The 221,954-nt window shown below is 40.8% G+C and overlaps 2 protein-coding genes and 2 non-coding genes across 8 annotated transcripts in view; 1 reads left to right on the forward strand and 3 right to left on the reverse strand.

The window, feature by feature from the left end:
- The window catches only part of STRN (striatin), a 107,520-nt gene extending 49,026 nt beyond the window's left edge, over positions 1-58,494 (forward strand). Inside the window, exons 3-19 of one of the 2 annotated variants that reach the window (XM_043918243.1) lie at positions 1,081-1,154; positions 9,022-9,100; positions 12,363-12,530; positions 14,547-14,682; positions 18,727-18,862; positions 22,612-22,722; positions 24,840-24,926; positions 25,402-25,545; positions 29,284-29,420; positions 34,847-35,022; positions 36,864-36,911; positions 37,697-37,818; positions 41,367-41,534; positions 43,508-43,648; positions 52,248-52,355; positions 53,407-53,493; positions 53,581-58,494. In XM_043918243.1, the coding sequence (XP_043774178.1) occupies positions 1,081-1,154; positions 9,022-9,100; positions 12,363-12,530; positions 14,547-14,682; positions 18,727-18,862; positions 22,612-22,722; positions 24,840-24,926; positions 25,402-25,545; positions 29,284-29,420; positions 34,847-35,022; positions 36,864-36,911; positions 37,697-37,818; positions 41,367-41,534; positions 43,508-43,648; positions 52,248-52,355; positions 53,407-53,493; positions 53,581-53,750 (2,092 nt within the window). In that variant the 3' untranslated portion in view covers positions 53,751-58,494. The remainder of the gene's footprint in view (positions 1-1,080; positions 1,155-9,021; positions 9,101-12,362; positions 12,531-14,546; positions 14,683-18,726; positions 18,863-22,611; positions 22,723-24,839; positions 24,927-25,401; positions 25,546-29,283; positions 29,421-34,846; positions 35,023-36,863; positions 36,912-37,696; positions 37,819-41,366; positions 41,535-43,507; positions 43,649-52,247; positions 52,356-53,406; positions 53,494-53,580) is intronic. The other variant, XM_043918244.1, reaches the window with a different exon arrangement.
- Positions 10,594-10,700, reverse strand: LOC122704105. Its single transcript, XR_006343735.1, has one exon. It is a non-coding gene; the product is annotated as a U6 spliceosomal RNA (small nuclear RNA).
- Positions 42,957-43,063, reverse strand: LOC122704221. Its single transcript, XR_006343822.1, has one exon. It is a non-coding gene; the product is annotated as a U6 spliceosomal RNA (small nuclear RNA).
- Positions 58,495-86,819: 28,325 nt separating the features above from the next.
- Positions 86,820-205,666, reverse strand: VIT (vitrin). Of its 4 annotated transcripts, none has more exons than XM_043918245.1 (14): positions 205,392-205,665; positions 179,975-180,044; positions 167,473-167,538; positions 154,043-154,199; positions 147,864-147,997; positions 142,569-142,646; positions 136,604-136,795; positions 120,977-121,021; positions 119,434-119,496; positions 112,134-112,281; positions 99,496-99,599; positions 95,302-95,528; positions 92,415-92,928; positions 86,820-88,854 (listed from the first exon to the last, which is right to left on the reverse strand). In XM_043918245.1, exons 2-14 carry the CDS (start codon positions 180,024-180,026, stop codon positions 88,676-88,678), a joined length of 1,959 nt encoding a protein of 652 aa, XP_043774180.1. In that variant the 5' UTR covers positions 180,027-180,044; positions 205,392-205,665; the 3' UTR covers positions 86,820-88,675. The 4 variants fall into 4 exon arrangements, with proteins under 4 accessions (XP_043774180.1, XP_043774182.1, XP_043774181.1 ...); XM_043918247.1 differs by lacking the exon at positions 205,392-205,665 and adding an exon at positions 157,521-157,606 and having other exon boundaries at positions 179,975-180,046; XM_043918246.1 differs by lacking the exon at positions 142,569-142,646 and having other exon boundaries at positions 205,392-205,666.
- Positions 205,667-221,954: the final 16,288 nt, after the last annotated feature.

A 221,954-nucleotide genomic window follows, 5' to 3' on the forward strand; every position in this document is an offset into this window, starting at 1 on the left:
CTAAGTCTCTTCCAACTCTCTGTGACTTTATGGACTGTGGCCTGCCAGTCTCCTCTGTCCATAGGATTCTCCAGGCAAGGATACTAGAAATGGGTTGTCGTGCTTTCCTTCAGGGGATCTGCTTGACCCAGGGATCAAACCCAAGTCTCTTATGTCTCCTGCATTGGCAGGCGTGTTCTTTACTATTAGCAACACATGGGAAGCCCTTATTCCTTCTTTATGATTTGGTTTTTCAAATTATTATTGTTGTTGCTTTTATCCCAGTCTTACTATATTGAATATTATAATAGCTTCAATATTTGGGGGAAGCAAGCAAGTAAAAATATACAACCTTAAGTATGGTTCATTTCTAGTTTACCTTTTAATTTTATACTTTATTTGGATTATTTTTCTCAGGTGGTTTAATCTGAGATGGTTAAATCAGATGAATCAGAGATGATAACATCTAGTTAACTTTTAAAAGAAAATACTCCTGTTCACAGTTCTTCCTGACTTCATCCTAAAAAGGCAAAAGATACCTTGACTGTTAAAAAATATGTTTATTTCTTCTAGAATGTCTTACTCAACACTGATAATTCGAGCTGATTCCTCCTCCCTCTTTTGGATTGTTCACTCTAATGTGTACTTGGCAAAGCATAATTGCCTGACAATGCAGAATATTATGGGTGACCTTTTTTTCTTAAGGAAAAAAAAAATTCAACTTTGAGAAAGATTAGTCTTTTTCAAGTTTATGTCACAATCCAAACTTATCTATTGCTTTTGATAGAATTGTACTCTGGCAGTCCTTAAGAAAATTTGAATACTGCAGAAACTAGAATGTTACATGGTTCATTCATAATTATAGAAACAAGATTTATCATTCTCAGTGTTATTACTTTTTTGTTGTAACAGAACTTGATGGTATAAAAGCAAAATGATAATGAGAAACACTTTTATATTAAGACTTTGATACTGTGGAAGGCTTTGAGCAGTTAGAAGTTAGTCAGGACTACTGCATACTGATGACTACTCCTATTACATATCTTAAGGTTCATTTAACTGTGTTTTAAGATGGTTTGTATTTTCTTATTTCTTTGTTAGAGCCAAATACCACAAGTTGAAATATGGGACAGAATTGAATCAGGGAGATATGAAGCCTCCAAGCTATGATTCTGGTAAGCTAATTTTAAAGGAAGTTTAAGTAATTAAAAAGAAGTTAATATCCAGTATTTTGTAGCAACAGTATTTATAACTGCAAGTTAATTTCTAATTATTTGCATATTAGTTATTTTTTCTGACCTGCTTATCTTTGGGCACTAATCTCTTAGTGTCATTTAGATCATTTTCCACCACCTTCCTTCCTTTCCCCTCGTCCCCTTTCTTGCAGTTCCCCATTTTCTGCTTGTGTTCTGCACTTACTGGAAGGATCAGAATTCATGGGGTAACATGCACCAGCATAACTGTGTCTTGCTGGGTCCCCACAATTTTAATGGGAACTTTGAGATGTGTAATACAAAGTACATCATGCCCTAAAATCCTGAGAGAAAGAGTATGAGCCGTGGAGGTAAGAGATTTCTTCTTTCAGTACAAGAGAATTACTCATCCTTTAAGTCTAATCCCTCAATTTCAGGTGCAAAATTGTTTTGGACTTTTTTACCCACAGGACGTTCTGTAACCAGGACAGTGTTTTTAACAGCTGAAGTATTTATTATCTTTTTGTGTTATTTCTTCCTTTTTCTTTCTCCTGTCTTCCTCATCACCCCATCAAACAATGTAACAGTAGTACTTGTAAAGATATTAAGTAATATAATTGACTAATATATAAGTAGGTGTTAGGGAAAAGTAAGAAAAAATGTTGAAAAGCCATCACCACGTTTCAGATGAATGTGTTTTTGACATGATGTCAGGTTAAATTACTGGATCAAACGTCTGATAAAACTATCACATGCTGGGCTTTATATACATTAACTTTAATTCTTAATGTAATTATTCAATAAAAGTAATATTATTTTAATTTTACTTGTATGAAGTTTAAACTCAGGGAAGTGGAGAAATTTCCCCAGGGGTTACACAGCTATTAATGGAATTATGGATCTGAATGGGATTATGGTCTTCTGACTCCAAAATTCAAATTCTCCCCATTTGACCACACTATTTCTATGTTTGACAGTGTGTGAAGGAACAGAATAATTCCTAATGCACTGCCAGTTTTGTAGTTCACTTTAATGTAGTAATGTTATTAACATGTTTCCACAGCTGAATATTGAATCCTTGAGATTTATAGCGATACCAATTGATCACTGATTTTTTTGGTTATTTTTTGATAATCAGATTTTCTTTTAAATCATGCTGTCAGCAGTATGAAAAGATGGGTTCAGTTCAGTTCAGTCACTCAGTCATGTCCGACTCTTTGCAACCCCATGGACTGCAGCATGCCAGGCTTTCTTGTCCATCACCAATTCCTGGAGTTTACTCAAACTCATGTCCATTGAGTCAGTGATGCCATCCAACCATCTCATCCTCTGTCGTCCGCTTCTCCTCCTGCCTTCAATCTTTCCTAGCCTCGGTCTTTTCCAGTGAGTCAGTTCTTCACATCAGGTGGCCAAACTATTGGAGTTTCAGCTTCAGCATCAGTCCTTTCAGTGAATATTCAGGACTGATTTCCTTTAGGATGGACTGGTTGGATCTCTTTGCTGTCCAAGGGACTCTCAAGAGTCTTCTCCAACACCACAGTTCAGAGGCATTAATTCTTCAGTGCTCAGCCTTCTTTATGGTTCAACTCTCACATCCGTACATGACTACTGGAAAGATGGGTTAGAAAGGAGAAAAATGGAGATGGGGAGACTGGTTAGAGGATTTTACAACCTACTGAGTAAATGAGGAAGGTTACCTTAACAAATGTACCAACAATGGAGTTGAAGAGAAGTGGGTGTGTTCAGGAAATACTTAGGAAGTAAAATCTGCAGGATATTAGTTCTTGTTTAGATGGAGGGGTTTTTTAACAAGGGAGATGCAAAGATGACTCCCGCACTTCTAGTATAAAAAACTAGACCAAAACTGCGTTTGGAAGATGCTGGGTGCATGTTTGGATTTATTTGTTAGGCCATCAAATGAAAATAGCTGGTATATAGTTGGGCAGGTGAGTCTGGAGCTCAAGCCAAATATAGGGGTTTAATATGTAGATTTCAGAGCATAAAGCTGTACTGATGACACTCAACACCAATGGGATGGAAGAACTCAGCCAGGGATCTTACACAGAGCAAGAGGAGGACCTAGATGGAGCCTTGTGGCATTTAGAAAACTGGTAGAGCAGTAGAAACTTGAAAAGGAAACTGATGAGGATTATTTTACTAGGATGTGGAAAATCAGGAGAGTGGAAATAAAGAGAAGAGAGGATTTCCAGATTTCCAGGGTCCTTCAGTATTACAGATTGATGCCTTGGGGTCTGAAGAGTATCTCTGGGATTTAGTGACACACAGGTTGCTGGAAACTTTATTGTGAGCAGCCTTAGGAGAGAGTTGAGGGCAGAAATGGAGACTGTGTGTGGAAAGTGAAGACTAAGTGTGGTAAACTTTTAGGAAGCTGAGGTTGTGGACGTGAAGGCAAGGTATCAAGGGAAAATGGCTGAAGGGACCAGTGGAGTCAATGAAGAGACAGAGTGTGTGTGTGTTTGTATCTGTGTGAGTGAGTGAGTGAGTGATATGTTTCTTAGAGGAGGAACTAATAAAAGGGAGAGAGAATAGCGATACTTAAAATATGAAAGTATCTGAAGAAATAATAGGGATTGGATTCTGATCTTAGCTGGAGAATAGCAGGAGAAGCATGCATGTCTTCTATTGTTACCAAGAGAGAATGTCGGAAGTTAGGTGATGGGTGTATAGGTTTGGGTTTTGGTCTAGTGGTGGCTATTTAACATGATAGCTTTATGTATGAGACAGGATTACCTGCTAAAAATGCATCAGAGGTTTAAGAAAAGTGAAGAAGGTTTAAAATAATAACGAACAGGAGGACAGACTTACTAAGGAATAGTAGGATTGAGAAAAGCTAAGGGTTCAATTGAGTTGTATAATCAGAGTTTATATAGAAGTGCTGCTCTGCACAATTGGCAGCCTAGGTAAAAGATAATAGAATGAAAATAGTGAACATTTGGATTCAGGGAGAGATAAAGGGACAGGAAAATTGGAGACATTATCAAAAGAATGATTGGATTGATAGACCCTGAACTAAGACTGGCGAGGAAAGAAAGTGAAGACAGAAGGAAGCTAATGGATCAAAGCAAGTGGATAGGCTACAATCTAGGGCAGGTCAGCAGACTCTTTCGTAAAGGACCAGAGAGTAGTATGTAGGCCATTTGTTCCCTATTGCAACTACTCAACTTGGCTGTTGTAACTTGAAAGCAGCCACAACACATAAATGAATAAGTGTGGCAGGCTGGGCTTGAAAAGTGCAAGTGAAGTAGCTCAGTCATGTCTAACTCTTTGCGACCCCATGGACTGTAGCCTACCAGGCTCCTTCATCCATGGGATTTTCCAGGCCAGAGTACTGGAGTGGGCTGCCATTTCCTTCTCCAGGGGATCTTCCCAACCCAGGGATCAAACCCTTGTCTCCCACACTGCACACAGATGCTTTACCGTCTGAGCCACCGGCGAAGCCCAAACAGGCTGGGTTTGATCTGCAGGCTAATGTTTGCTGACCCCTGATCTAAGGTCCCACCTAAAGTCAAAGTGCCTAGTGAATTGGAAGTATTGAGCCTGAAGGATATGCTCAGAAAGTGAGTTTGCATCAGTGACAGTTCTTCATAGTGACAAGGTCTAAGGCATGACAGCTAAGAGAGGCTAGTGGTTGTGCAGAAGCTGAAGTGAACCACCCACTTGAATATTAACTTCACTCAAGATGATGTAAAAGTTTGGTTGCAGAGGAAGCATGTGAGCCTGACTTAGAGCATTACCAAGAGGTTTGTAAATTAAGTGATAAGGACTGACTAGAAGAAGGTATAGAAGGTGGTGTATCCAAATTAAAGAAAAGAAGCAGGGATTTTTCCTTCTTCATTATTTTATCCATTTACTGTATTTCCCTAAAATTGACAATCCAGATGTTTTCGGAAATATTCTCCACAAATATTAGTTTCCTCTCTTTTTTTTTCTATTTTATTCCACTTGCAAACCCTTAACGTTTCTACTTCATAACTTATGTTATGTTAAAATCTATTTATCTTTCACACGTCAGTTTCTTCTGCTTAATATTAAAAGCCAAATACTTATTAAAAATAGAATGTCTTTATCCAAAGTAACAAATTCTGCCTTCTAACTGAGATGTTTAGACCTTTCACTGGCTTCCCAGGTGACTCAGTGTAAAGAATCCACTTGCCAATGCAGGAGATATGGGTTCAATCCCTGGGTTGACCCAGGTTGACCCTACATTATGATTTTTGTTTCAGCAATTCTCTTTCAAAGAGATTTAAATATATATAAAGATATCCAGTGCTCATCTTTCCTTTGTGTGCATTCATATCTTCTGGTATCATTTTCCTTCTGTCTTGAGGACTTTAACACATGTGCTGCTGATAATGCCTTCTTTCAGCTTTTGTGTGTCTGAAAGTCTCTATGTTGTTGCTTTTATCATTTCTGATGTGGTATCTTCTGTCATCCATACATTTCTCTGTATATTTGTTGTTGTTCAGTCCCTCAGTCATGTCTGACTCTTTGCGACCCCATGAACTGCAGCACACTAGGCTTCCCTGTCCTTCACCGTCACCCAGAATTTGCTCAAACTCATGTCCATTGAGTTGGTGATGCCATCCAACCGTCTTATCCTCCGTCGCCCCTTCTCCTCTGTAAATGTGACCTTTTTCTCTGACTGCTTTTAAGATTTATCTCTTTCTCATTGGGTTTAAGCGATTTTATCATGATGTGCCTTGGTATAGTTACCTCCTCTCCTCTCCCCAGTGTTTCTTGTGCTTGGGACTTGTTGGGTTTCTTGGATCTATGGGTTTATAGTTTTCATGAAATTTGGAACTTCTCAGCCATTATATCTTCATTTTTCTTTTGGTTTCTCCTCCCTATGCTACGATCAGGAAACTCTGTCAGGGCAATAAACTGGAACAGTCATAAGGCTCACCTGTTTGCTTCCTTTTTCTCAGAATTGCTGTCCTTCATTGTCTGGTGTTCAGTGTCTTAACCATCGTATGCTCTGTTTTGTTTTATAGTTGCTTCAGGCAGAAGGGTAACTTGGGTCCCTGTTACTCCAACTTGACTGGAAATGCCAGTCAAATACTTTTAATATTACCCAGAAATTGAATTCCTACCCACTTTAAAATCCTCACTTTTATATAATGTCACTTTTTGAACTTGATAAGGTAAGATTGAATCTGATAGTTGATGAGTACTTGCTAACCATTGAGAGAACTAAATGTTCAGCCTGGATAAGGAAGTGTCGGGAAAATCAAGTCCACATGTGACCCAGAGAGTCAGGTTTTTTTTTGTTTTTTTTTTTAAACAGAGAAAGGAAAGTTCACTTCTGAGAAATTTATTCAAAATCAGTATTTCTGTCTTTATAATTATTTGCAGGTATTGAAACTCGTTGCTCTATAGACAGCTATACCATTGATTATTTCTCTGCGTCAGTGGAAAATAGATTTGGTAATGTTGAGTAAAGTGCCTGTCTTATGTTTGTTTGGTTAAGGTCTTGATCACAGACATGGTCTTAGATCATTAATTCATACATTAATAAAAAAACCAAGGTAAGCAGTTTCCTCAAATCCATTGCGAAGGAAATAAGGACTCCTCAGGCTCTGTAGGCCTTTGACACTCTTCATTCCTCCTGAGTGTTGTGACTGGTTATATTATATACTGGTGATTATATATATATATAAGGTTTCATTTGTTCCCTTGCAGTCATCTGGAGCCTAGTCGTGATCCAGTGTGTAATGATATAATAAGCAGCAGTTCATAACCTTGCTGTTTTTGTCATAGATCTGGGTTAACTGAGACAAGACAGTCCGTCCTTTTTTTTCTTTAAAGTATAATTATATTAGTCTCAGGTATACAACATGGTGGTTTGATATTTTAATATATTATAAAATGACCACTCAGGGATCAGATTTTATTGCAATATAAGAATACAGTTTTTAAAAGAGGGTAAGGATGCATTATTTGATTTGGCTTTATTTTTTATTAAGGTATAATTTATTTACAGTAAAATTCACCTTTCTAGCTACCAAAGTAGACAAAGGCAGTTGAGTGTATCTGAGGATGGTATAGAAAGGATTTAGGCATATTTTGATGGGAAATTAGATGATCTCAAAAGTTCTTTTGCATCTGAAATTTTTGGTCTTTTGAAATGCCAGTGTAGATATTCTTACTTGGCAAGTACAGGTTACTCACTTGACCTAAGAAGTGGATATATTAGAACATATTATGTTATATGCACAGTTCCTGAATGTGTGGGTCAGTGGAAACAGTGTATTATTTTTCCTTACTATTTAGACATTGTTTTTCTTTCCTTTTTTCTTTTTCAAGTACTCTTTGAAGTTATCCCAAAGTAATCTTCCTTTGTGAGTTAATCTCCACCCAACACCCCACACACACACACACACTTTCCTACTCTCTCTTTGGTATGTCACAGAACTTGGTCTAGTTACTTTAAGATAATAATGAAAATGCAAGATCTAATTCTTATTTTTATTTACATGTTTCTCTAATTTCTTACCGTTGTAATGATAGCATGTAGACAAAAACATGTGAGCTCTGGAGTCACGCAGTCATGATTTCAGTACTCGCAGCTGTATTTCTAACTTAGAAACCTTAGAATTAATCTGCAAAACATCTCTCTCATCTTTAAAATGGGGATAGTAATAATACCTGTCTTTGGAGGTTGTAAAGATTAAAAGAATAGTGTATATGTTTTTAGCACAGCATCTGGAACACATTAAATGTTTTGTATCAAATATCATAAAAGAAAATTTCCCGATCTGTCTTATAGCTCCACTTGAATAAAAATCCTATGAAGACCACAGTTTCTTATAGTTTGATCAAGGGCTAATGGAGGGTGTGAACTTTTTTTATGTTTTTAAAGTTGAGCTATCCTGTAGTTTGGAAATTCTTTAGTCCAGACTCATCAAGGAGAAGGCTCTTTTTATTTTATCATCTTCTTAAAAGATTTGGCTTCTACCATATGATGAATTTTAAGCTCTATGGGACCTGGAAGTTTCCATCTAAAGAATGTCTTAAGAAAAAGCTTGAGGTTTTCATTTAATAACTAGTGAAGGAAATAGGTTTGGTTTGGGATTATTTTTTATCTATCTATTCTTTACCAGACAAGCTTTTTTCCCCCCTTCCTTCTAAACAGTCATTCCTGGGCATTTAGTTCTCATTCTGATGTGGTGCTTCATAATATTTTTATTTAATTCTTCATTTGTCCTAGAGGAAAATTCTCAGGTTACCTGAAAATTGGGGAAAAGGCCTTTATTTTTAGTTCTGAAACTCTCAGGGAAATCTAGTAGCAATAATGAATTTATTTTAGAGTTTCCGTAAGAAATTAAGGGGTTTCCCAGGTAGCACCAGTGGTTAAAAAAAACAAACAAACAGAAAAACCCCCCATAAACCCCCCTGCCAGTGCAGTAGACATAAGAGACACAGGTTCTATCCCTGGGTTGGGAAGATCCCTGGAGGAGGGCATGGCAATTCACTCTAGTATTCTTGCCTGGAGAATCTCATGGACAGAGGAGCCTGGCAGTCTGCGGTTCATAGGGTCGCAGAGAGTCAGACATGACTGAAGCAGCTTAGCACACATGCACATGGAAATTAAACTTAAAACTTAAATTGTCCTGAAATGGACCTGGAAAATTGCATGGACAGAGGGGTCTGGCAGGCTACAGTTCATGGGGTTGGAAAGAGTTGGAATGACAGCACAGCGTGCACGCAAAACGTACTTTACAGTGCAGTGTTCTTAGTCTTATAAATTTTTATTCGATATTTCTAATGAATTGAGATGTCTTCTAATGTATATTACACCAGTTTTTTTTTATGTTTTAATGTTTTCCAGATGAAGGTAATGAAACAGAGGTGCAGCCACAACAAAACAGCCAGTTAATGTGGAAGCAAGGTCGGCAACTACTCAGACAGTAAGTATCTCGTGAAAGTATCTGCTATGAAAAAACTTCATTGAATTACTATTCCTTTTTCATATTAAACACGTTTTCCCCTATGGAGGAATCTATTTTTCAATAACTATTAACTAGGATTATCAAGAATAGATCTGCTTTCCATAGCAAATAATCCATAGATTAGCTTTATCTATCCATAGATTAGCTTTATCAAAAAGTACAGTTTAGAGCTTCTAATTTATTATATGTTTAAATGTATGGTCTGAAGAAATCTGTACCCTTAAAGTTACTTTTTTCTTTCCACTTTTTATACATGAATATACATATGCTTTAATATTAGTCTATTCATGATATCTTTATGTTATGTTTTTAAACTTTATTTTAAATAGATGGGAGAACTTATTGGACTTCCCAAATTTGTATATATTATGCTAACATATAGTCTCTCCTATAAAATGTTGAATTTGAGAGTATAAAGAGGGACCAAAGCTGGGTTGAGATTCAGGTGTCAAGCAGAGGGGCTAGACCCGCTCATCAACTCAATGCCTAACCCTTGCATGTTACATTTGAAATTGGTAGATTTGTATGTCAATAAAATGAGATTTGCTACCTGGTTTATTCTTTTGGGCTTGTGAATAATCTAAACCTGTTGTTTCCAAAGTGGATTGCATGCCAGTCATTTCTTTTGATAATGGGGAGAGGATGTTAAAGTTTCTCCTTACATCTATTTTTTTATCTCCTCAAAGTTAGAAGAAAATGAGACTTCATTAGTATTTAATACGTGGGCTTTCACTGTGGTCTTAAAAGTGGTTTATGCGTTTTTCCTTTTATAAATAAGTAAGTGTTCTTAAAGTCCTGATTTTGTTGTTGTTGTTGTTTTTTTCAATGACAAGTGGTTATGATAGCAATCCAGGAAGTATTTTTAAAAGACTCACCTGCCTCTCAGAGGTGACATTTTATTAGCTTCATGCAGACCTAATTGTGGTCTCAGATCATGAATTTTAAATCATTATAACTAGACTCAAACATATCTTTATTAATAAAAATAGGAACCATTAAAATTAACACATTTTTACCAATGAAAAATAAGATCATTTATTCCTGTAGCATTAAAATCCATGCCTCAAGATTTGATGAACTCTTGGAAAGCATTTTCTGTCTCCTGCTGGTTGAGGAAGCATTTCCCCTGCAAAAAGTTGCTGAGTTGCTTGAAGAAGTGGTAGTTGGTTGGCGAGAGGTCAGATGAATATGGCCAGTTGTCCTGTAAAATCCACTTTTCATCACACATCACAATCCGATCAAGCAATGGTTTGTTGTTGTTTCGTAGAATAAGAGATGACGACACTTCAAAATGACAGTTTTTTTCTTTTTCTGTTCTGAGGCACCCATTTATCAAGCTTTTTCACCTTTCCAATTTGCTTCAAATGCCAAATGACCATAGAATGGTCGATGTTGAGTTCTTTGGCAACTTCTCCTGTAGTTGTAAGAGGATCAGCTTTTTTTTGTTTTTTTAAAATATGAAACGCTTCACCAATTTGTGTGTCATCCTTGCCTAGGGGCCATGCTAATCTTCTCTGTATCATTCCAATTTTAGTATATGTGCTGCCAAGGCCAGCACGAGGATCAGCTTTGATGGTTGCTCTCAGTTGGTTGTTGTTAACTTCTGATGGCCGGCCACTATGCTCCTCATCTCCATCATCTCCTCTCCTTTGCACAACTTCTTGAACCACCATTGCACTGTACATTTGTTAGCAGTTTGCTGGGCCAAATGCATTGTTGATGTTGTGAGTTATCTGTGCTGCTTTACAACCCATTTTGAACTTAAAAAAATTGCTTGAATTTGCTTTTTGTCTAACATCATTTCCATAGTCTAAAATACATATAAAATAAGCAGCAAGTACTAAGTCATTAAAGCAAAAAAACATAATGTGAGAAATGCACATTAAAACGATGTATAACATAGCCACATTTATCTAAGACTGTATTCCAGTATCAAATGGCAAAGTTCAACAATGCAAAACCGCAATTACTTTTGCACCAACCTAAATATTAATGAATGAGGAAGTAGCTATTTAGTAAAACCAGTTTATTTATGGAATGAGCAGTTTTTGAAACAGTATTTGTAATGTGATTTTGTTCCTAAAGTGAGTTATGTATCAAATATTACTTGTTAAAAATAGAAAACATAATTCTTTTGTATTTATAAGAATCAACTGATTATAATTTTAATTAAAACCTTTCTATAGATACTGGACATGTTTGGTCACATGTCTTTTTGTGAGATATCTCTTTGGGCAATAATAACTCTTAATACCAGATCTCAAACTGATATTAGACTGCTTATCTTTTTGATCTTTGTTTTATCTTTCATTTCATAGACTTGATACTTACATATAATTTAATGTCTGATATTGTCTGTTACATTTATTAATGACTTTGTTATTAACATTTGCCTTTTTCATGTTCCTACCACTACCACTTTTGGTTGTTTTTGGTCATCTTTTGTTGTTAATAGATACTGAGCACCTTTTGTATGACTACACTAGATATGTTTCTTTAAGAGAAAGAAAGCTAAAGTTCAGAAGAATTAATGCTACACAGGAAAAAAGTGGAAGAAATGGGCTTTGAACCCATGTTTAACTCTCCATACAAAACCTATTCTTTCTTTTCTGTGCTTCTCCTTTCTGCAGCACACACACCCCTGTACACCCACTTATCCCACATCCTACAGTTGAACTGTGGTTTATTTTTATTGCAGAGTTGTCTCAGGATAAGAGCTTCCCTTCTGTAGAAGTGACTTGTTTGGAATATCCCGCGGTTTTGTATGTCATGCAGGAAGCTATATATGCTAGAAACATTCTCTATAGATCTCAGTTGGTCCAGTGATACTGTAACATCAAAAGTGTAAAAAGACTACTGGTTATTCTCATTACTATTATAAAATAGTAATTTAGTAGCATCTGAGAGTGAGCTTACTCCAGCCCTGCCTAGAAGAAAGAGTGTGCTATTAGATACATTAAGGAATAGCTGCTGCTTATGATAAATGAATGGTGTATTGTATAGTTCTCTGGTTTTTCTCAGTGACCATAGAGGCTGGTACTGCAGGAGACAGCTCCATCTGCAGCTGGAAGATTATTTATTAGTGAGTCTTAGTAGCATAGTACTGTGCTATCCAGTCTTATGCAGACAGTGAGTTTAAAGAAATGTTTTTATTTAGATATCCAGTAGTAGAGTACTGATTCCAATATGTCTGAATTGTAAAGATCCTCTTCACACGCAGGTATCTACAGGAGGTGGGTTACACAGATACTATTTTAGATGTGAAATCCAAACGAGTGCGAGCTTTGTTGGGCATTTCAAGTGATGTCCCTGACAGGGAAGATGACAAAAATCAGGACTCAGTTATAAATGGCACAGAAGCTGAAGTTAAAGAGACAGCAATGATTGGGTAAGTATTTTATCTGGAAAGTGGCTTGGCTGTAGTTTTAGTTCTTATTAATATTTTTGGCTTATGGGTGACACATGTGTGGATACTTGCACTTGCAGATACTGCTACAGAAGTAATTTAATGATAAAGTCTAATAAAAAGTTTAAAATTTGATTTGATAGAAGATATACACAGGGATTAGAGTTATCATTTATGACTATTTTAAGAATATTTTTATTTAAGGTATTTTTATTTGCTTGAAATTTATGGATTTAATATAAATTTTAATTCATTGAAGCTCAGTCACCTCTTACTATTATAACTTCATAAAAGATCTTATTTGGAAATTCATTTCAAGTCTGTAAGAATGAAATTTCATTCTTGGTGACCCAGAAATCATATAAATACTTAATTCTTTTGATGTAAACCTTTTCTTAGCCATTTTCATTTTTCTAATAATGCCATAACTCCTCTTCATTTTGAAAAATATCTATTTCAAGTATATATGTGTATGTGTATATATATATATATTTTTTTTTTCTAGTTGATATAATAAGTGAAAAATTCAGTAGCAGAAACATTTCATTTTGCTTTTTGGATCAGGATCTTCTCAACCCAGGGATTAAACCCAGGTCTTCTGCATTGCAAGCAGATTATTTATTGTCTGAGCCACCAGGGAAGCCCATATACCATACAGTTATATTGAATTCTCCTTTAAATGAAAGTGAAGAGTTTAATAAGGAGATTCTTCTTTATTGAAAAAAAAATTGGCATAATTCTTAAATTATAAAAAGTCAAAGATTCTTTGAAATTTAAATATGATGTTACTTTAACTCATGTTTAGGCTGGAAGAATGGTTTTAGTTGAGCTCTGTACATTTTCTAGTAAGAACATAGTTTCTGTTATTTGGGACATAAACCAAAATTATGGGGTTTAGGTAAAAGTTTAAACATATGTCTTGTAAACAAATGTCATTGGAGCATTCTTAAATGTGCTCATTAATAGTTAAGATTACATAACTTATTTTCATAAATGTAAGATGTAGATTGTTTCTCTGTGTAGACATAGACAGTGTGGGCATTAATCCTGATTATACTTCACCTAATGAATTAGTTTAAATTATTATAAAGATGCTTAAGAAAGGCCACTCTAGTCTTATGTTTTGGCCTTGACCTATCTTTTGAAACTAATAAAGGTATTATCCTGAATCTTTCTTCTGTAAGGATGGAGAGTAGGTTAGAAAAGAACAAAAACATAGCTCCCAGCAGATTTGAAATTTAAGATTTATCTGTTTTGAGAATTTTGTTCATAGTTATGGCTAAACGCTTTTCAGGAAAATGTCTTGTTATCTAAAACATTTCCTAATGAACTGGAGAGCAGTCATTCTATTCTGGTCATTAGGAAATTGATGAATTTCTTTAGAGAGAGCTAAATTAAAATCTCACATATTTGAAAAGTTAATCATTTCCAGATTAAGGATTTATTCATCAGTAGGATCATTTTGTAGTAGTATATTAGTTTAACTAAAATACTGTTTTTAGTAAGCTTCATATACACATTTGCTTTTTTCAACTCTTTAGCTGTTTAGAAATACGAGATTGCATCAGAGAAAATTCTGTATTTGCTAGTTATTTTCTTAGTTATGGAAGAGGAAGAGTTGAAGAAAGAAAAAAGGATAGAGAAAAACAGAGGCAGAGATAATAAAAATATTTCAAAAAGAAATGCATTGTTTGGCTTAATAATCAAAATAATACCAGATCAGAAGGAAGAGTTCTTTGTATTAAATTGCCATTAATCTAAGTAGTAGTTATGATTGAAAAGTACTTTTTTAAAAGAGTAACCAGTTTCTTCCTATATTGCTTTTCCAGTTAAAATCCGTGGAAATGTAATAGATAAGAATCAGTGCAGATCCTAGTGTGATTGGGGGGAGGGGGCTTATAATTCAATATAAACAGAAGTCAGTGCAGTATATCATGGATTAATTCTTATGCTGAGTTTAAAAAATTAACTGAGCAAAATGTATATGTTTTAAACCAGAAAATCTGAGTTAACAGATTCTGCCTCCGTGCTGGATAATTTTAAATTCCTTGAAAGTGCAGCTGCAGATTTCAGTGATGAAGATGAAGATGATGACATTGATGGAAGAGAGAAAAGCATCATTGATACTTCAACGGTGAGTTGAATAACTCAGATATAAATATTTTTGGGGCTATTACACATACTTTAAAAACCCATATCCTTCAACTTAAACCCTTAACTTTTATTTTTCCATAAATTTGGGGAAATTTTATCTGAAAGTTTTTGTTTTGACTTCAAGAATATTTTTAGTATAGCAGTTTTCTCCTCAAGGCCCTCATTCTTTAGCTTTTTGTTAATTCATTAAAGATTTCAACATTTTTATAGGGTTAGTGAGTATGGTAAATGTGTGTTATAACAATGCATTGTTCTTGGTGCTATAAGACAATAGAACTGACAGCCCATTATGGTGCCTGATGGTGACTGGCATCAGCTCTAAACGGTGCGGTTTTTGTTTGTCATCTCAGGGTTGCTTTTGGTAGGCAAGGACTCCACATTTTCAGAACTCTCCCATTAAGATTTCTCCAAACATGTTTAGGGTTCTTCTGTGGTTTTGTTCTGATTTTTGTAAGTTGATCGATTTTCCCCTGGTAGAGTCGTGGAATGAGATGTACATCTAGATTGTTGCTTCTCCCTTCTCTTCCCTTCTTTATTTTGCCCCTTCTTTTTAACCTCTCTCCTCCCTGCTTTTTAAAAAATTTATTTTTTTTTTGAAGGATAATTGCCTTACAGAACTTTGCTGTTTTCTGTCAAACCTCAGCATGAATCAGCTGTAGGTATACATATGTCCCCTCCCTTTTGAACCTCCCTCCCGTCGCCCTCCCCATCCCACCCTCTGTTGATGGATATCCAGGTTGCTTCCATGTTCTAGCTATTGTAGTAGTGCTGCAGTGAACTGTGGGATACTTGTGTCTCTTTCAATTTTGGTTTCCTCGGGAAGATGCCTAGGTGTGGGATTGCTGGGTCATATGGTGGTTTTATTCCTAGTTTTTTAAGGAATCTCCACACTGTCTTCCATGGTGGCTGTATTAATTTACATTCCCACCAACAGTGCAAGAGTGTTCCCTTTTCTCCATACCCTATCTAGCATTTATTGTTTGTAGACTTTTTGATGATGGCCATTATGACCAGTGTGAGGTGATATCTCATTGTAGTTTTGATTTGCATTTCTCTAATAATGAGTGATGTTGAGCATCTTTTCGTGTGTTTGTTAGCCATCTGTATGTCTTTGGAGAAATGTCTGTTTAGGTCTTTTCCCCACTTTTTGATTGGGTTGTTTGTTTTTCTGATATTGAGTTGTATGAGCTGCTTGAATATTTTGGAAATTAATCCTTTGTCAGTTGTTTCATTTGCTATTATTTTCTTCCATTCTGAGGGTTGTCTTTTCACCTTGCTTATAGCTTCCTTTGCTGTGCAAAAGCTTTTAAGTTTAATCAGGTCCTACTTGTTTACTTTTGTTTTTATTTCTGTTACTCTAGGAGGTGGGTCATACAAGGATCTTGCTTTGATTTATGTCATTGAGTGTTCTGCCTATGTTTTCCTCTAAGAGTTTTATAGTTTCTGGTCTTACATCTAGGTCTTTAATCCATTTTGAGTCTATCTTTGTGTATAGTGTTAGGAGTGTTCTAATTTCTTTTACTTGTAACCGTCCAGTTTTCCTAGCACCATTTATTGAAGAGGCTGTCTTTGCCCCATTGTATATTCTTGCCTCCTTTGTCAAAGATAAGGTACCCATAGGTGCATGGGTTTATTTCTGGGCTTTCTATCTTCTTCCATTGGTCTATATTTCTGTTTTCGTGCCAGTCTCTCCCCCCTTTTTAACCTCTCTCCTCTCTTCTCTCTCTTTCCCTCTTCTTCTCTTTCTTCTTCCTCCTCCTCCTTCTGCTTTATTTAAAGTGAGAGACGAGGGCATGCTTTGCTTTTAGGAGAGTGTTCACATTTCCTCCTTCACGTTTATTTAAGAAGAGGAGGGAGGAAAGGAAGGAAGGATAAATAAAGCAGACTGGACCTAGAGTCTAGGCCTGGGGCTAAAGTCTCAGTTCTGTCACTAATTATCAGTGCTTTTTAACCCTTCAGGCTTAGTTTTTTAGTTTATAAAATCGGGCTTATAACAAGTACCCGTCTTATCCCCAGAGAATTTTGTGAGGAATAAATGAGACACTACGTTTGAAAATGATATGTTTAACTATAAAGTGCTTTCTTTCTAAGTGTAACTTCTCTTTTCTATTTAAGTCCTCTGCTTCCATCAGAGACTCTCAACTTACTATTTCCAGATTAATGTTTCCCCGGGCCACTATTTGGTAGTGTTGTGCTTGCTTTAATACAGCCCTGCCATGGATGTTATTTGAAATTGAAGAAGTTACTCCCTTTTTTTATTATTCAAACAAGTAGTAATCACATGTGTTTAAACTGACTGTGGTAAAATAAAATGCCGAAACTTGTATGATAACTTTTCTCTGTCCTAACATTTAAAAAAATTTTTTTTAACATTTGGAAAATTTAGGCTGAGTTGTGATTTCTATGGGATGATTGCACTGAGATATTATTTTTCTGTCAAAGCACTTGTAGCTCAGTGGTTAAATAATAACTATGATGCTTTAAGTTTTGTTGTTAGTCATTATGTTAGTTAAATATTAAAAAATCTATAAACTGTTTATTATTCCTGTCAAGTATGGTTTTAATAGAAATTCCTAACTGTAAACTGATTTCTTTTTAAATAATCAGTTTCATAAATATCCTGACTTCCAGTTAGTGCTAATTATGGTAATTCTGTGACCAAGCCATGAAGGCACAGCTAATGTAAGCATATTTAATTCTATTTAAATGCTGGACCCAAAGATTCTTCTAGTTTTCTTTTAGAAAAATATTTCTAAATAAATAATTGGCTTCTTTGTAATAGTTTTGTATTAGTTTCGCTAATTTTTATGATGCATTAATTTTCACAGCTGCAGTGTAACAACTCCATTCCAAAAGACTTACAAAATCTAACTCTATGTAGCAGTGTGTGAGCAGGACTTAGAAGATTCACTGCAGTGCTATATAGAGAGAGAGAATGGCTGAAAATTACCCTATTAAAATGTTTAGTAGAACAAACAGGTTTTTTGAATGTCACTTTATTTCCTTAATTAAGAAGAGTTACATAGATTCAAGAAAATGAAATAACAGAAGCACAAAGCTCTTAGTAGCTGATGGTTTTATTCAGGCTATTAATAGTGCATTTTCTTAGAAAAGACACATATGTTCATTGTCCTCTCTGGCTCTTTGTCCTGTATTGAAGTTTGATTGTTCTTTGCATTACAGTCTGGATAATTTTCCTCCTTTCTGTCTCCTTCTCTTTTCTCATGATTAACTTTTTCACCTTATGATTCCAGAGATATTTCTAAATATATAAAAATGAGACCTAATGGTCCTTGCTAGATTTGTTATTAAATCTAAGTTATGTATATCTCTGAAAGATCTGTATTTTAAGAAAAATTTGAATATGTAGACAGTTATTAGAGGAAATTGATAAAAGCTTGGGATGGTGGAAATAATAATGGGAAGAGTTCTCCCTCCCCCACTCCCTCCAGCGGAATACCTTCTCAATATTGTGGCATGCATTTCTGAATTTGTGGTTTTTGTGATTTTAGGTTTTATGAGAGAATGATGTATTAGACTTAAAATTTATCATGGTTATATTCTGAAAAATTCTTGCAATGTTTTATGAAGTGTTTCTTTCTTTGGTTAGATTAGAATATCTGCACACTGTACAGACTGCATCCCAGAAATGTAAGATTTATTGTGGTTCTCATAATACAGTATGTCAGGGACATTTTTCATCTCTCTGTAATATAAATGCATGTGTTGTATGTCAATGTTTTCAATATGTGATTACTTTTGTTTATTTAAAAGAAGCCATCATTGAACAAAGTTTAAATTACTGCTTTAAAATGCTTAATAATATGTAAAATCTTAAAATGATATCTGTGTTTTGTACTGAATTGGATAGGTATCACGGTTACTTGACACAACAAAGATGTATTTTCTGAAGAAAATAATAATTGGGTTTTCTCATTCAGGGATAAGGGGATATTGTCTTCTTTGTTTAATTTAATTCCATAATATATTCCAGTATTTTAATTGAGCATGCTTTTATCATTAGATTGTTAGGAAGAAAGTATTGCCCGATAGCAGTGAAGATCGGGATACAAAAGAAGCTCTAAAGGAGTTTGACTTCTTGGTTACATCAGAAGAAGGAGACAGTGACTCCAGAAGCGCAGGCGATGGGACAGACTGGGGTAAGGAGGAATCCTGGATCCAACCAGAGATGTTATGTAAATGAACGAAACTAATATTTTACTAGGAATGTAGCATCTTGAAGCACACTTTAAGTCTCTTACAGTATTAAAATGTTGGACATTCTGGGGACGTTTTACCATCATGACCTTTTTTCCAGGATGTGTGTCTGCGTGTTTAAAGAAAGTTGTGCAGCTGTTTACCTTCCTCATTTTTTTTTAACATAAGTGGTATAGTATGAAAATAATTTGAATTTATAGAATGTTTCTGCCTCAACAGTAGAACTTGCAAGTCTAGATTTTGTGGAAATTGAGTATGAGAACATAGTAGAAGATCTCATTATTTTTTCTTTTCTTTCTTGTATTTTTTTGGCCATGCCTCATGGCATGTGGGATCTTAGTTCCCTGACCAGGTATCAAACCTGTGTTCCTTGCAGTAGAAGTACAAAGTCTTAACACTGGACTGCCAGGGAAGTCCTTGTAAAGAACTTAGAAATCTCATCTCTGGCATCTTCTGGTTTGTCACAGTTCTCCTATGATCTTCTGTTACTGTTGTTATCAGTATGGTGTTAAGAGTATGATATAGCTAAATTTTTACTTTAAAAAGCTGAAGGCATTCTAGGATCTAAAATCTAACTTAGTTTAATTTATTATTAAGATGTAATTGATGAAAATCTACATTTTTGATTGTTAGATTTTTCTGAAAAAAGTAGACTTTCTACTATTGATAGTAGAATAAAAGTGTTGAGTTTTTATGTTCAGAGACCCAGTGATCTGTTTTTTTTTTTTTTTTAGGGTAAGCCTTTTTTTTTTTTTCTTTAATGTGGAACATTTTTAAAGTCTTTATCACATTTGTTACAGTGTTGCTTGTTTCATGTTTCAGATTTTTGGCCCCAAGGCATGTGGGATCTTAGCTCCCCAGGCAGGGATCAAACCTGCATCCTCTGCATTGGGAGGCAGTCTTAACCACCAGACCAGAGAAGTCCCTCGGGTGAACTCTTGAACAAACTAAAATCTTCCATGGCTAGATACAGGTGGTAAAACAAAGGCTGGCCTAATCTAGTGCCCTAAGTTGCTCAGTCATGTCTGACTCTTTGCAGACCCCATGGACTATAGCCTACCAGGCTCCTCTGTCCGTGGGATTTTCCAGGCAAGGGTACTGGAGTGGGTTGCCATTTCCTTCTCCAGTGATCTGTTTTTTAAACTGTGGACTGAAACTTGTTAAAATAGACAGATTTCTGATTATTCTGGTTCATTTTGGCTTATTTCAATCATTCAACAAATACTGATTACATGCCGCCTTTGTGCCAAGTCTTCTAGATGAAGATCCCTACCCCTGTGGGTCTACATTCTACTAAGAGGATGTAGGCAGTAAGAGATAAACATGATAAATGATACAGTAAGTCAGAATGTGATAAATGCAATGGGAAATAGAAAAAGCAGAACAGAGTAAGTAGGATGGAGAGTGCTGGGGACAGGGTGGAGTGGAGTGGATAGGTTACAGTATAAGATAGATTGATCATGGAAGGTGCATTGAGAGGGTAACATTTGAATGAGAGACAGCATGGATGAGAGAGTTAGCCACATGGTATCCAGGGGAAGAGTGTTCACGAAGAAGAAAACTAGAACATACGCCCTAAGATAGCTGTAATCCAGGTATGTTTGAGGAATTCAAGGAAACTAGGGTGGCTGGAGCAGAATGATAACGAGGGAAAGGTAGTGGGAAGTGACCGAATCAGGTGGAGCTGTGTAGACCACTGGTGAGATGGAGAACCATGTAGACCACTGGTGAGATGGAGAACCATGGGACGGTTGAGCCAGAAGGGTGACGACATCCAGCTTTTGTTTGAAAGCATCACTTTGGCTGCTGTGTTGAGAATAGACCACCCAGGGCAATTAGTGTTGGCAGTAGACTTGAAGAGGAGAGGGGAAAACATGTGCTGTAATTCTAGGAAGAAGCAGAGGTCAGAGAAGTAGTGAATATGCTGAGGAGTGGTCAGATTCTAGATGTGTTTTAAAGGTAGAGAAACAATATTTCCTGAAATAGTTGTGGGATTTGGAAAAAAGGGAGGTTTTTGATCTGATCAAATCAAAGTGTAGTTCAGTTCAGTTCAGTCGCTCAGTCGTGTCCGACTCTTTGCAACCCCATGAACTGCAGCACGCCGTCACCAACTGCCGGAGTTTACCCAAACTCATGTCCATTGAGTTGGTGATGCCATCTAACCATCTCATCCTCTGTCGTCCCCTTCTACTCCTGCCTTCAATCTTTCCCAACATCAGGGTCTTTTCAAATGAGTAAGCTCTTCACATCAGGTGGCCAAAATATCAGAGTTTCAGCTTCAGCATCAGTCCTTCCAAAGAACACCCAGGACTGATTTCCTTTAGGATGGACTGGTTGGATCTCCTTGTAGTCTAAGGGACTTTCAAGAGTCTTCTCCAACACCACAGTTGAAAAGCATCAATTCTTCGGTGCTCAGCTTTCTAGTCCAACTCTCACATCCATACATGACCACTGGAAAAACCATAGCCTTGACTAGATGGACCTTTGTTGACAAAGTAATGTCTCTGCTTTTTAATATGCTGTCTAGGTTGGTCCTACCTTTCCTTCCAAGGAGTAAGCGTCTTTTAATTTCATGGCTGCAGTCACCATCTGCAGTGATTTTGGAGCCCAAAAAAGTGGTCAGCCACTGTTTCCACTGTTGTCCCATCTATTTGCCATGAAGTGATAGGACCAGATGCCATGATCTTAGTTTTCTGAATGTTGAGCTTTAAGCCAAATTTTTCACTCTCCTCTTTCACTTTCATCAAGAGGCTCTTTAGTTCTTCACTTTCTGCCATAAGGGTGGTGTCATCTGCATATCACAGGTTATTGATAGGGCCTTCAAATAAGATGGGAAACCCTGTAGATGGAAGAGATGGGATGGGAAAGATTGGGAGTTTGGTTTTGTGTGTTTGGTTTGTGATTAGAGTTCCTAATGGAAATACAGAGTAAGCAAGTGGATATATGTCTTGATTTCAGGTGAGAGTCCTGAGCTAACACTTGTATAATGTTATATGTATATAGTAATTTATTTTATAGTAAGTATAAAATACATAAAATATTTGCTTTTTAAATTTTCTACTCCTGAAATGGTGGAAATTAATGGTGGAATTTCTTTTTTCTTAGAAGCTCAGTTTCCAGCTTTAAATATTTATAAATTAACGGGTCACTTAAATCATTTTAACTGTTGAATGCCAGGTTGATTAACAAGTTTGCAAAGTGCTATTTATAAAGCCTGTAAAATAAAAATGATCATTTGCTGATAAACACACGCCAGAAATACAGTTTTTGAAATGAAAAGATCATTGAAGACTATTTTGTACAAATGCTTAATAATCTTCTTTCATTACATATATTAGTAAGAAATTTTTTTTGTGAGTCAATCCTAATCACAGTCTAAAAATGAAGGTTTCTTGATTGTAGACTTTTGAGCCTTAATTTACTAAAAGTCAGTCAAATGTTGCAGTGTTTTTTTTTTCTATATCTGTTTCAAGGGAAATTTAATATTATTACCAAGGAAATAGAATTGACTACTGTTTCTTGGATGTTATATTTCTTGTGACATGTATCTGATGAATAAATAATAACTTTAAAATTGGTAATACTATGAGGAAGATGGTTGTTATGTCATTCATTGACATAACAGTGAATTGACTTTGAATGTTCAATATCTTATTGAAAAAGGCTGTTTTATTTGTTTCACTCTGTTTAGAAAAGGAAGACCAGTGTCTCATGCCTGAAGCTTGGAATGTGGACCAGGGAGTAATTACCAAACTCAAGGAACAATACAAAAAGGAGAGAAAGGGGAAAAAGGGGGTGAAGAGTAAGTGGAAAACATTGTATCTGTAAATCATAAATTTTACCTCTTTCATATCCCCCAATTTTTTTTTTCCAATGTTTTCCTAAAACTTACTTACTCTTTTTTTTTCTTCTCCTGACCTCTTTCCTTGTCACTTGCTCTTCAGGGGTGGAAATTAAATGGTTAGATATTTGATCATGAACTTTGAAAAAGAAAAAAGCTGTGAATATAATTATGGGACCATAATGTATCCCAATAATAAATCCAGAGCATCATGAGTGTATGGGACTGTGTTTTCAAACATAGCATTAGTTTGATTTTTCAAATTATATGTGCTTAATTACAGTAATGATTTTTTACTGTTGATAATTGAAATCTCATCTAGTGTGACCCTCTGGCACGCCACCAAAGTAATTGTTTACAATTTTAGGTCTTGGTCACAGAAAGAAGGTTAATTTCTACCCCTGAATATCCTATGTGTTCATAACACACAGTTCATTTGCTCTCATCACTATATGTTATACAGGTCACAGAGTCAGACACAACTTTTTTAAAGTACTTATTTTTCTAATTTAAAATTTTGGCCAATGTCATTTATAATATTACCAATTAGGTTTTTTTTTTCCCAACAAAATGTGTTCCACATCAAAAATGGAAACTAAAATGAAATTTCTAGCCCTGTGCATCATATCATTATCTTATTCAAGTTATTAGTAAGGTTTAACAATAGATCTAGTTAGGTATATAGAATATAATTACAAAAGCTTTCACACATCCCTGAAAACCATCTTAACCACCTTTTTAGGAGAGCAAGGTTAAATTACCTCCTTGTGCAACCACTCTCATTGACAATATGGACATGGGTCTCCCTTTTATGGCAATAGGAATTTCATCTTTTGGGATATTAGCATATAGTGGGATTAAAATCCAACTTGAGTGAGGAAAGTATTTAAAATTGCAAAAGACTAGAGAGGTATGCTTTTTCTTTTTCTCTTTTTGTAGTGATGCTAAGGATTATAAAAAATCAGTCATTCTTTGATAACCTAGTAGTTACTGATAAATATTTAAATCTTTATTTAAAATATCTCAGAATTTACAAGTATTTCACTTTAATGGATAGAAAGTCAGTGGCCTTTATTGATACTAGTATCGTACCAACTATTATGTAACTGAGAGAAAATGTCATTTAATGCCTTCTCAATATTAGTTAATCACAATGAGAAAGGTTAATATTAAAACATAGGTACATTTTCTACTTTTTATTAAAAATACCGATACAATTTAATTTTAACAAGCAATAGTGAGACATGGTTTGTTATGACTTCATAACCATGATACAACCATTTAAGCTGAAATTTTAAGGAATATTTTTCATATGCAAGAAACAAGGAGAATATTTTATTTGTCAAATTGACTTAAAGTTAATATATTTGTAATGCTACAGTAATAAATGTCTTAAAATGTAAAAGACCTGTTAATTGGAAAGGTATCAAGGACTTATGTAGAATTCATCTATTATTTATTATTTGGTTCTTATCAAATATCAAGGCTTTGCTGTAGTTGGAGTTAAGCATTTAAGATCTCAAGCTACACCATTTGACTGAAGTAGTATTCCTGCTAAAAGAAGCTAGTGGATTTCCTGAGCCTGAAGATTGTGATCACTGTTTCAGGCATATGGTACATAGCTTTTTAGTATGGTGAGAAAAAAATGATTCTTTGGGAGAAAGGCTAATGTTTTTCACTGAATAGAGAAGGACAGAAGACTGAAGTTCAGCACATTTTAGCATCATCAGTTTAGGTTATCTTGATAAAATGATAGCCTGGGAATGAGAGAAGACATGATAAAAACAGAACTGAAAGACGTAAAATGAAAATAGAACTGAAGGAAAGCTTTGAATTGACATAGGAAGCACTAATTTATAAAGCATCATAGGTATCTTTTTAAATTGAGCTGTTTCTCATTGGAAGAGGTTACGTCTTTATAACATGGGCTAGTAGAAATATTTTCAGTCAAATTGTGTTCTCTGATCACACTATCTTAGAATGTATTTCTAGGCAGTAGTTAAAATTGCTTAAAAATAGGAAAAAACCATAATGGACTATGGGTAAGATTTTCCCATTCTTAATTAAACTTATAACAGGAAAAACAACCGAAGATCTGTTTCAGCCTCTATCCTATATAAAACAGTCAAAACAGGGATGTGGGAGAATGAAGCATCGAAGTACAGGTAAGTAATTGGTAGGGTGTGAGACTTCACCTTGGGTACCTTATTTTCAGGATGTAAAGCAGTGAATGCAGCTTAATTTAAACAAACATAAAAGAATGTGATTGTTTAATTTAGTACACAGCAGCTTCACAGTCTGTGGTATCTGTGTTTAGAGTTGTATACAAGGATTCTAGAATAATAGAATAATATTATTTTTAATGATCCAAATTGCACAGGAACATTTTTTCATGCAAATAATGACATTATTCCATTAGCTTAATTTAAAAAATATATGTAAAACATAATTTTTCAAGAGTAATATACCTTTTTAAAAATCTTGACAACTTAGAAAATAAATTACTCTTTAATATAATATAGTGTGGTAGTTTTAAAGGTGAATATTGGCAGATGTGAATAAGGTTTATGGCACCATTTTGATGCAGTTGAATAATTCTGTTTTCTCTTTTTTGTTCTCTCCCTCCCTTTTCGGGGCTAGGGCCCAATAGGTCAAAACTACAAGATATGCTTGCTAATTTGAGAGATGTTGATGAACTTCCCTCCTTGCAGCCATCTGTGGGTTCACCTTCCAGACCCAGCAGCTCCAGGCTTCCTGAACATGAAATAAATAGGGCAGATGAAGGCAAGTACTTGGGACACACTAGAGCACAAAAAGCACTTGGATGTACTTATCTAAATTCGGTTATTAGAGAGGGCTCTCTACGAGAAGAATTTTATTCTACAAATGTTTGAACTATGTATGTAGTACTCCACATTGTAGACCTTCTTATATTCAGGGGGGTTTGATTATAACTATAGTCTTTAAGACTTGAAGAAAGATGCATAAACTTAAAACCAAGTCTAAATTGTAGTTTGGAACATCCCCCCGCAGCTTCACAGAAGCCATGTAGTTGATGTATGTACACATAGTTCTAATGCCATTCCAACAATGAGAAACCTGAGTATATACATAGTTAGTAAATGTTTACTTTGAGACTCACATAAATGTTTTCATATGTTTAAGCATTTATCATTGACAAAAAGAGAAAAAAGGCATCTGGAAGTCTAGTCACATTTCCTTGTTCTCTTTCAGTCCTTGTCTATGTGCATATACTTTTTACAGAGTTATAGTCACCATGTAGAAGAATTCAGTTGTATTTATATATATATAAAACAATAAATTCATGATTATAATTTTAAGATTAAAAATTTTAAATTAAATATTCTATTTTAGACTTGATACTTAACCTTTCCCCTTTTGGATATTTAGATTATTCCCAGTTTTTTATAGTATAATCTTGTGTTATATAAATGTAGTTTTCCATCTCTTAGATAGAAGTTCTGATATTCCTATTTATAAATGTATAAAATGCTTATATGTGGAAATTGATTTTAAAATATGTATTTACATTAGCTGAAAGTCATGAATGACATAAAATTAATCTTCATGATTAATGAATATATTTTGAAATTTATTTTTAAAAATTGCCTTGAATTTAAATATTATAATTACTTGCAGTGGATATGTCTCTTCAAATTACTATTTATTGAATAAAACCACCAAAGTCACAGAGAAACATGTATTATTATTCTTTCTTGGTTTTAAATTTGGTTGTGTTTTAGAGAAATGTAAATTGATAGGACCTCGATCGATAGATTTTTGTGTTTGGAATACTTTTTCAATAAATTGTTTGATCATTGCATGGCTAATTTATTAGCATTAATTATAGTATACTGGGAATTCATTTTCCATACATTAAATAATGAAGAGCCACATATGATACATTTCCATTCTAGATGAACAATTTATTTGATGTAGATACGTATCTTTTAAATTAAGCTGTGAATCTTGGGGCCTCAACAGGTATGTTTGTTACTCACTAGGAGATTCATTCAGCTGATACTATAGATGTGAGAATTTTAATCAACTTCTTTTATTCTAAGATCAGGTCTGATAAGAAGGAAAGTTAGTTTTTGTCTTCTTATTCTAAAAATCTCAAAAGAGTTTTATCAGAAACTTCATCTTACAGAATTCTTTTTTCTTAATTGAAAGATAATTGGTTTGCAGTGTTATGTTGGTTTCTGCCATGTAACCCAATTACAATAATAGAGGCAGAATATGTTCTAAATGACAAATATGCAGAAAAGGATGTATAAACCACAGAAAATGCCCCTAATTAAAAAAAAAAATTTAAGAACCTTTAGAACGGAAGTGTTGAATGTCTAATTTATGATCTGTAGTATTGGTCCTACATCTGCTCCCACAGTACAGAATTTTCACAAGTGGAAAAGGCACTTAACAAATATGTTGTAGATTTAACTGCCTGTGACTGATGCTTTTCAGTCTCCAGTCCAGTATCAGAAGAAGTTTCCATAGCTTGTATGTGCTATGTAATTTTATTATATATTTTTATTATAATTATTCAGAAGGCAGTGCTGCACTTGAGGCATATTTAAATTATTTTTGTAAAAGCTGATTAGAGCCTTTAGTATTTAGTTGCTGATAGAAATGTGACCTCTAATCGAAAGCTCTCAGGACTCTCAGAGAGCAGTCAGTCAATGGTTTGCCCCTTGGAGCTCTCTCTTTGGCCCTTAGGTCTGCTGGCTGAGCCACTGGTGTCTGTGGAAGCAGTGGTTGGTTGCCTTCCTTTGTTTTCAGATTTGACTTGGCCATTCCTAGAACAGTTAGTTAAATTAGCCCACGCAATGTGAGTGACCAAATCACAAATCTTAGTTTTTTTGGGGGGTGGGGGAGAGCCATTTTTACTTCATATCTGAACCGAGCTGTCTGGCAATATTAGACATGAAAACAAAACAAACAAAAGAACACCTGGCTGAAGATCTAACCTCCTAGTCTCATGTGAATCATTTGGTTGAAATTTTGGCATGAAAATTGCTGTTCTAAATGAAACAATTCCTGCTTTTTATTAGTAAATGTTTAGAGTTGTTCAAACCCCTCATAAGATAACGTGGTATGTTTGGGTAAAACCCATTTTTATTATTGCAGCTTTATTGTATGGTGGTTTGAAAATGTCTTATCAATTTATACTCTGTTTTGTTCTTGTAACGATTTTGAGTAGAGTTCCTGCCACTAGCATTTTTAAAAGTTCATAGCTGTTCTTTTCATTTCTTCAATATTTATGATTGAATCTAAAATCATATGATTGAATGTAAAACTGAAAAACATCTCATAAATCTATTCTCTGCATACATTGATTAGTACAGTTGACTTGTTTCTTAAAAAAAAAGTTAACTAACTTCTTTAGCAGCCAAAGTTAAACTACTAAATTCATCTAATCAACTCATAAATGTTTGTCATCAATAAAGTCACTACCTTGAGACAACTACTTAAAGAATGATCTCTGATGGCTTGTCAGAATGATTTGCATTTATAAAAAGTGTTCCAGTGGACACTTTAATAAAAAACTTCTTCGAAATAAATATTTTTAAATGAAATATAATATACTTACAGTAAACGGCTAAAGTCATAGGGATGAGCTCAGTGAGTTATCTCAAAGCAAAACCATTCGTTTCACCATTGCCCAGGTCAGGAAGCAGAACGTCACCAGGGCCTAGAAGTCCTGATGGTGCTGCCTTCAAACACTGCCCCTTCCCTCTTCTCCAGAAGTAGTCTTGAGTTCTGACAACACATATTCACTTTGCCTTACATAGGCACTTTTTACTAATCTAATTATGAACCATTTTCATTTGAGATTTCTCTATATTATTTAGGTTATAAAACTAACCAATTTTATTTTGAATGCAGCCAGCAGTGTTCAGAATCACTATATGTGTTTTAATGTACATTACCATATGTAAAATAGATGACCAGTTCAAGTTCAACGCATGAGGCAGGGCACCCAAAGCCAATGCTCTGGGACAACCCAGAGGGATGGGGTGGGGAGGGATTTGGGAGGGGGGTTCGGGATGGAGGGACACATGTGTACCCATGGCTAATTCATGTCGATGTATGGCAAAAATCATCACAATATTGTAAAGTAATTATCCTCCAATTAAAATATATTAATTAAAAAAGATTAACTCACTTACTATACATATTTTAATAACTGATAGAAATCACTTGGGTAATTAGCATGAAATATCAAATGAGGAAAATCTACTTTCTTTCATACATTTATAAAGTTTTTTTCTACAGTGAAAAAGAAAGGGTTTGTTTCATGTTGTACTTTTCTAATTAGATGATACCTTTAATGGTTAAAATATGGAAGAAAGCAAGCACTTCTTCAGGATTTTCCGCATACTGAATTTTACTGTGTTTGAAAGCATTTATAAATAATCAAATGTAGATATGCCCTTATGAAATTAATTGTTGACTATTTAGAAGTTTTTTTTTAATGTTTCTTTTGTCTTCTCCCTTCAGTGGAAGCACTGACGTTTCCTCCTTCTTCTGGGAAGTCATTCATCATGGGAGCAGATGAAGCACTTGAAAGTGAACTGGGACTTGGAGAATTGGCAGGCCTTACAGTGGCCAATGAAGCAGATTCATTAACTTATGATGTAAGTAGTAGTTTTATTTATGTTGTTTTAATTTTTAAAAAATAGAAAGTTCATTTTATAGAAAAAGATGACAATAGTTAAGACTTCTTCACAAGTGTGAAATTTGTTTCAGTTTTAATCACAAACTTTGAAAATAAGAGCATATTATAAAAATAAACAACACTTTTCACATCATACAGATTACAATTATAGGTTTTACCTAAATCTGTAAGTCAGTAGAGCTTCTTCATTGGTTTTAGATAAGGGAAAGAATTCCTTTTTCTATCACCAAGATTGGATTTGTCTTATGTTTTAAGATATCAGTGATTAGTTGAAATTCATGCCTGCCTAATGGCAGCATTTGTCTTGCTTATTTAATACGTTGTCAATAATACAACAGCTGAGAACTAGTTTTAGCTGTTGTTAGACAAGGTGTATGCAAGATATTTTCCAGATGCTAAGGTTGACCTATCAGTGATTTGGACCAAAATTGGAATCTTTATACCTTTATGCACACATCCATTTAGTTAATCTCAAACACGGTTCTTTTATAATTGTTCATCGTCATCAAGTATCAGAAAAAGAGTTTTTTATTTCATAAAGTATTTACAGCCTATCTTATCTCTTCATTAAAATCCTTTCAGTTTTATACTTCATCGTCTTCATTGGGGAATACTGTGTAGCCGCAGTCACATAGAGGATATAGCATGAATCCCTAAGTGAGCCTTGGAAGTATTCCAAAGAGGAACCTCACCACTCACTCCTCTTCCCGAAGGTCAAAAACTCTCTCCCTCTATGCTAAGTCCTTTAGTAAGTCTTTTGGGTTCTATCTCCAACAACTGAATCCATATAATACATCTTTCTTCTTCCCCTCCTAGTCCATTTTTCTTCACCTGGATCTACCACAATAACCTAATCTAAACAGGCTCCTTATACTCCATTCTCCACATATGTGATAGAGATTTGGAAAAAAAAAATTCTGTTTTCAGTGTTTTTATATCCTTATAATTTATGTCTTTTAAAAACACCATTTTGCTGGCTTTTATTTTGTAACCTTTGACAGCCTTTTAAAATTAGAAAGCGTTTAGTCAATTTCTTTTAAAAATAATTAATAATATTTGTACTTAATCCTGCCATCTTTTGTGCTGCCTATTCTGTGTTTTTCTATTTTTGCCTAAATTGGGATTGATTATTTTTTAACATTCACCCCTCTCCATTATTTGAAGTTTATGCACTCTTTCATTACTTTTTAAATTACAGATTACTACACACATTCTTATAAAAATTTTATATGCAAGGATCTTTAGAACACTCTATTTAAAAAACTCCCACCCAATGTATATGTCATTCTTGTTATATATTTTACTTCTTTGTACATTAATCTTCTACCAGCTTCTGTTTTGTACACTCAGTAGTCAGAATTATCTGTTTCACATTAACTGTCTTGTCCTTTTCCATTCTCCCCTGCATATCTGACTGCCCATCTGGGTTCATTTTTCCTTTACTCTAAGAATACAATATATCTGTTTAATGAAGATCTATTGGTGCCAACTCTCTTAGTTTCTGATTTTCTTGAATTGTCTTTACTTGTCTTTTTTTTGCCCGAGTAGGCTATTATCTCTGATTTCGAATTTCACTTTGCAAAAAATTTTTAGTGCTTTTTTCCCCCTTTATTTATTTTTAATTGAAGGATATTTACAAAAATTTTATTGGTTTCTGTCATACTTTTTTTTAGTGCTTTAAATATATTTCTTTTTTGTTGTTCTCTCTTAAAATCAACTGTCATTTCTGTTTTTGGTTATTCAGTAGTAGACAGTTTTTCCTGTGACTGTTATTTCTCTATGCCTTGATTGTCATAAAAGATTTAGTTGATTGTTTTTTTTTTTTTTAATTTAACCTTCATGAAATTCTTAGACCTTTTTGGCTTAATATGTTTCCTTGAGTTCTATAATGTTCTCAGTCATTCTCTTTAGATACTGCTTTTACATCTCTCTCCCTCTCTCTTTTCTTCTTCTAGAACTGTTGTTATATTGTTAGATCTTCTTTCTATATTCTCTGTTTATGATCCCCTTTCTTCTATGTTTTTCATCTTTTGTTTTTCTGTATTTCAGTCTAGATTTTTTTAATGACTCATCTTCCAGTTAGCTAATTCTCTCTTCAGTTATATGTAATCTGTAATTAAACTCATCTAATGAGATCTTATATCTTGGCTTCTAGGGTTACTATTTAAAAATTATTTACAGATTTCTTCCAGAATTTTCAGTCTTTTATCTTCTTGAACATAATAAGCATGATTACTTTAAACTTTGAATCAGAGACTCAGTAGTAGTTCTGTTACTAATTATGTGTTGTTTCTGTTTGTTTTCGTTTATTCTGTTGTATCTCATATGGGTATGGTTATTTTGTACTGTGTCCAAATAACTATATTTGAAAAATTGTCTCTAGAAATAATTTCAGGTGTAAGTTTATATCTTTCCACAAAGAGTATATTTTCATTTTCTTCTCTCAGATGTCTGCAGCCACTAGAAATCTGGATCACCTGCTTCATTTTCAGTTTTTGAGGTGATCTGAAGCTGATCTATAATCTTTTAAGGGCTTTTGTTCTTCTAGTTCACTCTTATGTGTAGGATACAGCCTTCTGAAATCAAACCCTAAAGCCAGGTGGTCTACTAAACCCTACTTTCTTGGCAGGCCCTGGACATCAATCTATATCTCTCTGCCTTGCAAAGTCATCAGAAGCACAGAGCAGCCATCTCTTCTGCAGTCAGTAAACACTTGCTGGGGATAACAGTTCCAGATATGAGGCTCACTTCCATAGGCCTCTGTCTTCACCTGGATCCTAGGTTTTTTCCCACCATTTTGTTAGTTCTAGATTTTTTATTCTTAGCTTTGCTATTCTACTTGTCCTCAGTACACAGTTGGTCCTAATGATCTAGTCCATCATGACCAGAAGCAGAAATTCCCATTAGGTGCTTTTGTTCCTGCAAAGAGTTTGTTTAATACATAAAGGAATTCAGTCCTCTCTCTGGAGAAAGCTCATCCTTTTTTTCATAACTCTTACTTGTTAGAAAACATAGTCTGTCTCAGTTTCTAAAAGTAGTTCCTAGTTTTATTAAGCATATTAGCAATCTATTGCTGCATAACAACTTGTACCACATTTAACAGCTTAAAAGAACAAACATTTCTCTCACACATCTTCCATGGGTCAGCAGTCTGGGGACAGCTTAATTATGTGACTCTGGCTGTTTGTTTAGTTGTAATCAAGACATTGACAAGGGCTGCAGTTTTGCCTAGACTTGACTTGGGGAAAATCTGCTTCTAAGCTCACTCATGCAGTTGTTTGAAGGCCTTGGTTTCTGGCTGACTGTCAGCTGGGGACCAGTTCCTCACCACATGGACCTCTCTGTGGGCTCCTCAACAGAGCAGCTGACTTTTCCCAATGTGAGTGCACCTGAAAAGATAGAAGAAACACTTAAGCTGAAAGGTTTTATAACCTAATTTTGGAAGTAATTTGTTCCAACTTCTGCTGTATGCTGTTGGTCAGAGAGCAGCCCTATAACATGGAAGTGTGAAAGTGTTAGTTGCTCAGTTGTGTCCAACTCTTTATGACCCCATGGACTGTATAGCCTGCCAGGCTTCTCTGTCCATGGGATGCTCCGGGCAAGTATACTGGAGTGGGTAGCCATTTCCTTCCAGGGGATGAACCTGCATCTCCCACATTCCAGGGAGGTTCTTTACCGTCGGAGTTACCAGAGAAGGGGACTACCCAAAGGTAAAAATAGGTGGGGCCGATTGGGCACATAGTGGCTGCCTACCACATCAAGATAATCAAAGGAATTTAAGTACTCTTCCACATGAAAACCTTTCAGCTCTTTAATAAGAATAGCAGAGGTCAGCTCAGTTGCCCTTGTCGCTGTAACCTTCCTGCCAGCCCTGCCTGCCCCCAAAATAATCAGCCCCACTCTTAGAGGAGCTCCTTGCATCATGTGTTTTGTCTTCACTTACTGCTTCCCAGGTGGCGCTAGTGGTAAAGAACCCGTCTGCCAGTGCAGGAGACAAAAGAGACGCGGGTTTAATCCCTGGAGGAGGGCATGGCAACCCACTCAAGTATTCTTGCCTGGAGAACCCCATGGACAGAGAACCTAATGGGCTATGGTTCATAGGGTCGCAAATAACCAGACACGACTGGAGCAGCTTAGCACACATGCATTGCCCCAGTTGAGACATGTCCTGTCCAGATTTCTCTGCAGATCTTTAAATTTCTGGGTTCTAAATTACAGTTTAATAGTATAGCCTCTGAAACCAGACTGCTTGATTTTGAATCCTGACTCCTCCATTTACTAGATGGCAAGTCACTTAACTTCTCTTTCCCTAAAATGCCTAGTCTATAAAGTGGGGATATAGTGTTAATTCCTACATCATAGAGTTGTGAGGATTAAGTGAGTTAATGCTTTTTAAGTCTTTTGAATAATGTAGAAAATAATGAATGCTGCTTAGAATATCAGTTGTTGTATCATTGATAATTTTTGTAACTGTGAGTATGGTAACATTTCTCCAGTATATTTCAAATACTTGCTTAAATCTACCATGATTGTTAGCCTTGGAGTGTGAAGTTCATTCACGGTGCTTGTGTAAAGTCAAACACTATCCTCTTTAGCTTTTCTGTTAGTTGGAATAAAAAAACTGCATTATTTTTTCAGTTGTTGAGATTGAGATTCTGTGGAGAAAGTGAAAGTCACTCAGTCGTGTCCGACTCTTTGTGACCCAATGGACCATAGTCTACCAGGCTCCTCTGTCTGTGGGGATTTTCCAGGCAAGCATACTGGAGTAGGTTGCTGTTCCCTTCTCCAGGGAATCTTCCCAACCCAGGAATTGAACCCAGGTCTCCCGTGTTGCAGGCAGATTCTTTATCATCTGAGCTACCAGGGAAGCCCTCTGTGGAGAAAAGGAACATAATAAATATATTACTATGTTTTTAATATCTGATTGTCTCTTCCAATTTTAACATTTTGTTGCCAGTGTATAAATTTCATTACCAATTTGAAGAAAATTTAGCTCTTGTCTGAAACCGTTGAAAATTTTGAAAGTATCATATTCTGTAATGATAACATGTTTAAAGATAATTTAGTTTTTCAACTCTTACCCAAAATTGCTTTCTATTCTATAATTCAGGTTGAAATCATTTTTTTGTTACTAAGTTATTTGATCCTCCTTCTATACTGAATTATGTGTTTTCTTATTATAGCATTCATATTTCTTCAAAGAAAACCATTGTTGACATATTGCTAATTTTGCCTATTGATTTGATTATCTGTTTAAAAATTATATTACTTTGAAAGTTGCAAAATAATGATAGTTTAATCCTAGAACAGTAAGAATTAATGCTGAAATAGTTTTTTTCCCCCATTCTGTACTAAATATATTGGTATCTTTTGTTTCTTTAATAGATAGCAAACAATAAAGATGCATTGAGGAAGACATGGAACCCCAAGTTTACATTAAGAAGTCACTTTGATGGCATTAGAGCCCTCGCTTTCCACCCCACTGAGCCTGTTTTGATAACAGCATCAGAGGATCACACGTTAAAAATGTGGAATTTGCAGAAAACAGCCCCAGCCAAAAAGTGAGAATATTCTACTTTAACTGTATTTGAATAACTTAATTAACATTTTTTCAGCAGAGAAAGCCTTACTTTATTATTTGCTGTTAAATTCCCCAAATATCTCTTCCATTTGTTTTCCTTTACCATGTCATGTAATTTAGGCTGTTTTTGCCTTCATACTCATAAGCTAATTTAGGTTGAAAAACTGACCCTTAGGGAGAAATGGTTTGTGAATGCTCATTATAATCTTTATTTGGTATTTTAAATAACTGTTACATTTCAGGAACCCTTTGTCTGTACTGGAGGTTTCTGTTGTTGTTGTAAGCAGGCATAGTCATGTTTAAAATCGTCAAATCCCAACCCCAATCCTTCCCCATTGTTCACTAGGCTTGGACTCACAGAGCAGAAGGGAGAGAAGTGATAGGGGATACTGGAGCGGGTGGGGGCAAGAGACCTCTCTTTGATCTTTTCTTTTGATCTTGACCAAAATGTCTAGACTGAAGGGCACTGTTGCTGCTCTCACTTACCTGCTAATACTTGCCTTGCCCCCTTGGTTCCTCTGTAAGCATGGACAGACATGAATTGGTATAAACCCGTTTTATCAGTCACCAAGCTAGTCCTGACCCCACTTGGTGCTTTCTCTTTCTTCCTTGGATTACATGGTCCAGAACCCAGCATCTACCAGCAAGGGCCCTTCTACAGTGATAGATACCTCTTTTTATTAAAGAGTAGAAATGAACATCAAATGGAGGAGAGGATGGAAGTTTTACTACTGACAGAGAATATCTCCTGCCCAATTTGAAAGCAATCAGTGACATTCCAGCTGTCATACGTAGACGTTCATCAGACAGCTCAACTGAATCTTGCTAAAACCAAGTGAATCTTCATGTAGATCAGGTGTCTTTAACAGAGAAAAGGTATTTCGTGGTTCCAAACTGTGACTTTTGTTCTTCAAGTTCTTTAGTTCACAGAGGGCATCATATTAGATGAGAGAATGTGAGTATCTCATCATATATTCTTGACTATAACTTTGAAACATATTGAAATTTCTTGCTGGCCGTAACTTAGTAATAACACCTTCACAAGCAAGTAACAATAGCCTTTGTTTACCTTTGAACTTAAAACTTTGGAAACAAGGAGAGCTATCATATACCTATTAAAAAAAATCTGTAGTACAATCCAGTTTTAAATCCAGTTTCTGTTCTCAGTTATGGCCAGTATTAGCTGGGTAGAGTACTCATACACTCAGTGTTCTGAGTAGTGAATAATCTATTCTGATGTCCAAATCTAATGTGGACAGTTTCTGCAGGTATTAAGGACAGACATGTTAATCTTTATAGAAATGGCAAGGAAATTAAAGTAACTTTGAAATTCTGTTCTGTATGGTTCTGTCCTAGGCTGTTTTACCTTGAAGAATCTCATTTAATCTTGTAAATATTTGCTGTTATGCCTATTTTTCTATTTTATATTAAACATAGAGGAATCTAACGTTTCAAAAGACTAAATAATTTGCCTAAAGTTAGCCAATTAGATACAGACCTGGAAATTAAATCCAGAAATTTACCTCTTCAAAACCCATGTGTTTTCTCCCTGAGTGAGGCTCTCTCACCCTTTAATCAAATAGATTAGGACAGTGCTAAAAGTGCTATAACAGGGTATTGTTACTAAAGAAGAATTTGTTTCTTGAAGTCACAAAAATATGTGATTGGTGTTAAGTAAGCTTTATTGTGTCCTGGGGTTGAGAATGGTGTATTACCATAGTGCTGATATTTCTAGGGGCATTTTTATGACATACATTCAGTCATACTGTTTACTACTGACTTTTAGAATGATAAAAAAATCCTCCTTTCTCTCTGATTTAGGAGCACGTCTCTTGATGTGGAGCCTATCTATACATTCAGAGCTCATAAGTAAGTGTGTGCTTTTTCGTTGTGTTAAATCAACATCATTGTAAATCAGTCTGATTAGTATATTTTATTTTCTTTCATGTATGTATTTGTGGTATGTGTTTTTTTTGTATTTGGTAGCATTTTTTTTTTGTAAATGTAAAAGAAAGTGGCAGATAATGTAACATTAACGACAAGTATGTCACTACCAAATAGGGATCCTTGCTGAAATTAGGTATTATTTGCATGATGTTTAGATGATGTATATATCTCTCTCTTAAAATGAAGTTGAGGCAGTTAAGTTTAATTATTAGAAATCCTGATCTTTTTTTCCTTAAAGATAACCTAGGTAAAAATACCTGAGACATTTAAAAAATTGTGGTTACATTTCATGCTTTTCCTGTTTCCATTTAAGTTTAAGAAATGTACCTGTTCACTCGTTTTAGCACAGAGGTTGGCATACGTTTTATATATAAAAAGGGTGAGATAGTAAATGCTTTTTAGGCTGCGTATTTAATGTATATTCTTGGTTTTAGTTTAGTTTTGTATTACAGCATTTTAAAAAGGTAGAAACTGTAAGTGCTTTAGGATTGTACAAAAACAGTTCACTGGTTGGATTTGATCCATAGGCCATAGATCACTAACCACTGGTTTAGCAGAAGAAGAAAAATGAATAGTGCTTTGATAATTTTATTTGTTGTACAAAATCGAAAAAGAGAAAGCCGTTTGAAAAACTAAGCATTCTTATTTCTAACTAATTCCAATATCAAATAGATTTTTTGAGGATGGAAATTGGTTTTTTCTCCCAGAGGTCCAGTGCTCTGTGTGGTGATGAGCAGCAGTGGTGAGCAGTGCTACAGCGGCGGTGCTGACGGCCTGATCCAGAGCTGGAGCACCACCAACCCCAACGTCGACCCCTACGACTCCTACGGTATGTGACTCCCCAAAGTAAAACGTTCTCTTGTTAGGCGTTTTATATTGCATATATGGATAAAGTGAGACGTTTTTGAAAATAAATTTATTTTGTTAAAAAGGGTTTCTGTATTTGGGAATCAATTTGATATATATATAATGCTAAAAAAAAAAGAGGGAAAATAATGTATTTTTCCTGAGAAAAGAGTTCCCACCCCCAAGTCTTACTGATTGAAAATGCTGGCTTGATTGACAGTTGTTTTCTTCATTTGTAGGCATGTGTACAATACTTGATACATTATTATTAATCAATGATTGTATTTTGTCACTATTCTTGACAAATATTTTTGAAGGAAAATGAATGTTGGCATCATCTTCTTGATCAATTATTTACAGAGTATAGAGGCTAATGATTTTCAAAGTGTATAACACCAAAATATTTAAAAGACTTTTAAAAATTAAGAAGTACCCTTTAGATTTGGAAACAGCACCATGAATCAAAAAATTGTATAATCCATCACTAGATATTATCATAAATTCTCTTTCAACTATTTTGATTTTCTCTTTAAATTCTCCATAAATTCTAGAATGATATGGAGTGTCATATTTGTCATAAAACCATAGTTTATTTTTATTATCATTTTAGATTAATTTTACCACTAAACCTAAGTAAAGATAAGGAATTCAGTAACCAAAATATTCTCCCAACATTTATTTAGTAAGCATTTAACATTTATTTTGTGAAAGATAACACCCTCTCTCCTGCTGCAGTTCTCTTCTGGATTTATCTGTTTCATACTTTTTGTCACTTCCTTTATCCCTCTTTCAGAGATCAGTTGACCTCATTCTATCCCAAGCCAACCCTTTCCCTTTCGCTGTTGACCTCCTTCTCTTGTTTCCTTTGAGACTGCACTCTCTTTTCTTTTTTGCTGCCTCTCTTTTTTGTGCTCATCTGAAGACTTACCCTTTTTGCTCTCTTTCCATCCCCTGAGCATATAGTAAATTCAAGTTTCTCCCATCCTGGGCAAGAAGAAGCCTTTTGTGACTCCATTTCCCTGTCTGGTTCTTTTTTTTTTTTCCCCTTAATTTATTTATTTCAATTGGAGGCTAATTACTTTACAATATTGTAGTGGTTTTTGCCATACATTGACATGAATCAGCCATGGGTGTACACGTGTCCCCCATCCTGAACCCCCCCTCCCACCTCCCTCCCCATCCCATCCCTCAGGGTCATCCCAGTGCACCAGCCCTGAGCGCCCTGTCTCATGCATCCAACCTGAACTGGCGATCTGTTCCACATATGATAATATGCATGTTTCAGTGCTATTCTCTCAGATCATCCCACCCTTGCTTTCTCCCACAGAGTCCAAAACACTGTTCTGTGCATCTGTGTCTCTTTTGCTGTCTCGCATATGGGATCATCGTTACCATCTTTCTAGCCTCTCTTTCTTCCCGTGTCTCTTTGGTCTAGAAAACACAATTATTAGTTACTGATTCTGTGTTCTTTCACTGTACATCATCCCTCTTCATTCTGTTTGTGGCTATGCCACTTAAATTCAAAGAAGTATCAATAACTATCTAACTGGCTGATCCAAGAGATATTTTACAATTCTTACTTTACTTGATGTACTGGCTATCTGAAACTGTGGACCACTCCATCCTTTTTGAAATCTTTTCACTATAGGCTTTTTTGACACAACTGTATGACAGTTTCTATCCCCTATCCGTTGTAAACTCCTTTTATTTTTCTCACCTTAAAAATATTGACATTTATTGAGGCTAGACCCTAACTCGTTTTTTGCGTTGTATACATATTCTTTGGTAGACTGAATCCACTTTGTGGTTTTATATACTGTTGACTCATCAATCTCTTTTTTAAGCCTGAGACTTCCTACACAGCATTTCAAAATGGCTGTCTCATTGTCCATAAATCCCTACAAGCACTGTTTCTTCTTCCACATATTCTTAATTTTTTTTGGTCATAGCATGCAGCTTGGGGGAATCTTAGCTCCCCAACCAGGGATCGAACCCATGGCCCTGGCAGTGAGAGCATCAAGTCCTAACCACTAGACTATTAGGGAAGTCTGTTTTCAAATATTCTTTATATATTCTTTATCAGGTGGTGGCAGTACCAAACTTATCCAAACTAGAAACCCAAGAGTTATCCTTGATTCTTTGTACTATTTTACTATCTATCACTTATTAATTACTATACCTTTTTGTTAATACCCCCTAAATATTTCTTGAATTTACTCCTTTTCTGCCCCTTTTATCACTGTCCTCGCTTTGATTTTCATCTTCACTCTCCCAGTCTTCTGAAACAGTCCACTTGCCTTCATCTTGTTTCTTTCCAATCTCTTCTACATTGTAATCAGAGTTACCATATTAAATACTGCTTCACACTGCTGCTTCTGGGAATCCTTTCAGTGTTTCTCTGGTGCTTTTAGGGTAATTTACTAAGTATGTCATAGGCATCCCACCATAAACTGGCCACTCTCATCTCACCCATTTCTTGCCTCAAATTTCACAGTGCAGTAATACTGAATTTCTTATAAATGTCCTGACATAGCATTCTCTTTTTCCTTTTTTGAGTTTGTAGGAGCTGCCTCCTTTGCCAGGAATGCCTTCCCTCTGCCCTTTGACAGGCCAACATCTATACACTCTAGGTGTTATTCTTTCCAAGTGTCCAGTCACTCTCTTTAGTAACTGGTACCGGCCACTGTTATTGTACTTAAACCACATTACTTTTTGAAGACAGAGCTGGTATTGTGTCTAATCATCTGCATGACCCCTGCATCTAGCATAGTGCCAAATACACAGTGTACCTCCAATAAATATTTTATGGTATAACTAAAGAGGATATAGAACAAATAACACCAGTGACATTGTAAACTTAACATCTCTGAACTGTCTTGAAAGTACAACTTCTAGAGTCATTGTGAGGGTTAATAAGTAAAATTTCCAATTTGGCTTTTATCATGAAATGCTCTTTCCTGGCTCCCCACCCCCCCCACCACATGCATATCATTTGTACGTCTTGTTTGAGAATTTGGGGATTTCTGTAGGTCTCAGTTCATGTCCATTAAGAATGTTAGAAGCCTGTTGCTCCCAAGAGGTAAGACGGTAGTCATACCATCATAGCACAAGTGACCCTAAGGGTGTGTGCCAGGTGCTAAGGACCTCAGAGGAGGGAAAGGGTCTCTGCTCACTTCCTCAGGGAATGTGAGTTGTGGTTTCTCTGAGAGTAGATTAAATCCTAATGGCTTGTGTTAACATGCTTTAAAAAAAAAAAAAAAAAAAATCAGACAAATGGGAAGAAAAAAAGGGAGGAAGAAAGAAATGGCTGATCTTTTTAAGGAGAAAAATATGTACTTTAAAATTTTAATTTAGACATTTTAAACCCTATATTTGCATTGTTTCCAGGCCTGTTCTTGCTACATTTCAAAAGAATAACAGAAACTAGGAAGTATATTTTATACTTTCCGTTTGTGTCTTTTACTTTCCACTGGACTCTCTCAGTACCTTTATGATTTGTGCTTTTGCCCTGCATTCTTGCTGTTCTTGCAGATCCTTCTGTCTTAAGAGGCCCTCTCTTGGGCCACACGGATGCGGTCTGGGGCTTGGCCTACAGTGCAGCGCACCAGCGTCTGTTGTCCTGCTCAGCAGATGGCACTCTCCGTTTGTGGAATGCCACTGAGGTTGCTCCGGCCTTGAGTGTGTTTAGTGATAATCAAGGTACATGCCTTTTTCTCCTTTTTCTTACAGAGTCTTTTATAAAATGTCTTATTCTAAAAGAAACAAGTAGATGATTCTATAGACACTTACTGTTCTAAATTTAATTTGAAGGGTTTTCTTTTTAAGTAGTGAAAATATATTTGCTTGAATTTCCAATTTAGTTTGTATAATTTTAAAAAGCATACTATTTGGTGAAGTAGCAGGCATTTGTTTTGAATTTTTAAAAATTGAAATAATTTATATACAGTCAAAAACAAATATTAAGGATACATTTTCCTGAGTTTGACAAATGCATGAAAGTTTTGCTCCTATCAAGATAGAGAACGTTTCCTTCAGTGCCCCGAAAGTTTCTCTGTGTTATTCACAGTCATCTCCTCCCCTCATTCCCAACCAGAGGTACCCACTGTTATGGTTTCTTTTGTTATAAATGAGTTTTGTCTATTCTGAAACTTCATGTAAATGAAGTTGTACAATGTATACTCTTTTTACATCTGACATTTTACTCGTACTGTAATGTTCTTGTTGTTTATCCATGTGGTAATAAATGTTAATAATTTAATTTTATTATTTGTAGTATTTCTTTAAACCACTTTGTTTATAATTTACCTCTTGATGAACATTTGGCTTGTTTCTAGATTTTTCCTATTATGAACAAAACTCCTATGAACATTTGTATTTTCTTTTTTAATCACAGGCAGGTAAAGACCTGTAAATAGAATTTTGGGGCTCTAGAAGTAGATTTATGTATTTAACTATTTAACTTTATGTGGCATCACCAAACTTTCTTTGAAAGTGGTTGTGCCATGTTTTACCACTGATTGCAATGTGTGAAAATTCCAGGCGCCCCACATCCTTAATTATAAACATTTGTTGTTGCAGGTAAAGACCTGTAAATAGAATTTTGGGGCTCTAGAAGTAGATTTATGTATTTAACTATTTAACTTTATGTGGCATCACCAAACTTTCTTTGAAAGTGGTTGTGCCATGTTTTACCACTGATTGCAATGTGTGAAAATTCCAGGCGCCCCACATCCTTAATTACAAACATTTGTTGTTGACAGTGTAGTTAATTTTAGCCATTTTGATGGGTGTGTGCAGCTGTATTTCATTGTCTTTTTAAGTTGTATTCCTTTGGTGGCTATTTTGAGGACTTTTTTTGTCTGCTCATTGTCCATTAATGTTATCTTCTTCTGGAAGATACACATTTTTGAATTGTTAGTTTACTTAACTTAGATTTTGAACCAGATTTTAAAAATCAGATTATGATCATATATACATAGAATTTCATTTTTAATATTTACAAATTAGTTCCAGATTTTAACCAAGTTTTACCCTATTCTAAATGATAAATAAAATTGTCTTCTTTATTCGTGAGCTGCCATAACTTGTGCCTAGGTTTTTTTTTTTCTCTTTTTTTTTTTTAAAAATATGGAACGCTTCACGAATTTGCGTGTCATCCTTGCGCAGGGGCCATGCTAATCTTCTCTGTATCGTTCCAATTTTAGTATATGTGCTGCCGAAGCGAGCACTGTGCCTAGGTTTTGATGAGTTGCCTGCGTTTGATGTTTGTATGACTCTACCAATAAATAGCAATTTGAAATTTTGCTTCTTGAATTCCATATTTTTAGTGAATTAGAATTCCTCGTAACTCACTAAATTTAGATGGGCTTTTAAAATGAAGAATTCCCTTGATGCCGCCCTAAACCTCAGGTTGATTTGAGATGGAAGTAGAAAAATTTGTAGTCCATATGTTTTCCATTTATTCCTAAATAAAGGCTTGGATTCAATAAATACAGTAACTGAGTGACTGGTAGAAGATGTGGTAAACAAGTAAGGATAGTAAAACAAACTAGGACTAAAAGAGCTAATGAGCTTTGTTTTCTTCTTACATGGCTGCTTGTTCTGCTGTATTTGAAACATATTGTAAAGTATACCCTAACTGACATTCTCTTCTAATATGTTTTGACTTATAGAATTGGGAGTCCCTGCCTCTGTGGATCTGGTGAGCAGTGACCCAAGCCATATGGTAGCATCATTCAGCAAAGGATACACAAGCATCTTTAACATGGAAACACAACAACGCATTCTCACTTTAGAATCCAACCTAGATTCAAGTATGTATACCAATTTAAAGTAGTATGTATTTGGATCAATTTTTTAGTGTTATCAAAATTAGAATTACTAGAGTCAACAATGAAAAATACTTGTCATTATAAAGTGTTCTGCCTCAAGATCATATAACACAGTTATATGTGAAGGATATAATGATTTATAGTTGATTTTAAGTCTTTAGGTTAAGTTTATTCACATTTATAAGTTTACTGGTTGAAGTAGCATTTGATCTATTCTAAAGAGAAGTCAAGTTTAATTTTATACCAATTGTTTGGTTTTCAGTTCTATTTGAAGAAAATAACATTTATTCTAAATACAGGCGTATCTTGGAGTTATTGTAGGTTCAGTTTCAGACCTGCGAAATAAAGCACATATATATCACAATAGAGTTAGTCACATAAAGCTTTTGTTTTTCCAGTGCATATTAAAGTTAGGTTTACACTATACTAGAGACTGTTAAGTGTATACCATAATTAAATTAAAGTGTGTACCTTAAATTAAAAATATTTTGTTGCTGAAAAGTGCTAACTATCATCTGAGCCTTCAGTGAGTCACAGTCTTTTTGCCTGGGGGAGAGTCTCACCACAGTGCTCATGGCTGACTGATCAGAGTGGTTGGGGTGACTGTGGCAGTTTCTTAAATAAGACAACAGTGAAGTTTGCTGCATCAATTGACTTCCTTTCACGAACAACTTCTCTATAGCATGCATGGATGTTTGATAGCATTCTACTCACAGTAGAACTCCTTTCAGAATGAATGGGAGTCAGTCTTTTCAAACCCTGCCACTGCTTGATCAATAAGATTTATATAATTATGTGACCTTTGTTGTCATTTCAACAGTCTTCACAGCATCCTCCCCAAGAATACATTCCTTCTCAGGAAACCACTTTCTTTGCTCATCCATAGGAAGCATTTCCTAATCCATCATGGGTTTATCATGAGATTGCAGCAGTTCAGTCACGTGATCAGGCTTCACTTCTAATTCTAGTTCTCTTGCTATTTCCACCATGTTCAAAACTTCCTTCACTGAAGTCTTGAACCCCTCATAGTCATCCATGAGGGTTGGAACTAACATTTTCCAAACTCCTGTTTGTGTTGACATTTTGGCTGCTTCTCATGAATCACAAATACTTTTAATGGCATCTGGAATTGTAAATCCTTTCCAGAAGGTTTTCAGTTGACTTTGCTCAGATCCATCAGAGAAATCACTATCTATGGCAGCTGTAGCCTCAAGAAATGTATTCCTTAAATAATGAGACTTGAAGGTATCAGGGTATCAAGACAAGGTAATGAGACTTGAAGGTATCAAGACTTCTTGATCCATGGCTGTAGAATGAACGTTTTGTTATGAGGCATGAAAAGCATGAATCTTGTACGTCTCTATCAGAGCTCTTGGATGACATTGTCAGTGAATGATAATATTTTGAAAGGAATCTTCTTTTCTGAGCAGTAGTTCTCAAGAGTAGGCTTAAAATATTCAGTAAACCATGTTGTAAGCATATATGCTGTCATCCAGGCTTTGTTGTTCCCTTTATAAAGCAAAGGCAGAGTAGATTATTATAATTCTTAAGGATCATAGAATTTTCAGAATGTTAAATGAGCATTGGCTTCACTGTTAAGTCACCAGCTACATTAACCCCTAACAAGAGAGTCAGCCTGTTGAGACTTTGAAGCCAGGTATTGACTTCCCTTTAGCTATGAAAGTCCTAGGTGGCAATTTCTTCCAATTGAAGGCTGTTTTGTCTACATTGATCTGTTATTTAGTGTAGCCACCTTTATTCATTATCTCAGCTAGATCTGGATAAATTGCTGCAGCTTCCATATCAGCACTTGCTACTTCACTTTGCACTTTTATGTGATAGAGACAGCTTCTTCTTTTTTTTTTTTCCATTTATTTTTATTAGTTGGAGGCTAATTACTTTACAATATTGTAGTGGTTTTTGCCATACATTTACATGAATCAGCCATGGATTTACATGTGTTCCCCATCCTGATCCCCTCTCCCACCTCCCTCCCCATCCCTTCCCTCTGGGTCTTCCCAGTGCACCAGCCCTGAGCACGTGTCTCATGAATCCAACCTGGGCTGGCGATCTGTTTCACCCTTGATAATATACATGTTTCAATGCTATTCTCTCAGATCATCCCACCCTCGCCTTCTCCCACAGAATCCAAAAGTCTGTTCTTTACGAGACAGCTTCTTTCCTTAAACTTCATGAACCCACTTCTGCTAGCTTCAAACTTTTCTTCTGCAGCTTCTCACCTCTTTCAGTCTTTGTAGAATTAAAGAGAGTTAGGACCTTGCTCTAGATTAGGCTTTGGCTTAAGGAAATGTGGCTGGTTTGATCTTTTATCCAGACCACTAAAACTTTCTCCACATTGTTTTGCATTCTTATCATCTATGTTTTCACTGGAGTAGCATTTTTAATTTTCTTCAAGAACTTTTTCCTTTGCAATCACAACTTGGCTAACTGTTTGGAGCTAAAGACCTAGCTTTCAGCCTATCTTTTTGACCTGTCTTCCTCACTAAGCTTAACCATTTCTGGCTTTTGATTTAAAGTGAGAAGGGCGCATAAGTCTTCCTTCATTTGAACACTTGGTCATTGTAGGGTTATTGATTGGTCTAATTTCAGTATTTTTGTGCTTCAGAGACTTAGGAAGGCTCCCCCGAGAGGGAAAGAGATGGGGTTTTACAGCTGGTCGGTGGAGCAACCAACCAGTATTTATCAAGTTCACCATCTTATATGGGTGCAGTTCATAGCACCCCAAAACAATTATATTAGTAATATCAAGGATTAGAAACCACAGATCACCATAACAAATAATAACAATTAATATTATTGTTAATAATAATAGATATAAAAGTTTGAAATACTGTAAGAATTACCAGAATGTGACATAGACACAAAGTGAACAAATTTCTATTGAAAAAATGGAACCAATAGACTTGCTAAATACAGAGTTGCCACAGACCTTCAATTTGTTAAAAAACATGATATTTGCAAAGCACAACAAAATATTATATGCAATGCCTGTATAAAATAAATGTATTTTTCATAGTTATATTTTTAATTATAGTTCCTATACAAAATTATGTTACAGGTATACAGTATAGTGATTCACAATTTTTTTTTTTCTTTTTTTTTAACTTTACCTTCTTTTTTTTTTTATTTTTATTAGTTGGAGGCTAATTACTTCACAACATTTCAGTGGGTTTTGTCATACATTGATATGAATCAGCCATAGATTTACATGTATTCCCCATCCCACCTCCCTCTCCACCTGATTCCTCTGGGTCTTCCCAGTGCACCAGGCCCGAGCACTTGTCTCATGCATCCCACCTGGGCTGGTGATGTGTTTCACCATAGATAATATACATGCTGTTCTTTTGAAACATCCCACCCTCACCTTCTCCCACAGAGTTCAAAAGTCTGTTCTGTATTTCTGTGTCTCTTTTTCTGTTTTGCATATAGGGTTATCGTTACCATCTTTCTAAATTCCACATATATGTGTTAGTATGCTGTAATGTTCTTTATCTTTCTGGCTTACTTCACTCTGTATAATGGGCTCCAGTTTCATCCATCTCATTAGGACTGATTCAAATGAATTCTTTTTAACAGCTGAGTAATATTCCATGGTGTATATGTACCACAGCTTCCTTATCCATGATTCACAATTTTTAAAAGTTATTCTCCACTTTTAATTATTATAAAATATTGGTTGTATTCCTCGTGCTGTACAGTATAACCTTGTAGCTTATTTTATACCTAATAGTTTGTACCTTGTACTTCCCTACTCCTATATTGCCCTTACCTCCTCATAATTTTATCTTTAAAATCAGCTTCTTTTCATAAATGGCACAGTTCAGTACTGATTAGAAAACAGATCAAGTTGTGCCTCTCAGAATCCCAAATCTGAATCTTCTTACTGTATACAGGAAACCAGGAAATAATTACTCAGATTGTGAAGAAGATAATGCAGAATCCTTTGGAGTTTTGCCTTTTATAACCTTTACTTTCTGCCTTTAGGCTTCAAACAAACAGTAAGTTTAGGCTGCAGTTGATAAAACTGCGTACACGTACAGTGTTGTTTTAATCTGAGAACTAGCTTTAAAAATGATGAGTGTGCTCATGTGCATGAATATATGTGGCTCTGTCTCCTCTCCCTTTTATCTTTTTCTCTCAAAAAATTCCTTCATTCCATTTTGGCTTTCTTCATTTTCTCTTTCCAATCTGTTGTTCTTTGTTTTCTCCTGGTATCCTTTAAGAATTATTTAGGGAGGTAGGTTTGAATGGAGCTTTGAACTATTTGGATGTAAAAGAGACAAAAAAGTAAAAACTGAGATTATGGAATAGGAAAATAAATTTTTTCTTTTTGCCAAGAAATATATTTTAGACGTTAAGTAAATTTAAAATAGTGCTTAGATATATGACTTAGAGCTACTATAGTAAGATGAAAAACCAGTATGAAATTAAGAAGGTTTTAAACATTTAAAAAATTTCCTTCAGAGATCATCATCAATTCTTTGAATGTTCTCAGCATAAATGTTGATTTTAATGACTGATACAAATTAATAAGATCTCAAGTCTAGGGTTTCCCTGGTGGCTCAGATAAAGAATCTGCCTGCAGTGCAGGAGACCAGGTTTGATCCCTGAGCTGGGAAGATCTCCTGGAGAAGGAAATGGCGACCCACTCTGTTATTCTTACCTGGAGAATTCAACGGACACAGGAGCCTGGCAGGCTATAGTCCATGACGTCAAAAAGAATAGGACAGGACTGAAAGACCTAACACTTTCACTTTCACTTTTTTTCACTTTCAAGTCCAGTGAGTTAGATGAATAAACTGAGTAGGAAATTCCATTTTCCCCCAAGATGTTTAACTGTAAAGTCATTTGACTTTTTTGCCTGATCAGTTCAGTTCAGTCACTCAGTCATATCTGACTCTTTTCAACCCCATGGACTGTAGCATGCCAGGCTTTCCTGTCCATCACCATTTGCTCAAACTAATGTCCATCAAGTCAGTGATACCATCCAACCATCTCATCCTCTGTTGTCCCCTTCTCTTACTACCTTCAGTCTTTCCAGCATTAGGGTCTTTTCCAGTGAGTCAGTTCTTCCCATTAGGTGGCCAAAGTATTGGAATTTCAGCTTCAGCATCAGTCCTTCCAGTGAAGATACAGGACTGATTTCCTTTAGGATTGACTGGTTTGATATCCTTGCAGTCCAAGGGACTCACAAGAGTCTTCTCCAACACCACAATTCAAAAGCATCAATTCTTCGGCACTCGGCTTTCTTTATGGTCCAACTCTCACATCCATACATGACCACTGGAAAAACCATAGCTTTGACCAGACGGACCTTTGTTGGCAAAGTAATGTCTCTGCTTTTTAATATGCTGTCTAGGTTGGTCATAGCTTTTCTTCCAAGGACCAAGCATCTTTTAATTTCATGGCTGTAGTCACCATCTGCAGTGATTTTGGAGTCCAGAAAAATAAAGTCAGCCACTGTTTCCACTGTTGCCCCATCTATTTGCCATGAAGTGATGGGACCGGATGCCATGATCTTAGTTTTCTGAATGTTGAGCTTTAAGCCAACTTTTTCACTCTCCTCTTTCACTTTTATCAAGGAACTCTTTAGTTCCTCTTCGCTTTCTTCCCTGAGGGTGGTGTCATCTGCATCTCTGTGGTTATTGTTATTTCTCCCAGCAATCTTGATTCCAGCTTGTGCTTCATCCAGCCCAAAATTTTGCATGACGTACTCTGCATATAAGTTAAATAAGCAGGGTGACAACATATTGCCTTGACATATTCCTTTCCCAATTTCCAACCAGTCCGTTGTTCCATGTCCAGTTCTAACTGTTGCTTCTTGACCTGCATACAGATTTCTCAGGCAGCAGGTAAGGTGGTCTGGTATTCCCATCTCTTTAAGAATTTTCTACAGTTTGTTGTGATCCACACAGTCAAAGCCTTTAGCATGGTTAATAAAGCAGAAGTAGATGTTTTTCTGGAATTCTCTTGCTTTTTCTATGATCCAGCATTTGATTGTTTGATCTCTGGTTCCTCTGCCTTTTCTAAATCCAGCTTGAACATCTAGAAGTTCTTGGTTCATGTACATTTGAAGCCTAGATTGGAGAATTTAGAGCATTACTTTGCTAGTGTGTGAGATGAGTACAATAGTGTGATAGTTTGAACATTCTTTGGCATTGCCTTTCTTTGGGATTGGAGTGAAACTAGAAGCATTTTCTGAAGAAGACTCCCAAGAACGTTTTGAAAAAAGGCAGCATTCATGGAATAAGTGATAACTCTTAGATTATGATGATACGTCCTGACATTTCCTAAATTACCAATTTGATTAGAGTTAGGTGAAACACACTTATTGCTCTCTACTGTGACTACTGTAGTCCCTTAGCTGTTTATGTTTGACTATGTTATTGTATTATGGAATTTAGTAGGTGTTTTTTAAATTGAAGTTCACACCAAACATGTTTTAAGCTAAAAGTGAATTTTGTATAATTTAGAAGGATGAAAGATGTTTGTTCTTAGAATCGGAATAAATTACCAGCCTTCTTGCCAGTGGTGATTGGGCTTGATTAAGTTGAAGGTAGTTGAAAGAGGTAATTGAGTATTTGTGAGTCCACTTCTCAGTCGCAAGCTGAATATAAATAAATATTTGGAGGATTGTTTTAGGTTCATTGTTCGAATAATGGCTGGTAGGTCTTTATTTCTAGTGTTCTTTGCGTTTGCTGACTTTTACTTATCTGACTTACCATCAAGTGGAGAAACTTCCTTAAAAAGTATTATTAAATAAGAACTCTCTTTTGCCTGATTTCTATCATACTCATTTTCTAGATCTCAAAGTAATTGAAGCTCTTCTCAGAAACCTCTCTCTCAAAATATATGGGCTGTTTTACTTAAAGTATTTTTGTTGTTGTTGTTATTCTCCTGATAGACCTTCCAGAGGATATTGCACAATGGTGTGTTATTTCTGGTGGAAAAAGCATCCATAGTATGAATTTTGAATCTAAATTCTTTTTCTAGGACCATTTAAAATGAGTGTAGCCAACCCATTGTTCATTCCACATGGTCAGGTGACTTTTATTGTGCACATAGATAACAGACTGGGTGGCCACCTGCTGTCAGCATTGGAAAAAAGACTGTTTTCAGCTTTTAAGAGGTCATGTTTCTAGGTACCATATGAAAATCCAGTAGACTAATATTGGAGCTATTTTTAACTGTACGTAGTTGTATTTTCTGTTATGAGTATAACTTCATGATACTTATTCTGAGATTTAAAAAAATTTAAGAACACTTTATTTTTGAAGTTTTAAGTTTAAAGAAAAGTTTCAAAAATAGTATAAGAACTTCTGGTTACACTTCACCCAGATTCACTAGTTTTTAACCTTTTGCCATGTTAGTCACATTTACTTTGTCATTCTGTGCATGTGTGTGTACTTTAAAATTCTGAGCCACTTAAGAGACAGTATATCCCTATACCCCTAGGTCCTTTAGCATGTAATTCCTAAGAACAAGGGCATTCTCTGGCAGCATATTACATTATCAAAATCAAGGCATTTACAATGACACCACGCTATTGTATGAGTTATTATTTACACTCAAATTTGCTGGTTGCCCCAATATATACTCTGTAAGGACATTCCTTCTTCTTCCAAGACCCTGATATTAATATAATAATTATTTTAACTTTGATGTATCTTAAATTAGTGTTATCTTTTTGTAGATTTTTCCTTATCAAAAGTATGGTAACAAAAATCACTACATATAAGTTATTCATAATTGATTTCCATTTGATTAAAGACTTTCAGGAGGAACTTGTGATAGTGTAGGTACTTTTTTTAACAGTTGGCTGATTTGCATGAGTCATCTAGTTTGGGTAGAGTAGGCATTGGGATAGGTACTGGCTTTGTTACCATGATTTTGGGGGCTGTAACAGCTGTTTTCTGCACCTCAGTTCATTCACTAGGTTAAGGACCTAATGACAATTGGCCCGCCTGTCTCAGTGTGCATGTATAATTAAGATCTCTTTGAAAATTATTAAATAGTGTACAAAGAGTACTGTTAGGATGCTGTTTTCAGATTCCATACATGGTAGATTACCAATTGATGACCATTTCTATTTTGAAGACTGAAGAGTTAAGAATCTCCCTTTGTCATGTTTCTCTTTCGATAATGACCATGTGATAAAGAGCTCTGTTCCTAGACAAAGCTGAGATTTAAATTTGGAAATTATCCACATGAAATAATGATGGAATTTTCTGAAAGTGGCAGAAGTATCATAGACCACTGTCAAGTGAGAGATGCCCATGGCTCTGGGCTAATTTCTCAGTGGCATCCCTACAGAGCAGGTGGTGGAAAGGAAATTCTAATTTCCAAGTACTTCTAGATTTGTCAGTAGAGTGTTTCTCAGACGAGTCTCATTTCCCAACATCACAAGTTATGAACACAGTTGCAGAATAAATGAACTAAAGACAAATTAAAAGTCCATCATCTACTTTTCCAGGCGCTTATGTGAATGTTCAGTTCTTTTTTGTGTGAAGAAATGATAGCTTTGAAAAATTTGTGTTGCTCTTTAATTTTCTCTTTTTAGCAGCCAACTCTTCCTGCCAAATAAATAGAGTCATCAGTCACCCCACTCTTCCCATCAGCATCACTGCTCATGAAGACAGGCACATCAAATTCTATGATAACAATACAGGTAAGAATGTATTTAAATTGATTATTATTGAAAAAAAAATCATAACTAATTTTGGTGTCTGTCGGTGGCTTTATGGTCAGGGAATAGGCACTGAAACACAGATTCTCTCCCAGATCATTTGTTTTTACTTCATCTAACTCTGCAAAGAATCAGTGTTCATGATAGCATATGGGATCATCTTAGTTTATTTAGTAGTAAATAGGTGCTATATTTTGGCCCTAGACCAAGGTTATTACTCAGAACATAATGAAAAATTCATTCAGATAGCAATAAAATGTTAATATATTGTGGAAAAGTAGAAACATGTTGGAAGTATGGGCATATGATCATTATATTTTGTTTAAAATTGTTTAATTTTTTAAGATCCTTAGTGTTACAGATGGAAAACCCCTGAGTCATTCGATTTGTTTTTCTATGGACTAATTTTTTTTTTTTATAATACTGATTATTTGGTCCTGATGGATTTGCATTGGGGTATGGAAGCTTTCCCAGTTTTTCTTAGGTTATTTTTCACTAGTCTAAAGGAAATGCATGAAGAGCTGGTTGGGAGAAAAGTAGCCATATTTACTTGAGAATCTGCTGTCAACTTTTGTTAACTTTGTTTAGCTGCGATTGATGAATAATTTAGTATTTTTAATATCTTTCCATATACTCTTTCCACCAAAACTGTGGCCAGATTTTCTGTTCCTTTGTCTTTGTCACAGTCTCTTCTTCTCTTTCCACAACCCATAATTTGCTTGTAGCTTAAGGATGCAAAGTTAGTGATTAATAATGTCTGAGTTTTAGTTAATGAACATGGCTTAAGGGAATATTTGTGTACAAATTACTGACTTCCATATTGTGAAAGACAAAAATGTAATATGAAAGTTGAGCTTTTGTTTCTCATCATCACCATGGCTAGAGCAAGGAGGGAGACATGCATTGTTTTAGCAGTTCGGAAAGTCTTTGATGCAGAGAGGGGTGGCTGGTGGAGCCAGTACAGTGTGGTAGCTGACTGGTATTCAGGATGAAAAAAACTATTATTAAAGAGTAACAATCTCTTTTTCCAAAGGCAAACTGATCCACTCGATGGTAGCCCACCTAGAAGCCGTTACAAGTTTAGCAGTTGATCCAAATGGCCTGTACTTAATGTCTGGCAGTAAGTACAGCTTTGACTTATTTATTTATTCTTACTGTCTTCACATTTAATGTAATTTTTCTCTTAATTTCTTTTCTTTTAATATAGGTCATGACTGTTCAATACGTTTATGGAACCTAGAAAGTAAGACGTGTATCCAAGAGTTCACAGCTCATCGGAAAAAGTTTGAAGAATCAATTCATGATGTAGCTTTCCACCCATCCAAATGCTATATAGCCAGTGCTGGGGCGGATGCACTGGCTAAAGTCTTTGTATGACACAATGCATCATCTTCACCTTCTAGCTGTTTATAAGTAATCAACTGCACAAAAGAGATACAGAAGACCAGGGCAAGAGTCAACCCATCCAGCCCTTATGTTCTGCTGAAGGAGCACAGAGAACATTTGTTAAAGTATAGTTTTGCAATTCGTACACTGTTTTCTAAAACTAAGGTTTGTTCAGGTTGCTGCAAGCTCAGCTGAATCTGTGAGCCTGAAAACTTTAAAATTTTTCCCCAAACAGGAGCTTTTATTTCTGAGGTTGTTCTAATTCGCTAGGCAGGCCTGAGCGAAGAACAAACATAGGTTTAGCTTGTCCCTATTGAGTTAATAGGGCATATTATAAGGGATAATTGAAAAGCTTGATTACTGGGAATGAGTAGAGGAAGAATGGCAATTTAGACCTAGTTCTCCCCTGAGAAATCTTGTTAAACATGTTAGATAGTTAAAACGGTAATCTTTATCACATCTACTGTACTAACCCCTATGTGCATAATGACCAGACAGTGTTAAAATGAGTTTTTAATTTAGCTCTCCTTTCAACTGTTCTCATAAAGCACCTGGCAAAACATTTTACTTATTAGAGGGGAAAAAAAATGCAATAATATGTTAAATATATTACTATTCAGAAATGCTAAACAAATATTTAGTTTGTAAGCAGATTTCTATATTGTATTAACATTTTTGAAAATAGATTTGGTACCATTCTAAAGTTTAGCTGTCAAAAATACTCACCATTATGAAGAATAGTTGATATGAGTCTGCTTTTACTAAAGAATTTAACTTATTCAGGTTTAAGATTCTGTTTATTTTTAATGGCAAGCAGGGCATATCTTTATAATGATTTCTGTTAATTTTAAATTTCACTTTATTCATGTGATATTTATAGTATCAGAGTGATTATTTCATATTGATGAAATCATACCTTTTAGTGATTGAAAAGCTGGAAGTTACTTGCAACTACTCACCAGAACCCACGTAACCGTGCTTCACATGATCTCTTTCTTCTTTGTCTCTGATATTAAAATTATCTGACACCTACCAAAAATAGTTCATAATTATTATGTTTTAATAGTCCAAAGGGTATGGTTACCCTCAGGCAGCTGCCTTTGCAGAATTACTAAATAAAGCAAATGTTTGTGCCCCAGAAGTTCCGTTATTAATATCTCCAAGAAGTAAAACCTCTTGGAAATCTGGATGGAATAGTTTGGTGTATAATATTGGCTAGAGGGTTCTGTCTTTCTTTCCCTTGCCCTACCCCACCTCCAGTGTTTCATTGGAAATACATAGCATGTTTTAATGGGCAGTGAGTCAATATTGTTTCTGGGGAAAACCATGTCTTAAAGGCCCAGGGTTCTTTGAGCTCACCTTACCAATGACCCACATATGGTCAGCTCTTGGGATTTACGTGACCCCACTGTCTGGACATGGTATGTAGACCTTATCCCTGCAGCTGTCTCCCGTCTTCTTCATGCACTTTCTTATTTGCCCAATATGGCAGAGACCAATCTGGAAATCAGAAATGTTACTAATTCCCAAATTTTCAGCAAAATGTACTTTTAATAGGCTCTCAGATGTAATTTCTACATTCCTATGCCCACATATTCCATTATCATAGCAATGGCACTTCTTATACCTACATCTACTCCCTGAAGAAGTATTAACATGATAGTGTGGATATTAATTGACAATTTTTCTTTAAAATTTCTGCTTATCTGCCTCAAGAATTCTGCAGTATACAGGCAGGTTTTCTTTAAGGACCTTTGTTAAATTTTCCTGGTTGATACACAGATACGCTTTATTTTGACACAGCTACCTTGTCATTTCATATGTGCTTAACAATGGGCTCAAGGGACTGCTTTGTATATTCAAATGAATTGACCTGGACATGAGCTACCAGGTAAATGTTTATATTCCTGTGCGGGTATAGAATTCCACGTTGTGTTTAGTGAATTCCTTTTTGGCTTCTTCACAAAGTAAATAAATGATATCACTGACCTAACATTTGTAGAAGGATACTGGAAAATTTCAGTCAGGTGCTCTTAATTGGCTTGTTTGTGATGGATGATTACAAGCTATTGTTCTACCAATTATTGCTTTAATTACCTTCCAGGGTGTTCAGTGCCTGCTTTACTTCTGTCAACTGGAATTCTCAAAACTAAGACACTCTCTTCACCTGCATTTTAGGTCTCATGGTTGGAATTTTTCTATTAGTAAGTGGAAAACAACCATGAGATATGTAGACTGTAGCGCAAGTGATGGAGCTGTTGCAAGTTCCTTAGAAAGCCAACGCTGTGCTCTTGGAGGTTGTACCCAGAAACAGGGGTTTCTTCTCCACTAGCACTGTTATGATCTCAGCCTAGAAATGAGCCAAAGCTGTCTTCCAGCCAGATAGAAGCATATATATGTGTGTGTGTTTGTCTGACTTTTCCCTCAGCCTATCAAAACTTCAATGAAAATTGACAAAATGAACAAATCCCAGATTTGAACAATGATTGAAATGCTTTCATAGTGCTTTATTTGTAAATATTTTGGATGAAATGTATTGGAAGAGTATGAAAATCAGCAGATGATGTGGGTCCCTGCCTTATTTTCATATGCTGTGGGTACATCCCTGGGAGCTTGCAGCACCCTTCTCGAAACTCAGCTGTCATATGGAGCTCATTTGCTACTCAAACCATAGACAGATATTTAACATAAGTGATATAATGACCTTCAGTATTTTTCTATTGAACACGTTTAGCAATTTTTGCCATTAAACAGAATAATTAGTTATGCAAAGTATTTAGCTTTTATAATCATTTTAGTTATGACTAAAAGGGGGGAAATTGAGCTGTATCACTGATAATGAACTTTGTGAGAAATTTTTTGTTTATCTGAGTTTCATTCCTTCAGTGTTCTTGCTATAAGTTTCTTTTGGAGATAATGATGAAGATTTATTTGAAAATGTCTAAAATGTGTGTATATTTTATAAATATATATTATATATATTGTAGGGATATATATAATATATATATAGACTATATATATTATATATATATATATTATATATATAAAACCATAGGTGCATTTTACTGTTTTGTATTTTCATTTTTGGAGGTAGTGTCCACAGCAGGTAATGACGAGTATGATGAGTGTTGTGCTGTTTGCTTTTGCAGTATAATATATAGTTCTAAATGTTTAAATTACTGTATATACGATATTCATTATAGGCTAGCATGCTTGTTTTAAAGACTGTCATTCTAGTTTATTAAAATCTGAATGTAAGAAAACCTGGCTATTCAAATGTGAATTGGGAAATGTTCCATTCTCAGTACTGAACTATTTCCATTGAGCATTCAGGATTTTTGACAAAACCGATACCATCAAGAAGGCAATAGCTAGAGAAAGAGAGGTGCCTTTAAAAAAAAAATACAAATTCAGCCTTACAGTGAGGATGAGGATTGAGTTGTTTTGTTGGGAAGAGGTGTGAGTGAGTGTGTGTGTGTGTGTGTGTGTGTGTGTGTGTGTGATGTTGTTAGAGTGCCCATCTATGAAGGTCCTGATTTGTGACCATCAGTGTCTTTTTAATGTGTCTGTAAAACTTCTAGGACTTCAGGGGACATTTCATGCGCTGTCTTCTTGCTCTTCTGAGCACCGTAGTACTTTCCAAGAATTATGAATGTGAATTCCTAGAAATTTCAGTAGAGAATAAAATAACTATTATTTCATTATAAATCAAGTTCAGGTAAAAGGAGAAATTACTGATTCATCAAAATTACAGGATCTCATTAATGTTAGCTAAGTAAATGTAATTTTTAAAGGCTCATTTTTTTTTTTAGTACTTCATGTATTTCCCCTTTACACAAGAGCATGTCATGAAATTCTTATATGATGAAGATTTAGCTAGTAAAAATTGTTTTTAAATTAAACACCTGAACTAGTTAAAATTCCACCTAAGAATAGTATTTAAATGGCATCTTTCATATCTACCTCTTTGTCATTGCTGCCATTTTTAACTCAAGCAGATCTTTATGACATCGAAAATAATGGTTGGATGCAATTTAAAAAATCTGTGTTGGTGCTTTTCTCAGGCTATGTCATTTAAGTTATATTGAACAAAGATGTCACAAATCAGATTGAAAGGCTTCGAATTAATTTTGATTTTCTTTTGAAAGAACTGCTTAAAATTTGTCATCCGTGTTGATAGTGAGCTGGAGATAATCTCTGGTTAGTATATGTCTATGTGATGTTTTCAACCAAGAGCCAAGTTGTTACTGATTTACATGAGAAAAGAGCTCTAATTTTCTTCAGCTTACTTTGTTCTTTGAAAGCTGTTTCAAGGCTATTCAGTACATAATCATTCATTTTATTTACACAGAAGTTGTCTCTCTTACTTTGTTACTTGTTTAGTTATTTATATAATTGCAGTATTTTGTTTAACACTGGGATTCAGGTTGTACAAAAGTAGTAGCTGACAGAAATTATATGTATATTTTTCTGAAATGTATCAATTCCTTAAATTCATTTTAGAGGAAGGTCCAGAAAACTAACATATCTATGTTTAAAAACAAGGGTCAGGTCCTTTGTAGATGATTTGAATCATTTGACTTTTGCTCCTGAAAGTTTTTTAATTGGCCGTATATCCATCAGCCAGCTGGATCTCAGTGTCATTCCTAGGGACACCAGGTTCACAAAGTCTGTTCACAAACAGACTGCATTTTTTTTTTTGTAATCCAAAAACAAAAGCAAATATAAAGCCAAACAGAAATCTCTAGATCCCACTTACTTATTCTAGCAGTATTCCTGAAGTGGTGCTTAAGGGTCAGAATTTTCTGGATCTTTGCTAGTCAAACTTTAGATCTGATTTAACTGGGACCGCATGCCTGTCATCCCTCTGATGCAAATTAGAAAGTTCATTTTATTTCAGATTAATTCTAATGTCTGCCTGGGTTTTTAGCAGGCTGTGAACCAGTGAGTGCCTTGTTAATGTAGAATGATTTTTCCCTGGTTGTGTGTTAGCTCCTCTCTGAAAATTTCTCAGAGGATGATATTTTAGCTGGCTTGTAGAGAGCTGCTAGATTTGGTATTATCAGCGATCAGAAAGCCTTCAGTCTACCGCATTCCACCCTCCCTACTTTGTTCTCATTGTTTGGCTGAAATTTACCTCCTGTGAGAAACAAATGCAACCCCCTTCTCCTCATAACTTTTTTCCAATCCAGATTAAGAGATATCCTGTATACCTATCCCAACTATATAATCTAACACCTGTTTTTTGTTTTTAGGAAGAACCACTTCTTTGTAATCCTGTAATCCACTGCTTGTTTTATGTTTCTCAAGTTCAGTTTACTAGAGCTGACCTCAGGGCATCAGTTCAGATTCCTAAACAGCTCCTTTTCTCCACACCCTTTTCCCCTCTAACTGGTGAGCCCTGAGCCAGATTGTTTGATCTTCAGGTATTTTAAAATTTAAGTATAATATCAATTAATGTAAATTAATCCAAATGCTAATTTTTGTGGTGCAAGAAGTTTCTCTTGTAAATTCAGGATATGGATAAGCTAATTAAGACATCCTTTTTTGGTGGCTCTGAGTGTATTGTTTGTTTTTAAATAAAGTGTACAAATATAGATAATGTGCTATAGGTGTCTCATGAATTGAAATATTTGTCAGATTTGGAATCTAGTGGATTTGCAGTTAAAATACTTTAATACAACTTGATTTTGTTTGTGGGGGAGGTAGTAAAGGGATGCAGAGAAACAAAAGTGTATTAGGTAAAGTAGATGTGAATCCAAAGAGATGAACCAATCTTAATTATTGATTGTAAGGAAGGTGGAGAAATTTATTGTTATAGAAACTGGACCTTTGGAAAACCAGTAAAATTAAAATACCCCACACAATTGGATCATGATATTTTTAGGGACACATATTTTTTTTTCTAAAGTATTCAGTTACATAATTTAAAAAATCCTGTACAGACATACACATATAAATTTAATGTGCTTTTGCTTATTTTTTTGTTTGGCTACTTAACAAACAAGCATAAGCCTTCTGCCCCTCGCTCCTTCAAGTCAACAGTATTTTTCAAGGGCTTCCCCTGCCCAGAGCTCGACAATCTCTTTGTTCCAATTTGGAGTTACAGTACTACACAGAATCCAAGAAGTACCTCTTCTGGTGTCCTTGAAACTATCCACTGTTCTGTGGTGTTTTGTATGCTGCTGTAGTGTTCTATTCCTTGGTATGTACACACGTTTCAGTATTGTCAGAAATGTCTCTCTTGTCCCTTCTAGTGAGAACTGAGACGTGATTTGCTGGAGTTACTATAGAGTAATCTAGCTCAGAAGGTCAAGATGGCTGCAGAAGTTTTTCAGTTGGGATTAATGGACCCACTGGGGTCAGCCCAGGTTCGCAGTGGTATTGTAACCTGCGTTGGGTTTCCCAAAGGCACCACTAAGATTTTAAGGGATCCTAGGTTGTCCTGGCACCAGAGTATTCCGCTAGGAACACCTGGAAGTTTGGTAGCACCTTGACCTCAAACACTGTAACCATAATGCATCATTTCACTTGTTACTTCTCAGTTATAACTACTGCTTATGATGGGGATGCTTGAGTTCTATGGAGAAGCACTGGCATGCAACTCTTAAAATTAGATTCTGTATTTTCTGAAACACAAACTTCAGTATATTTTGTATACTTTTCAGAACAAAACAGAATCCAAAACCTGCCTAACAAAATTAATTACTGTTTCACTTAGATCTTACAAAACCCTAAGCCCTTTCTTATTCCTTAGCTGATACTGTATTAAAGGTAATGGTGGTTTTGGTCAGACTTGGAGGAATAAAATCTGCAGTATCTTTCCCATCAGAAGGGTATATTTCATAGAAAATTCTCTTGTCCCCGGTTCTTTAGCCAGTCACTTTACAGGAAGACTGGTCTAGATGCTTACTTGATGTGGACTTTTCCTTGTGCCTCTTAAAAGAGGTAATTAATCCAGTGGGCTAGCTTGGTGGCTCAGACGATGAAGAATCTGTCTGCAGTGTAGGCGATCTAGGTTTGATCGCCAGGGAGGGAAGATACCCTGGAGAAGGGAATGGCAACCCACTCCAGTATTCTTGCCTGCAGAATTCTTGCCTCTGTGGTATTGCCCACAGAGGAATCTGGTGGGCTATAGTCCATGGGGTCGCAAAGAGTCAGACACGACTGAGCAGCTGTCTCTCTCTCACACACACACACACACTCAGCAAAATATTTGTTAAATAGCACTTAGAGTACTAGAGTTAGTATTGTTAATTCATGTGCCAAAGTTTTTCATGCCCTCATAAGATCCAGGGTGTGTATCAGGTTCCCAATCTATAATCTCAAACCAAAGATACTTTTTGATTACCTCATATAATAGCACCATCAAATTAAGGGTAATGGTAGGGAAGCCCATCATTCACAAATGAGAATTCCCAAACTGAAGGACTTTGATTTTAAAAAAATGCATTCATGGAAAGCAAAATTCAATGTTAGGCATAAGCATGTGTTAAGAAAATAAGCAGCTTGTGGTTTATATAAAGTGTTGAAACAATGTATACTGACATCCACCTACTCTTTCCTTATAAAAGGGAATCAAGGCAGTTGTTCAGTTGCTAAGTCGTGTCCGACTCTGTGCTACCGCGTGGACTGCAGCATGCCAGATTTCCCTGTCCTTCACCATCTCCTGGAATTTGCTCAGGCTCATGTCTGTTGAGTCGGTGATGCCATCCAACCATCTCATCCTATGTCACCCTTTTCTTCTTTTGCCCTCAGTCTTTCCAAGCATTGGAAGCTCATTGGGTCTTTTCCAATGAGTCAGTTCTTCGTTAATAGGTGGCCAGAGTATTGGAGCTTCAGCTTCAGCATCAGTCCTTCCAGTGAATATTCAGGGAGTGAAGGCAGTAGTTTTTCATAAATAAATAAGGTTAACTTACGTTAGAGCAAAAGAAATTCATCAGAAAGTTTGTTCTGGGTGTTGGATAACTTGGGTGAGAGCATAGGGGAAGATGAACCTCTGATCTGAACCCATCACCCATTGTTTTTCTTTCTCTTTAAATGGCCTGGAAAGATGACCTCTAAGGTCATTTTGGTCTCTCAAAGTGAATGGTTCCAGTCCTGGTTTGTTTATCATTGATTCCTGTTATATAAATTAATGATTTTTAGGAAATACATCAAAATATCCTGGAGTTCCCTGGTTAAACAAACTGTCAGATGACATAACTTTTTATTATATTGTAGGAAGCTATGTTAAGAGAGGCCCAGATACACTGTATTATCTGCATAAGTCAAAGGAAGACCAGACACGTAAGAAATGTCCTAATTTGACCAAGTAGTAATCTCATGGAAAGATAGAATCATTTTAATAGGATGAGTTAAGAATAGAGTGGTCTCATATGTCTTTCTGACAGTCATTTATGGATAACACTCCTGACCCCCACTCCCACCAATACCCAAGTGCCATGTAGGAATTCTTCCATATGTTGTAAATATCTCAGCATTTTGCTGACTGGAAAAGCAGTATTTTTATACATAGCTTGCAGGTAAACCATGGAGCCTTGTGCATTTGAAGCGTGTTAAAATGCATGGAGCATTAAAATAGAGCATGTGTAGCACAAAAATAATGATAATCATGTCCCTTCAGAGTGAACAAGGTCAAGATTAGATCCTGCCATTCACAGATTTTGAAAATACGCATGTTTAGCCAAAATCAGTTTATTTAACTGGACACTTTGTTTTTCAATGAAATAGTACCTGCTCAATTTCCTTGTGTGTCTCAGAGTCAGAAGAAATAAGGCTTTCTCTCAACTCTAGAACATTCAGAGTTCCTTTTATTCCTTTGATCAGCCTTTTAAACAAGCAGGACAATAAGTTACTTAGTTCTCATTGTTGTAAAATACCTTGGAATATATATGTATTGATTGCAATTTAAGAAAATAAAACTTGCAAGCAGACCTTTTTTCCTCTTTAGAAACACCATTGCTTTCTGGAGGCAGAAATAATTTTACTTTCAAACTTGAAGATTGTAGATCTAGGCAGTTTTATATCCTCAATGTATGCAAGTTACATATAGCTTGCCTCTACAGATAATCATGTTTTATTTTTGTGTGTATTTTAGAAATTGTTTTCAGGGTACAAAGATTGGCAAGGAAGATAGAGTAAGTCTAATTTTAATATATTTTCTTTCAAAATCTTGTGGATTTTTTTGAGGCGTGGAGAACAGGCAGTGATGAGTTTTATTCTGAATGCCTTGATTCTAAACTCATTCTCAGCTCAGATTTTACCTATTAGTTATTACTCATTTGTCACCTAAAAAATAGGAGGTAATGACTCTTTGTTTGCTGCTGTCTCTGTAAGCTCCTTGAGGCAGGGACCATGTTTGTTTTTCTTATATTCCCTTTAACACCTCTCCTGGTGCCTCACCGTATAGAAAGTACCAATAAATATTTATTGGTTGAGTGACTGGAGAACACTTCTTAAAACTCTAAATCTATCCAGAACATCAAAGACAAAGGTGGGGTGGGGGAAAGTGTCCGTGCCAATCCCTAGGTGATCTCGGGTGTATTTAGGTATGTGGAGCTGATGCTGAGATTAGGCCTGCACCGTCCCTGGGAGGAGTTTGGACCTCACCTGGAAAGTGGCAACGGAATGCCCAAGGCAGCTCCCTCTTCTCCTGTCCAGTTCCAATTTTGCCTTCTTTGAACCTGAGAAAAGCATGTCGGTGAGTAGGTGGTCTCTCTAAGCCCTGTTGTGTCCCTTCTGTCCCCCTACCCTTGTGAACACTAACCCACTGGCCTCTGATGCCTTGATAAGGGACTCTCCAACCTGGAAGCTGACCCTGCCTTGACCGGCTTGGGCCCAGACTGTATGCACCACTCTTCCCCCGTGACCCTCAGATAGTCCTACTCTCCCTGTCTTTTCTTTCTCTCCAAAGAGGTAGGAAGCTTCCTCTAGCAGAACGTTGTCAGGAAAGGCATTCCTCTGGGGAGTGTAGAACAAAATCCCTCAGGATGCTCTTAGGGCTGTTTTTATCTTGAAGATTTGATTTCAATCATCTAAATGTTTATTCCCACTTCTAGGGATAGTTGTGTTGTCTTGATTTGTCGCTGCCACTCCATCAGGGCCCAGGAGGCTTGAGGTGTTGAGCTGAACAGCTTAATTGCTTTAGGAATAGAAGAGTCAACTAATTAGGCATAGGGTAGAGTATTTGTATTTAACAATCAGATGACTTTCAAATCATTGACAGAATTATCAAAGAGTAGTAAATTATTTGACTGAATTTATTTAAATGAGTTTCAAAATGATATTAAACCTATATGTTATGTGAGAACTATTATATCCTTTTTAGTTATTAAAATATGATTCCTTTACGATCAGTATAGCACAGAGGAAAGAACAGGATTTTGGCTTGGACACAGGATATTTGTTGTCCGTGAAACTTTAGATAAGCTAATCTGAGTTGGTTTGTCATCTAGGAAATGGGTATCATAGATCTACCTACTTAGATAACACCTGATAAAATGTCAGACAGTAATCAGCATCCAAGGAATAACAGCTATTCACTCCTTGATTTCAGTCTTCTTACCATGTAATTCGGGCTTCCCTGGTGGCTCAGAGGGTTAATCGTCTGACTGTAATGTGGGAGACCTGGGTTCAATACCCTGGATCGGGAAAATCCCCTGGAGAAGGAAATGGCAACCCACTCCAGTACTCTTGCCTGGAAAATTCCATGGACAGAAGAGCCCGGTAGGATACCATATAATTCTGTCACACTCCTGATAGCTTCTGAAATACCAGGTTTTTAGGAGAAATAAGGTTAAAAGGAACGTCAAGAGGAGCCCTAAAGAAGTTAGACATAAAATATCACTTTCCTCAATAATTGAGTGCCTGCTTTGTGCCAGACAGTTCTAGGTGCTGACATTCAGCAGTGAACAGACAAAACCCTTTACCTGATGAAGCTGACATTACAGTTGGGGGAAATGATATATGTAAAATACATAGAATATTAGTGATAACTACTGAGGAAAAACAGAGGAAGGGTAATGATTTGATGTTTTTCTAATTAAAAGAGTGATACAGATTAATAGTACTATGCGTGTGCTAAGTCACTTCAGTCGTGTCTATTGTGTGACCCTGTGAACTGTATAGCCCGCCAGGTTCCTCTGTCCATGAGATTCTCCAGGCAATAGTACTATAAAATATTACCATTAAAAGAATATCACAAATGAGCAATAGATGAACTAATAAAGATGCATTATGACGAAACTAATCATATTCCACCATATCATTTCACTCCGTCCTCCCTTGTAGCAGCCTGATACATCTGTCTGTATTCTTTATTCACACAGATATGTGTACACAGATAGTACAGGGTTTTGTCTTTTTTGCAGTTGCTCTGCGACTTTCTAAAATATGATGTGTATTGTGAGCCCCTTACAAGTCTGGACATACATGCATCTCTTTTAAATTCCTTAATATACATAACACAGTTTTATATAAATGAGATTTTTTAGTGTGTCAGTTTGCTTTAAATGGGATCATGTATATCCTCAGCATCTTTTCTCATACAATAATGGATGATGAAAATCCCTCCAGGTCTGTCTTACAGCTCTTACTCTTTTTAATGCTGGGTATTACTGTATGATGATGAAGACATTATTAAACCTCTTCCACGTTGACGGGCATTTACTTTTTGAGCAGATTTTAGCTGTTACAGTCATTGTGCTTGCGTGCATATTCATGACTGTGATATTTCACTTCTATGGAATAGATTCTCTGGAGTAGGATTGCTGGGCCAAGGGAATATGTAGTTTTAAAATATTTAAATAAATATTGACAGGTTGTTTCCAAAAATGCCTGGACAATTTATATTTCCATCAGTAAATGTATGAAAATACTCTTAACCTTTATACCCATTAGCAATTTTTTAAAAAGGAAAGGAAAAATAAAAGCCTGGTGGTGGGTATAGTGATTTCTCAGTGTTATTTTATTTGCCTTTTCAATACTACTGTAAATCTGGACAATTTTCCATATGTTCTTTGATCATTTGGATTTCACTCATAATTAATGACCTATTATATTAGTTTTCTATTGTTCCATAACAAATTACCACATATCTAGCAGCTTAAAACAGCACCCACTGATTATCTCATATTTCTGTGGGTTCGAACTTCTTTCAAAGCAGGCTTTCACTGGGCTACTTAGTTCTCAATAAGGCTGAAATAAAGGCTTGTGCCAGGCTAGGCTTTTAACTAAAGGCTCTGGGGGAGAATTCATTTCCAAGCTCATTCATGTTGGTGGAATTCCACTCTTTGGAGTTGTAGTATGGTGTAGGATGGAGGTCAAGTGTTATTATCAGCTCCTAGTAGCTTTGCTCCAGCCCTTGCACATGGTCCCCTCCATCTTCAAAGCTAGCAAGCATTCATCAAATCCTTCTCCTGCTTTGACTCTCTTTGTTTTCTGCTACCAGTCATAGAAGACTATTCTTTTAAAGGACTCATGTGACTAAGTTAGGTCCACCCAGAAAATGTATATTAAAAAAATATATATAAAATATATATTTAAAATCTATGTTAAAATGACCTTTGTGTATGTTAAGGTCAGCTTGTTAGTATCCTTAGTTATATCTGCAAAGTCTCTTTGCCTTGTAAATGTAGCATTATCATAGGAGTAATACCAGGGGCAGAGATCATGGGGACCAGCTAAGAATTCTGCCTACCATAAGGTTGTATACGTATATTTTATTTATAACTTTATATTCATTTTAATTTTTATTCATATTTTTGCTTATGTTTCTATTGTGTTTGTATTTTTATTTAACTAGTTTGTAGGAGATTTTCATATATTAAACCTTCCTAGTGGTTGCAAACATTTTTTCCTAACTCTCATTAGCTGTCTGTTAACCACATTAAAAAGTACTTTTTTCCATAGAAAATTTAGCCATTTGGATTTTACTCTCAAGGTGAATTGTGTATTTGTATTTTTAGATTCACATTTACAATTTAACTCATTTTATTCATCTTTAGCATTTTGCCCATATTTTCATTGTCTTTTTTAGAAAAATTGTAAATGCCTTTTATTATATATAAACTGTCTTGTTTGCACATTTTCTCCAGATCTATGATTTTTCTGTTGACCATATTTATAATATTTTTCCCATTCAAGATTTTATATTAGTATATATCTAAAACATTATTTTAGTTTTCAAAATATAAGCATTTGTGAATATATTTATAAACATTTTGAAGTATTCTGTATTGTTTAAGGTCTTCACTCCTGGGTGGGTTGTGTAGTCTCCTGGAATGACTTCTGCATTTTATTTTTGGTTTTAGTTGTTAATGTTTTTTGTGTTTGTCTTTGCTCCATTTGGAATTTGTTTTTGTATAGAATGCAAGCTATAGGTAAAACTTTCTTCCAAGTGAGTTGCCAGTTGTCCCAGCACCTGTTTTTAAACAAACTGTCTTTTCCCAATGAATTGAAACACCAATTTTGTCATATATTAAATTTTCACATATGATGAGATTTATTTCTCAATATACTATTCTGTTTCACTTCTAGTTCTCTTTACATAAAGCAATATCATATGGATTCAATTACAGTGGCTTCTATTCTGTTGGTGAACAGTGGTTTTATAAAATGATCACGCAGAGCATTCCCCCACCCCATGCTCTGCCTGCTATTCTTTGTCTACTTTTCTTGGCCACTTGAAGTTTGTGATCATTTTAAACAATTAGGAGTTGAAATGACATTAAATTTTCAGATTAATTTTGGGAAATTTGACATTTGATATTGTCTTCTAAGTACTAATCATTTTCTGTTTGCTCAGATCTTGTCTATATCTTTAGTAAGATTTGAAATTCTCTTCATTTAAATCTTGTGTCATTTTTATTAAATGTTCTTGTTTCTTAGCCTTTTGGTCGTTACTGTGAATGGTCATGTAAATGGATTTTTTTCTCCATTTCCTTTCTAAAGGATCATTATATATAAAGAAGAAGCTTTTTTTTTTTTTTTCCTGTGTACTTATATGGTATATAAATACAAATTTCTTATATATACTTAGGAAATTTTCTCATTAATGTCAGCAATTTTCACTAGAGTCTCTTGGATTTTTAGAAATATAATGATGACACAAAAATAATACAACTTGTTTTTTGTGATGTTTGACAGATTATTTTCTAGAATCTTTATTGTCTAGAAATTCCATCATAATGTTGAGTGGTACTGGTGATAGGCAGATATCTCTGTCATTGATTTTAGTTGAAATAGTTTGAGTATTTAACTATTTAGAATATTTGTGTTGCTACTTAGAAATAATCTTTATCTTATTTAAATATATTCTTTCCTGTTTTATCAAGAGATTTTCTTAGGTATGACTGCTAAGTTTATCTAATGCCTTTTTAGCATCTTTTGATGTGATCATGTGTTACTTTCTTTCAGTTTGTTGACTAGATGGATTATGCGTGGAGTTGCTGACATTAAACCACTCTTGTCTCCTTGTAATAAAGTCTGCTTGGTCATAATGTGGTATTCTTTTCTTATAAATCAGTATTCTAGTTGCTAATCTTTTATTTTAGAACTTTAGCATGAATATTCATAAGTGTGATTGTCTATAGATTTCTTTAGTGGATTATTTTATTAGATGTAAAAAATTATGTATATTGACAAAATATGGGAGTAATCAGAAGGTTCACCCACTGCTGGTAAGAATTCAAATTTATTCAAATACAGTTTCCAATTTATTAGAAAACCATTTGGCAGAATCTACTAAAGTGGAAATATTCCTACCATGGAATCTAGTAATTCTGCTTCTAGGCATACACCCAATAAAATGCATACATGCAAAGGTATGTTTTAGAATGTTTATAGCAACACTATTAGTAGTAGCCTCAAACCTGAAACTACGTAAAAGATCATCCACCTATAGAATGGGTAAATGCATTTTTGTGTGTTCATACAATGGTATATGAGACAGTGAGAACAGTTTGTAACTATGTGCAACATATGGATGAATCTCAGAAGCGTCATGATCAGTGTAAAAAGCCAGATATAAAAGAATGCTATTTCCTTCATATAAAGTTCAAAAACCAGCAAAACTAATCTATGCTGTTAGAAGTCAGGAAAGTGGTTATCCTCAGTGGGAGGTAGGTAGGAGAGGAGATACTGTCTGAAAGGAAGTCAGAGGGGGACTTTTAGAGTGCCAGTAATATTTTGTTTCTGTTTCTGGATGCCTGTTGATGGTGGATTGTTTAGTTAATGAAAGTTCATCTAACACACTTACATGTACACTTTTTTGTATGTGTGTGTTTTTTATATATACTTTAGAATAACACTGTTTTATAAAATGAATTGGGGAGTTTTCACCTTTTTCTATAGTTTAGAATTGTTTAAATAAGAGGCCACTAAAATTGCCTGTTAAAGATCAGATGGAACTTGACAGAAATCTTTGGGTCCCAAGGCCTTTTTTTATTGTGTAGGACTGTCTCATGTCTTTTGCCCTTGGCTGTATACACACATATTAAGGTTTATTGTTCACCCCCATTTCCTTCAGCTTCCTTTATTTCCCTTTAGATTGAAGTCTGTGTCCTAATGAGTATCTTGTTTAGTTTTTAGTATTTTCCTCAGGTGGGTTAATTTAATCTCTGAACGTCTGATAAGCCACAGATCTTTTTTCATCCTAATAGGTAAGTGATGTCTTGATTAGGTGTAGTACTTGGGATTGTAGCTCTGTTTGTCCAGTGGCCTAAAAAAACATCGTATTCTTAGTGTTGCAGTTGAGACGTTTGATGCTAGCCAGAATCTTTTTGCTTCATATGTCACTTGCTCTTTTTGTCTGGAAGTAATTTTGTAAAAGTTCTGGTTAAGGAATTATTTTTGACCTATGACTTGAGAGATTTTTCCACTTTCAGGCCTCTATGCACATCTCACACATGCCCTTTTTCCTTTCCTTTTGTTTCTTAAGTTTTAAGAACTATCCTGTGTGTGTTTGTTGTCATTGAATCTACTTACATGGACCTCATTATTTTTTCAAGTTGTCCACAATCCTATTTCATGGAAAACTTTCTCTGATTATTCTGTTGGTTTTCTTACCATCTTTGATAATCTGGCTTCTTGTATATTACTGTTTGTTCCTAGGGCCCAGGAACTAAAAATTGTGTGTTCCAGAACTGGTGGGATACATGGCAATCTCTGGTCTGAGGACTGGTGGTTTGGAAGCAGATGGGTTGTCAGTGTTCTATGAAAGCTGTGGAAGGAAGTCTCTCTGTGCCTAAGTCTACCCATAGCTCTTCGTGCTTCGGAGACGTATAGAGGACTCAGTTCATCTCTTAGCTTTTTCCCAACTCTTTGGGGATTAGGATGATTAGTTATGCGTGGGCATAACTGGGCAATGTCAGTTGCCCTGTGAATTACAAATTGTTAAGCTGCCCTATATATATATGTATGTGTGTGTGTGTGTGTGTGTGTGTGTGTGTGTATATATATATAAAAACATGAAAGGCTGAGTTTCAAATCAAGCAGAAGTTACAACGAAGATGATAGCCTGCTCACTGTTGGGTTCTATGATTATAAATGGTGAACAGGTCAAACAAAAGAAGTACTCATTTTTCATACTGAATTCCCCATAGCAAGTTGAAGGACGAGGAAGAGAAAATTAAGGTGGATCAAGAATTTTCTGACTCTTGTCTGAAGACTCCTGAATCAGTAACTGAGGAGGCGTGTTACTTTGTTTCTCCATTTCCCTTACCTTTGAAAAGTAAGGACACCAATTCTTTTTCCCCTGCTTTTCTCGATTCTCATTGCCTTACCCAAACCTCTCATTTCCATACTGTATGGAAGAGTTTGCAAAGTATTGATACTTTGGTTTCTGATACTATAGTCAGTGGACAAGTTCTGAAGAAACCTTACCAAGAATTTGAGAACTCTTCTTAGGTACAAATATTTAAAACAAATGGCAAAGAATAATCTGGAATGGATCATGGACACTAGCCACCTTGTCTGTCTTATTCCAAGAGTGTGTGGTCATTATTACTGAACCATTTGTTTTCAATATTCAGAAAAAGTGCGTTTGTTTGTTTACTTTCAGTTTTGGCAAAGACTGGAATTAGCCTTGTCAACTAAAACAGATGCACAACTTGAGAGTTGCAAGTTGAGTTTTATTTGGGGCAAAATGAGGACTGAGCCCAGGAGACAGAACCTCAGATAGCTCTGAGAGACTGCTCCAAAGAGGCAGTCAGGGAAGATCAATATATAAGACTTTGATGAAGAGGGAGTTCCATGCAATCAAGTGTTTACTTTACGAAAGGTTTTTTGCTAGTCATGAGGAGCTGATGTCAACAAGAAGGGAGTCAGTGTTTTTTCTAGAAGAGATGCAAGGATTGGGAAATTGAAGTCAGTTCCTGAAAATAAAGACCAGGTCCACCAGATTCCCTGAAGCACAGAATGCCTCCTTCCCACCTGAACTCCCTCAGAGAGTGTTGAAGGTCAACAGCTGCAGCAGCATAGGATTCAATCTTTGGAGTGGGTTGCCATTCCTACGCCAAAGGATCTTCCTGACTCAGGGATTGAACCTGTGTCTCCTGCATTGTAGGTAGATTCTTTGCCACTGAGCCACCTCGGAAGCCCAACCTCCACAGAGGCAGATGCCCTTCTTGTTGCTGTTCAGTCACTGGCAGATACTCTTGGCAAGTACCAGTTTGTAGATGACAGCCTTTGTGTTTAAGAAAACCAAATAAATAATTGACTAAAAATTAGAGGTTATTCCTCCCCTATAATAAGTGCAGAGTAAGGAGGTTATTGGCATTGGTTATACCTGTTCACAATGTCGAGGAAGACCCAGGCTCTCTTTATATCTTTACTGTCATTCTTAGAGTAGTAGTTGTTGTTCAGTTGCTCAGTTGTGTCTGACTATTTGCAACCCCATGGACTGGAGCACACCATGCTTCCCTATTCTTCACTATTGCCAGAGTTTGTTCAAACTCAGGTCCATTGAGTCGGTGATGCCATCCAAACATCTCATCCTCTGTCACCCCCTTCTCCTGCCTCAATCTTTCTCAGCATCAGGGTCTTTTCCAGTGAGTCACTTCTTCACGTTAGGTGGCCAAAGTACTGGAGCTTCAGCTTCAGCGTCAGTCCTTCCAATGAATAATCAGGGTTGATTTCCTTTAGGACTGACTTTTTGTTTTGTTTTGTTTTTTTAGGATTGACTGGTTTGATCTTGCAGTCCAAGGGCCTCTCAAGAGTCTTCTCAAGCACCACAGTTCGAAATTATCAGTTCAGCACTCAGCCTTCTTTATGGTTCAGCTCGCACATCCTTACAATTCTTAAAGTAATTTCATCTATTGTTTGGCTTCAGGCTCTCACAATACCAGTCATGTTATCCAAGTTCAAGACAAGAAGTTTGCTAGAAGGGGGAAAGGCAGTACTAATTGGGGCTTTGCTTATGATAGTAAAGGAAATCTTCCTAGAGGCAGTCTCTTTAGCAGACTTCCCCCATGTATCCACTGGCCACAACATTGTCTCCCTACATTTAATGCATGTTGATTTTCAGCTTTGCTGGTAGGAGATGGCAACTGAGAAGTCAATTTCAAATAGCTGTTGGATTAAAACAAACCTTTGTCTGGAAGATTATCTTTAGATAATCTTAGAAGGAAATCTCCTTGGTCACTCATTTCTATTTTGCATTTTCCTTTATCTTTGCTCTCTTACTCTGATTATGAAAGGTGATGTATGTAATTTGTAGACGCTGAGTCCTCATTTCCTGACTCTTGAAAACAGTGCCTCAAATCACTTCCCAGATCGGACATTTGTTTCCTTCAGGGGATGTCACAGAATGACATCCTATGACAGAATGATCTCTGTTCATTTCCAAGGCAAACCATTCAATATCACAGTAATCCAAGTCCATGCCCCAACCAATAATGCTGAAGAAGCTGAGGTTGGATGGTTCTATGAAGACCTATAAGACTACTAGAACTAACACACAAAAAATATGTCCTTTTCATCATAGGGGACTGGGATGGGAAAATAGGATGTCAAGAGATACCTGGAGTATCTTTTACCAAGGCGAATTTGGCCTTGGAGTACAAAATAAAGCAGGGCAAAGGCTAATAGAGTTTTGCCAAGAGAATGCACTGGTCATAGCAAACACCCTGTGTCAACAACACAAGAGAAGACTCTACACATGGACATCACCAGATGGTCAATATTGAAATCAGATTGATTATATTTTTTGCAGCCAAAGATGGAGAAGCTCTATACAGTCAGCAAAAACAAGACTGGGAGCTGACTGTGGCTCAGATCATGAACTTCTTATTGCCAAATTCAGACTTAAATTGAAGAAAGTAGGGAAAACCACTAGACCGTCCAGGTATAACCTAAATCAAATTCCTTATAATTATACAGTGGAAGTGACAAACAGATTCAAGGGGTTAGATCTCACAGAGTGCCTGAAGAATTAGGGACAGAGGTTTGTGACATTGTATAGGAGGCAGTGATCAAGACCACCCCCAAGAAAAATAAATGTGAAAAGGCAAAATGGTTGTCTGATGTGGCCTTATAAATAGCTGAGAAAAGAGAAGCAAAAGGCAAAGGAGAAGAGGAAAGATATACCCATTTGAATGCAGAGTTCCAAAGAATAGCAAGGAGAGATAAGCCTTCCTCAGTGATAAATGCAAAGAAATAGAGGAAGACAATAGAATGGGAAGGACTAGAGATCTCTTCAAGAAAATTAGAGATACCAAGGGATCATTTCATGCAAAGATAGGTACAGTAAAGGACAGAAATGGTATGGACCTAACAGAAGCAGAAGATATTAAGAAGAGGTGGCAAGAATACACACAAGAACTATGGAAAAAAAGCTTAATGACCCAGATAACCATGATGGTGTGATCACTCACCTAGAGCCAGACATCCTGGAATGTGAAGTCAAGTGGGCCTTAGGGAGCATCACTACGAACAAAGCTAGTGGAGGTGATAGAATTCCAGTTGAGCTATTTCAAATCCTAAAAGATAATGCTGTGAAAGTGCTGCACTCGATATTCCAGCAAATCTGGAAAACAGCAGTGGCCACAGGACTGGAAAAGGTCAGTTTTCATTCCAATCCCAAGGAAGGGCAATTCCAAAGAATGTTCAAACTTACCACACAATTACATTCATCTCACATGCTAGCAAAGTAATGCTCAAAATTCTTCAAGCCAGGCTTCAACAATATGTGAACCATGAACTTCCAGATGTTCAAGCTGGATTTAAAACAGAGGAAGCAGAGATCAAATTGCCAACATCTGTCAGATCATCAAAAAAGCAAGAGAATTCCAGAAAAACATCTGCTTCATTGACTACATTAAAGCCTTTGTGTAGATCACAACAAACTGTGGAAAATTCTTCAAGAGATGGGAATACCAGACTACCTTACCTGCCTCCTGAGAAATCTGTATGCAGGTCATTAAGCAACAGTTAGAAGTGGACATGGAACAACAGACTGGTTCCAAATAGGAAAAGGAGTATGTCAAGGCTGTATATTGTCACCCTGCTTATTTAATTTATATGCAGAGTACATCATGTGAAATGCTGGGCTGGATGAAGCACAAGCTGGAATCAAGATTGCCAGGAGAAATGCCAATAACCTCAGATATGCAGATGACACCTCCCTCATGATAGAAAGTGAAGAGGGACTGAAGAGCCCCTTGATGAAAGTGAAAGAGGATAGTGAAAAAGCTAGCTTAAAACTCGGCATTCAGAAAACTAAGATCATGGCATCTGGTCCCATCACTTCATAGCAAATAGGTAGGGAAACAATGGAAACAGAGACTTTTGGTTGGGAGGGGGGCAAATTACTGCAGGTGGTGATTGCAGCCATGAATTTAAAAGACGCTTGCTCCTTGGAAGAAAAGTTATGACCAACCTAGAAAGCATATTAAAGAAAAAAAAAGAGACATTACTTTGCCGACAAAGGCCCATCTGGTCAAAGCTGTGGTTTTTCCAGGAGTCATGTTTGGATGTGAGAGTTGGACCATGAAGAAAGCTGAAAACCAAAGAATTGATGCTTTTGAACTGTGGTGTTGGAGAAGACTCTTGAGAGTCCCTTGGACAGCAAGGAGCTCAACCCAGTCAATCCTAAAGGAAATCAATCCTGAATATTCATTGGAAGGACTGATGCTGAAGCTGAAACTCCAATACTTTGGTCACCTGATGTGGAGACCTGACTCATTGGAAAAGACCCTGGTGCTGGGAAAGATTGAAGGCAGGAGGAGAAGGGGATAACAGAGGATGAGGTGGTTGGATGGCACTACTGACTCGATGGACATGAGTTTGAGCAACATCTGGGAGTTGGTGATGGACAGGGAAGCCTGGCGTGCTGCAGTCCAAGGGGTCACAAAGAGTTGGATGCAACTGAGCGACTGAACTGAGCTAGGATGTCTCAGTCAATCTAATCTTCCCTGCTCTGTCCAGTCCCTGCTTTGAATTCCCTCACTCCATGAAGAGTGATCAAGCATCAAAGCCTGGTAAGTAGACTTCCTTTCACACAAATCTTGAAGAAATTTGTCATCTTAGATATAGCCTTGAGGTTGTCCCTAAGGTTGTGTTTAAGTTTGATGTGTGACTTACATTCTTTCTACCCCAAAGGATTATCTTTTATCCTGTAGAAGAGATTGTTTTCCTGAAGATGCTAAAAAAAAAAAAGAAAGAAAGAAAGAAAAACAACTTAAGAAATGCCTTGGAAAATAAACATCTTTACTCATAAATACTTTGAGCCAACCAATTGGAAAAGTACCTAAAAACTTTATAACCTTCTGATATAAAAAGTGGACTTCCTTTGCTCTTTAAAATTAGACCAAATCTTGCTTCTGGCCAAGATAGAGTAACAGAGACCAGATTTACACAACTTTTATTTTTTTATTTTTTTATTTTTTTTTCACAACTTTTAAAAATAGAGAAAACAATGTTAACAGTCTTCAGGTATTGCACAAGACAGCAATCCTTGAGAGAGAGGAAAACAGATTGTTGCCCCAGCTTACTACCTAGACAGGGTGTCCATGATGCAGTTGGGCAGTCCAGGTAGAGCCTCGACGTCTCTGAGTTGAAAAGACAGAGTTGAGAGTTCTGCAAGTCCAAGGCAGGTAGAGTTTGCAAGGTGAAGTACTACAGGAGAGCCCTGGAGATATCACCTGGTCCTCCCCAAGTCTTCAGCCAAGTGTTGGTAAGTATAAGCATGTGAGGAACAGGTCAGAGGCTGAGGAGTCACCCAAAAGATATAGACAGAATAATCCTCTTATCAGATTATTATCTGATGTTGGGGATAGGGTCAGGAATAGCTCATGTTTCCACCTGGTATAGTGGAAATATATCATAAAATTTGAGGCAGTAGGACTCTGAAGGTTATTGTTGCTTCATTACTGTGGAAAAACAGCCCTAGGCTAAAAGTTGTTTTGTTTCTGCCTTAAAGTTCAAAAGTAAGCCAGGAAAGGATCAAATCATTTTCAAGTAGCTGTGGCTCAGAACATAGTTCATACATGTATGTAAGTAAATGCGTGTGTATATATATATTTGTATACCTATTAATACTTAAATATATAAGAATATCTAACACTCAACAAAGTAATATTTGGGATCCAGTGATCAGGTATGCAAAGTAATAGGAAAACACAACCCAAAATGAAGAGAAAATTCAATATATTGGAAATGACCCAGAATTCACACAAAAGATAGAATTAGTAAACAAGGACAATTTAATGTTCTAACTATACTGATATGTCAGAACACAGTGGAACATCTTTAACATACTGAAAAGAAAAAGATCCTATCAACTTGAAATTCTATACCCAGTAAAATTATGTTTCAAAAGCAGACTTACAAGAGCCAGAAGTATTCATGACTATTTGGATATATTAAAGCAAGTACTCAGGCAGAAGGAAATTGATACCAGATGATAATAGAAAAAAATTACTTCTTTTTAAATCATCTTAAATGATAATTGCAGTTTAAAACAAAAAATATACAGGGGTTTGTAAAATAAATATATAAGTAAAATTTATGAGAACAATAACACACAGACTGGAAGAGGGTAAATACAAATATACTTCCTTAAAGTTATGGTACTGTATGTGAAGTAGCATAATATTACTTGAAGATACACTGTGATAAATTATAGATGTATACTGTTGAACCTGAAGCAACCACTTAAAAAAGACATAGCTAATAAACCAATAAAGGAAACAATAGACAATAAATATTCACTTAATCCAAAAGAAGACAGAAGAAGGGGAAAGGGTGCAAAGGACAGATATGACACATAGAAAACAAGTAACCAGATGGTAGATTTAATCCCACCTGTGGAAGTAATCACTTTAAATGTAGACTATTAAATGTAAATGGTCTAAATGCCATAATTAAAGACAAGATTGACTGATACAAGATATCTGTCATAGATATCTGTCATCTGCTGCATACAAGATATCCACTTTAAATAAAAAGACTCAAATAGGTTAAAAGTAGTATTAAAAGGATAGAAGAAGATATTCAGTGCCAAAAGAAACCTTCAGTGACTAAATCAGACAAAATAGATTTCTAGGAAAATAATATTATCAGGGATAAAAAGTTCATTTCACAATGATTAAGAGGTCATTTATCAAGAGAACACAATTCCTGAAAGTTTATGTCCCTAATAAAAAAGCTTCAAAATAAATGGAGAAAAATCTGATAGAAAGAAGGGAAGAATAGATAAATCTACAAGTTTGGTTGGTGATTTCAACACTCCTCTCTCAGTAATTGATAGAACAAGAAGATAGAAAATTAATCAAGATATAGAGGAGCGGTAACACTACCAACCACCTTGACCTAGTTGACACTTACAGAACATTCCATCCAACAAGAACAGAATATACTTTTTCCCCAAGGGCCAAGAATATTTACCAAGATAGATCATACTCTGGACCATAAAACATGTCTCAATAAATTTTAAAGGATTCAAATCACACAAAGTATGTTCATAGACTACAGTGAAATTAAATTAGCAGCCAATAAAAGAAAGATGTCTGGAAAATTCCCAAGTATTTGAAAACTGAATAACACGTCTAAATAACCAAAGGGTAAAAGGAAAATTGAAAAGTATTTAGACTGGCAAGGGTGTGGAACAACAAGAACATTCATTTATTGCTGGGGAGAATGTAAATGGTGCAGCCACTTTGGAAGACAGTTTGGCAGTTTCTTACAAAACTAAACTTACTCTTAGCATGTAATCCAGCAATCATGCTCCTTGGTATTTACCCAACTGAGTTGAAAGCTTATAATCACACAAAAACCTGCACAAGGATGTTTGTAGAAACTTTATCACAATTGCCAAAAACGTGGAAGCAACCAACCTATGTGTTTCAGTAGGTAGATGGATTAAAAAAAAACTGTGATACATCCAGACAATGGAATATTATTCAGCACTAAGAAAAGAAACGAGTTGTCAAGTCATGAAAAGACCTGGTAGAAACTTAAATTCATATTACTAAGTGAAAGAAGCCAATCTGCAAAGACTGTATACTGTATATTTTCAGAAACTCTAGAGACCATAACATGATCAGTGGTTTCTAGGAACTGGGGTGAAGGGAGGGATGAATAAGCACAGCACAGAGGATTTTTATGACAGTGAAACTATTTGTATGATATTGTAATGGTAGATACCTGCTGTACATTTGTCAAAACCCACAGAATGTAGAATACCAAGAGTGAAACTTAATGTAAACTATGAGCTTTGCGTAATAAGGATGTGTTAGTATAGGTGTATCTATTTTAATAAATGTACCACTCTGGTGGGGGATGTTGGTGGGGGACTCTGTGTTCGTGGAGGGGAGACTAGGGATATATAGGAAATCTTTGTACTTTTTGTTCAATTTTGCTGTGAACCTGAAACTTCTCTAAAAAATAAAGTCTATTTTAAAATATTGGGGAAAAAACATTTTGAACTGAATGAAAATGAAAACCTACCAAAATTTGTAGGATGCAACTAAAGAGTGCTTAAAGGAAAGTTTTTATAGCACTGAACTCCTGTATGGGGAAAGAAGAAAGCTCTCAATTCGATGAGCTCAGCTTTCACTTTAAGAAATAACACAAAGAAAGTAAAGTAAACCCAAAGAAGAACAAAGGGAATGATAAAAATAAGAGCAAAAATCAATAAAATATAAAGCAGAAAAACACAAGAGAAAGCCAATGGTGGAAACAGCTGATTTTCTTGAGAAGATGAATAAAAGGAAAGCTCTTCTGGCTGATTCTCCAGACAAACTCCTGCCCAAATGGGTAAAGGAGGGGACTTGCAACACCACCTCACACCCAGGAAAAATGACAAGAGAGATCTCTGAGTAATGAGAAAATATCTGTACTCCTATGTGCTAATAATCAGTTTCCAAAATCAAGTGAGACCCAATGTGTTCTTCTGTGAGGAAAAAGCACAGGATTTCTTTGTTTTCCCAGGAAAGTTGTTTTGAACTAGTCATTTGAAAAGTTTACATATATATTGTATTTGAAAATTCTAAAACAGTACTGCTTTAACTAATTCTATACTTGCAGCTTCACAATTTACATATCCTTCTTCCATTTTCAACCCCCTTTATTCAGAATTTATAAATTTGAACCTTCTTCATAGGTTCACTTTTTTGGGGGGATGGGGAGAAATAGACAATTTGCTGTGTTTATTCTTGCTTGAACAGAGAATCTAAATTGATCATCAGTGAATAGGATAAACATTCAGAAACAAGTATGTCTATTCTCTTAATCCTGACATTTGAAGAAAATTTATGAAGAACATTTATATAAAATAAGTTTCAGATGTTCAATAAAGGCAGTATAATTCAGGAATCTAAGGTCATGACGAATATCCCAAGCCAATGAGGTAATGTTTCTCAGTCAAATCAATATTTAATCATTTAGCTTCTAAAAACAGCGCCATCAAGCAGATGATCAAAATTGTCACTGGCGAGTACTCAGAATGTAAAAAGACGAGTAAGTCATGGACTCTGTTCCATACAGTTTTCTCTTTTTTCCCACACTCTTCTTTCCTTACATGAGAGGTAGCACGGTTTATTCTCTTTTGCACTTTGCTTGCTTCTTTAGTTCATAGCTTCACTTAAATTTATTCCCTGGCTTATTTCTGTTTTCTTCTATGAGGAGCAAACCTTAAATGATTTGTTGTTTCCCCCAAAATATTGCTGCATAATTTTATTGCATTTACTGAAATCCTACTCTATTTACTTAAATCATTTGTTTTTTTTAATGAGAAAACTTGGATTTAAACCTGCCATTTATCCAGATGTGTGACTCTGGGACAAGTCGCATCTCTGAGTCTCTATTTTTCCCTCTGAAAATGGTGCCTTTACATCTATTATTCCAATTAAGTCCCTCAGAGATAGTGCCAGGCACATGAAAGACCCTCAGGAAAGCCAGCTTCTCCACTCCCTTCCTCCTCATTCCCACCCTGCCAACCTCAGGCAGCTGCAAATAGGGCCTGGCCCACAGGGGAAAACTTCACTGTGGAGAGTTCTGGACTTGGTAACCAAAAGCAACACATTACAAAGACCTCTTGTTTTTAGAAACCTTCATAATCTGAATGTTTCCAGGTGATTTATTTAGAAACCTCCTTAGAAAAGGAGTCAAACTAAAGTAAAACTAATTTTCTCCATTCCTAATTTTTTCCAGAAAATAGATTTACTGAAGAGAATTTATAGGCAAAGCTATATTCAGGAGGAAAAGTTAAGAAAGCTCCCTTTCAGTTCCCCAAGCATGCTTTGTCAAGGTGCAGGCTTGCTCCTTCAACCACAGAGGGGTTTACCCCAGCTGTGGTAGCCAATACTGCCCCATTTCTCTCCCGTGACACACAGCAAGAATCAGTTTTAGTATTGCTTTCTCTAATGTCCTTGACCGCAGGCTTTTTCTGCACAGGCTTCTTCAGGTAGTGACTCCTACCTGATCTGCCCAGGCAACACCTATGCACTGTCCCAGCCCAAAGTCTGCCAGGGCACCAGTGCAGGTGTGGCATAGGTCCAAAGAGGAGATTCTTTGTTCTGCTCTTTGCTCCTTAATGAAGAGTTCCCCAGTCCCTGGCAGGTCATTGCAGCTGGGACAGGTGACAGGGTTAGGACTCGGCATTGCTGTGGATGTGTGAGATGAGGGGCATTCAGAAATCTCGTGGGAGTCAGTGCTATGGTAGGGAGGGCTTCCCAAGGCATCGGGGAAAAGCAGATGCTGTAAAGTGGCCAGGCGGTCCCCAAGCAACAGGGGTCACTGCCATGACCAGGGGTCAATAGGTTTGGCAGGTAAGGACACAAAGGACCCAAGTGGATTAGGTTGGTTTACTCCACAGTCAGCCCCCTTGTCCCAAGGACAGGATCAGAGCAAAAGGGCCCGGATGACAGGCAACATGAGTCGTTGCGGGGGAACTCCTGGTGGCTCAGTGGTAAAGAAACCACCTGCAGTGCAGGAGACGTGGATTTGATTCCTGGATCGGGAAGATTCACTAGAGAAGGGCATGGCAACCCACTCCAGTATTCTTGCCTGGGAAATCTCGTGGGCAGAGGAGCCTGGCAGGCTACAGTCAATGGGGTCACAAACAGCTGGACACGACTTAGCAACTAAACCACCACCACCAATTCCAGGGGGCAGTGAATTCACTTTACAGGCTGCAGCTGCACCCTAAGGTGGATAGTCCTTGACTGAAAAAAATGTTTTGTGAACACCTCCTACATGATGGAGAGGTGGACAGAGTGGCTGTGACAGCTCCTCACAAACTACCCACCTTGCTATATTCATGAGGTGGCCTGAGGGCATCGCAACCAGACGTGGGGCGGCCGGACCCGAGCGTGGCCCACGGTGCCTGTGTGGAGGTGTGCAAGGTCGCCAGGGTGCCCGGCACAGCCCTTCTCCTACTGCCTTTCACCTAAGGAGATTATCCCCAGATGTAGAGTTTGGTTAGAGAAAATTTCTTAGAGCCACTTGTTTCTTAAATACTTAGTTTTAATAAATGTCCAGAATCTCTTGAAATCAAAACAGTTCATTAACCAAATACCTTCTCTTTAAAAGGAAAAGTTTGAGGGAGGCTCCACACTGCCCACTCAGCTGCCTGGGGCATGTATAGGTACCTGCCACTTAATCTGTGTTTAAGAACCTGTGAGCAGATGGACTAACATCATCTGAGCTGGTGTGTAATTGCCTACATAATGATCAGAGAAATACGAAAAGGGACACGAAGGCAAAAGGCAACTTAGGACTTCAAGTAACAGTCCAGTCTCCCAGGGTCTTGGATTTGAGGCTGCAGAGTAGAAAATAGAGTTTTGTATGTTTTCAGTGACACACAGAACTTCTAGCACCTTTCATGGAACATTGGGACTGCATAACTGATGTCTAGGATTGATTTTAACCTCGTCACCGAATTTCTCTAAGCCTCCTCAGCCTGAGTGCAAATGAAGGCCTGTCACGATAATTCCCCAGGGGTGTTGGCTGGTCCTCCCTGATAAACTGCAGGACCGAGTATCTGGGCAGAGGTGGGGGAAGGGTCTCTGTCGGATGCCCCAGATCTGCTCACGAACAAGCCTGTGGCCTTGCCAGCATCTTGCCAGCTCCCCTGTGGGCAGCTCTCTGCTGAGGCTGCCACGGCTCCACTGGTATTTTGTTTCCAGAGATCTCTGCTAACTGTCCAGGATTAGAGTGACTCCAGGATGAAAAGGTTGGTTTTCCACTTTGGGAGAATGCCTTCTCTCTGTAGGTAAGAGCAGGCATGTGGGTGTTCCAGGCCTTGCATTTAGGTCAGAGGAGCTGGAAAGATCCCCTGGAGTTTCCACACTGCCCTGTCCCCTGTTCAATGAGGGTATTCTCTTAGGAGAAAACCAAATTACACTGCCACTTTGCCATTTAGAAAACTGCGTCTGCTCATTTATTTTGCTTGGTGCGTATCTTAGACAGTCATTTCCACAGCGGTTTGTAACCTTCAACTTGTCCCTGTTCCCTCTTTAGCTTTAAAATGCCACACAACCCCCCTACTGAGATTGAAAAGAAACTCCCTTTCACTATGATTTCAAGGAGAACTTGTAGAGTATTAGGATAATTGAAAAAAAAAAATCGATATCATAATATCCAGATACAGGTTTACAAATGCCTTGGGGATGTCAGACCAACAACAATTACATTGATTTCGGGTCTTGTTTCGATGTTTGCACAGTTTCCATGGCTTCCAGAGCCTTGCAGTTTCTGTGCCCTGGGCAGTCATGTAAAGGCTTTTTGTTGAGAACCCAGATTCCGATTTGCCATTAACCTGAATACACCCTGCTCACCTCAACCAAGTGTGAAACTAGAGGAGTCTCAGAAAGGAGCTATTCAGCTGGAATTGTATTTTTTATATGAAAGTCTCAGCTGCCAAGCCGAGTATAGTATTTGCTTACTTGGGCAGCTTATTGCCTGTGGGCCCAGTTAGTATAAGAGGAATGGCAGGGATAAAGTTAAGCTCAGTATTTTTCAATTACAGAACATAAAAAAAAAAAGAAAAGAAAAAAAGCAAAGCCTTTATTGAAGTTACAATCTTTCAATCTTATTTGTTTGCCATGTAGATGGTTATTTAAAGAGTACTTTTCTCCTCAATTACATCTTCGTACTAAAAGTAGAGGTGGATCCCAGAGGCAGCAGTTCGGCCTCCCTGATGATCTGAACAGTTTTCAATGGCTAATGGCCTATAAACGAGTAATATCTTGTGGCTATTGAGGCCAAGAGACGTGAAAAGGAGTCTTTGACAGTTGTGGGTTTTCTTGGATAAAATTTCTAAGCAAAACAGAGGGAGATTGCAGAACTGGAAGACTATTACTCAGCCTGCATTTGGTTTTCCAAATTCAGAAACTTGTGGGCATCCATTTGTCAGCATTCAAGACAATCCAGGAACCTCAAAAGTTTATTAACTGTAAGGTGATCGGACAGAACGATGTGAATGCTCCTCCCCAGCCCGCTGTGTCAGCTTGGGGTGCTGTGTGGCCCTACTGAAGGAGGCCACATCGAGAGGTCAGTCCTTAGTGTGTGGACAGCGTCACTCACTTCCCACTCTGCAGAGCTGTTCAACAATTTCCAGATGAAGCTCATCTAGAGGAGAGGAGAGTGAAAGGGCCACCTGATTTTCCAGTCCTGCTCTTGTTCTCCCCCTCCTTTCTGAGACTCTGCTGTCTCCCTGACCTTGGAGTTCATGAGTTCTTCCATTTTTCTTCACCAAATCCCCCCTTTGCTTGAGTTAGTGTGAGTTGAGTTTCTGTTACTTGTACCTGAGAGAACTTGAACCCACACAGCCCCCTGGCTCTGACCTGGCCCCTGCCTCTCCCTCCAGCCCTTTTCCTGACACCCCTGCCTCAGCCTCAAGTTTCATGTGTCACTCTGTATTTCACACTGTTCCAAGCCTCCTTGCCTCCCTCAGCATCTCAGGCAGGGACCAGGTCTTATTTATCTTTGTATCCGAGTGGCTGTCACAATGCCTGACACATCATAGGTGCTTAAAACACATTTACTGAATGAAACTCAGGAAGGTAAACAGAAAGTGGGATTTCCATTTCTGTGGGAAACATAAGAGTGTAAGGTGAGGAATAGTTTCTCTGTGAGTAGATACCCTAGAAAGGCAGTGATTGTAACAGGCAGTAATGAACCTAAGAAGGGTTCAAAAGAGTGCCGAGCCTGCATGGAAGTAGGTCCTCTCTCTTGCCACCATATCCCATTTCTTTCTGAAAAATCTCTGCCTCCTGTTCTACCAAGGTTATTGTATTAGGGGTTAGAACTCTCAGGCAACTTAGATTCAGAGTTCTCATCCCCTGTGTTCCATGTCCTTGATGAAGTATGTGTGAATTGTGTCCCCTAAGGAAAAGGGACAAGGAGGTCACTGGAAAATAGGTGGGTCGGGACTGTATATCCAGAGAGCCCAAGTCTACCTGGGTAAGTCAGGGAAGGCTCCAAAGAGGAGACGGCATTTGGACTGAGACTTGAAGGATGGTTAGGAGTTTATCAAAGGATGAGGAGCCCAGCGTGTTCAGGGAGCTACAGGAGCTATGGACTGTAGATTATAATCACCCAGCTTAAATGAAGGCAGGTGGCTATCCAGAGAAGCAGGAGGAGCGATGGGGGGAAGTACAGTTTGCACTGGATATTTAACAGACTCCTCACTTTGTACATTTAAGATCCTGAGCACACACGTAGCAGAATTATACATAAATTTTAAATTGTCAAGCTTACTAGAGAATCCCCTATGCAGCAACTTGGGTTTAATTCCCAGATCTGCCTCTCCCAGCCCTATGACCTTGCGCAAGTTACCTGACATCTTCATACTTCAGCTACATGATCCGTAAAGTGAGAATAATAATAGTACTTCTTGCCATAAATCGTAGGGATGGGTGAGGTAATACACGTGAAGTCCTTAGAACAGTCCCCGGCATGCAGCAAACACTAATTATTAAACACTTCACGATTTCTCTCATGAGGTTGTTTGCGATCACCAGTCATGCACTTTGTGCATAATCTCATGATATTAATTTTACCATTTTAATTGTTTATTTGCGTGGGGTTTCTCACTGGACTGTGAATTCTTCAAAGCCATTAGTTGAATAAATATCTCTTTCTAAAGTAATTGAATTCATTTCAAGCATATTTCCTACTTACTACATTTACATATTGGTAACCCAAGGGGAGAACTTTTCTTAGGATTGTGACTGAAAAATAACATTATTTTCCGAAAATTCCTCTTTTAGGCTGTAAAATCTTTGACCACAGAAGCATCATCTTCTTTATAAAACCATGCCGGTCCCCCTGAGATTATGCTGGGAAACTTGCTTCATGGAGGTTTTGTCCTGATCAAAGGGATTAAAGAGCCCAGAGAAACAAAAAATATCTGAACCCTGTCAGTTTGCTTGAAAATTTTTAGCAGAGCCTTGTTGCAAAACGTATGACCAAGAAACCTCAAAGACCCTTAACTCCCAAGAGGTGGGCCAGTTGAGTGGAGTTTAGACATCACTACATCCAGAGAGGCTGGCCGGACACTTCCACTTGTTTTGGTTGATTTGGAGGAGAAAGGGCACAGAAGTTCTCTGCTGAGACCTCGGAATGAATGATCGAGTTGATTTAGGAGATTGGCTCATGTCTGCAGGATCCAGAGCGCTCCGCAAGGCTGGACCAGAGGCCCCAAGTGTGCAGAAGCAGGTGTGTTTGTGGGATGGGCATGGGAGAGGGGGTGGGGTTTTGAGCCCCCAGAAGTCTGTCAAGTGAACCAGGAATTTGGACGACAAGAGATCTGAATTCTGGTTCTGTCCTTTTGTATCTGCACAGTCCTCTTAAGGCCTAGGTTTCCTTTTTTTTTTTTTTTGTCATTGAAGGGTTTGATGTAGATTGTCTCCAAAGTTCTGTTTCTGGTGTTCTGGTATCAGTGCTGGCCCGGTGGTGTCAGGCACAGTTTAGGTTGAGTAAAGCAGCTTTTATATGCAAGTCTCCCATGGCACCCACCACCACCAGGACGCTTGTCTCCACCTGAGCTGTGCGAACCCAGACCTGACCCAGCCCCAACCACACCGCAGCCTCCCTGCTCCTCTTGGCTGCCCAGAGGCCCCCAGCCCTTCTTGCCTGCTCTTACCTGAAGTCTGGTTCTCTTCCTCCACCTCCTGAGACAGGGCTGCTCATGCTCTCTCACCGCACATCTCAGGCCTGGAGTCAGGACAGGTCTGCTCCCAGCCCCCTTGAAGATGGCCTCGGCCCTCCTGCCTTGTCACTGCGGTCCTCTCCCAACCTCCTGGGCTGCTCTGTCCCCGCTGGGCACACATGAGCTTGGCTCACTGCGTCTCTCTCCATCCTGACACCGTCACCATCTCTCGAGACTTGAACATCCACATGGGCAATTCTAACAACCCTGTGACCTCTGAGAGCCTCAACGACCTCACTTCTGGTGGTCCACGCAGCATATACTCAAGTAGGGGACAACATATCAACAACGGACATGTCTGAAGAGGTTTCATTTATCTTCAAAATTATGACACCTATAGCTAGGGTGACCATATAACTTATTTTCCAAACTGGTACAGTAAATGAAAGAGAACACCAAAATAATTAAATTATATCATTTTTGGAAATATTTACTTATTGATGACAAATTGGTTTTCATATCAAAGCCTCTGTAAAATAATTATATTCCAAAGCTGTTTTCCAAAATAAGACTTTTCTTTAAAAAATTAACTTGTGTACATTGAAGCAACATTGAAAAAAACTTTATATCAATTACCTGCACATTCAAAATGATAGGCAGAATAATTGCCCCTAGTACTTATGTCTTGTAATTAGTTTCCTAGCTAAATCTGTCACTGGTACCTTAATGAAGAATTTCCTTTTTGAAGCTAGTTGTCATATTTTGAAGTTTTTGAACAAATCTGTTTGCAATTGCTTTTGAAGTAAAATTTATGGTTAATAAATTTGAAATCACTGACACCTTTCTTGGTAGACCACAACATTTTTAATTGCCGATAACCCCTCAGGTATTGAGAGATTGGTAAATTCTACACAAATTCTACTAAATGGATACTATTTTTGATTCAAAATTTCTTACATAAATATTTCGCCCCAAGTATTAATACAGGTACTATCTTTTGGCTTGTATTCAGAGTACCATTCTCCAAAATACATTTTTACAGAATATAACTTGTCAAGTAGGGTATAGCTATTTAGAATGCTCCTGAATGCTCCCTATCGCATATGTAATTTCATATCCTAATGAATAAGTCCTTGGAAGTAAAAAGTGGGGTTCAACCAAACCCAGGCCAGCTTATTTGAATGGAACTATTAATAGGAGTATCTAGTTAACAAATGAAATATCCAAGATGGATGTTAAACTAAATGGGACCCAGACAGCAGGCATATAAACGGGGACTCTCCCAGATAACAGCTCTAACACTGACCCTCTGAGGCGGCTCGTAGTTCTCCATCCTGGCAGCACATCATCAGTATCATCAGAGAGCTCATCAGACCTGCCGATGATCCATCCGGTTTTCATCCCAAAGACTCAGCTTTCATAGATTGGGATGGGACCCGGGAATGAGCATTTTACTCTAAAACGATGCTAACAAGCAGCTTGGGCTGAGAGCGGCTGTACCAGCCTGATGCCTCTAAAGCCAGGTCACTAGAAGCGTGGGAGGCTCAAGGTGGAGGGGACTTATGTATACACATAGCAGATTCACTTTGTTGTGCAGCAGAAACCAACACAGCATGGTAAAGCAATGATACTCCAATTAAAAAAAGAATATGGGGGAAAAAGGAGAAGAAGCCAGGTCAGTGTGGTCCTCCAGGGCCATTCCCTGCAGGAACACAGCGATTCCCGTAACAGAGAAGACGGAGGTAAGCCAGGAGCAGCCATGCGGCGGCCGCGTTGTCCCTGCACTCACGTGGGTGCGCCATCACCTTGAGCCAGGAGAGGGCGCGCGGCAGGTGCTCTGGGGCATGAACAGAGGGTGGCCCTGCCGCAACCCTGTGGGCATGCCCCAGAACACAGAGTGATTGCATGAAATCCTTTCAAACATGCAATTAACCAACTCCTATATTGTCATGACAAAAATGAAACTTGTGGGGAGTTAACAGATTTCTGACTGGAGATGAAGATGTTAAAAATCTCACAAAAGCTCTAGGTAAGCCTGTTCTAAGTGCTTTGTTCTATTTTCAATATTTATTTTAAAAACAATTCTCAAAATGTAAAATCCCCAGCATTCCCAAAGCAAGGTATCTTTTTGGCTCATCCTACAAATTAATGATCATCTTTCTAACTCCAAGTATGAAAAACCCTGGCAAAGAAAAATAACAAGACGTGGTTTGCAAGCCCTGCCTTCCTGGCTGTCCCACGTGTGCCCCGTAAAGTGTCGGGGGTCATCCCAGAGCCAGTCGGGAGAGTAGCTTTTGCTGGTGCTTGGCCTGCTCTGAACTCAGTTCCGAGGCTGTGAGTTGAACTCTGTGCAGATGTTCTGAATGACCTTGGGGACGATTTTGTAGAGGTTGTCAAACTCGTCCACGAAGAAGGCGTGGTCCCTGGCAGGGTGAGTGGCGATGACGTCCAGCTCGTCCTGGGCAGCCCAGGCCACGCCTATGGCATAGGTGATCACGCCTGTGGGGACAAAGGGTGGATGAAGTGAATGTCCCCAAGGAAAAGTGTGACATCCACCCTTGCCTTCCTGCCACCCTTTTGGCCACTGAACACAACCAAATCCAAAATCAGAAATGTGCCCAAAGCATGAACATGTGCTGCATACCAGCAGCAGTGAAACTGATACAGTTGCTCTCTCTCAGGGGTTTACCATCCTTTTGAGAAAAAAAACTACAGAAGGATGGAGTCAATCCATGATAAGAATTTCATGAGGAGCAGCAAGAGAATGATATCTGGGACAAGCAAAACTTGGGTGCCCTGCAGATTATACCCCATGGCACACACCTGCTCTATGTGTAAAGTCACGCAAAACTGAGTCTTAACTGCCTCAAAATCTTTTAAATGTAAGTGAAACAATGGGTAGTCAAATCCACCTGCCTTCACTAATCAAGATTGTTTTAAGACTTGCATGTCCTGCAAGTGGCTTGTAGCCTCACCAATAAGATGTTTGCCTGAGTTGTTCTCCAGAAACTTGGAGTCAGCTGAGCTGAGACTCAGCTGTGTCTAGTTCAGCTGCGCTGGTTAAGACTGGATAGGATCACTTATCCCCTCAACCTGGCATGCGTGAATGCCCACTTAGTGGCCTTTAGAACACGTGCAGAGGCCTGTAGCCTAGTTACGCCTGCGCAGGACAATTCTGTATCTTTTCCTCCCCACAACTTGGATGCCCCACTCCTTTGCTATCCTGTAAAGCCCTGAGCCCCTTGCCTTTGGGGAGGTAGACTTGTGACTGGTTCTCCTGCCTGCCTTGTGGGTAAGCCCTCTCTTTGCGCAAACCTTGGCCAAAAAACACACAAAAACAAAAAACAAAACCAGTGGAGCTGAATCACTTTAGGCTTGAGGGTGACTTTACAAGCCATAAGCTCCAACTGCGAGGATTTCCGGAGCAGGAAAACTTGCACAAGGACCTGGAGAGCTGGCGAGCCAGCATCTGCTCCATCACCACAGAAAAGTAAGTGTTTACAGATAAGGAAGGAACTAACAGCACTGACTGCTCCAGGGGGATCATTGGAGATGAAAGGGAAAAGGGATTCATTGAATTCAGAAGAAACATGAATAAGATGCCGGTAGCTTGGAAGGAGAAGTGTCCGGGGAGTCAAAGCCAAAGAAAGAAACCAAGTGAATTGCTGTGAGTTGAGATTGAAAGAGAAAATGAAGATATGGGGCAGTAGGCGTGTGGCTGTAAAGACAGCCAGAACATGGGATCAAAGGGAATTTTTTCCTTCTTTAGGAAGGGAGACCTGGGTTCCAACCCTGGGTCGGGAAGATCCCCTGGAGAAGGAAATGGCACCCCACTCCAGTACTCTTGCCTGGAAAATTCCATGGATGGAGGAGCCTGGTAGGCTAGAGTCCATGGGGTCACAAAGAGTCAGGCACGCCTGAGTGACTTCACCTTAGGAAGGGAGGGACTGGAGCTTGTCTAGATCCAAAGGGGAATGAATATAGTAGGATTAAAGGGTTTGGGCTATAACCATGGACTGAGATGCCTCAGGGAGAAGAGGAATTCAGAGAGCAGGCATCTGTCCTTAGTGGGGAGGCAGACTGCCTGGAGTGTGGTTCTTGACTGGGGCAGCTGGTGAGCAGGTGCTGACCTATTCCCATGCCCCCTCCAGGCTGACCAGGGTGAGATAAGCAAGATGGCCATGAGATGGCGGGCAGAGCCTGGGGAGGGGCTTCTGCCCAGGCTCCATTCCCCTACCTCCCCGCCACCCGCAGGGCCATGGCTTTCTCTAGCATCTTCCAGGTTCCCTTTCCTGCTGATGGGAGCATCATCCACACCACAGGTGGTTCTGGGCTAAGCTGTTCTCCTATTGTGGCTCATTAAGCTGCCAGGTTCTTTTCTCACCTTTCCAGTGACTTTTCTCTGAACATTATCTACATTGGGCAAAGTCAGGGTTGGGCTTTAAAAATGCTGCCAAGTGGTCACAGGAAGAGTCTAGCTGCAGAACAGGGCTTAGACCCACCAAGATCTCATTTCTATTCAAAGATGGAAGGGCTGCCCTCTCCCACCCCCGACCCAAGTAAAGACAACAAGACCAATATTAGAGATTTAGCTTTTCACATCCTGCAGTCCAACCTTACTGTAGAGAACTTTCTACTGGCAATTCTGATAGATGGTCCCCCAGCCTTGGCTTGGACACCCTCAGGGACACCCCAGTGCTCATGGCTTCCATGTCACTTGCATCTGTTGGTCCTTGTTTAAAGATACCCAGAACACGATAGCCCTCACAATGCCTGGGACATCTTCCTAGGTCTTCACTTTCTCCTGACCAGTGGGTCAAGGATACCCTCTGGGTGAGGCTCAAGGAGAGGCATCGAGAAAAATGAGTGAGAGGAGCTGAGCACAAGCTGGGGACGGACGATCTTGGGCTTGTCATCAAGAGTTGCCCCACCTGGCTCTGCCCACTCACTTTGGAACTTTGGGCAGTTTGCTTCTGAACCATAAGCCATCTTCACTCTGCTGACAGGAGCCCAAGGGGCCTGTGACTGCTGGCACATGGGCCACCTGCCATCCCACCATTATGCGTGCTCCCTATGGGTAAATCACTGGGAAGACTGTCTGAACCTGGTGTCTGGGTACTTTTCCAGAAGCCAGAAATACTGGTTCCTGAAGGCTTATTTTTATATCCCTGCTTGTTTAAGGAAGGAGTAAAAGCAGCTTTAAAGAATATGGGCAATCCTGCAAACAAACCCAAATTAAACGGAGGCAGAGACTTAGTGCACGCACACATATGCACATACATGTGCACACACAGACAAAAAAAAACTTCCCCCACAATAGGTTAAGTCTTGTTCACTAGTACTTACTACAAGTTTTTGGTTCACTGACAACTCCATTTACTTTTATTGTCATTACTAGTATTGCTGTCACTAGGGGTTTTCTCCAGGTTGTTTGTATTTTCCTTGTATTTTATGGCACTTTTCAAAACAAGGATTATATATAGATTTTGTCCAAAAGGCTTTACATATGACTGATTTTTTGAACATTTACAAAAAAACATTTTGCTCATTTTTCATGGTTTTAAACTTTCTGTTATCCTCTTCCAAATTTCATATGGAAATATCTCTTTAAATATTTTGAATGAAAATTTCCTTGAGGTCTTCCCCAGACCTCCAATATCTGGTTAGCAATTGCTTTTATGATAGTATTATACGTCTCTTTTAAAACGTCCATTTTCTTCAAGTTTCTAACACAATTTTGTGGTCTTCAGCAGAGATTAGAGTGAGGAGTCAAATTCCTCTTTGATGCATCACATGTTGGTGTGTGCAGCCTCAGAGTGTGGGACGTAAAGAAGAGGGGTAGCATCCACAGGCCTTGATGCTGTGGAAACTACCCTCATGTCCTTGCCTGAACCTTCTTCACTACCCACAGGGCCCTGTGGTGTTGAACTACACCCTAATGCCCTAGGGTTGTGAACATTTTAGTAGGTACTAGACAGAACCAGTGCCCAGAGAGACAACCCACCAAGCCCCAGAGGTCTGCTCAGCCCCACACTGGTCAGCACGACCAGCTCACTCACCCTTGTGATGGGCGAGCATGGCTGGTATTCGGATGTCGTCATAGGACCTCCCGTCGGTGATGAGTATCATTAGCTTCCTCTTATTGGGCTTGGACTTCTTGAAGAGCAGTTCCAGGGCATAGTTGATGGCAGCCCCCGTGCTGGTCCCTCCACTCCAGTACCCCACCCTCTTGATGGCATTGAGGACATCAGATTTGGTGCTGTACTCATCGAACCCAAACTCCAGCCGCTGCTCATAGGTGTATTGCATGGCCCCGATCCGCGTGTCTGTGTCTGAAATCTCAAACTCCCTGCTGAGGTTGGCCACAAACTGGAGGACCGTGCGGAAGTTGCTGGTCCCCACGCTGCTGGAGCCGTCGATGACGAAGCCGATGTCGGCCGAGTTTAAGCAGGTCTTGCTGCAGGCCAGTCGGTCGGTGTCACAGACCCGCTTCACCAGGGGCTGCACGGTCTTGTGGAGGCTGAACCAGTTCTGCACGGTGAGTGAGTAGAAGCCGTTGGTTCTGCACACAGCCTGGAAGACAGGGGCGGCCACCCGCCAGGTCAGGGGTCTCACCCAAGGCCTCTGTCCACCTTGGTTCACCCAGTCAGGTGCTCACTGGGCGGAGGCCCCTCAGGTTATCTCTGACCCACTCCCCCACCCTCAGCCAGGTCTCTGCTTTCATGGAGAACCATCAGTCAAGCAAGTCCACAGGGAGAGGGGAATTGCTGGTTTCAGCTTCATATTATGCCTCTCCAGGCTGCTGGTTTGTACTGGCAGCCAGCCATAAGGCTGGCATTGGTGGGCACCAGCCCACGAGGATTAAAGAAAGCTTTTGTTCTGACTGGGAAAACAAAAGGCACACAGCAGATGAAGCTTAAGAACCAGTTAGAGAGCAGACCTGCATCCAGCAAGAAGTGGTACCCAACTAGATGTTCTTAACATCATTTCACTACCCACGCCCTGCCCACCTTAACCCTACAGGGTGGAATTCTAACCCACTTGTCATGAAGGAAGAAACTGAGGGCCAGTTGTGAAGCGACATCCTTTAGGTCACAACTCAAATCTCTTTGCCCTCAGAACCCCAGCTCTGTCCCCTGGACAACCCTGCCCCCAGGCAAATGAATGTTTACTTGCGCCCAAGCATGGTCCAGAAAAAACTCAAGGTGCCTGCAAATAAACATTGAGCAAGCTGGTTGGTGTGCTCCTGGAAGTGACCATTTCCCTTGCCACTGCCTCTCTGGAGGTCACAGAGAGAATCACAGACCTGCTGGCTTTGGATGAAGGTGTATAATTAAAACATTATTTGAAAACAAGAAATGACTTTAAAATGTCCTGGGAAATGTACTTTAATTGGTTTGTAAAAACCTAATGGGGTTCACAAAACTTTCCATTGCTTAGGCGGCATATGAGAGGGTGTTGAGGCTGAGCTGAATTCTAGCCAATGGATGGGGGGCGGGGGTCCCCACCAGGCAGTCTGAGTCAGTCACAACAGGAGAGAGTGTGGTGCTTGGCATGGGCAGGACACCGGGTGGCTGGCGCTAGGAAGCTGGGTTAAGACCACCCTCCAGAAGACCTCAGGAGTAACAGCAAGTGGAGAAGGATTTGGAGCAAGGACCCTGTGGGACTGGGAAAAAGCACGAGATTTACTGTGAAATCTAAAACAAACTGGGGAGATCCAGAAGGGAGAAAGGACAGATGTAAAGTATCAATACTCGCTTGAACTGGGGAGGTGGCACTGGGCGTGGGAAAGATTGGGCAGATGTGAGCTACGTGACATGGGAGCTGACAAGTTGTTCTGGGGGTGACTCCGGGTGTCTGGGACAGCTGTGGGGCTAATGCACAGTCCAGAGGAAGAAGGAATTTGAGTGGGAAAGATGATGCACTTGGCATGTTGCATGTAGAATTTAAGGTTCTTCAGGTCATCGGGTGGAGACTAGTCAATCAGATGGAAACAGATGCTACTGAGCTCCAGAGAAAGCAGGGCGGGAGACACACACATGTGTCCCTGCTTGTGAGTGAAGGCTGAAGCTGTGGCCCTGGGAGAGATTCTGGAGGGAAAAAAACTAGTAAGAACATAGGAGAGAGCCAAGGAAGTCTACGCTTTGGGTACAAGATGGAAAAGAGGAGGGAGCAAGTGAAGTAAGAGCCACACTGTGTCCTAGAGGTTAAGGGAGACAGGAATGATGATGAAGTGCAGGGTCTCTGCCGGGAGCTGAGCCCCAGGAGATCTGGAGACAGGATGCTAACACTGGGGTTATCCCCCATCCTGTCCTCCTCCTTTCCTTTTTAAACCTGGGATCCTGTCTTTGGAGAAAGGTTTATGTGGGGTCTACTGTATAAAGCATACACAAAGTGAGCTGCACTGGGGGAACAGGACTAGATTCCCATCTGTTCTGCCTCCTTGTCCTGTTGGGCATCTTCGCAGAACTCAGGGGCAGCTGAGTCTGAAAGTCTGCGCTCCCTAGTGTGGTTTAGTACCTTTCCTTTTCTTGTTTATCAGATGAGTTGACTTGTGGTGCATGTGTGCCCATGTGTGTGCTCGCGTGAGGACTGGCTGGGCTGCCCAGCTGCGGTCCCCTGGGGCTATGAGAGGCGCTCGGGGAAGCCTCTGATGTGAGGCTTTGGGGACCCTGCTCCTCCCAAGGTGCCGATGCCAGGCCTCAGTTCACCAGGTGTGTGGTGGGTTGTGGGGCCTTGCTTTGAGAGGGTAACTCCAGGTTCCAGACTCCCTAGTCTCTCACTGGAGGCCCTCCTGCCTAGAAATGAACTTAATATCCATTTGAAAAACACGAGACCCAGCCTGGATGGCTGCTACAGCCGTGCAAAGTGTAAGGCGTTCTTACGTTGGGTGGGTTTTCCACTTACATGCCTTACATAGAAGGCGTACTTTGTTTGCAAACATACCTTGTTTGCGAAGTTGGGCTCCAGCATGTACTGCTTCTCATTTTCAGAGGCACCTTCAATGGTGATGAAGAAAATGTTGATTCCTGACTCTCTCGCCAACCTCGAGGCCTCCTCCACCTTGTCCGTGGGCCAGCCATCCACCATCACCACGGCCACGTTGGGAGCACCGCCTCTGTTTCCATTAACTTTGGAAAAGAAGTTCTTGGTCACAAAGGAGATGGCCCGGCCTGGAAGAGAAAGAAAACTCATGCTTGGAGTGATTGTGGAACAGATCAGAGCGGCACAAAGAGGTGCAGAAAAATTATCCATTCCCTCCTTTGTTGGCTTGTTTCCTTTTTGAATCATGTTAACTAGTTTTGGGTGTACAGTTCAGTGGTTTTAAGTACATTCACGATATTATGGAACCTATACCACTAGCCATTTCCCTCCCCAGCTTCATTTTGAGCTTCAAGTTCTGATTTTCTCTTGTTTTGAAAAGGTTTTATACCATTTGAAGCCACATGGATGGACTTAGAAATTATCATACTAAGTGAAGTAAGTCTGACAGAGACAGACAAATAGTCTATGATAACACTTACATGGAATCTGAAAATTAATATAAATGACTCTCTATACAAAATAGAAACAGACTCACATAGAAAACAAACACATGGTTACCAAGGAAGAAAGGAGGAGGGGAATAAATTAGGAATATTGGATTAACAGATGCAAATTACTATATATAAAACAGATAACACCAAAGATTTACTGTAAAACATAGGGAACAATATTCAATATCTTGTAATAACCCGTAATGGAAAATAATCTGAAAAAAAATCACTTTGTTGTATACCTGAACCTAACATAATACTGTAAATAAACAATACTTCAATTTTAAAAATTAAAAAATTAAAGTTTTCAAGACCAGCATGCAGGTGAGAAAAGCTTTCCATGGGCACAATAGTGTCTGTTCTTTGCCTGGGTGCTGGAGCTGACCTCACTAAGCCCCGGAGCCGTTTCCAAAAGTGCGGGGCAGCCCTCTCCTTGGGCTTTGAGGGCTTGCAGTGAGCTCGACTCTCCAGCTGTGGAAGGGTGCATTCTGGATTCAGTGGACTCTCGTGTCATTTCCACTAGAGACACAGGTCTGGCTGGCCTTGGGCACCACACCAAGAGCTGAGAGATGTGTTCTAACCTGGCTGTGCTTTTTACTGGCCACGTGGGCCTGGATAGGTCACTCCAGACTAGGTTTCCATGATGACAGCCTGCCTCAACTGGGCGCGGCAGTTGTGAGGGATGACGCAGCTTCCCAGCATGCCTTTCTCAAGCATATACTTAACACTTGTCTCGGGCCTTAGGAGACTTTTGGAATCAAGGAGGGTGAGAAACTATACCAGTTTTCTGGGATTTTCCGAGGTTTAGCCCTGAAAGTCCCATATGCCCTTGGGCAAACTGGGATGACTGATCACCCCGGAGGCAGGGCTCTTAACCTGGCCTCTGTGGACCCTTGGGCACTGGGGGTGAGTATCCACAAATCCCTTGAATTTATCCACAGTATTTTGTGTATATAAGTATTTATTTGGGCACAAAGGCCATGGCTTTCAAAGGGATCCTCCGTCTAAATAAAAGTTAAGAGCTACATTCTTAAGACATTAGGGTTATAACATTACACTCAAGGCTTCTTTGGTTTTGGCCAGCATCTTGGCATCACTGACTAGTACAATTTTATCTGTCAAGTGAAAGGATCAAATGGTTACATACTCAGTTGCTGGAGAAGTGTCTTGGAGAACCCATGTGAGCTGGCAGCGTGGAAACCTCAGAGAACTGTGTTCACAGCCAAAGCTGATTTCCCTCAAGGCCCAAGGCACCCAGCAGTCCCCTCTGGTTTACTGTTAGCTGCCTGTAGGCAGAGTGCAGGGAGCCCTCAGAAGATCACCTTGACCTCATCCAGTTTTAAATCTGGAGGCCATGGTCAATTTGCACTCAATACATGTTCCATTAGCCTTCTAGCATGTCTTGAAAGCAGAGGCTAGAAATCTGAAAATTGCATTGTTGAGATTTCCTTGCACCTAGAGTTCTGGATGTGTTTTAGTTTCATGAGATGATACACACATGAAGTTTAGAAGATAAACATAGGGTAGAGGTGGTACTTTTGATTCTGCTATTTTTGTAGCCAAGTCTGTAGAGTGTTTGACTTTTCCAGGGTAGTGTTAGCAGAGGTGCCCATGATTGGTGACCAGCTTCCTTGGTGTTGAGAAGGTAGGGTGCAAAGCATGTATTTTTACATGCAGGCAAGGCATGTTTTTGGAGCTGGCAGTTGTAGCAGAAGTTTCCCGATCAGCATGGCTTCCTGGCTGAAGCAGATTCCTAAAGACGCTGCAGTGGTAGAATCGAGAAAGCAATTTTCTGGTCTTGGAAGAGGCATGGCTCCTCGGAGGTCCTGGATCTGCAGGAAGCCTTTGGAAGCCATCTTTGAAAACTCAGCCTAGAGTATGTTTCTTCAGTAATTCTCAAAACCATTTCATACCCTGAAATAAATCCCTTTTTGCTTAAATCAGCTGGAATGGGTTCTGTTCTCTAAACTCAAACCCCCATCAATACAGGGCAGATATAGAACATGTTACCTACTAAAAAAACATATACTGGTTTTATTAAGACACCTCTCTAATCCCATCAAGGACATAGGATGTCTTCTGAAGTTTTAGAGTTTTACTCATGATACCTTACTGGAATTTCACTGATCTAAGTATCAAATTGAAAACAATCAGACATCAACTCTATCATGTTTGTGATTAGGCAATATCCGATTTGGTGTCTCGGATCCAAGTGACTTGGATGGGGTTTATTTAGAATTGTTCAGAGATCAAAGGCTCTTCATTTGCTACTTACTAATGTACTGGTCTAAACAGATGTACATTGAAGTGGGGAGGGAAGTAATAAATCAGATGTACTGTAATTGTGAAGATGCTCCTTCAAAGATAGCTGTATTCCTTGTGCACATTCCATGCCAAAAAACATGGCTCACATCTCCATTTCCCTGGATTGTGATGGTCCAGACAGGGTCCCTGAGGAGTGGGCAGTCCTTCCAGTGCCCCAAAGTCAGACTGTAGCCCACCAGGCTCCTCTGTCCATGGAATTCTCCAGGCAAGAATACTGGAGTGGTTAGCCATTCCTTTCTCCAGGGGATCTTCCTCACCCAGGAATCAAACCCGGGTCTCCCTCATTGCAGGCAGATTCTTTACCTCTGTGCCACCAGGGAAGCCCAAAGTCAGACTACCATTTATAAATTGGTATACTGGCATGGGCTCATTAGTGACCTTTGAACTCAGTTAGTGTGAAACTACTTCTAATGCCTGGTCGCCTCTGGGGAACTGATAAAATGGAGTTTCTGCACCTGCTCCACTGAAGGCTAGATTTTGACCTTGGGATTATGGTCACTCCCACTCCACCCCATCACCACCAGGAAGGCTCAGATATCACAGGAGACACAGCTTGAAACAAAGACCATGTGTCTGCACAGTTACCTCTGTAACAGGAGCTGATCAGAGAAAGATTCCCAAGGAGCACTGTGAAGCTCCCTGAATGGAGCCAGTTACAAATTTTATTTATTTTTAAATTTTATTTATTTATTTATTATTTGGCTGTGCTGCGTCTTCGCTGCTGCATAGGCTTTTCTCTAGTTGTGGGAAGTGGGGGCTGTTCTCTAGTTGTGGCGCTCGGGCTTCTCATTGTAGTGGGTTCTCTGGTTGCAGAGCATGGGCTCTGGGGCACAGGCTCAATTGTTCCACAGCATGTGGATTCAACCTGTGTCTCCTGAATTGGAAGGCACATTCTTTACCACTGAGCCACCAGGGAAGCCCAAATTTTATTTTTATTAAAAAAATTTTTTTTACAAGATACAAAGAAAAATAGTTGATAACTTGTAGACTTGTCATGGTAGTTGAAGCAGTAGTCCTACTTGTCCTAAAGAAAACTGCTATCCTGAGGAAACAGGTCTGTTAAGAACTCTCCAGCATGTGTGCAATAATGATTTTTGCCCCCAATCCACGGTAATACTTTAGGAAAGATACAGATATTCTGTGACTCATTTCTTAATGGATTATTTGGATTTTTCCATTTTCTATCTAGGATGCTAGCAGACGACCACATGGAAGGAGAACCATAGTAGCAAGAAGATCTGAATCCGGATTAGACATTAGACAGATATTAGACATGTACCTGCATTAGACAACCCTCCTCTCTGAGAAATCTTCTCTATGGCTGCCTTCACGTCCTGGGAATTCATGTGAGTCTTGAGATTAAATTGGGTAGCAGGATTGTCTCTGAAGATTCAGAACAAGAAGTAAAAATTAGCGGGAAAATTCTTACCTTTGGAGCAAAGCAGAAATCAGAGTTGTTTTATATACAAATAGAATGGAAGCTGCTTCAAAACCTTAAGCTGGTGTTACACAATGCCCCGAAGAACTGTGGTGAGACGGGAGGACTGGGTCCTCTGCAGGGTGTGTAGAAAAAACTGATTCGTTTCAGGGCTCACGAGGTGTGGGTTCTGGTTTTGACTGTGCTGTCTCCTAGCTTCGTGACCTTGGGAAGTCATGTGACTTCTCTGGGCCTCAGTTTCCCCATAGAGAGAAAAATAAAGATCATCACGTTCATGGTGCTAGAGAGCAGAACTGTTGTCAAGTGGGATTTTGCAAATGTCAGGATGTCCCCAGGCTGCCCCAGTCCCTCCTCTCCAGGAAGAGAGTCTCAATTGATAGCCCCTCCCCGCCTCCCCCCACCCCGGTACCCCAGCACTGGAACTGCATCTTAACAGTCATGGCAAGGAGAACACATGGTTTTGTCTTTCTCATTCTGCGACTCCTGTGACTGGGTGAGAATATTCAAATCTTACCCGGAAGGTCAACATCTATTTTACTAAAGCCTGAAAAAGGTTAGCTGGAGAGGAGTTAGAGTGAATTCAGTGGAGAAACAGAATGAGAGCCCTTCTCTAGAAAGGAGTCTTTTCCCTTGGGTAACAGGCTTGGGAGCAGCTGAGCAGGGAGTGTGGGATCTTTCACGATCACGGAGACGGTGTGCCGGCAGGGTCGAGGGCTCTGTGGGATGGAAGTGTGTGGTCACACCCAGGATGAAGTGGGGATGCGTGGTGAAATCACATCTCCCGAAGCACTGACAGTCAGTCACTGGCAGGGCCTCATGCAGGTGCGACCTTTAAGGTCACACGGGGCCCTGAACTCCAAAAGAGCCTGCGCTTGCTTCAATGCTCTTCCATACCTGCTCCATCAAACCACCCACATCCCCTTTTGCAGTCCTTCTTCTGACTCATCAGATCATCCCCACAGTATGCATTCTTGATACCCTCTGATAATGTCCTCATCAAATACCAGGTCCTGTCAGATCAACCTCTCCAATATCTCTTGTGACTCTCGCATCCCTCCCCTCACCCTCCTCGAGTTTGGACTTTGATCTTTTTCCTGAACTATTGCTACAGCCTCCTTCTTGGTCTTCCTGTGCCACAGTGGGCTGTCCAGAGTATGTCTTACCCCACAGGTGCTAAGAGCCTGTCAGAGGTGGATTAACCTACATGCTAACAATACCTCTTCATATTTGTAATTTTGGGTTCTTTTTCCAAAAAGAATCCCCAAACTATATAAGCTTCAGAGTCCCCAAAGCCTGGATCTACCCTTGGTAACCAAAGAATATGAACTTTTCAGGGACTGAAAAAAAAAAATAAAACAACAACAAAGTATTATTAGCGACAAAACAGAAAATTGCAAAATTGATATTGACAATAATAACTATGTATTTGTCTAGCAAACATAATGTCCTAGACACCCCATTAACTATAAAAATTTTAACTCATAGAACTCTAACATTTGAAAATGATTGGGGGGCTAGATTTTTCTCATTTTGAAAGATTTCTTGAGAGTGTCTGACAATTGTGAAGAAATCATAGCTGACCATAAATTGTGTTGCTCGTAGACAAATAATTTCAAAAGCAAAAATACAGATTTTTCTTAAGTTTTTACAGAAAAAAGATTAAATGTGGAAGCTAGTCACCTAATCATATCTATACTGATCCTCCAGAAGCCTGTTCACAAGGCTGTCTGAATGTTGATAATTTTGTAGAGTGAGTGATCACCCATACTATGTCTACTGTCAAGCCTTGTTACCTGCAGTAGTTATGTTTTATAAAGTTGTTGCAAACATCACATTAGCAGGTCTCTGAGACATTGTTCCTAGGGAAAACAGGGGGTTGGATTCCTGTGGGCCTCTGGTCATATTTTCAGCAATAGGTCAGCATATTAACTTGTTTTATGTATGTTTCTGTTTCAAGGTACCCAGTTTAATATATGTTTCTTACAATAATTAATTATATGCATATTTTCTATATCATGAAACACTAGCTGAAAGGGTTTAACATTTTCCTGACCCTGGGTCATGCTGTGTAGATTTGTTTTGGCTCTCAGCTTCATAATGGCTATTCACCGTACTTAAAAAAAAAGTAGTCGTCATTTCATGAATTCGTAAGTTCAGCCATTTTTCCATTAGTTATTTTAGCAGTTTCTGGAGCAGATTCACATACAGATAAATGAATTTCCTTTTTCTTTTTTTGCTGAATATATTGGATCATCAATTCATTAACATTGAACTCATGACCAGCAGCATTGGTTGCCTGAAGGAAGTTTATCTAACACTTGCGGTTTCTCCTTAAGCACGTTACAGCCTTCTTGTGCTTAGAACACTGGATAGCACTTCAGGGCTACACTTGGGGCCATTAAAATTGTGAAATCATCAATGAATAGCTGGAAAATGTGGTGCTAAATAGACTGTGAAAAGGACACTTGTTTACAGCGCGAGTTGAAACAAGGCCGAGCGTTGCCTCGTTTGACCTCAGCTGGGGATGTTATACGTCTCCTTCCTCAGCGCACATCCACAGACGACTGTCAAAGTACCAGGAGTATTGATTTTGGAGATACAGGTACATTTTAGCAAGTAGGTGAATTTGCAAATATGGAACACACAAATCATGAAGGTTGACTATAATCTATTTCAGAACAAGCGCTGCGTTCCAGTATTTCTTCTCCCTGGTGCTTAACATACAGGGGGTAAAAGAGAATTATGGAAAGGAGGGAAGAAGGGAGGAATCTCAAATGTCCTCTCTTAGACCATCCTGGGTAGAAGTGAACACCCACCTCTGAGCCCCACACTCATCACTCTCTCCCCCTATTACATCATGGGGGTAGATGAATCTATCTTCAGAAGCAGACAGATGAGCTATTCATATACCCAATGAATAGATGCTTTTCATTTTATTTAATGTTGTTTCTGTTAAAAATATCACCTCCCTCACTAGCTGGTGAAGTCCCAAAGAACAGAATCTCTATCATGGTTATTTATTTATTTTTAATGAATTGAAAGGTTGGACCAGAGGACTGCTGAAACTCTTTCCAATTGCTAAAATTACCACTAGGAGCAAAACCGCAGAGCTCATCCACCAAGGGACTAACAGGCAAATGTAATCAAACCACTTAGATGAATTTTACATTAGTATCCCCTGCAAATGGCATAGTGTTTAGAGTGTGGTAAACACTCAATAAATCTTTGTTAAGATGTAATGTGATTAAATTATAGGAATGAATGATAAGTCTCTAACCTGCAGACTGTGACCACTCTCAGTATCAGAGCGCATGGGTATATACATACTTTTTTGGGACTGGTGGCCCTACACCTTTACCTGGTTCCTTTTTCAGAGCTGAAGTTTATTTAAAAAGTTCAAAGAGATATGCCACTATATTTTTATGTAAGCAATCTTTTAATTTGTAATTTTGTTAGAAGATCTCATCAAGGGAAAACACATTTGTTTCCCTCAGTGGGTCTTAAGGATTTCCTTTGAAAGTAAGAGAAGAAAATAAACAAAGAGGTTTATAACTCAAGAAGAAAACATCAAATTGTTTTATGTTGGAAAGAGGAGTTAAGACTAATAAAGAGAAATGACAGGGAGCCAGCATTTGACTGTTCATAGAAAGGACGAATTCATGCAATAGGAAAGGACTCTCTTGCAAGTGCGTGAGAAGAATGAATGCCTGTTGGAGGTGGGCACAAGTGATTTCAAGGGAGGCTGAAGCCTGGGGGCAGAGCGCTGGATGGTGCATCAGTGTCCCCAGACTTCCCTGATGACAAGCCTCACTTGAGGCACCCTGTTAAACTCCACAGGTTTAACCAGGTCTCCCCGAGGCAGAAACTCAGTATGTCTGGGCTGGGGATTTTTTTAAACAAGCTGATCCAGGTGAATCTCATCCTTGGGAAAGTTTGGGGAGCCCTGGATTTTAGAGGACTTCTGAGATCCTTTCAGTCCTAAGGTTCCCATTTGGTTAAAGTCCCAAAGTCTATTGATGGACCCCAGTCACATGGAGTGAGCCTCTCAAATGAATTTTGATGCCAGTAGAAACACATTAACTAATCATATTCCCTTTAGAAAGAACCTTTCAAAACTGTTTCCTCCAAGGCATCATCACTTTAAGGTTACAATAGAACAACTTGATTATCCTTCAGTTCAGTCGCTCAGTCATGTCCAACTCCTTGCAACCCCATGGACTGCAGCACGCCAGGCCTCCCTGTCCATCACCAACTCCCAGAGCTTGCTCAAACTCATGTCCATTGAGTCAGCGATGCCATCCAGTCATCTCATCCTCTGTCTTCCTCTTCTCCTCCTCCCTTCAATCTTTCCCAACATCAGGGTCTTTTCTAGTGAGTCAGTTCTTCACATCAGGTGGCCAAAGTATTGGAGCTTCAGCATCAGTCCTGCCAATGAATATTCAGGACTGATTTCCTTTAGGATGGACTGGTTGGATCTCCTTGCAGTCCAGGGGACTCTTAAGAATCTTCTTCAACACCACAGTTCAAAAGCATCAATTCTTCAGTGCTCAGCTTTTTTTATGGTCCATCTCTCACATCCATACATGACTACTGGAAAAACCATAGCTTTGACTAGACAAAGTAACGTCTCTGCTTTTTATTATGCTGTCTAGGTTAGTCATAGCTTTTCTTCCAAGGAGCAAGTGTCTTTGAATTTCATAGTTGCAGTCACCATCTGCAGTGATTTTGGAGCCCCCCCCCCCAAATAAAGTCTTTTACTGTTTCCATTGTTTCCCCATCTATTTGCCATGAAGTGATGGGACTGGATGCAATGATCTTCGTTCTCTGAATGTTGAGTTTTAAGCCAGCTTTTTCACTCTCCTCTTTCACTTTCATCAAGAGGCTCTTTAGTTCCTCTTTGCTTTCTGTGATAAGGGTGGTGCCACCTGTGTATCTGAGGTTATTGATATTTCTCCCGGCAATCTTGATTTCAGGTTGTGCTTCTTCCAGCTCAGCATTTCTCATGATGTACTCTGCATATAAGTTAAATAAGCAGGGTGACAATATATAGCCTTGACATACTCTTTTCCCAATTTGGAATCAGTCCATTGTTCCATGTCCAATTCTAAATGTTGCTGCTTGACCTGCATACGGGTTTCTCAGGAGGCAGGTAAGGTGGTCAGGTATTCCCATCTCTTTAAGATTTTTGACAGTTGGTTGTGATCCACACAGTCAAAGGCTTTAGTGTAGTCAATGAAGCAGAAGTAGATATTTTTCTGGAATTCTCTTGCTTTTACAATGATCCAACAAATGTTGGCGATTTGATCTCTGGTTCCTCTGCTTTTCCTAAATCCAGCTTGAACATCTGGAGTTTCTCAGTTCATGAACTGTGGGAGCCTAGCTCATTCTATTGACTATCCTTAGCCTTTTAATTTTCGTAATGCTAAAGTGTGATGATTTATGATTCACTGAGTTGAACCATGCCTGTGAACTCAGGAGGATGTTCTGGAGTACCTCTGGTTGCCTAAGGTGGCGGCAGGTTGGGTGACGGACTTGTCCCTTGAGGGCATTACTCAGCTCAGAACGAAATGATTCTGTCCCTCCTCTTAAAGGACTGAGCAGCTATGGTCAATGCAGGGGCCCAGGCCAACCTGCTGAGGGACTTAGCACAACCAGCCCCTTTTGAAAGGACACTGGCCTTTCTCACATTTCCTAGGATCAGAGATTTGGAGCAGAGTCTTATAATCAAATTTTGTATTTAGAGGAGTATTTTTTTTTTTTTTTTTTTGGTAATTAGCAACAATAATTCCACCCGCCACCAAAAAAAAATACACAGTTAACCTGCAAGCATCTTCCTGCTGGAGGAAATATGGGTATGTACTCTGCTGATCTGGGAATTACTCTGGAGCCAGGGGGCTCTCCAGCTTGCTGTCTGTTATGCTGCAGGGCTTGATAAGTGCAGGGACATAGAATGTCTTGACAACAGACAGTGTTTGGTGCTTCCCAAGCTCAGTTGTGCATCCGGTCACCTGGGATTTTTTTAAAATATAGATTCTGTGGATTGGATGTGAGGTCTGAGGTTCTGCCTTTCTCATGGCCTCATGAGAGGCTGTCTCATACATATGACACTGTGTATCATGTTTGAGTGGCAGTGTCTTTGAAGGGGGAGAATGGCTTGGAGATGATTCAAGCACATTACATTTATTATGTACTTTATTTCTAATCTGATGCCACCGCTGATCTGACAGGAAGTACTGGTCCATGGCCCGGAGATTGGGGGCCTCTGTCTTAGAGAATGCTGTAAGAATCAAGAACATAAGCAGTGGGGCTGCCAGTGATATGGGGAAGAGGGGAGAATAAATAAGTCTGCAGAAGGTGCAAGAAAGGCAGAGAGGAGGGAGAATGGGGCTCCTGAAGCCCTAGGCTGGTGACCTGGGGGGAGATGGGAGGGTCCCAGGGCACAGGGGTCACCAGATAACAGCACAGCCCAGTTTGGTTTGGGCATTGGGATTTTCAAATGTTCCCCAAGTAGTTCTAATGTGCACAAGAGTGGCCGTCTGCTTCTCTAGCAGAATGGTCCAGGGATCTAGCGAGAATAATCTCAGCATGGCATGGATGGGGGGCGCCCAGAGAAGCCCTGGTGATGTGCACTGCAGGGTCAAGGGGAACCCATCCAAGTAGAAAAGGCATGAGACAAGGGCAGTCTGTTTCCTCTGTCCCCCTGGGAAAACTTTGTGGTGGGAACAGAAAAGCATCAGATCCTTGTGTAAACTGTATTCCCAGCTCACTCAGCCTCAAGACTGTGTCCCTGAGGAGTGTGGCTCAAGGGTTCACCTGCCTTGAACGAAGAGGGGCCGAGAGGTCTTTGCACGTGCCCTTAGGCCCTGAAGAGCCCTTCCAGGGAGACAGGCAGCTGTTCTGGGTCCTGTTACTTCCTCTACTGGCAGTGTAGACGGAGGGCTCGAGGAGTGGACGGGGCAGGGGCTGGAGAGACCCGAGCTCTGCCGGGTGCCGCCCTCTTTCCAGGGAAGCCGAGCTATCCCTTCCCCTCTCTGGGGGCTAGTGATCCTCACCTTGGCTACAGATTAACATACTAGCTTCTGGGTGTTTGCCAAATTCCAGGTGAATAGGCCTGGGATAATGCCCAGGTGTCAGCATTTCTAAAAACTCCCCTGGTGACGTCGGGACCAGGCAGCCCCTTCCTGCTCTGGGGTCCTATGGTGCCAAGCATCTCCCAGGCCCCCTCCTGCGGGGGCTCATGCCCCAAACCCTCTCATTCCTTCATGTGCTGCAAACTCAAGAAAACGTGACAGAAGGGTCCTCCTTGCCAGGTGTAGCAGTTGCCTATTTCTGTTGCAAACTTAGTGGCCGAACCAACACACTTACCAGTTTACAGCTCTGGAGGTCAGCAGCCCGCCGGGGCTCTCCCCAGCAGAGCCATGCTCCCTTTCAAAGGCTCTTGGAGACCATCATTGCCTGGTCTTTTCCAGCACGTGTTTCTTGGTTGGGGTCCCTCTCCTCCACCTTCAGAGCCAGCCGTCACTCTTTCTGAGCCTCTTCAGTAGTCACATCTCCCTCAACGGATAATAGCTGGGAAGGGTTCTCTGCTTTTAAGCACCCAAGTGATTAGACTGGGACACCTGGGCATCCAGGACAGTCTCCCCATCTCAGGGTCCTTGACTTTAATCACAGCTCCAAGCCCCTCTGGCTCTGATGGAATATCTTGGTGGGGGCTCCGCACTGGACCTAGTAAGTATATCATCGGGTTTTGAACACGCAGCAGCTGTCTGCTCAGTCGGTCTTGGTTGTGAGGATCATTCTGTTTACATTTCTGTTCCTCTCTTAAGTTGCGTGAAAAAAGGGCCAAAGTGTTTCTTATAATAGGGATTTCTGCTTCTGATATGTTGCTGGAAATGATAGGTCTCCTGATGAAGCCAGTTTTTGCTGTTTCATGGGAAACCAGTCAATTCATTCCACACAGCCAGGAAGGTTGTTGCCTCAGTGAGTTATCACAGCCATGGATTCCAGGGAGTCAGACATGGGCAGCTTTGCAGCCATTATTCTGCCCATCGCAACCACACCCAACACCTGGTTTCTTCCCCCGACTCTGGTTGCCCCACACCGGACGGCTCAGCTGGTCCACGGGAGCCTCTGAGCATCCTTCCTGCTTTTGGGGGCAGGAAGGGAGGCTCAGCTGAATGTGACTGAGGGTGTTCAGTCCGGGCTGAGTTGGGTGGGCTGAGAAGTAAAGTAAGGAAATGCAGCCCAACTTTGAGCTAAAACACAGGGCACCTGTCAGAGAACCATGAGCAAAGAAAAGGATTTCATTTTGAAAGGAAGAACAACCAATATTTTGCTTTATTCTATAGCTTGTTTTCCAGTGTTGGTACCCTGGGGTTGATTACAAAGTTCAGAAGAACATGTACAATTCTGTTCCATTTGTACTGAAACTGGGGATGAAGACATTATATTGAAGGTCCAGAGGGCATTCAGCACCCGTGGATCCAGGCAGCAGCTAAAATGTAACCTGCTTGGCTTCACCATTCTGTTTGCTAGAGTTCACTGAATAGCTACTTGTCTGGCCATTCTTTCCTCTAGCCTCTTAGTGTTCCCATTGGTCTTAAGTGCAACCACAAGCCTGTTGGCTACTTAATTCTAAAATGAGACCACGTGTGCAAAATGAGGGCTTGGTCTTGGCCTTCTCTTCAACAGGGCCAGAAGTTTGGTGGAAAACTTCAGTCATCAGGAGCTCTCTTGGCAGAGAAGCAAAATCTTTAAAGTCAATTTGGTTTCACATTTTAGAGATTAACCCAAGATTTAATATCTATCCTCTCCCTAGTGGTCAAGCATTAGCTGTGTATTCTTAGGGAAGTCACTCAGCCTCTCTGGGTCTGTATCAAATGTGGACTCTCTTACTGGAGGTGCGTGATGACTGTGGAAGGAACGCTGTGGTTGCTGAAAGGTAACCCGATCTTGGGTTCCAAGCCTCTGCCTGTGCAGAGGGGATGTGGGAGACGGAGAAGGTGGGCACCACCCGGGTTGAAGAGCTCCCCCTGGCCTGGACCAGAAGGAGGAACCGAGCCAGTGAAAGGGGAAGTTACAGAAAGGGGCAGAAGCCATGAGCCTGGCAGGGGATGTGCTGGGCCACTGCGGGTAAGGACAGCGAGGACAAGCAGAGAGCCGAGGAGATGCAGGAAAGGAGGAGGGAGGGGACCAGTGACCCGCCAATCCTGTGACATCACTCTCCTTTCACCTGCTTGCCTGGGCTGGTTTCCGGTCTCCTGTACCGGAAGTATCTTAGGGACCAGCAGGCGAAACAAGCTCTGCATTTTGTGCATCAGGCCATTGTTCTGATTCTCGTATTTTTATTTCTTATTTATTTGCCTTCTATTTCCTGTTCATAGTATGAGGCTTCTAAATCCCAAATTCAGAAGTCTAAGTTCTGCCTCAGCTCTACGGAAAACCAAGCGAAAGAATGTTCTGGGGGAATCTTTGACGTGGACCCGGGGCAGCGCCCCGGGGTGAGAGGCCCGAGAGGAGGACTAGGGAGCTCCGGGTCCTCCCGCCTCCGCCAGCTCCTTCCCAGCTTACGCCTCGCCTTGGGAGCTTGTTCTTGGCGGGGAGGGTGTTTCTTTTAGAGCCCGTTTCCTGACTGTAACATGAGGAGGTGGAAGCATGAGGTTTCTAGGGCCCCCACTGCGCTGCGATTCGGAGAGAAGGGGGCTGATCCCCAGTGGCGGGTCGTGACGTGGGTACTAGAATCCAGTGAGACCCCAAAGGACCAGGAACGGGACCAGATTCCCAGCCAGCCAAGCACTGGTGAGCCCTCTTCCAGAAACACTGACCTCAGATCTGCGTCGACTTCTGCCCCTCACCATTCCCTGCCCCACACCCTCCCCCTCTGCACACTAAGACGTTTTGCTGGAGAAAGAATGGACGGGAGAGCCGGGGCAGATATAAAAGCATTTTCAGCTTTTACTTCTGGGTGCGTGGGTTTCCCCTTCAGCCTCATTACACCCTCCTAGTGCTTTTCTCCAGCTGATTTTGTTCCCCCGACGGACGTATAACCTCTGTGCCGCCTTTGTTTCCTCGCTCATCACTCACCCACCTATTCAGAACCCGAGGCTGGAAGGGAGAGGAAGCGCTTCCAAGTGGGTTCGCCCAGTGTTCATTGATTGGCTGTCTTCTTAGCACAGCCAGTCACTGAATTACAGAACATCTGGGCTGGCAGAGCCCTAATAAATCACCCGCTCCGCCTGCCCCGGACTTCACCGACGGCAGCTCTTACGTAGAGAAGCTGAGTGACTTGCTTCAGGTCACCCAGTGGCGCAAAGGTTAGAATTCAAGATGTCCTGTCACCCTTGTGCTTTCCACCCCACCCTGAGGCCGAAGACCATCGATCGGCTTATGTGAGCACAAAGTGAAGGAAAACAGACACGCTTCCCTTAAGGGCTTTAAATTAATAAGGACCCTGGGTGGAAAAAAGGATAAACAGCAAAGGTATTTTTAGAAAGTGACATTGGAAAGCGTGGAGGTAAACTCTTCCCTGTAAATGGTGATGACGTTAAGAACACAGTGGGAGAAAATGTTATTTTGAGAGGAAGGAGCCTTTATTGAATTGTTTTTCCTACCCTGCTACATTTATTCTTTAATCCGTGTTCCCATCAGCACACCAAACAGTCTGCCTGCCATTTTTCTTTTCCTTGACATATTTATCGCCTTATTTTCATATTATCCTATAAACTTTGGTATACACAGCTTTTAAAGCAGCTATTTTTAATTCAAGATGACACACCAAGCTTTAAATCCCTCAATAAACTGACCAGGGACAGCTGCACTAAAACACTTATATTTCCTCCCCAGAGAAGCCCGCTATTCATTTGCTATCTTTAAAAAAGAAAAACAGGAATGAAAATGGGTTGACGTGTTGAAAAACAAGAAAACAATGGCCAAAACCACGTATTTTCCTACTTCAAGATAAAATGCTCCAGAACATCTGACACTGAGAATTAACATTTGTAGCAAGTGGTTATTTTTATATATTTGACTCTGACTGTATACAAGTGCCACTTAACTCAGAGATTTTTCTTCACAGAAATAGAAGGTGGTGCTATATATGTTATTGGAATTTAATTCTAAAAATACAAATGTTACAGGTTCTTGTGAAAGCAAAGCATTTTTATTCCTTTGGAGATCGCAAAACTAAATATCCTAGTGTCTTTGATACAACCACGTTGGTTAAAATGCTGCTCTAAATGTTTGAAGGGTTTGGAGACCTGGCTGTTGTCAGGTTTTTTTTTTAAACTTGTCACGAAGCACAAATAAGCTGTGACTGCGGCTTCTGAGCAAGAGGTACCAAGGCCTAAGTTAGTTTCCAAGGCCAAGGCCGAGCTACAGATCTGGGGGATGAAGGGTGAAGGTTGTGTCTGAGATCCTTTGTGGAAAGGGAGACAGTTATCCTGCCCTTCATGGTTCTTGATCAAAAGGCCACATATTATTTGAGATTTGAGCTTGTTTGCTCTTTTGATTACTTATTTCCAGTTGATACCTGTAAATCTGCTTTACAGAGAAATCTATTGCATGTGAAACAAGATTGATTTATTATCCCCAATAAGAGAAAAGTTGAGGGTGGGCATCAGTATGAGCCCTCAATTTCTATCCTATGTAGAAGAGTAGAATGAATTGGGGATAGTCAGCTAGGTGACTGCTGGGGGCCATCGCACCCCGCCTCCCCCCGCAGTGCTCCCCATTGCCAGGTGAGCTTTCCCACCGCCACTGCAGAGGCCTCGGGTTATTGGGAGAAAGGAGAAAGTTCAACCTAGAAGACCATGATTTCTGGGCATCTCACCTATAAGTGAGACCTCTGTTACAGAGTTTTTGATCTTCTCAGCTAGTGGTAAAGAACCCACCTGCCAATGAAGGAGATATAAGAGAACCTGGATTCAATCTCTGGGTTGGGAAGATCCCCTGGAGGAGGGCATGGCTACCCACTTCAGTCTCCTTGCCTGGAGAATCCACTGGACAGAGGAGCCTGGCGGGCTATAGTCCATGCGGTCACAGAGAGTTGGACATGACTGAAATGACTTAGCACACACACACCTCTAGGGTAACACAGGAGCCCCTCAAACTAATACTCGAGGAGTCAGGGTTGAAAGGGAAATTGCCTGAGAGAGAGATGAAGGCCTTAGCCCAAGGCCACACAGCCTGCTATTGGCTAATGGAAAACTTGAACCCAGCTCTCTTAATCCCCAAAGAAATATTCTCTCTACCAATCAGGAGTGCAAATGCCATTTACTTTCAAGTGTTGATTAACCTGTTCCTCCTTCTGGAGGCCTCAGGTTTCTTCACTGGCATCTGGATTGCTTCAGTTTCTCTCATCTACATCTGTATCAGGGAAGAGAATGAATCTGCTGTACGCTAGATGTATGGATATTTTTCTTTTCTGGCACAAAATGAAACGAGGGTCATGCTCTGGTTTCTGAATTCAGAGCCACACTTACCCGTACTGAACGACACCCATCAGAGGACCGGCGGGGCCGATGTCAAGAGTCTGGGCGACATCAGTCAGAAACTGCTTCTGGATTCGGAATCGACGTTTGCCGATGCTCGAGCTCCCATCAATTAAAAATGACAAGTCAACTTTGCAGCCTGAGAAGCGGAAAAGGACTCTGTTATTCTGCTCCTCTCTCATTGTGCTCACCGCCCACTCCCCTCTTCCTCAGCCAGAGCTGCCTGAGATTGCAATGAAAAGAAAGTTAAAAAAAAAAAAAAGTAGCAAGATGCAAGATTTACTTATTTATTTATATTCACAGCAGATTTTCACTGGGCACCAAGATCACAGATACTTGGGCTGGTACTTATTTCCATGGTTGTTGTAGAATTCTCTGTATTAGCCATGGTTACAGACTTCAAAAGCCAGACCTCCAAGTCAAGTCTAAGAAGGCCCTCAGAATGGTTTCCTAGCTCAGACCACGTCAGCTGTTGTGTTCAGTTGCTAAGTTGTATTGATCACTTTGTGGCCCCTTTGGAGCCCGCCAGGCTCCTCTGTCCATGGGATTCTCCAGGCAGAATACTGGAGTGGGATTATCAGAGAAATGCAAATCAAAACCACAATAAGGTATCATTACACTCCAGTCAGGATGGCTGCTATCCAAAAGTCTACAAGCAATAAATGCTGGAGAGGGTGTGGAGAAAAGGGAACCCTCTTACAATGTTGGTGGGAATGCAAACTAGTACAGCCACTATGGAGAACAGTGTGGAGATTTCTTAAAAAACTGGAAATAGAACTGCCATATGACCCAGCAATCCCACTCCTGGGCATACACACTGAGGAAACCAGATCTGAAAGAGACACGTGCACCCCAATGTTCATCGCAGCACTGTTTATAATAGCCAGGACATGGAAGCAACCTAGATGCCCATCAGCAGACGAATGGATAAGGAAGCTCTGGTACATATACACCATGGAATATTACTCAGCCATTAAAAAGAATTCATTTGAATCAGTTCTAATGAGATGGATGAAACTGGAGCCCACTATACAGAGTGAAGGAAGCCAGAAAGATAAAGACCAATACAGTATACTAATGCATATATATGGAATTTAAAAAGATGGTAACGATAACCCTATATGCAAAACAGAAAAAGAGACACAGATGTACAGAACAGACTTTTGGACTCTGTGGGAGAAGGCGAGGGTGGGATGTTCTGAGAGAATAGCATTGAAACAAGTATACTATCAAGGATGAAACAGATCACCAGCCCAGGTTGGATGCATGAGACAAGTGCTCGGGGCTGGTGCACTGGGAAGACCCAGAGGGATGGGGTGGGGAGGGAGGTGGGAGCGGGGCTCAGGATGGGGAACACATGTAAATCCATGGCTGATTCATGTCAGTGTATGGCAAAAACCACTACAATATTGTAAAGTAATTAGCCTCCAACTAATAAAAATAAATGGAAAAAAAAATACTGGAGTGGGTTGTCACTTCCTACCACTAGCGCCACCTGCAAGCCCTAATATATATATATATATGTATATATATATATATATATATATATATATATATGAAAACGTGTGGACTCAGACTGTAAGGAATCTGCCTGAAATGCAGGAGATACAGGTTTGATCCCTGGGTCAGGAAGATTTCTTGGAGAAGGGAATGGCTACCCCCTCCAGTATTCCTGCCTGGAGAATCCCATGGACAGAGGAGCCTGACGGGCAACAGTCCATGGGATTTCAAAAGAGTTGGACACGACTGAGCGACTGAGCACACAGCACATATATACATTAATGAAAGCAAGAAATGGACATGAGTTGATACAGTTTTAAACAGAATTGTTGAGGAATACTTAGTAAAGAGTGACACTACAGAACTGGACATGAAGGAAAAAGGTTCTGAGAAAACGCCTTGTTTTCTTGCTGTGGTGCATGGCAATCAAAACCGGAGAAGTAGGTAATGACAGCGACCTCTCTGGGCCTGGCTGACTTCACTCCATCTGGAATCAGTGCCTGGGCTCCCTGGAGACCTTGTAAGCTTTTAGATCCTGTCTGCCAGGATGTTGGGGCCTGCCAACTCTTCTCATTCAGCTGGCTACCCCGTCCTTTGCTGCCTCCAAACTGCCTATGCCCAAGCATAATCCTTGAGATGAAGATTGGAAGAAGCAAATGAAATCAAGAAGTGAAGTTTAAAGATGCCACTAAAGTCAAGAATGTTCCTTTGGTATCTCTAATTTTCTTGAAGAGATCTCTAGTCTTTCCCATTCTGTTGTTTTCCTCTATTTTTTTGCATTGACAACCAAGGAAGCTTTCTTATCTCTCCTTGCTATTCTTTGGAACTCTGCATTCAAATGGGTCTATCTTTCCTTTTCTCCTTTGCCTTTCACTTCTCTTTTTTCTCAGCTATTTGTAAGGTCTCCTCAGAAACCATTTTGCCTTTTTGCATTTCTTTTTCTTGGGGATGGTCTTGATCACTGCCTCCTGTACAATGTCATGAACCTCCATCCACAGTTCTTCAGGCACTCTATCTATTAGATCTAATCCCTTGAATCTGTTTGTCACTACCACTGTATAATTGTAAGGTATTTGATTTAGGTCATACCTGAATGGTTTAGTGGTTTTCCCTATTTTCTTTAAGTCTGAATTTGGCAATAAGGAGGTTAGGTTCTGAGCCACAGTCAGCTCCTGGTCTTGTTTTTGCTGACTGTATAGAGCTTCTCCATCTTTGGCTGCAAAGAATATAATCAACCTGATTTCAGTATTGACCATCTGGTGATGTCCATGTGTAGAATCTTCTCTTGTGTTGTTCGAAGAGGGTGTTTGCTATGACCGTATGACTTATAACATATGACTTACAGCAGAAGCAGAAGATAGTAAGAAGAGGTGGCAACAACACACAGAAGAACTATACAAAAAAGATCCTCACGACCCAGATAACCACGATGGTGTGATCACTCACCTAGAGCCAGGCATCCTGGAAGGTGAAGATAAGTGGACCTTAGGAAGCATCGCTACGAACAAAGATAGTTGAGGTGATGGAATTCCAGTTGAGCTATTTCAAATCCTAAAGGATGATGCTGTGAAAGTGCTGCACTCAATATTCCAGCAAATTTGGAAAACTCAGCAGTGGCCACAAGACTGGAAAAGGTCAGTTTTCATTCCAATCCCAAAGAAAGGCAATGCCAAAGAATGCTCAAACTACTGCACAATTGCACTAATTTCACATGCTAGCAAAGTAATGCTCAAAATCCTCCAAGCAAGTCTTCAACAGTATGTGAACCAAGAACTTCCAGATGTTCAAGCTGGATTTAGAAAAGGCAGAGGAACCAGAGATCAAATTGCCAACGTCCATTGGATCATTGAAAAAGCAAGAGAGTTCCAGAAAAACATCTATTTCTGCTTTATTGACTATGCCAAAGTCTTTGACTGTGTGAATCACAACAAACTATGGGAAATTCTTAAAGAGATGGGAATACGAGACTACCTTACCTGCCTCCTGAGAAATCTGTATATAGGTCAAGAAGCAACAGTTAGAACTGGACATGGAACAACAGATTGGTTCCAAATCAGGAAAGGAGTACGTCAAAACTGTGTATTGTCACCCTGCTTATTTAACTTATATGCAGAGTATATCATGAGAAACGCTGGGCTGGGTGAAGCACAAGCTGGAATCAAGATTACCAGGAGAAATATCAACAACCTCAGTTATGCAGATGACACCACCCTTATGGCAGAAAGCGAAGAAGAACTAAAGAGCCTCTTGATGAAAATGAAAGAGGAGAGTGAAAAAGTTGGCTTAAAGCTCAGCATTCAGAAAACAAAGATCATGGCATCGAGGCCCTTTACTTCATGGCAAATAGAGGGTGGAACAGTGGAAACAGTGTCAGACTTTATTTTCTTGGGCTCCAAAATCACTGCAGATGATGAATGCAGCCATGAAATTAAAAGTCACTCCTTGGAAGAAAAGCTATGACCAACCTAGGCAGCATATTAAAAAGCAGAGACATTACTTTGCCAGCAAAGGTCCGTCTAGTTAAAGCTATGATTTTTCCAGCAGTCATATATGGATGTGAGAGTTGGACTATAAAGAAAGCTGAGCACCAAAGAATTGAAGCTTTTAAACTGTGGTGTTGGAGAAGACTCTTGAGAGTCCCTTGGACTGCAAGGAGATCCAACCAGTCCATCCTAAAGGAGATCACTCCTGGGTGTTCATTGGAAGGACTGATGCTGAAGCTGAAGTTCTAATGCTGTGACCACCTGAAGTGAAGAACTGACTCATTGGAAAAGACCCTGATGCTGGGAAAGATTGAAGGCAGGAGGCGAAGGGGACGACAGAGGATGAGACAGTTGGATGGCATCACTGACTCGATGGAGAGTAGTTTGAGTAAGCTCCGGGAGTTGCTGATGGACAGGGAAGCCTGGCGTGCTGCAGTCCACGGGGTCACAACGAGTCGACCACAACTTAGCGACTGAACTGAACTGTCTGAAAGTCAAGAACCAAGCAAAAGAACAGCAGAACTCGTCTATGGCTTGGCGTGTTTCCCAAACAGGGCTATTCCCACTCTTTCCTAGGTCCAGGCTTGTGATGTGAATTGCCGCCAGCAGGTGGCAGTGGTGCTCTTTGGGGCTTGCCGCCCACCGGCGCCAACAGTTTGCTGGAAATGCGGACGCCCGGGCTCCACCTGGACATACAGAATAGATCCCAGTTTAGCAAGATCCCCTGGTTATTGATGTGCACATTAAAATTTGAGAAGCACTCCTGAAGAGAAGTTTTTCTTTCAGATGTCAGTAGCGTAGTTCAATATGCCTTTTTAAATGAAAATCCTTTTTTTTTTTTTTTTAAATTTACAGAAAAGAAAAACTTAATTAGAGTAAGGGCCAAACAATAGTACATGGATTTTGTAGCATCTATTTTGGTTCTTCCTAGACCATGTTTTTCTCCTTATTTCTTACATCTGGAGCTATGTTCAGGATTGATAAATTGATTTCACAGGTTTTAAGAAGTGGAATGTTTATCTATTTACTTCATTCTCTTCACTCAGCATAATGGCTGAAACAGGTTAACTTTACTCCTTTTTTCCAAGAATTTTTTAAAATTCATTTTTATTGGAGTACAGTTGCTTTACAATGTTGTGTTAGTTTCTGCTAACAGAAAAGGGAATCAGCAATATATTTGCATATATCCCCTCTTTTTTTGGATTTCCTTCCCATTTAGGTCGCCACAAAGCAGTGAATTCCCTGCACTATGCAGCAGGTGCTCATTAGTTATCAACTTACTACATAGTATCAATAATCTGTATATGTCAATTCCAATATGTCTGTGTCTCTATTTCTGCTTTGCAAATAAGATGATCTAAACCATTTTTCTAGATTCCATATATATGCATTAATATATTTGTTTTTCTGACTTCACTCTGTATGACTGTCTTTGTGTCCATCCACGTCTCTGCAAATGGCACAGTTCCATTCCTTTTTATGGCTGAATGATATTCCATTGCATATATGTACTATAGCTTCTTTATCCATTCCTTTGTTGATGGAGATTTAGGTTCTTCCGTGTCCTGGCTATTGTAAATAGCACTGCAATGGACGCTGGGGTGCATGTATCTGTTTCAATTATGGTTTTCTCTGGATATATGCCCAGGAGTAGGATTGCTTGGTCATATGGTAGTCCTATGTTTAGTTTTTAAAGGCACCTCCATACTGTTTTCCATAGTGGCTGTATCAATTTACATTCCCAGCAGTGCAGGAGGGTTCCCTTTTTTCTACACCCTCTCCAGCATTTATTGATTGTAGATTTTTTGATGATGGCCATTCCGATGAGTGTAAGATTATACCTCATTGTAGTGTGATTTGTATCCCAGAATGTTTGAATGACAATGGCTCATGCTTGGGGCATGTGCTCACTGAGACCTAGTGGCTTTCTCACATTAAGATGAAAACATGCTGATGTGAAGATGACAGTGTCAATACAAAGGGACAGAACTGGGTTATGAAGTGTTCAGCATGAGCAATTTATTATGCTCACTGAGGATGGAAGAGGAGGAAGGAAAGGTAAGACAGAGTGTCTGCAGGAACCAATTTTCTTAATTGCTTTGGTTTTCTTCAATGTGGTGCAGTTTTATAGATGAATGCTTTGTGTTGACCAATATATTAGGCCAGTGTTTTTTAACCCTGGATAAATACCTGAGTTCCTTATGCAGCTTCAACAAATAAAGATGCCTGAGAATCACTCTAGGCGGTGCTTCTCAAGGGTTAATGTGCAAAGGAATTGCTTGATTCAGTAGGTCTGGGATGGACCCTGAGAGTGTGCATCTCTAACAAGCTCCCAGGTGATGCCTGATGCTACTGGTCCTCAGACCACACTCCAAGTGGCAAAATCAAGGGAGATAGGTTCAGTAGGTATGAGGCAAGAATTGGTATCTTTCATTTTTGAAGATGTCTGCAGGTGATTCTCACATACAGGTGAGTTGAGACTCGCAGCCCATTGGTGGCTGACTTGTCACGGCGTTCTGGGGGAATTTGCAGATGCTTGCAACACACAGCTGCCTCCTGGTTTCCCTCTTTTTCTCTGCTCTCTTTCTTGTATCCTTGGGTGGCTTCTCTTCCACCCAGTCAGTATCAAAGATCTTCAGGTTTAAGCCCCCTATTTCTTCTCACTGTAACCTGTCTCCCTGGGTCACACTTGGTTCTCAAAACCTTGGTCTTGCCCTCATCATCTTCCAACTCTAAGTTTCCGGCTGGACTGTTGTTTCTTTATGTCAGGGTAGCCAACTCTCTGCTAGACTGAATGTCTTACAGAAGACGATAGAAATGCTTTCCTGCCCCAACCTGTTCCAACTCCAGTGGTCCTCATGGTGGCTCCAGTTGCCACGAGCTCCAGCTCATCTATAATTGCTCCCTGTCTTCGCCTCCACCTCTCTAGTTTCTTCTTTCTCTGTCTCGTGGATTTGCCCATTTCTCTCCATTTATGCTTCCCACCCTAGCTCGGTACCATCATCTCTGCAGACCTCCATCCTCACTGGCAAGCCGGTCTCCTCCTTTCATCCACTCTTGTCTCCCCACTCCACCCACCCTGTTGCCATAGTGACATTTTAAACATCTGATCCTCTCCCCCTCTTGCACACAGATAGTTTAAATCCTTCAGAAGTTTCCCTTTTCCTTTAGAACAAAGTGACAGAAGAGAGATAAATAGATCCAGGGTAGGAGAGAGGCGGGTGTGGGTGGGAGTGAGTGGGCAGAGGGGAGAGAGAGCAGATCAGATGTCAAAGCCACTAGGGGTTTCTAGTTGTCAATTAACTTACTTGGATCTCCCTGGGATGCTGGCTCCAAAGACTGTGTGCTTAATTCTTCTTTTGGAACAAATCCTGGAAAGAGCAGTAAAACTTTTGGTGACTTACAAGAACAGGAAGCATCTGGCCTCACCCCAGGGATGGGGACAAAATGGATATTCACACTCAGTTCCAGGGGCTGGGCTTACTGCTAACTGTGCTCTTCTCCATACCACCCCCATCTGAGGAGATAAGAAGGAATGAATATTTACGGACAGTGCAATAGAGACACAGCACTCCTCTGGGTACTTAGGGGCATTTGAAGTCAGGTGAGTTCAGATCTGTCCCGTACAGCCCCTTAGCTTAATCTATCTGAGCCTTAGCCTCCTTATCTGAAAGCATGAAACACTTTGCCAGTGTCAATTATCCCTCGTACAATTCTGAAAATCTTGAGGTCAGGGTTGAGACTCGCCCATCGCATAAACCTTCCCTGTAGCCCTCAGTCAATATTCAGTGACTGAGTTGATGAACAAAGATGAGTGAGACCAAGGACAGGGTTGGGTGTAGACCGGAGGAGAAGGAGAAGAGAGAAGAGAAGAGAGCAACTCCAACAAACAAGAGGGTCTACGCTGCAGCCTGTCCCCTCCTGCCGTCTGAGACCAGATGCACATAGAAAAGGACTTAGTGCTTTGAGAGGGTGTGTGTGTTTGTGAGCTGAATTTCGGCTTCAGGGTTTTCTTTAGAGCTGTTTACCGGGGAGCCACAGTCACAAATATCTCATATAAGGAAGTGAAGACAATAGTCTTTTAAGGCTTAGAAAGGCCAATGAGTTTCTGGGCAGAGTGTAATTGCAGCACCGGAAGTGAGTCTCCTGTTTCTGGGATGCTGGGGAACGCCCGCCAAGAGTCCCCCACCTCCATGGAGGAAGGTGCTCAGGACTCCACTCTTGGCTGGGGTGAGCTTTCTGCTCGCTTTGTTAGTTTTTCCAATTTGCAAAGCACATGATTTCATCTTCCCATTAAAGGTCAGCTTGCTCATCCCACTTCCTCAAATCATTTAAAAAATTCACTAATGGCATTTCTCAGCCAGGAGTCCTGGGAGGGGAAGAAATACACATCCAGAGGCCCGAGTCCTCTCCTCCATATACCCCTGTCCCCAAACCAGCAAAATCTGTCCTTGCACCAAGAGTCTGAAGACTGTTTGCTGTTGGAGTTTTAAACAATGTAGTAAATAGGGAACAACATTCATTCATGTGAAGAAAAAACCTGAATCCCATTTGCAAAGAAGGGAGAAGAAATAGAAAGAAGTTAAGTGAGGGTCTAACCCATTTTGGGGGCTGGGAACTCACTGCCTCCTGTCTTCACATTTCCTCCCCTCTTTGTGAATCCAGTCTTATCCCTGACCCAGTCCTCCCCGTGGGGGTTTCAGGGGGCCCCTTGCCTGGCCACCAGACATCTGACGTTGGAGGTGACACCAGAGGAGTCTTCTGTAGCAGAGCTTGACCTCTCTGCCATCTGCTGTAATCCTAAGAATCTCGATCTAGTCATGGCCAGAAGGATGGGCTGTATACAATTACCTGCATCGAGAAGGACCGATTCAGGTTTCCACAAGGCAGGTTCCCCTGGTTTTCAGAATTAAAGAAAAAAACCAAACTCATTAGTTAGATGAAACAAGCAGAAGCCCTCCAGTGAACTGCCAGGCCGATAACATTTTCTAATTATGGCAGAAAGCTCAGTAAAGAAACCCAAGACCAGACTTTGGGATGAAGCAACCTGAAATCTGTGTGATTTTCTTATTTAAAGTTCTTAAAGTCAGAGACAAAAACATTTTTACTCTTTTCTTCCTTTTACTATGCGCCAGTAACCATGGAATAATAGCAGTCCTGAAGTTCAAGGGGAACTAAAAGCTCATGCAAATTCGAAGAAACCCCCATTGTTGTTCAGTTGCTCAGTCGTGTCCAGCTCTTTGTGACCCCTTGGACTACAGCACCCCAGGCTTCCCTGTCCTTCACCATCCCCTGGAACTTGCTCAAACTCATGTCCATTGAGTCAATGAAGCCATCCAGCCGTCTCATCCTTTGCCGTCCCCTTCTCCTCCTGCCATCGATCTTTTCCAGCATCAGGGTCTTTTTCCAATAGGTCGGCTCTTCGCATCAGGTGACCAAAGTATTGGAGCTTCAGCATCAGCCCCTCCAAAGAATATTCAGGATTGATTTCCTTTAGGGTGGACTGGTTGGATCTCCTTGCAGTCCAAGGGACTCTCAAGAGTCTTCTCCAATACCACAGTTTAAAAGCATCAATTCTTCGACTCTCAGCCTTCTTTATGTTCCAACTCTCACATCCATACATGACTACTGGAAAAACCATAGCTTTAACTATATGGACTTTTGTTGGCAAAGTTAGTCTCTGCTTCTTAATACGCTGTCTAGGTTTGTTATAGCTTTTCTTCCAAGGAGCAAGCACCTTTAATTTCATGGCTACAGTCACCATCTGCAATGATTTTGGAGCCCAAGAAAATAAAGTCTCTCACTGTTTCCATTGTTTTCCCATCTATTTGCCATGAAGTGATGGGACTGGATGCCACAATCTTTGTTTTTTGAATATTGAGTTTTAAGCCACCTTCTCACTCTCTTCTTTCACCTTCATTAACAGGCTCTTTATTTCCTCTTTGCTTTCTGCCATAAGGGTGGTGTCATCTGCATATCTGAGGTTGTTGATATTTCTCCTGGTAATCTTGATTCCAGCTTGTGCTTCATCCAGCCTGGCATTTCTCATGATGTACTCTGCATATAAGTTAAATAAGCTGGGTGACAATATAAAGCTTTGATGTACTCCTTTCCCAATTTTGAACCAGTCTGTTGTTCCAATGCAACCCACTAACCTGCTTCAATAATATCTCTACCAAGTGAGTGGCTGGCAGGTGCTTTAATACCTCCAGAGACAGGAAACTCATTACTTTAGCAACAACAAAAATAGAGCATATCTTCTTGGACTGTTGAGACTTTGAGAAAACTTTTCCTTATGCCAGTCTGAAACCTTTATCCACCATCCATCCATGTGTCCTTTATCACACTTAATCACGTGTGTGTACTCAGTCGTGTCCATTCTTTGTGACCCTATGGACTATCGACTGCCAGGATCCTCTGTCTATGGAATTTTACAGGCAAGAATACTGGAGTGGGTTGCCATTTCCTCCTGCATGGATCTTCCTGACCCACCGATCAAACTCACATCTCCTGCATTGCAGGCAGTTTCTTTACTGCTGAGCCATCAGGGAAGCCCCATCACACTTAGTATGCATCCAAAATATGCCCATTATCACTCCGGGTACATTTGCCTCATCCATCTATTTGTATTTCTTTCCTTGGGACCACACAGAACAAATCTGGCCCCTTCAGGGAGTGGACAGTCCCCTCATTTCCTGAGGCTCTGCTTCTCCCCATGTGCCTGAAGCAGAATGGATCAAAGCAGCAAATGCCCTTCACTGCACACCAGTGCCGATGCAGTGGCAGGGGTGGTCAGGAAGTGAACATTCTTATCCAATAGTCCCTGATATTTTGGGGGGAGTATATCTGGAAGGGACTTAGGGGCAGCAAAACATGTTAGGAAGTCTCATAAGGACACCCACATGGCTATTTTTCTCCTCCTTCCCACCCCCTGCCCCCACCTTCAGCTCACAAGGCTGAGAGCGTAACCAACTGTTTAATTTCTTAAAGGCCATCAGCTTTCCAGCACACTTCAATTAGCACACTCAGATGAAGTGATATTCTCCTTTACATGATTCAGTGATGCCAGGCTATTGTGAAAGGCAAGTCTGTGCTCTTGTAGCTTCTGGGTTCATGATGAAAAGTGAGTTTAATTTGACTCAGCCATTAACCAGGTGTAGGACCTTGTGCAAGTCACATACCCTCCATGAACGGCAATTTCTTTTTGAGTGATATTAGCACTTTGGGTGGGATGATCTCCAAGTCCACAATATTTATGATCTATATGTTTAAGTATTCAGCTTCTTTAGCCTCATTACTCTATCGCCACCTACCGGCAAAACTATGCACTTTGCCCTTTTCCTTAAAAAAAACAAAAAGAAAAAACGTGCTGGTGACACTCAGTTATTGTCTAAGGCTTTCAGCACCCGTGGGTGTGAGGAAAGATTAGAACGTCAGGTGCTCTATTACTTTAGTAGGAGATGAACAATTTTCTGACATGAAGTAATGAAGCGATGGGACCGGATGCTATGATCTTAGTTTTTTGAATGTTGAGTTTTAAGTCAGCTTTTTCACTTTCCTCTTTCACCTGACATGAAGGATTTCCAAGTCTCTTACTCTGTCCTGGAGGCCTGTCCTCTATCTGTGTCACTTTAATTTGTTTGGGAAAAGTTTGAACCAAATCACTTTCACCTGAAGGCTGAAAAAAAATTTTTGAACCGCTCAGACTTGGTGCTTTGAGCTTGGTGGTGATGAGAAGTAGATTTGTGAGAACGTTTGTGTTCTGGTGCTGGTGTGTTCGAGGTCAAGGGCATGGTGTGGGGCAGACAGAAGACTATCCCAAGTCTACCAAAGACTAGCTGGGGGCCTGAGGGGCTTGCCCACCTTCCCTGACCCTCAGCTTTCTCCTGTGTGAACCTGAGGGCACAAGGACTTGTTCTGCCCCGCCTCACATGAAGATTGCTGTTGTTCAGTTGCTAGGTCATGTCTGACTGTTTGCGACCCCATGGATTGTAGCCCGCTAGGCTCCTCTGTTCATGAGATTTCCCGGGCAAGAACACTGGAGTGGGTTGCCATTTCCTCCTCCAGGGGATCTTCCTGACCCAGGGATTGAACCTGGGTCTTCTGCTTGACGGTTGGATTCTCCGCCACTGAGCCACCTGGGAAGCCTTCATATGAAGGCAAATATATACAAAATCACTCTGAAAAGGGTAAAAGGCACTTGTAAAGAAACAGCTAAATATTTTTGTGACAGTCCTGGCTCTGTCATCTTATAGATACAGTCAGTGTCTATGGGAGGTGTTGGTCTTGAACAGGCACTGACCAAGCCCCATGTGAGCATTACATCAGAATAACCCTGCGGGTCAGGGACAGCCATGAGCCCACTTTACAGGTGAGAAAACTGACACGTGGGGAATGGCAGAGCAGAGTGTTAAACCCGGGCAGGTAGGCTCTACCTGTGAGATCCACTACCTCTTTATGACTAGAGGCATCATTGTTGCTTCCGAATCTCAGAGTTCTGGGGTTGGGGGGTGCACCACAGAGAAGCCAGGCCTGGAATGTCCCATGACGAACGAGGGCCCAGAACATCCCTGGTTTAAAATCCATGGCGACCTTTGCACTGGTTACGGCTCCTACTGTTCCCTGGACATCTGGAGTTTGCCAGCCTGGGATCCAACGGGAGTCACGACAATGGCCCTTAGGGCTCTCAGGTTTTAGGGGACAGACCCACAGGTGGCCCCTCAGCCCCCGACTTCTCCCCAGGGACTTCCACTGCAGTTTTTAGCAGGAGGCGTCAGTCTGGGGGCAGCAGCCTCTGGAGCCCGGGGACTCTGCACACCTCCCTCCCAGGGCCTGGCCTCGTGCCTGCAGCTCCACTTTTGAGGGTGACTGGAGAAGGCTGGGGACAGTCAAAGGTCCTGGGCATGGGCATCAGGCCAGCAAAACATCCGCAGCCCTGCTTTTACAGATGGGTTCCCCTCCAAAGCTCTGCGTGGGACATTTGTTTGGGAGCTGGCAACCTCTTCTCAGGGAAACGACATCAACTCTGCGGTTAGGTTTCCAGGCCAGTGAAGCTTATCAGAGCTCAGGGTACCGTGAAGCTACCTCCGATGGCTCCAAGGAAAAGTCCCTGAGTTCTAGCCCCAACCTTCCTGAGCGCTCCACCCCTCCCTCCACTGGGGGCACAGCAGGAGCAGCCAGGCCAGCCAGGGTGGGCTCAGAGGGTCCTGGTCGGGGGTAAGGGTATGCCTCTGGGGGCGGGGGGAGGCGGTGACGTCACTGATGAGCCTGGAGGTGGGGAGTATGGGACCCGCCAAGGCAGGAGTTCCAGCCCCGGAATATTAGAATCTGAAAACATTTGAGTCATCTTTTAGTTCTAACACATGGCACAGTGTCTCAGTACATTTTTTTTTTTTTAATTAACAGTTCCCCTGCCATGGAGGTGGTGGCTTAAACTGGGGACATGTCAAGTTATATTTGTGGGCAGAGGCATAGTAAGAGGAGAAAGCAGGACTCACTCAGGGTCCTACGTTCAGAGTCCTGTGCAGGAGAGGACGAAATATTGAGGCTGATGGCCATATTAGGTCTGTACATAGCTGCCTGTGTCTGTTAATACATTGCCCTCAACACGGATGGGGTATTTAGTGGGGCTCAGGAGATTCCATCCCATGTGATATAATTTTATCTGTGACTGGAGAGGAGACAGGTGGCGTATTAATCAATTTGGTGGATGACAGAGAAGGAAGGCTAGTTGATGATGGAAGCCTAGTTAATACATTCAGTGACAGAATTAAGATTCAGGAAGACCGCAGCCCACTAAACTAAGGGAGGGTTTAATAGCGTTAAGTGTGATATTCTAAGTGGGGTGCAAAAACTCAGCTGCACCAGGACAGCGTTGGGGTGACCTGCTTCTCTAGAAATACGTGAGAAAAAGCCCTGGGAACCTGAGCAATTGCCAGTTCAGTAGGAGATGAGCTGATGAGGAGACAAAGCCTCCCCCACATGGAACTTGGGATGTTTTCAAGGAACCAGAGTATTTAGGGCAAGAGAGGCAGTTCCCTGGCTCACCCTCCAGGCAGCGTGTCCTGCTCTGAGTCACCACCAACAGACTGAGGTTCAGCTGGAGGGTGTGCTGCCGAGTCACGTAAGGACCTATTGGAGGTTTGAGAGAAATTTGTCCCAGAAAAGATGAGATGCAAAGGAGGATATGAAGGCTACTCTCATATACTTGAAAGACTCTCAAATTTATTCTCTTAACAAATACCGAAGATCCCCTTAGAGCCTTTGTGTTGGTTACGTCTATTATTGCTTTTTCTCGTATTAGAAATTAAAACTGTGTATCCTCTCATTTAAAACAGACTGACTATCCATTTATTTCACTATTCATTCACTTAAAAATAACAGTAAACCTATTTATTTTAACATTTTATAATGGAAATAACTGCTTCCTAAAACAAAAGAATTCAATGAGAAGAGTGGCAGATTTCTCCAGTGCCTGATATAGTAGAAGACAGCTAAAATCTGATGTCAGTTCCTTCAGTTCCTCTGTGGTGATATGTCATTTTTGTTGAAGAGTTTGAGGAAAATCTGGCCTCAGTTATAGAGGGAGAGAAGGCAGGGCCTCATAGAAGCCCTGAAAGCAAAGTTCTTGGGCCACATTATGAGAAGTAGTAGCTTAGACACGTTAAGAGCAACCAGGCTTAATAAGCTCTAGATAGTGCGTCCAACAATGGGCCTGGGAAGCTCTGGGCCCCTCACGTACAGTTATCCTACACAGGGCAAAGGCTTCCCTGGTGGCTTACTGGTAAAGAATTTGCCTGCCAGTGTGGGAGACATGGGTTTGATTCTTGGATTGGGAAGATCCCCTGGAGAAGGAAATGGGAACTCACTCCAGTATTCTTGCCTGGGAAATCACACGGACAGACAAGACTGGTGGGATATAGTCCATGGGGTCGAAAAGAGTCAGACACGATTGAGTGACTAAACAACAAAAAAACACAGGGCTAGGCCTCTGTCTGCCACATCACAAGGGATTCACTTGTTTGGTGGGAAATCAGATCAGATCCACATCATTTTATTTTTTCAATGTGGCATTGAGTAAATATTTTAATGGGCTGTGATTACAGGACAGAAGTCACGAAAGTACATAGAAGGTTAAAAATAAGACTTCTGAACTAATCTGAAACACCAACACATAAAAGACTGAAAATGGGTAGGATGAGAAAACTGGAGCGAGTTACAGTCCCTGATCTAGCTACCTTGCAGTTCAAAAGAGTCATTGCTGAGCTGTTCGTTGCAAACATACGGACCAGACACGCTTTATACAGTTCTTCCCAGTTCTATGATCTGATGATTTTCTAGCTGAGAAGTTGGCTGACTATCTGATATGCATGATTTTATCAGAATTGAGAGTCAGGTGAAGATCCCATGTGCCAGTGGCTCCCCTATCTGCAGGAGCTAGCTCCGGGCTTTGAGATTTGTGCAGGCCTGAGCACCAGAACCTCTTGATGAAAGTGAAAGAGGAGAGTGAAAAAGTTGGCTTAAAGCTCAACATTCAGAAAACTAAGATCATGGCATCTGGTCCCATCACTTCATGGCAAATAGAGGGGGAAACAGTGGAAACAGTGACAGATTTTATCCTTTTGGGCTCCAAAATCAGTGCAGATGGTGACTGCAGCCATGAAATTAAAAGACACTTGCTCCTTGAAAGAAAAACTATGACCCACCTAGAAAGCATATTAAAAAGCAGAGACATTACTTTGCCAACAAATGTCCGTCTAGTCAAAGCTATGGTTTTTCCAGTAGTCATGTATGGTTGTGAAAGTTGGACTATAAAGAAAGCTGAGTACTGAAGAATTAATGCTTTTGAACTATGGTGTTGGAGAAGACTCTTGAGAGTCCCTTGGACTGCAAGGAGATCCAACCAGTCCATCCTAAAGGAAATCAGTCCAAATATTCATTCGAAAGACTGATGTTGAAGCTGAAACTCCAATACTTTGGCCACCTAATGCAAAGAACTGACTCATTGGAAAAGATCCTGATGGTGGGAAAGATTGAAGGTGGGAGGAGAAGGGGATGACAGAGGATGAGATGGTTGAATGGCATCACTGACTCAATGGACATGAGTTTGAGTAAATTCTGGGAGTTGGTGAAGGACAGGGAGGCCTGGCATGCTGCAGTCCATGGGGTTGCAAAGAGTCGGACTGAACTGAACTGAACTAAGTACTTTGGGCAAGCAGAAGCCACAAGGCAGGGTGCTCTGGCCCACGGGAGGGTGTGAGTGCTCAGAGCAAAGTTGCAGAGGTGATAGTGGAGTGGGAAGAGCAGCCGAAAAGAGTAGGATTTGAGGGATAAAGGAGCTGGGACCATCAGTGTGGTCAGTGGGATGGAGTCTTAGTTACTAGGAGCACAAAGAGAACGGTTGAGAAAGGGAGGCTCAGGGCTGGAGACCCAGGCAGTAAGGCTATAAAAGGTTATGAAAAGGGAATGGGATCAAATGCTAAAAAGCAGTCTTGGGTTGTTGGGCAGGAAGAAACAGGAGCCAGAAGTCGAATAAGTGCCTCGTTGCCATCACCCCCCCAAGCCAAGTCTGACTCTCATGGTGTGTCTGGGCATTTGCACTTTGTCCCAGAGGCAGGTCCTGGGATGGCAGGATGGGGCCTAGGCTGCCCAAATGAGGGAACTCTCCAGCAGTCCCAAACCCCTGGGAGCCCCAGGGCATCCTGACTGGTAGAGATATACCTCTGACACTGAGAAGGGACACTGAGATCGGACAGAGCAAAGAGATGGTTATTAGAGGTTAAAAGCTGGGCATGACCGAGCTGCAGGGGCCAGCACTGTGCAGGGGACGGTGTTTGTAGGTGCAGCAGAGCAAGGGTGGGAAGCAGCCCGCAGCCTTGCCAGGTTTCTGGCTTCAGAGACTCCTGCCTTTGGATACCCCAGGGGGTGGGATTAAACAGGATCAGCTGATTAACATGCAATCAGCAATCTGTTTTCTTCTCTTTTTTTTGCCCCCTGATGAAAGTGCCCCTCATTCAGATTTTCCCTGGAAGTCAGCCTTCCTCTCTGTGGTTGGCTGTACTTTGGGGTTGCAGAGAAGGCCAACAGCACAAAAGGAAGCCGTGCCCCATGTTTGACTGCCTGAATGACTAGTCCCCCGGGCCTGTTAAGGTCTAAAGTGGCCTTGGAGTCCTTGGCCTGCCCAGAGATCTAATTCTTAAGCCTTTTGTCCTGAACCTCAGCATGTACGTTGGCAAACAGGCAATTGGGAAGGCATAGAAGCTCTCAGTCTGTCCAGTGGACTCCTTGGAGCCCCTGCTCCCATCTGGCATCAAAGCAAAACAAAGTCTGCAATCTCAAGGAATCTTTTAACATGTGGAGGACAGGTACCTCTAGCAAGAGAAAGGCCTGGACTCTTCTCCTTCCTTGTGTTCTGAGGCTGTAAAGCCAACTGTCTGTTAAGTCTGTCAGCTCATGGCCCAGGCCCCAGGCAGAGTTTGTGGAAAGCATCTAACCAGGCTAGATTCTCCTTTCTCATCTCTGCAGGCCTCAACAGCCTCTCAGAGAAAAGAACTTGTTTCATGTATCTGCATCCCCATTTCCTGGGCCAAACTGTTAGGGGAAGCACGTTGATTGAAACTGCCCATCCCAGCCAGGCACCATAGTAACCGTTTGCATGAGTTGTTTTATGACAGGAGATCCTGATAAGGAATGTGGAACTAATAAGCCATCACCAACCGGAAGAGTTCGGGAAAGGTCAAAAGGAGACACCATGTGTCGTTCCACTTCCCAGAATCCCTCTAGCTAGCATCCATCTTGGTTGAGCGATGCGTGCACCACCAGGAAAGACTCTGAATTAGGATGATTGGCCAAAGACAACCTGGAAACTAATCCCATCACCATAAAACCTAAGACTTCGAGCCACGCAGCAGAGCAGTTCTCCTGGGTTCCCTTACCCACTGCTCTCCACCCGGGTGCCCTTCCCAATAAAATCTATGCTTTGTCAGCACATGTGTCTCCTCGGACAATTCATTTCTGAGTGTTAGACAAGAGCCCAGTTTCGGGCCCTGGAAGGGGCCCCCCTTCCTGCAACAAAACCTTGAAGGGATGCACACAGAAGTGAAAAAAAGGGAGCCAGGGAGTGTCATGATTCATAGGAGAATTGCTGGAGGAGAAAGGATGATTTCTGTTCCCTGTGTCACAGAAGTACTCGAGCAAAATTGGCTCTGACCTTTCCTGGGAAATGATAAAGGCTTCTTTGACTCAAGTTCCTCAAGGATAAACCCCAGAGAGTATCCCTTTTCAAGTTTATAAGAGCCTAGTCACTGAATCCTTAGGAATTTCTATTACAATCTCCAAAAAATTGCCTCAAGGGAGTGGCGCTTTGCTTATTTAATGGCTTCCTTACAAGTTGGGCCCTTGAGCAGTATCTTTTGTTGACATATCTGGTTTAATGATTTCTGTTCAAATCTGAGTCAAATGACAAGGATTTGGAAAGACAACCTCCATGTAAACAAGCTTAACTTCCTCCAGTAGCTAGAAAGGTGAGCTCAGGTTCTCACCTGGATTAGCTTGGGGGCTATTTTGGCTGTTAATATAGGTAGTGGCCTGCAATGCAGGAGACCCGGGTTTGATCCCTGGCTTGGGAAGATCCCTGAGAGAAGGAAATGGCAACCCACTCCAGTATTTTTGCCTGGAGAATTCCAGGGACAGAAGAGCCTGATGGGCTACAGTTCACGGAATCGAAAAGAGTCGGACATGACTGAGTGAAAAGGTTTTTTGATTTGTAGGTGGTGGTGGACCAGAGATCTGTAATGACGTTTGACTGGCCAGAGCATGAATTTTAATTTAACTCTTCTCATTCTTTCCATGATCCATCCTAGCAAGATATTACCAAGGTCAGAACCAAAGTAAAGCTTTGTCCTTGGGTGGCCTGAACCTGCTCTGGAGGGGTCATTGAAATGAGGGGAAGAAAAGGATTTAACTGAAAACGCTGACTGAAAATTCCAGGTAACAGTAGCCCTTGCATTCCACAACTGTCAAAGCATCTTTTCCTAAAGTGCCATATTTCTTTATACTTCATTATTCTTATAATAATTCAGCTGTGCCTCTCCTGAGGGGGTTACAGTAATTCCTCAATAGAAATGTCATTTAACATTTAGCAGTTTGCTTAAACTGCATTAACATGGTATTGATGCAAATAGCATTAGCTTTCAGTCATTTTTAAGGGTACACAATGGGTTATCCTTAATTACTCTGTGGGAGAATTGAATACATTTCAGCATTCATTATTCACCAGGCAATTTTTCTGAAGCAAGGTTTTTAAAAGGGCAGAGGGAGAAGGGAGATTCTGTGAGGAGAGCTGCAGTCTGTTTTGGGGGGAAAGGGACGACATAAAAACTGGCTGAGGGAAAGAACCAAGTTTCATGGAAGGGGAGAGATAAGAGGTCATGGGAAAACATCAGTTTTTCTTAGAATCAAGTTTATCCACCGTAACTTTTCATTCCTTTTGTCTTTGTTCCAATTGTTGTTGTTAATTGTTCAGTTGCTAAGTTGTGTCTGACACTTTGTGACCCCCTCAAAGTCACTTTGTGACTTTGTGAAGACTGCAGCATGCCAGTCTTCCCTGTCCTTCACTATCTTCCAGAGTTTGCTCAAACTCACATCCATTGAGTTGGTGATGCCATCCAACCATCTCATCCTCTGTCGCCCCCTTCTCCTCTTACCCTCTATCTTTCACAGCATCAGGGTCTTTTCCAATGAGTCAGTTCTTCGCATCAGGTGGCCAAAGTATTGGAGTTTCAGCTTCAGCATCAGTCCTTCCAATGAATATTCAGGACTGATTTTCCTTTAGGATTGACTGGTTTGATCTCCTTGCTGTCCAAAGGACTCTTAACAGTCTTCTCCAGCACCACAGTTTAAAGGTGTCAATTCTTCAGCACTCAGCCTTCTTAATGGCCCAATGCTCACATCCATACATGGCTACTGCTGCTGCTAAGTCACTTAAGTCGTGTCCGACTCTGTGTAACCCCATAGACAGCAGCCCACCAGGCTCCCCCGTCCCTGGGATTCTCCAGGCAAGAACACTGGAGTGGGTTGCCATTTCCTTCTCCAATGCATGAAAGTGAAAAGTAAAAGGGAAGTCGCTCAGGCATGTCCAACTCTTAGCGACCCCATGGACTGCAGCCCACCAGGCTCCTCCATCTATGGGATTTTCCAGGCAAGAGTACTGGAGTGGGGTGCCATTGCCTTTTCCACATGGCTACTAGAAAAACCATAGCTTGGGCTATATGGACCTTGGGCTATATGGCAAAGTGATGTCTCTGCTTTCTTGTTCCAATTATTTGGACACAAACTCAAAATAGTTCTGTTTTCTAATTATAAAGTGAACACGTGCTCACTACCACCATATCCACTATGGATAGTAAAGAATCATCTGCAATCCCTCTATCCAGCAGTGGCTGGTTTACAATTTTGGTATACAGTGTTCTATTCCTTTTTCTATGCACATATTCTCATGTGCAAAACATAATTATAACACATGAGATTGGTAGCCATCCTATTTTGTAGCCTGCTTCTTTGACTTAACAACCTGTCACATTCCAATCTTCTCTTGTCAGTAAGTGTGCATATTTTAATAGCTGCGTAGTGACTTTTTAACCATTCTGACAATCGACAATTAAATTGTCTCCACTTATTTTCCTATCATGAACAACATCTATGTCCAGGCTTCTTTTGACTTTGACTGATAATTATCTTAGGATATATTCCTGTAAGTGCAAATGCTGGGTCATTTCTCTACACTGTTGCCCAAACCGTGTTTTATCAATTTCCCATGTGACTTGGTGAAAACTGACACCTTACTGTTTACTTTGAGTGTATTTGATTCCTGGTGAACATCTGTTATATTTATTGGCTATTTGTAGTTCTTCTTTCATGGCCTGCCTGGTCATAACCTTCACCTATTTTTCTTTTGGAATGTTTGTCTTACTGTTTTATAAGACTGGATTTTAAGAAAAATCTTCTCCTGATACCTTAAGGAAGATAAACATTCAGAGATGAGATACATGTAGGTGAGAAGGGAAATTGCACGTGGAAGGGTCGGGCTTTTTATACATACTTGTTCCTTCCTTTCCCAGGTTTCACCACTTCTTCCTTAGGGGACAGTGGTCAGGGGGTGGCTTGGAGTAGAAAGGTGTGTCACCAGCCCTTCCACCAGGTGGCGCTCTGCTCCCCTCTGGTGTTTACCCTTCAGTGTGGCCACATCTGATGCTGTGTAATTAGATTGGCTGAGGCATCCCGGGCGCTTCTTGAGATAAACCTGACCAGAAAACAATGCTGGGCGAAGCCACACTCCACCTTCCAAACTGTAGTAGATTCAGTGGACCCTGCTGCTGGACCTAAGGCATCGTCCACTGTTTCCAGAGCCCTTTCCTCAGCATAATGCTGAACCTTGTTCTCCAACCTGCCCCCTCTGGTCCTGGGAAGCAGCAGTCTGCCTGGCTCCACTAGGTGTGACATTCCCACCCCACTGGCCTCTCCCATGAACAGTCTCGCCTCCGCTCTGAGTCACTGTCACTCTAGGTCTTGGCTCCCCCAAGAAGCCCCAGGCTTCTCTTGTTCTGTACTCTTCTCTGTCTTGTTAGGTTTGCACAACTGCAGGTCAGTTAAGAGGCTGAGATGTGACCTTGGTGTCCAGCCCCATCTTCCTGGGAGTCCTGCCACATGCATCAGCTTCTCTTCATGAGCTGAGAGAGCCCCTTTCTTTTCTTCCTGCAAAGTTTCGACTCTCCTGGATTCCCTCCCATGCCTGTGTCTGGTCTGAAAGGCAGCTCTTGTCAACAGAGAGCAAAGATGACTCTGAGACTCCCAAAAGCGGGCGGCTCCTGTTCTGCCTCACACTTCTTAGGTGTCTTGCTGCAGGGGTCTTGGGGGATCTTGGTAGGATATGTTCACTGACATAGCCCAAGACCCTGGAATGGCGCCTGACACACAGTGGGCACTCAAGGAATGCTTTTGAATGAATACATGAATTAGGTTTTGTTTCAGCGCCCCATCTACAGTCACTTCTAGAATCTTTTGACTACAGTCACATATATGAAGGGAAAAAAAAATCACTTAAATCATCAGTAGCGCCTGACTTGTCCATCAGCAGGAGAGTTGCTCTCATAATTTAATAGAATATTTTCAGCTATTTGAAGAAATAAGCCATCTATATGTTAAATATTATTTAGTACACTTGGGCTAAAATATCACAGTGAATATCTACAGCCAAGCATTAGGATAGACATTCATGAGAGTAGATTGGTGGTTATCTAGGGCCAGTGGGGGAGGCCTTTAGGGGGACGTGGTGATTGACTGTCAGTGAGTGTGGGGTTTCTTTTTGAGGTGATGAAAATGTTTTAGAACTGACTGTGGTGATGGTCGCACTATTTTGAGTACACTGAAAATCATTGAACTGAATATTTTAAATGAGTGAATTGTACGGTAGACAAAAAGTATCTCAAGAAGGCTGTTATTTAAAAAAAAAAAAAAGACATAGGCATTCAAACATGAATCTTCACTCTTCTTCATTCCTACAGAAAATCCTTTGAGTAAACCATTCATGTTTTGAAAAGTCCTCTCTTCCTGTCTCCCTCCCCAGTTTGGCTCCTCTCGTAGCAATTAGGGCGCAGGCTACACAGAGCGCTTGGCCTGGATATTTGTCTAGGAGTCTGTGGGGCAGCACGGACGTGGGTGCTGGACCGGGATGAAGAGCAAACGCTGACGGGCTGCAAGGCCGCTGCCCAAAGCTTGTGTCCCCAGGCCAGGAATAAGGAGGCTTTGCCAGGCTGGGAGCCACTGCTTCAAGTTGCTTGAGGTTTTCCACAAGCACAGGCCCAACTTGTAACAGGATTTCCAAGCTCCCAGTGTAGCAAAGTAAATAGGCCCCAGGCTTAATTAAATGTGTTATGTAAAAATTGCCATCCTCTAAGGAGACACCAGGAGCAAGCAACTCACTCAGCTACTCACAAGTCTTTAAAAGAATCAAGAGGATGGGGTAGTGTGTTAATATATTTCAGAAATGATTTTTGTGGTATTTGTATTTGGGAACTTTAGGTTATAGCTTCTTCCGTGAGCCATGCATCGGATGGAATAATAATAATTCCTATTTTATAGAACTGTTGGGAAGATTAAAATAATGCGTGCAGGGTGCCTGGCACAGGCAGAGAATGGGCTGTGCATTCTGTGACTGTTTATGACTAATCAGAGCGGGAGTTGGCTGTGTCTAGACCCTCTGATCTTGTCACCCTGTCCGTGTCCAGGCAGGCCAGGCCTCAGCCTCTGCGCCACACGGTGAGGGCCGTGGGTGTCTGTTCACGGTGGAGATGGCTCCTGTCGCCGGGGCCGGGGGCAGCGTCACGGGAGAGCGGGCTGCTGGTCTTGGAGCCCGGCTCTGCGGCTTCCCTTCGGGGTGACTGGGGGCCAGTTTCTTCCTCAATACGGTGAATTAATCAAATTAGAAGCACTGTATCTGCTTTATAGGGTTGTCTTGAGGATTTAATAGGCTGATATTTGTCAGGGGCTTAGAAGAATGTCTAGCACACGGAACGTGTTTGGACTTGTTGACTAGAAAGATGACTAGAGAGCTGGGCTCTGACAGGGAAGAGGGAAGGGCCATGCTATGTGGCAGCGATGTTTGGAAGCTGGAGGTGAGGCTGAAAAGACCCAGTCCTGGGCACTTCCTCCTAGAAGCAAAAAGTGATACCAGGTGGGAGATATTTAGAAGTATCCTAGACACAGCGACACCCGCTCTGTGGAATTTCCTACCCTCTTGCCAGAGGACCTTTAGAAATGAGATAGATGCTCATTGCCCAGGGTGCCTAACATCGAAGACTGTGTAAGCTGTTGTTTGGATTATCCAATGGGCTCCTAAGGTTGTGTTCGATGTAATACCAAGATTAATTCCATAAACTGGACTTTGGTAAAACCTAAAACACGATTTAAGACATGGATACAAGTGGTAAGACAAAAAGCAGTCAGAAAAGAAATAAAAACTTGAGCTGACTTTTCTTAAAGGGATTCTTTTTTGTTGTTGCTTGCTTCTGATATTTGAAGACTTCCAGGAGTATTCAGTTTGTCCCTTAGAACCCAACAGTGTTTACACAGGAGTCTATTAGCCCTCCAGCTGAGCTTTTGGAGAAATGGAGATTTTGCAATGGGAAAGTTTCACATAATATTCTACGTTCCAAAGTATGATTAACAGCAGTCCTATTTTCAAATCTGTATTAAGTCCTTCTACATAGTTTGCTTAGCTTTCAGTTCAGTTTTGAATTATCATGAGCTCAATTTACCCCTTCAATATGGGAAGACACGGCGCACACCCCCGGCCCAGGTCTCCGGAGTTCTTCCCTTACCCAGCTCAAAACTCCATGCATGGGCATTCATACAAGCTGTTGACCCTAAAAACCCAGTCTCCCACTTTTCTAGCCCATGGCAACATACAGTCTACCTACTGACCCAGGTCCTTGCTTCTCTGGCCCACGGGCTGTGGTCGGAGGCTGCTGGTGGTTGAGCCTGCAGATGGGGAGGGCTTTGGCAAGATGGTGTGGGTGGCCTCGATGGCGGTAGTCCCCGGGACCTGCGTCACAGTGACTGGCTGTGCTGCTGTCCCTGGAACCGATGGGCTCTGATCTGCTCTTGCGGTCTCACCTGTAAGAAAGTGGAATTACACTGGGGCTTACAGAATAGCTGGTAGGCTCTTCAGGACAGAGATAAGTAGTTCTTGAACACTAGCTATGAGCAAAGTCCTGTGCTAGCTACTGTGGAGGCATGTACAATCTGGATGGAGGAATAAGTTGATAAATGAACCAAAGATGAAATAATGATACAATATTTAAAAGGCAGCTCAAAACAATAGCCACATAAACAAGGCTGAACAGGATTAATCATCAAATTAATTTGCCATACACCAGAAGCAATGCTTCTTGGATATATATGCTGTTTCAGTTCGTGTTGGCCTAGAGGTAAGGGGTGCTGTCGGGGCTTTTATTGTTTTAGAGAACGTGTCTTAGATGTTTTGGTTTTGGTTCACGACTAGCCGACTAACTCCTCCAGGTCCCAGTTTCCGCATCTGTAAAATGGGGTAACAGAACTAATCAGAGGGTAAAGACCATCTCGTTTCTTCTTCTAAACGTTACTCCTCATCCACATGTGATGATTTAGATTGCTTCCATGATTTTAAATGATTTGAATTTATTAGGTTGAGGGCATGGGGGGTAAGCGGCCCAATGGACCTTGGGGTTGTATAGAGAACCACAGGTCTGCGTCAGAAGGGAAGACCACATGGCCCCCAGAGTGAACAGCACCCCAGCCCTGGGAGGGAATAGCAGCCACCCTCATGTGTGCCGGCTGGACCCCACGGCAGGTGTGCCAGTTTCTACATCCGTGCGTCTGTGTTAGTCTCCTGGGGATGCTACAACTAATTACCCTAAACTCAGCGGCCTAAAACAACAGGAATGTAGTCCCTCAGCGTTCTGCAGGCAGAAAGCTGGGATCAGTATCATGGGGCGGGCCTCCCCCTGGAAGCTCTCAGGGAGAATCTGCTTCTTGCCTCTTCTGTTTTCTGGTGGCAGTGTAGTCCTTGACTTGACACCCCTCCAGTCTCCAAGGCCGGCATCCCCAATTCTCTCTCTGCTCTACTTTCATGCAACCTTCTCTTCTGTGTGTGTTAAATCTCCCTCTCCCTCCTCTTACGAGGATACATGTGATTGCATTGAGTCTCCCTGACAACCCTGCTCTCAGACAGTCTAGGATCACCACCATGCCCACCACCCCTACCCCCCACCATCTAAAGATCCTTAACTTAATCACACCAGCCTCCCAGCTTTTTTGCCCCTACCTCTTTCTTGCTGTGTAAGAAAACGTCTGCAGATTCCAGGATTAGGATACGGATATCTTTTCAGGGGTTGTTTTTTCAGCCTATGACAGCATCCCAGCTCTAGCTGTAACTCTGCTTAAGGATGAAGCATCTTTGGTACACAGAACAGCAGGCCAGGGGGGTAGCATCTGAGCTAGAAAGCTCTATACTCTGTGGGAGCCGCCCAACCTCCTCTTGGACATGGTACTGCGTGCTGGGCCGTGTCAGACTGCAGCCCTGTCCAGACGTGAGGCGGGGTCGGGTGTTCAGACCCACTGCCCAGCCCAGGTCCTTGCCAGTTCCCCCACCTTGACACTCACTGCCTGCGGGAGTCAGAGCATTGACCTGGGAGCACAGGTCAGCACAGAACATCCTGGAACTGGGCTAGAGTTTGGCCGTCCTGTCTGCTCTCGCAGGCGCTAGGCTGGCAGCGCAGGAAGCGGATCCCGCATTTACCCTGATGCTTGCTAGCAGCTGGTCGTCTTTAAATCCGCCTGGAGACTGTGCCAGACTAATTGCTAAAGAGCTGGCAGCGGCCTCAGGGGTTCGGCCAGTCTTCACGCCATCCTTGGGCAAAACTAAACCTGAGTGATTTATGACGTTTCCATTACTCTAAAGGAACTGAGCTTTCATAACAAGTCCTTGGGAAGTTTCTAATTTCTCCAAAGTACTCCTCTGTTATACCCTCTGGTAAATGCTACCAGGCATTAATGCCTCTTTAGGGAGACACAGGCTCGGTTCATACAGGGAAAAGCCATTTAACAGAATCACTCGTATATTTTATGAAAGAGGATATATTACTAATTTGGAGAGAAATCTATAAATAAACTGACAGTTCATTGTTCTTGCAGATTATTAATTAAAACACAATTAGTTAAATTAAAAGAAAAACTTACTTGAAAATAGTGAATATTTTTGCCACTTTAAACTCATTAGATACTAAGGATCTGGATTATCTTTTTCTCATACCATTGGCTAATTCTGAGGTTGCCAACCTGCTTCCTTGCCAGTCTGCCTTTGCTGATATTGATTTGCTAGATAGTAAATGAAGCATCCTATGGACAGCCATTTATGTTACTTGCTTAGAACACAGATATTTTCAATCATAAATAAATTCAACCGACAGAGCCATCTCCTTGGTCTTCCACACTCTTCCATGGAAGACCTAGTCATTTTTGCCTGCTCTCCTTCAAGGAACAGAGCTGTCTCTAAGAGGGAGATAGAGAAAATACCCCAAATGGTTCCAGTTCCTTGTTGACTATAATGCCTGGTGTGACACCAAGTGAATTCTTCATGAGACCAGGTTCCTTTTGAAAAATTTGAAATAAAACTACTAAAAAAATAGTTTCTTTGTACAACTTCAGGTATATGGAAGCTTGGGCTTTTTTCAAAGATTTTCATGGGAAAACATTTCAAACCTTCCCTCAGACTCTTGACATATTATTCTTTGGACAAGGTCAAGAATAGCTCCATACTCAACCGCACCAAGGGGTCCCCCAGCTGCCTATACCTGGACATCATTAGGATTGCAGTGGGGGTGATCCAGCGCTCTTTTCACAGAGATTCTGATCCACTGATCTAGGGGGCGCCCAGGAAATCTGATTGGAGAAGCATAGCCAGCGCCAGGCGGCTGGGCTCTTGGCTCCAGCCCTCACCAGCCTGGCCACGGGGCTCTCTCCAGTCTTCTGAGCCTGGCTCCCTTTGCTGTAAAGTGGGGATGGTCAGACCTAGCTGGGGGGCTGTTGCCAGTTAGAGATCATGTCTATAAGGGGGCCATACAATGCTTGTCATGTGGTAGACCTTTGATAAGTGACAGAAGCTGACATCATTGTGATACACCTGCCTCTCCCCCAGGGGAGGGTTGCGATGCTTGAGGGGATCATCCTAACCTGATTTATCTGTTCACTCACATTCTAGGTGAGATCAGGAAGCATCTTGTTAGGGGCAGGTTGGGACCTGAGCAGCTGCTGGCCTGCGCATCTCCAGTTCTCCCTCCTCCTTCCGTTTCTAAAGGAATTTTACCACCAAAGAAAGAGTGGCAACCAAGGGGGCCACCCTTTTTACTGTTCTCACTGGATTTTTTATTTGAATTGTTGAGACTCACCGCATGGTGGGACTGTCACTTGAAAGAGAGGTTCCTCTAATTTTGAGGCTGGATAAGACCCTAGTATCTCTTTTATGCTGGAATCCTTACGGCTGAGCTCAGAGTCTGCTACCACATGTGCTCAGCACATGCTTAACTGAATGACTGAATGACTGAATTTAATTTTTCAGACTCAGACAACTCTGGATGGTCTTGTGATAAAAGGCTGATAGTGAGAAATGGAGATGGTGTCATTGAAGGTGGAGATGGTTTGGTAGAAGGGACGGGTGATGGGAGATATGGCTTTTGCTAGTTTTAAATGTGCATAGCAGCATTGGAATTCTCTGCTTGTCCAGTGGTTAGGACTCGGTGCTTTTACTGCCCAGGATCCAGGTTCAATCTCTAGCTGGGGAACTAAGATCCCACAAGCAGGATGGTGTGGCCAAAGATATATATGTACGTAGCAGCACAGAGTGAGAAGGCGCCAGCTCCTCCACATTCCTCCTGATGGTCAGTGAGTCAGGCCTGCGGGGTGGGCAGTGCTAAGCTGGGCCATGGTGCAGGGGCAGATGGAGAAGTTTTGGAACTAGTCTCTGCTATGGAGGACCTAGAAACCCACTGATTATCTAAGACACCACTGGTTGTGACTGGTTTCTCTCCCCCCACCACCCCTCCCCTCTCCCTGACCCACATCAGGGGGATGCCATTGGAGCTCTAGCGCCATCGGCCCCTTAGAGTGGCGCCCTTGGGGAAGGTGCTGAACCGTATCTGAAATGGGGGTGTCCTGGCGCTCTGCCTCAGGGTCGCTGTGTGGGACAGGTGTCTGGCACAGTCACGGGGGGGGGGCGGTGCAGGAATCTGTCCAGATTTTGGCCATGGCCCAGTGCAGAAGCCAGAAGGCCCCAGTCCCCGCTTTCTGTCCCCGCTTTCTGCATGAGGAGAGGTGTCACTGAACTTCCCACGGCTGGGGCCGTGCTGGCAGAACTGTGATGTTGGTGGCCGCACCTGACCCAGGCCCCTCAGCAGAAGGACTCGAAGAAGGGGAGGGGTCCGAGGCCACCTCGGGGGAGAGCGGTGTGCAGGCTAAGAGGATGTTCCCTCCCTCCCTTCCTGCTTTGTCCTCTCCCCGGGCCCACAGAGAAGGGGACAGGTGACATCTCAGAATGGTCCATGGGGCGCCACCCTCTGCTTGTGGGAGGCATTAAGGAAGACTTGATTCTGTGCAGTTAAACAAACAAAAACAGGTCTAGATTACTGGAATAATTAAGAAGTCATTAAAGATATTATTGGAGAGTAACTGGGGGTGGGGAATGAGAAACATCCTCTATTTGCATGCTAAGTGCCTCAAGTCAGGATTCTTTATATACACTGTAATTGGCAGGAAAAATACAGGATAACAGTGGAGAGAGGGCTTTTTGGAGCTAGACTGTATTTGATTCTCAGCTCTGCTACTTACTTGCTGTGTGGCAAAGGGCAAGTTACTAAACTTCTCTGGTACTGCAGTTTCCTCAAACTCTTAAGTTAGGGCTAAGAATAGTATTAATACATATCCGTGGTGTTGCTGGGGTGATCAAATACAAAGATCAGGTAAATGTTCCAATGATCTTGGAACAATGCCTGGCACACAACAAAAGCTCCATAAATGCTGGCTAGCTTATATTGCCTATTTTAAAACCATATTCTCTTTTTGGACATGAACAAAGTCAGCTAGCTTGTCAAGTTTGTGGTTGTTGTTCAGTCCCTCAGTAGTGTCCAACTCCTGCGGCACACCAGGCTTTCCTATTCTTCACTATTTCTGTTTTCTCATTATTTCAAGTTTCTGGAAGTAATGTTAAATCCCACCATAAAACAACTCACAGCTTCTCTTTGATGAGAAATCAAAGTATTACCCCACCCCCCACGGCCCTCTCCCCCGGCGAAAGGACAGGAATGCATAGCACAGTTATTGCTTTTACACAGAAACCCAGAAAAGGGTATTTTCCTAGCCTGAGTGCTCTCTGTACCCCCTTAGTGGTTCACAGGAAGCTGGGTTGGCACAACCTCCCAGACAGTGCAGTTTTGGCTGGTGGTGTTGAGATTAGCAGCTTGCTATTGTCACAGAAACCACATCACCTTCTTTGCTTCCCTTCATTTCATACCTAAGTAGAGACAGTCTTTTCCCTTTCAGCCACCAGGGAACATTTCCACACAGAATGTCATGTCATCTTCTAAAGTAGCAATACAATAAAATTCAAGGCAACAGTCATTCTGAACAAAAATGACACAAACACGGAGATAATCTCAGAATTGCACAAATGAAAAATAAAGCCTCACTCTTCAGCCCATTGATTTCTGTGCCCGCTTTCCTGGCATCTGTTAAAATATTCCTGGAGTCAGTGGAGCTTGACTGGTTAAGATGCTAATTTCCAACCTATCTTCTAAAACACAGTATTGCCTGATTACAAAATCAGAAGATTTAGATGAAATCCCACGTGGACACTTGCCTGCTTTGGCAGCTGGGCTTTTAGATGATGAATATGTAAGAGACGATGGGTAGGTTATACCTTTTTGGGGTTTACCTTCTGCAAAAAAAGGAAAAAAAACTTTATTTCTGGAGCTAGAGATTTTAGATGGTTGCATCCTGATAAGTTGATTCCCTCCTTCTGATTTGTTTCTCTTGAGTTTAATGAAATCAGTCAGTCTCCACCCCCCTCCCATCCTTTGCTGAATTGTTGATTACAGTGAGAAAGTCAAGTGGCATTCTGTTTTTCTGTATTGCCTGTGTTTTATTAATATTAGAAAGGAAGCCATAACATCTTCATGACTCAGAATTAACATGAGCAACCCTTATTTGCTCATGAAGATGTGACCTGGAAGCAAAGTTTTCATACATGTGACTCTGAATGTTGAACCAGGTCAGTAGATGAAAATCCTCCCTACACTCTCTTGGACATGAGAGCTCTCGTGGCTGACTGGCTGTGCATGAACAACTACCTCTCACTTTCATGGACCCTGTGGGACCCATTTGAATTCCATAGCACTAGAGAAACTTGAAAGTAGGTAAATAGAGATCAGCCTTGAAAATAGCCATTTGTTGCCCACCCAGGGAGTGAAAGTTTAGAGAAGAAATGCTAATGTGTATCAGGGAAACGGTGGAAGCATAAACAAGAAAAATGATTGGGGCTGAGTAGGCAAGTCTCAAGCCTGGTGTGACTGAACAAGCCTGTGAAGACTGCTGCCCATGGTGGTCCTCTGCCAGGGAGTTAGCCTGAAGTTCCACCAGGGAGCCTCATTCCAAGGAAATGGAAACTGTCAGAAGAACACAAGCCCCACTGAGGCAGGTAATTGGTCTCACTTAGTGGCTGTTAAATCCCCAGGGCCTGGAGCAGTGTCTGGAATGTAGTAGATGCTCAGTAAGTATAACTGAGGAATTACCTTAGTGCTTAGATCTCTGTTCCTTGGTAGCTCAGACAGTAAAAAAATCTATCCTGAATGCAGGAGACACAGGTTTAACCCTTGGGTTGGGAAGAGCCCCTGGAGAAGCGAATGGCAACCCACTCCAGCATTCTTGCCTGGAGAATTCCATGGACAGAGGAACCTGGTAGGCTACAGTTCATGGGGGTTGCAAAGAGTTAGACATAACTGAATGATTAACACTTTCTCTTAGATCTCTGTTAAAATTTAAATACACTTGGAAGGGGTCTCGCCTGTTCTGTGACATTTCCACCTGACCATGAAAGCATTTTTAACTCTCAACCCAAGGGAATATTTTTATAGGATGGGCTTGGAGAGGAGACGGTGTGGAGTGTCAAATAGAGATGGGCAGTGGAACAGAATCTAGTGCCTGAGTTCACCAAAGGTCCTTCTGGCACAAGGAACAGCAAGGGTCATGAGGTAGAATGGGTAACAGGCTCTCAGGAAGGGTTTGGGATTGAGAGCAAGAAAATCTAGGTTTCTGTTTCTATTTTACCAATGATTAACTGCCTCAATCTCTAAGACTCTTGGTGTTTTTTTTTAATTCAGAAAATATGGGTAATGATATGGACCAACTTACTAGACAAAGTTGTAGGGATCTGAAGGAAAAAAATAGTTAAAATGTTTTGGAACCATATATCACCATAGAGATGCAAAGAAGTTATTCTGGTGTTAGCTATGAATGTCATTCAAGGTGAGAAAGAGGCAAATGTTTGGGCTCAAGGGAGGTACTTCATCTTATGAACGCCCACCCAGAGCAGGGCTGGGCAGCCCGGGTCGGCCCTGCTCCAGTAGACAGCGTGTGCTGTGCTAACTCACTGTCTTGTCTGACTCTTTGCGACCCCGTGGACTGTAGCCCTCCAGGCTCCTCTGTCCATGGGATTCTCCAGGCAAGAATACTGGAGTAGTTGCCATGCTCTCCTCCAGGGGATCTTTCCGACCCAGGGATCAAACCTGGGTCTCTTGCATCCTTACTTTTTCCCTATTGGCAGGTGGGTTCTTTACCACTAGCGCCACCTGGGAAGCCCCGGTGGACAGTGAGTGGGGCTATTTCAGACCCAAGGAGGGTGCCTTTATCCACTGCAAACGCCATAGGGACACCAGCTCCTCAGTTTCCTACTCATCTCACATCGAAAACCCTGTGGTTCCCTCTGTTTCTATTCAGAACGAAAAGGAGCCTGAGCTCAGCTTTCTGAAATGTGGGTCAGAGGACAAACAGGCAGTATTAGGAAGTCCCTCTCTGACCTTTCCCATCTCTGAAATGTGGAAAGACTATGCTGAACAAAAAGACATAACCCCTCTCCTGCCCCCTCCCAGCCTGCCAAAGTGAATTAATTAAAGGCGCATAGCAACATGTGAAAATTGGGAATAAAAGCCTAGAGAAAGGTCGCGAAGACATCTGAACCTTCAGAAGAGGACTCTGACTTGATCCAGCAAGACTCACTGGCCGTGAGCCCCTGGACAGCAGATGAGCGAGCTGTGGCCGCTGTCGGCTGAGACTCTCACGTGGCATTGTGCTCTCCAAACTCATTCACTGGTGGTCATTGCAGAGCACATGTGCTTATTATCAATGGCAAAAAGTGTTTCTGGTTAAATGTCACTAGGTGACATGAGATGACACAGCAGTTGAGACTTATAGGGAATAACACAGCAGATTGATTTTCATTTAAAAAATCCAAAACATCTCTGCTCGCATGGAATTAATTTTTCTTTTAAACCTCTCTTAGGATTCTTGGATTGCTGAAACCCTCTTATTCTCCCAGGAGCTCCTTGGTAACCACCAATGTGGAGACTGTACTTCTAAGATTGGCAAATTCGTATTCTAGACCTTAGTATGTTCATATGGCCCCTGTTTTGTTATGAGGTAAAGCTCACAGTATGATTAATGACCTCCCACTACCTGACATAGAAACTGGTATAGTTTGAACCCTGGGTGTGCAGAATTCCGTATGTAAGAGGAAACCGAGATTGCTCAAGTTAGAAGATCTGATTGTAGTCCTACTAAAATTATGATCAAAGGAGGTTGGGACATGGGGCATCTAAAGGTGCCAAAATCCCACCCAGCTTGGAAGGCCTGCTATATTATGAGACATTTCTCTCTTCTTTGCTTTAGCTGGCCTTCCACAGGTGGTACCTTCTCAGGAGAGTCACATGGCTCCTGATTTTGTGGGGAATGCCAGAAAAGTTTGCTAGAATGTATTTAAAATCCTGCAGTGCCTCTTTGGAGAAAATGAGAGATTCAAGGTCCAGTGCAGAGTAAACAGTACAGGGTGAAGACAGAACACTGTCTTGTGCTCAAATGCTGATGGGGCATGTCAAAGCTGGAAGGGCTCCTGGTGGCCAAACCTGGAAAATTTGAGCATCAAAAAGAATAATGATGATAATAGGCTATAACATGTTGTATTTTAAAAAACAATCTGTATGTCCATCATGGTACTTGGAAAAATAGTTGTGTGTGTGGGGGGGAGGGCTCATTTCTTTTTGTAAGAACACTAGCTAATAAATGTGGAAGAATAAGGATAATTTTTCAATTTCTGACTTTACTCTTGCTACTGAGGCAAGGATCACTGATGGATGTTAAAACCATTGGGTGAATTTTGGGTGGGGGGACAAGCTATTCATGCTGTTTTGAAGTATCATCCTATAGATTGCTATTAATTACAAAGTATCTTTTACCATGCAGAGATATTATAAAGTATCCAAGTTATCAAATTAAGCATCACCAACAAATGGACAAAATAACATTATGTGTCTCCTTATGACCATTTATGATACTACACAATGGATATGCTATGTTACTATCTATGTAGTATCTTTGCCAAAATATTTAACCTGAATCCAAGCATGAGGCAATAGCCAGACCTGTTTATGGTCCAGATTGTGGAACACAGTACTAGATTACTGGCTGAGACTTCAAAAATGTCATCTCAGGACTTCCCTGGTGGTCCAGTGGTTAAGAATCCACCCGCCAATACAGGGGACTGGGGTTTGACCCCTGGTCTGGGAGATTCCATATGCCACAGACCAGCTAGGCCCATGGGCCACAACTATTGAGCCCACGTGCCCTAGAGCCCGTGCTCCGCCACAAGAGAAGCGACCACAGGGAGAATCCCATGCACTGCAGTGAAGGCCTAGCACAGCCAAAAATAAATAAAATTAAAAAAAAATGTCATCACTACTCATGACCAAAAATGGAAGTGTGGTGGTAGACAGGTCCATATTAAAGGAAACCAAATAGACATGATAAGTAAATACAATAAGTGATCTTTGATTGTAGATCCACCCCCAAAAAGAAGAAGAAATTATTGTGAAGAATATTTTGGGTATAGTTGGATATAATTGAATAAGACTATTTCTTATTTTTCCTATTTATTAATATTCATTAACATTATTGTAGCAATGCTAATTTTTTTTTAGGCATGGTACTGTGGTTATTTTGGAAAATGCTTTTGTTTTTACCAGATGTGTGCTGAAGTATTAAGGGATAGTTGTCATCATGCCGGTGGCTTACTGTCACACAGTTCAAGCAAAATATAGATAGATAGATAAAGCAAGTGTAGCAAAATGTTACCAGTTGGTGTGTCTGGGTGAAGGGAATATGGGTATTCATTGTACCATCTTTTCATTTTTCCATAAACTTAAAAGTTTTCAAAATTAAAGGCTAGGTTGGGGAAATTCACAAAAATAAAATGAGGGGAACAGGCAGGTCATGATAATACAGAGATACTTGGTTATCTTTTTACTGTGAAGTCATACTAGCCATTAGGTCATTGACATTACCTCTTTGGAAGAGGGCAAAAAAAAAAAAAAGTGAAAATGATTATCTATAAAATCCTATGGAGCCAGATAGTGAGAACTGATTAACAGTGAAACAATTAGTCTCAAAAAAGAAATCTTAAACACAGTTGTAGCTCAGTTCTCTAAACGCCTGTCCCTATCTATTCATTTACCAGATTTCTCAAGGAATAATCTAGATATGGGGAACATTTGGCATAACTAAAGGAGTAGCTCAAAAACCCAAGTTATTAAATGTAATTCACTTAATTAAAAGTTTGATTGGACTTACTGATAGCTGCTGTGTGTTTAAAATGAGTAATTGGAGCCTTTTTAATACTTCCAGACTTGGTAGTGATTTATCACTGTAATTAGAATTCATTGTTTCATGATCCTAATTATCAGAAGAACTAATGCTTCAGATTTTTGTGTAATGAGGTGGGCCATAAAATAAAGCTAACAGCATAGTGAAAAGGGCACATTTCGTCCCCTGAGGTCACTTAACCCAGGTGTCGGTTACCGGGCAGCACTTCTCCAGGGCGCAGACGTACCTGAGACCACAAAGGATTCTCTCCATCGTGGAAGGGATAATGACCGGACGCCGTTGGAGTAGCTCCCTTTATAGCCAGACTGTCCAGCCACTTTCTGAACAAGTATTTTCCCTCCTGAATTATCAAGCACACCACTGTGAAGAGAGAAAAAAACTTTTTTTGAAGAAAGAGGAGAAGAATATTGTTTGACATATAATAGACTATGAAACCAGTTGCCATCTTAATTTTTTTCTTATTCTACATGTTATACATTAAAAATTTTTTTTAATTGAAGTATTGTTGATTTACAATGTTGTGGTAGTTTCAGGTGTGTAGCATAGTCATTCAGTTATTCATATATATATATTTATTCTTTTTCACATTCTTTTCCTATACAGGTTATTACCAAGTATAGACTTCCCTGTGCCATACAGGGGCCTTCCCTGGTGGTGGCTCAGATGGTAAAGAATTCGCCTGCCATATGGGAGGCCTGGGTTTGATCCCTGGATTGGGAAGATCCCCTGGAGGAGGGCATGGCCACCCATTCCAGTATTCTTGCCTGGAGAATCCCCAAGGACAGAGGAACCTGGTGAGCTGCAGTCCATGGGGTCACAAGGAGTCAGACACGACTAAGTGATTATGTGTGCCTGAGTGCTAAGTTGCTTCAGTTGTGTCCAACTCTTTGCGACCCACTGGATTACAGCCACCAGGCATTTCTGACCATGGGACTCTCCAGGCAAGAATACTGGAGTGGGTTGCTGTGCCCTCCTCCAGGGGATTTTCCTGACCCGGGGATGAACCCATGTCTCTTACATCTTCTGCATTGGCAGGCAGGATCTTTACCACTAGCACCACCTGGGAAGCCCACAGTAGGTTCTTGCTGGTTATCTATTTTATATACAGTAGTGTGTATATTAATCCCAAGTTCCTAATTTATACACCCCCACCCATGTTTTCCCCTTGATAACCATAAGTTTGTTTTTGAAATCTGTGACTTGTTTCTGTGAGGTTTTTTTGTAAATAAGTTCATTTGTATAATTTCTTTTTAGATTCCTACTAGTTCTCCCTGAAGTAAAACCTCTTTCCTGACAATTTCCAGTGTGGTTTTGTGACATCACAGAATGATTTCAACTATTTCAAAGGGTGGTACAGTATTTTTAGAAGCACGTTTTCCTTTTATTTTGGGGCAAGGAAGGTGTGTGAGCTAAACTAAACTCATTTAAAAGAGTCCCCAAAGGTTGGAAATTGTTTCTTTAGTTTCTAGGATTTTGAAGGTTTTAGATCCTCATATGACAGTAACTGAAGCAGGGGCTCCGGTAAGTCATTTCCTTGCCCCAGAGCCTAACACGGCTCCCTTGGGCATCTGTAATTGACTGCATGGGGGAACTGAAAAAGTCCTTAGATTTGTTCCCATCAACACCCTTCCTTCTCTACAGGAATGAGTGCTGCTATTTCCTTCCCTCCCACATCCATGGTGAGTCAACAACTTTCAACACTCAACGTCCTAACAGCTCAAAAGGAAAGAAGGTGATAATAATACTTGACATATAAAACCCTTAATTGCTTTTGAATCATTCCCACTCATGGTATCTTACTGAGTTCTCCCAGCAAACCTACCGGTTGTGGAGCGGAGGGAATGCTGTCATTCCCACTCTACTGAGATAGGCTTAGGCAGGTTGAGGGATCCTGTGACTCCAAATTTTATGACTTCTAAATTACAAGGGAGGGATGTGAGCCTAGGTCTAAGCGGCCTGGAACCTTGGGTTTGCCCCACGTGGCCTCTCAGAGTTCCAAAGCTACAGGCATCTCCCCACAACTAGTCCTCATCTGTCCTTCACTGCATTGCAACCCTGCCTGCCCTTCTCCGGGGAGCTCTCAGTCAGGGCCCCGCACAATCCCAGCTGCAGCAAGGCTGGTCCCAGCTCTGCTGACAACCCACAGGATTCCCACCCCCGTTTCTGTTCATGCTGTCCTCTGCCCTGGAGAACCTGGCAGTCTCTCCAATACCTCCTTCTCCATGACGTTGCTACACCACTTCCATGGCTCAGATGGTGAAGAATCTGCCTGCAATTCAGGAGACGCCGGAGATATAGGTTTGATCCCTGGTTTTAGGAAGATCCCCTGGAGGAGGGCATGGCAGCCCACTCCAGTTTTCTTGCCTAGAGAATCCCGTAGACAGAGTGATGCTTGCGGGTTACAGTTCAAGGGGTAGCAAAGAGTCAGTCACTGCTGAGTGGCTTTCACTCACTTCACTTCCTAACCGTGCCTTTGAATCTTGTCTTTCCATGATGACTCTGATTTTATTTTATAAAAATTCCTGAGTTAACTTTGTCTCTCAACTGGAACGGAAATCTTCTTATGGGACGACACTAGTTTTGCTTCTGTGTTTGAAAGCCTGTCTCTTTGTGGATGCCCCTCATGCTGACTTATGAAAGCAGGTTGTTAGGTTCGGGATGGTGCCAAGGGGTTCATGTCACAACGGTAGCTTGAAATCAGCCACAGTGGGAGTATTTACACTATAGATGTTGACAAATCAGCTTCTACCCCCTCCTCCTTTTAAGAGGGTTAATTGGTAAACACTGACCAGCACACCACTGGCATGGGCTGACAATTCAAATTATTTTTTAAAAAATTATCCCAATTATCCTATGGTCCCTTATTCATAACTAGTAAAGGAAATAGAAATAGCTCTTATCTTTTTATTTTCTCCTGGGGGAAATTTTTCTGTCCCTGGATTTATATTCCATTGTGCTGAGGAAATGTGCAAGCAGTCATTCTTGTTTTAAAAGTCAGAAGCGCTGTGGCTGCTACTCAGAGTGAGGAAGAGGTGCTGAGTTTCGCTTTGCTCAGGCTTTTAAAAAGGGAATGGGGGAAGGCCTGGGGGTTCTTAGGCTGGGCTGGGAGGTGGAGATCCCTTGTGATGGTTATAGAGGACTCCAAACCCAGACTTTGCGAAAGGCATGGACACAGAATTCTTGTCTTCTCATAGATTTTCCTGTTGTCTTAAGTGAGAGATCTTGAGAGTGGACTTCACTACAGGATGTATGTATTTCCAGATATCCTTCTGGAGGAGGCATGGGGCAGGGAGTGGTCTGTCAACTCGAGGAGGTGACAGCTGTCCCAGGGGAGGAATGCATGGGACACTAGACCACCACAGGAGATACCAGAGGAGGCAGGGAGCCTGAAGGCCTGTGGTTGCTCTTAGGACACATTTAGGGGCTCAGAACCAAGGAGTTTGGAGAATTTATGTAAATAAAACCTCACCTGTATCCTCATTGAGGCGGAGACGCTTCATACACATTTTCTGAAAGAGCAAAACCAGTTCCACTCCTTTGCATTCCTCAGACATCCTGCATGATGCTGAACATGGCCTTGAGGTTCACCTCCTCCCTGACTTTCAGGACACTAGGATTAGCTGAGGGTCAGCATCGTGGCTTGGAGGAAAGGGGCTGTCCACCACGAGGCCAGCTTTGCTGGCTGCCATTCTCAAGATGGGCCTCTGGTCAGAAATCCATGCTCAGCAGGAAGAAGGCCTCTTTGTTGTCCCATCTCAGAACTCTTCCCCTCTCCCAGGCTTTGGTCCCACTTTAAACACAGGAGTTAGTTCAGGCCAAGACTGAGCCTGAATGTGATGCCTCAAATGCGTTCATTATCTCTTTGGTTTGAAAAGATCAAGGGGATCACTCATAATACGGCATCTGATTATCATACCTTATATGAAAATTAAACCCTTTAAGCTAAATATGAATTTCGAAACCAAAGTATGCCCTCTCCAGTTTCCCAGTTCTGACTGCATGGGCCTCTGGCAGGACAGTGATGGAGGGTCCCTTATGCATTTCCCACTCTTATCCTCTGTCTTCAATCCTGCCTTCTGAAGAGAGACTTGTTCTGTTTGTAAAAAACAGAACTGATATAATCCAAAATTCCTATCTCTTTTTCCTTAAGACTTCTATACATCCATTATGGGTAGTGATTCCTTCTTTCCAGTCTCCTACTATATCAGCCATTGGTCCAGGAAGTCATGAGGCATTCAGTTGCTCTAGCAGCAAATCTTTTTTGAAACAGTCAAGCTCTTCTCCGCTGTCCCTCTACCCTCATCTATATTCTTCTCAGCAAGCTCCTAGGCTCCACCCCAAGTGCTGATGTTGCTGAGTCCTGGTCCTTGTCAATGCCATTCCTATTTTCTCCCTAGAGGCGTGTTCATCTATCATAAAGCCTTTCCCAACTCTAACTGCTCCAAAGTCTATAACCTCATCATGTCCTCATGTTGTACATTAAGCAATGCTGGGACCTCTCAGTTCTTACCTAAATGTATCACCTGGGCTCTGGGCTGGAAGCCAGGGGACACAAAACAGGAGGCCCTGTTTTGATCCCTGGGTAGGGATAATCCCCTGGAGAAGAGAATGGCAACCCACTCCAGTACTCTTGCCTGGATAATCCCACGGATGGAGGAGCCTGGTGGGCTACAGTCCATGGGGTTGCAGAGTCGGACACTTTTGACTCTTCCCCTCCTGAGGATGTTAACAGCAGCCTCGTAGGGCTGAGGCGATGCTAGGGATGTGTAAGGGGTTACTGTCATGAAGACATCTTGTGAGCTCATATGAACTCGTGTGGCTCTGTCCTGCACAGGAAACAAGGAAAGGCAAGAGACAGACAGCAAATGCCGGAGGAAGCAAGTGTCAACCTGGAAAAATACAGCAGGCTAGGATAGGCTCCGCCTCTGCAGAAGATGTCAGTGTCTGCGCAAACACAAACCAGAGTGTGCCGATGGTGTTGGCCGAGCTGTGAGTGCATGCACACATGTGTCAGGGTGTGTGTGAGCACATACATGTGTGTTCAAGCACAGGTAGGAGGCATGAGTGTGTGAACAAGTGATCCTGTGGGGGCAAGCACAAGTGTGTGCGTATTCACGTGTAGATTTGCATATTGCCTTGCTGCACAAAATTGATTTCAGGGTGAAAGCAAAATATTTTTATTCCATAGTTTGGAGTTAAGAAATAGAATTTGGTGTTTGTTTCTTTGATGTTCCTCTATTTATCCTTAGTAGAGCTTTTGTATTCCCCCTCCCACTGAAAAACCAGGCAGCTCTTCACCTCTGTGTGCCAGTGGGGAAGAGCATGGCTGACAAAGTCTATTAGTAACTCTTAAGTCTTATTTTAGGCAGAGGTTTTTTTCATTGCTTCTGCAGATTTCAGAGAGGCTACTGCCTAGACACCTTGAAAGGGAATGAATTTTAGTCCCCCCTCTCTCTGGCAGAGATACAACTGACTGATCAAGTGACTGGCCTGCAAGTAAAGAAAAGTGAAAAGATGCCAGAGGCCTGAATAAGTGAGAAACTTCAGCCAGTATCTGGCAGCCAAGCCCAAACTTTAGAGCCGCATCTCAAAGCAGTGCTGGCTAGTGAATAGAAGCGGGAGTACTGATTTGAGTTTGAATCCCTACTCTGATATTTTTCAATGGTGTGGCTTTAGAAAGGCTATTCAACCTCGTTTTACCTTTAAGAGGTGGATAACAGTGGTAGATAGCGCGCAGGGGAGCTGTGGGGGCTGAATTAGACAACACAGGTGGAGAGCTGGACATCCACCCATCAGCCTATTATCAAACATACTCAGTAAACATACCTTCCCCTGTGTTTTGACTCCAGGCCTAAGTGAAAGAGGTGTGAGGCTTCTGTGACGGTCACGCTTGCCTCATGTAGGCAGTGACGTAGTCATGCTTCCTTCTTCCTGGATCCCAAACCAAGAGCTGACCGGTCAGGACCGCCTGTCCCTCTCCTCCTCACTGTTTCCTGTTCCCATTTGTCTCCAGCTATCAACCAGAGCTGTGACATTTCTTCTCTAAACCTCTGGGCTTTGCTTAGTCATGTCCCTATTATTTCCTTGCTCAGCACAGACAGGTAGAAAATATTTTTTTACATCATCAAGAACTTTGGTTTCTTCGTCATGAACACAGAAGAGTAGGATTCTCCTCCCCTCTCATTCATGTGTAAAGAGAAGTCAGTTCTCCTTTCTAGAGAGATTTGCAAGGAGATCCAGGGTCGTACACCGATTCTGGGTTATCCTCTGGGATAGGGCTGCTATATAAAACACAGGATGCTCACTTAAAGTTGCCCATTTTTGCTTGCTAATCAGGCAACCCTGCGCCGGGGCTCCCCGCCCACACCCTGACCGCTCATTCTTAAGTAACTCAGTGTTGCCCACCTGTGAACTGCAGCGCCGCACACGCTAGAATAGGAAGCGTAGACGTCAGTGCCGTAAACGTGGTACCTAGGGTCTTGGCATCCTGGTGGACACTTCACAATGAACTCGACATTCGTTATCTTCCCAGCTCTCACATCACAGCTGATCTGAGGAACAGCTGGGAATGCAAAATGAAGTCAAGATTATACCTTGTGGTAGCAGCTTATATATGGGGTGACTGTTGGGTTATAACTATTCATTCACTTGATCTCTAAAAGCCAGAGCCTGGACTGACCCTGGATCCCCTCTGTATAATGAAAGCAGAGAGGTAATTAGGACATTCCTCAGGCCAAAAGAGCAATCACTGTCCGTTGCATTTAACCTGCTGAGAGCAAGAACAAGAGGCTCATTCCTGTGCTTAATCGAACAATTAATTAATTGGAGTAGAGAACTCTGGGAAAAGACCCACCTCCAGTGGCCAAAAATGTCAGTGTGAGTTCACAGCTGGAGAATACTGCTTTTTCAGATGCTCTGGAGCTAGCCCGAGAAAAGAGGAAATGCTCAGAAAACCTTGCAGGAGGAAGGAAAGGTATTCGGGAAGGGCGAGTTACAGACCATGGGCTTTGGGTCAGGACTGGCTAGGAAAAGGTGGGCCTACTGCAGCCAAGACCCCAGCTGGACCCTGGGGGGAGCACTGGGGTGGGCAGGGCCAGGCCAGGAGGAGGCAGCTTGGTGCTTGTGTTCTGTGAACGAGGTGGGACTCGTTGGAGGGTTTTTGAACTGGGGAGATAGATAATGAAAGTGATCTTTTGTCTTGGTCCTTGAGGCTGGGTCCTAGCTCCAGGGTCAAGGTAGGAGTCATCCTTCCTCCTCTTCCTCAACACTCAGTGGAAAGCTGGGGAAGCCCATTCATTCGTCCTCCCTCCTCTTGGGCCTCGTGATGCCATAGCCAGCCTAGCAGTAGTCAGTCGGCAAGGCTGCTGGAGCTCCAAGCTTGCTCAGGGATAAGATGATGTAGATGCTCTAGCAGCAGTGCCTAAAAGAGGGGTGTGGCTGCGTCTTCCCTGAAAAAATCTCCCTCCAAAACTCCTGAATGCAAAGGGCTCCTAGAGGATCCTATACTGATGCCCGGGAGCTAGGAATGTGTTCTCTAGAAGAGACTCTGAAGCACAAACAACCATTCAAAGAGTAAGCAGGAAGGAAGTGGAAGCCATCAGACGCGAGGGCTGCCTGGCAGAGGTGGGGTGCTTGGACATAAGAAGGCGAGCATTGGAGGCAAGTCACAAGTAGGACTGAGCAAGAACTGAAGGGGAGGTTTCTATGGAGTTTTCTTTTTTTTTTTTTTTCCAAAAGAACTTTCTAGTAAATGAAGTTGCCCTTGAAGGAAGGGGCAGGCAGGGACTGAACAGTTGAAGATGGGATGTCTCCATTGGGTGGGAAGTGGAAAGAAAGTCCCGCCCAGTGGTGAGAGTCAGTGATTACAAACATAGATTCCGGATCTCTGCCAGGCCACCCATCCTCTAACTGGGTTACTGAGATGCTCTCAGAGTTGTTAATGGTTTCCAGCTGTATCCAAAATGTACTTTTTTTTTCTCTTTAACTCTTTTGTACCTGAATGGATCGGAGCTGCGTTTCCTTCAGGCTGGAGAGAGGACTGAGGTTAGAGCTCCCGCTCTTTTCCTAAACACCCCTCCCAGACAGTCCTGGCCACACAGGGCCGGGCCAGCATGGAAGTCCTCCTGGGAGCCCGGGGCTGAGTGTGATCACAGGCTAAAACAATTTGTGGTCCCCGTGGAGAAGGGGAGCGCCGCGCTTAAAACGGGTTTGTGGTTTCATTCTCCCCACCACAGGCTGCTTCCTCTCCAGTTATTTTCTTTTTATCTTCCATTCTTTTAAACCCCGATACTCAAGGCTGCATGGGCTATTTTGAGTCTTGGAGTACTGTTTTAAAGAGACAATTTGGGGATGGAAGATGCCTGTGTAGCCTCTCCTTAAACTGGTTAATTGTCAGATCATTGGGTGTATAACTAAATGCATTCAACTCTCCTCCCTTCCGCAGATCACTGCCCCATTCCTGAATGCAGCTCCTCCCGTGGATGCAAAGAAAATGAAAGCATTCCCTCTTGACTCTTGGTTGTGTGAAATAGGAAGTGACAGCTCTGTGCCCTGGGATTCCATGTGGGCGTGACCTTGGCACCCTGAGGTTTTGGACCTCCTGGTAGGCCAACCCAACTCTTCTGGAGTTGTAAATGGGGTGCTGTGGAGAAGCTTGTTGCATGAATGTCATACAGTGATCGAACCTACAGCAAGACAGGTGCTCAGGCAGTAGAATTTTCCATGAAATAGTTGGCTTAAAATGACAAGGGGAAAAGTGTCACATGGGAATATTTTGTTTCCTGCTCATCAATTCCCACCCTCAACTAGCTCCTTCCTTTGGGGGGAATTTGTTTGTTGTTTTGTCTTGCTTTCACAAAGGCCTGGGCAGTCCCTTCAATAAGATCTTCTGCTTTATCTGCATCTAGTTGGATTATAAATTGGTGAATTAATTCACCTCACGATAGTGCGAGGGGGGATAAAATGAAATCAAGCATGTACACTCGTGTACTTTGGAAGGTGTACCGTTCACTGTCCCCGGAGCCTTACTTGCCAAATCAGTGCCTCCCTGCTCCCTTCAGACCTGAGGCAGATACTTCTTGAGCTGCCTTAATTTTGACTTCTCCTCTGAAGGAAGGATTATCTCTGCATTTTTGAGAGGAAACACAAAGATAGATGAAAATGAACCTAAACAACAGAGGAGAAAGAGAGAAAAGGAACACTTCTGGGAAGGCATGTGGGACCTTCCCAGACGAGGGATCAAACCTGTGTGTCCTGCATCGGCGGGGGGATTCTTTACGAGTGAACCATCAGGGAAGCCCCCATCCTATACATAATAGTTTGCATCTGCTAACTATCAGCTGTAAAGTGGGAGAGTTCAAAAGTATGCAGAGGAAATCCAGAGATAAATCATTTCATTTGGGCCTTAAGTGGATGGATGGAAGATTCTTAGAAGGTTGCAAGAAAACAGACTACTTCACAAATAACTGGGAAAATACCGTAAAGGAATAGACCGTGGTTTCCATATACTCAGAGAGCAGTCAAAAAGATGCGAATGACTGCTTCTTATTGACTGGATTTAGATATTACACTTTCCAATGAGTTTGGCCATTGCTCCGAAATTATAATTAGCTCGCTTTCTTCAGCTTAATTTTCTGTACAAATTGAACACATATTTGACATTTAGACATGCTTTGTCATTGCGCCCTGTTCTTCCAATGTGCTTGATTATATGTGCTTGATTTCATTCCTTCCTGAGTGTACTTTTGTGAGTGGAAGTCAGAGAGCCCTGGGCTGAGTTCCAGAGCTCCTGGGGGAGCCCAGGACTACTCAAGTGGAAGCTGCTCAGAGACCTGTTTCCTGGCCATTTGCTCTGCTCCCACCTCATATGATTCCTTAAGGTTACCTTGCCTTCTCAGGGCTGTTATCATTTTCTTGATGGAACTCACATCAGGGCATCTCAGAATCTGTTCTTCCCAGAGGACCTTGGCACTAGACACGGGGAAAAGAGAACCAATTGCAACCCAGATGGCAAGAACTAAAGATAACTTTTAGATGTTCACTGAGGCAATGGGTCTGCTGTACTGATCTCAGAAACAAGACAGGTACTTTCTGAGCCTCCACTTTCATGCAACATCAGGATCTTAGAGGCATGACTGCAGATATTTCTGCTCTAAGTTGGGTTTTCTGCCTGACCTAGTAATAGAGTGATTATTGGGTGATGTCACATACAATAAGCCAATGATGTAGAGGCCAAATCAAACTGTATAATCTCCTGCTTATTTTCCATTCATCTTTTCAGTGAATGTGGTTTTCCAGGCAAACCACATCGCTTCGGGAAAACAAATTTCCTCATCAATTAGAGAAGGCTGTTATAAGCTTGCCTCCTGGCTGTTAATGAGAAAGAATTATTACAACATAAAAGCACTTATGCATAAGCAGTTTTGATATGAAACTTAATTTTGTTGGACTGTGATATTCAACTAGAGTAAAATTCTATTTTTAAGAAAATCATGCAAAAACGTTAATGAAACAAAATGACCACCAAATAAAATTTTAAGATGAAAGCTCCCTTCTCCTTGATCCTGACACCAGTGAACAGATCATGTTAATTCTTCCTTGGCAGCATATTCTTTTGCAGAGATTCTTTTCCATTTTGCTTAAACAGTCTTTGACCATGTTGAATCTTTTTAAAAAATTTATGTTACTGAAGTATAGTTGATTTAAAATGTCATGTTAATTTCTGTTGTACAGCAAAGTGATTCAGTTATACATATATATATTCTTTTCAATTATCATTTATCACAGGATATTGAGTATAGTTCCCTTTGCTATATGGGAGGACCTTACTATTTATCCATCCTATACATAATCATTTTTTTTTAAATTTTTGTTTATTTATTCAGGCTGCACTGGGTCTTTGTTGCTGCCTGGGCTTTTCTCTAGTTGTGTTGAGTGAGGGCTACTCTCTAGTTGTGGTACTCAGGCTTCTCGTTGTGGTTGCTTCTCTTGTTGTGGAGCACATGCTTAGTTGCCCTGAGGCATGTGGGACCTTCCCGGATTAGGGATAAAACCCATGTCTCCTGCATTGGCAGATGGATTCTTTACCAGTGAGCCAACAGGGAAGCCCCCATCCTATACATAACAGTTTGCATCTGCTGACCCCAAATGCCCCATCCTTCCCTCACTCACCTTCTCCTCCCTCTTGGCAACCGCAGTCTGTTCTCCATATGGGTGAGTCTCTTTCTGTTTCACTGATAAGTTCATTTGTGTCATATTTTAGATTCCACATATGGGTGATATCTATGATATCTGTCTTTCTCTGTCTGACTTACTTCACTTAGGATGATAATCTCTACATCCATTCATGTTGCTGCAAATGGCATTATTTTACTCTTTTTATGGCTAAGTAGTATTCCATTATATATATAGGAACACACCACATTTTCCCTATCCATTCATTTATTGGTGGACATTTAGGTTGTTTGCATATTTTGGTTATTGTAAATAGTGCTGCTATGAACACAGGGATGCATGTATCTTTTTGAATTACAATTTGTCCGGATATATACCCAGGAGTGTGATTGCTAGATAACCATGTTGAATCCTTGGTCAAAAGCTATTAGTACCTTTTTGCTGCCTTGAGGAAAAAACTCCAAAATCTTTAAAGCCTTTCCATAGTCCCCTTCATGGGGAGTACTGGGGGTTAAATAAGTATTTTCCCTTGTGTATAAAAGATTTCTCAGGATGCAACAGTTGAGGGAAACCTAGGATGTGTGATGAAAAGGGTTTATAAAGACAAAGCTAGTAGCAGACACTTGCCTCAATAAATAAATCCAAGCTCCAGCTCTAACCATGTCAAAAAGCCTATAAAGATTGGTCCTTCTAGCTAGTGTTTTTGTCAGCCTTGAGAAGACACCTTCATCCATACACCACAGATAAAAGAGTAATTGAATGACAGAGGTTAATATGCCTGTGGTGACACAGCTTTTGGGCAATTGCAGAAATTTGTATGTCTAAAAATAACCTACTCTTTAAAAGACGTTTTTTGGCTGCACCACAGGCATATGAGAGCTTAGTTCCCTGACCAGGGATAGAACCTGTTGCCTGCAGTGTGGAGTGTGGAGTCTTAACCACTGGACAGCCAGGGATGTCCCTAAAAGCAACCCACTTTTAATTTAGAAAGGACTGTAATACATAATTTTCACTTGACTCTTACAAAACCCTGAGAGGCATATTGTCCTTATTTTCCAGAGAGATAAGTTTGCTTGTTCAAGCTCAGGTGCCAAGTGGCAGAGCCAGGCCCTGAACTTGCACCCCGGGGCTCCAGGCACATAGCTTTGCCAGCTCCACTTGGTTGCTTCTCCCACTACTGAAGAGAAGGAGCTAAATTGTTCCCTCCCTGCCCTAATCCTGCAAGGCTTTTCTGAATTTAAAGATCATTGACAACCACTAGTGGGTGAATGCAGGAAATGTCTTGTAAATAGGTTGTCTGTGTGGGTGTGTTTGTGTGCATTTGTGTGTATCTGTACACATCTGTGCATTTATCCCAAACACTTGCAAGGCAACTCTTCTAGTGCAATTTTCCTTGCATTCTTTACCTATTATTTTTGAGGATTGCCATGGTAGAATTTATTCAACTAAAAGTCTGCAGCAGAGAGTCAGCCTTCTTTCTCACCTACACACCTGACTGGCAGAGTTCCTATGCTAGAGAGAGAAAAGCCTTTAAGGAGGACTAGAAGTTAATCCACTTCCTTTTGCATGGTTTGAGAGGGCACATGCACCAGTCTGTGTGAAGACACTGGTGTTGGAACCAAGTATGTTCTTGGTACAACAGCTACAGAGCAAAGAAACACTGGGGGTTACTTACCAGTTGCTACGGCTGACAACATATGAGCTCAGTGAGGAAGCTGTGTGTGTGCTGTACCCCAGTCCTACAAGCACAGAGCCGTGTGTCTTCAATAGCTCCAATACAGTCAGTAACCAAGTCCCAGAACAGTTACCTCCTCACACTGAGGTGGTACCTCTGGGAATTATCCACCCTTTCAAGGTCGATTGCTAAAATATTTCCATGCCTTACATGGTATTAAGATTAATTTACTGGAGAGAACTATGCGAATAAAAGGTAATACATTTCACCCCAAGCTAAGACTATTACAACAGACTCCAATACAGTGGAAATATTTCAGAATGTGGTTTCACTGCCTGCAGGGAATATCCTGCTATTGTTTATCTTGCTGACTGTTGTCTTCATCATGTAGATTTCCTGCTCAGAACACTCTCAGTGTCCCTACCCTCTAAAGAGTGGCAAAGAACAAAGCTTCTCAGACTGACATCACCTAGTCCTAATCCGTCTTCCAGCTGCATCTCCCATGATGCCCCAACAGTTAAGCCAAATCACGCCACTCACTATTTCCTGAAGCCATCTCACTCACGATATATGGAAAGCCTAGAAAGCCCTCCCACCTATCTCTGCCTGTAAAATTCCACTGATTTTTCATGTCCTACCTCAAATACTCCTTCAAGAAGCCAGTATGAATCCTATTGTATGTGCATGCTAAGTCTTTTCAGTTGTGTCTGACTCTCTGTGACCCCATGGACTGTGGCCCACAGTCCATGGCTCCTGTGTCCATGGGATTCTCCAGGCAAGAATACTGGGGTGAATTGCCATGCCCTCCTCCAGGAGATCTTCCTGACCCAGGGATCGAACCCAAGTCTTTGGTGTCTTCTGCCTTGGCAGGTGAGTTCTTTACCACTGGTGTCACCTGGGAGGCCCTTTGAATCCTATTGTAGTCCCCTTGCTATTCTTTTGTAGCATTTACCACGTTTTGCTTTATTTTATAGTATTTTGTTTCATTGCTGTTCTATTTCAGTCTGCTGTTTGTCCATTCATCCAGCAAATACCTAGTGAGCACTGATTATGTGTTCATGGTGATTTTGGTCTAGTTGAAAAGACAGATTATATATAATATATATATATATATATTAATTAAGGTCTTACAATAATGTGCAACAGTCAACAGCAGAGGAAGTGTAGCGTACCCTGGAGCCATGTAAACTGGTTTTTGGTGTGTTGGCAGTGGCTGTTGGGTCCAGGAAGGCTTTCCTGTGCATAATTTTATTTTACCCTGATTTATTTATTCACTGATCAAGTGCTCAGTGAAGTCAGAGACTTTGCAGAATGGGCAGGCAATAATGTGTTGGAGTTAATCACCGCAGCTCTCACCTGGGTAACACTATCTCATCTGACCCCACTTTAGACTAAGTCCATTGCTTCTGGAGTTCTCCTGGGGTTTCCTTACATGTAGAAATGCTATGGAAGAGATTTTTCAACTTAAAGGCTTTTCTCTCTCTAGCATAGGAACTCTGCCAGTCAGGGACTTTGCTAGAGTTGTTCCCCATAACTTATGGGGAAAAGTATGATGTGTTTATTACAGTATGGGCTGAAAAGCTCATGAGTTGACGAGAAAGCCTTTTTTGAATGTGGAATCTACACATAAATGAAGTTTATCCTTAAAATCCATAAGATATCTTGACTACTTTAGGAGAAGAGTTTCATGAACACAACTAAATCCTTCAACCTTTATTTGTAGTCTTCAATTATCAAGAAAAATGCAACTGCATTTTGGCCATTTGTTATAAACTGTGTGAATAGGCTGACTAAATATATCAGTGACATGCCTGCGGGTAAGGTCGGACCTATGGCTCCAAAACATAGCAGGAAAATGAGAGCCTTGAAAAAGTCACCTGTGTAAAAAAACGTGATAAAACTCTCATTTTATACAGTACGGTAAACTTTACTCTGCACCATACAGCTCGTTAATTTACTAAGTCATTTGTGTGCGTGTGCTCAGTCATGTCTGACTCTGCGACCTCATGGACTATAGCCAGCCAGGCTCCTTTGTGCATGGGATTTCCCAGGCAAGACTACTGTAGTAAGTTGCCATTTCCTTCTTCATACTAACTTATGCTTATTTTTATTGTATTTTCCCCTCTTACTGTTCCAAGAAGGTAGTCAGATTTTTGTGTTCTCCTGTTTGGGGTTCAGGGTTGCAAGGGAGAGGGCAGGGGTTACCTGGCAACCCTCCCTCAAGACTTTGGGAATTAGGTACTCTAAATCCTCCTTGTTTGAGGGGATTGGGCTTGGCCAGTCCAAAGAGTGATGGAGAACAAATGACCTTCAAAGACTGGGAAGATGAGAGTGAGCGGGTAGGTCCCAGTAAGGGAAATGTCTCTGTTCCCTAACAGTTGCCTTGGGTGAGCATCACTTTGGGACTATACCTGGGGTGGTGCCCCTCTGGGTAGAACCTTAAGCATGAGGCTTCCCCACATTTCCAAGATCCCACCATTTATGAAACAGGGGAGCTATTCAGCTTCTAGGAATAACATGGGTTTGGACACTGGACAGTGCAGGGGCTCTCCCTGAATGTTATAGATTGTACAAGGCTCCTGAGGACTGGAGCTGGGAGGGAGGAAGCCCACTAAGGAGGGAATTTTAATATCTCAGCCCTTGGCAACAGGCAGTTTGGAGTCAGACTTGATTTGATTTATAAAATAAGGTCATGTGATAAGCCAAGTGACAGAAGAAAATTGTACCCAATACAACTCTGTACATGACATCAAAATACTGGCCTGGAGTGAATAGTTGTATATGAGTGGGAGGAGCAGAACTAGTAAGAACTAGTTCCACTGTTTTTATCTTTGCTTTCCCTTTTGTAAAACTCCCATGTGAGATTATTTTCAACATGTACTACCTTCTTGGTCCAAAGGTCTGCCAATGAAGCTGAGCAATATCCAAAAGGGTCCCTGGGAGGCAATGGGTAGACCAAAGAAATAGAAGGAAAAAGAATTGAGAAGAAAAAGAAATGAGAAAGCAGAGGAAGTAAGGAGGAGAGAAAGTGACAATTACCTAAAGTAATAGTAACCCTCTGCAGAGACAGAAGAGATACACAGATGTGGCCCAAGGTCTCAGGCCAAGTCAAAGGAAGAAACTCCTTTTTTCTGTTTTCCCGCATTTCCTCTATTGTGCCACATCTCTTCTCTTTTATTTCCTATTTGGTCAGCCCTTGATTATCTTAGCACCTCATCTGCTTCTAGACAACAGATATTGGGTTAACCAAAAACAGTCATTCGGGTTTTTCCATAAGATGGTACAGAAAAACCCAAATGAACTTTTTGGTCAACCAGATACTTCATTCCTAAATTCTGGCTAGTCTGGGACAAGGCACTGGGAAGGCATCTGGGCTTGAGCCTCACAGAGACCTGAATTTCAGATCTGGCTCTGCCAACTCATGGCACCATGTCTGATCACTGGATCTTCAGGAGCTGAAAGTGGTTCTACATTCAGAGTGGGTGTCAGTACACTGTCCACTGAGCAAAACTCTCAAATGACCTCCCTCTTGTTATTTTACCTTCAGCCCTCTGGATGGTGAAGACTTTTAGTCCTGAATAAACACTGGGGAGAATTGAGGGTGGGCTAGGAAAGAAACAGAGGGCCCTGAAAGAACCCATGGTTTCACATTTACATCTGTAAGCAGCCCTGATCTAGTCCAGCAGTTCTCAAATTTCACCAGGCATCAGAGTGGAAGGTCTCCAGACTTCTGATTCTTGGATACTTACCTTCAGAAGGAGCTTAGGGCTCTCTGGGTATACAAAAGACATTCAGCAGCTACATGCACTTATCTTTCCTGGAGTTAAGAGAAGTTGTAATTGTTCTGTCTTCCACTTCACTGTATAAGTTGATGTGAAATTCTGTCAAGACTTGGTAGCTACTTTCATCCCATCTGTAGACACGAGTCTATTTGTAATACTAACTCACTAATATGTTTTATTCTCTCTCTTCTCTCTTCATATATTTGGACAAAGGGATTTTGTTGCTTTTCCCTGGCGGGATTGTTTTACCTCCCTAACACAACCCTAACCATTCTACTCTTCTTTGAAAACCACCCTCCCAGCCTACACTGCTGCAGTTAGAGTTTCTCTCCCAGGAATTTACAATCAGGACTGAGAGACATGGTCTGCATGAAGCAGAGTTGGCAGAAGCTGTGGGTGTGTGTGTGTGTGTGTGTGTGTGTGTGTGTGTGGCCGGGGCGGGGGGGTGGGAGAGGTGGGGGCTTAGACAGTGAGGCAGATATATAGAGAGGATTAGAGGCACCAATTCTTGAGGTCTTTCTGCCTGGGGTACAGTCCCAGTGAGTTCCATCTGCCCTTCCAGCCTTGGGTTCTGCGAGATACTTCCTGTCCTGCCAAAATCTCCTTTTTTGCTTACGTAAATTGCCCTTGGATTTCTGCTAATTGAGCCTAAATAACCTGCACTGAAACACTCCCCATTGCCCTCACGATGAACTGCAGATTGCTGGGCATAGTAACAAAGCTCTTTGTGATCTGATGCCTGCTTACCCCTCCATCTCTCATCTCAACACATTTGCCTCCCGCTCCAAACCTCAGCCATACTAAACTAATTTTTTAGCTCTTTCTGTTCTTTAGGCCTTGGAGATGCTTTTTTCTTTCTGTTTACAACACTCTCTTCTCTTCATGTTTGCCTGATCAATCCCTATTTGACCTTCAGATATCAGTGTTGGTATGTCACTTCCTCCAGGAAGCCCTCCCAGATACATAACTTTTTTCTCTATATTCTTGGAGTACCTTTAGTTCCCAAGGCCTAGCATTTATATAAGACATCACAGTTGCCTGGTGACCTGTCTTTCTTCCTCTCTAGATTTTGAGCTCTGTGAGGGCAAAGTTTGAGTCTGAATCACTGATGTATCTGAGTGTTTAACAGTACCTGGTACTTGGCTGGCACCAAATCAATACTTGTCAAATGAATGAATGATGTGCCTCCCTTGCTATCAGTCACCTGCCCCAGTGGCAGATTAACAACGTTGAATAGAAAAAATGAAAATTACTTTGGCCTCAAGCTATAGACTACAATTTGGAAATACTCCTGAGGTAAAGAATCAGATATCACCAGACTTTGGGAATATCCTGTTACTTTCATTGTATCTATCTTTCCCCCCCTTTTTAATGACTGACAGAGTTTCTAATTAGAGAAAAAACTTCATGCATATATTGACTCAAAAGGGCTGTATCACTAAGGGAGGTTTTGTGAATAAGGTTAGAATTTAGCATATCAGAAATTCAATCCACTTGAGATCTCTCTAAGAGGTTTGCCCTTGGGTCGTTTAGCACAGACTTTTATAGTTACTGAGAACTGTTGTCATGGTAATCATGGAATCTTTCATGATTTTCGTATATGAGTCAATGAAGATACTGGAAACAACCCAAAGGAATTCATACTTGGGTGTGCATTTCTCTCCACATCAGCCCAATCACTGTTCTGAACACACATCTGCCCCTGGGCCAATTCTCTTGGCTCTCAGCCTTGACAGGAATAAATAAACAACTAATTCCTTTTTCGTATTTCAGGCTAGGAGGCTGTGGATGGCTGCCCTTTTGGTCTCGTTTCAACAGGAAGTCGTGTACAAACAGCTTAAAAGAACAGAAAAAAAAAAATGCTGCATGAAACATCTCTTCTTCTATTTCAGAATTTTAATGTTGCTGATTTCAAGGCACCTAAATCTAATGCCTAAACAGAAGTTTCTGTTGTAGAGAACACAGAACACTGGATGTACCTAAAGTCTTTCTTTTATGGTCCTTCATAAATATACCTTAATCCAAGCCTCCATCAAGTCTACAGATTCACATCCAGGTAGTTCAGTGTGCTCAGAATATTTGAGATTTTCCATTTATGTCCCATCCTGCTAGTTTCCCCTGCCCCAACATCTATTTTCTCTTCTTTCCTAATAATAGAACACCTTGCATTTAGGAGGCATGTAGATTCTTGAAATCAAGACATTTCTATTCTCCCTGAATGCTGGTCAATGGTATTTAACTCAAAGTGGTGTATTTGACTTCCTGGACTTATCTTTAAAGGGAGTAAATATGTAACCTTCTTCATCCCTTCCTACTGACTGGAATGTGGACATGCTGGATGGAGCTGGGGTAGCTATTTTGGACAATGAGTTGAGAACCATGTTGGGAAAAGCAGAATGGCAGAATAGAAGGAGTGTGGGTCCCTGAAGATTGTGAAGCTTCCATAAAAGCCTAGATTATGTTCACAGGAGAGAGAAAGGAACTTCAGTCTTATTTAATCTATGGTTATTTTGGATTTTCTGTTGTCTAATCTTAACTAGAAGCCAAAAATGAAATTAATTATTCCTCTTTTCACTGATGGGGTGTGAAATTTTTTGTGAGATTACCCACTGATCCCAGGGCATGCTGGAAGATAGGCAGCTTTGCATTAGCCAGATTGAATTTTCTGGTATGGGGAGCTGAGACAGCATTTCCATGGCAGAAAAATGCCTACTTCAGATTAGTCATAGAGACACAGTGTTGCCTGGCTTTGTGTGTACATTTTGAATTTTTCTAATATAGTGAAACATATCTATCCTAAAACAAGAACTTGTATTTCAAACACTTTTTGGAAAAAATAGATAACAAATAATGGACTTCTCTGATGGTTCAGAGGGTAAAGAAACCACCTGCTAATGCAGGAGACACAGGAGACATGGGTTCAATTCCTGGATCAGGAAGAACCTCTGGAGAAGGAAATGGCAACCCACTTCAGTATTCTTGCCTGAAAAATCCAATGGACAGAGGAGCCTGGTGAGCTATAGTCAAAAGGATACTACAAATCATCACTAATTAGTCTGAGTGCAAAGTAATTGAGATAAGAAAATAAAACCCAACCCCAAAACAAAAAAACCCCCAAACTTTCCAAATTAACTGAGACAAGTGTGACAGTCTTCCACATAGGAGACACAAGTCTTGTACTAGGGAGGAATTGCAGCTTTACTTACTGAATTTGGGCCTTTTCATTTTCTTCATCATTTCTTGATTTGAGTGTATTCCAGTCACCAGCAAAACTAAATGAAGAAAATGCAAAAAATCTAATCAGTATTATTTCACAAAATACTTCCTCTCTTTTGACCTTTATACTTGCTTCAATCACATGTTGAAATAGTCTCATTAACAAAACTAATTTCCCCTTATTTTATGTTTGAGGAAATAAGATGTATCATGTGTGCTTTTCTTAGCCTCTGCTGAAAGGGCCTTTCCAAAATACCTCTTGGATGTCTGTCCTTTGTTTTGCTGTCTCTAAATTTCACCACACCAACTCCACCATCTTTAATTTTCAAAGACAGGAACCTAGGTCTAGAGAAGTCCGCTGATTTGCTTGGACCCAGGAATGAGTGATAGAGGCGAGATGAGCACCCAGGCCTTTCCTGTGGTCTTTCTTCTGTTCCACACTAAGTTTCCTTTGAGCCTTGGGTTTTTAAAATATAACATAGACCGTTTTTTCCTTATTACCGAAATAATAGGTATTGCTGGTAGAAGAGCATAAAAAAACACACAAAAACAATACTACAGAAAATATAGATGAAAGCAAAAGTGCAATATTTTCAGGCTTTTTCTGTATGTGTGTATTCATATGGGTACTTTTCTTCTTCTTTTTTTTTTTTGTTTTCATATGGGTACTTTTAAACAAACTTTTGATGATGCTTATACTGTTTACAAGGTGTCATGAACATGTCGGTTTGGCCAAAGAGTTCATTGGAGTTCTTGATACCATCTTATGGAAAAATCCACATGAACTTTTTGGCCAACCCAATATTTCTACTTAAAGATATGTAGAGACCTTTTTTTCCCGGTCATTCAATGTTCCTCCCATAAGAATCTTAACTGCCTGCAAAATATTGCAGTGCACGGATGTATCATAATTTAGCCAACCCCTTATTTGATATAAATAGCTTCCTCTGTGTGTGGATTTCTTATTATTTCCTTAAAATAACATTCCAAATACAATTTCTTGTCTGAAAGATAAGCCCACTTAAATTTTTGACATATATTGTGAAAATTTCTCAGAGCAATTTTTTGCTAATAATGTCTGAAAATTCTCATTCCTCTGTACCTATGCTAATTGTACTGGTAAACAGAAAAGCACATTTTTTTCTTTCAAAAGGCTACCCAGTCTCTATTCTTATTCCTTCTTCTCCAGGAATTCTTCTACCTTACCTACCCAAAGATGGTACTGCTGTAACTTGCTTCCATTTTAGTCACTCTTTTGAGAAACCCATTTTCTGGGTGGAGTTGGGATTCTGGAGGTGAACATGAGTCAGTAGAATAATTAAAACAGACATTTTACTTCCTACTTTATGTGCTTTTTAAAATTTTTATGTAACCGAACATAGATGCTTGATTAAGGCATAAATCAGGACTTAGGAATTCTTTAATTGGCAACTATCTTTGAAGGAAAAAGTGGCAATGTCACCAAGTGTTGATTAAGAAAAATTTTATATATCTTATGATTCTCTAGCTAGACTGTGCCAGTGATGTACCTCATGAATTATCCCCAGTTCTGACTGTTTAGCACTCGTTGAGGCCTGGACAGTTGACATACCATGTCCTGCAAGAACAGAACCATAAAAGAGAACTGAGTGAAAACCAAAAGTCTAGCCAAGCAGAATGAAGGCAGACATTTTTTAGGTGTTATTTACTTCTGGGGTTTGGGTGGGTGTGAGTGTCCTGGAGGTCTGATTTTTATAGTAGCCTCTGTGTCATTTAACTCTATCCAAAGACCGCATCTTCATTTTATACACAAAAATAAATAGCTAGAATTCTAGAATTAAAAAAAAAAAAAAAGGATAATAAATATATAGAAAAAATGATGCAAGTTAAGTAGAAAGAGCTAAATAGTAATAAATTTGGTTATCAGTTCTTGGTGGAAAACCAAGTTCTGTCCTTCTGGGGCTGTGTGCCTGTGGCGAGTGGTTTATAAGTCTCAGTATCATTAGGACTATAAATATTTCAGTAAGACCACCCCATCACTTGCTTTTGCTCACCCAAGACCCTCCAGGCTGAAAACATGCAGAACTGTGTTTGGTTTTACAGCAGTGGTTAATAAAGTCATTATTTTCAGTGGTAGACAGAGGCCCTCCCCTCAGCTTAGATGCTTGTTATTAAAGCTGCCCAGAAACCACTCCTCAAGGGGTGGGCTGGTCAGTAAGGCTGTGAAAGTGCTTGTGCCCTGAAGCAAGTCTTCATTCCTTATCATTAGGGCCCTTCTTGGTACCTTGGAATTGCAATGGAATTCTATTGCATATAGAATTGGGGTGAGAGGAAAATCTGTCTTGTATTCCTGTTCATAGGAACAGACAGAGCACAGAGATGGATGTCTGATGCTCACTTCAAAGTCAAAGCAGAACACAGGTCTGAAAGCACTTACATGGGAGTAGTTAGTTATCTGGCCACTGAGGCCATTAGAATCTAGAGGTTTTGAGGAGATCAAGTCTAGAGTCTGAAGTTCCAGGGCAATCATGATTTACCAACTCTGCAACAGTACTTCTCAGTTTTAAAAAATTCAGTGTTCCAATTTTGATTAACATGAAAAGTTCTCACCTTTCACTAGTCATGCTTGACATTTCAAAACAAAGTAAATATTTAAAATTATTTTTTCAAATAAAATTTTTCCTCTACTTCTCTTTCTCTCTAATGTGGCCATCAGGATGGTTAAGATGTCTGAGGTGCAATTGCTTAAAACTTCAACAGTTTAAATACATTATCATCCAGATAATTTATAGAGAAAACACAAATGAGTTAGCTTGAAACAATGTTAAATCTCATTAATGATTAAAAAATGCAGGCAAAAGCAAAATGACATTATATTTTCTCATATTGTGTACTGAATATTGAACTCAGGATTATAGTTATTCCTGGTATGGATTTGGGATTAGGGCAGTCTAGTACATGGTTAATAAATTCTGAGCAGGTAGAGTCATCCTGGAAAGCCATGGGCAGTACATTTCAGTAGCCTTAAAAACATTTCTATTCTTTGTCCTAAAAATATATATACCTAGTAATATATCCCAAGTTATTGCCAGAAATATCCAACTAGGATCCAACTAGTCCATCCTAAAGGAAATCAGTCCTGAATATTCATTGGAAGGACTGATGTTGAAGCTGAAACTCCAATACTTAGGCCACTTGATACAAAGAGCTGACTCATTTGAAAAGACCCTAATGCTGGGAAAGATTGAAAGCGGGAAGAGAAGGGGACGACAGAGGATGAGATGGTTGGATGGCATCACTGACTCAATGGACATGAGTTTGAGTAAACTCTGGGAGTTGGTGATGAACAGGGAGGCCTGGCGTGCTGCAGTCCAGGGGGTTGCAAAGAGTTGGACACGACTGAGCGACTGAACTGAACTGAATCAGAAATATAGACAAGGATTTAAATTTATGTAAAAGATGTTCATTACAGCATTATTTCTTTTCCTTTCTACCTTTTTTTTTTCTCAGCTGCACCACACTGCATGCAGGGTCTTAGTTCTCCTACTAGGGATAGAACCTGTGCCTACTACAGTGGAAACAGTGAGTCTAAACCGCTGGCCCACTAAGGAGGTACCAGAGCGCTATTTCTAATAGCAATCTGGGAGTGATGAAAGGTTGAGCATGTCCCAACAGTAGGGGAATCCTAAGATGCTGAAGCTGACACTCCAGTACTCTGGCCACCTCATGCGAAGAGTTGACTCGTTGGAAAAGACTCTGACACTGGGAGGGATTGGGGGCAGGAGGAGAAGGGGACAACAGAGGATGAGATGGCTGGATGGCATCAGCGACTCGATGGGCATGAGTCTGAGTAAACTCGGGGAGTTTGTGGTGGACAGGGAGGCCTGGCGTGCTGCGATTCATGGGGTTGCAAAGAGTCGGACATGACTGAGCGACTGAACTGACTGAACTGAAGCATTTATCGGGGCTTCACAGGTGGTTCAGTGGTAAAGATTCTGCCTGCCAAGCAGGAGAAGTGGTTTGATCTCTGAGTTGGGAAATTTCCCTGGAGATGGAAATAGCAACCTGCTTCAGTATTCTTGGCTGGGAAATTCCATGGGCAGAGGAGCCTGGTGGGCTCCATGGGCTCCGTACAGTGCATGGCACAAAGAGTCTGACATGACTTAGTGACTACAACAAGCAAAGCATTTATTATGAATGATGTGTAGCAGAAGATTAAATGACCTGGAAAGCTCTAATCGTAAGCTTGATTCTGACAAAATTAGAACATATACAGAGAGAAATACCTGGAACAAAAATATCCCAAAATGTTAATAATGGTGAAATTATAATTCCTATTTTATATTTTCTGTGTTTTTCCCATTTTAAAGTATATTTCTTACACACATATATACACACACACATATATATATATTCTATATTTTTTGTAGAATGTTTCTTTTCTCATTAGAAAAAGACAATGGTTCTTTAATTTGGTCATATTGATATCATATTGATGTAATAATGAAAAATGCTTTCTAAAACATTAGCACGGTTAATAGGCACTTGTGTTCCGCTTTTCCTGTTGGTAATAAATTATAATCAGAATCCATTTACATTCAAGGAAAGACATGAAATGCCATAACATCTAGCCAGTGATCAAATTAGTAAATACTTCAGTTCAGTTCAGTTCAGTTGCTCAGTCACGTCCGACTCTTTTTGCGACCCCATGAATCGCAGAGCGCCGGGCCTCTGTCCATCACCAACTCCCGGAGTTTACCCAAATTCATGTCCATCGAGTCAGTGATGCCATCCAGCCATCTCATCCTCTGTCGTCCCCTTCTCCTCCTGTCCCCAATTACTCCCAGAATCAGGGTCTTTTCCAATGGGTCAACTCTTCGCATCAGGTGGCCAAAGTACTGGAGTTTCAGCTTCAGCATCAATCCTTCCAATGAACACCCAGGACTGATCTCCTTTAGGATGAACTGGTTAGATCTCCTTGCAGCCCAAGGGACTCTCAAGAGTCTTCCCCAACACCACAGTTCAAAAGCATCAATTCTTTGGTGCTCAGCTTTCTTCACAGTCCAACTCTCACATCCATACATGACCACTGGAAAAACCATAGCCTTGACTAGACGAAACTTTGTTGACAAAGTAATGTCTCTACCTTTTAATATGCTGTCTAGGTTGGTCATAACTTTCCTTCCAAGGAGTAAGCGTCTTTTAATTTCATGGCTGCAATCACCATCTGCAGTGATTTTGGAGCCCCCCAAAATAAAGTCTGTCACTGTTTCCACTGTTTCCCCATCTATTTCCCATGAAGTGATGGGGCCAGAGATGTCATGATCTTAGTTTTCTGAATGTTGAGCTTTAAGCCAACTTTTTCACTCTACTCTTTCACTTTCATCAAGAAGCTTTTCAGTTCCTCTTCACTTTCTACCATAATGGTGGTGTCATCTGCATATCTGAGGTTATTGATATCTCTCCTGGCAATCTTGATTCCAGCTTGTGCTTCTTCCAGCTCAGCTTTTCTCATGATGTACTCTGCATATAAGTTAAATAAGCAGAGTGACAATATACAGCCTTGACGTACTCTTTTTCCTATCTGTAACCAGTCTGTTTTTCTACGTCCAGTTCTAACTGTTGCTTCCTGACCTGTATATAGGTTTCTCAAGAGGCAGGTCAGGTGGTCTGGTATTCCCATCTCTTTCAGAATTTTCCACAGTTTATTGTGATCCACACAGTCAAAGGCTTTGGCATAGTCAATAAAGCAGAAATAGATGTTTTTCTGGAACTCTCTTGCTCTTTCGATGATCCAGCGGATGTTGACAAGTTGCTTTCTGGTTACTCTGCCTTTTCTAAAACCAGCTTGAACATCTGGAAGTTCGTGGTTCAGGTATTGCTGAAGCCTGGCTTGGAGAATTTTGAGCATTACTTTACTAGCATGTGAGATGAGTGCACTTGTGTAGTAGTTCGAGCATTCTTTGGCATTGCCTTTCTTTGGGATTGGAATGAAAACTGACCTTTTCCAGTTGCTGCTGCTGAGTTTTCCAAATTTGCCGGCATATTGAGTGCAGCACTTTCACAGCATCATTTTTCAGGATTTGAAATAGCTCAACTTGAATTCCATCACCTCCACTAGCTTTGTTCATAGTGATGCTTTCTAAGGCCCACTTGACTTCACATTCCAGGATGTCTGGCTCTAGGTGAGTGATCACACCATCGTGATTATCTGGGTCATGAAGATCTTTTTTGTACAGTTCTGTGTATTCTTGCCACCTCTTCTTAATATCTTCTGCTTCTGTTAGGTCCATACCATTTCTGTCCTTTATCGAGCCCATCTTTGCATGAAATGTTCCCTTGGTATCTCTAATTTTCTTGAAGAGATCTCTAGTCTTTCCCATTCTGTTGTTTTCCTCTATTTCTTTGCATTGATCGCTGAGGAAGGCTTGCTTATTTCTCCTGGCTATTCTTTGGAACTCTGCATTCAAATGGGAATCTTTCCTTTTCTCCTTTGTTTTTCACTTCTCTTCTTTTCACAGCTATTTGTAAGGCCTCCTCAGACAGCCATTTTGCTTTTTTTGCATTTCTTTTCCATGGGAATGGTCTTGATCCCTGTCTCCTGTACAATGTCACGAACCTCCGTCCATAGTTCATCAGGCACTCTATCAGATCTAGTCCCTTAAATCTATTTCTCACTTCCACTGTATAATCATAAGGGATTTGATTTTGGTCATACCTGAATGGTCTAGTGGTTTTCCCTACTTTTTTCAATTTAAGTCTGAATTTGGCAATAAGGAGTTCATGATCTGAACCACAGTCAGCTCCCAGTCTTGTTTTGCTGACTGTATAGAGCTTCTCCATCTTTGGCTGCAAAGAATATAATCAATCTGATTTCAGTGTTGACCATCTGGTGATGTCCATGTGTAGAGTCTTCTCTTTTGTTGTTGGAAGAGGGTGTTTGCTATGACCAGTGCGTTCTCTTGGCAAAACTGTATTAGTATTTGCCCTGCTTCATTTTGTACTCCAAGGCCAAATTTGCCTGTTACTCCAGGTGTTTCTTGACTTCCTACTTTTGCATTCCAGTCCAATATAATGAAAAGGACATCTTTTTGGGTGTTAGTTCTAGAAGGTCTTGTAGGTCTTCATAGAACCGTTCAACTTCAGCTTCTTCAGCGTTACTGGTACTGAATGCTTAATATGTATCTAGAACTTTTATAAGAATGCCTCATTCTAGCCCATCAACTTCCTGTTCGATCCCTTAGTGCCACTCAGGATACTAACTCAGGTGGTGTTAACAAGTACTCTCTCCTTGACCAGTTTTATCAGGCTCCTCTAAGCCCTCTTCTCAATGAGGCTTTGACCTTGGGCTTGTGTCTGTCCTTGTAGGGCCTCCATCATGTGGTTTTAGCAAGAATCTTGTTCAGAGAGAATCTTCCACTCTTGATATCTGATCATTCTGGTCTACCTTTAGCAAGAACCCTGTCTAGTCAGTTTTGCAAGAATCTCCCTATTCTCTTGCTATCCTCTCAGCCTTTTCCATTCCCTGACCTCTGCAACCTGCTCCTTGGCTATAAATCCCCATTTTTCCTTGTTGTATTCGGAGTTGAGCCCAGTATAACACTGTCTCTCCTTTCCCCTCTCGCGGTGGTTTCTGATTAAAATCTGTTTTTACTGCTTTAAATACTGTCCAGCTCTGGTTCTCTTTAACAGAGTTCACAGTGCCTTCCTAAAAACTGATTTATAATGCAGATCATTTTAAATCAGCTCAAATTTCCCCTATGCTTCGTTTTGGAGTTGCATATTCAATGAAACATCTACCATCAAATGCATCAGAGCTCCAGGGCAGAAACAAGACAACTTATTCTCTATAATCACATAAATCAATAAATTATGCTTCAGATCACTGAATATTGAAGCTGGGAGGAGCTTTGGAGGTCATTTTTTTTATTTTATAGAAAAGAAACCAAGGTCAAGATTGATATCTTGGCTAAATCTGCTGTTTTGGAGGTGGTGGGGACAGAAGTTGGAGCCAGAATGCATGTTTCTGGTGCAGCCTTAGGCTTTTTAGGCTCCTTTCTCCCCATCAGTGCAGCTGTTGATTTACGTGGTGCTCTGATGACAGTTGGCAGCATTAAATTCTGCTACGTCATAAATTTACACATATTTAGAGCAAATATGCTAGCTCTGATATGTATTTGTTAAACACTTAATTGACATTAATTTAGAGGGCTTTTGGGGGATCACTGGATGGTTCTGTGTGATATGGTAATTTATTATAAATACACATTTTGGCCTTTTGGCCAAGTTCCTGGCTAACAGCTCCCTAAACACCTGGAATATCCTCAGTGATAAGAGCAATGGAAGCATCTTTTGTTATAATATTTGATTTCTTGTCCTCAGTTCCTGAAATCAGAGTCATAAAGGTGAAATGGATGTCTTGTGACTCATAAACAAGCCCCTTTCAGTTACAACTGTTTATGTTAATGAGGTGGCTTTTGAAAATCCCTGAAGATGATGGAGCTGGTTGCCAGGGGAACCAACCCAGAATAGAGGGTTGGAATTTATTCCCATCTCCTGATTTCCCAGGAGGAAAGAGGGGCTGGAGGTTGAATCAATCACCAATGGCCAGTGAGTTAATCAATCATGTCTATGTAATGAAGCCTCCATGAAAATCCCAAAGAGGGGGTTCAAAGGGCTTCCATGTTGAGAAACCAGAGCTCTTCCATGTGCCACTGTGCTGGGCCCAAATTCCGTGGGGACAGAAGCTCCTTTGTTCAGTACCTTGCCCTATGTATCTCTTTTATCTGGCTGTTGATTTGTATCCTTTAATATCTTTGTAATAAATTGGTAATCTAGTGAATAAACTAGTTTCCTGAGGTCTGTGAGCTGCTCCAGAAAATTAATCAAACCCAAGGAGCAGGTCATGGGAACCTCTGATTTGTGGCCAATCTGTCAGAAGAGCAGGTGAGAACCTGACTTGCAGTTGGCATCTGGAGTGTGTGTGTGTGTGTGTGAGACTGAGCCTTTACCTGTGGAATCTGATGCTATCTCCAGGTAGATGGTGTCAGAATTGAACTGAGTTGTCGGACACCCAGCTGGCGTTGAGGAATCACTTGGTGTGGGGGAAAAACTCACAGAGAGGAATTGTGGTGTGCAGACTCAGACTCAGACTCAGACTCTGAAACCCGAAATATCCAACATCCCTGAGAGAATAACTTTATTTGGCAAAGTTTCTTGAGTGCCTGTAAGATGTGCTGAGGACTTAAAATGCATCAGTGAGCAAGACACAGCTCCTGCGCTTGGTGATGCTCAGTGAATGTCGGGGTAGCAGACTCCTGATGAGGTGAATACAATATGATGAGCTTATAATCAATACAGGGCTCCAGGGAAGCTCGCAGGAAGATGGTCTGATCAATTGGAGGGCAGAGGAAGCTTCCTGGAGGACTGTTAGGATGTGTGGGGTGAGAGGAAGAATATTCTAGGACAGGGAACCACATAGTCAAAGTCCGGGAAGTAAATGACTCAACTTTCAGGGGAATGAGAGGATCGGCACATTCCAGGTCCTTGGAAGCCAGGATTGGGCTCTGTGATTGAGAGGAGAGCAGGAAAGGATGGAAAGAGCCATATCAGAGAGGCCTCGTCAGCAAGCAAAGCGCTTTAAGAGGCCTGGGCTCCACCGTAAAGACAAAAGGAAAACATTGAGTGTTAAATCAGGAGAGTGGAATCAGATACGGGCTTTAGGGAGATTAATCGGGGTGTGGTGGAGAATGAGTTGGATAAGGATGTGGGACAGGGAGGCTGTCACGGTACTGAAGAGGGTTATGGGGAACTTGAGAGAAATGGTCCTGGGATGGAGACAAGCAGATGCATAAAAAGATGGTAGGGAGGGGGGCATGTAAGGACATAGAGAAAGAACTTTGTAATAGGAATCTCCTTTTTCCACTTTGATTTCTTACTTTTGGGATGAGCCAACCCTGAGCAGAAATGGATTTTGCAGAAGGGCAGGTCAAAGAAGGACAGTCAAGTTCTTCTTGGTCCACAATGTGGGGGACATGGCAAATGGGAACTGGCCTCAGGGTTTCTGTTTTGTTCTGTTTGTTTTACTGTGGCTAAATCCTTCCTATGCCTGACCTCCTGCCCCACCTCCATCCCACCGTGTCCACCTCTACTAACCTACAGGTTAGTACAGGGGACACAGACGCCTCTCAGAAGGGCAAGGTGGGAACAAAGGACCCTGTACTCTTAACGTGAATATTCCTTGCTAAGTTAGTGGTGGAGTCAGGACAAGATTCCCCTAGCATCCTAGCCCAGTCTCCTACCAGCATGCCAGGAATCCCCTTACCTTTCCAGCTGTGTCACCTCTTTCTCCTCCAGTCCTCAGTTCTGCTGTGTAGACTCCCTCTGCACAGACCTTGTGCATTCTGAGTGTATTATGGGTTGAATTGTGTCCCTTCCCTACCTCCTACATTCATAGGACTTCATGTTGGACTTCATGTTGAAGTCCTAGCCCCCACAACCTCAGAATGTGACCTTGATTGTAGATATAGTGGTTGCAGCTGTAATTAGTTAAGTTAGGATGAAGTCATGTGTGGGCTCAGCCGTGTCTGACTCTTTGTGACTCCATGGGCTATAGCCTGCCATGCTCCTCTGTCCATGGAATCTTCTGGGGAGGAAAATGGAGTGGGTTGCTGTTTTCTTCTCCAGGGGATCTTCCTAACCCAAGGATTGAACCCCTGACACAAGCATTGGTAGGTAGATTCCTTACCACTGAGTCACGGGGAAGCCCAAAGATGAGGTAATACTGGGCTCCTAATCCAATAAGACTGGGGTTACAAAGGAGGAAATTTGGATATAGATACAGACACACTCAGAGGGAGAACGCCATGTGAAGGTGAAGGCATAGATTGGGGTGAGGCCAAGGAATGCCAAAGATTGCCAGCAAACTACCAGCAGCTAGAAGAGAGGCATAGAACTTATTTCCTTCTAAAGGAATTGGCCCTGCTGACACCTTGATTTTGGACTTCTAGCCTCTAGAATTGTGAAAGAATAAAATTTCATTGTTCTAAGACACCGAGTTTGTGGTATTTTGTTATGGCAGCTCTAGCAAACTAATACTGTCTAAAAGGCCTTTGCACCCTTCCCTGGTAACAGCTTCACAACGGCCTATAAGATCACTCTGCCTGACACAGAGTGGCCACAGTCCTTTAGGGCCAAGATTAACAGAAGATTACTCTTGGGCTGAGTGCCAAACCCATCATCACTTTTCTTTCTTTCAGCAGGCTTACTTGTTGCTCCTTAAGGGCCTACCCCAAATTGTGTTCTCTGGTGATAAGTTTAAAGGATTTCATCTCCTAAAGTATGAGTTGCCAATGGCACACCTAGATAGCAAATTGCAAAGCAGAGACATTACTTTTTCGACAAAGGTCTGTATAGTCAAAGCTATGGTTTTTCCGGTAGTCATGTATGGATGTGAGAGTTGGACCATAAAGAAGGCTGAGCGCTGAAGAATTGGTGCTTTTGAACTGTGGTGTTGGAAAAGACTCTTGAGAGTCCCTTGGACAGCAAGGAGATTAAACTAGTCAATCCTAAAGGAAATCAGCCCTGGACTGATTCTAGTGAATCAGTCCTGATTCACTAGGACTGATGCTGAAGCTGAAGCTCCAATGTTTTGGCCACCTGATGCAAAGAGCTGACTCATTTGAAAAAGACCCTGTGTGTGTATGTGTGTGTGTGTGTGTGTGTGTATGTGTGTGTGAAAGTTGCTCAGTCATGTCCGACTCTTTGCAACACCATGGACTATACAGTTCATGGAATTCTCCAGGCCAGAATACTGGAGTGGGTAGCCTTTCCCTTCTCCAGGAGATCTTCCCAACCCAGGGATCAAACCCAAGTCTCCCACATTGCAGGCAGACTCTTTATCAGCTGAGCCATAAGGAAAAGACCCTGATGATGGGAAAAATTGAAGGCAAATAGGACAAGGGAATGACAGAGGATATGATGATTGGATGGCATCACCAACTCAATGGACATGAGTTTGAGCAAACTCTGGGAGATAGTGAAGGACAGGGAACCCTGGCATGCTGCAGTCCATGGGTTCACAAAATGTCGTACTCAGCATTTGAACAACAACAACAAGGTCACGTCAGAGATAAGAATTATTTTTTTTTGAGAAATTAAGAAATAAGTTTCCTAAATTCAGAATCTGTCAATATACTTTATCTGAAATATTTGCCCATTGCTGAATAATATACACACACACAAATATGTGTTTATGTATGTATGCTTAATATGTAATATGTAGACATACATCTGCAATATATATTTGCTTTATGTAAAAAAATATATAGACATACATCCTAAATGTAATCTACATTTAACATTCTCAGTTAAACATCTCTCCAAAATGTTTATCCTAAAAAGATACACTGAACTGTTTATATGCTCTGTCTTGGATTAAGCCTCTTGGCAAGAGTCTTTGGACATTAGGAGAATGTTAAAAGCGTATCCAGATACACATATAAAAGTACTTACCAAGGAACATTTCAATAACAGATGCCTTCATAGTGAGGACAACAATCCCCATAAATATCAAAATGGCACCCTAGAGAGGAAGAAACAATAACATCATCGTGTTTCAGCCAGCAGTTCTGAATTGCATGTGCAGAGTGTAGGGAGGGGCGGCCTCCTTTTGCATTGCCCTCTGGAGTCTCAAGATTTCAAGCTGTGGCTCTCTGTAAACAACACATGGAGATGGCGGAGGTCAGCTGTCGTGGTACCGAGAGGCTATTCTCAGAAAACCCATTCTAGCCGCCAGCCTCCTCTTCTTCAGAGATGTGGTCTTAGACTAAAGAGGAAATAATTCCACAATTTCCTGGATACGTTCAACCAGTCTTCCAATTAGGACAAAAGTCACACTTATGGCATTTACAGAACACTTTTAGATTACAAACTGTTCTAGATTACAAAAGCAATTCATTCACTGTTTTTTCAATAAACATTTACCAAACTCCTATTATATGCCTAGTGATGAGTTTATAAAAGTTGAATTAATAAATAGTTCTGCTCTTAAAAGACACAGTTTGATAGAAGTGAGAAAATGTATGTGGACAAAAATGACTCTAACATTAGAGAGTGTGCAGGCCCCAAAAGGGAGAATAAGGGGAGTTTATGGACCAGTAGTTCTCAAACTTAGCCACATATTAGTATCATCTGGGAGTTTTGGAAGGCCCTGATGCCCGGGCTGCATCTCAGACTAATTGAATCAGAATCTCGAGAGTGGGATCTATCTAGGCATCAGGCTTTTTCAAAACTTCACAGGTAATTCCAATGTACAGCCAAGTTTGAGTGATTTAGAACAAGCCTTCCTAAAACTTAATGTACATATCTGGGGATCCTGTTAAAATTCAGATTCTAATCCAGAGAGCTGTCAAGAAGTCCCCAAGAATTTTAGAGGAAAGAGAGATTATGTCAGCTGTGGGAATAAGAGAAAGTCTCGTGAAGGTGGCAGCAACTGGGTTAACTCTGAGAGATGAAAATAGGAGACGAAGTGGCTCCAAGTTGAGGTAAACAGCATTTAAAGATGCTCAGAGGTTGGAAAGCACAGTGGATACAAAGATGCTATTGATCCATAGAGGTTCCAACTTCTCCTAAGACTATGAGGAACCTTAGGTTATTCATATGGTGTGAATAACCACCATTAATTGAATGAAAACTGTGCATACTATATTGTCTAGAATCTGCACAGCAAGCTAAGTAGCAGATTTTATGATCCCCGTTGAACAAATGAGGAAACAAAGGCTTACAAAGGTAAATTAGAGGTTACACATGTGGTAACCAGGCAGTGAGTAGGATTAGAATGGAGGTGGCAGTTGGTGGGAAGGATCTACCCTGGGCTTAGGCCATATGGAAGAATACGGTCTATAGAGAATTTAAAGACTTAAAGTTGGTCTGCTCTTTATTATCCTTATAAACTAGCAATTCTAAACAATGTCAGTGATAAAGCTCTCCTCCTCTCTGGGGCAGATGGCCCCCACTGTATTCCCTCCCCACCCCCTCACCTCCTGCCTGCCACTGCTGAGTGGCTTTTAGGTTTTAGCTGGCATTCATAACTCTACCCCCTGCTATGTCCACTGGTGTGCTAGGAAACCTGCTGTCTGGAAAAGAAGTTCTGATTTAAAGCATTTGTCAATATCTATGGCATAAATCCTCCCACCATGGGTGATTCTGAAGTCACCAAAGTGATGTCACTGCCTGGAGATTTGGAAAGAGAAACACAATCTGGTACTAGCTACGTCTAGAGCAAGCATATAATTAATAAATAGATACAGTTCTGTGCAGAGTTTATTAACGAAAAGCAGTTATTAGATTATAGCTAGTGTAGTAATACAAGCACTTGATACTATCAACTTAAATAAAAATGGTAGCTGAAGGCTTTATTACAAACAAATTTAGGCAGGAAGAGTAACCTCAAGCAGAACTGTCCCTTTGCTAATTTCCAGCAACAGCTGTAATGTGTTAAATTTCCCAATTAAGGTAGTTGACCACTAGCTAAGTAAAAGGAAAATGTTTTTTTCCTTCAAAATAGAAATAATCATACCCTGTATATGATCGGCAATTTGACATTTAATTAGCTGACTTGTATTTTGGAAATAATGTGATAACAAGTAAAATTTTTTTTTTGGTCTTTTACTAGTTTGAGAAGATGCAGATCAGCTCACATGTTTTCAGGCTTAAAATTCTAGCTCTCCTGTTGGGATAAATGCAGTATATTAATCTGCTTCCTGACCCACCTAATTAGCTTCACCAATTGGCTGTTGCCATCTGGCACTGGACTTTAAAAATTTTTTTTATTAATTAATTTTTTCATTGAAGGATAATTGCTTTACAATATTGTGTTGGTTACTGCCATACATCCACCATGAATCAGCCAAGATATACATATGCCCCCTTCCGCTCCCACTTGAATCTCCTTCCCACCTCCCACCCCATCCCACTCCTCTAGGCTGTCACAGAGCACTGGTTTGAGTTCCCTGAGTCATTCAGCAAAGTCCCACTGGCTATCTATTTTACATATGATAATTTATATGTTTCCATGCTACTTTGTCCATTTGTCCCACCCTCTCCTTCCCACAGTGTGTCCACAGTCTGTTCTCTATGTCTGTGTTTCCACTGCTGCTCTGCAAATGGGTTCATCAGTACCATCTTCCTAGATTCCATATATATGTATTAATATACAATATTTGTTTTTCTCTTTTTGACTTCACTTTGTGTAATAGGCTCTAGGTTCATTCACCTCATTAGAACTGATTCAAGTGTATTCCTTTTTATAGCTAAGTAATATTCCATTGTGTATAGGTACCACAACGTCTTTGTCCATTCATATCTGTCAATGTACATCTAGGTTGCTTTGTCTGTGAGTCATTCTAGATTTCTCTTTCTCTTGTCCTGCACATCTTTTCCATCAACCAAGACTGTTGACTCTACGTTCATAATTTATCCAGACTCTGACCACTTCATCCTATCTTTACCATTCCCATCTGGTCCAGGCCATGCCCCCTCTCACCTGGATTAAAGCAATTAACCTCCTAATTAGGCTGTCTCCTTCTTCCCCTCCAAACTGAAGTCCACACAGCAGCCACTGTGATCCTCTTCAAAGCAAATCAGTTCACGGCATTCCTCAGATCAAAACTTCCGTGGTTCTCTATCTTAGAAGAAAAGCCAAAATCCTGGCAAGTGGCTCAGGACTCCATGAGATTTGGCCACCTTTGGCCCTCTGACCTCGCTTCCCTCCATTCTCCTTCTCACTTAATAAGCTCTGGACACACTTCTCCCTTCAGGGTCTCTGCTGCTGCTGCTAAGTCACTTCAATCATGTCTGACTCTATGCAACCCCATAGATGGCAGCCCAAAGGCTCCTTTGTCCCTGGGATTCTCCAGGCAAGAACACTGGAGTGGGTTGTCATTTCCTTCTCCAATGCATGAAAGTGAAAAGTGAAAGTGAAGTCGCTTAGTCGTGCCAGACTCTTAGCGACCCCGTGGATTGCAGCCAATCCAGGCTCCTCCGTCCATGGGGTTTTCCAGGCAAGAGTACCAGAGTGGGGTGCCACTGCCTTCTCTGCAGGGTCTCTGCACTTACTGTTAACTCTACCTGGATGGCCTTCCCCCAGATCAGAACAGGGTTTGCTCCCTCATTTCTTTTAGGTCTTTGCTGAATGATATCTTCTCCTGAGATTTCCCCTAATCACTCAGCTTAAAATTGCAATCCCTCTCCCATCCACCATCAATTGGCACACCCTACCAAGTGGTGCAGGTGCTAAAGAATTCACCAGCCAATGCAAGAGACGCAAGTTCAACCCGTGAGTTGGGAAGATCCCCTGGAGAAGGAAATGGCAACCCACTGCAGTACTCTTGGCTGGAAAAATCCCATGGACAGAGGAGCCTGGCAGGCTATAGTCCATGGGGCCCCAAGAGTTGGACATGACTGAGTACCACCAAGCATCATCCTTTCCCTATTATCTTTTTTTTTTCCAGTCACTTACCACCTCTAACATACTCTGTACTTTGCTTATTGTATTTATTTATTGTTTGTGTTCTCCACTGGAATGCAAGCTCCATGAAGGCAGAAATTTTTATTTGATCTTTTATGGGCTTGATAAATATATTGAATCCATGAGTGAGTAGTTAGGGCTCTTTCTTTTCCCGAGGAAATTAAGAAAGGAAACAAAATGAAGACAATCTGTGAATACTCTAAAAGCTACTGAATTGTATACTTCCAGAGGTGTATTTTATGACGTGGATTGTATTTCAATAAGCATTATGAATAGTCAACAAAGGGAAGATGGAATTGCAGAGAAAAGGGCTCTCAGATCTGTCCTACAACTTAAGAAGGCATGGTAGACCTGACCTTCACACAAAGGGGTGGATGGATAAAAAACAACAGGATTCCAGGAAACATACTAACCCCAGAGGAAATATCCCACAAGTGCTGACTCATCAGTAATGGAGCGCAACCAGAATCACTTTGGTCTCTTAGAATCAGAATGTTCTGAGGTTTCTTTCTTACCACTGCATTTTCTCTCTTTGCTTGGCTCATTTACTCACACATTTCAAGTGTAAATATGCCTTTTGAAATGTGTGAAAAAAATTCAAACCCTTTCTTAGCCTTTACAGAAATGAGATAAGGATGACCACCAGTATTGTTAAACAGTTTCTGCAGGCAGTTCAATGTCAAGGAGCTGTGGGGTACACAGCGATGTTGGAAACTTACTATCTCATGTGCTCACCAGGTTTATAGCAAAAACAGAATAGAGGTTTCCAAAAGAATGAGTTACTGATTCATAGATTTATAAATTGTGAGGGGTAATATAGAGTTCTGAATATGAAGTTCTGGTAAGGTAAAGGAAGGCTGATTGTGAGATAAAAGTATGCATAAATAGAGTAGCCAGCCAATTTAATTAAATCTCTTGCTGCCCAGAATTGGAAAAGAGCCCATCATTGGTAATAAATAATAATGCCACCTTATTTTGTGTGGTTCTTTAGTGTTTTTCCTCCATTTTTTAAAAAGTATGATAAAATACAAAAATGTAAAATTTATCTTAACCATATTTAAGTGTACACTTCAGCAATATTAAATACATCCATAAAATACTATCATCACCATTATCCATCTCAAGAATTCTTCTTGTCTGTAAAATTGAAACTCCAGATCCATTAAACAGTAACTCCCCATTCTTCCCCTTTCCCCAGCTCCTAGAAACTGCCATTCTAGTTTCTGGCTCTATGATTTTGACTATTCTAAGTACTTCATTTACAGTATTTTCTTTTTGTGACTAGCCTATTTCAAATAGCATAATGTTCTTAAGGCTCACTCATATTGTAGCATATGTCAGAATTTCTTTCCTTTTTTTCGGCTGAATAATTCCATTGTAGGTATATACCATATTTTCCTCATCTATTTATCCACTGATGGACACATGGGTTGCTTTTGTGTTTTAGTTATTGTGAATAAAGTTGCTATGTACATGGACGTAAGACTATTTGAGACCCTGTCTTCAATTCTTTTGTGTCTATACCCAAAAATGAAATTATTGGATCATATGGTAATTATATTTTTAATTTTTTTTTGTGGAAACTCCATACTGTTTTCCAGAGTGGCTGTATTACTTTACATTCCCACTAATATGTGGACAAAGGTTCTAGTGTTTCTACATTTTCCCAGCACTTATTATTTTCTGTTTCTTTTGATAGTAGCAGTGGTAGTGTTGGTTGCTTAGTTGTGTCCGACTCTTTGCAACCCCACGGACTGTAGCCCACCAGGTTCCTCTGTCTATGGGATTCTCCAGGCAAGAATACTGGAGTGGGTTGCCATTCCCTTCTCCAGAGGATCTTTCCGACCCAGGGATCGAATCCAGGTCTCCTGTATTGCAGGCAGATTCTTTACTATATGAGCGACAGGGAGGTCATCCTAACTGGTGTGAGGTGGTATCTCATTGTAGTTTTGATTTGCATTTCCCTAATGATTAGTGATGTTGAACATCTTTTCATGTGCTTATTGGCCATTTGTACATCTTCTTTGGAGAAATGTCAGTTGGAGTCCTTTGCCCAGTTTTTTATTAGATTGTGTTTTGATTGTTGTTGAATTTTAGAAGTTTCTCTATACTTTCTGGATATTAATCCCTTACCAGATATATGATCTGCAAATATTTTTTCCCATTTGATAGGGTTGCCTTTTTATTCTTTTGAATAGTATTATTTGGTGCAGAAAATGTTTAAATTTTCATGGAGTTCAATTTGCTTATTTTGTTCTTTTGTTGTCTATGCTTTTGGGTGCCATATTCAAGAAATCATTACCAAACCCAACGTTGTGATGCTCTTGTCCTATGTTTTAAGAGTTTAATAGTTTTAGGTCTTACATTTAGATCTTTGATCCACTTGAGTTAATTTTTGTATATGGTATTTGGTAAGGGTCCAACTTTTTTCTTTTGTGTGTGGATATCCACTTTTCCTGGCACCATTTGTTGGAGAGACTGCCTTTTCCCCATTGAATGGTCTTGGCAAGAAAACCATTTAACAATATATATATAAGCATTAATTTGGGGGCTCTCTATTCTGTTCCATTGGTGTGTATGTCTGTATCTATGCTAGTCCTACAACGCTTCTCTTCTTTTTCAAGATTGCTTTAGCTATTCAGGGTCCTTCAATATTCCATATACATTTTTGTATTTTTTTCTTCATTTCAGCAAAAAGTGTCATTGGGGTTTTGATAGTGCACTGAATATGTAGATTGCTTTGGATAGAATTGATATCTTAACAATGCTAAGTCTTCCAATTCATGAACATGTGATGTTCCCACTTGTTTATACCTTCTTTAGTTTCTTTCAGTAATTAATGTTCTATAGTTTTCATTATACAAGTCTTTTACTTCCTTGGTTAAGATTAATTCCTAAGTATTTTATTCTTTTTGTTACTACTGTAAATGGAATTGTTTCCTTAATTTCTTTTTCCGATTGTTCATTGTTAGTGTATAGAAATGCAACTGACTTTTGTGTATTGAAGTTGGATCCTACTACTTTGCTGAATTCATTTATTAGTTCTACAGTTTTGTTGTGGAATCCTTAGGATTTTCTACATATAAGATCACATTATCTGCAAACAGAGATAATTTTATTTCTCCCTTTCCATGTGCATAGGTTAAAGTGGACTGTATTTTTACTTATTTTTCTTGCCTAATTGCTCTGGCTAGAACTCCCAGTACTGTGTTGAACAAAAGTGGTGAAAGCAGGCATCTTTGCCTTTCTCCTTATCTTAGAGGGAACACGTTCAGTCTTTCACCATTGAGTATGACATTTGTTGTGGATTTTTCATGTATGGCTTTTATTAGGGTGATTTTGCTTTCTCCTCTATCTAGTTTTTTGAGCATTTTTATCATGAAATGGTGTTGAATTTTGTCAGGTATTTTTTCTGCTTCAACTGAGATGATCGTGTGGTATTTTTCTCCTTCATTCTGTTAACATGGCATATTATATTAATTGATTCTTGTGTATGTAACCATCCTTGCATTATAGGAATAAATCCAATTTGGTCATGGTGTGTAATTATCTTAATATGCTAGTGAATTCAATTTGTTAATATTTTGTTGAGGATTTTTTGCAATCGGTGTTCATAAGAGATATTGTATCGATATGGGAAACTGTGCTTTCCTTTTCTTGTAGCATCTTTGTTTTGGTATCTATGGAATGCTGGTCTCATAGGATGAATTAAAAAGTGTCCCATAATTTTCAGTTTTTAGAAAAAGCTTGAGAAGAATTGATATTAGTTCTTCTTTAAATGTTTAGTGGAACTCACTAGTGAAAGCATCAGGTCCAGAGCTTTTCTTTGTTGTGAGATTTTTGATGACCGATTCATTCTCCTTACTAGTTATAGAACTATTCAGATTTTCTATTCATAGTTTAGTCTCAGTAGGTTCTGTGTTTTTAGGAATTTATTCATTTCATCTAGATTATCCAATTTGTTAGTATACAGTTACTGATGAAAAAAGTTAAAGTGTTAGTTGCTCAGTTGGTTTTTGACTCCTTGTGACCCCATGGACTGTAGCCCTTTAGGGAATTTCTGGCCATGAAATTCTCCAGGCAAGAATACTGGAGTGGATAGCCATTCCCTTTTCCAGGGGATCTTCCTGACTCAGGGATTGAACCTGAGTCTCCTACCTTGTAGGTGGATTTTTTACCGTCTGAGCCACCAGATAAGCCCAGTTATTCATAGGACTCTCTTATAATATTTTTGTTGTATTTATGTTTAACTGAAGGATAATTGCTTTACAGTATTGTGTTGGTTTCTACCAAACATCAACATGAATCAGGTTTACCCATGTCCCCTCCCACTTGAGCATCTCTCCCACCTCCCTCCCCATCCCACCCCTCTGATCTTTTTAATTTCAGTAGCAGTGGTTGCTTCAGGGAAAGAGAACTGGGCAAATGGTGATCAGAGATAGGAGCGCATTTTATAGTTTTCTTCCATTCAAATCTTTAACCTGTGCACATATGTTAATAAAACAAATTGATAAAATGATCTCTCTTGTGAAGACTTAACATAGACAGACAGTGTTGATACCAATGAGAAGCTACAGTAACCTCCGAATCCTCCCCTTGCTTTTTTTTTTTTGCTCCAGATCACCTTTCCCTCTGGTTGGAAACGATCACCTTCCTAAAACACAGCTCTGACTATGCATTCACCTCCTCCAGATTCTTCACAGTCCATTCATCCTCTGCAGAATAAAGCCCAAATTTCTGAATGAACTTTTCATGAAATGGCCCAACTTATAATACTTTGCAAACCGTCTCACTGCAGGTCGCTTCTGTAATCCTCTCCTTTGACCCTGGCACACCTCAGCCCTTTGGTCCTTTCTCTACACCTTGCACATTGGAGTCTTAGCTCATGCTCTTGTTACTGTTCTTTTTGGAATATGTTACCACCCCTCATCTGCCTCTCAAGCCTGTCTGTTTTTCACGGTTTGCTCATGGGCCACTTCTATTTAAATCTTCCCAATCTCCTGAAATCATAATTCATCTTCATTCATGCATGCATTTAATCATTTAAAAAAAATCATCTGTGTACCCTATGTTCAGCAGAGAGGAAGAAGGGTCAGGTTTTATCAAGTTGCTTTAGGTCTTCTAGAAACAAACTGCTGCATTCATCATAACTAGCATTAATTGAGCACATACTAAGTGCCAGTAATGTATTAACTCATTTAATCTTCACAACAACCCAACAAAGTGGGGGCTATTTCTTGCCTTAATTTGAAAGGTAAGGAATTGAAAGCATGCAGAAGTTAAGTGCTTTGCCCAAGGTCATAACCTGGAAAGAGGAGGAGTTGGAATTCAAACCAGGTATTCTGAGTGCAGAGGTCCAGTATTTCATTTCACTACTTGGCATAGATATTTCATAATAAGCAAGTGCGCTTCCCTCATTTACATTCTGATTTGGTTGGTCTGAGTTGAAATCAATATTGTTTTAAAGTTCCCCAGGTGACTCCGCTGTGCAACCAGAATTCAGAACTTCTGCTGTTGGGGATGTGGTGATGGCATAAAGGGTAGATGATTAAATAGTCCTGGGGCATGAGGATTGGAAGAGGCTTCAATTAGCTTAACTGGAGATTGGAAAACAACGAGGGGTGAGGGAAGGACAGGACATAAGAGACAGAGGAGCTTCAGGAACTGGGAGCTGCTGGGCCAGGGTGGGAGAGGAGTCAGACTGTTAGAGAGGAAAGAAGGGGCCATGTCAGTCTTGAATGTCATGCCTGAAGAATGTGGAATTGATCCTTTAAGCAATAGGGAGACATGGAAGGCTTAAAAATTATTTTTGCATTCATCATTTTTAATAAGCCCCCTCGAGGCTTTCACGAGCCACTCACTTGAAGAAAATCTACCCTAGTGGATATGTAGGATTTATGTAAGGCTAGTGTTTGTCTGAGCTATGGTGCTACGTGGGGGAGCACCTAACAATGCCCTTTGTCCACAAGGCAGAAAGAACCAGTGTTCATTTGGAAACATTTAGTAGTTATGAGAGGCTTGTGCTATATTTTCAAAATGCCAAAAATCCCTTGAGGACAGACATCTCTGAATGGGGGAGGCCACATCTGTAGCCTTGCTTTCTCCACCTCTGCCTGATATAAAGCCTCAGCCATTTGTCAGTGATGTGGGTTGATCTGGTGAGGATGGAAAAAGGAAGGCTGGCACTAAGAGGGGCCTTTACAATGGGGAGGTGGCCTCAGCCTGCATGTAAAAGTTTATACAGATCGTATTCCTTTGGACTAAGCCCATAACACTGCATTTCCTGTTGCCATGACATCAGTGGTCACTGTTACAAACCCGAGGATTCTGCGAAGAAAGAGAATGAGCCAGAGAGGATAGTGGTTTTTCTTATTTCCCTTCTTGTTCCAGTTCTTTCATTCTTTTATCTCAAGGAAATGCCTAAAGAAAAGTGCAAGTCAATCAGGCAAGGAAGGCAGGAAAAATTTTGCTTTTTCTCAATATCAAGGCTCCTAAGAATACACCAGACTCCTTGAAGATATGCTTAGAATCTGAGTCAAGCTGTCTGGACTGGACACTGTTATTGCCTGGCAGAGTACCTGCTAGCTGGCGTCCTTCTTCCTAACATAACCCCAACTTGTTAAAGGGAGTGAATGCCACCAGAGGGCTCCAAGGAAGCGGGTCCATCCCCAGCTTCTGTTGTGGATCTGACTCCAAGTCTATGCCAAGGATGATTCCATATATGCATATATTCCACCTTGCTGGTGGTTGCTTCAGGACTGTAAGCTTGAGCCCGTCAGCACAGGGCCCTCGCCAGCTGACCATGACTACTCAAGGGGCGGGCTGTGTCCCAAGTTGAATCAGACCAATAGAAAGGGAAAACTTAAATTCTTTGTTTTTCAGGATAAGGTTCTCCTGTTGGACATGAATAAGGGGGTGGGTTGTTACCAGTATGCTGGCAGCTATGTTGTGACCATGAGGCAAGTTAGACTGAGGATAAAGCCAGCACAAAAAGGAGGCAGGCAGCCAAATGAATCAGAGAAATGAAGCTGGATCTCTGATTGTCTCATGCCTGGAGGCTGGGGCTACCCCTGGACTACCTATTCTGTGAGATAACAAATTTCCCTTTTTGGGGGGCTTACAGCTGAAAGATTATCCCTGACTGCTTTCTAACTCACCGTGCCTGGCCATCCAGTGAATTCAACTAGGGAAGACTGTAAGGATATGGGTTTATATCAGAATCTGCAGAGTGTTTTCTCAACAATTCTCTCATCCAAACCACCTAAGATCCTCTGGAGGCAGATGTAGATATTATCTACATTATCATTCTTATAATTCAGAGCAGTGAAGTGACTTGCCTGAGATCACACAGCTTATATCTAAGAACCGTGGCAGCCACTGAGAAAGAAAAACATGGTCTGCATGCCTGGGATGCTCTTGGTAGAAAAATGGGAGAAGGAGACCCAGAAATCATGCTGTCAGAATGTCCCTGTGGAGTTCTTGATGTACTTGTGACCATGGTTCATGACAAGGGGTGATTTTGCCCCCCAAGGAAGACTTGTCAAAGTTTGAAGACATTTCTGGTTGTCACAACCTGGGGCGGAGATGCTATTGGCATCTAGCAGGTAGAGACCAGGGATGCTGCTAAAGAACCTACAGCATACAGGACAACGTCCACAACAAAGAATTATTCAGGGACTTCATAGGTGGTCCAGTGGTTAAGAATTCACTTTGCAACGCAGGAGATGCAGGTTTGATCCCTGGTTGGAGAACTAAGATCCTACATGCCGCAGAGCAACTAAGCCCATGAGCTGCAACTATAGTGTCAGGGTTGAGAAGCTCTGATTTAAGAGAACGTTCATTTTTTCAGTGTATGTATCAGAATCTTACTGATGTTCCAATCTAGGAATTTTCCGTAAATATTATAGGTAATTTTTTTTTGATGGTTAAAGTGTATACTACTCAAGATCCCTTTTCCGAGATCATTTTTGATCACTATATCATTAAGGGAAAATCCTAAAGCAACGATATTCACCCCTGGGAAGCTGAGTGGATTAAAAGGCTCTTATGCATGTGTTCGATAATTGATACACGCCTATGCCATGAGATTCATTGATCCATGTGGGATGTTTCTACATGTCGCAGAACCAAAAAAGGAAAGCCCATCCTGGTGTGTGTGTTTCAGAGCATCATTTTGTACCTCGTTAAGAACCTGACATATGGTAATGCTTACCACATCCACAAAGGCTTCGACCAATAGTGATTTCCAGTGAGGTTGCAAACAGTAATTATGTTTCTGAAGTGGTAGTTTAGATCTTATATTGCCAGTGGGAAAAAATACTAGCTTGCAGGCATGCCCCCAAATGAGCTCTAAAGAACTCCTTCCAAGAGTTATTTATCCTCTGTAATGGAAGGGGGCAGGAAGAGCAGTAAATCTGGAGGGGGACAGGCAGAGGGCCTCAGTAAAAGGCCAGGTGGACCATGACTGCTCTTTGTAGTTACTCTGGAAACCGTTCTCACTTTAAATGGTTCTCATGGAAGCTCTGGAAGACGAGTTTCTCTCAGCAGCAGCATCTTTACCTAATACGTTTGACACTGGATTAGCTTTCTTCCTCCCAGCAAGTTCTCTCCCCTGGGCTCTGAGGTTTGTGGTTGCCAAGGGGCCGTCCACTGTTGAATCTGGAGCTGGGTATTTGGTTCAGTCCAACCGGGATCCCCAGGGCTTTAACTGGCCCAAATGCTCTGTGCTTTTTTGGTCTGCCTTCAATTCTGAGGCCCAGAAAAACATTTTTGGGTCTGGCACAACCTTCCAGCTGAGCTAGGAAGATGAGGGTGTGTCTGCAAGGTCCGTAGTGTTTTGCTGTCCGCCTCTTGGTAAAGAGTAGGTTAGTCTCAGATGACAGGGTCCAGCTCTCTGGCTGCGACCATGAGGCAGGCATGGGGCTGCGGGTCCCAGTGCATTCCTGGGATCCGCTGGAATTCCTGGGACCAGCAACCAGCAACCAGAGGCTTGGGGAGAGTGGGGCTTGTGGAGAAGGACTGAAACTGAGGCTGAGCTATTGATGGCTCTGAAGGATTAAGTCCCAGAAATTGGTGGGGACCAGCAGAAGAAAGAGAGTCGTTTAGAAGCAGGAGACCCAGATCTCCAATGGGAGCCATGTGGCCTCATGCTCCAGAGGTCCCCTGGGCCCATTCCCAGCTCTGTCCACTGTGGCTGAGCTGTCTGGTGGCCTGGATGTGGGATTGGTCCTTTGTTCCTCTTGAAGGAAAATTTTGGAAGCTTATAGTCCACTCAAATAATAACAATCATATCATTTGTTGAATGCTCACCATACATTGCACCGGTGTGATCTTATTTATTATGGTGATCCCATCAGGTTACTACTATTGTACCCATTTTTCAGGGTAGGAAATTGAGGCTCAGAAAACTTTAGCAAGCAATCAAACTTTAGTAAGCTATAATTAAGTTATGGAATAAGTATGTAATAGAATCCAGGCCTCAAACACTTAACCCCACTCACTACCAGGTTACCATCAAAAGATGGTTTTCCCTTCCTTTTTGTTTTGATGCATCTATCCTAGGCTTTTTGTAAATGTTCTGTGGACAATAGCTTAGAGGCATACTGTGAAATACATAGATTTGTGACAAAATAGTCTTAGTTATGAGGATTAAGAGATTTTTTTTGTTGTTTGAGAGTCATATTTGGACCTGAACTCACACACAGCTTTCTCCTTCTCACAAATGTTATTTAGAGTAAAGTGATGCACCAGGCCTATTTTTAAGTTTAACCAGGCATAACACACCCATCTAAATAAACATTTGAGAGTATTGTCATTGGCTGTGTAATGGGATGTTAAAATGGGATGAGCCTTTGTCTAAGTTTCAGCTGAAACCAAGTGCCAACTACTTCCCTGCTCCTAAGTGGTCTCCTTGCAGCTTCTCTCGCCATTGCCTGAGTGGGCGGAAGTGGGGAGACCACTGGCTCCCTTTCTGCATCTGGGGAGGCAGAGGAGGAGGGAACATGCCAACAACTATTCCTAAGGAAACCCTGCTCTCTAATCGCCAGCTACCCTCTTGGCTTCTACAACCACCTGTGTTGTATCTGGAGCGGGACGGATAGCCAGGGTCCTGGTTTTTGGTTACGTCCTTTGGAAGGCCAGCTTGGATGCCCAGTGACCAGTTGAAATGACTGAGTAGTTGTGTCCGTGGACTTGAGGGCACAGTGGACTCCTGATTAAGACAAAGAGGGAATAGCTCCTGGCAAACAAGACTACCTGTGTCAGAGTCAGCCGGGGGTGGCTCTCGGTGCCTCCTAAGCCAGGCCCAGGGAGGGCTCAGCAAAGGGCAGCAGAAAGCCACTGGACATTGCTCACCAGCTGCCCAGTGGCTGGGGGAGGAACTGTAAGCCCCCAGCCAGAGCAAACTCAAATGAAATAACGTCTGGGAACCACAGGCAAGGCGTCACTAGCAAAGTCAGGGGCATTTTCAAAGAACCCATAGACGTGCTCCCATGGGGACAAGAAAGAGTGGTATATGCCTGCCAAGCCCAGGGAACCTGGATGCCAACTCAGAACAGTGCCAACCAGTGAGGCCCTCTGTCACCTTTATCTTTCCTCTCTGCCTCTTCAACTCTGGAACTGAAAAAGCTACCATTAGCAGTTAAGGGGAAGAGTGGTAAAGATGCAATGCAGAGAAAGAAAATGCAAGCCTGCCTTTTCCCATTGCAGAAAGCAAGCCTGGAATGGGGGATGAAATTGTGAATGCCATTTGCAAGTTTTTAAGAATTACCTAAGTATCACTTCCACATTAATGACTGAACTGAGATTGTTGGCACGTGTAATGTGAGCAAGCTCTTTTAAAACACTCTGAGCATGGGACCTACTCAGATTTCTTCCAGGGCAGAAGCAGGAACTGTCCATAGATGGTGTGTGAGTGGGCATTTGGGGGTGTCTGGGTAAAATCTGGGAGCATTAGGATGGTACCCTCTGTGTCTGCTTTCCAAAGGACACCCTGGATCTCACCTTTTTTCTTCCTCCCCCAGCCTGCTCCCAAGTGTGGTCCAACCTCAGGGCCTTTGCACTTACTCTTCCCCCCTAAGAATCCAGAAAGGTTGCTCCCTGGCTTCCTTCACCTCTTTCTCAGTTTAAATGTCCCTTTATCAGACATTTATTGAACCACACATTGCAAATCATCACTGCTCTGTCCAGCCCCCTTATCCCACTTCCTGAAGTTTTTTTCACAGCCCATATCACCACCAGACTTAGACCTCTTATGTCTGTTTGCCCAGGCTGGCAGCTCTAGGAGGATGGAGACTATTTTGTTCACTGTTCCCAAGCACATCGAATTGTAGATGGTACATGGCAGTAATCCAATAAATATTTGTTTTGCTGTCATTGAATAGCTCTGCTTCCCCAGATTCCTTTTATTGTTCAGAGTACAGATCTATTCACCATATTCTAAAAGTGAATCTGGTCTGGGCAAGTTGACTTGTACCTTTATGTCCCAAGCATGTTTTCTCTGTCTAGGCTATAAAGGGGCCCAGAGGGACGGATTCACTTCTCACTGAGATGCCAGTGACCTGATCCCTTGGAAACTGTACATTGGGTGCCCCCAAAGGAATAGTTCCCCTCCTTTTTATTTCTGAGAAGAAAAAAATGCAGACATAGAATTCCTTCTCCCCATAGCCCGAAGGGTGATTTTTATGAATTTTTACCACATGTCCACACAAAACGTTAGTCTTTCTCTCACTATGGGAAAGAATTTGAGCAATTTTTACTAGAGTCTTGTCAAGGTAGAGACCCTTATCAGGGAAAATGATTTTCTGAAGCCGCCTGAATTGTAAGGCAGTACGATTCTTTCTTGATATTGATTTAAAAAAAAAATTGGAGTATAGTTGCTTTACACGGCGATGTCAGTTTCCGCTGTACAGTGAAGTGAAGCAGCCATATATATACATCTCCCCTCTTTTTCGGATTTCCTTCCCATTTAGGTCACTACAGATCCCCGAATCGAGTTCCCTGTGCTATACTATAAGTTCTCTTTAGTTATCTATTTTATAAGTAGATGTGCATATATGCCGACCCCAATCTCCCAATTCATTCCCCCTGCCTTTGCCTTCTGGTGTCCATATGTTTATTCTCTGTGTCTCTATTTGTTTTGCAAATAAGATCACCTATGCTGTTTTTCTAGATTACACATATGTGTGTTAATAATTAGTACTTTGATTCTTTCTGTGACTAATTACCAGTTTAACCCTAGAATGGAGATAAAGGATACCTTTTGGGAACTGGCTACTCAAAGAACTTGATAATGAGGCCCTGCTCCTTGGCCTTGCCCCTGAGAGTCTTCCCAACACACCAGAAAAGTGATTCTTAAGTCAGAAAATTATTCAAGAGTGACAGAAATAAAAACCCTCTCTTCCTAACAGCTTTCCCCTGTGACTTCCTGACCTCCACTCCATTCCATCAGTATTACTGGGAAGTCTATGTTTGCAAAGAGGAATGATTTTCTTAGAAATCTGACTTGGCTTGAAAATTGTATTTTTAGGGATGGCAAAATTAATTTGGTGCAGCAATAAAAGAACCAAGACCATGTATAATTGTTACCTGGTAGACTGATGATGTGAGCTCTGAAACTAGAATGCTTGGGTTTGGAGTTGAGCATCACCAGCTGTGTGACGCTGGACAACTTACTTCTCAGTGCTCAGTTTTCTGATCTGTATAATGGGAATCATGATCACCTATCTCCTATGGTAGCTGTTAGGATTAAATGAGTTGACAGATGAAAAGGGCTTAGAACAGTGCCTGGTACATAAAACTAACTCTCTAAGTGTTGGCAGTATTTACTGTTGTTAGGGTGATGGTTAATCATGATTACTATTATCATCAACATTCTCATAACCATCCTCCTACAAAACATGGCCCATTCAGGCTTTAGGACTTAGCAGAGGTAAAGCCACAAGTTGAATCTCTCCAGTAAGATTCTGCCAGGATTTGTTGTTGTTCAGTTGCTAAGTTGTATCTGACTCTTTGCGACCCCACGCACTGCAGCATGCCAGGCTTCCCTGTCCTTCACTATCCCAGAGTTTGCTCAGATTCATGTCCACTGAGTTGATGATGCTATCTAACCATCTCATCCTCTGCCATCCTCTTCTCCTTTTGCCTTCAGTCTTTCTCAACATCAGGGTCTTTTCCAATGAGTCGTCTCTTCACATCAGGTGGCCAAAGTATTGGGGCTTCAACTTCAGCATCATTCCTTCCAATGAATATTCAGGGTTGATTTCCTTTAGGATTGACTGGTTTGATCTCCTTGATGTCCAAGGGACTCTCAAGAGTCTTCTCCAGCACTACAATTCGAAAGCATCAATTCGGTGCTTAGCCTTCTTTATGGTCCAACTCTCCCATACATGACTACTGGAAAGACCATAGCTTTGACTATACAGACCTTTGTTGACAGAGTGATATCTCTGCTTTTTAATATACTGTCTAGGTTTGTCAAAGCTTTCCTTCCAAGGAGCAAGCGTCTTTTAATTTCATGGCTGTAGTCACTGTCCACAGTGATTTTGGAGCCCAAGAAAATAAAGTTTTTCACTGTTTCCACTTTTTCCCCATCTATTTGCCATGAAGTGATGGGACTTGATGCCATTATCTTAGGTTTTTGAATATTGAGTTTTAAGCCAGTTTTTTCACTCTCCTCTTTCATCCTCATCAACAGGCTCCTTAGTTCCTCTTCTGCCAATAGAGTGGTATCATCTGCATATCTGAGGTTATTGATATTTCCCCTGGCAATCTTGATTCCAGCTTGTGATTCATCCAGCCTGGCATATTGCATGATGTACTTTGCATTTAAGTTAAAGAAACAGCGTGACAATATATAGCCTTGTCATACTCCTTTCCCAATTTTGAACCAATCAGTTGTTCCATGTCCAGTTCTAACTGTTGCTTCTTGATCTGCATACAGGTTTCTCAGGAGGCAAGTAAGGTGGTCTGGTATTCCCATCTCTTTAAGAATTTTCCAGAGTTTGTTTAGATCTACACTGTCAAAGGCTTTTACATAGTGAATAAAGCAGAAGTAGATGCTTTTCCTGGAATTCTCTTGCTTTCGCTATGATCCAACGAATGTTGGTCTCTGGTTTCTCTGCCTTTTATAAACCCAGCTTGTACATCGAGAAGTTCTCCGTTCATGCACTGCTGAAGCCTAGCTTGAAGGATTTTGCGCATAACCTTACTAGTGAAATGAGCATAATTATATGGGAGTTTGAACATTCTTTGGCATTGCCCTTCTTTGGGATGGGATGAAAACTGACCTTTTCCAGTCCTGTGGCCACTGCTGAGTTTTCCAAATTTGCTGGCATATTGAATGCAGCATGTTCACAGCATCATCTTTTAGGATTTTAAATAGCTCAGCTAGAATTTATTGCCTCCACTAGCCTTGTTTGTAGTAATGCTCCCTAAGGCTCATTTGACTTCAGACTCCAGGATGTCAGGCTCTAGGTGAGTGATCACACCATCATGATTATCTGGGTTGTAAATACCTTTTTTGAATAGTTCTGCTATGTATTCTTGCCACCTCTTTTTAATTTCTTCTGCTTCTATTAGGTCCTTACCATTTCTGTTTTTCATCGTGCCCATCCTTACGTGAAATATTCCTTTCATCTCTCCAATTTTCTTGAAGAGATCTCTAGTCTTTCCCATTCTAATTTTTCCCTCTACTTCTTTACACTGTTCATATAAGAAGGCCTTCTTTTCTTGCTCCTCTCTGGAGCTCTGCATTAAGTTGGGTATATCTTTCCTTTTCTCCCTTGCTTTTTGCTCTTCTTTCCTCAGCCATGTGTGAAGCCTCTTTGGACAACCACTTTGGCTTCTTACATTTCTTTTTCTTGGGGATGGTTTTGGTCACTGCCTCCTGTACAATGTTATGAACCTCTGTCCATAGTTCTTCAGGCACTCTGTCTACTAGATCTAATCCCTTGAACCTATTCATCACCTCTACTGTGTCATCATAAGTGATTTGATTTAGGTCGTGCCTTCCTGGTATGGCCTAGTGATTTTCCCTACTTTCTTCAATTTAAACCTAAATTTTGCAAAAAGGAGCTGATGATCTGAGCCACAGTCAGCTCCAGGTCTTGTTTTTGATAGAGTTTCTCCATCTTCTGCTGCAAAAAATACAGTCAATCTGATTTTTGTATTGACCATTTGGTGATGTCTATGTTTAGAGTTGTGTTGTTGGAAAAGGGTGTTTGCTATGACCAGTGTATCCTCTTGACAAAACTCTGTTAGACTTTGCCCTGCTTCATTTTATATACTCCAAGGCCAAACTTGCCTGTTACTCTAGGTATCTCTTGACTTCCTATTTTTGCATTCCAGTCCCCTATGATGAAAAGGATATCTTTTTTTTTTTTTTTTATGTTAGTTCTAGAAGGGCTTGTAGGTCTTTATAGAACTGTTCAGCTTCAGCTTCTTTGGCATTGGTGGTTGGGGCATAGAGTTGGATTACTGTGATGTTGAATGGTTTGCCTTGGAAACGAACAGGGATCATTCTGTCATTTTTGAAATTGTACCCAAGTACTGCATTTTGAACTCTTTTGTTGACAAGAGGAATACTCCATTTCTTCTAAGGGATTCTTGCCCACAGTAGTAGATATAATGGTCATCTGAAATAAATTCACCCATTCCCATTCATTTTAGCTCACTGATTTCTAAGATGTCAGTGTTCATCTTAGATCTTCTGCTCGACCACATCTAATTTACCTTGATTCATGGACCTAACATTCTAGGTTCCTATGCAGTATTGTTCTTTGCATCTTTGTACTTTGCTTTTACCAGACTTTGGCCCAACTGTCTCATTCTTTCTGGAGCTATTAGTAGTTGCCCTCTGATCTTTCCCAGTAGCATAGTGGACATCTTCCAACCTGGGGAGGGCTCATCTTCTGGTATCATATCTTTTTGTCTTATCATACTGTTCATGGGGTTCTCATGGCAAGAATACTGGAGCGGTCTGCCATTCCCTCCTCCAGTGGAACACGGTTTGTCAGAACTCTCCACTATGACCCATCTGTCTTGGATGGCCCTGCATGGCATGGCTCATAGCTTCATTGGGTTATGCAAGCCTCTTCACCACAAGACTGTGTTCCATGAAGGGGCTGCCAAGGTTTGATTTTAGGATCCTTGGTGAAGGAACTGTGACCATAATTGGGCTGAGTTCTCCTTGAGCCCCAGACAGGGGACAGTTCTGTAGTTTTGTCCCTGCTTTCTCTGCTCAGAGATTTATAGGGATCTTTAGCCCATTCTCATGAAAATCTTCTAGATGACTGCCAGACAATAGGCTCAATTGAACAGCTAGGGAATGTTAAGTAGCGTTCCTAAAAAGAATTGAAAAAAGCATCTTGCAAAGTGACAGTGAAGCAGTGTGTGCATGCTCAGTCACTTCTGTCATGTCTGATTCTTTGCAACCCTATGCACTGTAGCCTGCCAGACTCCTCTGTCCATGGGATTCTCCAGACAAGAGTACTAGAGTGGATTGCCATGCCCTCCTCCAGATCTTCCCAACCCAAGGATCAAACCTGCATGTCTTATGTCTCCTGCATTGGCAGGTAGGTTCTTCAACTAGCGCCACCTGGGAAGCCCCGACATTGATGCAGACATGGGCCTAAATATTTTTTTAAGCTATAAGACCAAAATCAAACACAGCAAAATATTCTCTAAGCTGAATCTAAATCAAATGCATTTTTGCTCTGCTTTGTTTCAAGACCCTGTCTTGTGAATTTGACTCAGGAAGGATTCTGGCATCTCAGTTCCCCTTTCTCCCTCAGGGTATAAGCACCAGAGGAATGCGAGAGTGGATTCCAGTCACAACATCTGCCGGTGGGGGATTTGCTCTTTGCAGGTTGCCACATGATGTGCCACTTTTATGGGTCTCAACTCCAAGCATCGCCTGGTGCCTGCTGCGTGCATTTTCTAGGCAGCCTGGAGCATTTCTGATGGGCAATCTCTCAGGGTTTCTTTAAAACTTGCAGCCTGTTAAGTGGAAAAGTTTTCTAGTTGATTAAAAACAAGTTCTGAATCCAGTTTCCACAACTGTGTGTTTTGTGGTAACCATAGGAAAATGCAGTCAACAAGACTGAAATAGTCTTTGCTCTATTGAGAATACGATTTTGGCCCTTCACCTCCTGGTCTGTAAAGAACTCACCTAGATGGTCTCAGATTAACTTCAATTTAGGTGTGTGTGTGTGTGTTTTAGTTAAAATTCCCACTGGGTTCTTTTTCAATCTTCTCTGTCCCTTTGCTGAGCTTCTCATTTTGTTCTCCTGATTTGGTTAAATTATTTATCTGTTATTTTCTTGTAGCTCTCTGAGCATCTTTAGGAGAATTATTTTGCATTCTTTGTCAGGCAGTTCATGTATCTCCATTTCTTCGGTGTCAGTTACCAGAGGTTTACTGTGTTTCTTTGGAGGCAGCGTGTTTCTCTGATGCTTCATGATGCCCATAGCCTTGTGTGGATATCTATACATTTGAAGAAGTAATCATCTCTTTCCAACTTCATGGACTGACTTCTGTAAGGAAAGACCTTCACCTGTGAGAAGGGGCACACCAGAGTGTACGGTGACCCATCTAATGGTGCAGGTCTCTAAGTATGGGGGTTGTGAGGAGATGTGATAGCTTGACAGCTCAGGCCACAGCATCAACAACATCGTGGTCCCTGGAGAGGAGGGCAGAGGATCCACAGTGGCTGCAAGGGCTGTGGGAGTCCTCAGTGATGCCTTTAGAGGCTGGGGATCAGTGCAGGCAGTAGCAGTGGCTTGAGCCAGGAGTGTGCATACACTGGGTTGCAGGGTCAGCTGTCTGTAGGGTTGAGAGCCAGGGTTGGTAGCAAGGGTTAGGGCCAACCTTGGGTCAGGGCCCCTGGCTGTCAGCAAACACCCCTGTCGCTGCAGGATCTCCCCATGGGGTGTACACAGCAGCACAATCTGGTGAAGGGAGTTGGGCTGGGGGGGCACAGGTCAGAGCTGGAGGAACTAGTTGCAGGAGAACCCCACAGTCCAGGCCAGTGTAGGAATCAGGCCCTGGCTGTCTATGTGCAGTCCTGTGCCTTAATGAAACTTTAAGAGCTGGCACTATCAGAAAGCCATTTCCGATGGGGAGCCACGACTGGCCCTGGTCTCTCACTCGTTTCTTGCCCCATTCTCTGCCTGAGCAGAAGCTGCTCACTGCTACCTGCACAGGGAACGTTCACGTCTGTAGAAACTAGCAAATTCTCTGTGCACTTCTCTCTCTCAGCGTATATGTGTTCAGGGAGCCAGGAATTTTACCACCTTTTGCAAGCCACAGGGAAACACAAGTTTTGGCAGCCAGAAGGGGACCTTTGGAGATTCTCAAAATACAGACATCACAGAATGGCTGTGCCTCTCTTGATTTAATATTTGTTGAAATATTGATTAGTTCAGATCTCCTGCAAGATAGCAAGAATTTTCTAATAATTGAAAAAAAAATTTTGGGGCTGTATCACATGGCATTTGGGATTTTAGTTCCCCAGTCAGGGATCAAACCTGCACCCCCTGCATTGGAAGCACAGAAGCTTAACTGCTGGACCACCAGGGAAGTCCCAAGTTTCTATTAATTATATTAAGATCACATAGTTCCACGTATCTATTTGCTTATTACATCCAAAGAGTTAATGTTTAAAAGTTTGAAGAGGATTGCAAATGATTTCTTTAACAGCTGATTTAAGTTCTTCATTCCAGTCCCATACCATAAAAAATTACTTGCTAACATTTGGGTACTGACCAAGCTATAACAACTTATACCAGCTACAAGTTGAAGTTTTTTTTTTTTGCCACAGCCCTATGAGGTAACCACTAATAGTAGACTCTTTTTACAGATGAGAAAACTGAGGCCCAGAAGGTTTACAAAATTTGCCAAAGGTAACACATTTAAGAAGTGTCAGAACCTCCTGCCTGACAAGCCCCTTACAGGATCCATAGCGTAGGAGGGCCACCTGGCTTTTTACTTTACCTAAATTTAGATATTTGACATTATCGCCACATGAGGTCATACAGTCATAGAAATGCACCAGAGAACTAAAAGAAGTCAGAACCACACTGTCCTCTATGGAAAGATAAGTGTAAATATACGTCTACATATATTTATTTATACACAGGATTATACATACACACATACATGTATACACACTGGATTATATTTCATTAGCACAAAGTTATATTACTTTTCATTTTTGAGTGTGCTGAAGTCTTTAGTTAGGTGAGCACAGACATTTTCAATATATTGTAGGTTCCATTACCCTGTTTTGATTTTGTATCAATAGTATACAGAAAGTCTCAACAGTGAAATTGGTCTGGCCATGTCTTAGCATTGAAGATATTCCAGTGAATAGAACTATAGGATTAGGAAGGCAATTTCCTCACTTCTTTTGTGAGGAAATGGAGACACAGAGATGTTGAGTAACCTCCCCAAGCTCACACAGCTAGAAAGCCCTCCACTGACCGAGCAGTGAGCTCTGTCCTGCACCCACTGCTCTTGACCGCTGGCTCGTGCCTCCAAACTAGCCAGGAGAGGCTAAGTCGCACATGTGGGCATTGTTGTAGCAACATCCTAGAGGCCACGAAACGTTTATTTCACAACCAGTGACTCCTTCCCATGCATTCTTTTTTTTTTTTTTTTTAAATATCTGGGAAGAATGGTTCCATTTCTTTAGAACTTTTCACATTTCAAAACCCTTTTAAAACGGAGAATCCATATTGAACCCCCAGCCATCCTGGGAAGAAGGGTTGTATGCAGGCATTGCTTTTTCTATTTTTCAGACGGAGAAACAAAAGTCAAAAACTGTTACACACCTTTCTCAAGATAACACCACTAAACAGTGACAGAGCTGTGACTGTAATTTAGGGCTCCTGGCTTGGGACATGGCACGGAACCACGCCACTTTCCTGTCTAGCAGTATGTCTTACAGGAATTACAGATGGGAACAGCACAAGCATTTTTGTTCTCCTGATGCTATTCATAAACCATTCTCAAACCCAGTGTATTTTCACTGAAAGAAACTATTCTTCATGTGATCAACAACTTGGCAAAAAAGATAATTAGATCGTCTAACCGCTATTCATAAAGTAAACGCTATGTCAGGATAGATATTAAGCACTTTCAAAGTTCCTACCGTATTTCCTTTCAGGGGTGAGGTATAAGATATATTTAAATGAAGCTTAGTCTGGGAAACCAGCATATTGCAATTAAAAATGCAGCCCTTGTAGCCTTGCAATTCCTTGTCTAAAGTCCTTCAACAAAAGAGGGTATTTTAATTCAATAAATAAAAGACAGGCACTTCCAGCTTTCCTATGGGTGGAGTAGCTACTGCTTGCAGTTCGTACACGCACAACAGAGAAAATACACAAACAAATAGTATTTGATTTTTCTTGGCTACAGGCGATTTTCATCTTTCAAGAGACCGAAGGAAAAACAACCTTAGAACCTTACCACCAAAACTTCCAAATTTATTGCAACACAACGTAATGGCAAAATGCTATTTTCTTAGTGCTCACATTTTTGAATAACCACTATGGCCAAAAATGCCTGGTTTTATATTTACAATAAACCCAAAGAAAATCTTGAATTCCACTCTCAAAGCTGGGGATGGCAAAGATGCCGTGGGTTGTTCAGAGCAAACCATCGCGTCTAATTATTCAATCTTATCCTCTCTGTTTAACCTGAGCTTGAGGCATTTATTTCATGTTTATACTGGTTTAACACAAATCATGCTTGAAAGAGATTTCGTATCCTGTTTCCCTGTGTAAAGTTGGGCTACAATAGAAGACTTAACAATGCCGGCTGTTTCTTGGGCTTATCAGTTAAAGAAGCATTCAACCTAAGAAAATACTTCCAGTGTAAACAAGATACAAAATCACACATGGAGCCACATTCCTCCAAGATCTGTCTGAATAGAGAGAAGTATAGATCTATTCTAAATAATTTCTCTTTTAACTTAGCATCAAAATGCCCGTATCTGCTTTTCCTTCATTGTTATAAGCAATTTGTTCTGCTGCTATTATATTCCACATAGGAAGTAAGGTATAATACGGGGTAATAATAGATTTAAACGTACTTTAAAGTTCTGCACAAACATTATACTTTTCAACTTATTTTAACCACAATTAAGTTGGTTTAAAAGATACAGTGAAAATCTTGTTCTAATCTTAACCTCAGCACAATTTATTTAGAGTTGATATATGTATATTAGTTGTTTCTAAAGATGTCAATTACCATTCAATTCTCCTGAGACTGAAATTTGTATAGGCTGATTACTTGGTCAAGGGATGTATTCTAGTTTCTCAATGATAAAAATATTTTCATGTTTTTATAACAAGAAATGGAAAGCAAACTATCTAAATAACGTAGCAATTCATTAGAACATACCTTGTTTGAAGAAAGCAAATTTTTTTCAAAACTTTTCCACCACAGAGAACGGATATCCCTTTTTCCTTAAGCTTTTCTGCATCACAGATCCCATCCAAATTATTCTAAAGAAGAAACAAGAAGAGGTCCAAGCACCTTTTCTTTTCTGAGAGGAGCTAATCAAACATTCCTATCAAACTCTCAGCACTTTGAAAAGCACATTTTACACTATACACACACACACACACACACAGACACACACACTCTCTCACACTCACACACACTGCTTCTCACACTGGTTTTAGTACTGAATTAGGCGGTCCTCTTTTAAATTTCCACTCCCACTTTTTTTTTTTTTCTTTTGGGGTAAGGATTTCTAAATATTCTTTCTAGCCCAAAGCACACATTTCCAGCAAGCAAATTCTACAATTAGAAATTCTAAAAAAGTAGCAGAGAAGCACCTAGATAAGATGGAAAAATTTTAAGTATACTTTAAAATTGTCTCAAGCAGGGCAATTATATTTTCTCTTTCTTTTTCAAATGCTGGCAAACAGCTGGATTAGATTGTATAAAGAAATAAAACTGTACAAACACTACTGAGCTGGTTCTATTGGACTCTCACTTTTGGAGTAGAAATAATTTTCCTACATGTTAAAGCTGTTTTTTGGTTTAGTTCACTTTGGTCCTTTTTGTATTTTGGCAAGTTTAACGAAATGACTGTAGTCTATGCTGCTGGGAACAGGACAGAAGATAATAACAGTGGGAAGAAAAACCTGACTCGTGTTTCAAAAAAACAAATGATGGATAGCTCACAACGTAAGTGCAATCTGCAGGATTTTATTTATTTACATATTAGTGCCATCAATTAAATTGAAGGGATTCAGGCCCAAAACATACATGAGCATATCACAACATCTTAAAAACAGACCATAAAAAAGTACATCTGACACTCCTGGAGATTCAGATGTTTATCAGTCTGACAGCTTCTTCTCTTCAGCTAGGGTGGGAGGGAGCCCAGGGCCGGTCCTCTGCCTGCCTGGGACTGTGCACTCACCCAGCCCAGCCCAAGGAGGAGAATCTTCCCCACGAAGGACCCCTGGGGGTTGCTCCGGTTTGAATCTTTTCCCCTGTTTGGTTCTGCATTTTCTCAACCCTGGAGACTTCCCTGGCTACCCAGTGGCTAAGACTCTGCCCTTCCACTGCAAGGGGCATGGCTTTCATCCCTGGTCAGGAAACTAAGATCCCGCATGCTGCACAACGCAGCCAAAACATTAAAAAAAAAAAATTCTCGATTTTATTTCTTCTTTCTTAAAATCCTAGGTCCACTGGTGGTAAGGATGGTATTGCCACATGGAAGATGCCCTGTCCCATCCTTTGAGAAAAGGTTTGGATGAAAGGGCAGTCCAAATATAATTAATATTGATACTATTTATATTAGTGTTAATAGTGCTAATTACCATTTATGCAATACTTATGCTGGGAATGGTGATAAATCCTCTGCATATATCAACTCATTTAATAGATAGAACAACCTACAGGGGTTGTTACCATTACTTTCACATTACAGATAAGAGAACGGAGGCTCAAAGAGATTAATTGACTTTCCCAGGGTCAGCTGGCTGGAAAGGTAAGAACTGAGGTTCAAATTCAAAGTTGGCTGACCCTTAGGCATTGTGCCGTGTTAGGGCTGAGAGCTTCTTTTCTTTCATTTGTTTAACTTGTTTTCTTATGGTGAATAAGGTGGAATGAAATGTAAACGTACTGAAAGCATAAGAAGAGATGCTCAAAGTGAAGTGGAAATTGAAAAACAATGTTTGTGGTGATGGAAAGATTTGGAAATACATAATGATCGGTGTACTCCGCTATGTGCCTAATTAATGCTAATGAAATAATTAGCAAAATGGCAAAATTTTTGTTGTACGTATTTGCCACAATAATAAACAGTATTAAAAAAGAGAGAAATTCTCCTTTAAGATAAGCAATGAGATATCACTTTTTAATGTTGATTAAATAATCTTGATTATTTTTTAAATGTCTCCAAGAGCTCAGGAAATTCTTTTCATTTCCCAGAGATTCAGTTCTCTTATTTTTTAAAATTTGTATTTGTTTTTTTTTTAATTTAACTGAAGTATAGTTGAGGTACAGTGTTGTGTTAGTTTCAGATGTACCGCAAATTGAATCACTTTTATATATACCTGCGTCCTCTCTTAGGTTCTTTTCCCATATAGGCCATTGCAGAGTGCTGAGCAGAGTCCTCTGTGCTGGATAGTAGGTCCTTATTAATTACATACTTTATATATATTCAGTTCAGTTCAGTTCAGTCGCTCAGTCGTGTCCGACTCTTTGCGACCCCGTGAATCGCAGCACGCCAGCCTCCCTGTCCATCACCAACTCCCGTAGTAGTGTGTATATGTCAGTCCCGGTCTCCCAGTTTATCCCTCCCCTGCTTCTCCCCGGTGAGCATAAGTTTGGTTTCTACATCTGTGACTCTATTTCCGTTTTGTGAATAAGTTCATTTGTGCCATTTTTTAGCTTACACATATAAGTGACATCATATAATATTTATCTTTCTCTATCTGACTTTCTTTACTCATCATGTCAATCTCTAGATACATGCATGTTGCTGCAAATGGCATTATTTCATTCTTTTTAATGACTAATATTCCATTGTATATATGTACCACATCTTTTCTTGTTTGTTTTTGTTTTTTTAAATTTTTTTCCAGATTATTTTTATTAGTTGGAGGCTAATTGCTTTACAATATTGTAGTGGTTTTGGCCATACATTGACATGAATCAGCCATGGATTTACATGTGTTCCCCATCCTGAATCCCCCTCCCACCTCTCTCCCCATCCCATCCCTCTGGGTCATCCCAGTGCACCAGCCCAGAGCACTTGTCTCATGCATCCAACCTGGACTGGCGATCTGTTTCACTGTACCACGTCTTCTTTATCCATTCCTCTGTCAATGGACATTTAGGTTGCTTCCATGTCCTGATTATTATAAATAGTGCTGCAATTAACACTGAGGTGCACGTATCTTTTCAAATTATGGTTTTCTTTGGATATATGCCTAGAAGAGGGATATGGTAGTTCTACTTTTAGTTTTTTAAGAATCCTCCATACTTTTCTCTGTAGTAGCTGTATACATTTGCATTCCCACCAACAGTGTAGGAGGTTTCCCTTTTCTCAAACCCTCTCTAGCAATATAGACTTTTTCATGATGGCCATTCTGACCAGTGTGAAGATACCTCATTTTAGTTTTGATTTGTATTACGCTAATAATTGGTGATGTTAAGCATCTTTTCATGTCCTTTTTGGCCATCTCTGGTGGCTCAATGATAAGAATCCACCTGCCAATACAAGAGATGCCGGTTTGATCCCTGGGTTGAGAAGATCCCCTTTGGAGAAGGAAATGGCAACCCACTCCAGTATTCTTGCCTGGGAAATCCCATGGACAGAGGAGCCTGGAAGGCTATAGTCCATGGTGTCGCAAAAGAGTTAGACAAAACTTAGCAACTAAACAATAGCAACAATGTCTTCTTCGGATAAATGTCTATTTAGATCTTCCATCCATTTGAAATACCACTTTTCATCAGATTGCCTAGAATTGGAAAGCTGGTAAATGCCTATGGCAGACATATGGTGACCCTGATGTGCTGTCTGTGCTGTGGACAAATGTGGTTATTCTACAGAGCCATCTAGACGTACTTACTCACATTACATATGTATCCTAGGACCCATGAAACTCCTTGTGGGATAGTCTTTGGTGAGCTTCTTGCACAGAATCATGAGAAATCCATCCCTAACAAATTAAGAGTTAAGTATGGGAGATACACAGTATGAAATATTTAGTAGCTGCTAGAAGCAAAGAGCCAGATGTGGGATTTGAACAATGATTCCCCACACCAGATCACCTAGGTCTGCCTGTTGGTTTTGGCACCTGTCATTTGGTAAGTAACCTAACATCTCTGTTTTTTAGTCTCTTCATCTGTAAAATGGGAAGAAAATAATAATAAAACATGTATCTCCAAGTTATGACAATTAAAAGAACTAATACTTGTAGAGTTCTTGGGATCTTGCCTCATGTGAAAGAAAAAATACTACTATTTGTGTTTTTTAAATAAATAAAATGGACAGCAACACTGATTTTAGCCAACGAGGCTAAAATCAAAGTGTTGGTGGGACTGATTCTTATCTAGAAGCTCTGGGAAAGACTCCACCAAATCAGGTTGTTGGTAGAATTCAGGTCCTTGCAGTTGTAGGGCTGAGGTTGCTGTGTTCTCGCTAGCTGTCAGCCAGGGGCTGCTCTTAACTACTAGAGGTCACCCCACTCCTCATCACATGGCTCCTTTCATCCTCAAACCAGTCATTGTGTGTTGAATCATTTTCACGCCTGAGTTCTCCCTGAGTTCCTCTTTTACAAGAAGCTGGAGAAAACGATTTTTAAAGAGCTCATGTGATTAGGTTAGGCCAACAGGGATAATTGTCTTATCTTAATGTCAATTGATTAGTAACTATAATTATATCCACAATCTTGCTTTGTCAGGCAACATAATATCATCATGCCCCAGGGGCAGAGATTGGGGTGGGGGGCATCTTGGAATTCTGCCTACCACAACTGTTAATCTTAAAACACATTATTCTTAGTAAAAGTAAGAAACAGATTGAGAAATATAATATAGTACTGGGATGGCTCAGACGGTAAAGAATCTGCCAGCAATTCAGGAAACCTGGGTTCAATCCCTGGGTCAGGAAGATCCCCTGGAGAAGGGAATAGCTACCCACTCCAGTGTTCTTGCCTGGGAAATCCCATGGACAGAGGAACCTGGTGGGCTACAGTCCATGGGGTTGTAATGAGTTGGACACAACCGAGCAACTAACACTTTCACTTTTCACTGAGATGGTTAACAATATGTCTCAACTTGACTGGGCCACCAGGTACCCAGATATTCAGGTCAGTTCAGTCACTCAGCCATGTCCAACTCTTTGCGATGCCATGGACTGTAGCATGCAAGGCTTCACTGTTCATCACCAACTCCTAGAGCCTACTCAAACTCATGTCCATCACATTGCTGATGCCATCCAACCATCTCACCCTCTGTTGTCCCCTTCACCTCCTGCCTTCAATCTTTCCCAGCATCAGGGTCTTTTCAAATGAGTCAGTTTGTCGCATCAGGTAGCCAAAGTATTGGAGTTTCAGCTTCAGCATCAGTCCTTCCAATGAATATTCAGGACTGATTTCCTTTAGGATGGACTGGTTCGATCTCCTTGCAGTCCATGGGACTCTCAAGAGTCTTCTCCAACACCACAGTTCAAAAGCATCAATTCATCAGTGCTCAGCTTTCTTTATAGTCCAGCTCTTACATCCCTACATGACTACTGGAAAAACCATAGCTTTGATTAGATGGAAATTTGTTGGCAAAGTAATGTCTTTGCTTTTTAACATGCTGTCTAGGTTGATCATAACTTTTCTTCCAAGGAGTAAGCGTCTTTTAATTTCATGGCTGCAATCACCATCTGCAGTGATTTTGGAGCCCCCAAAAATAAAGTCTGCCACTGTTTCCACTGTTTTCCCATCTGTTTGCCATGAAGTGATGGGACCAGATACCATGATCTTAGTTTTCTGAATGTTGAGTTTTAAGCCAACTTTTTCACTCTCCTCTTTCACTTTCATCAAGAAGCTCTTTAGTTCTTCTTCACTTTCTGCCATAAGGGTGCTATCATCTGTATATCTAAGGTTGCTGATATTTCTCCTGGCAATCTTGATTCCAGCTTGTGCTTCATCCAGCCCTGCATTTTGCATGATGTACTCTGCATATAAGTTAAATAAGCAGGGTGACAATATGCAACCTTGATGTACTCCTTTCCTGATTTGGAACCAGTCTGTTGTTCCATGTCCAGTTCTAACTGTTGCTTCCTGACCTGCATATAGATTTCCTAGGAGACAGCTCAGGTGGTCTGGTATTCCCATCTCTTTCAGAATTTTCCACAGTTTATTGTGATCCACACAGTCAAAGGCTTTGGATTAGTCAGTAAAGCAGAAATATATGTTTTTCTGGAACTCTCTTCCTTTTTTGATGATCCAGCAGGTGTTGGCAATTTGATTTCTGGTTCTTCTGCCTTTTCTAAATCCACCTTGAACATCTGGGGGTTAACAGTTTATGTACTGTTGAAGCCTGGCTTGGAAAATTTTGAGCATTACTTTGCTAGCATGTGAGATGAGTGCAATTTTGCAGTAGTTTGAGCATTCTTTGGCATTGCCTTTCTTTGGGATTGGAATGAAAATGGAACTTTTCCAGTCATGTGGCCACTGCTGAGTTTTCCAAATTTGTTGGCATATTGAGTACAGCACTTTCACAGCGTCGTCTTTTAGGATTTGAAATAGCTCAACTGGAATTCCATCACCTCCACTAGTTTTGTTCATAGTGATGCCTCCCAAGGCCCTCTTGATTTCACATTCTAGGATGTCTGGCTCTAGGTGAGTGATCACATCATCATGATTATCTGGGTCGCGAAGATCTTTTTTGTATAGTTCTTCTGTGTATTCCTGCCACCTCTTCTTAATATCTTCTGCTTCTGTTAGGTCCATATTATTTCTGTCCTTCATTGTGCCCATCTTTGCATGAAATATTCCCTTGGTATCTCTAATTTTCTTGAAGAGTTCTCTAGTCCTTCCCATCGTATTGTTTTCCTCTATTTCTTTGCACTGATCACTGAGGAAGGCTTTCTTATCTCTCCTTGCTAATCTTTGGAACTCTGCATTTAAATGGATATATCGTTCCTTCTCTCTTTTGCTTTTCGCTTCTTTTCTTTCCACAGCTATTTGTAAGGCCTCATCAGACAGCCATTTTGCTTTTTTTCATTTCTTTTTCTTAGAGATGGTCTTGCTCCCTGTCTCCTGTACAATGTCATGAATCTCTCTCTATAGTTCTTAAGGCACTTTGTCTATCAGAGCTAATCACTTGAATCTGTTTGTCACTTCCACTGTATAATCGTAAGGGATTTGATTTCAGTCATACCTGAATGGTCTAGTGGTTTTCCCTACTTTTTTCAATTTAAGTCTGAATTTGGCAATAAGGTGTTCATGATCTGAACCACAGTCAGCTCCCGGTCTTGTTTTTGCTGACTATATAGAGCTTCTCCATCTTTGGCTGCAAAGAATATAATCAATCTGATTTCAGTATTGACCATCAGATGCTGTCCTTATGTAGAGTCCTCGTGTGTTTTTGGAAGAGGGTGTTTGCTATGACCAGTGCATTCTCTTGGCAAAACTCTGTTAGCCTTTGCCCTGCTTCATTCTGTACTCCAAGGTCAAATTTGCCTGTTACTCCAGGTGTTTCTTGATTTCCTACTTTTGCATTCCAGTCCCCTGTAATGAAAAAGACATCTTTTTTGGGTGTTAGTTCTAGAAGGTCTTGTGGGTCTTCATAGAACCATTCAACTTCAGCTTCTTAAGCATTACTTGTTGAGGCATATACCTGGATTACTGTGATATTGAATGGTTTGCCTTGAAAATGAACAGAGATCATTCTGTCATCCCCAAGATAGATGGTCATGGTGGAGAGTTCTGGTAAAACGTGGTCCACTGGAGAAGGGAATGGCAAACTGCTTCAGTATTCTTGCCTTGAGAACCCCATGAACAGTATGAAAAGGCAAAAAGATAGGACACTGAAAGATGAACTCCCCAGGTCAGTAGGTGTCCAATATGCTACTGGAGATCAGTGGAGAAATAACTCCAGAAAGAATGAAGACATAGAGCCAAAGCAAAAGCAACACCCAGTTGTGGATGTGACTGGTGATGGAAGTAAAGTCCGATGCTGTGAAGAGCAGTACTGCATAGGAACCTGGAATGTTAGGTCCATGAATCAAAGCAAATTGGAAGTGGTCAACAGAGATGGCAAGAGTGAACGTTGACATTTTAGCAATCAGCGAACTAAAATGGACTAGAATGGGTGAATTTAACTCAGATGACCATTCTATCTACTATTGCGGGCAAGAATCCCTTAGAAGAAATGGAGTAGCCATCATAGTCAACAAGAGTCCGAAATGCATTACTTGAATGCAATCTCAAAAACGACAGAATGGTCTCTGTTCATTTCCAAGGCAAACCATTGAGTATCACAGTAATACAAGTCTATGCCCCGACCCAGATATTAGATTAAACATTATTTCTGACCATGCTTGTGAGGATGCTTCTGGATAAGATTAATAATTGAATCAGTAGACTGAGTAAAGCAGATTGCTCTCCCCAGTGTGGGTGGGCCTCATCCAATCTACTGAAAGCCTGAATAGAATAAAAAGCTGAGTAAGAAAGAATCATTTCTCTCAGCCTCTGTCTTCAAGTTGGGAATTTGGTCTTCACCTACCTTTGGAGCAGGTCTTGGGCTGAACTACACCATCCAGGTCTCAGAACTCTAGAGTCTCAAGTTTTCTGACGGAAGATCTTGGCCTTCTCAGCCTTCAAAATCATGTTAGCCAATCTCTTATTGCATGCATGCATGCATGGTAAGTCGCTTCAGTCATGTCCGACTCTTTGCCACCCCATGGACTGTAGCCCACCAGGCTCCTCTGTCCATGGGATTCTCCAGGCACAAATACTGGAGTGGGTTGCCATGTCCTCCTCCAGGCTCTTATAATATATCTAAATCTAAATATCTAACATATCTATATATCTATATCTTTAATTCTCTTTCTATGTATACCTCCTATTGGTTCTGTTTCTCTGGAGAATCCAGACTATTACAAATGGAATTATGAAAATTAACATATATACACCTAAAGCAACAATATACATTTTGTAAGAACATGTATAAGTGAATGTATACTCACTAGATCCATGGTACTTCAGAGACTTTTACAGCCTGTTCCCAAGGGCTTCTTTTGGACATCTGCATGGCTCACATGTTCACCTTCTTTACATCTTTATTCAGATGTTACCTTCTAAATAAGGCTTGCTTGGTTACCCTATTTAAAATAGCCCTACCCCCAGCATTTCCTCTTCTTCTTTTGCCTTCTTTAGAAGTCTTTATTACATCATAAATGTACAGCCACTTCTTAAGTCTACACAGGCACTTCAGTTTTTTAAAGGAATACATGTAACCGTATGTCTCATTATACCATAATCCTGGATTATAGCTTTTTAAGAATTTGTGAGAAAAATCTTGAAAAGTGTTCCACATATCCCTCTTCCTCTTCTTTGTTTTATTTTCTCCATAGTAATTATTACCCTTTAATACCAGTTGCTACTTAATTTTTCATTGCACATCCCTCACTGAATGTAGGCTCCCAGAAGACAAGGTTTTTTTTTTTAATATTATTCTATTTTGATCACTGATGTGTTCCTAACCCTTTGAACTGACATGTAATAGGCATACGTACAATAAGTATTAGCTAAATGAATAATTACAAATACACTAGAATGCTTGCTTATGGGGAAAGAGCATGGGAGTGGAGATTTGAGATAAAATAGGATAAAAAACATACAAACGAAAGTCCTAGAGCCTTGTGTGGACCAGTGATGCTGATGCCAAGAACTGAGTCAGCCCTCCACATCCAAGGCTGGCAGCAACACAATGTTTACAAAATAGTCAAGTTTACAAAAGTTTACAAAATAGTCAAGCCTCAGTGAAATCTTTGAGGTTCTTTAACTAAAACAAGATCGTAACTTCCTGGTAAGTGGCCTTGAGCTTGTTACTTGGCATTAACAGAACTTCTAGTTATTTGTAGCTGAGAACAGAAATTGTGGTGTTCAGTTTTTCCTGCTTTACTATTTGAGATTCTGTTTTGCTTGTAAATTACCTATAGTTGCTTGAAAGCATCAGTTCTTTCCTAAATACCTATTTGTCACTACATAAACTTGGTGTCCCAGTCTGGTACTATAGCCAATATAAAAACTCAAATCTCTTTTAGAACATTCTCTATTGAAAGTTTTTATTATTGTCGTAAACATTGAACTTGATGACTCTTTAAAATAGTGCCTCATTTTTTTTTTTTCTACTCTGGAGATAGAACTCGGAGAAATCAACGTAATCTTCATATCACAAGTTCATTCTTTTATGGGACTTTTAAAAATCCAGGATGGCAGTTTAAGAGTCAAAGTAGTGAGAGAGTCTTTTCAGATACTTCTGATACTTTTACTGCGTGCAGATATAAAACACAAGAGTTACACTTTTCATAACATGAGCTCACTGAAATGTCTAAGGCTATATCATGCTTGATGCTACATCAATTTTTCATAGAAATATGATTTGCCTTGAACTCCTTTACAGCAATCTGGGGACGTTTTCTCCCTGCACTGTAGTGGAACCTTACTGCAATGACCAGATGTTATTTCAGTTTCCTGGACACTGTTGAATAGCACTGCTTAGTACACATGTTTTCTGTAGTGTCAATGTGAATGGAGAATTTGCTAACATAATTAACTTTTGTTAAATTTATGTTATCACTATCTGCCAGAAGCAAAGAGGTTATTACAAGGAAAATATGTCTTTCAGAAAACTGAAGGAGCCAAACTGGGAGCACAAATAACCTACAAACAGTAGACTATAGGAAGTCAAAAGAGATTTTTGCCAAAGAATGTCAAAGCCTCCAAAGTTAGAAGGAAGAGTTCTTAAGAATAAATCAGAGGAAAATTGATTAGAGATTAGAAAGATATTATTGACTGTGATTCAAAAGGTCAACTTAGTGGTCCACAGGAAAGTGGATCAATAGAATTCATCTTCTTTCTTGGGCTTGAAAAAAAAAATGTTAAGAAGATTACTACTCCCAAATCCTTCCCTGAAAGAAATGAGCTGGAACCACTGTATCAAATTTTGGACATCACCCACAATAGTCTAGGCCAAACTGACAAAAAATAAATGCAGATAAATCACTGTGATTGCAATAGCATAAAAGAGATTCAAAGACCTAAAAACGGTATGGGGAGCTAGAGGCTGTAACGTAGATCCTAGCATTAAAAATAGGCTGCTGGTCTGGCAGATTAGCAAAACACAAAAGTAGCTTATTCAAAACAAGGGCTCAAAATGGTTGGCAAGAGATTATAGGCCTTCTAGCTCTCTTTTATGCCAAGTAAGCAAATGGAATCTAAAATAAATGATTGGTTCACTGAACACTTGTCAGCTGGGGCCCTGCTGATCTAAGCTGTGTTGCACAGATCCCAGTACAGGTCTGTGGTTGGCTAGGGAACCTCTGTTCTATATGTAGGTGTTTTCGTCCCCATGCTACAGGGCAACAGCTGTAAGTGGAAGAGCTGCTTCTCTTGGCAATGGCAAAGTCATTGGTGCCCAATAGGAAATATGTGAGGGATCTTAACATTTAGTCTTAGAACTGGCACACTGCCATTCCCTTTTAGCTATTTCATTGGCCAAAATGATTTCATGACTAGCCCCAAAGTCAAGGGGTGTGGAATGAGACTCTGCCCATAGAAAGGCTATGGCAATGGTAGATGAAGAGAGGTGTGAAGATTTTTATTTTAATACGAAGGCATATTTTATCAGTGCCCATGTTTGCCATTGTCTCTCTTCCCATTCCTTCTGTTTGGATTCAGATTTCTTCTTGCTGATAAAAAGATTCAAGAAAATAAGAATTGATGGGTACTTAACATAAAATATATATACCATAGTCCTAAATTCATAATCTTACTTAAATATGAAATTCTAGAGGCATTTCCACTGAGATCAGAAACTCAGCAAGGACACCTACTATCTCTATTACTATTCACGATTGTACTAGAGATGTTAGCCAGTGCAATTCAACAAGAGAAATCTATTAAAAATAAAAGTTATTAAAGAAAGAGTAACACTATCTCTATTTACCAGTATAGAAATTGATATCCACGTGTATATGTTTGCCTTAGCTTTGCTTGCTGAGAATGCCTAGAAGCAATGGAGCCCAATGACTAGTGAGTATATGTAGAATAAAAGCTTGGTTTCAAAAAATAATTATCAGTAAACAAAATTGTATGCGCTCATAAAATACCTGATTTTAGGGCTGGGGATGGGAAAATATTCCATGATGTATCTGGAATATTTTAGAGCTAGTGAGAAAAATGATGATAATCTGTCAAATGGATACAGAAACCAACTTGAAGGAGCTCTCAGTGGCCTAGTCTAGGGAATTTGAACAACAAATCAAATAGAAATATTAATGAATTAAAGCATATACAATAAAGGAATAATATTTGGGTTTCTATATAAAAAATAAATAGGGGAGAGGAATAGCTTTTCTTTAAAAAATAATTCCAGCTAATGAATGAAGCAAGAATGAAGTCCATCCATGGAATTTTCCAGGCAAGAGTACTGGAGTGGGTTGCCATTTCCTTCTCCAGGGGATCTTCTCAATCCAGGGATTGAACCCAGGTCTCTTGCATTGCAGGCAGATTCTTTACCATCTGAGCCACCAGGGAAGCCTAATGAAGGTGAAATTTGCTCAGTGCTATCTGACTGTTTGCGACCCCATGGACTAGTTCTCCAGGTTAGAATACTGGAGTGAGTAGCTTTTTCCTTTCTCCAGCAGATCTTCCCAATCCAGGAATCGAACCGGGGTCTCCTGCATTGCAGGCAGATTCTTTACCAACTGATCTATCAGGGAAGCCCCAAATAGAAAATTGCTGTTCAGCATATAAGTAGTGGGTGAAAAGATGATGAAAAACAGAATGCTTTTGTAATATTAAAGTATCTCTCTAGATGATATTTATTAATTACATAGGGGAAGATGTCTTTACAGTGGAGGAGCCTGGAAGATGCCACTTAACTTTGTGATTACAGTTCACATTATCAGTAGTTAGACTGATTGACATCTTGTGCCTCCTAATATGACACACTGGGAAGAACACATCACTTCTGTGGAATTCTTTCTAAAAATGCGCAGCAGATTTTAATAATGAGAATTCATCACAGACTCATGAACTGGCTAGTACTTTTCCAGAGTGCCAAGGCTGTCAGAGGCAAAGACTGAAAAACTGCTTTTGACAGAAGAAGACTAAGAAGGTATCATAGTTGATGCAACATGTGATTTTTAGATTTGATCTTGGACCAGAAAAAGGATGTTAATGGGAAATTGGTGAAATTTGAATGGTCTAAATTATTAGATAATGATGCTGTATCAATGCTAATTTTCTGATTCTGATAATTGTATGGTAGACATGTGAAATATTAGTATTTGGGGGAAGCTGGCTGAAGAGTATCATCATCCTTCCATATCCTCGGAAGTTGATTCCAGGAATCCCTGCAGATGCTAAAATCTGTGAATGCTCAAGTCCCTTATTACAATGGTGTAGTAATTACATATAACCTATGCACATCTTCCTGTATATTTTAAAGCATCTCTAGATTACTCAAGGTAGCTAATGTGATGTTAATGTTATGTAAATAGTTGCTGGTGCTCAGCAATTTTAAGTCTTGATGTTTGGAATTTTCTGGAATTTTTTTCTGACTATTTTCCATCTGCAGTTGGTTGAATTTGTGAATACAGAACCCATGGATAGAGAGGGTAGCTGTATGCAAAAATTCATTGTACTATTTTTACATTTTCATAAATCTGAAATTACTTTATTATAAAATAAATCTTCAAAAAGGAAAAGTGATGATATAGCAAATGGAAAATTCATAACTAGAATATCTTTCATACCTAGAAAGAGATAGCAAGTTTTCATAGAAATAGCATCAGATTTATATCAGGAAAGCTTTTTCATGTGTTTTGGCTCTTTAGCCTTAAACTAGATACCTACGAAGAATCCACCTGCAGTGTCTCCTGGTTCTCCCAGGAGATGCAAGTTTGATGCCTGGGTTGTGAAGATCCCCTGAAGGAGGAAATGGCAACCCACTCCAGTATTCTTGCCTGGAAAATCCCATGGACAGAGGATCCTGGAGGGCTACAGTCCATCGGGTCATGAAAGAGTCAGACACAGGGACTTCCCTGGTGGCCCAGTGGCTAAGACTCTGTGCTCCCAAAGCAGGGGGCCCCGGGTTCAATCCCTGGTCAGGGAACTAGATCCCGCATGCTGCAACTAAGATCTGGTGCAGCCAAATAAATAATTAAATATTAAAAAAAAAGAAAGAGTCAGACACAACTGAGCACAAGATGGATGGAAGGCACTTGAACACTCAGATTCTTTATTTGTAAAATCAGGAATATAATTTGTCTGACCATTTTGAGTATCAAATAAGGTAAAATTGATTTTTTTATAAAGCCCTTTAATCTATAAATTGCTGTACTTGTGGTGGTTGTTGTTTAGTTGCTAAGTTGTGTCTGACTCTTTTGCAACCCCATGGGCTATCCATGGGATTTTCCAGGCAAGAATACTGAAGTGGGGGTGCCATTTCCTCCTCCAGGGGATCTTCCCTACCCGGGGATCGAACCTGTATCTCCTGAGTCTCCTGCATTGCAGGTGGATTCCTTACCCCTGAGCTATTGGGGCTGAAAACCAGGCCTTGATGGGTAGCAAGGCAAGGTGATACACCTGAGGATAAACCAAATTCCTGCCACATGCATAAAGAAAGGTTTTGGAATACTTTTAACAGATACAGATAAAGGGCCTGGATCTCCTTATGGAAGGGACCCCAGGAATATATGCACAAATCCTGGCCACACAGACTAACATGTTTGTCATATGTTTCCGTCTTAATGTAGAAAAACACGGCAGATTACCATTTGGAAATGTGTTGTTTGGTGACTCTCTTCTGGATGGACAAATAATCAACATAGTTTATGCTGTATCCCTGAGCTGGAGGTTACCCAGTCAAGAGCCTGGCTGTCATGGATAGGCGTGTGGATGGAGCCTTTCCAGCACTGATCCTGGAGGCCTCCTTGATTCAGCACCAACACGCGTCCCCTGGGGCTATTCACTGAGGTGCTGGGTTGAGCTCCTGATCTATCATCTGAACTCCTGATGGGTAGAGGCTGGAGTTCTGCTATGTGTTATTTGTGTTTCTATGCCTCTGGTCTCAGGAACATTGATAAGAGTGGTAACTACAGTGTTAATATAGTCAACTCTTGAACAACACAAGTTTGAATTGCACAAGTCCCCTTATATGCAGATTTTTTTTCAATAAGTATATTGAAAAAATTTTTTGGGATTTGTGGCAACTTGAAAAAACGCAGATGAATCTTGCAGCCTAGGAATAGTGAAAAAGTAAGAAAAAGGTACATCATGAATGCATAAAACATATGTAGGTAGACATATAACAGGCTTCCCTTGTGGTTCAGCTGGAGAAGAATCCATCTGCAATGTGGGAGACCTGGGTTCGATCCCTGTGTTGGAAAGATCCCCTGGAGAAGGGAAAGGCTACCCACTCCAGTATTCTGGCCTGGAGAATTCCATGAATTGTATAGTCCATGGGATCACAAAGAGTCAGATAAGACTGAGCAACTTTTGGGCTTTCCTGGTGGCTCAGCTTTACCAGCTGGTAAAGAATCCGCCTGCAATGCAGGAGACCTGGGTTCAATCCCTGGGTTGGAAAGATGCCCTGGGTTGGGAAGATACCCTCCTCCCTGGTTGGGAGGAGGGAATGGCTACCCACTCCAGTATTCTGGCCTGGAGAATTCCATGGACTATACAGTCCATGGGGTCTCAAAGAGTCGGGCACAACTGAGCGACCTTCACTTATACATGTAACATTGGAAAAGGAAATGGCCACCCACTCCAATACTCTTGCCTGGGAAATCCCATGGACAGAGGAGCCTAGGGGTGGGTGGTGTCGCAAAGAAGCTGGACACAGCTGAGCAACTTAACAACAACTACAATACATATACAAAATATGTGTTAATCAACTATGTTTTGGGGAGGTTTCTGATCCGCAATAGATGATCAGCAGTTAAGAGTGTTTTGAAGTCAAAAGTTCTGTGCAGATTTTTTACTTCAGAGGTGGGAGGGTGATCACTCTCCTTAAAGTCACCCAAGTTGTTCAGATGTCAACTGTAATATTTATTGAGCATTTATGGTATACCAGGCACACTTCTAAACAGCAGCCCCAATGAGTAGCAAACATTTTAGAAATGAGAAAATGGGACAGAGAGTGACCTGCCCAGGGCCACTTAACTGGGGAAACGGAGTCAGAGTTTAAACCCAAGCAGCCTCTCTCCTGACCATGCTATCTCCACCCCAGGTTACTGTGAGGATCAAGACAGAAAAAACATCTGAAAGAGATTATATAAAATCATAAAGCAGGACATACTGAGGGCAGGCCTATTTATCGCTTGGAAGGTAATCTGGAGCACTGACCTTGGCAGCATTTGCTGATAATTCCACATTTAAAATTTGAATTAAGAATAAAAAGGAATATTGAAAATCTCTTTATTTTTTAAAACTATAAGCTAGTTGAGAAGGGATGTCTTGCTAACTGGGAAGAACGGACAAGGTATGGTTTGGCTGAGCTAATTTTTCCAGTTCTCTAAATGCAAAATTTAATGGAGGCCACAGTGTCAGTTTTTCAGCAAACAGAGGTTTCTGTGGTCTGACTTGTCTAGTTATATTTTCTTTCACTCTGCTTTTCGGGTGAAGAAGCTTAATTTAGTTTGCAAGTTAAAAAAACAGTTTTCTTTCACATGTTTTTGATGTATTAATGTATAAAAGGATTAATTAG

This window comes from Cervus elaphus, chromosome 11 (assembly GCF_910594005.1).
Source record: "Cervus elaphus chromosome 11, mCerEla1.1, whole genome shotgun sequence".
Taxonomy (NCBI): Eukaryota; Metazoa; Chordata; class Mammalia; order Artiodactyla; family Cervidae; genus Cervus; species Cervus elaphus.

Bases quoted from the DNA above. Each gene is read 5' to 3' on its own strand.
- VIT (XM_043918245.1), bottom strand. From the start codon at position 180,026: ATGGGGATTGTTGTCCTCACTATGAAGGCATCTGTTATTGAAATGTTC. The intron at 99,600-112,133 runs GTAAGTGTGGCT...CTGAATCTTCAG, and splicing joins ATGGGTGTCGTTCAGTACGG to AGACAATCCTGCTACCCAAT. The intron at 88,855-92,414 runs GTGAGTGAGCTG...TTGTCCCCACAG, and splicing joins CATGCTCGCCCATCACAAGG to GCGTGATCACCTATGCCATA.